Consider the following 287,183-nt stretch of genomic DNA (forward strand, 5'->3'; position numbering starts at 1 on the left):
GAGTGTGCACCAACTCACAGGCTGGTATCCTCTGACAGTGACCCACCCTCCGTGGGGCGGGGCAATACGCCTTCGGGAAGGAAAGAGAACTTCCCTGCCCCCGGCTGGGGCACAAAGCTTCCTTCCAAGGATGGAGGAAGGGAATGAGCGTGCGCGCGCGCACACACACACACACACATCAAGTTCAAGGGCATGGACCGAGCAGCAGGGAGGGGCCACTCTTGCCCCCGTGAGTATGTCCATGTCGAAGGGAGCGCTATATTAAATGAGAAATGTAAGCCACCAAGACAAGAAAAAGTTGTATATCTTTGTACCTTAGATGGACCATTTTGCTATGTTTTGAATAAAGGACGCTCTATTTTCATTTTGCACTGGGACCTGAAAAATCATGTAGTCAGTCCCGACCAAATTCCAAATACCTAGACCCAAACTGGGTCTCAGTCTGACTTAGTTCACTTAGCATAATGCCCTCAAGATCTGTTCGTGTTGTAAATGGCAACTTCTCTTTCTTTTTATGGCTGAATAATATTCGTGTGTGTGCATGTGTGTTGGGATATATATGATGTTAGATATAGATAGCTATATGGTCTATATATAGATATATCTCTCGATATGTATTTCACTTTTCTTTATCCATTCTTCATCGGTTGATGGATGTTGCAGCTGTTTCTGTATCTTGGCTATTGTAAATAATGTTGCAATGAACATGGAGATGTGTATGTATTGTTTAGAGTTAGTGTTTTCATTTTCTTCGGAGAAATAATCAGAAGTGGAATTGCTGGATCATACGATAATTCTATTTTCATTTGTTTGAGAAACTTCAATACTATTTTCCATAGTGGCTGCACCAACTGACATTCCACCAACAGTGCACAACAGATCCCTTTTCTCCACATTTTCACCGACACTTGTTTGTTGTCTTTTTTATCATATTCATACCAACAGGTGTGAAGTGGTGTCTCCCTGTGGATTTGATTTGCATCTCTCTGATGATGGCTTGGGATGTTGAGCATCTTTTCATGTACCTGTTGGGCATTTGTGTCATTGTCTTTGGAATAAGTGTCTATTCAGATCCTTTGTGCATTTTTAAATCTAATTGTTTGGCTTTTTGCTATCGAGTTGTATGAGTTCTTTATACATTTTGGATATTAACCTCTTATTAGATATATGACTTACAAATATTTTCTCCCATTCAGTGAGATGTCTTTTTATTGCTGGTGTTTTTTTCTGGCTATGCAGAAGCTTTCATGTTTGATGCAGCCCCACTTACTGATTTTTGCTTTTGTTTCTTTTGTTTTCAGTGTCAACCCTTGGAATTTATTTAAGAAACTAGGACATGTTTCTTTATATATCTTGTAAATTGGTACTTGCATCTAGAGGCGTGATCGGATTCAGGTTAGATTTTTATGGAAATAACACCACGTAGGTGCTGCTATGTTCTTCTATCAAGAAGCACCTGAGGTTGTTGTCTCTCTGTGATGATAGCAGGTGTTTATGCTCAATGTTTGGATCCGTTGTTTTCATTAGGGGTTAAAACATGGTGATATTCTAATGTTTCTTCTGCTTTTTTTTAAGCTGATCTAGTTCTGTTCACAGAAACTCCTCGATTATCCAGTAGTACAGTTTGTATAAAGCAGGCATGATAAAGGATGGATTATTTTCCCTTTATTTGTCAGATTTCAAAATAATGAGTTGGTTTATTAGCAACTTCCAACAGTGACTAAGTGTCTTCATTTTAAAAACATATTATGAACTCATGGACATAAACATATTTTATGTTACAATTCATTATTGAACTGTTCTGCAACAGGGGTTTGTTAAATAACTTATGGTATATCTGTACAACGGAGTAGTAGCATATAGTCACTGAAGATAAGGATATAAGTGTTATTCATGATATGTTATTTAAATAATTTTAATGTTAAATATATACTCATGGTACCAAAAGGAATATGGTGAAAAATTTCTCTTTCACCATGGTTCCCAAGCCACCCAGAGTTCCTCCTAAGAGCCCACTAAGTGTGTGTGTCCTTTACTGTCTTTCAGACGTGTTAGAGCTGATCATTCAGCGGCCGTGCATTGGCGTGGCTACAGCAGTTGTTAAAGTAATTAAATTCTTCTGTAAGTTTGTTCCATGGTCTCGTCCCTGACCCCGAGGACCCTCCTTCCGCTTCTGGGCACGCGAGCCCCGCCCCTGTCACCCCGGAGACGTTGCCCATCATCCATCAGCCGAGGACGAATGCCTGGCCTCTGAGGGAGCTAGAGCGTCCTGCTCAAACTGCCGTTTTCTTCCATTCTACTCGGTCCTGGCCTATTCTGTACAGTTGCAAATATTTTAAATGTTATCTCTGGAGATTTCTATAGGGCCAAATACATTCTATATATATTTAAGGAGAGATATCAGATTATAACACATAATAAATACATATGCGGTATATAGTACACTTAAGTAACTTTCTCTAGTGGCATGATTATGATAGACACTTTTCCTTTTCAAACTTAACTCTCTCCCCAGATTTGTCTACAATAAACACATTATTAACACATCAAAAAAAAAGAATATACCTAAGCTGGTTTTGTTTTAGTAAACTAAATATATATATATGTGTGTGTATATATATATATATACACACACACATATATATATATAAAATTAACATTTTTCAACAGCTCCACCTGCTGGCTGATGAAAAAAGTTTATTATCTAATATTACCCTATTCATTTTTACCATAACCAGAAGAAAATGAATTCCTGTGTTTAAACAAAAGATGCTTCTTATATTCTATGAAAAATAAGTATCAGGAGTCCAGTTAATTTATCTGGAATGAAAAATGGTACTAAAACAGGCTGTTGGCCTAGAACAGAAACATAACATTGAAAATTTGGTTTAGTGTTTTTGGCTTAGACTGATTTTGTTGATTGTGCAAAATCAAAACATCAACTAGTGATTGTGGATGTGTATGAAATATGTTTTAGAAATTCACGTGTCTTTACACAAATATTCAGAGCTGCAGTCTAAGCTCTCTTATGTCATTTTCATTATTTTTCCAATGAAATTGCTCTTGGTCTCATATCTCTTTATTATTTCCTGAAGTTGAATAAATAATAAATACTTTGCTAAACACAAACCCCTCTTTAGATGATAGTAAAAGGTATGATATTTTCTATAAATATCTCTCGTCCTCTAATTTTGGAACTCTCAAAAAAGATCTATCACTATGTTTTCACTACGTTGAGGTGAGACCTTGTAAGACAAACTTCAAAGAAGAAAGTCATTCAGAAGGAAGCTGCCTCGGCTGATGTTTTCCAGCTCTGGCACGAAACAGCGTTACAAAGCCGGCAAAGGTCCTGCCCCAACCCCTTCCCCTAACCTTCCCATCTTGCATCCTCCTCCTCCTCCTAGCTCTTTCCCCTGGCTGGAAATCCCTGCCCTTTCTCAGCTCTGCCTGCCTCTCTTATCTGTCTGTGTCTGTCTGTCTGCACAGAAAGAAAAACAAAAACCAAAACCACACAACACAAAACAACAAAACAAAGCAAAACCCCTCTTGCCAATGGAAAGCCGGAAGAGCAGCGTGGGCCAGCAGCCACGCGAGGTTGGCAGACTTGGGGATTCCTCCGCCCCACCCCAGCCTAGAGCCACACTGCCCCAGACTGCAGGTGAAGGCAGCCTTCTTCCAGAACTACCTGCGTTTTAAAGGGAGGCTCAGGACGGGCACAGGGCAGAATGCAGGGGACTGAGCACGGGAGGAGGAATTCTAGGCTCGGGGAGCTGAGTTAGGGATGCAGGCGGGGGAGCGCCCCGGTGCTTTCTCAGTGTTGGCAGCGCTATCAATAGCCTGTGACTTCAGGCGCTGGAGGAGGCTGCTCCAACCCTTCACCTGCGGTCCTAGTGCCTAACGTTTCACAAAGCTAATTTCTGCTCAGCTCCATCTCTGCTCATAAATGCTAAGGGGCTAATAATGGGTTATCTTTTTCAAGTAAGACAATCACATTTCAACACGTGTTCTTCAGATCCAACGCCTTAACCCGAAGACTTAGCCTAGTGGCAATCCCAGCACTGACTGCTGCTGGCTGGCAGCGGCGTAGGTTCAGCTCGACTGGGCTTCAAATTACACGGAATAAGTAACAGCCTGTATCTAGGTGGACTCAGTCTGCTCATTACTGACTGTCCAGCATGCTTTACTACGTATGATGAGTGTTGCGCTGCTCTTGAAAGTGAATGGTAATGTAAAAAAAGATGATATATTTGCTCTGATCAGACATGGTCTTTCACAAGTTCTCTTTCTGCTTTTTTTCCCCGTTTTCTTTTTCTACACGGATACATTTCTTACTGCCACTGCATTTTGAAAGTGATTCTGACTTGCAATATTTTTTCTATTGAGACATTTCAATAAATATAATCGCAAACACTAAGTACTATATTTCCAGACGAGCACATTCATGTAGCGTTCTGTTTGCTTCTTCACCTGCGCATTATTTTGTTTCAAATGGTAGAAATTCGAAAAGAGCAGAAAATGAATTCTGCCCCAGGCCCTGCGGGAGGGAACGCCATGCTCCAGCGTCTTGGTTTTAGCTCAGGAAACCCTACGCCAGCCCTCTGACCAACAGAACCCTAAGACGAATTTGTGTTGTTCGAAGCTACGGATGCTGCGATTATTTGTTAAAGTCGCAATAGAAAGCTATCATCAAAGATAATTCTCCTGACCAAGTCTATGAAATCAGCATTTGAAAACATCATTCCCATGCATTTTCTCTTTGCCGGGGTAGACAGTGTTCACAACTGACTTTTGAATGATTTATTTATTTTAACCGAATTATGCCACCTCTAATTATATTGCTCCTGTTGAATTTCAACTGGGTTACTCTTTGGTCTTTATTTTTATTAGATCGGTTTTAAGTTCACTGCAAAATCGAGAGGGAGGTACAGACATTTCCCATATGCACACTGGCCCCCCTCACTTAGATATTTCCAAAGCCCTAAACATAGTTCATTTTTTTTTTGTTTTAATATCAATCTCACATTCCAGTTTTCCGAAACAGCGTTGCTTTAAATGAAGGTTCTCATGACTAATTTTTGTAAATCCATTTGCTGCTGCATAAAACATACAAAAAGTTTTTTTTGGTAAGAACTACGTCTCATGGAGGCCTTCAAGCTTTTTTGTCTCGCTCTAGGAACCCACCCGCGACGTCCTTGTGGTCCTCGGACTGTGTCTCCTCCGGGAAGGGCCTTTGGGACCGCAAAACGAGTGAATGGAACGTTTTGTTGCAGGTCGCGTTGCTGTGCCCCGCCCCCCGCCTCCTGAACAGCCCTATAAAATGGGAGAGCTGTGGGATGGAGTAAAATCGTCACGCACACACAGTGTAGAAAGACTATTTTATGGCATTTTTGAGATTAGTTGGCGGCAGTTACTAAGGAGCAAAGTAAGTAGCAATTGTATTTTATTAGGACAACATCAGTACTCCATTTCAGTGTTTTTTTTTAATGCCCAACTTTCATCCAAAGAGTAAGAGATGGATGACAATTTATGTGGCTTACGGCAAAAGTCAGGAAAGCAGCAGAGGCGGGTAAAGCTTTTCCAGAGGCGGGTCTCTCGCCGACCCGGGCCACCGCAGCGGCGGCGGCGTGACCGTGTGGCTACGTGCGCGCGCGAAGGGGCGGAGCGGAGCGGGGTTGCGGGCACGCGCGCGCGCGCACGGGCGAGGCGGAGCGGAGCGCGGCGGGGCTGTCGGGTCGGCAGGGGGCGCTGCGCCCCCGCGCCGCGCTCTGCCTGCCCCCGGGTGCCGTCCGCGGCGGTTCGATTGGAGCAGCCGCCGAAGAGCGCTTGGCGCCATTTTGAAGCGGAGAGGAGGAGGAACGGCCGGGCTGGCTGCGGAAGGGGAGGGGGGGAGGAGGCGATTGGATGCGGCGGCGGCGGCGGATCCCGGAGAGCAGCGGAGTGAGAGGAGTAGCGAGTCGGGCCCCCGGAGGTAGGAAACAATTCAGTTAACGGAAAGGAAACGTCTCTCTTTTCTGGTCGCCGTGCTCCATTTTCCGGCGCCCGCCACCGCGGCTGTGTCTGGCGGAGCTCCGCGCCGCCCGTCTGCCAGTCGAGCCGAGCCTCCCGGCTTCGGAGACTGCAGCCACCGGCTGCCTGGCTGCGGCCCGGGCCGCGGGCGGCGGGGCGCGGGCCGGGGGCGTGGGCCGGGCTGCGCGGTGGGGGTGGGGAGGCCCCGCGGCCGGCGCGCGCCCTCCACGCCGCGGGCTCCGCTGCAGCCTCGGCAAATTAAACTTGCCGCCGTCGGCCCCGGCCGGGGCGCCCGCGGCGGCGAGGGCGGCGGGCGGTGACCTTGCGCGCGGGCGGGGGTCCGCGCCCGGCCGCGGGGCCGCCCCGCTGCCCCTCCCCCCGCGCCCGGGTCGGCGGCCGGCGGCTGTTTCCCCGGCGGCAGGCGGGCGGCGCGGCGCTCCTGTTGAATCCTCGCGCTGGCGGGTTTTCCCCCTTCCGGGCGAGGGGCGGGGAGCGCGGGACGCGGGGCCGGGCCGAGCCCAGCCCGGGCGGCGTGCGGGCCTCAGGCTGCCTCGCGCCCTACGCCGGGCCCCCGCGCGCCCCGCCAGCGCCGCCCAGCCTGGGCTCGGGGCGAAGAAAACGCGCCGTGCGGTGACATTTTCACGCGGCTCCTCGCCAGTGGGCGGATAAAGCGCGCTCACCGCGCCTCTTGGCGCCGGTGCTAGGGGAGCCTGAGGACCGAGTGGGGTCAAAGCCCCGCACTGGCGAGGTGTCCCGGGCGACGACGGGGTGCGCGCTCTCCTTTGGGAAGCCTTGGACTCGGAACGGCTGGGAGCACGGTGTGTGTGCTATTGTAATGAACGGTTTTGCACTCTTGGAGCGCCGTGACACTCGGAAAGTTTTTGATCGGGAGGAAAACGTTGTCGTTGTTGCGGCTGCTGCTGACTTTTGGCGCAAGAGCCGCGCTCGGGAGCGGGACAGTTACTCGGGGGCGTGAATCTGAGCCCCGAAGCGCAGCAGCTCGTCGGTGTCAGCGATGTGTGCGCCTGCGCCCCTCCGCGCCGAGCGGGCCTCCCCGCTCCCGGCCGCCCCGCGACGGTTTTAGCGTCACGACCACCTGGGAGCGGGACCCCTTTATTTTTCCTTGGAAGTACGTTCGCAGTACGTTCTTCTCACACTGTTGTTATCAAATGATGATTTGGTCACTGCCGTCCTGAACGACACTGCCCTGTTTGTTAAGTAGTTTTCGGAAACTTGGGACGTAGCCTCTAATTCCAGGCGAGGTCTGCTGTCTGGAGCGAGTTGGGAGCCTTCCGCCGCTGAAAAACCGCTACGGGGTCCACGGTGTTCATAAATGCGACGGACTGCAGAGGAATCGTGATTATTTAAAACTTGAAGGGCAACTTAATCCTTGTCCTCTATTCGTACGTGTTAAGTTCCAAGATAGAGCATTTTCTGTAGTAACTCGTGCAGTAGTCAAGTAAAATAATTAAAAATAGAAGAGTGGTATTAAGCAAAATAAGGGCCGAAAGGACGCTCCCTAGCTATGCAGTGCTTGTGTCAGGGATATGACTGTTTTTCGAGATAATAAAATGAGGGTGCCTGTGGGGTAAGCAGGTCGGGCTGTGGAGTTGTTAACCTTGTATCACTTGGTGATAGCGGAAAACTCGATTAAAATGTATGGTGTGAATAGGTAGGCGAAGGTTTCAACCAAGGGGACTTCTTGTGTTAAACGTAGATATATTCTCAAAAACAGGGTATCTTAGGTCAGAACGTTATTCCTTAAGAATAAAGGTGCAGCTTAGACTCTGCATATAGAAAAGGTGCACTTCAGATTTTCTTTGATCACTGAAGTAGCAGAGTTTTTGTTTTGTTTTGTTTTTTTGTCTTTTTTATGGTTTAATAATTGCCCTCTTCTTAGCTGGGTTTTCCTTGAAGGTATACTTTAAATGACAGCGTGGTGTTTGTGTTGGCCTTTTTTTTAAGCAGCACCTTTGTGCCCCCCTTTTTATTTTCTCCCGTTTTGTTGAGGCTGATTCTTTTTGTGTTACCTTTTTTTTTTTTTTTTAACAGCAGCTTTTGTTCATTTCAGTAGGCTTTATTTCTGTCTGGGTATGTCTGTCTTCTCCCTCCCTTTCTCCAAGAATTAGAGGAGATAATGGGACGATACTGATTCTCATCATGAAATGGATTGTACTAAGCTTATTTGATGACGTGTAGTTCTACTGAGTTGGCTGTTGGATAAAGTTATTTTAATTTTTAAATTTTATTTAAAATTGCTCTGTAGCATTAACAGTGACAAAGAGTAATATTTTGAGGGGCTAGGATTATCAATAATTTGTTAAGCCTAAAATAAAGTCATACCCGTATTAGACAGGAGGTGCCTGCTGGAGAGTGAAATGGCAGAAAGTACCCAGAGCTTTGTCAGGAGGGGAATATTTTAGGAGGTTGTGTTCTTTCTGTTGCTTTCAGAATTAGGATTGTCCTTGGCTTCCTTGGTTCTACTTTTTCTGATCTGAGTGTTCACTAGCTCACTGTGATTTGGCTTGGGTGACAAGTACTGTATTTAATTTACATTAGAAAAGAATGAATTTGTGTTTTCTTAGTGTTAGATAGCTACAAGGAAAATTAAACAAGATCTCCAATTCATTCATCATATGCATGAGAAATTAGGTTCAGTCTGTAATTTAATTGACTTACCCAGAGTCACAGTCAAATGCACGGGGTGGCGTGGGGCCTGCCCGTGGTCTGCATCGTTTTATCTGGGATTAAAGCAGCATTTCAAATTGCTGCCAAGTAGCTGCCGTTGTGCACCCCCCCCCCGCGTCCCCTCCCCCCGACTTGTTCAGCCAAGAAGTGAAGTTCTGAGGCTGCACGGGCCACCGTCTGTCCCAGGGCCTGGTTCTAATCATGTTTGTCCAGGATTCAGTCCACTAGGTTGTGTCAGAGATAATCTCTTGCATGTCTCTGTCTCCTGCAGCTGCATGCTCTTTCATTGTGTAACCTTACTTGACATGGCATTCATTTATTCTGTGTAAAATTTATAAACCAGAGTAATTTTGAAAAGGTAGTATTGGGTTTTACTTTGTTATAAGATGTATGTAGTGGTTTTTTTTTTTTTTAACTTTTAAACACAAGTTACTACACAACTCATTTGTCACTTCCAATTACAGTAGGTATTTGGTTTAAATGTCCCCATTGTAAAGATGAACCCAGTGATTTCTGTGAGACTGTTTAAGCCTGTTGAAGAAATGGCCAACGGTTTGCATTTTCTGACTCCTTGGATCTCAGCGGTCAGCTCTTCCCTCACACTGCGCTGTTATGGAGCCCCCGGTCATAACCATTTCCCCCCATGCGGGGAAAGGTTTCAAAACCCTTTCTCAATAATTAGTTCAAAATTAAGGGTAAGTTTGCTATTTTGAGACTGTAATTATTTTAATTGGCAGGGCTGATCATGTATGGTGAGAAAATCATGAAGGTTAAAACTCAGATGAGTAAAACTTAGTTGTTTAAAGTAAATCTTAAAGCCATTAATCGGAGATATTTAAAAATATCCATAGTAATTAACTGTGTTCTAATGATTAGACATTAATCGTTAGTAGTACTTAGACATACTTAATTCAGCCAAGGAGGGTGGAAGAAAGACCGAAGCAGGAAGATATTTTGAGGCATCTTTGGAAGGCCCGTGACCTAGAAGTACTCCACTAACCTCCCTCTGCTGCGGACAGGGAATGTTCTGGACAGAGTCGGTTGCAGTGAACACAGGTTAAGCTTCTGCACACGTCCAGTGCCTGGGTGAGACGCTGCCCTAGATAGGTTCTGAGTGGTGGGTGGCCACTGCCCCGGGGATGAGAGCGGAGAAAAGCCAGGGTAGGGTCCCTGCTGGTCACTGATCCAAAAAACGGGCTGCGCCGTTTTTATTTTTTGTTTTCAAATGTGGGAGAATGAGATTGACCACGGCTAGAAGTAAAACTGACGGGAGCCGGAGGAGATGGTGAAGCCACAGCCCCCTCCCTGGAGGGCGTGGTCGGCGCAGAAAGGACCCCGGTTGTAGCTCTCGGTGCAGAGACACGCCTTTTCTTTCCTGTTGGAGGGGGCTTTAGTGGCGTGGAGGGACCAGATGTATATTAAAAAATGTACCCCTGAAACTCTGTCAAGGCCTTGTAGTTAGCCTTCAGGCCCCGGGTGGGCTTGAGAGTTGGAGAACTGGGGTGAGGCTCCTCGTGAAGGTTCGCAGGAGAGTAGTTCAAGGGTTGTGTATTCCAAGTTATAGGTTGATAGGATGGTGAACTCTAATGATACAGAAAAGTAGAAATAAAAGCTATTTTTCTTCTTCCTTTAAAAGGTAACTCACTATTAACTGTTTCTGGAAAGTTTACTTTTTCAAAAAACTTTATATAAATTGTATCATATCATACTGTTTACTTTTTTTAACTGCAATTTACTATTTTTCCATAGTTAATGTCACAGCTCTTTTTATATTGGCATATATAGAGCAACATAATTTAAAAATGATTAGACTAATTTATCATATGGAAGCACTCTAATTTTTGTTCTGATTCCTCTTGAGTGATCTTTACGGTGTAACAATTTACACTAACCACCAGGATATAAGTAAGCTTCTTACATAGACACCGGATTTAACTTCATTAAACTTTATGTTCTTTGACAATTTGATATGTGAAATTTATATCTTGTTTTGGTTTTGCATTTCTTTGATTATGAGTGAGGTTGAACATTTTTAAAATATGCTTACTGGGCAGGGGAACCTTGCAGCACATACTGGGTTGGCCAAAAAGTTCGTTACGTTTTTTCTGTAAAATGAAACACGTTTTTCACTTTCGCCAAGAAGTATTGATTTGGCTATTTTGAATATGCTGGCCTTCTCCCACTTTTGGCTTCTGGTGGGTAGAGGCCAGGGGTGCTGCTAAACATCTTTCAACGCATATAGACAGCCCCACAGCAAAGAACTATTTGACCAAAGTGTCAATAGTACCAAGAAACTTCACAAACCACTTTTGATACATTTGATCAGGAACAGCATTTTCTCCATACAGTGCACAAATCCTTTTTTTGTGTTTCAGTTTTTATCTTTCACACAAAACAGTTTTGTGTTTCAGTTTTTATCTTTCTTGAAATAATAAACCATAATACACCAAAAATGCTGTGTATCTTTTTCCATCTTGAATATTAAAATAGCTGCACAAACGTTCATGAATTTTGATGTTTTTTTAAGTGCACACAGATATGACAGCTGTCATAATACAGGCTAACAGTTGTTTCAAATGAAGTTAAAGACAACTAAGCACTACTAGAGCCATCTTACGGAAAAAATGTAAGGGGACTTTTGTAAATGTAAAAAATGGGGTGGACTTTTTGCCCACCCCAATACTTCGGATGGAGTAGCTTAATTTCCTTGTGTCCCCCAAGGAGGTGGGACTCGTAGGAGGGAGCAAGAGCCTGGAGCGCACGGCGCCGGAGGGGAGCAGCGCGGTGAATGCGGAGGCTGCCGTGCTAGGCTTTGCACAACCAAGGGTCGGCGTGGGGTGTCGCAGGGCCTTACCCTGGTGTTCACAGAAGACGCGCGAAGACGGCGAGGCCGGAGAGTCCGCTGTCTCCTGCGCCATTGGGCCGGTCTCCCCGTTCCCCCTCCTGCCCTCAGCTGGCATTTCATTTTTCCAGGTACGGTCATTTGGTTTGTTCTTGCTGCCTGGCTGGGCGGCAGCCTTGGCCTTGGGATTTCGGCTCCTCTGGGGATGGGGGGCGCTTAGTCTCTCTCATCAGGGAGGCTTTTCTTCATGCCGATCCAAGGGAGTGACCCTTACTCCCAGCCGCTGGACGTCTGCCCGCTCTGAGCTTCGACTCCAGCGCTCTTCCCCAGGGGCAGAGGCCCTCGTACTGGGCGCGGCCCCTGCTTCTAGCCTCACTTAAAAAAAAAAAAAGTGAGTTTTTCTTACTAGTCTTGTGTAGTGATTGGTTTAAAGGGCTCTCTTCTGTCACTGCCCCTCCCCCCATGGTAACTCTAGGGATGCTGCTAATCAGCTTGATTGTGGCGATCTCACAATGCACGCACATATCAAAATATCAAGTTGTATACTTTAAATATACACAGTTTTTATATTTCAGAGATATGACAAAGGTGTTACAAGAGGTTCTTGCCTGCCCCCATTTGGCAGCGTCTGGAGGCACTCTGGTCGTTGGAGCGGAACCGGGGTGCGGGGCTTGGTGCCGCGGGCATCTCGTGGGCAGGAGCCAGGGATGCCGCTCAGCAGCCGGCAGCGTTTAGGAGAGGCCGCCACGGCGAGGAGGCGTCTGGCTGGGTGTCGGACATGCGCAAGCTGAGAAAGGCCCGCGGCGGCGCTGGGCTGGGAAGCCCGCCGCCAGCTGGGCGCCGCCCGCGCTGGGCCTGCGCGCTGGCCTGACGGTCGCGTTCCCACGCAACGCCCCCACGTGATCTCTTGCGCAGGACGGCGCGCTTCAAATTCCGCCCCGAGAGTTGCCTCTTCCTCTTCTGGCTCTTCGGCCGCGTCCTTCTCAGCCTCTGGCCCCTTCCCTGCGTCTGTGGCGTGGCGCAGCTAGGCCAGGGCCTCGGAGCTCGGCTCGGAGCTCGGCTCGGAGCTCAGGAGGGCACTAGCGTTTGAGGCGTGGACTGCAGAGGGAGCGTTGGAGTTGGCGGTGTGGCGCGGAGTGCCGGCCCGAGGAAGGCGGCATCGGGCGGCGGCGTGTGCTGGGTGAGCGGGGGCACCGCCCGCCTCGGCAGCGGCAGGTTCTCACCTGCCCCGCCGGGCGTCGGCCGTGACCCCCGGGCGCGCGGAGGACCCTGGCTGCCCAAGCCTCGGTGGCCTGATTTGTAAAGTGGGGGTGATAATAGATACCTGTTTGAAAGGCAGACTTATTGATATAATTCACGTACTATGATTTACTTGCTGAAAGAGTATAACCCATTGTTTTCTAGTACATTTCACAGGTTGATACAGCCATCACCACAAGCTGATAGAACAAGTTTGTCTTCCGTAAAGGAAACCCCGAACCCATTAAAATGTCTTTTCCCATCACCCCGTATTTCATTAGGTAAGCCAGGCCAAATACTGTGTGTACTTAATAAAAAAGGATTCTGACTTGGGGCAGGGAGGCTGTTGGTGGCCAAGCTCGCTCGCGTCGCCTTCGAGAAGGCAGAGGTGGTAACGGTGTGGCGCGTGGACGTCTGCCTGCTGTGCCGCGCGAGGCCTGGGGCTCCGCGTGGCGGAGACGGAGACGGAGGCCGGGCCTCCAGGAGGGGTGCGTGTCCAGGCAGGAGGGAGGCTCTGGCTTCAGAAGTGCCGGTTATAGGTCCAAACAGGGCCGGGAATAGTGCTTTCAGGGAACCGTAAACGTATTTGAAATTGAAAGTGTGACAAAGGGACATCGATCGCGTTAGGGCTGAGAGTGCGAGGACCAAGAAAAACTTCCCCCGAAGGAGGGACCGTTGCGGCCGCGCTTTCGAGGATGAAATAGGGGCACTGCGGCGTCTCTGAGCGGTGCTTTTCGAGGTAGTGGTGGTATAATCATCGGCGTCTCTCTGCTGCCTCTTGCTGCCGTCCGGCCGTGGCCCGGGTGTGGCTCATCCCCGCGCCCTTTTATAAAGTCTCTAATCTGTGGTGAACTTGGAAAGTTACCTGAGTGTATTAACTCGGCTCTTAGCGACAGCCTGATGTCTGCGAGCAAAGGGTGTGGATATGTGGCCTTATGCTGTCACTTTGAGTTGCCTTTTTAGTTTATTCTCTGGGTCAATTGGGTTTTTAGAATAAATTCTTAGATAAATTAGGCTCATCTAAACGTTTTCCTCCCCAGGGCCTCTACCGACGGCGTACGCCCCGCCTCTCCACACCGCCCCTCGTCTTTTTCTAGTGTAACGTTGGACATGGCGCCTCCGCTGCCCGTCCAGAAACTGGGCTGCCCCTCCCTGCCGTTGAGCTTTGGGCCGTGGTGAACAGCGCCCGCCCTTCTGAGTTGTAAGGGACCAGCAGATTTGTGGCCAACCAGAGCCCGGGGGCAGTCAGCTTGACCTTTCCTTCTTACATCACAGGAGCTACCACATTCTGTTGGGTAGTACAGTATTTTCAGTGTGGTTTTTTTTTTACGCTATATACACAATATTCCAAAGGTGAAAAAACAAAAAGAAGATGCAATGGAGATTCTCTCCATCTGCCTAGTTCTCAGATTCCTACAGTAGTTCACTAACATTGATTTCTTATCTGTTCTGGGATTTAAAAAACTACAACCATGTACAGCGCGTTTTATCTACCTTCTCCCTCCGCCCCCATTTTACGCTAATTCCAGAAACTGTTTGGCCCTTTTTTCACTTAACAGCATATCTTTGAGATTCTTTCCATGTCAGTACATGAAGTGCTAGTGTGCGCTCGCTCTCAACAGCTGCAGTGTGTGTTTGTCCTTACGCACGGTAGTTTAGCCCATCAATGGAAAGTTAGATTGTTTCTAGTTTTTACTTTTACAGAAATGCTGTATTAGCACCTTGCACATATGTCATTTTGTGCATATGCAGGCATGTCTGTAGGATAAATTCCTGGACATGGACTTGGTGGGTTGAAGAACTTAGCAGATATAATTTTGACACACATTCTTGAATTGTCCTTCATGGAGGTTGGAACAGTAATGTGTATATGACAATGTTTGTTTCCCTATAGCCTTGCCAGTACAGTGTATAATCATACTTTCTGGATTTTTGCCGACGTGATAGATAAAAAATGATATCACAGTGTAGTTTTAATTTGCATTTCTGTTATGAGTGAAACTGGGCATCTTTTCATATGTTTAAGAGCTATTTTTATTTATTTGTTTCTGTGAACTGCCTGATCTTAATCTTTACCCATTTTCCTGTCCATTTAGGGGACTCCTGAATTTCTGCTCCATTTGTGCCCGTGCATGGTTTGCTAAAAGTGAGCATGGCTTGCTTGTTTGGCGTCTGCCTCCTGTCAGGCGTCTGCTTCCAGTTGCGCTCTGTTAGGCTCGCACTCATACTGTTCAGACTGAGACTTCCAATCGCAAATTTTAATGTGTAATTTCCTGGCTTGCACAGCTGTGCAGTGATACTTCCCTGCCCTTAATCCAGATGGCAGTAGCGTGGTGCCTTCCAGCCTTCCTCCTCCTCCTCACGGGCTCTCTATACTCCAAACACCCTCACCTGCTCCCCGCTCCCTGCTGTGTGAGGCCCTTGTCTCTGAGTCTTTGCGTGTGTCATTTCTCTGCTTATGCTCGTCCCCATGTCCAGAGTCCTGCTTTCTACCCTGCGCCTAACGGAAAGGCTTTTCTGAAGCTGACCTCCGTCAGGCAATGTGTGGCGCCCCTTGTTCCCCACCAGACCTGCGCTGGTCCCTGGAGGGGAGACGCTGCCCTTGTGTGGTGGCCTTGGAGAGCGGGCCTCTTTTCGGCTTCCCAAGGGCACGGCCTTTCTGTTACTTTAGACCCCCAGCACAGCCCTGGGCACACCGCGGACGATATGTGTTTGCTGAGCACACGTATGCGCGCCGGTGCGCTCTGAGCGCGTGTGTCGCATGAGATGATTACCGCAGCGAGGTGCTTTGCGTGTTGGTCGCCTCCCGTAGTTAGTAGTACTTCGTGTTTGTGTGTGTGGCGAGGCCATTTAAGATTAATGCTCTCTTAGCAACTTTCAAATACGCAGTGCAGTGTTCTTACCCATGGCCACCATGCTGCACACCTGGTGCCCAGCATTTACTCACCTGACAGCTGAACGCTTGCCCTCTTTGACAGAGTCTCCCCATATCTCCCACCCCACACAGCCCTGGCAACTACTCACTTCCTCTGTGTTTGAGGTTGACTTTTTTAGATCCCACAGTGTGAGATCATACAGTGTGTGTTCTTCTCTAATTTTATTGCACTTGGCGTAAGGCCCTCAAGGTTCATTCATGTTGTCACAAACGGCTGGCTAGCATTTCACTGTAAGTGTGCATCACACATCTCCTCTCTCCATTCACCTGTTCATGGGCGGTTTGGGTATTTCCGGGTGTCGGCTCTCATGACTAATGAGGCAGTGAACATGGGGTGCAGATGTATCTAATCCCATTTTCAAATATTGGGCCCTTCAGTTCTAGTATTTTATTTGGTTCTTTTTTAAAAATCCATTTTTCTTTTTTCTTTTTTTTAAATCCTCATCCAAGGACATGCTTATATTGATTTTAGAGAGATGGGAAGGGAAGGAGAGAAACATCGATCTGTTAATTCCTATATGTGCCCTGACCGGGGATGGAACCCGCAACCTAGGCCTGTGCCCTGACCAGGAATAGAGCCCTCAACTTCCCAGTTTACGGGACAGTGCTCCAGCCAAGTGAGCCATACCAGCCGGGGCTTAAAAAACTAATTTCATTGATTTGTTGAGATTCTCCATTGTGACCATGTTTCCATTAAGTATGTGAACAGACTTATAGTATTTGCTTTAAAGTCCATGTTTGTTAATTTCTTCATCTGAATTACCTCATGGTCTTTTTCTGTCAACTGCTTTTTTTCACCCTTGACAGTAGGTCATTTTTCTGCTGCTTTTTATGTCTAGAAAGTGCTAATTGTAGAGTGTACATTATGGGTTATATATCACCTTTAAGTTTTCTTTATTTGTGGCTTATGAGTATAGTTAAATCACTGGCCAATCACCTTGAACTTGCCAAGGCTGGGTTTCAAACCCTAAGATGCATCTGCAGAATGCCCGGGTTGTTTTGGAAGAGCTTACAGCTTGGTCAGATTCAAACTCCAGGCTCATGGCTCCTTTGCATTGGGCAACAGCTGAAATTTCTGCCAAGTCACTTAAACTTCCCAGCCGCTTTCTGCTGGGCACCTTGGAGTTTTCCCTGAGCAAATGCAGCCCAGGGGCCAGTGAACAGCTTGCAGCAGTTTCCGGGCGTTTTGGAGCCCTCCGCCCTGGTGGCTCACTCGGTTGTTGAAGTTCTCCTCTGGCTGTCCAGCCCCTCCGTGGCCGTGAGCTTCAGGGAACCTGCAGCGCTCTGCCTGGGGTCCCCTCTGGGGCTCGGGAGGGCCCGTGCGGGCCAGGGGCGTCCTGGGGCGAGCTGTGCCATGGGGACCCTGCCGGCGCGCGCCTGCCTCCGCGCCGGCAGACCTCCAGCGTCTGCCTGCTCTTGCTTGCTTTTGCCTGCGGGTCATTTTTAAAAGCGGTTTCTCCAGAGTTTATCTCTGTCATTTGTGGGAGGTTACTTTAACGAGTTGACGTAAGCTACTCTACCATTATTAGAGCTCTTCTCAGAATCATTTTCATTCTTTCCAAGCGGGGCCATTAAGCACATTGCTGACTTACCACTCTGTTCTGGGGTCACATGCTTTTAGAATGAGATAGACATTCTCTGTGGCTTCAGAGCTTCAGTCACACACACCTGGTGTAAATAGGTGATTATTTAGTGAAAACCCAGGCGCCAAAGAAGGGCTACAAAGACTGGCGAAAGGGACGGTCACCTTTCGAATGCTGTTTCTTTTCCTCTTTGGGACTAGCGACCGCTAATAGACAGCAGTGGGACACCTGGTCCCAGATCATATTGGAAGATGGCTGTTTTCAACTGTCTTCGACCTTTACTTCTCTGTGGAAAAAGTACTAAAATGTGAATGTTTGTCTCAACTGCTTCTGTCTCAAAATTCAAGTTCATGATAGGGCTGTTGGACATTTATTTAACTTTAAGTGATAGCTGGACTAACTCAGGTCCAGAGGACCCTTTTCAAATTTTCTATAAAAATTAGAGTTTATGGCTCTGACTTTAGCTGAACCATTTTTTTTAAGTGTGTCCATGAGGAAACGGGGTGCGTTGATTGTAGAGATGGTGCGTACATCTTCAATTTATTGCTTGTAGTACAAGTCTAAGGTTAACAGTAAGGAAGTCTAAGCACATTTATTAAGGTGTGTTGATTTTTAATTTTTCCCTTGAAGTTGGGCAGTGCCTATTTTGTTGTAAGTAAAACTTTGTAGGGAGGTGGATTTTAACATTTGAACTCGCTGCTCAGGAAGCAGGAATGCTCTCAGAACTGAATGTCCCCCAGGTGAGCCCTGAGGCGTTTGCTGACGGAAGGGAGGTGAGGCACAGGGCGACCCTGGGAATGACATTTGACTTTCTTCTCTTTAGTTCAGAGACGGGTGCATACAGTCGCCTGTCTGCTCTCGTCTAACCCTCAATGACATTGCCATCTCTGCCAGCCAGGATTTGAAGACAAGTAAAGTTGTCGTGGTGATCGATTTTCATCCGTTGTGAGAGCTGGTTACACACTCTGGAGTCTGGTGCTGGGCTTGGAGTCCGCCAGCCGGCCGTCGGCAGGGAGGCCAGTTGGAGGCCTGTCTGACAGCGGGGAAGCGGGGGAGGGGTGGTTTACACTGGAGCCGGCAGAGATGGGAGCCCCAGGGTCAGCGGGGACCTGGTCACCCCCTCACTGCTTCCTAGCCTGCAGCTGGGACCGGCCAGCCACACAGACCCAGCCCCAGCTCTGTGCGGGAAACCCAGGCAGGAGGCGCGGCCACGCTGCTGCCCCTGCCCGGCCGAGCGGCCCGGGGTCTGCGGTGCCGCGGGCGCTGCGGCTCGCCCTGCCCCCTGCGGGCGCTGTGAGCGTCTCTGCTGCTTCGTTTCTGTCTTCTGACTCTTGTGGGAATTTCTTTCCAGGCCAGCCCTGACCCACAAGCATGCAGGGAATGGAATTTGGAGAAATGTAACTAACCTTGATGAGATGACAATAAAAGGCCATTACAGTTCATCCCTTGTCACCATGGAACCTGTAAAAACTTCTTTTAACCATAGTTATCTTATAAGTAAATAGGCAAAATTATACTTTTTTAAATAATCCTCATCTTTTAAAAAAATTTTATTTTTCATTTGAGAGACAGAAATAAAGAAACGTGGAGTTGTTGTTCCACTTATTTATACATTGACTGATTCATGTATGTGTCCTGACTGGGGATCGAACCCACAGCCTTGGTGTATCATGTGACGCTGTAACCAACTTAACTACTCGTCCAGGGCCACAAAATTACACTGTTTTTTAAAAACTGTCACTGGAAGATATGTTTATTGATTTTAGAGAGAAAAACATCGGTATTAGAGATACATCGATTGGTTGCCTCCCATATGTGCCCCGACTGGGGAACAAACTTGCCACCTAGGTGTGTACCTGCCCGGGGATTGAACCCACAGCCTTTTGGGGTACTGGGTGGCTCTCCAATCAGTGGGGCCACCGCCCAGGGCTCGAAGTTACACTTTTGATGAACAATAGCTGCAACTATCCTTTGTGTAAACATACAAACCTTCTTAACAGAGGATACAAAATTACTTTATCCATAGTTGGGTTCATTTTTCTTCTACTTAAGTCACATTTTTCTACTTAATGTTTTGTAACTTAAATACTTTGAGATTTAATATAAGATTAGCTACTATTAGACTGTAGAAATGGAGATAAAAATAAATTGGTTAATAATACATGCACAATTTTTATGTCAAAATAAGGAAGATGCACTCATTAGAATTGTCCTGTCTGCAGCTACCCGTGTGGTCGCAGCCGTCCCTGTAAGTGCCCTCTCCTGCCGTCGGTCCACACGCCCTCTGGTCCTGTCAGGCACCTCAGCCGGCTGCGCTGCCGGCCTCGCGGGTGGCCCCCACCTTCGTCCCTGAAGGGTCTGCATCGGTAGCGGCCCTGCCTGTACTGTTCGCACTGACGTGAGCCGCAGTCCCACCCAGGGAAGCCCGACGCGGCGCCCCCGTGGAACTCTGGCACGTTAGACGCGCCGCTCCTTAGCCTGGCCGGTGTAGCAGCTGCCTGGCCTCCCCTAGAGGGGGGCTCCCGGCCCTGGGTGGTTCTGGGACCCCTGCTGTGTAGAGTCCTCGCTGAGGTGGTGGGGGCGTCTCAGCCTCCAGTGTAGTGGAGCCAGCACTGCATCCGCTGGGGAAAACTCAGATTTCCCCCCAACAAACAGTGTGGGCACAGAGGCACCTGGGGCGGAGGGGGTCAGTGATGGGCAGGGCTGCGGGTCAGTGATCTGGGAAGCCAAGCACATCAGTGAGGAGAGAGGGTGAGTTAGTACAGAGGAACAGATATGTCCCACAGTGCTGGGGAGTTTAAATACTGGTGTACAGGGTATTTATTTACTTATCACCAGTATTTATTTACGTTGAAAGAATTGTAACTATATCCAGAGAAGTAAGTGCATGTAGTTTTTCTTTACTATATGATACTTAATAAGTTAATGGACCAATGGTTGTTAGTAATTGAGTTCCAGTTCTAGGTCTGCTATGTTTTTTAGATTTTTTTGTTTACTTAAAGAAGGAAACAGTTATATTTACTATTTTGAACTTTTTAATAAATTATTTTAAAGTAATATAAAACAGTATAAATGACTTCTTTCTTTTTAAGCAAAATACAGCAGTAGCATTGCACGGGATGTCCGCTCTGACGCTGGAAGTTACAGAGTGTGATTGGGGGGTGAGCTTGGACTCGGGCTGCCTGGCTCTAAGGCCCAGCTCTTCTGCCTTACCATGAATTTCATGTGGCTCTTGTTCTGTAACCCCCAACCCCAAGTCCGTGGCTTAAAACAGGTGTGTATTATTGCTCATTCATCTGTGCGTCACGTGGCTGTTTCGGGACTCCTGGGCTAGATTGGGCTCCTTTCTACTGAGGTGATTCCATCTGGGACCACTCCTGTAGGGAAGGTCATTCGGCAGCTAGGCTGGGGGCCGGCTGGTCTAGGGTGGCTTCTTAGTTCTGGCTGCTGGGTGTCTGCCTGCAGGATGGTGGAGGATGACAGAGGCACATGACTCTCCTCGTGCGTCAGGCGAGCCCGTACTTGTTCACACGGTGGTAGCAGTATTCTAAGAGAGGTAGCAGAAGCATGCAAGGTCTTTGGAGGTCTGTTTACACTTGGAACGGATACCGTGTCTCTTCTGCCGTGTTCTCCTGACCAAGGCAAGTCGGGAGGGCGGCAGGATCCGGGATGTGGGGACGTGAACTCTGCCTCTTGCTGGGAGTGAGCTTGCAGGAGTATGGGTACCAGAAGGGTGGGGAGTTGGGGTCGATTTATAATCATTCTTATCTTGCACAAGTCTCTTCATCTCCCTGAATGTGTTTCTTAACCTGTGAAAATGGTTAGGAGGGTAATGAGACAATTTTAAAGGTTAGGAAAAATAACCTATGTGAAGTGCTCAGGGTAGGTAGTGTCTTGATATATTCCAGGATGTGCTCAGTAAATGAGAACTGTTGTTATAATAATTACTCAGGTGTTTTATATTCATGACTAAATGTTCAATGGCCCGCAATACTGTCATTATTGCCTTCTGATGGCTGAGGAGACAGACTTAAGTTGCTTAAGTTACCAAGATGCCAAGGTTGGTGGTAGATCTAACATTTGAACCAAGGTTTTGTTTTTTGCTTTTTGCTTTTGAAAATCTAGTACTTACCTTTGAGAACAGTACATTGGCTAAACACATGGGCCCCGGGAACAGCTGGAGTCCCTGCTCGGCGCGCCCCCCCGCCGCCCCGCGAGCTGGTGGGCACACTGCTCAGCCTGTTCACGCAGACCCTCCAGGAAAGACCGCACTACCTGCAGGGTGGCTGGGGAGGGCTGAATGCACGAGCCCGGAGCTGCACAGGTGGTAGTTTGTTTCTCGTGTGTTTGGTGCTCCTTGGGTAGGACTCAGCTTTTGCTGTGCTTAATATATGGAAAATTTGGGGGCCTAAGTTGAGTTGTTTTTTTTTTTATTCCACAGAGGATTTGCTTTTGCATTCGCCAAGAATTGGATTTGTCGTATATTGGAGACTTTCTAGGGTCCTTGCTTAAAGGTGACTAAGGTCCAGCCTCCCTCATAGCGGGCACAGCGCTGATAGGGACGTCCGTGCTCCCGAGTTTCCCTGTGGGCACCGCTTGCTGCTCATGCCCCAGGCGGCCCTGCTCCTGTGGGAAGGGCCGGGGGTGGCGGGGGGGACCGCTCCTGTCTTGGCCGGAGCTCGGTGGTGTGATAGCCATTTTCTACAGGGTCTGTTGGGCCCTTGATGTGTCCTGTTGGAGGTGGATGTTCAGTTTTTTAAGCCGAGATTGAAAACCAGACAGTCTGACATTGCTCCTTCTGTTGCTATTTAGTTACCTCTCCCCACTGCCCTTCCTGTTTGTCATGCTTACAGGTCCCCCAAATTCTCTTGTGTTACTATTGCTACTTTTTGTATGGAAATCTCTCTATTTCATTGAGTTTACTAATTAAAATTAAATTCTTTTGTGTCTTTCTGTAGTAACATTGTATTTTAGTTGACCCCTTTGCTCTAATTCTCTGTTTGGACAACTCTTTTGGACTCTGATGTACTTGTTCATTTATCCTTAGGCAGTTATATTTATGAAGGGAATTCTAAATTAGCCATTTTTTGGTAGTGGGTGTGGGCTTCTTTAGCAGTTTATATCAATTAGTATTATTTTCTTTAGATGAATTCTCCTAAGAGAATGGGTAACTCTAGTCCTGTCTCTTGTGTGGGTTATCCCTGGTGTGGTAAATGAACTGACTGAGAGAAGCTTTTAAAAAAAGTCGGAATATTTTTAGGGTTCTGTGGGCCGGGAGCATGCTGCCAGCGCTCGTGTCTCCCATGAACAAGCCAGATGGCCGGGAGGACAGTTGGTCGCAAAGTCCCAACTTGATTTATCTTGTGGAGTCTATGCCAAGTCAAGAAAGCAGAACCTTTGCTCATCTTAGTTCTGTTTTGGTTTCTGGTGGACTTTGAGGGTCTTGTGTGCCCTGCTCTGCGCGGAGGTGACGAGCAGGGGCTGGGAGAGGAGCTGCCGCAGGGCCGGGGTGCGTCCCTGGGAGCCCGGCGCGCGGCGCGTGGAGGCCTGAGGTCCCGCGAGCCCCGGCACCGGCACCGGCACCGGCGTGGGCGTCGGAGCCCTGGCGGCCGCCTCCCAGGGAGCAGGCCCCCTGGGTCCTGCGCCTGCTTGTTTTGACTGTCAGGACTATAAGGGTCTTCCGATTTCTAACGCTGCGTTTGTTTTCCCCTAGTGTTAGAGTTCTTTGGCCATTTTAATGGGTTAGGTTGGGGGAAGAGAGAAAAATGTTATAATGCAGTTGCCCACCAGACAATCAGAAGTTCCTTGAAAAGGAGGTAAAGGTTTATCCTTGTTTTCAGGTCAAAAACATTTTCTTAACTGGAGATAAGATTTTGATGACTTTGTTGTTTACATTTAGTGCTAATTGATGCACACTCCTTTCCCCAACCCCCTTTTTACTGTTTTTGTTAGGTTTTTGGAACGCATGATGAAGTGGAAATCCTACGTTTTTGTTTGTATTTGTTTTTGCCTATCTCCTCCCTCCGCTCATTTTGATTTTTATTTTCTAGGTTGAGAAGTCATTGAGGTAATTTTCATGCCAGAGTTTTTTTGTTTTTTTTTTTTCAGGCCAGACTTTTGTAAACGGGGTTTCAATTAGAGTAGAAAAATCTCAGAATGAATTACACACAATAAGAATATTATGTAATCAGGGTTTTTTAAAAAAAGTATACTTACGTACTGTGTTGTATTGCAATTAAGGAAAAGTTGAAATCATCATCCTGGCTTCAGCCTGTGGCTTGTAACTGGTGCTTTTCAAGTAAGCCATTATTCACACAGACCTGTGAAGCTGAGCTGCTCTAATAGAAGGTTGGCTTCTTCCCTGCAGCGACCTTCCGCTCTCAGTTGGTTGAAGCCCAGAGCACCCAGCGAGCGAGCGCCCAGCGGCGTGGAGGAGGGAGGCCAGGCTGCCCCGGGGCTCTGCTCCACCGCAAGCAGAGGCCTCTGCTTTTTCATATTCTGCGACTCCGACTCCGAAGTCGGTGAGAGACTTCTCCTCAGAGCGGGGCTTGCTGCTGGGGTAGACGGGGCTTCCAGGCTGAAGCAGCCTTGTCTTCGAGCAAACCAGCCTAACGCCGGGCTGGGCAAAAACTCCGCTTAGTTTTTTCCGTAAAATAAGAGGCACATTTTTCATTTTCACCTATAACTTTATTGATTTGGATATTTTGAGTATGTTAGCTGTCTCCCGCGTGGTAGGACATTGTTCTCAATTAATGTCTCACCTTGACCACTACTAACTTAAAGGGGTCTCCCCAACTGTGGAGCATCATCCAGCAAGAAATCTCCAGCGTGAAACTTCGCAAAGTACTTTTGACATGTTCGATCAGTCACAGAACCTTCTCCACATACTGCACCAACCTTTTTTGTGTGTTTCAGTCACATTTTTCCTTCCTTGAAATAATAAAGCATAATATGCCAAAAATGTTGTTTATTTTTTCCATCTTCAGTATTAAAATGGCCACACAAAAATTCCCCAGCTTTTATAAGTTCTTTTTTAAAAATGCATGCTGATGTGACAGCTGTCACAGTAAAATCTAACAAAATTGTTTTGAATGAAGTTAAGACAACTAAGCGCAACTAGAGCATCTTATGGGGAAAGACTGAACGAACTTTTTGGCCACCTCACTACAAGCCACATTAGGGTATTTTTTCTTGTTTATTTTTGTATTCAACCTTTAGTTTTGTCCACTGCTTTTCTAGAATGAAATGTGATGAAGAGCAGTCTGTTGGCCTCATTTTTGCTGTTTTCTTTCAGTCGTCTTAGTTTTTAAAAATAAGTCCTTTGCCCTGCCACCAGCACACGCAGGGTGAACCTGTGCACTGAGGTGTGCGAGTCGCGTCGGGGAGAGCCCCGGTGAGCGTGCAGCACGAGGTGCCTCAAGTGTCGCAGTTCACAGCGCTCTTAGTGTTTCACCCTTTTTTTCCCAATAGAGCCAAGAAGTAATAACAGTTCTGTTGTAGTTAGGTGCAGAGGCAGCTTAGTGTTATGGTCTAAGAATTGCACATACATGGAAAGAAAAAAATAGTTCCTTTTTATCCTTACATAGCAGCAGTTACTTGCTGACGGGACGGGGTGTCTGCCTGTCAGGCATGTACAACATCTCAAGTCCCAGAGTCACATCAGAAACTGCCACCTCCCTTGCTGTTTCACACTGATTTTCATGCAGTGTTTTTTTTCTCATGAACTGCCCCAAACCCAGTTTCTCAAAGGTATGGTAGCTTTAGAAGGAACATAGAATGTTGGTACAGAAGTACCTTGAGCCAGTAGTTCGCCTGGTGTCGGACAGATCTTAGGACAGCTGTGTTTCTCCGCAATTAAAACTCCCACAGTGTCTGTGAGTTTGCCGTGGGATCTAGGGCACTCCGAGGTGTTGTGGCGTGCGCCATGCAACTGCAGGTGTAGTGCCTCGCAGTTCGTGCGGCAGTTAAGCAAATAGTTACTGTCTGTGTTTCATAGAACACAAAACCGAGCCATGCCTGTCAGATAAAGCTACCAGTGTTTGTACCAGCTGATCTGCTGAGCTATTTGCATCTCGGAAGACAGTCTGTATTTTAAAGTTTATTTCTGAGTGGAATTTTTGTAATGTAGTTCAAGATGAAAGGTAGCAAAACCATTTTTATATTGATGTTCTTTATGCTGCTAGTTTGTATTCCTGGGAAAATATAGACAAGAGGTCAAAATTAATTTTCAGTTGAGTAATTGAGTAATTGCATGTGTTCACGTGCATCGGTGGTTGAATGTTTAAAGGAGATGTGTGTGGTTTTCAGCCATAAAGAAAGATGGAAATCCGACTATTTGTGACAACATGGATGGATGTTGAGGGCATCATGCTAAGTGAAGTATGTCAGAGAAAGAATCTGAAACCAACCAACCAACCCACCCTGAGAGCCCTGACACGTACAGACAAGGAGCAGTGTGGTGGTTGCCAGAGTTGAAGGGATGGGTGAGAGATGTCAAAAGGCACAGACTTTCTGTTACAAAGTTAGTCCTGGGATGTAGTGTACAGCATGTGCACGGCAGTGTAGCTGTGGTTACTAATGCTGTATTGTTCACTTAAAAGTTGCTGAGAGAGTTGCTCTTAAAAGTTCTCTTCAGAAGAAAATTTATAACTGTGGTGTGGATGTTAACCCAGTATCTGCAGAAATTGAATCATTATATCATACACCTGAGACAAATATTCTATGTCAGTTATACCTCAGTAAAAATTAAAAAAAGAAATCTTAAAATGTGGGAGCATATGTTATATTTGAAGTTATTTTAGATCTAGATGTTTGACAAAAAATGTAGTAGTATTGTGCTATGAAGGAAAATATGTCCTGTAAGTGATCCATAGATGCAGTACAAAAAAAAACCACACTGAAAATCCCTGTGTGGAATTGCCTTTAATACAACAGAAGATTTAATAGTTTGGATGAATCTCTAATCCTTGTTTTTATTTTTTTAATTTTAATTTATTGATTTATTAGAAAGAGAGACAGACCTTGATTTGTTGTTCTGCTTATTGATGCATTCATTGATTGATTCTTGTATGTGCCTTCACTGAGGATCGAACCTGAAACCTTGGCTCCTCAGGACAACGCTGTAACCAGTGGAGCTGCCCAGCCAGGGAGGGTCCTGATGCTTCTATATGAAGCTGCCTGATGCAGTCAAAAGTACATGTGAAATATCCGCGAGGTTATTTTCCCCACATTTAACAACAATTTGAATGTTGTCACTGGATTAAATTTTTAATTTTGTGAAAATTTTTCCTATTAGAAATAAGTATCTTCAGGGACCTATCTTTAAGGAGGAAGCCTGACTTCAAGATTTAGGGCTGACAGATTTTATGGTGCTGGTAACAAGTGCCCGTGGAGCCTGGCTGTGCTGGTATTTTATTGGGACTGCTGTGTGGTGCTAACGTTCTGTCCATTATTTTGAAAGTGTGATTTTACAGAATGCGAGGTTTTTCTAGAAACACGTGCATTATAACAGATAGTTGTACTTTTTTCTTTCTTCATATCAAGCATATCTTTGTACTTTTGGTCGTTGCTCAGTGTCTCTGCCCAGAGTCCCTGCCTGGCCACCTTGCTGTGTTACTCAGCTTAGCTTACATTCCGGCTCCCTGTGACTTGCAGCTTAACACTTTCTGGTCGGTCTTCAACGGAGTAAGTTGTTCCTTCTTTTGTGTTTCCTTTAAAACACTCACTTTATGTGTACAAGTCAATGATTTTTAGTAAATTTAGTTTGCAGCCATTGTCCGCCAGCGGTCACTCTTATTTACAGTTGCTCTTTTCTCACGCCAGCCCCATGCGGTGACTAATCTACTTTCTGTTTCTATAGATTTGCCTTTTCTACATGTTTGATGTGAGTGTAATCATACAATATGTAGTTTTTTGTGTCTGGTTTCTTTTACGTGAATGTTTTTGAGGTTCCTCCATATCATTGTATCATTTATCAGTACTTTGTTCCTCTTATTTCTGAGTAATGTTTCGTCCTATGGATATGACAGATTCTGTTTATACATTCACAAGGTAATAGATATTTGGATTTTTTATACATTTGGGCTGTTAGGAGGTACTGTTAGTCACCTTTGCATATAAAAGTTCTCCTGGAAGTTTTTTCAAGTGCAGTTCTTTTGGCCTGAGTAATGGGGGATGCAGGTGTGCTCCACAGGCTGCGAACCGTCAAGTCCAGGGGGTGGGCCTTGGGAATCATATATGGATTAGTTCCAGTTTAGTTGCTGGTAACTTCAACATAATTAATCTCTCTAATCCTCAGTTTCCTCATTTATAAAATGGGCATAATTATATGACCCATCTCATTATGAAGGATATTGTCGAGCTCTTGCTTTTTGACCATCATTGTCTTAGGTATTAGGTGAACAAATTAGGGTTTTTGTTGTTACGCAGTTTACATTTAGTTTTGGAAGGGGAGCCAGACCAGACATCAGAGAATACGTATTTGCAGTTCCAGGTTTTTGGAGGAGAATGGCGGGGCACTGTGGGAGCCTGCGGCAGGGACTTAGTTGAGCTTGTCCCAGAGAAGCAGGCGTGGGAGTCTGGGAGAGCCCCCTCAGCCAGCAGGAGCGGTGGCAGGGAGGAGGAGTTTCAGAAGCGGACAGAGAGCGCACACTGGGACAGAAGGACCTTGGCTTGGTCCCTGGAAGGACTAGAGAGTGACTGGAGTCTCGTGAGAATGTGGCCGGAGGAGTGCGTTTCGAACTTCGGCTGAGGACAGTGGCACCTGTTTGAGGATTTCAGGGCAGGCCCTGCTCTGAAGAGATGAGCCCTTTGAGACTGACGCGGCCGCTGTGTGAAGAGTGAATTGGGGGTGGCTTAGGCTCGGTAGCGGTCAAGTGAGGACCCTGTGCGGGTGGACGTCCTTTACGTTTCCCAGTTAATGTTGACAGAGCTCTGTGATTGCTTTTAAATGCTGAAGAGAATTGTTAAGGGTCACTCCCAGTTTTCTGGGAGGAGCAAGTCAGGGTATACTAGGCACTATATACAGAGAAAAGCTTGAAAAAGGAGGTGTTTTTGTTTTCGTTCTTTTGTTTTTTTTAAAGAGGGAAGAAGGAGAAAGTGTGTTGCTTAGTTTTGGGTGTTTTATGTTCAAGACGCCTTTGGGAACAGCCTGGTGGAAGTGCTGCGTGGACGGCCGCAGGTCGCCCTGGAGGTAAAAAGAGAGCTGCTGGTGCCGTGAGTCTTTTGGGGCAGCTTTGAGAAAGCTTAGGGCCTTGTGGGGAAAGACGTATAGATTCAACAGCGAATGAAGGGTCCGGCACTGAATTCCTCAGGAGAGGGAGACAAAGGACTCAGGTGTGACCAGCAGGGAAGGAGAAAAATCAGGAGAAGGTGCAGCGTGGTAGAGAGAAGGAGTGGTTCAGGGAGGAGGCCGCAGCCAGCCGTGCCGTACTGCTGAGATCAATACAGTAAGGATTAGAAAAGTGTTTATTTGATTTGGCAACGTGCAAGTCACTGACTTTTAAAAGGTTGTCTATTCAGTATTTATTGCACAGGCCGCAAAATGTAATGGCTTGAAACAACCACCATTTGCGTAGCTCCCGACTCCGCTGGTTGGCAGTTTGTGTTTGGGCAGTTCTGCTGCCTTGGTCTCCGTAGCCTGCATGGCCCGGGCATCTCTAGGAAAACATCTGTGGTTGCCTGCTGGCTCGGCTGGGGCCGGGCCGGCCGTGACCCCACGGCGGGAGTCCTGGGGGCCGCGCTCCGCGCTGTCTCTCCTCGCGCAGTGGGGTAACTTCGGGGTTGTGCCCGGGTTAGGAGCAGAGTTCCAAGTCTCCAGTCAGTACACCTGAAGGCTCAGTGGTCCTTAGGTTTGCCAACGTCCCATTGGCTTAAGTAAGTTAAAAGAGCCGGTCACATTCGACTGCTGGGAAACACACTTTCTTTCCTCCCCCTGGCCCCGCCGTCGTTCACCGGTAATCTCTTTAACACTCTTTCTCCTTGATGGGAGGGGCAGCCGAGTTGCATTGCAAGGGTGTGGGCACAGGGGAGGGAAAATCTGTTGTCCTTTTGACGTCTGCCACAACGGCTATGGCAGAAGCTTTTCTGCTGGCGGTCGCGGAGGTGGGTGCTGGAAACAAGATGCGACTGGTATGGGAAGTGGGCGGGTGGGCCTGAAGACGTGAAGGGAGAACGTGTGGGTCGCGCATTGAAGAGCTTGGTTGGGGAGGGCGTTTGAGAGAGGAGACAGGAGCTGGCAGGGCATGTGGAGTCTAAGCAGCTGTGTTGTGTTTTCTTTCCCTCCTTCCCTTTCCCCTGCTCCAGAACGGAGTGCTCCTGCGCACTGATTGATCGGGGGCCTAGTAGCAATGGGGAGCACGGGAGAGAGCGGCTGGGGGGAGGACCCGTGCGCCTGGGAGGGCGTTAGGGTTTGATGTAGTGGTGGTGATGGGGGGTACCTGCTTTGTCTGGTAGCAGGAAGGAAGCAGGGAGTGGGTGCCAGCACAGCAGGTGAGCACGCAGACCTGGCGCGGGGGCCTTGGGCGTCTTCCCGGGGACAGCCGGGCTGGAGCAGGGAGGCGAGGCGGGTGGGGTGGGGGTGGGGCGGGGGTGGGGCGGGGCACTGTGCAAGAATGTGCCTGAGGTGTGAGGCCAGTAGTGCAGTGCGTCATTCTGCGGCCCCCACCCCCACCCCCCGCCCTGAACGGTGACCTGACTGCTTACCAGAGGAGCGCCGGTCATTCAGTAAATGACAGGTAGTATCATTATTAATATAAAAAGTATTGCTGTTAACGGGATTCAACAGGACACTTTCTGTGTTGCCAAGGTAGAAACTGGTGTTAGTTGAGTTGTTTCAGGGCCTGGGGGTCTGTCTGTCTGAACTGGTTACTTTAGTTCTACTCCCTTCTAGAACACTGATTACCTTAAGAAGAAGGTAGGTAAGAGAGTAAAACGGTGTTTACCCTTTTATAAGTAAACGTTAACAAAAATGGGAGCAGAATGGGCCAGCTTTCTAAAAGGACTTCCTTAAGCATTTAAAATCACTTTGTTTTTACCAGAGCGCATAGGAAAAATAGGGATAACTTAAATACAGTTAATTTGAGTGAATAAAGATTAATTCAAGTTGAATGGTGGGTTAGTGATGACATTGTATGTAGGGAAAAAAATCAGCTTTTTGTTTGAATAGTTGGAAAATATGTAAATGTGGCCTGAAGGTTTTATCCTTAGGGGAGAATAAGATAACTTATTTTGTCTTTTTACCTCTTAGAAAATACTCCCATTAACTTTTTAGCCCCCCCTGGCCAAGAACACCTACCTACTTCTGCACAGTAACTGTGCAGCGAGGGGCTGTCCTTATGGGGGGCGCCACCTGCTGGTCACAGGAGGCACCGGCGGTGGGAAAACCGCCTTTTGCAGTTAACCAGACTCTTCACAAAATCCCGTTTCCTTCTAATGAAATCTCTAACCTGTAGTCAGGTCCCAGGAGGGAAAGCAGCTTTTAATAAACATGGTCCGGTTGGGCTTTTAGTGGTGGTTAGGGTTTGATTTCTCTGACTCTGAACTTCTTGTCACATAATGGATTTTTAAGAAAAATCATGACAGATCGCCGACTTTATTTCTTCCCAGACCAATGAAAAAATGACTGTTGCTGCTGCTTGTGACCCAGTCAGCGCTTTGTTCTTTTCCGTTCATTGAAAGGGTCTTAAATCCTTTCGCCACTGTCTCTTGTTTAGTGTCTAATGCTGTCTTGGTTTTTCCCTACCTAGAGCTATTAGTGTGGTTTAAAAATAATCAGTGTTTTCTTTAATAACCATTTTATTTGAGCGTACTCAAAGGTTGTAGAAGTTGTTTAGTGTTAGAATGTTCGCTTGTGTTTTCCTTACTGTTCATATGGACATAAAAATGTAAGTGTGACTATGCCTATATTAATTTTTAAACTTAATGGCTTCCTAAAAGTGTTTTTATTTACCCTTTAAAAGCAGGGAAATTCTACATTATTATAGTTTCACTGTAAATTGGTGGTAAATTTAAAATGGAGAAAAATTGGCATGCTGTTCTGAAGTATATACAGTATATAAAATGAATTCTGACAGGTCAGTTTCATGTAGATTATTTCTTAAGTACAGTTTTTATTTTCCCTTCATTGTATCTGTTGTGCCTTCCATGTGAATATTGAAATTCCACAAAGATGAAAGGAATTCGGTTAGATAATTTCTGTGACACTTGTTTAAATTCAGAGGAGCAGGTATATATCAGGATCTTTTTTTCCCATTGATTTCCAGTAACAGTTGAAGATCCTTTCTTTTGTCTCCTCCTTCCTTTGCCTGCACGGCTTGCTTCTCCCCTCTCTCCTGTCCACCCTTGTTCTTTCACCTTGTAATTCTGCGTCCATTCTTTTTCTTTTCCAGACACTCTTAAAGATCATCTTACCAAGTTCAAGAGTATTTGCTGAGGTCTTTTTGTATGTTTTAGCACCGTGTACCACCTCTCCATCTTCAAACTTAAAACAAAACAAAACAACAAAACCCACCCCTTTATTCTTATTTTCTGCCTTCTTGACTCTCTGCTGCCTTCCTTTCAGATTTCCCCCACTGCCATAGCAGTATAGATGTTTCCTCAAGGTTTAGCCTCGGTGTCTCAGCTCACTGTACACATTTTCTTTATTGATCTTGTAAACCCACAAAGCATAAAGCTGAGATGGTCCTAAAATATTTCCTGGCCTTGAACTTTTCTTAGAACTTTACAGCTACATCTCCAGTTGCCTTTTTGACCAAACATAATTTTCCCTAAGCTTTGATCTCTCTTTGATTTTTCCCTATTTTTATTAGAATGAGGGCAGAGATTTTGCATTCCTGATGCCTAGCACAGTACGTTGCACCAAGTAAATTCTCAATAAATATTTTAATAATTGCCTTTCCAGGAACAAGAGCTTTGTCTCTTGTATAACCTTCTCCTTCTCTTACGCTCATTCCTAAGTGTGAACCACTTTCCTTGCGTCCTGGCCGTCGCTGGCCCTCACCACTCACCCTCCTTCCCGGGACTGAGGCGTTGGGTCCCTAGCCGGCTTTCCTGTACGGACTCCCCGTCTTGCCTGCACTGCCCGCTGTCTCAGCACAGCCCTAGCTGTCGGTCAGCGGGGGCTTCGAGCACCGGCTTTGTGCCGTGGTCTCTAACAGATGCAAATGTGAAATAATATACTGTTCCTGTCGTAAGGAGCAGACAAATAAAAAGTTCAGTAAGTATGACGTGATGAAGGCTAAGTGTGACGCATTCAGAATCCGCCACGCTGTGTGGGAAGGAGCGTGCCTCTGCCTGGAGAGCTCGGGAGAGTTCAGACACAGACTGGGGACTCTACGGCGCAAGGCACAACACGGGGAGCTGCTCACTGGACGAGGGCCCTGGCCCGTGCCAGCAGCGCGCCGCCTGGGGAGGGAGCAGAGCAGCCCGTGTATCTGCGGGGGCTTGTCAGGCCTCTGCGCCAGTGCCGCTGCGTTCAAAGCCGGAGCGCTGGCCCTGCGACCGACCGGCTCCTTGGTAGCTCTCAGCCTTTCCCCCTCCGCGCCTTTCACGTCCTTCCTCCGCGTCCTTCCGGCGGACTTCGGACCGGCAACACGGTGAACTTTCTTCCCCGAGAGGCACGCACATTGTTCCCTCTGTCCTCTTTACCCTTTCACCCCCACTGATTTGTCGAAGCAGGCGCTCTTTCAGTCGTCTTTTCCTAAGCTTGTTGGACATCTTAGAACTTGCTGTGATTTAATGATTCAGGGGGTGTCTGTTCCCTTTGGTAGATTGTGAGACCCATTTTACTCACTGCTGGAGAGTTCTGGAAGTACTAGACACTTGATAAATGTTGACTATGTGGGTGAATATATTCTACAAAGGCACACGGTCTGCATTATTTAATCTGCGCTCACAGTCGTGCCTCTATTGTTATGGGCGACGAGCAGCTTTTGCTTCTGTCGAGGCAAGGCACAGACAGCGCCTGCCTCTCCCGGTTCTGGGGAGAACGGGGGTCCTGTCCCGCTTGCTGACCTCGCCCTGGGAGGACTCGTCTAGGCTCTTGCTCAGCACCTCCGTCTTGGGTTGAGGGAACACAGCTGTGAGGTTGGTTATTGCTGGGCAGTTCACTCTTTTGCTAGCCCGAGGTCATGAACTCGTTCTCCTGTACCGCATTCTAAAAGTGTTTACATTTTGTTTCTATATTTAAGTCATTAATCTACCTGGAATTCATTTTGTGTATGACATGAGGTATGGCTACGGTGCCTCCCTGCACCCCCCATCCCCCGGCCCGTATAGATAGGAGGTGTCTCAGAATTTATAAGAGTTTTTTAAAATTTAAAAAACAATTTTAAGCAACTTTATTGAGGTATAACTTGTATACCATAAACTTGATAAAATTCACTCATTTCACATGTGCAATTCCGTGATTTTTAGTGAATTGACTGAAATGTGCAGCCATCATGCGGATTACAGCTAATCCTTAAATGGATACTTTTAGCTTTTCGTCTTGAGACCGCCGCCGCCCAGCGTGCCGGCCCCTCTCCGCCCTGACCCGTGCCGAGCCCCTTACTTTCTGACCCAGTGCCCTCCAGGGTGCTCGGCCTACCTCTTCAGTTACTCTCAGATTCCTTTCCAAGCTCTTCCGCCTCTGCCGTTTCCTACAGCCGGGCTTCCCCCCTCTCGCGCGTGGCCAGCCGCCCTCCTCACTTGACAGGCCCTCGGGACGCTTTCACCTGTCCCTGGTGTCACTGACAGGAAGGGCTCCTAAGCCCGCCTCCAGCCCAGACGTGGCTCTGCGGGTAGAACTGCCTGCCGGCCATTTCTCTCCCCATCCTCCTCCTTGTTTTCCCCAGCACATGGGGGGAAAACATTTATTTTCCAAAGGGTGCCTGAAAAATTTTATTTTTTTTACAGCTTTATTGAAGTATAACTGATATACCAAAGAAATGCACACATTTAATATCTGTAATTTGGTGAGTTGGGAAAGGGGGGCACACAAAGGGTAGCATCCACACAATCGAGGTGGTGGCCACAGCCTTTACTCCCAAGTTTCCTTGCAGCCTTTGCTTTTCCATTTTATAAGGACGCCTAACATGACATCTGCCCTCTAAACAGTGGCATTGTGCGGAGGCACTCTGAGGTAAAGCAGATCTTTAGAACGCCGTCATTTTGTGTGACTGTGATTTTATACAGTTGACTTCCTCCCCATTCGTTCCTTCTCCCATCCTTTGGCAGCTGCTGTTCTGTTTTCTGCCTCTATGAGTTTGACTGATTTATATACCTCATGTAAGTGGGGTCGTGCAATATTTGCGACTGATTGATTTCACTGAGCATAACGTCTCCCAGGTCCATCCATGTTACTGCAAATGGTAGGATTTTTTCCTTCCTTTTTTGTGAATGATGCTGCAATGAATCTGGGTGTGCAGATAACCTCTTCAGACCTTGCTTTCCATTCTTTTGGATAAAATAGCCAGGATTGGGATTGCTAGATCATATGGTAGATGTGTGTGTGTGTGTGTGTGTGTGTATTTTTTTTTTTTTAAGGAACCTTTACACTGTTTCCCTGGTGACTTCATTTTACATTCCTACCAACAGGGAACAAGGGTTCCAGTTTCTCCATATCCCCTGCAATACTTGAAAAAATTTCTTTTTGTAAGGACCATCCTAGCAGGTATGAAGTGATACCTCCTTGTGGTTTTGATTGCATTTCTCACTGGCGAAAAATGGAAAGCTTTTCCTCTAAGACCAGGATTCCCACTCCTGCCTTTTCCACTCAGCAGTCCTAGCCAGAGCAATTAGGCAAGAGAAATAAGTAAAAAACATTCAGATTGGAAAGGAAGAAGTAAAATTATCTGTTAGCAGGTGGCATGATGTTATATGTAGAAAGCCCTAAAAACCTGGGGGGGGAAAACCTCTTCCAACTAATAAACAAATTTAGTAAACTTCTGGAATGTAAAATCGACATGTAAAAATCAGTTATGTTTCTATATTCTAACAATGAACTGTCTGAAAAGGAAATTAACAAAACAGTACCTTCACAATAGCATCAAAAAGAAAAACATAACTTGGGAGTAAACTTTACCAAGGACGTTAAAGACTTGTAAACTGAACACTTAACAATACATTGATGAAAGAAATAAAAAAACACAGAAATAAAAGGAAAGACATCTAGAGTTCATGGATTGGAAGACTGATTCTTAAAATATTAAATGATAGTCACAACTTTTTATTTTGTTCTCCCCGCACTTTTCTTACTGATGTGCCCTGCTCCTCCTTTATTTGTATATAAAGTTTCATGTTGTATGGGTCTGTTTTTAGGATGTCTGATATTTCCCATTGAGTTGTCTTTTTTCCTGTACCAGTTCCACACCATCTAAATTTTTAACTTTAGCTTTGTAAAGGGTTTTAATATCTGGTAGAACCTTCTCGTTTATTGTGTTTTTCTTTCAGTATCTTGCTATTCTTGGCTTTGTGCATTTTACCTTTAATTTAAAAAAATGTAAACCTATCAGTAAAATTTGAACATCTCTTGTTAATTCCTAAGTAGTTTATGCTTTCCAGTGTAAACTATTTTTAAACTTTTGGTTGCTATTCCTATGACTATAATTGATTGTTTTGGTTTTTAAAATCCCCCTCCCTTTTTTTGTGTGAAATAATTATAGACATAGAGTTGCAAAAAAGAAAAAAAGTACATAGAGCCCTGTGAATCCTTCACCTGTGTTCTACCAATGGTGACATCTTATTATGTAAGTATAGTGCAGTATTAAATTCAGAAATTCACTTCAGTGTGATGTTGTTAGATTACAGACCTTAGTGTTTTCATTTTTGCGTGACATCTTCTGTGTGTGTGGTGGGCGAGTCCTGTGGGAGGTGGATCCCGGGGCGGGCTCAGGTCTGCACCGCAGCACGTCGGGACGCCGTGTGGTCAGGGGATTCCCTCACGCCGCCTCTCACGCCCCCACGTCCGCCGGCAGCCACTCGCCTGCTCTCCGGGTCTGCCGTGTGGTCACTTTGAGGATGCTTGAACAAATGGAGCCACACAGTGTGCGGCCTTTCGAGACTGGCGCTCTCAGGGTGCATGGTGACCGTAGGTTATGCTTCTCTCAGTGAATCAGCCACGGGTAAGGAGGGACTGTTGTATTTTTTTCTCATTTGTCTGGTGGAACTCACTAGTAAAGCTGTCTAGACTTGGATATTTTATTTTGTGGAAAGATTGATTATTTAGTTTCTTAATAGTATTTTTTTCCTCCTTGATTATTTTTGGTAAGGTGTAGATTTTCTCCATTTTATAAAATTTTTCAAATGTTATATCAAAAAGGTACAAGATCAGCCTGTGATTTTTGACTGTATTGATCCTGTGCTTGTTTAATTCATTTTTTGTTAGGAAGTACTTTAAATTTTTAAATGTTTGGAGAATTCCTTTTTTATTGTTGAAGTGTAACATAGTTCAGAAAAAAATGTTAAAATTATATGTGGCTATATCTTTACATGAAGTGAAGACAGTAGTGGAACCAGCATCCAGATAAAGAACAATACAACCTGTATCTAAGAAATCCTCTCTTATTTCTCTTTTAGTTACGTTTCCCACCAAAGGTTTTCGCTCCCGTGACTTTTAACATCATAGATTGTGTTTCCTTGATTTTGAACTCTTATAGAAGTGTTTATGTTGTATCGTGTTTTACGTCTGGCTTCTGATTTCACATAACTTTCTTCGGTGCTAATCCATATTGCGTGCAGCAGTTGTTTATTTACTCTGTAACTGTACTGTACTTCACTGTAATGAATGTACTACAGTTTACCTGTTACCCTGCTGTTGATAAGCATTTGTGTTTTTTGTTTTGACTAACATAAATGGTATTGCTATGAACATTTATACATCTCTTGTGGTAGACACATGCACATGGGTTTGTGTGTGTGTGAGAGAGAACTAGGATTACCTTTATTTCTTGTTTCCATTTTTGTTTTATAATTTTATTTTTCAATTGTAAGTGACATACATTATTATAAATTTCAGGTACACCCCCAACCCCAGCGATCAGACATGGTCTAACTTACGAAGTGTCGCCCTGATAAGTCTCGCAGCCACCTGACGGCGTGCATGGCTGCCAGAATGTCACTGACTGTGCTCCCTGTCCTGTGCTTCTCGTCCCCGTGACTGTGCTGTCACTACCAGTTTGCACTGGATCCCTTCCCCTTTTCTACCTGTGCTCCCAGCCTCCTCCTGTTCTGCCTGGTCAGTGTTTGGAGTCAGTGGTTGATAGACATGTGTTTATTGCCTTTTTGTTGTTCGTGTGTTTCATCTTTTTATTTTTTTCTTATTTTTAAAGAAGACCTTTTAACATTTCCTATAATGCTGGTTTGGCGGTGATGAACTCCTGTAGCTTTTTCTTGTCTGGGAAGCTCTTTATCTGTCCTTTGATTCTAAACAATAGCTTTGCTGGGTAGACTAATCTTGGTTATAGGTCCCTGCTTTTCATCACTTTGAGTATTTCTTGCCACCCCCTTCTGTCCTGAAAAGTTTCTGTCGAGAAATCAGCTGACCGTCTTATGGGAATTCCCGTGTAGGTAACTAACTACTTTCCTCTTGCAGCTTTGAAGAGTCTCTCTTTTTGTCTTTAACGTTTGGCATTTTAATTATGATGTGTCTTGGAGTGGGCCTCTCTGTGTTCATCTTGTTTGGGATTCTGTGCTTCCTGGACTTGTGTGTCTATTTCCTTCACCAAATGAGGGAAGCTTTTGGTCATTATTTTTCAAATAGGTTTTCACTGTCTTGCTCTCTCCTTCATCTGGAACCCCCATGGTGTGAAGGGAGGTATGCTTGAAGTTGTCCCAGAGGGTCCTTACTCTGTTCTCATATTTTGGATTGTTTTTTCTTTTTGCTGTTCTGATTGGGTGTTTTCTGCTTCCCTGTGTCCGCAGTCTCTGATTTGATCCTCTGCTTCATCTGTACCACTGTTGGTTCCCTGCAATGAATTCTTCATTTCAGTTAACGTATTCTTGATTTCTGACTAGTTCCTTTTATGTTTCCCGTATGTTTAAGTTCATCTTCTCTTCCCATAAGTTCATTGAGTATCCCTATAACCATTGTTCTGAACTCTGTGTCTAGTACAACCGATGGTTTATTATTTTTTTTTCTGAAGTTTTGTTCTGTTTTTTCGTTTGGGATACGTTTCTTTGTCTCCTCATTTTGGCAGCCTCCCTGGGTTTGTTTCTGTGTGTTAGGTAGAGCTGCTGTGTCTCCCTGGCTTGGTAGAGTGCCTTTATATACTAGGTGTTCTGCAGGGTCCAGTGGCACAGGCTCACTGATCGACCAGCCCTCTAGGGGGCCCCTTGTGTGGGCTGTGTACCTACTTCTGTTGTAGTTGAGCCTTGATTGTTGTTGGCACATCAGTGGGAAGGATTTCTCTCCCAGGCTGATGGGCTGTAAAGACTGGCTGCGACCACCACCCTGCGGCCACTGTGGAGAGTCAGCTGTGCAGGGCCCGCCCCCCAGAGCAGGGCTTACCTCAGCAGGGCTCTGGTGACCTCTGAGTCCGCTCCTTGATTGTTTTGCTTGCGGAGGTGGTTGGGTGGTGGTGCTTCCATGTGGTTTGAACCTCTAGGTGCACTGGCTTGGGGGCCTCCTGGGAGGTGCAGGCCAAGGTCAGCCACTGCCTCTGTTCTGTCCAGGGCCGCCCAGCATGAGGTACAAAGTGACCTGCAGGGGGCTGCTGCTTGTGCGGAGCTGGGAGGTGCCCAGGCGAGGCCAGGCTGCCAACCAAGGCTGCCTGCTGCCTGGGGCTGCTTAGCAAGTGCTGTGGGGCTCGCTGAGGCCAGATGCTGCTTGTTGAAGAAATTTTAGGAAAACCTGAAGCATGAACCAAGACAGGCCATTCATCAGGAAAAGCCACTGGAATCAGCTTGGGTGGGCCCGAAAGTTGGGTGGGCAGAGTCTCAGGGAATCAGCAGGGTGTAGCAGACACGGGGAGCCAGGTTGGTGGAGACTCAGCTGTGGCACTTGCCTGCTGGCTCTGTTGGGGGACGGCTCATCAGAGGAACAGTGGCCTCTGCCAGCAGTTCTGTCGGGGAGAAAGCCGCCCCCCCAGCCCTCGCCCTGATACCGGACCCGGACGGCTTTATGAGTCTCTGGTGGCTATAGGGCTGTCGCCCCAGCACCGAAGCTCATAGGGAGTGAGTCTGGGGACGTCCACGCCTGGGGCCTTGAGAGGAACGTCTTGGGCTCCAGAAACCCCAGTCTCACTCAGCCACAGTCCCCGCTGGTTGTCACAGCCAGAAGTTGTGGGCACTTCTCTTCCTGGCACTGGGACCTGGGATGGGGCCCGGGTTGGGGCTGGGACCCCTCGCTCCGCAGGGGGGACCTCCGCAGCCAAGACATCCCTCCTTGGTTTCATCCACCACACGTGGGTGCGGGGCGAGCGTGGCCTGTGTCCGTGCCCCTCCTGCCAGCCTCACTGCGGCCCCTTTAATTCCCCAGCGTCAGAACTTGCATTCAGCCAGATTTCAGGCAGTTCCCAGTGATGGCGGTTCTGAGGTTGCCATCTTCTTGCGGCGCGGGGAGAAGTGCAGTGCCGCGGTTGCCTACGCCGCCGTCCTGACCGGAAGCCCTGGGTGTTCTGGTTGCGTAAATGCCAAGGAGTGAGCCCAGTGGCCTGCTTTTTAATTTTTATTGTAAAATCTCTGTGTAGCTTAAGTGCTCTCTTTTGTATAGTTGTCGTATGGTGTATTTTTTCATCCTTTTAACATCTTGTACCTATACATTTTACTGTGTTTTGGTAAGCTTTCTGTATTGAAATTTTAAACCCTTGGTCTTTTAGACTGATTGCGTGTATCATTCTGTGTTAAGCAGTGTTTTATCTGGTATATATATGTGTATATAAATTTATTCTAGCTTTTAATTTTTGTTTGGCTAATTTGTCTTTATTTCGCTATATTCATTAAAATCACATACTCTAAATGTAAACTTAACCTCTGCAGTCATTCTCTTTACCTACATTGAGATGATGTTTCGTTGTCTTGGATTATATTGTTATTGTTGAAAAGTCACCTGTGAGTTTAACTTAAATACTCTTCCTGTCAAGGGGATGTGTCTATTTTAGGGTTTTGTTTTCTGGAATTATCATTAATAATATTTTGAATTTAATTGGCTGTCTGTTCAATTTGTGGATTGGTGTTCTCTGATCTTCTCAGACAGGGGCCTCTGCCTCGTTCCTTGTGCTTCCATGAATAAGTTCGGCCTTTCTGTCCTTCATTTTTCTGTTCATTCTATTTTTATGTTTCTTTTTTTCTGTATTTTGGGATAATATTCTCTGACCTCTCTTCCAGTTCACTAATTTTAATAGCTTTTTATAATCTGCTAATAAACCCATCTGTTGTTTCTGGTTTCAGTTATTTTTCAATTTTTAGAAGTTCTTTTTTTGTTCAAATTTTTATTTTTTTGTCATTTTTATTTCTGATATATATTTTAGAGTCGTCTTTTATGCCTTTGAAATTATAAGTATAGTAATTTTGTAATCCAATAATTATAGTATCTGAAGTCTCTGTAGTGGGTCTGGCATTTCTGCTGGTTCTTGCCCATAGTGCCTTATTTCCTCAGCCACTTGGTTATTTTTGACTTGGTAATGCCCCTGCCCTAGAAACAGCATAGTGGGGCTCCTTTGAGGCAGAGACTGAAACTGCTCTCTGGGCAGGACTGGGAGTTGCTGGTATTAGGTGCTTGGGGGTCCTCCCAGGCGGGGGTCGCTGAGTTCGAGTGTTGAGGTTCTCTGGCCGAGTTAGGGGATGTGAACCTTAGTAAATATGCAGGCCCCTGGCGACCACTGATGAGCTGTTGCCCCCTTGTATCAGTTACTGCTTTGCTTACTATCAAGGCAGCTTTCTCTGCTGTCCCCTGCGGGGGTGGCGGGGGCACGGGCACATTTTGACTCCTGGTTTACTCTCTCCTTTGCAGGTGCTTATCTTCTGGGGGTTGGGGTGCTGTTCACATGAATGTCAGGAGGGTCTGTTGCTTCACGTTCTGCCCTGACAGATTGAGATTTTCCTGCTCTCCTTGCCCCACAAGAACACCAGACCTGAACTCTGGAGTTTGCAGGGTGGGCAGGTGTCCACTGGGCACAAGCAGTTGTAGCGTAATACTCCAATGCGCCATTTCCTTCTGTGGCCGTCTCTGTTCTCTTGGATTTTTTTAAAAAAAGTCATTCATTTTTAGACAGGGGAAGGGAGGGAGAGAAACATCCATGTGTGGTTGCCTCTCTCACGCCCCCCTACTGGGGACCTGGGCCTGCAACCCAGGCACATACCCTGACTGGGAATCGAACTGGTGACCCTTTGGTTCACAGGCTGGTGCTCAGTGCACTGAGCTGCACCAGCCAGGGCACTCTCTTAGATTTTGATCCATGCAATTTGTGGTGCTTTAAGTATATGCTTATTGTGGACTTTTTTTTTCTCTTGTGTATAGTTTTTGTAGTTGGAGGGTTAGTGCAGATAAACTAGTTTACCACTAATGAAAATGAATAAGATTAAAATTAAAAATTTGGGAAATGTTCAGTAAAATGCTTTTCATTAATCAGGTAAGTGAATTGCTATAGAAGATAGTTACAAATTATTGGGCGGGCAGGTGACTTTTCATGTTTATTATGAATGTTGTTTATACTTATTTTTGGTTTGCACTCTGACACTTCCTTGTTTTAGGGGTGCACATATTTCCCTCATGGCTCACTCAAAGACGAGGACCAATGATGGAAAGATCACCTACCCTCCTGGAGTCAAGGAAATCTCAGATAAAATATCCAAAGAGGAGATGGTGAGACGGTTAAAGGTGAGTCAGGTTGGGTTATGGGTTTTGGACGTCCCTTTAGGTGTGGGGATCATGAAGTGCTGTGTCTCCTTGGGGCACCTTGAGAAAGCAAACCAAGGCAGAGAGTGGCAGAGGGGACCTGGGGTGGCAGCGAGGAGCTGCAGAGCTCCCTCCGCTGCCGCCGGTGGCAGAGAACAATGGGACGGCCAGGCGCAGGGCTCCATGGGCCTCCCGTGCTGGCATATAAAGAACAGATCCGCAACACTCATCGTCATTTTTGTATGTATAAAGTTGTCCTCTCCTCCTATCATTTATTTGATAAAAACAGCCATTTTAAAAGGATGTTTAAGTTTCTGTACTGAGCACTCAGGCTGTATTGTACTTTTTGTAAGTTATTTGAGAGTAAGTTAAAGAGCTTTAATGTTAGCTTTCTCTCCGGCTCCTGACATGTGACGATGGGTGAGGGTTGCGGGGGTTTCTGCGGGCGCGGAGGGCTGTTCGGCGCGCGCCGCTGCCTCCGTCACCGCTCCTTCACGGCATGGCGGTCTCCGTGCCGGCTGAAAGGCTGGGGGCCGAGTGGCCAAGGGGAGCCTTAGTCTGCTTTACCAGTCAGTTCAGGTGTGTTTATTTTTTGAGTATTTGTTTTTCCTTCCCAGGTTGGATCTACTTAGTCATTTATTTTGCTTGATACATTATTATATACATGTATTTCGAGACTGGAAAACTTGCCTTAGTTAATAGTGAAGGCCCAGGATCTTTAAAGCAAAGTTATTAAAAGCAACATTAAAAGTTATTTAAGCAACAGTTATTTTATAGCTGTAGCTGCATAGTTTATTTTCACCAGATGTAAAGAACCCTCATACTACTTAAATTTTATATAAAGTGTTACTACTTTTTTTTTTTTTAAAGATTTTATTTATTTATTTTTAGACAGAGGGGAAGGGAGGGAGAGAAACATCAGTGTGTGGTTGCCTCTCGTGTGTCCCTTACTGGGGACCTGACCTGCAGCCCAGGCCTGTGCCCTGACTGGGAATCGAACTGGTGTCCCTTTGGCTGCCAGGCTGGCGCTCAATCCACTGAGCCACACCAGCCAGGGTATAAAGTCTTAGTATTATATAGCTTTATGGATAAAGTATTAGGATGTCAAGTATCTGATGTTTATTATTCAAAGGAATAGATGTCTTTGAGCAGATTTAATTTATCAATGTATGGATATTTTATCTAGTTAGGAACTTCTATGTATTTTATTTAAAATAGTCAAGCTACAACACCTTTCTGTAGAAGACATTTCTCATTTTCTGTGTGTCTACTTTCTCTTGACTTGATAGAATTTTTAGGGAAACACATACATTCATTTCTTCAGATTTGTTTGTTTCAGCAGTGACAGGTAAACAACCGATTGTTCGCTAAGAAACTAATGGTGAAGACAGGGATGACACTTTTAAATTGATCGGCACTTAGCGACATTTAGAGATGCTATTTTCTCAGACATCTTTGTTCATTTAGGGGACCCATGTGAGGTACTGGTGAGTTTACAGCTCCCTTTCCGTTGTAGGCAGTAGTGAGGGAGTCCCGTTATGCAGCCCTGAGCGAGCCTGTCGGCATTAGGCCCGTCTGCACGGGGCTCACATCTAGTGTTTGTGGTGTGCTTTCATTATTTTGCGGATGCAGTAATTGGGTTCATACACTTTATCTCCTTTAATTTTTCTAATTTACACTTCCCACTCTTCTAGCAAGTTTCTTAGAGAAATGCAAACAGGAGTTAGTGTGGGATGATGATAATCTTTGACAGGTACAAGTCCAGCTGTAAGTTTTATAAATTATAACAGTTTTTTAACAAGTCAGGTGTCCTTGTTTATATAATTAATTTTGGAGTTTCCTATAACATTGTATTCAAAATATACTTAATCCCTTTTTTGTGGCCAGATTGTAGAGAAAGAGTTCTTTGCATGTAGGCTCCCCCCCACCCCCCGCCCTTGTCTCTTTTTATAGTACAGTAGGGCCCCGAAGCACACACCTTAACAGCAATAAAATTGGAAAGCTAGAACAGAGGCCCTGGGCGTGGTAGCCTGGAACTGACTGCCGTGCTGGACTGGAAGGCTGGTCGGCTGCCTGTCCTGGCACTGGACCCAGTGGAACCGAGAGTCTCCCCGGAAGGACGCGTCCCACGGCTGCTCTGAGACTTCACCGAGGCGGTGATGTGGGTCACTCTGAAGTCTGGCTGGACCGCAGAGTGGAAGTCCATGCAGCTTGTCTCCAGGACCAAGTCCTAGACATGGATACTTGGTGGCCAGCACTACTTGATGATTAGTATTTGCAGCGCCACCTAGTGGATGCTAGATGGTCGCTTTTCCTGCCCCTGCCAAGTGAGGCAGTTTTGTTGTCTTCTGTGAAGTGCGACTAGTACAGATTACGGTTCACTGTAACTGCTAATACTGAAATTAGAGAAAACACTTCAGAGAATTCACACTGTGCTGTTCTTCCCCAGTCTTGTTTTTGCCCCACTTCTATGTAAATGTTTTTGAAAAAGGGACCATTTCCTGCAGGTTCCTTCTGCTTGCTCTGTACGTGTCACTGATTCTGACTAATGAATTATCCATATCATAGTCTCTTACTGTGACAGAAGAAATATTTTGCTGGATACTATGGTAGTCTCTCATGGTAGCTTTTTATATTTAAGGATACATCCTTTGTTTATGAAGTATTTTTTAGCTGAATAATATCAATCCATGTATCTGGGGTGGTTTATGGCTCAAATGGAAAAAATAAATTGTCACCCTAGGTTTCTGTTTAAAGGTATACTTTTCCCCCCTAATAAAAGGATTAGATATATTATTCTAGAAGGATGCTGCTTTTAAGGGCACACTCCTTTTAGTTCAGTTGTAACAGTGAGACCAAAAAGCACTATGTAATGGTAGTTTTAAACTTTTGAAATCTGGTTAACAGGAATGATGGGTAACTTAAAACTATTTTCTTTATTCTTTTAAAGAAAGGTTATTTACCCAATAGCTTTAGAAAGACCTTGTTCTCTCATATACTGTCAGGAGGAAAATCAAAACATTAATTGGAGGCTTAACCGTTCCAATTAATGTGGCTTCTATTTCAAGTGCCTTTATTTTTACATGAAGGATTTCATTAATTGATTATTGTGTTTTTGTATAGATGGTTGTGAAAACATTCATGGATATGGATCAGGACTCGGAAGAAGAAAAGGAGCTTTATTTAAACCTGGCTTTACATCTTGCTTCAGACTTTTTCCTCAAGCACCCTGATAAAGACGTCCGCCTGCTGGTGGCCTGCTGCCTTGCTGACATCTTCAGGATCTATGCCCCTGAAGCTCCTTACACATCCCCGGATAAACTCAAGGCAAGGGCTGGTGTGAAGCGCTGCCGAGGCTGGCTGGTGCTTTCCCGTACCCTTCCGGCTGAAATGGGAGTTAAAGTATTCAGGCAGCTTCTCTGGATTCTTTGACATTAGCCGCAGCAATCTTTTGTTAAACTGCTCCTGTTTTCTTTAGAACTTACTCCTGCCACAGCCCCATTCCTAATGTAGTACTGGCTTTTATGAAACAATTTGTGATCTTTAGCCTCCTCTTAACTTTTAATGTCATCATTAACTCTTTTTCAGTATCACTTGAGGGGCACTTCCTTTTCCCTTTTGAGAATCTATATTAAAGACCATGTTTATTATTTAAAAGAAAGCATCTAATATAAACCTGAATTTATATGAATCCTAATTCATTTAATGGAAGGTGTGATGTGCATAGGGTTGAAGAAAATGAACAAAATTTTAATGAAAACGTAGAAAAGACATCTAGCATTTGGTTACAGTAGTTGTAAGTAAAGCCATATAAATGGACAGTCTTTAAAAGATGAAACAGGAAGTGGAATATTATGCTTTAATTTATCTGGTAGAAAGCATGCAGTAAGTATACTGAATAAGGTAGGTTAAGAAAATTAGAAAAACCAACGATAAAAGATAATTGTAGAAACTAAAGGTTAGAGAATGAATCCATAGGAAGATTATTAATACCTAATGTGAAAAAATGACAGCCAATTTAGGTTTATTTTATTTAACAAATATTGATGTTAATTATATGTCAGGAAGTGGGCTTACAGCGGTGAACAAAGACCCTCAGGCTGGAGGTGGTAGGGGCGGTGTTTGCCACGTCACAGCGGAATTGAGTGCGCCAGCCCCTGGTGCTCCCAGACTCAGGGTGGGCAGGCTGAGCGGGTCTGGGGGCTTGCGTGCCCAGGGTCTGTCCTGATCCTAAATGTGGCCGTCTCATTTCGGGGCACTGACTCGGTTTAGGGAGGGACTGTACTTGGGGGCTGGGCCGTGGCTTCTCCTCACCAGGCGCCTCCCCAGCTCTCCCGCGAAGAGGGAGTGGAGCTGGAAGAGCGCTGCTGCACGACTCCCCGCCTCTCGTGGGCTTCTCGGTTTGTGTGGCCAGTGCCCGGGGTGACTGGGCCGACGGGGCGTCCTCCCAGGAGAGCAGCTGCAGAGCCGTTCGGTTTATAACAGGACATGTTGTGAGGGGGCCGCCGGCGCGCTGAGATCGAATTAGAGCCTTTGGATTGTTTCATAGCTGAACAATTCAGAGTTACCGTATTTTTTCTGGTCAATTTTTGGGTCTTAGTTTAAATACCTTTTTCTTTTATTGGGGTAGTACCTATGAAGTATTCATTTTGAGGGAGTTTTCTAAGTATTTATGAAATAGTTTTAACTCTCTTTTTGTCGGAGTTGTAGTTTTCTTCGTCTACAGTAGCAATAAAAGTATAATACCTCAATTCTCACCGGTCCCCTGTCAGCCTATTGCTGTCGTCAGAAAGCCCTTCACACCTCATGTCATGCTTAGGTCTGTGATTGTTGGAGAGGCTATTAATCAGGGACGTGGCCTTCCGTCTTGAGGTGGAGTCAGCGTGACACTGAGTTTCCTCACTCACACCAGCCGGGCTCGTGTATGGAGGACATATTTTACACAATACTAGGAAGGTACCCATTCTTGAAGGATGAACGCTTGGTAGTATTGTTCTTGAAAATCTGTTCAGTCATCTTCTATTACATTTCTTTTAAAAATAGGCTGTTTATCATTTTACTTCTAAGGGAAACATTTTTTCTCTTTTTTATTCATTGATTAGCATGCTTCCTTTGCAGGATTAGCTTTTTCAGTCTCAACCTTTTTCAGACTTTTCCAGAACATTATCTCCATAAAAATTTGACCCAAAGTGACATTGAACCTATTTCTATCCAGATACAAAGGAGATTGTGTCAAAGAATCAAAAGCAAGAGATAGGGATAGATTGAAAAGTGGTGGGGAAAAACAATGATGATAATTAGGTAGGAAGCTTGACAGATTAAAGGTGTTTTTAAAATTTCTAAGGTTCTGCGATCTATTGTCTTTTTACTTGGTGATTTTATTTTGGAATTTTAAGGCTCCTAAACTGTGTTCTTGCTGTGTAATTAACCGTATTTAGTGCTGTTCCAGCAAAACTGACCAACTCACAGTCATTGCTACCTTTTTTATTCTGATAAAGTTAGCATAAATTTTAGTTTACTCAGTTTTTAGATCTATTTTTTTTTAAACTTGCTGAAAGATGAAGTTTTTCTCTACAGTAAGATCATGGTAAATGATTTACTGTTTTCCTATGAAGGGTAATAAAATAATTGGTGTTTTCATATAATGATATCCTTTTTAAAAAAAATTACAGCCAAATACAACTTTTTTATTGGTTCCTTACAATTTATCAGGATAGATACACGAGTGCCGAATTAGCTTTAGGATGTCACATTCATAATCTAATCCGTACTTTTTTTCTCTTAAAGGATATATTTATGTTTATAACAAGGCAGTTGAAGGGGTTAGAGGATACAAAGAGCCCACAATTCAATAGGTATTTTTATTTACTTGAGGTAAGTAACACACAAAATCTTGAGATGGCATTTTAAACTGTTCTATGCTTTTTGTGCTTGTATGCTTTTACTAATTAAAATGTATTTCTTTCATCTTTTTTACCTCTTATTTTTAGAACATTGCCTGGGTCAAGTCATATAACATATGCTTTGAGTTGGAAGATAGCAATGAAATTTTTACACAGTTATACAGAACATTATTTTCAGTTATAAAGTAAGTTTATTTTATTAGGAATATAACTTTTTATAAATATAAAGGATTTTTTACTTACAAGTTAATCTGGTTAACTGTGTTTGTTATGATGCTGATTGGAAGGCCAAGAGTTGTAATTTAAGAATTCGTCAACTTTTTTATAGATTTAAAAAAAAAAAGAATTTAATCAATTTTGTGGTATAAACAATAATACAAGAGTGGCATTAAGGCAATCTATTCAATACCCACTGTAAAAATAGTTTTTGGATTATATTTCAATCCTTTATTTAAATAACATATTGCCGACCCCTTAATTCATGTAAATATTTTAATTATTTGTGTTCTTTAAAATTACTTCAATAAAGCAATTTGATTTTCTGAATTTAAGATAAAAGTTACTTTTTGATTTAATTACTTTTGATTGTGAGACTGATTAAAATTAGGGAAAAGTAATACCAGAAATGTAGTATAAAGATTGATTTTGGATATTACTGTAAGATTTGGGAAAGAGAGAAGCTTTAAATGAGTATAAAGAATTTTATTTCATTAATATATTAGTACTGTTTTAAAATAAAGTGTAATTTTTGGTAGTATCATGTTATGATTAAACCGTGACTCTTTTAGTTACACCCTAAATGTCTGTTTTGAATTTCAGTAATGGCCACAATCAGAAAGTCCATATGCACATGGTGGACCTCATGAGTTCTATTATTTGTGAGGGTGATACAGTATCTCAGGAGCTTTTGGATACAGTTTTGGTAAATCTGGTACCTGCCCATAAGGTATGTAGCAGTTTATACTGAAATAATGTGTAAAGCCTGTTAATGTTAGGCTCTGGAATTTGTGCCCCTGTTCTAAATATAATTTATTCTTTAACCTTAGTTTTGGAGAATCTGTTTCCTTGATTAATATTAATAGATACTGTGTTTAGTATTTAATAGATATGTACTTATTAATCGCAAATGAAAAGTGATAAAATATCTGTAATGACTCAGTTTTTAATTATAAGATATGTTTCAAGAAGTGAGTTTAATAGCTGCTTACATGCTGTTATATAACGTTACGTGTTGGGAGATGCACAACCAGATAGGACCTGGCACAGATGAAGAGGAGGGTAAAATGAAAAGGGAAGCCTCTGCTAATGTGGAGACAGGGTAAGATGGCGACAGGGTTTCTTGCCTCAGTGGTGTTAATCAAGGGGGACGCGTGTGCGTGTGTGTGTTTCTGTATGTTCTTTGAAAATAAGAACACACACGAGTAACTTTCTAGTAAGCAGTTGGAAGCGCATAGCTCTATGATTCACAAGGGGTCAAGGTTAAAGAGAGGGGCACAGGAAATACCAGTATAAAGATCTGTGCAAACTTAAAACCTTGTTGGCAAGATATAATCTAAGTTTACAGGAACACAGCATTCGCACTAATGATGCTTCAATAAGAATGACCTCCTAATCCAGAATTTCCAAACATTTAAAATAATCTATCAGTGCTGAAACTCAGACACTGCAGATAGTAAGGTTAGATCTAAAAATTCAGAAAATATAATTATTAGGTAAAAATAATAAAGTATCCTTAAAAAGATTAAAGACGTAAAAATAAGAAATTAACAGAACGTGATAGATATATAAGAAAGGAGAAAGTTTAAAAAAGTAGAAATGAAAAAACGGTCTTTAAAATTTAAATCTTGATTGGATTATAAAAGATAGAGAAATGGGAGATAGGCCTGTGGAAATTATATATTGGGTAGCCCCAAGAGTTAGTTCGGTTTTTTCTGTACCATGGCTCTAGTAGTGCTTAGTTGTCTTTAACTTCATTTGAAACAGTTTGTTAGATTGTATGGTGACAACTGTCATATCAGTGTGCATTAATAAAAAAAATCATCAAAGTTGGTGAATTTTTTGTAGCCATTTTAACATATTGAAGACGGAAGAAGACACGCAACATTTTTAGCATATTATGCTTTATTTCAAAAAAGTTAAAAATGCAACAAATGCAAATAAAAGATTTGTACAGTGTGTGGAGAAGGTGCTGTGACTGATTGAACGTGTTGAAAGTGGTTTGTGAAGTTTCATGCTGGATATAACTTGCTGGACTATGCCCCGTGGTGGGCTAGAGCAGTTGAGGTTAATAGTCAAATTGAGATATGGAGAACAATCAGCTTTCTACCACGTTGGAGATATATCTCAAAATATCCAAATCAAGTGATGAAAATCATTTGCACCAGCTTGGTTAATTGCTTTGATGTTTGGGTTCTACATAGGTTAAGCCAAAAAAAAAAAAAAAAAAAAAAAGGCTTGACTATTTTTCTGCATGTGATTCTCTACTTAAATGTACCCAAAACTTTGTTTTTAAAACAAATTGTGATGGATGATGAAAAGTGGGTACTTTACAATAATGTTGAATGGAAAAGACCGTGGGGCAAGTGAAGTGAACCGCCACCAACCACGTCAAAGGCTGGTCTTTAGTCAAAGAGGGTGACGTTGTGTATGTGGTGGGATTGGAAGGGAGGCCTCTACTCTGAGCTCCTTCTGGAAAATCAAATGATTAATTCCAGCTGAAAGCAGCACTGAGAAAAAAGCTTCCAGAATTAGTCAACAGAAAATGCATGATTTTCCATAAAGATAACGCAAGACTACGTGTTTCTCTGATGACCAGGCAAAAACTGTCATGGCCTGGCTGGGAAGTTTTGATTCATCTGCTGTATTCACCCAGACACTGCACCTTCAGATTTCCATTTATTTTGGTCTTTACAAAATTCTGTTAATGGAAAAAAGTTCACTTCTCTGGAAGACTGCAAAAGACACCTGGAACAGTTCTTTGATCAAAAAGATAAAAAGTTTTGGGAAGATGGAATTACGAAGTTACCTGAAAGATAGCAGAAGGTGGTGGAACAAAATGGAGAATATGTTGTTGAATAAAGTTATTGGTGGAACATGAAAACCAAATGAACTTTTTGGCCAACCCAACAGACACAGTGAGATAAAGAAAACATAAAAGATGCTAAGACGTAAAAAATACATAGAAAGGTCCAACATGTTTAATGGTGATTTCCAAATACCCAGGAGAGTGGAGAAGAGATATTTAAATAGAAACATGCTTCATATGTTGCAAAATTGATGAAAATAATGAATTTACGGGTTAGGTAGCAAAAGTGTCATGAGCAGAATGAATAAAAAGCCCACCCCAGGGACGTCTCGGAGGTAGCGCAGAGGGCCGCAGGGAGGTGTGCGGCGCCTTCTGGGAAGAGGCACGCCCCTTAACCATGAGGTTAAGATCGGGCTGCCTGCTGGCTTTTGGTAACAAGGACAGATGCCAGGTCATAATGGAATTATATTTTCACCGTGATAAAATAAATTGTAGGCAGGTATGCATATCCAGTTTGAGTGAAATTGAGACATTAAATATTCATTTGTTAGTAGATCCTTCCTGAAAGAACTACTTTGTGAGTACTTGATAAGGATGGAAATTGAATTTAAAAGGAGTGAAGATCCAGGAAATAGTGGTGAACAAAGAAATCCTCTAAAGACAAGACAAAAATAGCAATAATGATTATAATGATTAATTGAAGGAGTATTAAGAAAGTGATTTTAAAATACTGGATACAGGTAACATAAAATTGAATGGAGTTAATGAGTGATATGATCCTTGTGATGATCAGGAGTGTAGATCCATTGACCAACTCTCAATTTAAAGAAGTATATAAGTTAAAAATTTAAGAATTGCAATAAATGTAAATGGCCCAAAATTTACAATTTAAGGCAGATGATCAGATTATATTGAAAATAACCTAGCTGGTCATTGTTAATTAGAGATCACAACAAAAAATACTCTCACAAAAATGTTGAAAATGATAGAAAAAAAAGACTGCCAGGCACATAGTAACTGAAAGGAAGATGAGGTAGCTTGTATTAATATTAGATGGCAGTAGTTTTTGCTGGGTGAGGAAGGGATTTATGCCATGGGTTGATTTGCAGGAAGACATCTAAATTTTTAGGTATATAGGCTCAAAATATATAAACCATAAGTTGAAAGGAGAATAAATAGGAAAAAACTCAGTTTGGTGGGTGATTTTAACATATTTCTTAGTGATTATAAATCAAGCTGACCAATAGTTGATAGGAATATTGAGGATGTGAAACATAAAAGTCTATAGCAATCATACTGATTCTATCAAAAGAATAAATCATAATGGCAATTATAGAATATTTGGAAATGGTTAAAGTGATACATATTAAAACTTGAAGTAACTTAAAATGTTTTTAATTTAATAGCTAAGTGTTCATTCAGGAAGTTAAAAAAAACACCAGAATATGCAAAGTATAAAAGGAAAAAAACAACGAAGAACACAAACCAGTAAACAGAAAACACTGACATGCCACGAAAACCAAAATGGGTAATTTGAAAAGTATTAAATAGGCAAACCCTTGACAAAGTGAATCAGAAAAGGGGAGATGGTAATAACACAGGGTGGGCAAAAGTGGGTTCACAGTTGTGAGTACATCAAACACCAAGTTTATTCTTGTGTTATTAGTTATTGTATTATTTTTCATACAGACAACTGTAAATCTACTTTTGCCCCACTCTGCACAATTTTAGAATGAAATGGGGAGCATCAGACAGTAACGAGATCAGAAGACAGTTTTATGAACAATATTTTATGCTAACGTATTTTGAATTAGACAGATTCCTAGGAAGTATAACTTTCCCAGTTTGTTTCAAGAGAGAAAATACTAACCTTTAACCAGTAAAAAATTTAATTTATTTTAAAAGCTATCCGTGAAAGAAAAAAACCTTCTTTCCTAACAACAGTAGCAATAACAGCATCAGCAGTAGTACTTAAGCTGACCACAGAGGCACTTAAACTCATCACCAGGAGACTTCTATTAATCACTTAAATGGCATACAATTCTATGTTCAGCAAACTTTTTCAGGTCATATAAAAGGAAGGAATGTTCCCCAACTCAGTTTGAGTTTATAATCTTCATAGGGAAACTAGACAAAACTACACAACAAAGGAGAATCATAAGATAATATTATTTAAAAATATGTAATATAAATTCAATATAAAATAATAGTAGTATCCAGAATAGTATAAAGTAATATTGATGATGAGCAAAATGGCTTTGTTTTAGGATTAAAAGATGGAGTAACATTAGAAAATGTTAGCAATAAGCTATTTGTGTAAATTAATAGATTAAAGAGAAAAAATATGAGTGGGTGTAGAGAAGAACATTTGATAAAATTCAGCGTAAAAATATATGAAAATTCTTAGCAGATTTGAAGTAGAAAGGACCTCCCTTAAACTGGTAAGGATATGTATGAATAATACCGTATTTAATGGTGAAATGCTGAAACATTCTTCTTGAAGTTAGGAACATTGTAAAAATGTTGCTTCCACTTAGAAAAAAGGCAAGAATGCTATTTCTAAGCACCATTAACTGGAGGTCTTAAGTGGAATAAGACACAAGAAACAAAAGATAAGAGGATTAGAAAGATGAAACAAAACTGAAATCATTTGCAGGTGATATGATGGCCTGTGCAGGAAGTAGTGTGCAGATAAAAGTTTTCAGTATAAGACGATTCTGCAAGGTCACGAGAGATAAAAACTTGTTAGTATCATTTCAAAAAATTTTCATTTGTTCCTTTAAATAAAGGCTGCACTGCTTAGAAATTTTACAAAAATTTGTATGACCTTTATGTTGAAAATCATTATCGTTAACGGGAAAGTACAAAAGACTTAAATATGTTGCATGATTTGTTACTGTTTATGGTTTGGGAAACTCAGCAGCATACTGATGCCAGCTCTTTGCATATGAATAGATAATCCAATCAGAATAGGATAGGAAAATGGCTGTGTGTGCACGTGTCTATAGTTTGACAAACTGAGTTAAAATTCACATTGAAGAGCAAATGGACAATAATGGCCAAGCAATTTGGGATAAGAGAAGAAAGGTGTTAAGACAGTGCTTCCTTGACTAACAGGCAGTAGCAGACCAGAGATGTGGGCAGCAGTGGTGAATCTACAGCCGGGGGCGTGGTTGTCTGGGAGCTTCCAGGCTTGGGTGGCATGTGCCATGGGAGGGAATAGGGGGTTACGCAATGCATGGTTTTAGGGTAATTGAATAGTCATATGGAAAATAATACTAGATTGTTATTTCACACCATGCCTAAAAATAAATTACAGGTAGAATAAAGATTTCTATCTGAAACAAAAAGCAAGTCTTTAAAATTTCATTTGAACTTGACTTGGGGTGGTGAACACAGTACAATCTACTGATGACCCATTATAGATCTGTACACCTGCAACCTATGGAATTTTATTAACCAGTTGCCATCCCATTAAATTCAATAAAAAATTTATTTGAAAACATAAAACATCTTAACCACAGTGTGGAAAAGAATTTCTTAGGAAGGACATAAAGCACAAGAAAAATAAGCAAAGATTGACACGTGTGATCACATTCAGTGGGGGAACTTCTGTGAGCTCCGCGGCGCCCTGACCTTCATTGAAAAGACAAATACAGACTAAGAAATGTGACGGACATAATTGGCCAAGGTTTGGTGTATAGAATTTATAGAGAAATTAAATAAGAACAAGGGAACAACCAGAAGATAGAATTTTGAAAAATAGCAAAGATAGAATTTATAGAAAATAGTTTCATATATGTACAAGGAGTCATGTATAAGACATGTAATTTCTTGTCTGAATAGGGGAATGAGTAAGCTGTAGCATAGTATGTAGTAAAATACTAAATACTCGTTAGAAATGAATGAAATAATATGAAACAAGCATCAATACAAATCTAAAAATATGCTGAATGTGAGTTTCACCTCATTCATTCATTCATTTCCTGGTCTCTGTCATATGTTTAAACTAGAATATATGCTGATTCCATTTTAGATCTTTGGTCTTGATTCCTTCTATCATTATCAAAATCTATTCAAAAGTACCTTTCCTTAATACACTTCTTCTTGCATCCTTTTTCTTGTCATATGTTGCTATGCGTGGTGTCGTATACTTGAACCTGGCTGTGCTCTGAGATGTGCTGGAGTGAACCTGCTTCCCACAGTGGTCCCAGACTCCCGTCTCCCCCCCTGTGGACACCCTGTGTAGCAGCCCTGCACCCCCCGTTCCTGCCCCCGCTAGGACCCAGTTCATCCTCTTAGGGGGCTTAGGTTCTTCGAGACCTGAAGTGAAGCAGCCTGTACTTACATGCAGCTGAGCTGATTTGACTTTGGGACTTGATTTAAAATGACTATCTCCTCTTGAATCTACTAAACATTTATTGAACTTTTTATCTGGTTTACAGTATGTTATGAACAAGATAAGAAAATATAATTACCCTTGCTTGGAAAGGGTATTAGGATTTAGGAGACCAGTTAGTCTTAAGAGAAGAAAAGTGGCTTTACTGTCCTTTTTTATTCTATATCTTAGTTTCTCATTCATTTACCTGAGTGGCTTTTTTTGTTTTTGTTTTTTCAGTGGCTTTTTGAATACAGGCAGAATTTTGTTTTTCCTGGAGAAATATAATACAGGTAATGTTTTTATTTTTCAGAACTTAAACAAGCAAGCATATGATTTGGCAAAGGCTTTACTGAAGAGGACAGCTCAAGCTATTGAACCGTACATTACCAACGTAAGTCTCGCCTGTTAAACTCGTTGTCTGAAGAGTTACCCACAACTTCAAAGACTGCTTGCTAGAAGCACATTTTGGCAAGTAGTATGTACTTTCAGTTTTGCGTTGTGTTTAATCATTAAGTAATGTATTTTCTTTCTCCTTATTTAAAATTTTTCTTGGTTAATACTTTCTAGAAGGCTAACTCTCATTTTCCTTAGTCATTCCTTTGCTGCCTTCAGAGTGCTTGGAACTAAAGCAGCCCTTATTTTGGTTAGCAAAGTACACTGTTTTCTACAGTTAGAAATGTACTTAGAGAAAACATGGGACTTTTTACTATTCAAAGAAATTGTTTACAGCTTTTCAGAGATTAAGTAGATTTGGACAAGGGGAAGATATGAAGACCTAAAAATGGAAGGCAAGAACAAATGGCATTGATTGGGCAAAAGTGGGCTATCTTGCTTTGCCTGGAGGTAGATCCATTTGAAGCTACCTTTTCTGAGAAAGGGGAAGAACTACAGCGAAACAAGCCCTTTCAAAATTGTGCCACATCTACTTACTTACAGTTGACAGTCTCGTATTTATTTTTAGAAGATGTGTATTTCAGCAGGTGAATTCAGTTAGAGAAGCTGATGGTGAGTTTTTCTTCGGTGCAGAGCTGTGAGCCGTGCGGCTCTCGATGGTACCACTCTCAGTGCCCCCCGCCCCCCGGGTCCCCGGAGCGAGTCAGGACTGCGGCAGCGTGAGCCTCTGCCAGTGTGTGGCGGCTCTGGCTCCTGCCTGCTCTCCTCTTCCACCCAAAAGTTCATTTGTTTTTTTCCGTACAGTGGCTCTAGTGGCGTTCAGTTGTCTTTAACCTCATTCAAAAAAATTTTGTTTGATTGTATTGTGACAGCTGTTGTATCAGTGTGCATTTAAAAAATGATCAGAACTGAAATTTTTTGTGTAGCCATTTTAATATTGAAGATGGAAGAAAATACCCAACATTTTTGGCATGTTATGCTTTATTATTTCAAGAAAGGTAAAAATGGAACTGAAACACACAAAAAAGAGTTGTTTAGTCAGTGTATGGAGAAGGTGCTGTGAGTGATTGAACATGTCAAAAGCGGTTTGCGAAATTTTGTGAGGGAGATTTCTCGCTGGACGATGCTCCACAGTCGGGTGTACCAGTTGGAGTTAATGGCGATCAGATTGAGACATTCTTCGAGAACAGTCATTATACCACATGAGAGGTAGCCAAAATACTCAGAATATCCAAATGAATAGTTATTGGTGAAAATGGAAAATGGGTGGTTTATGGAAAGAAACCGTACTGTTATGGCCATCAACACATCATTTACATTTGTCATCTTGAAAAAAGTGAGAAAGAACACTTTTTATAATTATGTATGTACTTAATTTTCCTGAAGTTTATTGAAGGAGATTTTTCTTATAATAAATACAAATTAATTCGGTGTATGAAGGACACTGTGGAAAGATGTGCTTTGAAAAGTAACATACTTTAGATGCAGTGCTTTGGTAAATCTCAATTTTTGTTTCTGGCTATGGCCTTAAGTGATTCTAAGCACATGATGATTTGGGAAAATATATTTGATTTATAAATTGTTTTGGAAGGTGAACTTTCAGAAGTCGGAGAATCAAATTATATAATCGACCTTAATAGCTCAGAGATTGGCAGGGAATCGTCAGTGTTGCTTTCTGTAAGTTTTATGAGTCTTGGATGTTGGATGGAGTAAAGTGGTTATATTGAATGGGTTGAGTTTTTTCCTTTATTGACTTAACGGCACTTGGAGACATGAAGTGACTTATGTCCTCTGTCTCCCCGGCCCATTAGATGCACTAGGTGAGCTCCTCCTGGTGGTTATTTATTCAAATTGATATTGCCAAGCCAGGTGCTCTTTAGAAGAGCACAACTTCCTTTGACGCCTTCTTCCAGCATAAAAATAATAGTGTACCATGCTAATATTTTTTCTAGGGTTGGGAAATGAAAGAAACATTCACCATAGTATGGGGGTATTTGTTGGAGCTAGGTTCTTTGTATTATTCTCACAGCATTTGTGCATGCTTGAAAATATGTATACTAAAAATTAAAAGAAAGGTAAAAAGACCAGGGTGGGACCTCAGCAATCCCAGATAAGTCAAGGTAAGAGCATTTGCGGGGAGCAGTTTCTTACCACTCAGGCCTGAGTCCCTGCCCCCACACCCACGCCCGCTTTTACACCTTCATCAGACACTGAGCATGGCGTGCAGGCCTAGCAGAACGGTCTAAGCGCACTTTCAGTTATGTGGTTAATCCCAGTACTTCCTTTATTTTCTCCTTTCTCCTATTTTCTTGTCCCTCACCTTACGTGAGGGTTAGCTAAGAATTTTGCTAAGAATTGCTGTTTTTTCCCCTCCTTTTTTCCTTTATAAGTCTTATTTTTGTGCCTCACCTGTACATGTAAAATTACTGTCTAATGAATATAAGTGTCTTACAGAATAAAATTAGTACTGTTAAAAATTATTCTCAGCCTTTTGAACTTGTGTATGTAATAGCCATTATTCATTTATCTTCCCAGTAGACAATTAGCAAAAACAGAGGCAGTATAGTGAGGTAACCTTTTATTCCTTTTTATTTATTTGTGTCTTTTTCATTCTTATGCATAGACATACTCAAGTTTGTTCTTTATAGTGATTAAGTCCCACATATATAAGATCTAAGAAATCACTGTGGTGTTTTAGATTATTTTTTTAAAATAGAATTTGTTGTAACCTGAAAACTCAGAGAACTAAAAAATATATTTTTTGAAAAGTTAAAACAGTATCAAAACAAAAGTTACATAGTAACAGTTCATAAAATTTCCTGCCTGGATCACTTCTTGGTAATACTATTTTGGAACAGATCATTTTAATGAGAAGTTTCAGAAAATAGCACAAAATTCTTTTGCTGTACTAGAAAAAATGTTTCAAGGTCATCTTGATATAGGTAAAATTCAGTTAAATTGCTTGATCTTCCTTAGCCTCAGTTTTTGCATCTGTAAATTGGGGTTAATAATGCTTGGGGTGATGGTAGAGAATGTTATTTAATGTGAAAACACTTTTGTAATTAAAATTGAATGCTAAGGTAGAATTTATTACTGACTTCTACCTTACTCCTTTCATTAGGAGGTAATTGTTATAATTTCTAGTGTGAGTATTAGTTACCCATTCGTAAATGAAAACCTAACTTTTTTTGGAAGGAAATACTTAATCAAATCTGTATTTGCTTTCTCCACTAAATTGTGAGCCCTCAGGTAGGTCTGGGTTGTTTATATTTGTGTCATAGCACCTGTTACGTATTATTTATTCATGTAGCAAAGATGTATCGGTTACAGACTTTCAGGCCCTGGGCTAGGCCCGTGTTATAGGGTGGAGGAGGCGGACTTGGTCCTTGCCTTTATGGAGGTTATATAAGTGTTAATGTTTTTGATGGCATTTGTAAGCGGTCATGCCTGGGAATGAGGTTGGTCCGCTGGTTGGTGTTTTGCAAGTGAGCTCCCCCAGACTGGCAGGGCGGCGTGGTCGCCAAGGGGCTGGGCCTGTGGGAAAGGCCGTTGTTTGTTGTTGAGGGAAAGCAGATTGACCATTTTTAAACAGGAGAAGAAAATGTGAATTTCAACAACAGAGCCACTTTATTTTTAACCTAAATGGGAGTTTAACGTTTGATGCTGTGAAATCCTTTTCACACGAAATTGATAAACAAGGGGGAAAAACAAATTATTTTTAAAACCCATAAGGAAAGATTAGTAAAACAGAATTTGAACAGCCCAAGAACTGAAAGGAAGCAGAAGAGCTTCCTTTGGCCTTGGCCTGCACTTTCCACACAGAAAACCTCGTTAAACAGTGGCGTGTGCGAGCCGTCCCTGCGGGGACGTGAGGGCCGTGGGTGTGGCGCAGAGTCCTCACGGCTCCTTCTTCAAGAAGAGGCGAAGAGGCGCTGCTGCCGAGAGGCCCCGGTGTCATTTCTCCATATTTGGAAGACTTTAAATACAAAGCAACTTGACCAGTAGGCCGTGTGTCTTTACCTAGTTCTGAGAGTATTGTGATCTGAGTGTGGGAATTAGAGGTGGCTGCTTACAGAAAGTAAATTGTTCAGATTTGAATTTTCTTTGTGTTTGTGTGTGCTTTTAATTGGATTTTAATTAGTGCTATAAACCTCGTATATTGTGTATTTCACTTTACTTATGAGAATATAAAAGAAGACAAAAAGCATTATAAAGAGGCTTTGCATTGTAAATATGAAATTACATATTTTAAAAATCGAATTGGCTCATACTGTAAAGGCTCTTTGTCTTCTTTACTGTTCTCTCATACATGATTAGGTGAACAAGGAGTGATCCCTTATCGTTAAGAAATTTATCTAGTAGAATAATTAAGACAGTACAGGATACAATATAGTAAGTATTGAAAGGAAGAATAAAGTGTGTTTGGTAGGAGGGTGTTTATTGATATGCTAATTGATGAATCAATATAAATTACTTATTTTTCATTGTGTACAAGGTAAATTCTATGCTTTATCTTTTCATATAGCCCATAGTGGTTTCCTGCCTCCTGTGAGAAAATATTTTGATATGCCTGGTTTGACTTTGTATAAAATAATAATGAATTTAAATGAATAATAATTAAGATTTTAGGAAATTTATTTTACCTATGATGTTTCTATTAACGGTACAATTTCTATTCTAAAAGTTTTTTAATCAGGTTCTGATGCTTGGGAAAACATCTATCAGCGATTTGTCAGAGCACGTCTTTGACTTGATTTTGGAGCTCTATAATATTGACAGTCATTTGCTGCTCTCAGTTTTACCCCAGCTTGAATTTAAACTGAAGGTAACTATTCTAAAAACGATACGCTTCTGTCTACTGAATTAGCAAAGAGCATTACTGGTGACTTTTTAGTCCCTGTCTTCGCTTCCTCTGAGTGTTACAGGTGCCGTGGTATACTGCCGTTGTTTATTCGCGTGTTTGTGCCTTGCCTAGTTGTGGATCTCCAGTGCCCGCCGTGGTTCCTGACACATAGCAGCTATTTAATTAATAATTTAGAAGGATGGTATTTTCCAAATAAATTCTCACTTTTGAGGTCATAGCTATACACGAAGCTTATGTTTTCAAGGCACAGTTTATAGTGGTTCCCAAGACCCCTTGCTGAGGCCATAAAAAGCAGCATAGGGCCTGTTCCCCACGGCATGGGCGGTGGCCCGCTCGTCCATCCCGACTTGCACTTGCCTGTGCTGAAGGCACCGCTGCTCTGCACCTCGTCCCCCGGAACCGTTTGGAAAGGTGGCCCCGCTGCCCTGGTGTTTGGTTACACTGTAACCTGTAGTTTCCCTTGCAGGTGTGGGGGAGATTCTTTTTTCTTTCAAATTATTATAGGAGATTAAATAAAGCTGTTTATAATTAATGATCTTTGATGAACCCCGGTATACAACCCAGAAAAGGTCTTAAATTATTTCTGTTATATGGGTTGCTTCTAAAATTTTTGATTTGTATTTTTCAAAATAGCCAACAGTCCATGTTGGTAGTGTAGTAGTTCTTGTGTTATTCTTAGGCATTTTTTGGATATGTTTCTTGGGTAAGCCATTTAATTCACCTGCCTCCCTGCCCCGCTTTTTTCATGTCTTTAGCAATTTTGATGCAGCAGTGTCAGGCATACCTTTAATTATTTGTCAGTTTGATTTTCTCTAATAAAAATATTGAATACTCTAAGAAATAAAAAAGGGATTGTCATCCCTGCTTCCAGCAAATGTAACATCTAGTATGAAAGGAAGAGGAAGAATAACCCAGATTTAATAAGAGGCCAGATACCATAAATGTCACAAAAGGCACAGAGAACATACAGTCTAAGCCAGTGCTTTGCAGTGTGCAGAAGCAGGTAGAGGTGGGAAGGGGTCGGGCGACTCGGTGGAACACAAGGGGTTGTAGCTGGGCGGTGGCGCGATGCCCAGTTAAAGCGCCCGGCTGCAGGTTGGAGCCCTCAGCTGCGGGGCCCTAGCAGACAAGGAAATGGCCGGCCGTTAGGCCCGACCGGTCAGTCAGAGGTTCGGGCCTAGCGTTCAGGCATCAGTTGCTTTTTTGTTTGTTTTGGGGTTTTGTGTGTGTGCACGCATTTTTTTTTTTTTTTTTTAATACAGCCTTAGAGGTCATTCTAACGGTTAGCCAGAGTTGACAAGTACTTCCATAGAAGGATCAGGAGAGAGGTAACAGAAATGAATTAGGTCATATTATGGGAGCTCTTAAGGCATGGCTGAAGCATTGGTTTTAACAGATTTTTAAAAAATTGTACACTGCTGTCCATCACACCTTGCATATCAGTGCTTTTTACTATTCCCAATTATCACATTTTATGTTCCGTTTTAGCGCTGTGCTGGTTGAGTCATTTAATCATTGTCATCTGTTGGAGGTACCAAAATCAATAGTGAAATGGAATTTGCACCCCCAGGGTGCCCACAATACAGTGTAGAAAGCAGGCATTTTAGTTTTTGCACGTGCAAGGCTTCACCAGAGCATCTGGCTCCCTCACGAACCGGGTGCACGAGCGTGGACGCCCTCCCCGGCTGGTGGACTGCGGCACAGACCTAGTTCTGCGAGCGGCGCAGCCGCCCGCCGCGTGGGGTCCCCTGTGTGCCGGGGCCTGGCCTCCCCCAGAGTCTGCTCTTGAAAAGCACAGCGCGCCGGGTGGGGGTCCTAAGCAGGGTCGAGGCAAGTTAGGTTTTGAATTTGACTCTGAATGAAAATAAGCCTCAGTTGTGCAGGGTGGGGGGCTTCTGACATTTACTCAAACTTTAGAATGTTATTTTCATGTAGGGAGCACTGCTTTCATGTAATTTGAGATGAGTAGAGCTTTGAAGATTTAATTTTATGTAAAGTCTATTGAGCATTTTTATGTATGATATTTTCATCTGGAGTTTATGAAAGGTTTTCTGTGCTATTGGAGGATATGGGAGCCATTAGAAAATCATTCCGGGTGTATCTGCCCCATGGTTTTAAGGCCGTGGTTGTCTTCTCTTTCAGAGCAACGATAATGAGGAACGGCTGCAAGTAGTTAAACTGCTGGCAAAAATGTTTGGGGCAAAGGATTCAGAATTGGCTTCTCAAAACAAACCTCTTTGGCAGTGTTACTTGGGCAGGTATATGATTTCGCTGTCTTGTTTAAAAGTAATGTATGTTTATATCTACTTAAGCTAATATATTTAAAACACCATCCACAGTCAGGATTGTTTTCTGAAATCATTAAAATGAAGATGTTTTGGAATTTTTGAATGCTGATAGTGATTGATCGTATTTATAATGTCCCTTTTTCTTTTCATCTTATTTTGTCCTCATTAATGTTTAGAACATGGTACATTTAAAAAGTTATCTCACCGAGTATTATACTCATGGAATTAAGGCATATTATTTCATAGCAGTGATTAACTTCAACTAAAATTTCATATTGTGAGGTGGCCCCTCCACAAAAAAATTGTGCTCACTGAGATTGTTTTGCGATACGCACTGTAAGGGCATTCACCGGATGATGGGTGAGTGGCTGTGTATGTTCCACCTCCCAGCCTCCTTCCTCCACTTCTCATTGAAAGAGATGGTACCCTGGGTCCCTTGTACATTTTCAGGAATCCGTGGACTTCCTGAAATTGGTTGCCGAATTTTGAGTGTGTTAATTTATTTCTCTTTTCTGTGAGAGGGATTCATTACTTCACGTTTTTCGAGGTATCCTTGACCTCGGATATTACCAAAATCACTTCACGTGCCCTGGCTGGAGCCTGCTTTGACTCTGGGGATAAAGGAGGGTTTTTCCCCCTCCTCAAGTTACCTTCATAACAGATAAAGCAATTATTTGTTTATTTGTTATAAATAAACAAATAAATAGGATTTAAAGACTCTGAAATCTGTTGTTTTTTCCTCCTGTACTAGAGTATTTCTATTTTAGTTACCACTTTTTTCCCCAATCTCAATTCCAGAACTGTCAGTGAATTATGCTAAATTTTAATCTTTTAGTTTTTTTCCCCTAATTTGTTAAATGATGAGTTAAGCCTTTATAAGTACTTATTAAGTGCTAACTTTTTAATTAGCTTTATCTCTTATATAGACCAATAGCATTTAACAGGTTGCATTAAACTAACAAATACTAGCCCATTGTCATTTTGAGTTTTATTTCTGGGTTTGTTTGTTTTTTTTAAAATACAGTGGAAAGTTCTTGTGTAGTAAAGCAAAAACATTTTGCAAGTGTAATTACATTATGACATTCAGTTTAAAATCTATTTTATATAATGTGTTGTAACAAAAACACAGTTTTTACACATAGACATTCAGTATATCTTCACATCAGGACTTGGATTACCTAACTTTATTTAACAGGTTTTTTGGAAGAAAAGGCGTAATTTAAATTTATGCCATCTTTCTATTACTTTGTAATTTCTTTCTTTTAATATTAATGACATAAAACCCCTACATTATTACCAATTTTAAGGAGCTAGAATATTTCTTAAAGAGGTGTTATTATATTTATTATGGTTATATGACACATTTTATTGAGAAATGGTAAAATATACCTGGATTCAAAACACTCAAGAAATTTTATATGAGACCATAGTCTAGATTTTGTAACTTTTTTTTTAGTGTGCTTTATAGAACAGCTTTTTTCCTAGTAATAAGCTGTTATGAGTAATTTATGATTTTGAAGGCTTTTGTTTTTCTCTTTTATAATGCTGAATTTTGTATGTTACAGTATTGGGCAACGGAAGACTTGGAAATCTTTGATTTTATACAGTTAAGCCATGAAGATAGCGAGTGAAAAATTCTTGCTTCATTTTAGTGCTTTTGTTGTTTCTTAAAAAGTTGTTGTTTTTGTTTTTTTTTAAAAGAAAAATCAGTTTTGCAGTTCCTCATGAACTAGCGAATGTGTATAGGCTTTGAACATAATGTATAGAGACAGGTAGGTATTAGGCGTTTCATGACGGAGGGACACAGTGCTGTGAACGGGCCAGTCTTCCTTACGAATGAACCGGAATGGGATCATTTTCATATGACCATAGTCACATGAACTTAGGCTTTAGGAGAGCGGGGAATCTGACCCGTTAATTGACATCAAAGTTACAAAAATTAAAATTATAATTGGGAAAACACAACACACAAACACAAAACAGTTCCTTCACCAAATAAATTATGAGAGAAAAAAGAAATGGAGGGAAAATATGAAATTAAAAAAGTACTTAGATGACATATCAACCAAAGAGTTATAATTTTTTAAAGGTACATACTATTTACATTTCCATGTAAAAATTGGCTTCCATATCATAATTGTGATGGTTAACTGGGCAGGGCTAAATTTGGGCATGGTTTTAGAGTCAACGTAAAATAATACTGGGTTTCGTACGAGGTCTGCTACACATTTGTGAATGCCCTGTATTTAAGGAGGAATACCGTGAGGGAAAGTTTTCTTTCAGACACAGTATGGCAACGCAGGTATGAACTATGTAGACACATTATACTTTCATTAAATATGTTTGAAAGTATAAACTTTTAGAAAAAATTTTGTCACTTAAATTCTTGTATTTATGCCAAATGTGTAATGTTCCTTAAAAGTACATAGTTCTCATGGAGATTGTCCTAGTTTGATAAGGAGCTTTCAAAGCATTTAGTACACATGTAGTTTATAAAAAACTTTGATAAATTGTCCGGCTCCACCTAGAATTACCTACATAGATTTTTCTTTTGAATAAAGGAATAGGTATAATTTGGTTGCAGATTAAACACATTTGTTTCTCTGGTTTTAAAGATCACTCTGCCTTTATATTTTATCAGGTTTAATGACATTCATGTACCAATACGCCTGGAGTGTGTGAAATTTGCCAGCCACTGTCTCATGAACCATCCTGATTTAGCAAAAGACTTAACAGGTACTGTGTGCTCATCACAGCGCATACTTCTGGATGCTCTTTGGTGAAAAAACTGGTTCTATATATTGGGGAGAAAAAAAACCACCTTTTTTTATTTGTTGTTGTTGTTATAGGTAAAGTCTTGTTTCAGTTCGTCATCATTAGAATTATTCTCTAAAGCTGGAATTTTTACCTCCTAGTGCTGACCGAGGCTACAAACACCTATAAAATGTTGATTATTTCAGAGATGAGATTTCAATTTGAACACATTTTAACTTTGAATAAATTCTAAGACTGACATTTTCCAATATTTTGAGAACTTAAGTGAAAGACATTAATCTGTAAATTAATTTAACCATCCTAAAATGAAAATAAGGTTTTTGAAATATGTATAAGGCAGTTCAGAACTTTGTATTTATGTAGCAATGAGAATGTCATTTATTTAACTATTTCTGTTAAATTTTTAAAAATTATGAATAGTTCAGAAAATACAGATGAATATAACAGGTACTGTGTATTTCTCAGAAATGTTAGTGTTTTCCTGTGTTGGCTTAAGATATTTGAAAAAGGAAAATAAATTTTAGATTTTGTTACAACGCCCCTCACAAAACATCCTTCTTCCTTCTTCTGCAGAGGGCAGCCGCTCTCTTCAGTTTGCTTTGCATCCAGTTCATGTTTTTCTATCTATGCTGCGTGTTTCTCTCTCCATAAATTATAAATAGTATTATGTGCTTTAAAAGTTTTGTTTAAATATCATTTGAATTTAATATAGTTGATCTTATTCCTAATATCTTATTTTTTGTTCTATTTTTCATGTTTTTTCTATTTTTCTCTCCTGCTTAATTAATTTTCTTTGTACTCATTTTTTTTCTGCATGCACTTGGAGGTTAACATTCTCTTTTGTGCTTTTAGTGCATAATAGGTTAATGAAGTCTATAGAGGTAAATAGAATTCTCCACCTTCTTTCTGATCAATCAAGAACCTGTGAAAGCTTTAATTCTAAATACTCTTCTCTTAATGTCACACTATTGCTTGTTATTTATTTCCTTTTTTTTAAACTTTACCAACTTGTGGTGCATTTGTAACTGCTTTTTTATGCAGTATTTGCTCACAGTTGCTTCTTAAATCTTCTGATAAAAATCAAAATGTAGCTTTTAGTAATATTTTTAACAACAGATTGTCATAGTAATGCTTTCAGGTTTTGTTGAAGTCCTATCAACTTTGAACAGGGGGCATTTATCAGCCTCGTCTGTGGGCGGGGATGGAGGTGATACCACGCTCGGAACTCCGTCCACCTGCTCACGGCTGAACGTGGACTGTGCGCTCTATGAGCTGCTTCGCAGCTCCGGGCACGAGACGCCTGCTCTTCCTCTCACCTGCCCCTCTCCCTCCTTCCTCTGCCGCCTCTCCCTGGGCCTGTGCGCCGGCCCTGCAGGCACCTCTGTGCGCTGCCTGTCTCCCTCCCTCTTCCTCCTCCTCGCCCCCCACTGGGGCGCCCCCCACTGGGGCCTCCTCCTCTCGTGCTAGTCATGCAGTTGTCTCTGAGGAAGTGCATGGCTGTGTTTTGAGGAAGCTTTCTTTTTCCTGCAAAATGTTTGTGTCCACTAACTTGCTTTTCCCACTTTGGGTTTGCTTTTCTGTTTCTCACATCAGAGGCTCTTCTGAAGTGCTTGACAGACTGTGGCTGTTTGCTCATAATGAGGACTCAGGGGCTAAAAAAAGGCTGATCCGAAGGCTCTGAGTGGACCGATGGGGTTGTTGACTCTGACCATGACTCTAGGATGATATGCGTGGATCGTTCTCAGGAAACCTTTAGAAATTTCCTCCTGAGCTACTCAGATTCCCAGAGAAGAGTATCCCATCAGGAGTTCAAAAGTCTAGTTGCTAGTGTTCCAGATTCTTATATTCTGAGTTGGTTTATTTTTTTTATTATTGGGTAGTATTCTATTGTTACAAATAAACCATACTTTGTTTATTCTTTTTTTTTCTTTCCATGAATGTCTGGGTTGTTTTGGTTTGGGTTATTGTGACTAAGATTACTGAGTATTCTTGTGGAAGTGTTTCCATAGATTATGTTTTTTTTCCTCTTTGGAACCACTTACGAGTGAAATTGCTGGTCATAGGGTAAATACATGTTTAACTTTATAAGAAATGACTAACTTTTCCATAATAATTATATTATTTTCCCCTTAACATCAGAAATGTTTGAGAGTTTCATTTGTAAAGTGTCTTTTACCAACATTTTGTGATGTCAGTCTTTTTGATTTTAGCCATTCTCATAGGTCTTGCTCTTTTCTGGTTTTAATTTGCCTTTTCCTACTGATTAATGAGATTGAGCATCATTATATGTACATATTGATAAATTTTTTTTATGAAGTGTCTTTGAATTTTGAACCCAACTTTTTGTTGTTTGTTCATTGTTTTTGTTGTTGATTTATAGTAGTTCTATATGTATTCTGGATTTCTTTTTAAAGTGTAAAAAATTTTAAGCATTTTTTCATGATCAGAACTTCAAAGCAGAGTTTTTATTGGCTAAGTAATAGGTGTTTTGATTTTTTTATAGCTATCTAAAAAATGCTTTAGATATGAGTTATTTCACCATTTATCTTCTTAGGTCTTACAATTATTTTGAATATTTTTGTTGATATAAGAAATATCTAAACCTGTAGTGAATTTTTATAAGCATTCATTTAAGCCAAACTGATAATGTAAATAGGGGGGCAGGATCTCAACTGTTCCTGAGAATAACAGTGTTGCAGTTTCTTTTATGCATTTGAAATTGAGGGAAAGTGAGGAAGATTACGAAGGTGTGAGGAAGCAATTTGGAAGTTGGATTACAGGATTGTTAAACAAGATGATGTGCTTTCTTGAGTGTTAATACCCCCTAATACCCCCTTCCAAGAGTATTTATTACTTTTTTAAAAATTTTTAAAAAATTTTATTTCTTATTTAACCTTTATTGTATTTTTTCAATTACCATTTAGCCCCCTTACACCCCCCTACCCCCAGCAGTCGCCACACTATTGTCCATGTCCGTGAGTCCTTTTTCCTTTTTGCTCAATCCCTCCGCCCCCTAACCTACCCTCACCTCAGCTCTCCTAATGCTCTCTCTGAATCTGTCCCCATTTTCCTCGTTAGTTCAGTTTGTTCATTAGATTCCACACGTGAGTGAGATCATATGGTATTTGTCTTCCTCTGACCGGTTTATTTCACTCAGCATAATGCTCTCCAGGTCCACCCATGCTGTTGCAAAGGGTAAAATTTTCTTTTTTACAACTGAGTAGTGTTCCATCGTGTAAATGTCCCATAGTAGTTTTACCCACTCACCTGCTGATGGACACTTGGGCAGCTTCCGTATCTTGGTTGTTGTATATAATGCTGTAACGAACATAGAGGTGCGCATGTTCTTTAGAATTTAGTGTTTTGGGTTCTTTTGGATGTATTCCCAGACGTGGGATAGTTGGGTGGAAAGGGTGTTAACTTCTGGTATTTCAAAGGTGTGTTGACCTAGATGCACAAGAACAATGGACAAGGCTGGTGTAAAACTTTTCCTTAAAGAAGCTACGGCGCCTCGGCCTGATTGCCTACTGTGACCTGCTTCTGAGTTATGGTCGGATCACCTTGTGGGCTACTGTTTATGGAACCCTGCTTGTTTGTCTACTTCTTGCTTTATCAAAAGACAGGACAGTTGTCCCTTGGTATCCGTAGGGCTTGGTCTCAGGACTCCCTCACCTCCCCCCCCCCCCCCCGTAGATACTAAAGCCCAAGCATGTTCACGCCCCTTATGTGAAATGGTCTAGTGTTAGCATATAATTATATATGAAAATATATACTGTACACAGCCTACCTGATAATTCTAACTCATCTCTAGATTATTTATATAATACCTAATACTATGTGAATTCTATGTAATTGTTAACTATACTGTTTAGAGAATAATGAGAAGAAAAAAACTACATGTTTGGTACAGACACCGTCATTGTAGACCTAACGACATAGTACACATCATCGACATAACTTTTAAAAAAAATTTATTGATTTTTAGCGAGAGAGAAACATCTGTTAAAAATATTGTTCCATTTACTTACGCATTCATTGGTTTGATTCTTCTTTGTGTCCTGACCAGGGTGTGAACCTGCAACCTTAGTGTATCTGGGCTAGGCTCTAACCAGCTGAGCTACCTGGCCAGGGCTGTAACAGGGTTTGTTTTTTTTTTTCCTCTCTCCTTCAGTTATTTTCTATTGGCGGTTTGTTGACCCCACAGATGCCAAACCAGTACATACGGAATACTAAAGATACAGGGTCTGGCACAAATAACGCCCCCCCTTTTTTTAAGTACAAAATCATAAGCACATCATTCTGTAACATAATATCACACTCAAGCCACCACATGACATTTTAGGTGAAATGTTCAAATTAACATTATAAATTATCACACCCATATTGCTCCCCTGCTAACCACACTTAAGCAGGCGGTACTTGTGCCGGATCCTGTATATAGTTTCATATTTTATGAAACATCTATGTTACATTGTATGATCTCCTAGTGTTGAGCCTCTGGGCACATAATAATTTTTGTAGTTGGCTGAAAGCTCTGAAAAATCTAGGGGCCTGCCTTTCTGCAAATTTTCAGCCGCTCCGGTGTTCAGCCGCAGTCTTTGTCCCCGCCTTGCTTGCAGCTGGTCGCTCTGTTCCCAAATGCTGCAGGGTTCTGCTACCCTGGGATTGAGCGTGTTTGTTTGTTTGTTTGTTTGTTTGTTTTCTTCCTCTTTCGGATTTTATCCTTTCCCTTTATCCTCTGGCATTTAACAGTCATCCATCTGCCACAGTTTTGTTGGAAATCTCTTTTGCTATGATCTCTTCTCTGGTAACTGGTTCCATTTAGAAGACATTGTCTTAGAGCTTAGGGAGTGAGCTAAGTGCTAAGCACACACACTTATTTATTTGCGGCATGTTTGTGAGAGTCATCCTTGTATCTTTTGCCAAATTTGAGGGACACAGCCATATTGTGAAGCATATTAGATGCTTTTTCATGCAGAGTAATTGTAGAGAATTTTTTTTCTCCTCTATTTTCTTTTTCTCTGCATAGTAAATACCTGTATGTTAGTAACTCTTGTGCATACTTCCTTTATGAATGATTGTTTTAAAGAAATAGGGACCCATTTTAAAATTCATGGTATGTTATTTTTTTTTCTTTTTTTAATGGAACCTAAAATAATATGTATTGCATTCAAAACAAGTACAATGAAAGGTAAAACTCCTATATTTATCTGGGTAGGGAAATGAACTTGAGAAATAATTAACATACTTCATTTGAAATCAGTACTAAAAATAACTTTCCTTACTGAGTTAGGTAAAATAACCTTTCCATTTTTAAAAAAGTTTTTTAGCAACATATGCAAAAATTTTGCATTTTTTGGAATAGTTCCTATTAGTAGAGAATGCTCAGGGCAGACAGCTTAAGACCTGAGCAGTTGTTTTATGGATGTTTATATTATAATTACTTGTTAAATTGTTATTTTACAGAGAAGTAAATTTACTCACAATCATAAGCAGTTTGTTGTGTATAGGCATGGATGGCTATATTTATTATTCCAAATCCAAGTGAAATTTTATCTTATTATTAAAAAGATGAATATTTTATTTAAAAAGATTTTTATTTATTGATTTTAGAGAGAATGAGGAGGTGCGGAGAGAGACAGTCACATCAGTTTGTTGTTCCGCTTAACTGATACACTCATTGGTTGATTCCTGTGTGTGCCCTGACTGGAGATCGAACCCACATCCTTGGCGTATCAGGATGATGCTCTAACCAACTGAGCTACCTGACCAGGGCTGAATATTCTATTTTTAAAATTTATATTCAGTTGTGTGACTTCTTTCTTAAACCTAATGCATGATTACTGAAGATTGTTAATTTTTATTTCACCGTTCCCAATGCCAGGTCTGAACTCCTCTACCTTAACTTTAAGACCCTCTTGAAGGCACTCATAACTTTTAAAGGTTTCATTTCCTCTATCTTCCCTTGGGCCTGTCTTAGTTCAGTTACATGGAATTGCCTGTGGTCTTTCCTGTGATCCTCTTGATGGCAAGTATTTCTTTTCTCTCATTAACCTCACTGAAGTTTTCCCTCATTAAGGAATAGAAACTTGAGTGCTCTGGCCTCTTCTAGTAGAACCACTTGTCTTGAGTATTTTAACATTTACACAAAAAACAAAGGTGAAATACTTAAAGTTGATACACTTCTTGGTTCATTTATAGGGTTTGTTTAATTAATAAGGTTAGAAACTCTTTTATCAACTGCCCTGCCCTGCAGATGGGGAGGGGATTTGCAACTCAGTTGCAGTGAACTGCTTAGGTTGTGGGGGAGGACTGACCTTCCTTTTTCCTTTTCTCCTTCTCCCTCCCCCCGCCCCCCAACTTAACTTGAAACATTGAACCATCTCCTCTGGTTTGTTTTTGTTATGTTTTACTTTCAAAAGTCTTAATGCAATTTTTAAAAACATTTTAATTTTTAAAGTTACATTTTAATCAAATAAAACTTTATCTTTCAGAGTATCTTAAAGTGAGATCACATGACCCTGAGGAAGCTATTAGACATGATGTTATTGTGTCTATAGTTACAGCTGCTAAAAAGGATATTCTTCTGGTCAATGACCACTTACTTAATTTTGTGAGAGAGAGAACTTTAGACAAACGGGTAAGTAGGAGTAGTAATTAATTGTTACAGGCTTTCGTTTTGAATATTTGAAGTTTAATAATATTTTCTTTGAAAATATTGAGATTTAAATGTAATTATCCCTTTTGGGGGATGATAGGCATTTTAATATGAAAAGGTTTTACTTTCTGTCATACTAAATTTTATTACTTTTTCTCATTATTTGGTCTCATCCTAAAACTAAGGCAGCTTCCCGTTGCAGTCAGGTGTTCGGCTCCTACGCGGCTTTACCGCCGACTTTCCGAAGGCCTTTGGCACGGCTTCTGTCGCGCTGCCAGCGCTCTCCTCTGTGTGCCTTTCACGTGGGTGGGTTTGGGGTCCTTTGCCTGGTTGTACTGTCATTTCCATGGAGTAGAAAAGGAAAAGATGTCTTCAGCTGGGCAGGGTGAAGCCAGGCGTGCTTCCAGCCCAGGTTCCGTGACCCCAGCCGGCCCCTCCTGAGGGAGCCCCCAAGCTCCGCTCCAGAGCCGGGTCTGGGGCCGCTGAGCCTGGGGTGACTGTGCTCCCCAGGGCCGGGCCGCGCTTGGGCTCCTCTTGGGGTGCTCAGCCCCCTCCTGCCCTCGCCTTCCTCCAAGGCATGAACCTGAGGGACTGATGCTTCAGGGTAATTTTGGTGAAGGGTAAAAAGAATCTGATGTTTTAGGGTCAATTAGCAAAGAAAGTAGGAGACCTGTCATAGCCGTGAATAGCTTTGACTAGGTAACCATAGCATTTTAATAGTTGCTTACAAGTCTTGACTGTGCTGTCTCCATAATTTGCTCCTCCTGATAATGCTGGGGGTGTGTGCAGAGCGGACGGGCAGGAAGCACGTGGTTTTCCCTCCGGAGCGGTGGGTACCAGAACAACTCATTTTAACTGATCAGTTTAGACTGGTCTTTACTGACTGTTTCTGTGGGGTGTTCAACAACGAAAAGGCCAAAGGGCATAGAGGAGGAAAAGGAGATTTGTATCACGGTAGGAAAACAGCCTGCAAAGTGACTTGTAATTTGAGATAAGTGTGTGTTGTTGGGGTCAGAACTCATGAATATTTTTTATGTTATATTCATTTTAGGGCTGCTTGGTTCATTCATATAATATTGAGTACAAAAAGTACCTATCTATGTTTTTGGTAGTATTAGAATATACTTTAATGTCTTCTAAAGACAGCAGTTTGGGGAATTAGAGTTAGAGATAAGACAGAGAATTAGAGATAAAATTTTTACAAACAAATTGAGTTTATTTTATGAGTAAATCTTCTGAAGTCTTTTATTTCAATATGTCTGTGGTAGCTGGATAAGGCTGTTTTTAATCTGCAATTGAAAGAAAACAAGGGAAAAATATTGCTATGATGTTCTGTTAAGGAAAAATGAATAATCTGTACAGATTCATGAAGTTCTCAGCATTACTGACATCCTACTGACTATAATGTTGTGTTTATGTAAAATGAAAGAATAAACTCATTCTGAAATAATTAAGCAGTTTTAAACATACTATAATATAGCCAATAAGTACTTATTTTATTTTTTTCAAGATTTTATTTATTTTTAGACAGAGGGGAAGGGAGGGAGAAAGGGAGAGAAACATCAATGTGTGGTTACCTCTTGCATGCCCCCTACTGGGGACCTGGCCCTCCACCCAGGCTTGTGTCCTGACTGGGATTCGAACCCAAGACTCTTTGGTTCGCAGTGGCGCTCAACCTAATGAGCTGCATCGGCCAGAGCCAATGTGTAGGTATTTTAAAAAGTAGATGAATACATTCCTCTTATACTTGAACTTGATTTCCAGATATATAAAGTGAACCACTCAAGTGTCTTTACAGTCAAGGTTTGATAAAGCCAATATAATGTATAGTTTAATGTGAGTATGCCCAGGATACACCATACATTGGAAAAAAATTATAAAGGATAAGTCACAGTTTATCCAATCACCTCTTTCTTTGCCTTTTAAAATTTGGCAGCATGTGTCCTTTTACCAGTTCTGAGTGACTTTATGTAGATTGTAATTGACTTGTTTTCAGGGTAGGTGATGGATTTAAGATATTAAAGCATTAAAATTCTGTATGCACATTGATATATTTGTACTTTACATAGTAGGTATATCAAAATGATAGTTGTGTTTTGTATCTTTTCATTGTGAATTGCTATCCAGTAACTTAGGTTTGATGAAAATAAATTGTGTAAAGTATATTAAAAACTAGAAACCTAGACTTTCCTGAATTAATATAATGGAAGCACTTTTCCATTATAAGTAAACTTCTATGTTCTTGTTCTAAGTGGAGAGTGCGCAAAGAAGCCATGATGGGACTTGCTCAGATTTATAAGAAATATGCTTTACAATCAGCAGCTGGAAAAGATGCTGCAAAACAGATTTCATGGATCAAAGACAAATTGCTACACATATATTATCAAAATAGTATTGATGATCGGTAAGTTAAGTGTACTATATAAAATTTCGGGTTAAACTTGTTGATCTGTTGTTTTAGGCAAACTATTTTCTTTATAATTTTAAACTCTTTCCTCAGTTTTAATGGCAAATTAAAGGTACAGAGTGACTATTTTTCTTCTCTTCAAAGCCATAAATGAAGCAGTAATGTGCATATAATTTTAGGGATGGATACACCTTTTATGTTCATTTTTATGTATTATTTTAGAGCAGAATAATACTTAAAAGTAGGAATGTATGTGATTATAATTTACAGTTTGTTTCATAGGTAATTGTATTACAAGGATCACAGTTATTTTTTCAAATAAGATTTAAATGAAAATAAACCCTTTGGATTATAGACATTTTAAATAAAAACAATTTCTACTCAGAGTTAAAAGCACAGTTTATAGGCTTGTATATATACAAATCTTGAATATACATTATTTTTCTGTTCCAGTGTAAGGTTACATCTTTTTGTATCCTAACCATTGAATAATTAGTAGACCTGTAAATCTAGAAACTGAGTGTCTTCGATTAACATTATCTAAGCAGTTTCATAGTTGTTATTTTATAAAATTGAAGTCTTTAGGCTTTTTGAGTGTGCAGCATCAATGCATGGAGATTTGCTTTATGATTTGATAGCACTTTTTTTTGTACTTTTAACACGGTATTTTTTTAATCATGGACACTGATATTTTGAAGTATCTTAAAACTTTCTTTGTATTTTTAACTTACAGATGTTTAGAATTTGTCACTTTGAAGGACCTGGTATAGTTTTTTCTAACAATTTATTTTTATATAAGAAAGTTGAGTTCTTGATACATAACTTGCCCAAGGTAATGCAAAAGTAGTTATCTTAGCTGGATATGGTCTTCTTTCCAGTACATCCAGCTAAATTCTTTTTGCCCCCTATTATGTTCCTTTTTTTTTTTTTCAAATTGCAGTGTGCATTCAGCATTGTTTTGTAATAGTTTCAGGTATTCAGCATAATGGTTAGACAGTCGTATACTTTTTGATTTTTCTGGTACCCGCCTGGTACCATACATAGTTATTACAATATTGTTGACTGGTCCCTATTTTCACAGAAAGAAATCTTTGATTTGTAACTCTCATCTCCACTTAGAAAGTAGAAATTTCTTCTATATGTTTTTCTTAAGTGTTTTGAAATTTTACATACAAATGTAATACATACTTTTAAAAAACCAAGACAGTCCTTCCCTGTGTTCTTTCGTAGATTGCTTGTTGAACGGATTTTTGCTCAGTACATGGTTCCCCATAATTTGGAAACTACAGAACGGATGAAGTGCTTATATTACTTGTACGCCACACTGGATTTAAATGCTGTGAAGTATGTTTCAAATGTCAAATTGTTCCTTCCATCTTTTGTAGTATACTGAGTTTTATGGGGGGAGGGAATAACTATATTTAAACATTAACAATTTATGTAACGTAAACATTGTTTAAATGGCCAGTCAGTAAAAACACAGCATGTTTTTTGTTTTGTTTATTTTCCCAGAAAGTGCTACTTTCAACATGAGATTAACATAGATTTTTGTAAGCAGTTAAAAAATGGTAATTACTTTTTAAGCTATAGTGATAATAGTTTATAATGAGATTTAGAATTGCATGAGATTTCATCTTTAAATCAGTAAGTAACTATAATAGGTAAAATAATTTATGCTTTAAGTGAAGGCCAGTTTCAGAATGCAGGTCTTTGAGGAGTTGTAGGTGATGATAAGGAGCGTAGGAGGAGGAAGAATCCACCGACTCTGGCGCTCAGAAGTATTTCCCAGGTGGCTGCTCGTTCCTTTGAAAATTAATATTGTAATTGCATAGCTCTTATTTAGCTGTTAGGTTTTTACAATTCTCTGGATATGGTCATATATCTTTTAAAGATTATATCCTTAAAGTGTGCCAATAAAATGTTCTGTGGAGCTTTAGTAACTTGAAAACAGTAAAAGCACAGCTATATTAAATTTAACTTTCAAGGTGAAAAATGCTCCAGCACCATTGCCTTGCCAGTGCCATTTTAAAGTCACTACCATAAAGGAACTTAAGTGCCCAAATTTAAACTGATTATCTTCTTTAAAAAAATACAAAGATATTTTTATAAATACGGTAAAGGAGGAGGATGAAAATATGAAGCTATTTATAATGCCTTATCTGTCAAAAGAGAAGAGGCGGTCTTACGTGCTCCTGTGCATGTTACCGACCGCTGGCAGCGCTCCGCGTGTCGGGGAGCGGGGGCCAGCACCAGGGTAGGCAGTGTTGAAAACAATACTGGGAAGTGCTCTTTGGCTTTTGGAAACCTTCCTTTTTAAATTTTAAAATATGTGTGGTTCTGATATTCCATAACCTAGTATTTCAGTAACATTAACAGTTTTCTGTGACTTAGATGTATTTCTTGAGCAATTGTATAATTTCTTTTAACTTTAAATTTTTGCTTGAGAATGATAAAAGTATTAAAAGGACATCAAAATTTTTACCATATTAAAAACATTCACTTATATGTAGGATTATTGAAATATATAATATGTAAGTATATAGCGTAACATATAAAATATTATATATGTATCTCATACAAACAGAAACATATCATATTTCTGTTTAAGGAAAAATACTCCCATTCTTGCAGGACTGACTCTTTTCTGTTTGTGTTTTAGATTCCTTTTTGTCCCTCCTGCTCTATAGGACTTTACTCCACCTCCGTCAAATTTTCCTTTATTTCTTAACTTTATAATCTCTACAGTTAGTTCTGCACCCTAACCTACAAACATATTTTAGTTAATGATTGATCTTCCCTATTTTAAAATCTTTTTTAATTTATTGGTTTTAGAGAGAGAGAAACATTGACTTGTTCCACTTACTATGCATTCGTTGGCTGATTCCTGTATGTGCCCAGACCAGGGATTGAACCCACAACCTTTATCTGTAGGGATGACATTCTAATCCACCAAGCTGCCCCTTCCAGGCCTAACCTGTCCCTATTTTTATACAAAAGGAAACACTGCCACCGCTAATCTGTGTCTGTTGATACAGCTGTCTTCTCAAATGTGAACTGTTGTATTTGATGCCTCTCTTTTCTTCATATATCATCACTGGCTTAATCCTATGACTTTTACCTCATCTCTGTCATCTCCTTTTATAATATGAACTTTTTTTTAAAAAGGTAATATAGTTAGAATATTCTGGAAGGGTTTTACCCTTTGTTATTTGAATTTAAATGTTTGTATTTTTCAGAGCATTGAATGAAATGTGGAAATGTCAAAATCTGCTCAGACATCAAGTAAAGGATTTGCTTGACTTAATTAAGCAACCCAAAGTAAGTTATATTTAACGAAAAGTTGTTCTTTGATGTCGTTTTGTCTTTCCCATTGCTGCTGTGTGTTAAGCAGCTGTTTCTGAGTGGGACAGTTTTTGACTCTAGAAGCTGTGATTTCTAACTTAGAAGACTGAAATGTTGAAGAAACTTATGGCGTGGAAAAACTGGAATTTATTTTATCTGCAAAAGGTGATACCTAACAGGAAAGAGAATGTGTTTCTGTGCGCTCAGAATTCAGGGTTTGGAGGGTGGTGGGGACAAGGGGAGGCGGTGAGGGTTGTAGCTTTAAATGAAAAAACAAAAGAGAAAACCCCCCCGAGCATTGGTATAGAGTGAAATTACACTTTGATCTTGCCACACTGAAATGCTCCCATTGTCCTTGTGTAGCCGTGGTAGTGTAGACAGTTTTAATATGTAGGGTTAGCTACCTTGATATTTTTACTCACAATTAATAGGGTAATTTTAATGTTCTCCTTGGTCTTCATAATTACAAGGGAATGGGGGTAGTCATCCAATTGACATACCATATTTTACTTTTTGGACAATTAGAATGATTTTGTGTTTTTTGTGTTTTTTTCCCCTAGAATGGTGTAAGTACATGGAAAGTATAATTCATTGGGAAAGCTGTGTGCCCGATCATTTTAAATTGCATCGAGGAAACACTATATGGTGTTATTTTTTCATTACTTTTTCAGTCTGTGGTTTAGAAAGTCCCTCCTGCCCCTTATAATGTACACCTCATGTTCATAGGACAGATGTCAGTAAAGTGGAGTTGTTTCATCTGAGGGGAGAAAATTTCCCATTCTCCCAGGTGTAAACTTGGCCATTTGCCATAAAAGTCATTGCGCTAATAATACTGGCTGTTCGAGTGATTCATAGTAACCTGCTCACTATACATGCAGGGATTACTCAATATGCACTTTATACCAAGAATTATAGTAGACATTATAGAGTTAGAAAAAATACAAAGCTGTGTTTAACTTTTGGGTGTTTATGTTTCTTCCTATTTTGCTGGGAAGACTCAACATACTTAATAATTAGTGTTTTTTTTCCCCCACTTTCTTCATTATTCAGTCTGATTAAGATTTTATTGTTACTTAACTCAGCGTTGCCCAGAGTGACTGTAATTTCCAGGATTGTACTTTTGTTGATGCCGTTTCTTTTTCATGTGGATCAACCTTTTTTTTTTTTTTTAAATTTTTATTGTTCAAATACATTTGTCTCCATTTACTCACCACCACTTTCCCCTGCCCCTCCCACCCCCACCCCGGCCTTAGATCAACTTCTTAAAAGCCCAGCACCATCTCTTTCCTCCCAAATTCAGCAGAAACCTCATTCAGACACTTTAAGATCCAGATATTTGGGAATTAACTCGTGTACTCTGTTACGCTTGGTATCTCACTTCCTCCTAGCCCTCTTAGGAAAATCGTACTTAATTTTCTCAACATTTTTTTTTTTTTTAAGACCTGAGTAAAAACGTGAAAACCAACCTTGCAGGTTATATTGTTCCTTTTCTAAACTTAGTTGCTCTGTATTTTTAGTAAAAAGGAAAAACAAGGCATCTTCCTGTCCCAAAGGTTGGTGCAGCAGCCTGTTCTTTCTTCTTTTGTCTTGGAGGCCACGCACACAGCGGGCCAGGGGAGAGGTGAGCGCCTGGAGCCTGCGCTCCGGCAGCCTCTCTCCTCTCTCGGAGCCTGGGAACCTGTCCGGAGACCCAAGGCCGGAGAAGGAGCCCTTGGGGGCGGCGGGGGTGGGGGTGGGGGGAGGACCGTGTGCGCAGGCTCTGCCTGGGGAGCTTTCTGAAGAGTATAACAACAGCTATTCCTAGTTTACTAATAATTTTCATTTTATACTTTTTTCTGTGCTTTTCAGACGGATGCCAGTGTCAAGGCCATCTTTTCAAAAGTGATGGTTATTACAAGTGAGTTACTTCAAATATTATATATAAAACTTAAGGTTTAGTTGAAACATCTCTGTCTGATACTTTAAAGTTTTTCATGGAGCCCTGTTTTAGGCTCTGATAATATAGGAACACCTAAAATGTTTTTGATTGACATTTTTGACGCTGAGTCTCAGTTTTCGCTTTTTCCTGATTTTTATTTACTTTGCGTACAACACAGAATTTTTATTTTTCTCATGTATGTTGATGTGAACAAGAGCTGGATAAAGGATTTACATAAATTTATTTTTGAAAGTTAATTTAATTTAGTACTTCCCTGACTGGTGTGGCTCAGTTAGTTGGGAGTTGTCTCGTTCCTGGTCAGGGCACACGCCTGGGTTGCAGGGTTGGTCCCTGGCCGGGGGCGTGTGCGAGAGGCAACAGATCGGTGCGTCTCTCACACCGATGTTTGTCTCTGTCTCTTTCTCCCTTCCTTCTCTCTCTCTAAAAGTAAATAAAATCTTTTTAAAAAAATATATTACATAAGCTGACTATTAAAAGTGAATCTGTGCTTTGGTGTTGCTTGCTGTAATGAAAATCTATCTGAAGCAAATTCTATTTTGAGCCAAAATTTAGAGTGAAGGATTTACCTAATAATTACAAAAGGGCCTCTTTGGGAAAAAAAGTTACTTTGCTTTTTTGCTTTCAGTGGTTTCAGATAAAATGTTAATCTCTTTGAACAGTAAAGACAAAAGGACTGGGTAGCACATCTCCTTTGTGCGGTGCAGGGACAGCGGGGTAGCTTTTCTGCGGGGCGTTTGCTTTTCTGCCTCCTCAGGGACCACTGCCACCCCGGCCCAGAGGGACGGGGCAGAGGAGCCCTGGGGGGACGCCCCGCTGGCCTCCGCTGGTGGTGACGAGGCGGGGTGGGCGGGCAGGCTTCTGAGAGGCTACCGGGTGTCCATGGCGCATGGGGGTAACGCCCAGGCACCGAAGGCCTTGGCTGCGGGGTTTCAGGCTGCGCGGCGAGCGTTTCAGCCTGAGCAGGGCTTCCAGCCCACGTACAGCTGAGCCCTGCGTGACTTACACAGAAACTGGCTGTCAGGCCCTTAGCGGGACTCCCGGCAGCGGGTGCTCGGTTCCTACTTGTGTGCACCTGTGTCCTCAGCAGGTGGGGTGGACACAGCCCTAAAGGACGGCGTCTCCGGTGTTGTCTCTGTGCTCTGCACGCCCCCCAGTGCATCTTCTTCAGCAGGGTCCGCGTTTCCCAGATTCTGCTCTGAGGAACGCTGGTGTCCTGCAGGAGTTAACTAGCCGCGTTAGAAGAGAGTGTTCCACCGTCAAGTACCCTGTGCAAGGCTGAATTAAGGGGGTTTTGTTGTTCTTGTTCCATGCCTCCCGCCCTCCCACCCTGTTGCCATTCCTCCTTTCCTCTCCCCCCACCACCCCCATCTCTCTCTCTGTTTCGTTTGTTACATGCTCGGCCTTACTGTAGCCTTGACTGCAGTGCCTGCCCTTTATGGAGGAGCTGTAAAGTGATGTTTTCCAAAATTACTCCGAAACAATACAGATATTTTCTATTATAGAACCACAAAAAGGTTATCAGTGAAGTACTTAGGGGGGGAATTTGTCCTTACTACGTTCAGTGATCTAGCCAAGAATTAAAAAGGAATTTCAGAGTTGTATATGAATTTGAAGAATACATTTACTATATTTATATTTTAAGGCTGATTTGAATTTTTACTACTTTCATGAAAGTCCATAGTTCTATATTATAATTTCTGTTAGAAGTATCTGTCTGGTTCTCTGTAACAGTGGTAAGTAGCCAGAAAAAAAAAAAAAGATTCTGGGATCGACATTTTATTAGCTATGATAAGTATTTTGGTTCATAGACATGTTAGGAGAGTAGTATAAAAAGTCTACAAGGAGTCATCCTTTCTCATGCAATAATGGCATATGTAGTAACACCTGGAACATACTGCTTAGCATGTTCCAGTACCAGGCAGCATGTGTGTGTATGTACATTATCTGGATGGTTTAGTAATAAACTACAGAGTACCAGAACTCGTTTCTTAAAGGTACCACTTCTTACTGTGAATTACAAGGGAACAGTGTATGCAGCCAGCCCGGGGGATAATGAAAGGGGCACCGCGCAGGTTGACATCGAGTGCCCTTAAGTGTTACAAGGAGCCGCTTAGAAGGAGCCAGGACAGCCTTCTCCCACATGGGGTTAAGTTAGGGTTATCCATTGGCAATAAAAATAATGAAAAACGTTAATCTTTTGTATGAGAAATTTCTGAAGTCTATTTTAATTGAATTTTATTTTAATTAAAGGAAATTTGCCAGATCCCGGTAAGGCTCAGGATTTCATGAAGAAATTCACACAAGTGTTGGAAGATGATGAGAAAATAAGGAAGCAGTTAGAGGCACTCGTTAGTCCAACGTGCTCCTGCAAGCAGGCGGAAGGCTGTGTGGTAAGGCCGCGCGCGACGGGAGCCCCGCACCTTCTGTCACCTCTCACGCAGCAGCTTGTCTCCTTGGTGTGAAATGCGGGGAAAGGCACCAGAGCAGCGATGCAGACGTGCTCTGACCCGCCTGCAGAGACAACTGCTGCTCTGGGCGCACCCGCGCGGGGCTCCGTGCGGTCCGCTCGCTTCCGTTAGCCTGTGGCAGTGCCTCGCCGACGACAGCAGCACAGCACGCCATCGCCCGCGTGAACTGTGCTCCAGTGTCTTCATGGTTAAATACGGCTTCACCCAGTCTGGCTTGTTTCTTTGGGACAAGTTTAGTATTAGCCACTTTCATTGTTGGAAACAAAACTCAAACAAAAAGTTATTTTTATAGGATTTGTTTGCATTGCTCTTCATCTGACTATTGTTTCTCCTGGGTGTATTAGCTATTCATATTTCTTTTGTGTGTACTTCTTTTCTGTTTTTAATCTTCGTGTGTGTGTCTGGGATATTTGTCTTACATCTCACTGATGTGTTAGTTTATCTTGGTAGTGTATGTTAGTTAAGCCACAAAGAATTTTCTGTCCATTGTAATTTGCCCTTTTATGATGTCCCTTACATACTATAGTTTTCTTTAAATTTTTTTTTCAGTACAGTTGCATTCAGTATTTATTTTGTATTAGTTTTAGGTGTATAGCATTGCCATGATTTGATTTTTTTTTTTTTATCTAGCTGAGTCTATCAGCAATCTCTTCCAGGACTTTGCCTTTGGTATCCTGCTTATGAAATTCCATTCTATTACAAGTCAGTGGAATGTCAATATTTATTATTTATTAGTGTCAGTTTGTATTATTTTCTTGTCCCCTGTATCTTCCACGGGGCTTAAAAAAAATTCTTGGCTCCATCTCAAATTGACAAAATGGGAATCTTCACAGTGAGGTTCACAAATCTGGAGCTCAGCAAGTTCCCATAATAGTTGTGTTTGCCAAAATTTGTATGTCCACTGACTCTCGGTTTTATTCTTCTCTATTTGTATTTATCCTTTTAGAATATTTTTGGTGTAAGGTTTTTATTCTCACTCTGGTTTTATTCTAAATATCTGTTCAGTTATTTCAGCATAATATACTGAATAATCTTACCTTTTTCTTACTTGAAATGTTACCTTTCTCATATGCTGAATTCTTAACCTAGTCTATTTTCTGGACTTACTCAATTTGTGTTGCTTCATTTATTCTAGTGCCAGCACTGCATGGTATTAATTAGGGTAGGTACTTACATTTTAATGTAATTATTTAAACATACCTTTGTAATATTGTTTAAAAATACTCATTACAGCGTGAAATAACTAAGAAGTTGGGCAACCCCAAACAGCCTACCAACCCTTTCCTGGAAATGATCAAATTTCTCTTGGAGAGGATCGCTCCCGTGCACATAGACACCGAGTCTATCAGGTATCCGCGTGTGAAACACTTCTGTGTCTGCACATCGTCCGCGCTGCAGTCAGCCAGTCGCTGCCCAGCGCCTCCGGTACCACAGCGCCCGCCTGTGTAGCTTGATGTGCGGGCCCAGTGGCTTCCCGTTCATCTGTATGTGTGTATCTGTTCGCGCGCGCGCGCGCGCGTGTGTGTGTGTGTGCACTCATGCGTATGTGTAGTTTTATTTTAATTTTAAATACTGCTTTAATTTGTGTGGGAAATTATCGATCCAGGCCTAGTTTTTGTCTCTTACCAGTATACCAGGAACCCCCGTTTAGTGTTAGCTGGCATATGTTAGGTAATACAAACAAGCTGTAGCACACGCTCAGGAAAAAGAAACTGGGTGAACATGTCATAGAGAAGCATCGTCAGGAGATGACAGCACAGCTCCGTGAAATTAGTGCAGGCAGCATCAGAGGGCTGAGCAGGCCCTCTGAGGGCCAGCACGGGCCCCGGGAGGGAGGCTGGGTGAGTTTGTTTCTGCGGAGGTGGGGTTTTCTGGGAATGGAGGGCGATACCCGGCCACGCTGCGGCTGGGCTGACAAGAACAAGGTTTAGACAGTGAGTGCTGTCTGTGTAAACTGCAGCTTAGAGAGTCATTACCGTGTCATGAGACGATCCTAAATGGACCTGGGCTCAGGCGGGGAAAGCATTCAGAGCCTGCCTTCAGAGCCTTGGCTTTATTCTTGGCCTGCAGAGAACCATGGTGGACGGTGGACGGAGGAGGGAAGGAGAGGAGGCGCCACCTTGCTGTGCCGGTCTGTGCACGAAGGCAATGGGCCGGGCGGGAAAGACCCTGTTTTTTCTTTTTTTTAAAAAAAGTATTAACAACCTAAAGAAATGGGTCCTCTTACTGAAAAGTGGGAATAAAGATAAGGAAGAGTCAGAGGTTTAAGAGTTCAGGTCCAGATGATGAAGAGAACAGTAAAACCTTGAACAAAGTGAAGGGAGCTGGTTTTCAAGGAGGTGAGAATGGCTCTGCTGCTTGGAGGTGGCACGTGGTGTCCGTACCCTCTCAGGGCGAGCGGAGCCTCATGTGACACTGACTGCGGATCGCTTCTCTGAGCCAGAGATGGCGTAGAAAGAGGTAGGAGGAGCCAAAGAGCTTGGACTGAACCTTGCATTAGGGACATGTAAGAAAACCAGGTTATTGCAGCCCTTTTTAACCTTTTTTTTTTTTTAATCTTGTGGCACACACAAACTAATTACAAAAGTTCTGCACACCAACAAAATACATTTTTTGCTAGTTTGATTTAAAAAAATACAGGTTTGATTCATTCACACTTGATGGCTATTGTTGTCGTGGCTGTTGTCCATTTTCTTACTTGCCAGTCTAAGGGAAAATGTTTTTAGAAGACAGTGTTCAAACGTATTTCCTTGTGATCGGTCCTGAGGTCCTAGCGAGGCTTTATTGCACGGCTGCTGCCTGGGTGTGTCTCCACCTCTCCGCAGCGGCGGGCCGGGCGCGGCTGTCTCACAGCTCGCCTGCCACATGGGCATGCTGAGTGGATGGTTTAAAAGTGCCTCACGTTGTCGTTTATCCTTTATTTCAGTACGCATTTTCTTTTTACTGGAGCAGTTGTGAATTTTAGGTAATTGGAAAACACCTGTGTTGCGCATAGGCCTTCTGTGGAAAACACAAGACTAAAAATACAGATAGTATTATTAAACAGCAAATGAAATAATATTTTGACCTCACTTGAATGGACAAAAGAAAATACTATTTTTTGAAAAGAAGCATCTCAAAATACAGTTTTTGTTTTTGTGAGAATGTTTGGGAAACCAAATTGGTATATAGTTTTGATGTGGGCTACATAGAAAATACTTAGGGTGGTTTTCTCTTAAGACATTGTTAATAAGTTACAGGTAAAAGTAACTTTTTTTTTTTTTTTTTGGTCACACTTCAGCGCGCTCATTAAGCAAGTGAACAAATCGATCGATGGCACAGCAGACGATGAAGATGAGGGTGTTCCAACTGACCAGGCCATCAGGGCAGGTCTCGAACTGCTGAAGGTAAATGTGCTCCTTCAGTTTATAGAACCTCCAGGAAAATTTTCTTTATCGTTCTAGGTGTTTGCTTGGCCAAAATACTTGTTTGTTTTTTTTTCCGTAAAATGGCTCTAGTAGCACTTCTTTGTCTTTAACTTCATTCGAAGCCATTTTGCTAGATTGTATTGAGACAGCTGCCATAACAGTATGAATTTTTTTAAAAAAACTTAAAAATTGAATTTTTGTGAATTTTTGGGTAGCCATTTAAAAATATTGAAGGTGGAAGAAAATACACATTTTTGGCATATTATGCTTTATTATTTCAAGAAAGGTAAAAACGCAGCTGAGACCCAAAAAAGGATTTGTGCGGTGAATGGAATGTGCGGTGCTATGACTGATCAAATGTGTCCACAGTGGTTTGGGAAGTTCCACGCTGGAAATTTCTCTCTGGACGATGCTCCACAGTTGGATAGACCAGTTGAAGTTGATAGCGTTCAAATCAAGACATTCATTGAGAACAGTCAGCATTCTGCCACACAGGAGATAACTGACATACTCAGAATATCCAAATCAGTAAAGTTACTGATGAACATGAAATAGTATCTTTTATTTTATGGAGAAAACCACATGGACTTTATGTCCAACCCAGTAATTTATCTGTAGGTTTTTGTTTTTTTCTTTAAATTTCTTGCCTGAGGATATGTTTATTGATTTGAGAGAGAGAGAAAAAAAATAACCTCAATAAGTTGCATCCCGTTTGTGCCCTGACCAGGGATTGAACTCACGACCTTTTTCGTGGACAGGATCAGCATTCCAGCTAACCTAGCCATCTAGCCAGGGCTAACTACGTTTAGTTTTAAATTGTATTATTATAGCCTAGTGTTAATTATATTAAAATGGTGGATTCTAATTTGAAGGGTTCATTAGTGAGCAGAGAAGGTACTAGGACTATCCCAGAAGGAAACAAATTCTTTCTAAAACTCCACTTTATCTTTTGTCAGCTAATGTGCACTGCCTTATACCAGTTACAGAATATTGGTTAATTGTTGACAACTTAGTAAATGTAAAATTAAAAAAAACATTCCTAAATCTGTCATACATAAACAGTTTATTTCTTTTAGTCTTTAATTTTTATAGAGTTGAGATCAGACTGAATGTATAATTTTATATCTTGACTTTTTTCTTATTAAAATATAAGCTTTTCTTTTAGGGTTTTTTAAGACTTTTCGAGAATGTCAAAAAACATGTGGTTTTTGGCTGTCATTTAGTAGATGTGTGCTTTGGGCAAGTGAATTTGCTTTTGTGCCCTAATCTGTAATGCATGGCAATGATAATAGTGCTTGCCTCACGGAGGACTGACTTAGATTATGGACGTGAATTTCTTAGTAGAGTGCCTGGCTCATAGTGAAAATAATAAACATTTTTTTTAAATAGTGATTGATTCATTTTTGGAGAGTCATAGTGCTTCCATCTATTTCTCTATTGCTGGATATTTACATATGTTAAATTTTATTCCTGTTATCACTACTCAGGTAAATCTACCTAACATCTCTTACTAAGGGTGTTGTTGCTGTTGTTGTTTTGTTTTGTTTTTGAATGCTAGAAAGGCATTACTGGATCAAAGAAAAGGACTGTTTTCAAAATTCATAGATTGATAGGTAGGTAGATAGTTAAATTTCTTTACAGAGAAATTGTACCCATATTTACCTCCATCAAGTATATGCAGGTGACAAGTCTTGTCTTTACAAACATGGACTATTATAAATTTTTAAGAAATTTTATAATATGATAAGCAAAAAAACCTTTTACTTTGCGTAATTATTATTAGCAGCAAGATACACCTTTCCTGTGTCAATCGTTAGTGTTTTCCCTATGGTGAATCCATTGTTTTTGTCCTCTGTTCATTTTCTGCTGACATCTCAATCTTTTGTTTGTTTTTCGCTGATTGAAGTGAGCTTATCTCCTTTGCTCTTTTATAGGACTTATTTGAGATGTATGAAATACATATATAAATGTATTTTATTTAAGCATAAGTTCTAAAGTGCATTAATAAAATGAACACCATGAGAAGGAAATAGAATGCTAATTCAGAGCAGCAACAGTCCTCCTGGAGGGAGTTCCTCGAGTGTCGTCTTTCTCCCACTCACACTCTCCAGGTGTAACTGGCCTGAATTGTGTGTTTCTTCTTCTTTTCTCTAGTTCTACCATCCCTGTCTACGTATATATCTCCAAATAACTCTGCTTATTTTGACCATTATGTATAATATATTTTTCTACTTCTTGCTTGTTTTTAAACTCCATATTTAAATCCAGTTAAACTTTTTTTAAAAATCCCATGATTTCCAGAGAGTTGTATTTGTTTTTGTTTTTAAAAATCTGAAACATAACCTATCTGAAGTTTATTTTGAAACTATGTTTTGGAGAATGGTCTAATTGGATTTTCTCCAAATAACTACCCCATTTTACCAAGAATTTTTTTAAAAAAATTTAATTGTTTTTAGAGAGAGGGGAAAGGAGAGAGAGAAACAGGGAGAGAAACATCAATGTGTGGTTGCCTCTCATGCACCCCCTACTGGGGACCTGGCCCACTATCCAGGCGTGTGCCCTGACTGGGGATTGAACTGGCAACCCCTTGGTTCGCAGGCCGGCGCTCAATCCACTGAGCCACACCAGCCAGGGCCCAAGACTGTTTATTAAAAATCCCATCTGTTCTCATTTATCTTCTGTTGTTTTCTCAATAATTTATTACATTCTTTATAACCTAAGTTCTATATATGCTAGGATCTATTTATTACTCTTTTTCTGTTTTTTGTTTCTTCTAATGTTAGTACCATGCTGACTTGATTACTGTAACTTTATAATATCTTTTACTATCTGGCATTTTATTTCCCTAGATTACTTTTTCCCCAAAATGTATTAGCTGGTTACTTCTAATGACCTTTATTTAGAGGAATAGAGATATTTTGTTAAATTCTTTTTTTGTTCTCTTCCACCATCATTTCCCTTAAAAAAATTAACTGAAATCCAAACTATTTTACGTAGAATTATGTTAACAGAATTTTATTTTGAAAAAAAAATGAGTTCTTTGGGCCATGCTCTTCTCACGCAAGAATGTTCCTCTCATATATTTGACACATTTTAAATTTTATAGTGCTCTCATTTACTTGTTAGAAGAATTGTTTTTGTACTTGATTTATATTTTTACTGGTAATAGTTTGGATTTATGTTGTAGAGATGAAAAGGGTTCACAGGTCATTTTCATGACTGATTTTTTAGGTCCTCTCATTTACACATCCCATCTCGTTTCATTCTGCTGAAACGTTTGAATCTCTCCTGGCTTGTCTGAAAATGGATGATGAGAAAGTAGCAGAAGCTGCGCTCCAGATTTTCAAAAACACAGGAAGCAAAATTGAGGAGGACTTCCCGCACATCAGATCGTGAGTCAAGTTTATTCTGATAACTATTCTGGAAAACAGAAAAATAGCTTCTGTTTCTTGAATTATGTAATGATTGGAATACTTTATACTTTGAGAAAATAATGTGTAGGTTATTTTAAGTCTATAATGTTTTCTTTAGATTCTCATTTTCTGGGGGAAAGCACTGATTGGTATTTGAGAAGATGCATGAAAATGCAGGGTGCACATGTCGTTTCTTTCCGAAGCATTCATTTTGCTTAAATATTTTAATGGAAACAGTTTGATAGTAAAATATAGCCCCTCGTTATACTGTGGCAGAGAGTAAATGTAGGGTGTGAATGTAAGGTCCAGTGGGAAACTGCAAAGGGACTTCAGAAGGACTTCCCAGGCACGCCCCTCCTGCCGTGCTGCCGAGGCCTGGGTCGTAGGGGTGCGGAAGCAGTGCTTACCTGATGCGGGGACCACGAGTAACCGTCCTCACGGCGGCGTGCCGTGCGTGCCTGTGTGCTGCGGTGCCTCTGAGAACTGGAGCCGGAGCCTGCCCTGTTGTTCTGGGGACTCCTGAGAGTGGCTGGTTATTGGTCAGGGCTCTCTAATAGCGCAGAAGGCTGAGTCTGCCTTCGTTAGGGGTCCCTGCTCACGGCTCTGGATGCACCTCTCCTCCCCGTTCCCGGGGAGCGCGCCACCCCTGGTGGCCAGTCCTGGTACCGTTGTCCCTCACTCACGGTTGCTTTGCCCCTGCCTCAGGACTTCTGGCTTAGCCACTGTCTGGCTCGTTGTGGTTAGCGTGCTTCCTCATGTGGGCGGTCTCTTAGTGGGCAGATACGTTTTTTATTTTTTGTTTCTGTTCATGGGAACTTAATTGTAGAAGCTCTTGGTAAATAGGACAAAGGCATTAATTAAATGGTAAGTGAAACATACCCTAATCTTGTGACAGTATTCTCTTTGGCAAGCATAAGCAACTTTACGGTTCAGGACTGACTGCCTCAATTTTAAGGGAGCGTGGAGCGTGAACTTGCCACTGGAGTGGTGCTGTCACTCTCCTGCGTAGGTCAGAGGTCAGAGTGTCCCCGCACACATGGTGCATGGAAGCCACGCGTAACTCTGCGCCACTCACGGAATGCCCGCTGACTACATGGCCTCGTTTAGGCCTTGTAACACTCGTGGAAGCGTAGGACTTCCTCAGCTTCTTTGCCTTCCCTGCCGAGGATCTGATGCTCACTGGAGGTGAATGTTCTAGGCCATTTAGTTAGCAAGTAGCAGAGTGAAGCCTGCACCGGGGCCTGTCTGTCCGCAATGCCTATGGCACCGTATGTCTTAGGGCACATTGGCTTTCTTAATTCAAGCTTTGAACAAATTTTAGTGTGATTTATTTACTGGAGATTTTTATTTTCATTCTAGACTGTCCTGGTACCTTCTATATTAAAAAATTATTTGATTTATCTATAGAACTGCAAGACAAAGGTGAAAAGGTGGGCATTTTAGAACATTCAAGGGTATTTTAAAATAGATGCTGCTTTCATTTGGAACTGAAATATTTAAAAGCAGTTTGTATGTATGTGGGGGATATTCCAGATGTCGGGCTTGAGGAGGGGTCCCTGATTCTGAATACCTGCTGTTGGTACACACTGTTCTCAGTGAAGTGACTCATGGTGTGTGTTTTCCAGGAGTTAAAATATGTATGCAAATTTTATGTGTTAAATTATTAAATTGGGTGAGTTGACTTTGGGGAAAAAATGAGGGTTAAGTAAATGTTTTAATAAATTATTTTCTCTTGAATTTACCAAAATAATTTACAAGAACCAACTGAAACATGTATCTAAGTACACGCTACAACAAAAACCTGTGGATGCTAGGTAAGCCTGGAGTGAGGCGTGTCCAGGAGCGTCTAGTGCATGTCCTGGCTTTTACTAATGTGGGGGGAGAAGGTTGAGGCACAGGCAGGTTGAAAGAAACCAGGAAAGCCTCGCTTCAGCTGCACTAGAGCTAGAGGAGAGCCTTTGTGGTCACCCTGGTTTTCTTGGGGCTGACCTGTGTTTTTGAAGGGAGAAGCAGATCTTCCAGTAGAATCATGAAGCAAGCGTATTACCAGCTTGCAGGCACAGAAGAAACTATGTGCTGGCCCAGTAAACACAAATGACGGTGAGTTTGGGTTTCCTTCTGACTCAGCTTGTCTTGAAGCCCGACCGACCCCAGAGCGGGCTTACGTGCCAGAGCAGAGTCCCCGGGCAGCATGGGACCACGCCGGCCCTGGAGCGGGGCTGGCTGGCGTCCGTAGGAGTCTCAGCGGTCCTCGGGGGAGCAGACACGGAGACGGGGGCTCAGGTCCGACAGGCCCTCCTCCGTGCGACTCGGCCTGCCGACAGAGCAAGTGCTGCCTGAGCCGGGGGCTTTTGAAGGGACTGGCCAGTGCTCAGTCATCCGGGAGACACTAGAAGCGGCAGGGCCAGAGAGAGTTTCTGTTATTCAAACAAGAATGAACTGAATACAAATGAACAAATGTGAAACTTATGGAAGTATCTTAGCATTAAAAGGAAGCTGCTAGGCACTATTTGGAAGAATTTTGTTTTTCTAGGAAAAAAAGAAAATATTAGACAGTTGTTCTAAACCTCCAAGAAAGTTAAACAGCAAGTGATGCCTGGAGGGGAAAAAAAGAACAAAAGAAAAGATAATATATTAAAAAGGGAGGTGGCAGAGCCAAGGGTAAAGACGACCAGAAACATTTGGCTTATAGAATATGATTTATTTCAAGCAGCAAGGAGTAAACAATATAAAAAATCTAACCAGGAAGCTGGAGATTGAGTGAGGAAATTGCATGGGATGTGGAGATAGCGGGCAAAGAATTAAAGACTCGCAAGGGAAGGGACAGCAGGTAGTGAAAAGCTGTAATTGGTGTCTGCATAAAGACAACAGAATAATGCAAAGTCCAAGCTATTTTTAAAAATAATAGTAACCTTGTTTAGAATGAATGAAAACATGAATCTGGAGATTTAAAAAAAAGCTCATGTTTAGGAAAATTTCCTGATAGAATTTACTAAATTTTTAGGGATTACAGAAGTGGTTTCACAAAAATCAAGGGAAGGAAAAAAAAAAAAAAGTAGGCCATGCGCAAGGGAAGAGTCAGGAGGCCGACGCGCTTGTCTTCGGCCTCAGGAGGGTTCCAGAGTTAACCATGCGGCGGCCCCGGGTTCTGGTGGACAAAAGAAATGTAGCTGGAGGGTTCCCTGACGAGCCAGGCTGGGTTTCAGAGCTGGGGAGGGATACCCTGTGTGGCGCCAGGGTTCAGGACGCGTGTGAGCCTTCCTCCGTGAGGCCGCTCTGTTCCCCCAGTTGTCGTCTTTGTCCCTTTGCAGTTCAGTTTTGCTGGTGCTGCCAAATCCAGCTTTTGTGTTCTTCTTGTTTCCATGGCTCTTCTCTATCTTTTCTCAATATTTTACTCTCAGTACTTAAGTCTTAAATGTGGCTGTATCTATGTTTTAGATATTTGGAAGCTTGGATTTTTTTTTTTTTTAAAGGATGATGTAAATTAAAATTGGCCTAAGAAGAGGGAAGACAGATATAATAGGCTATAATTATTTTTAAAAATTTAGGAAAATTACTGTCTAATAAAAGTGCCAAGAAAGTTGTGTGTTAAAGAGGTTTTCTACAGGCAACCAGGAAGCCTAATTCTCTTTCACTTACTCAGATTATAAGGGAGGGAAAAGCAAGCATTCAGATTGCTTCTAAAGCCAAGATCACTAGCAGGAATGCCAAATCTCCCTCAAAGAAAACTAAGACAAATCTTAGCAAGTATTGATGCCGAAATTATCAGTAAAGTACTAACAAAAAGAGAGTTTGCTATAGTAAAACAAAATATGAGGGGGGACCCAAAAACCTGAAACTTATTTCTAAAAAATTGTGTATTTTTTCTTACATGTTTAAGCTTCAGTCACCTTCAAAGTCCTCTCCATTGGATGCAGTGCACCTATTGAGACATTTTTTCCACTGCCCCAAACAGCTTTTGAACTCCTCTGTTTTGATGTCTATTCGTGCTTTTCCATTTTTTGGTTTGTTTCACCTCTTTAACATGAGCAAAATGTTTCCTTTGAGGACTCTTTAACCCCGGGAAACAGAAAAAAGTTGCTGGGGGTGAGATCTGGGGACCAGGGAGGGTAGGGCACAGGGGTCCTGCATGTTCTCCGTCAAAAACCGCTGACTGCCCGGGGCGGTGTGGGCAGGTGCGCGCCGGTGCGCTGGTAAGTGGGTTGCGCAGGCAGGATGCTGCTCTGTGCTCAGCCGCAGGCTTGGGACTCCCGCCCTGGGGGCTCAGAACCCCAGCTCTTTCTCCGTGTGGCCCCCGTCTGGTGCTCCGCCCCCTTGGCGGCTCCTGGCCCTGCTCCCTCACCTCCGGCAGCCACCAGCCACCAGGCTCCGGCCTGGACGCTGCCTCCCTGCAGTAGATGGGGGCCGACTGCGGCTCTTCCAGTGTCTGTATTTTAAGGATGATTGAGCTGTGCTGCCTGTTGCCCTGTGTCTGGAGCCCTTCACACATTGTACCTTGTTTTCTGGTTGTTTAAGGTAGGGGAGTAAATCTAGCCTCGGGTATCGGTCATAATCCGAAGGAGAAGCCCTCTCAGTGTACTTTGAATTTTTTTCTAAAAATAAGGGAAGGTGAAAATCTTTTCACACATTACACATTACAGGGTAATTTGTGTATCGTTCTTGAAGACCTTTCTATTCTTTATGCTCAACCCATTTTTCCATGATATTCTTGGTCTTTTCACTCTTTGTTTGCAGAAGGACTTTGAGGGATAGAGGGATATTAATCCTTTCTCTCTAATATGAGGTGTACAGTTTCCCATCAAGTGGTCATGTGTCTTTTTAACTTGTTCTTGATGTCTTCTGTGAGACTGTTATTACTGCGATGCATTGTTAATATATGAATTCTTAGTGCTGGAACGGTGGGTTGATATTAGGCAGGGAGGAGGATGCAGAAGTTGACTTCACTGTGATTATTTGGACAAAAGTTGAGCTAAGAGGTTCTGTTTTATTCACTGTTTATTTGAACAGTTTCTCTGTAGTGTGATGACGAGATTCATGAATGTTCTTCCAGGCAGCTGCGTGACTCACTCCCCATCTCCCTCAGAACTCTGCTCCTCCGTTAACTTGATCGAGGTCGTCTTGATGAACTGCCCTGTTGAAGCGTCTGATGCTCTTGCAGACCCTTCCCACTTCTATCCGTGCCCTCTCTTTCTTTATTTCCTCTATAGCCTTTAATCACAATTTGACATAACCCATATTTTGCTAATTTATGTAGTATCACTTGCCTTGCCCCTAATATGCTGGTAGCATGAAGGCGAGGAGTTGGGAACTTTTAATACTGTCTGGCACGTAGGAAGCACTCAGTTTGTGCTTGTTAAATAATCAGATTTCCCTTTATGTAGGTGGTTCTGGAACCAAGTGAAGGATGAATCGAAGAGGAAGAGAAACTTCAGAAGGAGGGCTCATTAGGGCCCTTTACGGTGGCCTTGCGGATAAGGCGGCAGGTTAGCTGGAGCGAGAGCCCCGCAAGGGAAAGCGAAAAGGCTGATGGCAGTTACGTTAGGGAGAGGGAATGGCTCATCATTCTTGTTCGTATTAATAATGGTTACATAAAAAGGAAAATACTCATTTGGATTATATTTTTAATATGGATATTTGTAAAGCAAAATTATATATGATTGAAAATTAGCCTGAGTAGATAATATAAGTAGCTAGTGAAAGTCACTTTGGTTTTTCTGATTTTTTGTTTCTCTCTCTCTTTTTTTTTTAGAGCTCTGCTTCCTGTTTTACATCACAAATCTAAAAAGGGACCCCCGCGTCAAGCCAAATATGCTATTCATTGTATCCATGCAATATTTTCTAGTAAAGAGACCCAGTTTGCACAGATATTTGAGGTAAAGAGAAAAAGATTTTTTGTTTCATGTATTATAGTTAGAAAAACAAATACTAATAATTTTACAGAATGTTCACATTTGGAGATACATCATTTTATAGTGTATAGTAAGTCCTCACCTAACTTCATTGTTAGGCTCTGAGTGTTTAGGTGAAATGACATATAACAAAAACAGTTTTACCATAAATAAGAGTTAAGTTCCTATCGCATCTCAACAAAATGACATTATTTGAGGGACCTACTATATTTTCAAAATTGAATCAGTATCACCAATATTGATGAATGGTTAAAATAGGGAAATATCTGATGATTCAGGTGTTCTTGCTAACTCAGATTTAGATAGCAAACAATTGTATGATTTTTTTATATTTATACTTATATATTTATGTTATACACTATTTACACTGATACATTTAGTATTAGGAAACTTTTATTAATAAGTAATTACATATAAGATTATATTTGTTGATAGTAGGTAATAGATTATTGTTTTGTCAGTTTACAGGTTTGAAAGTCAGATTTCTGTTTTAAGAGGTACTACTGAAATGTGGGGTTTTGTAAATCAATACTAATTGGTAATATAAAGTAAATAGGTTTATACTTTAATGACTGACCTAATTTTAGGTCATTAAAGTATATCTTTTCAATATATATTTAATGTTACTTATTTTAACTTACAATTTTAGTTCATGAGCCTTGAGTGAAGTCAAAACAATTTGGAAATACGTTGAAGCTATCTACATAAATACTTTGACTTGTGACCTTTGTCTTACAAACATTGACTCTTAATTTTGTCAAATTTTTATGTATCATGTTAAAGAACTGAAGGAGGAAAAGAGTTTTATTCTTTAACGTTATCTATAATAGGTTTTCGTATGTGAGAATGACTTCAATGAATTCATGTTGATTTATAGAAAGCTTTTCTTTTTAATGATGGGGAGGACAATGCTGCTGATAATAACTTGACTTTTTAGGGTACTTTTGTTGTCATTTTGGTAATATATATCATTTTATTTCATTTTTACAAGAACCTAATCTGTACTCCTCCTACTATCTAATACACGGTTGTCTGGCTTTCTGAGAAAAGGTTTCATAGAGACCTCTGACCTTCATGAGTTTGCTATTAATCCAGGCTCTGGCCATTACTTCTGCTTTTTCAAGAATGATTTTATTATTTTATTGGGAAAAATTGTTAAATTCATTATAATAAACTAATTGAAACTAACTTAGCACTATCAGGTTCTTGTTCATAATCTAAACAACAAGCTGGAACTTAAAGGTGCAATGGAAATATTGAGGGAAGTCAGCAAGAAGCTAGTTTGTTTCAATACACTTTTGATTAAGTGAAGTTTTCTATTGCCCTCATGTGTTGGGAAAGTACAGTTCTGTATTGCTTTTTCAAGCTTAGATTTCTTAGTGTTCAGTATGGGAGGACAGAACATCAATTCTTCATTAAAATCAGTCATTAAAATTTTTAGCAACTAATACATTCACTTGCTTCACAATCAAAAGATACAAAAACAAATGTCCAAATAGTAAAAGAATGAAAAGGTTTGTGCCCTTCCCGACATCTGCGTCCCCAGCTTCCCTGTTCCCTTTCTCGGAGGCAGGCAGTGTTGTCAGTTTGTGATGTACTTTTCTGGGGAGATTCTGTTCAAATACAAATACAGACACACACATCTTGTCCCCTCCCCCTTTGGTCAGTGATAGCGTACTGTAGTCTCTCTTTTGAATATTTGATTTTGAGAATTCAACAGCACATTGTAGATACCATTTTGTATGTGAATATGAGGAGCTCCAATCTTTTGTCTTGCCAAGTGAGTAGTATGGGTTGGGTTTCCTCTCAGAATCATAATATAGTTTTATTAGCTGTGGTACTCAATATGCGATGCTATAAAAACCCACAAGAAATGCATGTGACTGCATAATAAAAACTTATTTCTTGCTCCTGGAGAAAGTCCAGCAGGGTGTTCGGACTTCACTCCAGCCTTGGTGGCTTCGGCACATGCAGCCTTTCTGACTAGTGGCTTTCCGTAAAGGCCCCCGGACCCTTGGCCCTCCGCCTGCCAGCAAGGGCTGCGGGAGAATGTGCGGAGACCTGCGGGTCGCACACGCCTCCGTGCGGGCATGACCGGCCTCGCTTTCTCTCTCATCCTCCGCACCAGAGCCGACCCGCATGTCCTCCCGGGGCTGCAGAGGCGGCGGCACCTGCCGTCGCCTGTGCACGGGAAGCAGAGCAGAAGCTGGTGTTGGCGACCCCGGCAGCCCCCAGTGCGGCCCTCCGTGCGCACGGTTGCTTCCCTGCCCTCTCGGTGCGCCTGCAGCAGAACCAGGCGTGTTTCCGTGGGGTGCGCTCTAGACACAAAAACCGATGGGAACGGGAGTGGGAGCTTGCGCTGTTCATTATGCCATGCACGTATTGATACTTCTGTACTTTGCCTGATTTGAAAGTGAAACGTGTGAACAGTTTATTTGCATGTTTGTAGAGTCAGATATATTTTCCTTTCCTCATTTTCAGCCTCTGCATAAGAGCCTAGATCCAAGCAACCTGGAGCACCTCATCACCCCGCTGGTCACTATCGGCCACATCGCTCTCCTGGCGCCTGATCAGTTTGCTGCTCCTTTGAAGTCTTTGGTAGCTACTTTCATTGTGAAAGATCTTCTCATGAATGACCGGGTAATTTGTTTTTTTAGACTCATGTTCTTCACAATGTTATCTTCCAAAATTTTATACAATGGAGAAGTGAAATGACATAAATAACACTCTCATTTGGCTGCCTTATTTTGGACTTTCCTATCTTTTTAACAGGCTGTCTCTCCATTGTAAGTAAAAGAACGTTGACACATCCCTTTAGCACAGCCGGGGCATGAGAGCTGAAATGCCTTCCTTGATAAACACTAAGCACCGCCTGATTCTGTCTTTCTCAGCCTCACACGGGTTTGATTTTTGTGACGGCATCTCTTTTTTAAAGTGCGAAGCCTGACTAGCTCACAGCATGGCTGTCATGGGGGCGGCGGCTCCTTTTCCCGCACTCAGTAGGGAGCTACTTCAGAGAGGGGGGAGGCCTGGGGGAGGGCGAGGGACTCTCTCCGTCTGTGGTGCGCGAGCGCCGCAGTCCCCCTCGTCCACAGCTGCGCTTTCTGTGGTTCAGTTGCCCTCACTCAGTTGCATTCTGAAAACACTGAATGGAAAATTCCAGAAATAAACAATTCACCAGTTTCCAGTCACGTAGCATTCTGAGTAGAGGGAGGAGATACGGAGCTGTCCTTCCCTGTCCTGCCTGGGAGAGCGTCCTGGCTGTCCAGCACCCCCGTGCTGTGTTGGCAGCTCTGTGAGGTCTTCTGGGAGACTGAGAAAGTGACCATAGTCACATAACTTATTACCGTATATTATTATAATTGTCCTGTTTTCAGTAGTAACTGTTAACATCTTACAGTGGTATATGTTAAACTTTATCATAGGTACGTACCTACAGGGAAAAACAGCACGTACATGGTGGAACAAAAGGTTTGCGGTTGTGGTTACATGAAATGGAGTTTATTCTTACATTGTTATTTACTGTATTGTTTTCCTTATGAACAACTGTACTTTTGCCCCACCCTCTGTGTTAGCCACTAGACACATGCGGCTGTCTCAGTTTTAAGTTAAATGTAATTATAAGTCTGTTTACCCATGTCAAGGGCTCAGTAGCCGCTGTGACAAGTGCGGGGCCGCACAGGACGTTCCTGTCATCTCCGGGTTCCGTCGGGCAGTTTGCTCCAGAAGCCTCGTTGTTTTAATTTTCACATTTCACTTTATAGTTTACTTGGAATTGATTTTTGTGTATGTTATGGTATAGATGTCTAGGTTCATTTTTACTTCCTTCCATCTGACTCGGCACCACGTTTTGAAAAGACTTTCTTCCCTTTGTACTGCTTACAAAAAAAAAGATTCAAATACTAAAATAAAATGAACTACTGTAAAGCGTACAAGTCAAGTAGCATTTAATACGTTTACAGGGTTGTACAACCACCATCTGTACCTAGTCCCAGATCCTTTTCATTACATAGCCACTCCCCGCGTGTTTCCCCCGTCCCTGGCAACCCCCAGTCTGCTTTCTGCCTCGGTGGACTTAACCTGTTCTGGAATGTTTCCTATAAACAAAATCCTACAGTATGTGGCCTTTGGTGTCGAGTTTCCTTCACTTAGTGTCTTGTTTTTGAGGTTTGTCCTCCTTGTAGCATGTACCAGTACTTCATTTCGTTTTATGGCTGAGTAATATTTGTTTAATGTATTTACCACAATTTGTTTACACCTTCATTCATTGTTGGACACTTAGGTTGTTTCTACCTTTTGAATTCACAGTTCACTGTTATCAATAGTGCTGCTCTGAGTTGTGTATCTATTTGTTTGCCTGTCTATTTTTACTTCTTGGGGGTATAATATATGGTAATTGAACCTTCGAGGAACTGCTGAACTGTTTTTCCCAGTGGCTGCAACCATTTTCTCTTCCACCAGCAATGTATGAAATTTTCAATTTCCTTGCATCCTTCCCAGCTTGTTATTTTCTGTTAATTTGTAACCAACCATCGTTGTCAGTGGGAAGCAGTATCTCATTGTGGTTTTGATTTGCATTCTCTAATGAGTAATGAAGTTGGGCATATAATGTTCTTATTAGCTATTTCTGTATCTTTTTTGAAGCAATGACTGCTCAGGTACCTTTATTGTTTTGTCTGTCTTTTTCTTGAGTTGTAATAATTACTTCTATATTCTAGATACAAGTCTCTTACCAGATACATGATTTGCAAATATTTTCTCTCATTCTGTTATTTTTTCCCTTTTCTAAAGTTCTTTAATTTTTTTAATTGATATACTCGACACATATTATGTGTTAAGTGTGCAACAGAGTGATTCAGTATTTGTATATATTAGGTGATGAGCACACTATGTCTAGTTAATATCCATGACCACACTCAGTTACAAAGTTATTTTTCTATGCGGAGAACTTACGCTGTTAGAAGTTTTCAAATACACGATGCACTATGAATAGCTGTATTCACTGTGCTGCACATTCCATTTAATGACTTCGGCTGTGACCAGAGGTTGTGTCTTTGACCTTCACCCACACCTCACCTCCTCCTCTCGCAGCTGCTGGCCTCGTCTCTCTACCTGTGAGTCAGGTGGGGGGGGTGTCATTGTGTGGGTTTGGTTTTTGTTTCTGGTTTTTTAAGATTCCACACGTAAGAGAGATCACATGTTAAGATTGAAGAAAGGAAACACCTGCCAGAGAAGATTTCTTTGGTTTTTTTGTTTGTTTTATTTTGTTTTCCAGCACAATCACAAAATAATCCTGAAATGATAAACTGCAGCTACTGAGAGATGTGAATTTAAGTGGCAGCCAGGAAATTAAATGAAGGTGACAAAAAGGCTGGACCCAATCTTAAAAGCCTGGGCGCCCCATTTTCACCCACGGCTGATTAATTTGTGGTTTGCAGAGGCAGCTTAGGAAACAAAAATTAAATACCAGCTCAGGTAACCCTTTGGCAACAGGATGGGTATCTCTAAAATCCAGCAGGCAAACTTCCCAAACACACAGAGCTGAAAATGTAAATAGAGCTTGAGAAGCAGTTCTTCAGTGGAGAAGTGCCCTCAAGGACCAAGTAAGTGCCAATGATGAAAGTGGAGGCACGACAGAAACATTCTGCTAAAATTTCTGACCTAAGGCTGTCAGAAAGCTCCCAAAATCCTCCACGGGGCAACCTACCAAAAGAAGTGGGAATCAGATTAACTTCAGATTTCTCAGCTGCAAAGGCTAGATTCCAAAAAACAATGTTGTAATTTTCTGCCGCCAAACGACTTGAAACATAGGATTCTAGTAATTCAGGAATGAGGGGGAAATACTTTCAGAAATCCAAGTCCAAGTTTCCAAATTACAGGGCTATTTGAAAGAATTACTCGAAGATATATTCCACTAAAATACTTAATTTACAGAAAAAAATTCCATCTGTATGAAAAAATTATAGAAAATACATGTACAAACGTAAGGAATATATAGAGATAAAATACTAAAGGATTAGAAAATAAGGAAGACTGGCATGCTTCATGTATATGATTAAAAATAACGAGTTTAACAAGAAAGATGGATATAAGATCAAAATTACAAAATAGTTCCCCAGGTTAACCACAAACATAAAGCTGAATTTTAACAACAAAAGTACCTAACAAAGTTGTACAAGAGAAATTTTAAAATTTTCTTTACGGGGAGAATTATAAAACTTGAGCGAAGGACATCTTGCAGATAATCAAACAAAGGCGTGGAGAGGAAGAGAGGCCGGCCGTGCGGACGTGAACGCAGCCTCCCAGACAGCGGGAAGAGAGGCCGCTCCATAAATTCGCTGTCCTGCTCGGGGGCAGAGAGACTAGGACTCCTGAAGTGCCAGCAAAGAAAGCAAATCGTCCAGATGTATTGCATTTGTAACGTGTGAGAAAAACCTTAAAACTTTTAGAAGAACATATGGGAGACTATTTTTATGACATTAACATAGGAAAGGATTTTTTAAACAAGGCATAAAAACCATTAACTACAAAAGAATGATCAATTTAGCTACATTAAAATTAATAACTTTTGTTCAGAAGACACCATAAAAGGAGTGAGAGACACACCAGAAATTAGATTTTATGCATTTTATTAAGATATTAAAACATATACCTAAAAAAAGTACTGTGTATAAAGGTCACCTCTGAGAAAAAGACAACCCAGGGGAAAAAAAGGCAAAAGATGTTACAAGGAATTTTGGGAAGACGGCAGCATGAATGGTGGCTAGATATATAAACTTAATTAGTAACCAGGGAAATGCAGATTAAAACTAGAGACACTTTTATATTGATCAGATGGGAAAAATGAAGTCTAACAAGAATTGGTGTTATATGTTGCTGATAGGAAAATAAGTTTTAACAACCATTTTGAAAAATAATTTGACAATTAAAAAATGTTCACACTGTGAGCATCAGTTTCACTCATGAATATAACGTAGAGAAATTCTTGCTAATATGTATCAGGATGCCTCTGTAAGCAATTTATTGAGTTATTTTACACAGTGATATAATACAGAGTAGTAACTACAGTTAGATTTAATAACAAGGATTATTCTAAGAAACAAATGTGTAATGATAAAGAGCATCATCCAAGAATATATATGGTATAATATAACTTTTACAAATCTCAAGAACTAGCAATACTAGTTCTTTAGTAGGTCATTAAATGAAATGTGCTGTTTAGAGAGATATATATGGTAAAATAAAGTTTTGTTTTAGTTGGGGAAGGATAAACCCAAAGTTCAACACAGGTTACCTAAGGCAGGAAAGAGACAGGAAGAAAGTTTTGGCAAATAATGAAATGAGAAGCTAAAAAAATGATCCAAGTGTTATATACATATAGCAGTGGGCAAAAGTAGGTTCACAGTACATGTGTGAGTACAAGAAAGCTTACTGTATTATTTCTTTGTATTACAACTGTAAACCTACTTTTGCCCACCTCTGTATGTTCTTTTGTATGTATCAAATATAAAATAAGACAAATTAATGGATTAAAAGAGGTTTGTGACAAGAGCTGACTAGGTTGTCTTGAACCTGTATTCCTAATGAAACAAATAAAAAGACTGGACAAACTGTTTTTTAAAAGTCAGCGTGAAGGCACCCGAGGGCTGGCTGCCACACAGAGGGCAGCGGGAATGGGCTGGCGAAGTGGTGCCAGAGGCGGGAGGTGGGCGTCGCGTCCCGTGGTGGCCTCCCACAGAACCAGGGGAGCCGGCTCTGCACGCGGAGGAGGCCGAGAGGTGCAACGAGGCTCGTCGCCGAGGCAGAGCGGAAGGCGGAAGATGGGACTGGGCCCAGGGACGAGCAGGGCCCCGGTGGCCTGCGTGGTCTTGGGGGTGGGCGTGCCTTCTGGGTCTCGGGGCGCCTGTCCTGCTGCCAGGGGGTCACCGGAGGGCTGCTGGACTCCCGTTCTGCAGGCTGCCTGTGGAAACGGTGCCTGTGGGAGGGGAGAGGGTTGGAGCGGGTGAACATGGAGCCCCCCGCCTGCCAAGGCTGGGTTCAGCCTTTTTGTCACCTTCATTTAATTTCCGGGCTGCCTCTGTGAATTCCCATCTTTCATTAGCTGCAGTTTACCATGTCAGGGTTCTTCTGGGATTGTGCTGATAAAAAACACTTGTGGCGGGTGGGCTTCCTTTCTGCGCTCGTATGGAGACGTGAGCCTGCTGGCTGTTAGTTTTTTACTGTGTATTTTGTGTTTGTCAGGATTTCCCTCTGACTCTGGCAATCTATTGGGCCCCTTTCCCTTTCTAGCCCTGTAATTGGGGGTGGGGGGGTGGGGGAGGTTGCCATTTTGGTGGGATTTAGCTAGAAGCTGCTAATGTGTGTTTTCTGTTACTGACCCTCATCTGCAGACCTTTTACTTGCCCTGCGGAGGTTTGTGTGTGTACCTTTCCCTTTGTCGAGGGACTGTGCTTTTCGGCTCCCTTGACTTTGACCCTCGACCTTGCCTGCCACCTTAAGTGACGGCATCAGTCTCAAAAGTGGGTGTGTATGGGCGTGGACACAGGCGCTCAGGAGCCGCCCGCCTCCAGCCTGGGGAGACCGCTCGGTGGGGAGGCGTGCCCGTCGGACCCTCGAGAGACAGGGACTGAGGAGGGTTTTTCCTTGTTTGTAGGAACTGTCACTTCAGAAGATAAAGCTTTCATTCATTCACTGAAAATGAAACATGAGCATTTCTGTTCACATTCTGAAGGTCTTAATTTTTGTTTAGCTTCCAGGAAAGAAGACGACGAAGCTTTGGGTTCCAGATGAAGAAGTTTCTCCTGAGACAATGGTCAAAGTGAGTAATAGACATAGATTTATGGACTTCAGTATATTTAATGTATTCTTAAAATACGTGTTAAGTGTTGTATTCCGATTATAGAGACGGCTGTCAAGTCATTCCAGCATTTACATTTGTTCTGTGACACTGACCCCGGTGCCGCGACAGCGTCAGGCGGGAAGGAGAAACCGCAGGCCTCGGCGCAGCTGCACGCGCCCGGCCTGTGAGGCAGAGTCTGAGCACGGCCCGCTGCTCCCGCTCAGACAGCGGCCTTTGAGCGGCCGGAGGCCGCGCTGGCCTCCTGTGCGCTCTCCCGCTCCGTGACGGGGGTGTGCGGGCTCGAAGGCTGCTTCGCTTTCCCACCGGATCGGATAAAACTTACTGTTGCGATTTCCAGACGTCAGCCTGTGGTTCCTTGCCTGGGCGTAGAGAGGGCTGACTTCCTGAAACCATCGACAGTGTGTTGCTGTCGACGCCACCGCGGCCCACTGCCCAGGGTGCGCCGGCAAGGAACAGATCCACACTGTTGTTTTCGCGGTTGTGATTTTTTATAAATCGTTGGCGGGGGGGGGCGTGTATTTCATATCATTCACTACTTCATCGTGTTATTTTGGCTCTAGACCCTCGTGCGTGTTAGGTACTGTTTGTGTAAACCCGTGGAGCAGCCCTTCCTTGAACACTGCACGATGCTCAGCTTTCCAGTTCCACGCTGGCCCTGGTCCCTCGGCGTTGCTCTCAGGCAGCAGCGGTGTCTGGTTGAGGGGCGCTGGCTGGAAGGCAGGCCCCTGCACTTAAGCTGATTCTGACCCAGTGGCCCCAGAGAGGGATCCGCAGGGGGCCTGTGACGCAGAGCCATCAGGAGCTCAGATAGTGTGTGCAGAGGAGGTGACGGGCCCTGTCCGCCAAGGGTCACTGCGGACCTGCACGGTTCTAAAGCCCTCAGACTCCCCGTAGTTACGGGGTGCTGTACCAGCGGGGGGTGTGTCGCATCGCAGGCACAAAACATAGACTGTAACTTGTAGTTTGCAAGTTAACGTCTCTGCCTGGGGTAGTGAGCGTGGTTTCACTGTGGGTTCTGAAGGGTGGAAAGTATGTTGGGGGAAGTTTTTTAAAAGAATAAAAAAGAGCAGTCTTTTGTTAAATTATTCATTTGTCAGTTACCTGGGGGGTGAGGCATGTTTAATTTAAAACATTCAGTTATCTTTCTATATGCAGAAAATAATAATTTTTCCTTCTTTTTTAAAGGCATCCATTAAAAACATTTTTTCATATTTTTAAGCTTGATAGAGAATTTCTTTAAAAAGTAGCAGTGTTTTATTTGTCAATTTGTTGAATAGATTCAGGCTATTAAAATGATGGTTCGGTGGCTACTTGGAATGAAGAACAATCACAGTAAATCAGGAACCTCCACCTTACGGTTGCTGACGACAATCCTGCACAGCGACGGAGACCTGACGGAGCAGGGCAGGATCAGGTACGGTCGGGGGTGCGGCGGCCCCGGCCCCGGCCTCGCGCCTCTGCTGCAGGCGTTGGCGGACGCGGCTCCTTTTCCACCACTAACTGGTCTTGCTTTGTGGGCATGCTTGTGCTTCTCGTGAAGGGCTTCTGGCAGTCCCATGACTGCTGCACGTTGTGATTGTTTTACACAACACATGTTTGCTTTTTTGAGTAACCGATGTGAAGAAGTTAGTGTACAAATAAATAACTGGTTATTTTACATTCTTGTCAGTTGATGTCTACACGATAAAGAACAGACTGCATAATAGGTGACTTACTGAATCTGCTTCCAGAAGTATAAGTATAAATAAATTTTTAAAATGTACTTGATGTAAATCATTTAAAACACATACTTTTTGTTTGTATTTTGGTTTGTTTAAAAGACGTAGCACAGCATAGTGATTGGAAACAGACTCCGGTGCCGGGGTTCAAATCCCAGCACCATCCGTTACTGCACGAGGACCTCTACCCCGCGCCTGTCGCTGGCTCTGTCCCTCAGCGTCCTGTGGAGGACAGTCACAGTGAGATCATTCTGTGTGTCCGAGGTCTCCACAGCGCTGCCCAGCGCGTGGGAGGCCGAAGTGCCGACGGGGCGGCTCCGACCAAGGCGGGGCCTCCTGTGAGAGCACAGGCGTCGCTGATCGACTCCCTTCGGCAGTGAACATTGGGGAGTAACTCTTCCCCTCTTGCTGCGTCTGGCTTAGAGACTTCAGTGACCGCAGATGAGCGCGTGCCTGCCGGCCGCCGTCACACTCCGCCTCCGTTTTCAGGCGTCTTAGGTTTGCTCATGCTGCACTTTTTGCATAGATTATTTAAAGTAGCACATTTCTATCAAGCAAACCAGATAAAAATAAAACTTGGGGGTGCGTTTCACACATACAGCTCATTTATATACCTTCTTTCTGTCTAATTAATTGCCTTTATCTCTCTACTCTTACAGTTCATATATGCCAGTGTTCAGGATTTACATAATAACTGGAGAAGAAACTTTTCTTTCGTATTCATACATTTTTGTCTCTTAAGTTTTTAATTATATTATTCATGTGCATATTTGGACATATCTCACCTGCTTGTATTTATGGTATTCCTTAACAAAATCAAGCGTATACTCAATTCTGCAAATGTATGTGAGTTACCTTGGTTCTGTATTTTTAAATAAGGCTTTTAATAGAAACCCAGTCTTCAAAATCTTAGTTGTAAAGTATTTAATTATAGCTCTTTATTGCTTTCTATACTAAATAAAATCCAAAGGGAAAAAGAGTTCCCTCCAGCAGTGGCTGGGTGATTGGCCTCAGAAGAGCTCTGAGACTGTTGCTCTGGGCGAACTGAAGGGCACCCCTGGGACACGGAGCTTCAGAACCATACTTGTTTTAGAAGTTCCTCTTTTAAAAATAATTGTTTATTTTCTGGTTACGGTTGACATACAATATTACGTGAGTTTCGGGTGTACAGCCCGGTGATCAGACCTTTATATAACTTGTGAAGTTATGCTGCCTGGGAGGACTGGCTGCCACCCCCGACCACCATGGAAAGGCAGCTGTGTGGGGGCTGGCCCCACGGAGCAGGACGCGTTTCCGCGGGGCTACGGGCCCACGCAGTTGGCCCCCTGAGTGCGTTGCTCCTGTAGGCGGTGGGGTGGGCCTTTGGCTTGTTCTGAAGCTGTCCTCAGGGATTGCTGGCTCTGGGACTTGCCGGCCAAGGCCAGCCGCCGCCTGGGCTGCGCCTCCGGCCCGGAGCTGCAGAGCGACCTGCAGGTGGCTGCCCCTTGTGCTGGGTCTGCCGGCGCCCCGGAGAGGCCACGGTGCAAATCAGGACCAGCCGCCGATAGTGGCTGGCCTGGCGCCACTTCCCAAGGGCCCAGCAAGGCCAGATGCTGTTTGTTTGAGAGATTTCAGGAAAATGTGCAGCATGAGCTAAGACAGGCCGTTTGTGTGGAGAAGCCACTGGAGCTGGCCTGGATTGGCCTGCAGGTGGGGTGGGACAGAGTCTCAGGGAATTACTGAGGCAAGTGGCATGAGCCACGCTGACAGGGACTGAGACACGGCACTGCCTACAGGCTGCCAGCGCTGGGGGGCTCAGCAAGGGACAGAGACCCCTGCCAGCACGTGTGCCTGGGTGAAAGCTGTCGCTCTAGCCCTCGCCCTTATGCCAGATAGTTCAGTTGCTTTTTGTACGTCCCTGGCACCTTTCAAGCTGCTGCCCCAGGGCTGGAGCCCACAGTGAGTGAGTCCAAGTGAGTCTGTGCTTGGGTCCTTTAAGGGGAACATCTCAGACTCCAGAAGTCCTTTGTCTCATTCAGCCACCGTCCCCACTGGTTTTCACAGGCAGGCATTATGGGGACTTCTCTTCCCAGCACTGAAACCCTGAGCTGGGGAGCCTGGTGTGAGGCTGGGACCCTTGCTCCTCAGGGGGGACCTCTGCCGCCAGGCTTTCCCTCCTGACTTTAGCCCCACATGTGGGTGTGGGACCAGCCTGTTCCACATCTCCACCATTCCTGTCTGTCTCCTGTGGCTGGTAATTTATATCCTTAGTCAAAGGACGTCAGCTCAGCTGGACTTCAGGTGATTCTCAATGATGGTGGTTCTGTAGCTGAGATGTAATTTTGATGTGGTTGTGGGAAGAAACTAGTACCTCATCAACCTACCCCACTGTCTTTACTGGAAGCCTCAGAACCTTATTGACATTGCCTTGCGTTCAGCCAATATTTTTACATAATCTTAGAAAAATAAAAGAAAGGTCTTAAACCAACTAGGTCATTAGATCTTGGAGGACTAAGTTACAGCTTTCCCGTCTTACATTAGTCCAAGATCCCTATAATTCATCTAACATATCACCGTATTAGGAAGGGGGCTTTAGGTGTATTTACTAGTCAAGAATATACTACTCTTTGAAATGTCTCCCATTTAGCAGAAGTATTCTTTTCTTGAAAGGAGCCTCTTGGTAATACTTGAAAAGTTGGATTCTATCTAAAAGTAGTAATGTTTTATCCACTACCCTTGCTTTCATTCTACTTCTTTGTATTTAACACAGTAGTTGTCGTTGACTAATAAGCATGTGAAAGCATTTTTATGCCTAATGTATAAGTAAACACATATCCAAAAATAATCCAAAATGGGAGGCCTGAGACCTAACAACTAAACATACAAATGCATTTTTTTTCTAAGCTTGGCTACAAGCTCTTTTCTCAAGAATGAGAGAATTAAATGACTTTAGCATAGACCAGCAATTTTCAACCTTTTTCTTCTCATGACACACATAAACTAATTACTAAAATTCTGTGGCACACACAAAATATATATATCTTTATGCCAATGTGACAAAAAAAGTAGGTATAATTTTGATTCGTTCACATTGGACCGCTGTTGCTGTGCTGGCTGTTGTTGTTTTTTATTTGACAGTCTCAGGGGAAAGAGGGCCGTGCCCCTGGCTACACAGTCAGGTGTCGCCTGCTCGAAAGTTGCTAGCATAGACTTACGTTCAAGAGAAGTTTTGTAGTATTAGGTACCATCGCCCAAAGTTATGTAATACGGTGTTCAGTATCACCAAACTGTTCACTATCCTTTTTTTTTTTTTTTTTTGGCTAGAGGAATTTTTGTAGAATTAGCTATACCAAGCAGGAATGTTGTTGTGCATATAATTAGAAATCTAATTGCCATCCTTTCTTGCTTATTTTTCAGTAAACCAGATATGTCACGCCTGAGACTTGCTGCTGGAAGTGCCATTGTGAAGCTGGCCCAAGAACCCTGCTACCATGAGATCATCACATTAGAACAGTATCAGCTCTGCGCACTAGCTATCAACGTAAGGAAACTGGCTGTAGAGAACACAACTTCGGTGGCCTTTGACTTAAAGAGTCCACCGATTTACCCAGATAAAAGTCTTGAATGTTTATGTCTCCTTTTGGAAAATTTATGAGAACCATTCAGAGTTCTAAAACTCTCCTTTGAGTTTTGGGTTGCTAGCATAGTGCCGTTGACTCTTGTCATTTGTGGTACTTCCAGAGAGTCACTGTAAGCACGGAGCTAAGAAACAGTGAACCGCTGAGCACAGGGGAGCCCGGGCGGCTCCCGGAGTCTGCCGTCACGGCCTCGCCGTCAGTCAGGGCGTAACCTGGTTTGGCGTGTGTTTCTGTTGGAAGCTACCTTTCTGTCCAGTCGCCCCGTCACACGGGACTCCCGGCCGGCCGGCGGCGCTGTCACTCGTGCCTGAAGGAAGCACGTCTAGTACACCCGTTTCCCCGTGAGGCACAACCCAGCCTCTATGCCGTTAGGAAGAGTAAGCAGCATTTCAGGCCTGTGCTTGGAAGCTCATTTAAACAGCCAGGTCACCAACAAAAAGTACAAAAGTATGAAAATGCGTTGCTCAACAGACCACCAAGGGACCCTAGTTTATAACGTGAGAGCTGAAACAAGAAGGCGGAGCCTCGCCTTGTTCAGTTCCCCTTTCCTGGCGCTCAGCGCCTTCACTCGGGAGAGCATGGCAGTGTTGATTTGGGTTACAAACAGATTTTAGTGAGTAGGTGAATTCACACATGCAGAATGTGTGAATAAGGAGGCTTGACTGTATTTAGTTTTTAAAATGAAGGAAAAATAAATATATCGTTTTATAAGGACATGGTGTAGATTAATTTCAGGTCATAAGCATTCTCTATTAGTCAGTTAAAATTTCAAATTACTAAAAATGATAATAATGGATTTACAAGGGGGGACTCCAAAAAAAAAAAAAAAAAAAAAAAAGGAATGATCTTCTGGAGGGCAGGCCGCTTGTAGTCCAGGCTTCCCCCACTGGGCGAGTGTGCTAGGAGCCCCTCCGGATCCGTGCACCAGCTGGCGTTGTTGTGAGAGGCTGCGTCTGGCGTCGTGAAATTTTTGAAGACTCTTTCACTGCTTTTGTCCATTTCACGATGGGTGATGAACAGCGCACCTGCCCACAGGGCGCTGAGTGAAAATGGCCAGACCCCTGTGCCCTGCCCTCCCGAGTCACCTGATCTTGCCCCCAGCAGCTTTCTTTTTTGTTTCCCCAAATGAAAAAAGTTCTCAAAGGTGGAAACGTTTTTCCCATGTGGAAGAGGTGAAACAAAATGGCAAAAACACCTTTTGGCATCTAAATCAGCAGGTTCAGAACTGTTTTGAGCAGTGCGGATAGAGTCTTGATAGGTGTATTGCATCAAATGGAGAGGACTTTGAAGGTGACTGAAGTTTTCACGTGTAGGAATACACAATTTTTTATAAATCAATTCCAGAGTTTTTTTGGGTCCCCCCTCATATAGTCCAGTCTTATGGATTGCATATTATAGTAACATAATATTTGAACTATAATATACCACTTAAAAGTTTTTAGCATCATTTTGCCAGAGAAAATTAAGGAAAAGGACTTCCATAACAGTAATATTCCACTCTGAGTTTTTCATTCATAATTCGATTATGTACACTTAGTTTTTTCTCTTCCAAACAATCTTATCTATAAGAATTTGGCATTTACTTCAGGAACTATTGTAATTTTTTTTTCCACTTCCCCTTTTCCTACTGCCTGTTTTTACATTGCAGCTTATGCTTTTTAATTAAAATCATTTTGTCAGTCTCTGGTACTTCAGCCTTTAAAAGTTATTGCAGAGCTGTTATAATTTGTCTTAGCTTTGTTGTCATTATTCAGATATTAGACTAAACCAGAGAAATTTGAGAGAGCCCTTAATTTTCTGATTTAGTTTCCCCCATTTAATTTTGGAGATTATCTTGTTTTTCAAGAAAGTGAAAATTATTTTAAAAGTATGTATTAAGTTTCCTGGGAGAAAACAACCTACATAACTTTTTTTTTTAAATTGGCAGTACTTGCAGTCTGTTGATTGATCAGGTTCTTGGTCTAATATTTCAGTATTGAAGTAGAAAAAAATTTAAAAACCAAGAAATTATAGAATGTGTGAAAAGGACCGTACTGAGTATGTGCAAATCATGTTAAGTGTCCACTGTGTGTGAAAACCCTTCACGTTAACTTCCAGAGGCCTTCTTTTCTAGCAGTCTTTGTTACGCATCGCTACCTCCGTCACCAGATTCCAGAGGTGGACGTTCAGATAGCCCAAGTTATAAGTTTGCTTTGGAATTATATGTTGACTGTGGAACATGTGTTAATGGTTAAATTTAATTATTAGCATATTCTAACAATTTACGAACTTACGAGGTTATCTCATCTTCTTCTAAACCGAATTTTTTCCTAATCCTCTAAACCACATGCCTCTCTCCTTTTTTTAAACCTCCACATCTCAAAGAGAGAGGAATCTGTATCCTCGTCTCTTTCACCCCTTACACTCTTCGTTTGCCTTGACTGTTTTCCAGATGCTCTATTAAAGTCCCCAAATCCAGTGGCACAGTCTTCATTGTACCTGTCCTTCCTGCGTCATTTCACAGCTTACCGTCTTCATTCCTGAAGCTCTCTGTGGTGTCCGTCCCCTGGTTCTTGTTGAACTGGATTTCCCTGCGAACGGCTGTGAACCTCCTTTTGCCCCTCCCCCGGCCTCCCCCAGCCGCTTCTTGGGCCGTCTCATTTTCTAGGTCCGTGATTCCTGCACCACCACTTCCATTGCTAAACGGAATTTTCAAACGTCCGTGTCCTATGAGTATAAGACTGAATTCTTACTTTTCCCAAATCTAGTCTTTTCTGACGTTAGAGTCTCAGTAACCCTTAAATAAATCTGAATGGCTTTTCTTACATCCACAAGCATGGTTTGAATCTGAATGGCTTTTCTTAGACCTGCGAGCAAGGTTTGTCCTTGACTATTTGCTTGTCTTTGTATCTCACAGTGAAAGTACAGATAGTTCTGTCCTGGTATCGATTATGTCTTTTTTATTTGTATTTCTTAACCACTCTTGTTGCTGTAACCATCACTAACTCTCACCTAGATTATTGCGAGGCTCTGTTACTGGTTAAATTCCCTATCACGGTTTTGATCATGATATTCCCCATTCAGAAATATTTAGGGCCTTATACTCATAAAAAGGAGGATAAAGTGCACATATTTTACAAGCTGCCATTCAGGCTCTTCTCATGTTTGAACCCAAACACACATTTAAAACCTTGTTTAGCATACATCACCCTTTGCCTGCCCGCATTTCGGTGAAGTGGAACATTTCGTTTACTGTGCCTATAATCTGCCACCTCTGATTGCCTTTTTGCCTTTATTTCTGCACGTCCCCATCACCCCCGCCTGCACATCAGGAGTCAGACGGTCTCCACGAAGCCCGCCCTTCCGCTCCCGGCTGCGCTCCCGGGACTCCTGGGGGCCTGCCCGGCGGCCCTCGTCCCGCAGGCCCGCGGGCCGCCGCTCAGGCACCTGTGGGGTATTGCCCGAGCCCACCTCGAGCTCCTCCAAGGCGGTACTTTATCTCGGGGGCCCTTGATACGTATTTGAATTGAAAGTAAAACTGGAGGAGGAGAAAGTCAGTAATAAGAACCTTAATATGTTTAATAATTACTAAGCTATCTTTGAATTCAATGCTGTTTGTTTTGCAACAGGATTCCCAAACTGCCTTTGTCATTCATTTGTGTTGGGTTGTTGGATTCTCAATGATGAGTGAGAATGTGACAAGAATATGGCTTTGCTAGGAAATGCATCTAAGTAGGGGGAGGGATGTATGGAGATGAATTTTTTAATGAGTGGTCTGTTCATTTGTGAATGTATTTTGATATGTTGATTTACACACGGTGTAATTTGGCACTTTCGTTAACACGCAGTTGATGCTGAAGTGCCCTCTCGCCCACGGGAGCCGTACCGAGGAAGGTGCATTCACTCGAGCTGCTTGACTGAGTGTGAGGGTAGATAATGGGCAACATTCATGGGAAAGCTAGGCCACTTTTTTAAAGTAGGTATTTAGCATAAGAAGCTAGTTTAAATTAAGTGAAAGAGGATACACTCAATAAAGATTTAAAGATACAGGCAAGATGTTAGGGCCTGTGCTATGACAAAATGAACATTCTAAGATAGAAGAAATAGTACACATGAAGTTGCAAAAATCCGAAGCGCTCCACATGCTGTGTAACTTGGTAGAGAGTAAGTTAGGATTACGAAGGTCTCTGCAGGTCTCCCAGAGGGCTCAGAAGTCATGTCAAGCTGTTCGCTGTTGTAGAAAAAACTTGGATAATCTGAACGCAGGACACTGTGCGAGGGGTCTGCCAAGAGCGAGCTGCGGGAGGCACGGCCGGCATAGCACGGCCGATTGAGTGCCCCGTGCCAGCTGCCGGGCTGGAGGTGGGCAGGGCGCTGAGCGGGTGCGGTGGCGGGGGGTGGGGACGCATGGTGGCCACAGCCGGCGGAGGGGCTGTCCATGGAGTGCGGGGCGCCAGCCGGGGGAGTGGGGGGCCCAGGGCGGCAAGACAGGTGAGGGGAGCAACGTAGCGGTTCATTTACAGAACAAAACAATGAGTAGTTGTAGCTGAAACTGATTAGTAACTCCTGCCTTAAGAGTTGTGCACTTTAATTCAGAGTGTTTTGTAAATGTTAGAACTAAAATACATAAATTGGAGTTTTCTCAAGCTCAGTCAATGAGAAAGCTACCTATGAGAGAGCATTTAAACTCTATTTTTTTCTACCTTATTCACGTTGGGATATGTTGATATTCCTGAGCTTTATCCGTTTTCAAAGTGCACTCAGTGTTTTCTGACACCTGTGCCTGGTAGTTGTCGGCCACGCCACGGCAGCCCCGTGAGCTTGAGGCAGTGTCCCGTTGGGCCACCTGACACAGCCCGTCGTCCACCGGCGGCTGTCGCTCTTCACCGCCATGTGGATAACACGCAGAACCACTGTCTCCCCACAGGACGAGTGCTACCAAGTGAGACAAGTGTTTGCTCAGAAGCTGCACAAAGGCCTTTCCCGCCTGCGGCTCCCGCTGGAGTACATGGCCATCTGCGCGCTGTGCGCCAAGGACCCCGTGAAGGAGAGGCGCGCGCACGCCCGGCAGTGCCTGGTGAAGAACATCAACGTGCGCCGCGAGTACCTGAAGCAGCACGCCGCCGTCAGCGGTGAGCAGGGGCAGCGGCCTCGCCCGCCCGCCGGGCCCCCGGGGAGCGCGCCGTGCAGTGCTCTTGTGTGTGACAGTCTAGCGGGCACTCACGAAATACAGGTCACTGCTTCCCAGTAACAGCTTCGCCTCGCAACAGATCATTTTTAAAACAGGAATACACGGGTGCCTAAATGCCAGCCCAGGTCTCTGTATGTAGCTGACGAACGGTCAAGGGAAGAGGCGGTGAGAGGCAGCGCCTCTCCTGGGACAGGGAACCGGGTGCGTTCGTGTGGGTGCGCAGGTGCCCGTGTCAGCGGCAAGGGAGCCGGTCTGTGTGCCGTTCTCTGCAGCTGGAGCGCCGCGAGCTGTGTGTGGGCCGCTTCGTCTGCTAACCTGGCTCTGTTGATGGTGCTGCTTTTTGTGCCCCTCCAGCTTCTGATTTGTTAACAGTGTTAGCAGTGTTCAGTCTACCCAGTTATCCAAGTGAGAAACCAGAGCCTTTCTTCTCGCCCTCTGTCCCCTCTCATCAGAGGCCAGGTCCTCGAATGCCCCGCCCCCGCAGGCCGCACCGTGGTCTTGTGATGTCCCCTGCCCCTCGCCCACCCCTAGCGGCGCCACACCAGTGTAGAGTTATCTCTGTAAACCAGATTGGTTATACCGCGGCCCTGTTTGAAACCTGTGTTGGTTTTTCTGTCGCTCACAGTATCAAGCTGAAGCTTGTTAGCATGGCCCTGAAGAGTTGGCCCTCAGCTTGCATTTCAAGCTTCCTCTCCAGCCACTCTCTGCTGTCAGTTCTGCACTCGTTATACTCTAGATTGTTTGAAATGTGTACGGCCATCTTTTCTTTTTGTAGTCAGGGCTGTTCCAGGCAGGCAGATAAACCAAGGAGCGTGGTGGGCGCTTGTTGAACCCTTTAAACTCCGGATTTGGTGTCACACATCCCTGGGACCCCCCCGACCCCGTCCACCTTGGGAGAATGGGTGCTCTGGAGTCCGGCCCCACTCTAGGGCATGCGGGCCGTTACTTCAGCAACATGCGCCTTCGTTTCCTTACGTGTGGGATCGGTGTAATGACGCTCATTTCTTACGGTTGTTACGAGCATTAAGAAGTTACGTATATGACGCACCTGGCATAAGTTGCGGTCCAAGGAAGTAGTCAGTCGACATCAGCTGTTTTTGTCTTAGGGTACCTGCCACATGGAAGGATGACTTCTGTCTATGCTTTGGTAGGAGGGCTTTGTCTAGTCTTATTCATCTTTATATTTAAAATAGTAAGCCTGCAAAATTAGGCACTCGATAAATATTTGATAAGAGTTTAATTTGAATTTCACTGACTTTTGAACCTTGATACCTTTTTCTCCTCTACCGGCCTTCACATGAAGGATATTACACGCGAACTCTTCTCTGAATTCGGGAATAGAAATAGAACTCGGGGCCTTATTAGCACACATTATTGTCCCAGTTGAACATCGAATTTAAAGGAATTGTACAGAGTATGAATCCTGGTTTTTCTGAATAATCTTTATTAAACTAGGGTTACAGTTGTGATCTTTCATAGAATATGCTGATGTCATTTAAAACATAAAAATGTTTTAATTTAAAGAAAATGTTTCTTTGTTATTTAATGTCCTAAAAACACTTTAAAAAAAAATGTTCTTTTGTTATAGATACTACCAAATAGTCCTACTTTACCTTGATACTACATGTAGCGTCAAAAAGTTTATTTTCTACTTTCATGTCATACTGAAAAGATTCACCAGTTTTTAATGTTTCTCAGTAGCTCACAGGGGAGTGTCGAGCATAAGATTGCTTGTATCAACAAGAAAAAGAGATCCTGTGTTTCTCAGTCTCAGAGCTTGTTTGGGGTCACTTCTTTCCCTAAGATTTGAAAACTGAAATAATAGTCTTTGTATCACAGCACATGATGCATTTAATAGGCACCTCAAGGTTGGGTCTGATGGATGAACCAGTCAGCTGTTTAATTTATGATGTACCTTAGCACTGGGTATTTCAGTGTATTTTTCTTCTAGTCGTAATGTGGAACTGTTGGGATGTAGGAAATACGGAATCAGAGAGAAAGAAAAAGTAAAATTTGGTTTTCTAACCTGGATATTTTTGTTTTGTTCTTTTTTTTTTCCTTTTTCAGAAAAATTATTGTCTCTTCTACCAGAGTATGTTGTTCCATATACAATTCACCTTTTGGCGCATGACCCAGATTATGTCAAAGTGCAGGATATTGAACAACTTAAAGATGTTAAAGAGTAAGACTTTTTCCATCCCACTCTCATGTTTTCTGAAAGTTTCTTTCCTGCTGATCATGGAACCTCAATTATAATTAGTTTATTAGATTGATTTTATTTCTTAGGAATGTAAGGTTTTTTTCCTTTATTTGTTCTCTTATTTTTCTTCTTTCATACCATCTCTTCATATTTCATTTCTTACATAATTTTTCAAAACTTATCTCGTGTAACCACTGTGTACTGCTCTGTTTCTCTACCATTTCTTTTTTTTACTGAAGCAGTTTATTAGAAGTTTCCATTACGGTGCTTACCTTTTCCTTCTAAAACTCTGTAGGTTTTCATGTGGGGTGAAGCCATGCACTCCTTTGTCGCATGGGAAGCGCCTTTTTTTGCAGAAACTGCCCTCCCCTGGGAGGAAGGGAGGGCGGCCTGGTGAGCCCGCAGCCAGGTGACAGCCGGGACGCACGCCCTGCCCCAGGCCCGGGGGGGTCTGCGAAGTCGCCTCGCGGCTGTGGTTTGTCAGGGATCCCTGTTGCGGGCCCCAAGGCTGTGTGGGCGTGGGCGTCGGGTAGAGGGCTATGGCAGGGGGTAGATAAGCCTGCGTGAGGCCAGCAGGAAGTCCAGTGGCCCGTCCCTCAGCAAGAGAAAAGGCCCTTGCCCCCTTTTTGCCAGTTTGTATTTTTAAAAAATAAGTGATTAGTTCTCCCAAAATGAGTCCTATGTTAGAGTAATTATACTAATGAAAACTTCTAACAGTTCCTCTTAGAGAACATTGGTTTTTGAAATAGATAAAATAGCCTTTGGAATTTACTGTACATTTTTGGCTGTATCTCTAACTTGCCCCAGTCTATGAGAAAAACCATGCCAGAAGAATTTATTCAGTACTTCCGACCCTACAGGTTCTTTTTCCCCTTCTAGAATGATACCTTGCTTCATCTGTCTTGTTCTCCCATTACTTTTTTGTGCTGTAACTCTGTCCCCATCTCTCTGGATAATATAGAGACAAAGCACCTTTTTTTCTTAAAACAGAATTTTTTGTAATTTAAAATGGAGCTAACTTTGAAAACGAAGCTTTCTTTTAATTTTTTCCTCTTTAAGCAAAGATGGTATATGCACTTGTGAGCCATGGCTTTTTTTAACCTCTATTTACTGATGAAGCTTTTTAACCATCAAGTCAGGTAGTTGTATTTCCTTGAAGACTTCGGCCACGGCCAGTCTGGAGTGTTTGGGGCGTCCCCTCCGGGCCCGCTCTTCCCTTAGGTGGTCTTTCCTCCTCGTCATAGCCAACATCACTTCATTCGTCTCGCCCGTTACTCCTTCCTCACCTGCCTCCCTGGAAGAGCCAGTGGGCCTTTGAGAAGGTTCTCATGAATTCACACTTACTTTGCTGATAAAGTGTGATGTGGATATGTGGCATCTTTTTTCTCTCTTGATTGTAATGGTTTCTTTTTAATTTTTTCCACTCATGGTGTTCATTATATTTATATTTAGAATTATTATATTTGTATTTAACAACCAATTTTTCTTTTCTATTTCTCTTGTTTTTTTCAGATGTCTTTGGTTTGTTCTAGAAATATTAATGGCTAAAAATGAAAATAACAGTCATGCCTTTATCAGAAAGATGGTAGAAAATATTAAACAAACAAAAGATGCCCAAGGACCAGATGACGCAAAAATGAATGAAGTATGTAATTCTTTGTAAAGAGTTACGATTTCGTGTCTGCGTAAGCATCGGAGTGTAGGATATGGGACTTCCGTAGTATTTGTAGACAGTATCAATCTTTTCCATTAGTAGTAAATAATCAGTATCTTGATTAGTAGTAATTAGACTTATTTAATATCATTACTACTATAAAAATAGAAGTGATACTGTTTCTAGTAAACTAATGAAAACAAGCCTGTATTTTCAACTTGCACCATTGCCATTGTATTGGAAACTGCGTACTAAATAATGTGTTCTGGAGCTGCTTCCAGTTCAGGCTTTGGCATGCCAGCTCAGCACCCACTTTTTTCCTGCCGTGGCAGAAACTGTATACCGTGTGTGACGTCGCCATGAACATCATCATGTCCAAGAGCACCACATACAGCTTGGAGTCTCCCAAGGACCCTGTGCTGCCGGCCCGCTTTTTTACCCAGCCTGACAAGGTAGGTAGTTCAGAATCTGTTTGTGTAGGTGGAGGTAAAACGTCGTCTCCGCACTAGGTGGTAGGGCGACCCGGGAGGGTCAGTATCAAGAGCTGTTACAGTAGGGTCGCCGTGTGACTCTTCCTAAGGGGCTTCAAGAGCAGGATGCAGGGCCACAGCAGGGGGCACAGAGAAGGGCCAGAGATTCTCTAGAGTTTGTGTTCAGAGGTGTTGGCCATCTCGGGGCACAGGCAGAAAGGCCATGAAAGCTGCGGGTCTGTGGGGGTAACGGCCCCCAAAATGGGAAGGGGGCGGCGGGCGGAGGTCCAGTCTGAAGTTACGAGTCCTCTGTTGAGACCTGTCACCGGTGCGGGGGAGCAAGAGAGCAAACGCAGCCCGCCTGAGACCGCCTGAGACGGGAGCTGCTGCGTGCACCTGCGCACGGTTCTAAAACCCGAGGGCGGAGGGAGGGAGGGGGCGCTTAGGGGTAGCAGGGCACAGAAACCACCACTGCCTTCTCTTCTTTCCTAAGCAAAGTACCAGTGAAAGTCTGTAGGTGCGCCCCAGAGCTAGCAGCCAGCGAGCTAGAGCTCGCGAGCGGCTGCTCTCTAGCCCTCGGGGTGGGATCAGACGTCTGCGTGTCTCCGTCTGCGTGTCTCCGGCCTCTCTGGGGCCTGTTGCTGTTGGAGTCTGGGCAGGGTTAGTTCAAGCGCCGTTTTCCACATCGGTGACTGAGATTTTGTATTTCAACTGTTTATTTAGTTTTAATAAATACGGGTTTTTTTATGTGCTTTAAAACAAAAGCTGCTTTTTGGTTTGTTGGCTTTTGAACCTCACAGATAAAGTGTTTTCGATATTCACTGACTACATCTTTTTCCTTCCTTGTAGAACTTCAGTAACACCAAAAACTATCTGCCTCCAGAAATGAAATCGTTTTTTACTCCTGGAAAAGTACGTTTTGAGAATGGTTTTAATTCTTACGTGACAGTTTATTTTAGTGTGATGAGTGGCATAATTATGTTATTTTGTATTTATTTAAACGTGGGTGTATTTTAAGTTAGAAAATGTAATTATTAGGCATTTTCCATTTACTAAAAATAATTATATTTACTGCACAGATGCAAACTGAGATACATGAACTTATTTTGTAGCTTATAATAAAGCCCCTGGAGACTTTGAACTTAAATATCTATCCTGTAATATCAAGATAAAACTCTTAAAGTGAAAAGACATCTTATGTCCTTCCATAGCAAGAGTTTAATTACCGTTTTTCATTGTCGACTGTACATGCAATTTGTTCTCACTTCTCTGGAAGCCTCCACATAATTAAGAAACTTGACTGTTCTGCTGTCTCTGTAGTTTTTTATTCGTTCAAGTGATACTCAATTTATGTTCCTTATTTTGCTTAGGAATAGGCACATTTTTCATGATTTGTATGCAAATACTTTGACAGAGATGTTATATATGGTTCTTTAAATGTAAATTTCTTTTGGCTTTAATCACATAGAAAGAAATATGCATTTTTCATTCCAGCCTAAAACGACCAATGTCCTGGGAGCTGTTAACAAGCCGCTTTCCTCGGCAGGCAAACAGTCTCAGACAAAATCGTCACGCATGGAAACTGTCAGCAACGCCAGCAGCAGTTCAAACCCCAGCTCTCCGGGAAGAATAAAAGGGAGGTAAGCCCATGGGAAAGGAAGGATGGAAGGGTTCCAGCAAGGCTGCGGGGTCCGCAGCGACGTGAGGCACAGCGTGCACACCAGGGAGCAGGTGTCAGGGCGGGCCCTTGGGCATCGGTGGCCGTGCGGGTTCATGCGGCTTTGCTCGTTCCTTTGGACAGGTGCCCCACCTTAGGCTTTCTTGTTCTGGCCTTGGGCAGCCCAGTTGTCTAGCAGTCGTACATCCATGCAGTAGAATACGCAGTCATTAAAAATGATGAGGTAGGAGCTCATATGAAGAGTTTCCACAATGCATTATTGAGTGAGAAGGCAAAGAATAGAACGGTGTTACAGTATTTTGGAGTTTTTAAAAAGGAGTTGTATTTACATTTGCTTATATAGGTATAGAAAGATGCATCATTTCTCAGTAGTGTTTATGTAATCTAGTGTAGGAGGGAAGTCATTTTATATTTCTTGGTATGGTTTAAATTTTTTTTTTAGTGTGTACATATGTAAACTTTTTGTTTGAAGAAAGGAAAAAAGTGAAACATTTCACACTTCCTGATTTCATCATTTGTTAGCAGCAGAGCCTTGTGTGGGGCCAAACTGCCACTCTCTATTTTACCAAGTGAAAGTATGAAAGACTATGTGCCGTCTTTTGCATTGTGCATAGCCAATTAGTAAAGAAGGGAGGAGAGATATTGTAAAGTATGTTACCAGTTTCTTTACAATGAATGTTTAAATGATAAGTAGTACAGTAAAAATAAAACAGATTATATCTTTAGCTCTTATTTGTTCTAGATTCCTATATTAATGTATATTAGTTGTCTATACCTAAGTGATTGAAGAGCCATCCATATCATTTGGACATTTTCTAGTGAATATCCTCATATTTAAAATGACCAAAACAGTTCCAGCAACAGATTTCTAAATTACTGGGTTTTCTCCTTGAATTCCTGGTTATAATCAAAGATGATCTAATTCACCAAGTCATCCGGGCTAAAAGCCTCCAAGCTTTTCGTGCCTTTGCCTCTGCCCTGCCGAGTTTTGCCAGCCCTGTTGCCCCGCAGTGGCCTGTCCCCCTCCCCCTGCCGTCAGCCTTTCATTGTTCTCTCTAGTTACTGTGTGTGGCTCTTATCCTTCTTCCTCTTGCCGTGTAGGTCATATCGCTGCAGATATTCTGTCTTAAATGCTGCTGGTGTAAGGTTATTTCGTGGCTCGGAAATCTTAATGGGCTCCCCTTGTTTGCGTTCAAGATACTTAGTGTTTCACCCTGTCCTCATCGCCTGCTGTTACTCAGAACAAATGACTCCTAGTTTTCCTGCTAAACTTTTTCAGTATACTTTGGCAAACTTACTTTCACCCTTTGACTAATCTTATTTTGCCATTTTTTTCCATTTGAGACCCACCTACTTACCAGGACTCTTCCTAAGAGAAGGAGCTAGGAGTGTGTGTGGCGGGAGAGCCGCAGTGAGAGAACTAATGGGTAAGAGATGAAGCTGAGAGTAGCCAGAGGAGGTGTGAACTTTGGGAACTAAGTGCAGCTGGAAGAGACTGCTGCAGAGTCCAGTGATCTAATTTGTGCTTTTAAAAGATTGCCCTGATTATTTAGAGAATAGAGAAGCTAGAATGGAGGTAGGAAAACCAGTTAGGAGTCAGCCAATAGTATTCTAGGGAAGGGATAAAGAGAGAGGACAATAGTAAATAGTGAAATTTCGGATTTATTTTGATGGTAGATTAAAGTGGTCTTGCTGGTGGATTAGTTGTGGTAAGTTAGGGAAAAGGAGGATTTAAGGATGTACCTTGGCTTTTTGCTTGAATACCTGAATACCTGAGTAGATGATGGTGCCATTAACTGAGATACAGATCCGTGAGGAGGAATAGGCTGGTGTGTGTGCGTTGCACGTGTTTGGGGGAGGTGGGAGAAAGAGGTGTCCAAATAGTAGTTTTGGCTGTGGTGAGGGGGAGATGCCTTTCAGAAATTCAAGCGAGTGGGCAACTGGCCATGTGGGTCTATAACTTGGGCTGGCTTCTTAGCCTGAGATGGAAATTCAGGGTTCAATAATGTTTAAATGGGCTTTACCACTCAATAAGGATGAGGTCACCCAGGACAGAAGACGGAGCCTTTGTACCAGTGCGTGTAAGTATGCCCTGTTAATTCATGTAACAGGTACTCACTGGGCGCTTGCTCCGTGCCAGGTGCTGATCCCCATGCTTGAGGGCGCATGGGTAGGTAGCCTGGCAGAGCATCCCTGCGGACGCGCCAGCGAGAAGGCGGTAGATAACAGAGCCAGTGACTTCCGCTGTGTCAGAGGCTGTTACGTGTGAGAAGGAAAGTGTCCTCGGGGGCGAGGGACGCAGGGGACAGGGCAGATGGCGGTGGAGGCCAGTCCAATAGTTTCTACCAAGAGAAGTTTCAGCTTTGTGTTCCCACTGCAAGATAGAGTTTTGGTTTTAAAAGAATTAGGAAAAAAGTAAATCTGTGATTTTGGGCTTCCCTTTTTTGTTAAATGTGCTTATTTGCTTGTTGATTTAGTGCTACGTATGATAGAATGAAATCAATACTTTTTGAATGGAATGAACCTTTTTTTTTTTTTCCCATCAAAGCTATAAAGCTACATTAGGAAACAGAAAAAGCTTTTAAGGTTATTTGATTGTAATGACAATTATACATCTCTGTATTAAAAGGCTTGATAGCTCTGAAATGGATCACAGTGAGAATGAAGATTACACAATGTCTTCACCTTTGCCGGGGAAAAAAAGCGACAAGAGAGACGACAGTGACCTTGTAAGGGTGAGCTCTTCGGCTTGGTGTTGGCGTTGCTGTCGGTCCTGCTTTACTGTGAATGATGCTTTTTACACTGAAACTGGTTACCGTTCTTCTCAACTTTGACATGTAGTTTCCTTTTGTGATTATCCTCTACCATGTAATTTAAGCATATGGAATTGCTCGTATTTTTTGTCATTCTACTAAGTAATCTTTTTCTCTTGGTTTTTGGACTCTAACATTGCCAGTTCTATACTCAGGCTGCTTGATTTTTTTAAATTTTGTTTGCCTTTTTTAAAAAAACAAAACAAAACACAGTAAGTTTAGACTTTAAACCTTAGAGAAAGGAAACAGAAGGGGGGGTCCTTAAAGGCTCCTGCATTTTAGCGATTTCTTGAGCCTTTAACCACTAAATAAGCTTCCAGTCAAGGTAAGAAATGCTGCAGTTCTCATATAGTCCTTGTTTAGTTTTTGAATCTTACGAGCAGTGATACCTTGTATGATAGGTACAACTCGTAAATGTCATTTGAAGACAAATTTGGCAGCTCTGTGCGGGTGTAGAGTAGCTGTGGGTTCCCACCCAGCCTGGCGGCCTGAGCCCCTGGCCCTGCTTGGGCTTGCGGGCTTGCTCTGAACCCCTGTGGTGGCCGGCTAGGCTCTCTGAGTCAGCTTCTTTTTCTGTGAAATGTGGGTACTTAGCTGGTAGGATTTATCAGAAAAGATGAATTAGCCCAATTGAATTGTCATTATAAAGACTAATATTGTTGATTAATGATTACTATAAAATAAAGGGTAATGTGTTTGAATCTACTAAATTAATAGAGGTGGAAGGTTATTAATAAAATACTTTTGTTTTTTCTGAGATACATGGGGGGACAAAAGTAGGTTTACAGAAAAGACAGATAATACAATAGTTGGTAAATAAATAGTAATACAAGCATAAACCTTTGGGTACTCACAACTGTAAACCTGCTTTTGCCCATCCCCTGATTACTGCCCCTCCTGAGGGCGCATGGGTAGGTAGCCTGGCAGAGCATCCCTGCGGACGCGCTAGCGAGAAGGCGGTAGATGACAGAGCCAGTGACTTCCGCTGTGTCAGAGGCTGTTACGTGTGAGAAGGAAAGTGTCCTCGGGGGCGAGGGACGCAGGGGACAGGGCAGATGGCGGTGGAGGCCAGTCCAATAGTTTCTACCAAGAGAAGTTTCAGCTTTGTGTTCCCACTGCAAGATAGAGTGGCCCAACATTATGTAGCCACTAATGATCAGTTTTCCGAGTTTCTTCAGTAACTTATTTTGCCAGATTGTTTACCTTTCTGCTTAAAACATTATAGTTCTAAAATTCTTACTAAATCTTTACTATCTGTAAATTTTGAAATTTCTTGGCTGTTTAAAAATTTCACCCAAGCAGAATTAAAAATTGATCTCTTAGCCAGAAAGGAACGCTGCCATCTGGATTTGTAGGAAATGACCCTTGAATTGGAAAAGGTATTTATGTCTTCTCATCCTCACTCTCACCTCCTGGGACAGTTCTTTAGTTGACACTTAGAAGACAGTGCCACCCTGGGCTTGAAAGTGCCTTCAGTGCAGGGCCGTGTGCATTTCTCTCGTTCGCCGCTCGCTGGGAAAGTAAACCAGGCCGCCCAGCCCGCTGGCTGCCCCGCCCGGCTCCTCACATTTGGGAAGCATGGCTTTGATTCTTAATGTCTTGTTACTCTGTAAATTCCACATCTAGTTTTACCTTATGAAGCAATGCAAAACGCATTCTCTATTTTTCATAGAACAGTTTGAACTTCTGAGCTTTGGGGATTTATTTGTATATTTGTAATGAAGGCCTTTGGCTGTCCCTTAGGAAACATTGCATTCGTTTTCAAAAGTACTAGAACCTATTGATCTAATTTCAACTGAAAAACTCTCCAAGAGGTCAGAATTATGAGACCCATAAATTGTAGTGAAAGAGTACACCCTTTGCCTACGACTAGATTCACATTGACAGTTCACTGGAAGGGAATTCTCCATATACATTTATATTCAAACTGCAGTTTTATAAGTAACATATTTTCACCACTTTCTGCTCCTAACCTCAGCTTTATACTCCCTCTGCTCTTAAAACAATGCAGTGCAAAATGAAAAAGAAATTAGAGAATGTAGTGCCGAAGCAAACTATATGATTTTATGGTGTCCTCAAGAAAAGCAGGTTTCCTGTTTACCACTGGCCTTTTCCGGAGCATAAAGGAATTACACCATCCTTTTAGATCTTTGGATATCCAAATGAATTAGAGTATTTAAAATTGGAGGTGGCACTTTAAATTTAGTGTTAATTTGATACTTCATTTATCTTCACATCTCTGAGAACTAACAAATTAAAACCAATCATTTATACGTCTTTCTTTCCTGGAATGTGAGGATAATTTAATGCTAAAAAAAAAATCTCTTAGCTGAAAGGAATGGAAATTTCACTGTAAGTCACGCTGGAAAGAGGCCAGTCTTCGGACAATAAGTAAAGTGTGGGGAGGCCGCCTCCAACTGAAGGGGACGTGAAAGTCCCTTCCCCCTTCTCTCTCTCTCTCTCTCTCTCTCTCTCTCTCTCTCTCTCTGTCTCTGTGTCTCTGTCTCTGTGTCTCTGTCTCTCTGTCTCTCTCGGCCTCAGGTGCACTGAGCACAGATTCTGAACAGGCAATGGGATGGTTCCTTTGATGTGTCAGCTGGGCTGGGCTAAGGTGCTTAGTTTGGTCAAACACCAGTATCCTAGGTATTGCTGTGAAAGTAATACAGGGCACTAATATACAAAATAAAAATACTAGCAAGACTGTCTCAGATCCTGCCAAAGACACAAATTTTCAAATATTAATTCTTAATAAACTAATACCAAAAGAATAACATCCTTAACATGCTAAAAATTTTGTCTGTTTAAATTAGTAGTGAATGATTTAGTTAATTATTATTAAAGGCAAAATACTTGGAGCATTTTTAAAAAGAACTAGGAATAAAGCAAGCAACCTTTCAACACTAGTATTTAAAATTGTTCTAGAATGTTCAATCATTTCTAGAAAACATGAGATAGAAGTCAAAGGTACAACAGTGAATAAGAACAGAAATTCACTTTTAGTTTTGTACTCTTAAAAAAATGAGAGAAGTAATTGAAAAACTGAGTGTAGCCTGGCAGCCATGTGTATGCAACCAACCTGACTCTGTTAGGTCTGCACGTGGGAGAAGGGATTGACTTCTCCGCAACAACAAAATGGGACTGGCAGGCAGGTGGATCGCAATGTTAACTTCAAAAGGAGCAGTGAAAACCTGGGTGGCGAAAATGTCAAAATTGAAAAGCAGGCTTCAGCAGAGAGAAGACATGCTGTGTTCCTTCATGGGAAAGATGAATTTAAAAGAGAAAATTCCAGTAGGACTGAAGTCCATGTGGAGGAATAAATGGATCCAAAAAAAGAGGAGTAATAATGATAAGATCAGCTCAAAATATTGTGCTGCTGTTACAATAGCCCAAAAACATTTTCTAAAACACAATAAAGAATAAAGGAAACATTACAAATCAGTGATTTTGAAATAATTGTCTCTTTGGGGATGGGAGTAGGAAAAACAGTTTATTACCTCATCTCACATCCCATTTTAACAGACAAGATAAAGCGATGTCTTGCGTGCTCAGGCTGCCGTAACAGAACACCATAGACTGGGCAGCTTTAAAAACAGAAATTACGGCGCTCGTGGTTCTGGGGGCTGGGGGAGCTCCGAGCACGGTGCCAGCCGGTTCAGTCCTGGTGACAGCGTTCTTCCCGGTCACACAGGGCCCCTTCCTGCCGTGTCCTCACGCGGTGGGAGGAGAGGCAGAGAGCTCTTCGGCGTTTCTTCTGAGGGCACCAGACCCATTGCGAGGAGCCCGCCCTCGTGCCCCATCCCCGAACGCCATCCTGTTAGAGGCTGTGGTTGCAGCCAGCACGTCTGGTGGAGACACAGTTCAGTCCCAAAACAAATAGGAAATAAAATTTTAAAACATACAAAAGTGTGTACAAATATAGGTCAAAACACTGAGACTCCAGTAAACACATGGAGCGGGCGTTACCGATGCCATGCTGTAATTAGGCAGTTCACAGATAGGGAATGTGAATGACTGATTACATGTATTTAAAATTGCAGGTTGTCAGATCATTTTTGTTTTCACTTATTTTTAAGAATGTAAATTGCTACAAAGTTTTGGAAGTTACCACTACAAACATCTGTCTTTATGAATGTGTATTATGTATGTGTGTATATGGAGAATACTGTATACGTGTTCATACATACTATTCTTTGTTTCTTTGGAGAATTTTCTCAGTTTCCATGTACTGGTAAATGTATAAATTCTCTGAGTGTAGACTAGGATTTTATTTTAAATTTGAAAGTCACTAATTTTCAAGTTATTTTTGTTGTTAATTACTTACACCTTGGAAGAAGCAGTGTTTCAGATTCGGAAGTGTGTTTAAAACTTTTCATAAATGATAAGTTTTACTTTTGTATTTTGCAACTTTCATTTATAAAACAAAGAGTCATTTATGATGTGTAAAACATGATATATGATAGCTGATATGCCTTATTTTATCTTGCGTGGTAAAATTAGAATTATTCACATTGAGTGTCAACACAGAACCCTTATACTTTAATGTAGTAGTCCATTATTCAGGCATTGAATTTGGATTTTTTTTAATGAAATAGCTCTTCACTAAAATTTGTAATTTAATAAAAATACTGGTCTTGAGAGGTTTTCATTTGAGGTTCTTTAGCTTAAGTAAAAATAAATTACCTTGTTACACCAGGTAATTTTGTTTTTTAATTAAAAATTTCATAATAGCCCTGGCTGGTGTGGCTCAGTGGATTGAGTGCCGGCCTGTGAACCAAAGGTCGCTAGTTCAATTCCCAGTCAGGGCACCTGCCTGGGTTGTGAGCCAGGTCCCCAGCTGGGGGTATGTGGGAGGCAACCAATCGATGTCTCTCTCACACAATGATGTTTCTCTCCCTCTCTTTCCTTTCCCCTATTCTCTAAAGATGGCAAAATAAAATCTTTAAATGAAAAAAACAACTAATAACAAAAGCAAGTAAAGTTATGATTCTGTTGTATTTAAGAATTCTATACTTTATTAATTACATTTTATGACAAAAGTTGGTAACAGGTTTTTTTTGTTTCATTCTTCACAACATGCTTACTAATAATTTTATACTCAACATTATGATTTTTATTCCCAGTCTGAATTGGACAAGCCCAGAAGCCGGAAAAAGCCACCGACCACCGACTCAGAGGAGAAGCTAGGCCTGGATGAGCTGCCTAAGCCGGCGCAGGAGCCGAGGCCCAAAGGCGGCCCGCGTGGGCGGAAGCGGGGCCTCGTGGCCTGCGAAGCGGACGAGCCGCAGCGACCTGAGGAAAAGAGGCTCAAAGAAGGCCTGCTGGAGGACGAGGACGAGCAGAACAGCCCGCCAAAGAGAGGCAAGAGGGGCCGGCCGCCAAAGCCTCCGGGTGGGGCAGGCGCAGCAAAAGAAGAGCCGACCGTGAAAGCTTCCAAAAAGGGAAGCAAAAAAAAATCTGGACCTTCAGTCGCAGAAGAAGAGGAAGAAGAGGAAAGACACAGTGGAAACACAGAACCGAAGTCAAAAAGCAAACAGCACCGGCCATCCCGGAGAGCTCAGCAGAGGTAAGCCTGGCAGCGCTGCCGCGTGTGCTTAGCTCCCGGTTGGGAACCAGGGTTCGATGCGGTCTGCGTCTGGGTGGTCCCCAGAGCAGAGCAGGTCTCCTGAAGCTTGTGCTGCTGAATCCACACGGTCCACCCACAGAAAGGACGAGGGGGGCCATCAAAAACGCCAGCACCTTCACAGCCCCCTAAAAATGTGTAAGTCGTAAATAATGTTAAATTTCAAACCAACTGCAAAGTCCTTTGCAAGAGTCATAAATTTTTAAATATACATAGGGCTTCATTTAAATGCCATATATTTAACCCCAATATACTAGGTAAGATAAAATTTTTATAAGCTTACCTAGGTGATTGATACCACCATTAACTCTCTGGTAACTTTTATACATTTTTACAGGTTTTAAACAAATCTTTGCTTAATGAATACCAAACAGTTTATTATGCCCAGTACAAACTTTATGGTGCCTGAAGAGGTGATAAGGTATTTTTAAATAATCACAGCATATTGACCAGGTTGCCTTATCAGTCCATATTATAATTTTTCATGCCTTCAGCAACTTTTTAAAAAACAGCTTTTACACTTTTTGCTTTTATTCTTTTAACCATGTAGGAGAGTAACAAGCATCATTTTTCTTACATTACATCCATAGAAATAATCACATGCTGCTGATTCAGTTTTTGATGTTTTGATTTTTTTGTTTTCTAATCAGATGAACACATCTATATCCACATACAGATAGTTTTGGATGGTCACACAATCATGTGTTTATATGAGAGTTGTAATAACAGATCTGTATCTAAAATTTTGAAGTGACAAACATTTATGCTGTAATTTATAAATTTTTCACTCTTCTCACTTAACTGGAAATAGGATGGCGTGTATTCGATTTGTCAGAAAAACGCCAGTTTTTCTCAGCATAATCCCATCACATAACTACATACTGGCTTGATTTTTCAGAGTTATCAGTGCACTTTGGTTAGACAGTTATCTCAAAAGTTTTTCCTATGCCTGTGTATTCCACAATAAATGGAAAAGTTGCCTGAGTGTCTAGCTAGAAGTTCATGTTTTTCTCCATTTACTTTTTCCATCAGGTAACAAGTAAAGGTAAGTACATTTTCTTGGCAACATCACTGTATTTGGATTCAACCATGGAAAAGTGCTTGTTTTAAATAAATAATTCTTAATGAATGTTAAATGCCCATGATTAACTTTATAACAAGGACATAACAGAGGTAAATATCTTTCAGGCTTATAACTTTAATTTGTTTATATTTGAGCGTCATAAAATTAAGGGCTTAAATTATTATCATGTTCTCTTCTAAAATTACACAAGTTCTCACTTTAATATTCTAAAACAAACAAGTATTTCTTTTAAAAAAGCAACACAGAGATTCTGTATTTTATCTTAGCAGCCTATGGTCCCTTCATTATGAAGCTTTTTCTTAGAGCTAATAAAATAATATGTTACATTTGCCTGATTTTCTTCTGTCTTCGGTGGATTTAAGAACCATTGTAGTATTTTCTGTGTAATTCCTGTATTTTCTTTCGTTAATTGGGGGCGGGGGGCAGTCAAGTTATAAAAAAGGCTTGGGGAGGGCCAAGACGGCAGCCAAGCAGGAGGAAGGTACACTCACCTCCTCCCAGGACCAGACTGGAACCACAGCTGAAGTATAGAACCATCAGCCTGAATAACCGGCTGAGACCAGCCCAGGAGGAACCTTCCAACCGAGGACTCACAGAAGAGGACTCACAGAAGAGGCCACGTTGAGGCTGGTGGTAGGAAGGGCAGAGCAGCAGAAAGGGTTGGCCCTGCACCACCGTGTGGCGGCCGAGACTCTAGGGGCCACTGCAGCCGCAAAAGTCACCTCCTGATGAGACCCCACCCGGCGCCCCGGCTCCAAGCTCCAGAGCCAGGAGAAGGAGCCCACCCGGGATCTGGCTGCGAAAATCCACGGAGGTTGTGTCTGCGGCAGGGAGACTGGATTCTGCTCGGAACCCTGGCTCCCTCTTACAGGGCCAGCTGGCTAGCCACCCATGGCCCCGGCAGAGGGGTGGCTCAGGTCCGGCCTGAGCTGTGTGAGGAAGGCTGGGCTGTGCGGCCAGGGGAGAGCCCCAGGACCAGCTGCCAGAGCCCTGAGCAAGTCTCCTACCATGCCACCCACAGACACCATCTTTCTAGGGTCTCGCAAACCCTTCCCTGTGTCATCAGCCTTGGGGGGTACACCAGCCTACCCTGCTGTCACCCTCCAGAGGGGCCGAGGCCCCGGGGACAGAGGCTGAGCTCTGCGGCCCTGGGAAGGGGCAGTCCCCACCCTGTACCTCCATCCTAGGGCGCCGAGCCACCCTTGTGACTGCAGTGGCGCCCCCCCCCCGCCTTGCCAAGGGCAGGCTGTCCCGAGGCTGGGGAAAACTTGGGACTGACTGAGACAGATGTAGGCCCTAACACAGGGGACACTTTTTCCTCACACACCCAGCCGGTGCAGAGCCTGCTCTTCACAAGGCCAAGAGCTAGTAAGCGTGAAAATGGACATAGAAATAATGAAAGAACCCATCAGGAAGGAAGGATACAGTGTCTGAAATGAAGAATGCACTAGAAGGAATAAATAGTAGGTTGGATGCAGCAGAGGATTGAATCAGTGATTTTTAAGACAATGTAGCAGGAAACACCCAATCAGAGCAGCAAAAAGAAACAGAATTTTAAGAAATAAGCATAGTAAAGGTCCTTTGGGACAACATGAAGTGTAAAACATCTACGTCATAGGGTTACCAGAAGGAGGAGAGAGCGAGCAAGGGATCAAGAACCTAGCTGAGGAAACAATGATTGAAAACTTCCCTAACCTGGTGGGGAAAAAAGTCACAAGTCTAGGGAGCACAGAGGGCCCCACATGAGATGAACCCGAAGAGGCTCACACCAGACACATCATTAAAAACCCAAAGGGTACAGACAAAAAGGTGGAGGTAGAAGATGGAATGTGGGCATAAATGATAATGGAAATAACACAATTAAAAACAAAAAACAAAAAGGAATCTTAAATGCAATAAGAGAAAGACAGTTACCTACAAGGGAGCTCCCATAAGATTGTGAACTGATTTCTCAACAGAAACATTACAGGCCAGAAGGGATTGTCAGGAAATATTCAAAGTGATGAAAAGCAAGGACCTATATCCAAGACTACTTTATGCGGCAAGGCTGTTATTTAAAATTGAAGGAAAAATAGTGAACTTCCCAGACAAGGAAAAGATGAAGGAGTTCATTACCACCAAACCATTATTACAAGAAATGTTAAAGCATCTCCTTGAAGGAGGAGGAGGAGGAGAAGAAGATGAAGGGGGGGGGGTGGGGAATGGAGGGAGAAAGAGGAAGAAGCAGAAGAACATGATTATAAATAAGTAGCAATAAATTTGTACCTATCAGTTATCACTTTAAATGTAAAGGACTCAAATGCTTCAACCAAAAGACCTAGAGGAGTTGATTGGATTAGAAAACAGGACTCACCTGGTGTCTACAAGAGACCCACTTCAGAATGAAAGATAGGCGCAGACTAAATAAGAGGATCGAAAAAGATATTTTATGGAAATGGAAATTTTAAAAAATTACTATAAAAGAAAGGCTGTAATAAGATGCAGAAGAGGACACTACATAATGATAAAGAGAGTAGTCCAACATGGGAGCACCTGAACATGTAAAACATCTTAAGGGTCATAAAGGGAGAGAGCCACAGCAATGTAGTCAAGTAGGGGACTGAACACCCTGCTGACATGAATTGGTAGGTCTTCCAGACAGAAAGTCAACAAGGAGACAGTGGCCTTAAAGGACACACTAGACCAAGAGGATTTAATTGATAGTTTTAGAGCATTTCACCACAAAGCAGTAGAATATACATTCCTTTCAAGGGCACATGAAACATTTTCTAGGTTAGGCCACAAGACAAGTCTCAGTGAATTTAAGAGGAATACCATATCAAGCATCTTCTCTGAGTAAATGGAATGAAACTATAAATTAATTAAAAGAAAAAAACGGAAAAAACACAACACAGAGGCCAAAAAACAAGTTAGTAGACAATGAATGGCTTAACAGTGAGATCAAGGAAGAAATCAAAAGATGCCTGAGACAACTGAAAACCAAAACACAACAACCCAAAATCTACGAGACACAGCAAAAGCATTCCTAAGAGGGAAACTCATAGCTTTATAGGCCTACCTCAAGAATCAAGAAAAATCTCAAACCTTTTCCTTTAAGGAACTAGGAAGAAAACAATAGACAATGCCCAGAGTGAGTAGAAGGAAGAAAGTAATGAAGATCACAGTGGAAATAAATGAAAAAAAATTAAAAAACGATATAAAAGATCACCTGCCTGGCTTGGCTTGATTGGAGTGTTGTCCTGTGGATTGAAAGGTCGCAGGTTCAGTTCCCAGTCAGGGCACATGCCTGGGTTGCAGGTTCATTCCCCTGTCAGGAAAAATGTAATCTCCTCTGAGGATGTAATGGGAGAGCTGGGAAGTTAGGGAAGTGTTCTCTTCAGAAAGTGATGCTTTGATTCCTTAAGAATAGGAATTAGACCCATGAGAGTGCAGGGAGAGGAGCATTGCAGGTGGAGGGGTCCCTGTATTTGAAGCTCACGAACTAGGAACAGCCTTCGCAGACCCCAGGAGCTGAAGGAGGGCAAGGCTGCTGGACTGCAGCTGTGAGGAACTGGGGCATGGAAAGGGGTCTGGATGGAGAGGCACGTGAGGCCTGAGTGCAGGGCCTCGGGGCCGCAAGAAGGGTCACGCAGAACTGCTCCCTCTGCTCTGATCTGCCCAGGAGAGGCTAGCGCCTTTTACTCGCTGGGGCAGGTAGAAGAGCAGAGTTGGACGTTTTTAACTCTGTGTGGTGCTGGCCTCAGCCACACTTGTTTTTGTTATTTGGTAGATCTTTGTATGTAAGGTTCTAGGATTCAATACTGGTTTCGGGTGCAGAATGTAAGAAGAATATTTGTTTTACAAGGTAATTAAGGATTAAAATGATAATCTGAGAATGCATGAAATAAATTATTCCCTCGAACGAGGTGTAAATCTACTTAAAAGATCAGTGTTCATTGTACACTACGTGTATTTCATTCTAGCCGTGTAGGACGCTCCAAACAAGCAGCTACTAAAGAGAACGACTCGAGTGAAGAAGTGGATGTGTTTCAGGGTGGCTCTCCTGTCAACGAGGATATTCCACCGGAAGAAACAGAAGAAGAGGAAGTTTCTACCGTGAATGTATGTGCTTACTGTAGTGCCATGTGGGTTAGGATGGAATGTGGAAATCGGGTTGTGAATATTGGCTCTCATCTATTTAGCACCCGCTGTTACTTAAAAGTCTAAGCATTTATAGATTTTTCGGCATTAGTTTGTAGCGTTGTTTCCTCTACCAGCTTGTAAACGGGGAAAACATCTTTTATGGAAACCTGACACTGAATGAGAATGGATGTGGCCTAGTGAAGGTGTAAACGTCGAGTCTAAACTAAACGTAGAGAAGAACGAGAACCAGTGTGATACTGGCACATCAGGCATTTTTGTACCTTGAGTTTAGAGCGCTGGTATCTGTGAAATACACTGCTGCTTATGTTTTGTTACATTTTGAGTTTCACAGTGGAAACTAGGAAGTAGTCAGTCTCATAGAATATCCTTAAAATCAGCCTTTGGAGTTATAAAATTGGTAATAGACACTTCTTCTACAAAGGTAGGAATGTGGTGTTTCCCGATACACTTTTTTTTTTTTTTTTAAGTAATGAATGGTTTTGCCCGTTACCACATCTCAGATATTTCTCTTTGAAAGAGCAAAAATTAAACATTTAAAATGTAAGAGCTGTTCTCTTGACAGTACTGATGCTGAGTGTTTAGATCTGCTCAGCCAGCCGTCTTATTTGAGAAGCGGGTGCTCGATGGCCCCCACTCCTTTGCCGTCCGCACCAGGATTCATTTATGTGAATGGGCTCAGGCCACAGGGAGAGAAAAGTGCGCTGCATGGTGGTCTCACACTGGCAGCGCTTGTTTCTTGCAGAGTGTGTTGAGGTGTAAAAATAGGTGGAATAGTCTCCAATATCATCATCAAAGGAAAACCATACCATAAATTAATTAAATTGAAATCCTGTTCTGTTTGTATTCCTATTGTTAATACTGATCTTTTTGAACTTCAGTTTTTTGCTTTAGTTAGCTATTGCCAGTTAATGGTAATATGTCTGAATTTCAGCTCACTTACATTTATTTGATAGTTGTTAGAATCTAAACTCAACAACTATTTTCCCAGAAAGATGGCTATAAGCCTAAGTTCGTAAGTATCAAATGTTATCCTTTACCACAGAAATATAAATACAATGATGATATTTGCAGTTGTTTCACGTGTTGTCAACATCTTGTTCGTTTCTTTTTCAAATTATTAAATAGAAAAGTAATTTTCTCCTGCTCTTCTGGGAAGAGCTGTTTGTGAACACTCAGATGCCACATGCAGGTCTGAGTAAGCGGCGCCCAGGCAGCCCGCTGACGCAGGAGGCGGGGCCCCGGGAGAGGGGGGCAGAGAAATCGGGAACCGGCACCGGTGACGGCGGGTTCCAAAATGGCGGTTGTCACTGCGGTGTCTTATAAATGTGGGCCCGTTTTAACTAAGCCTGTGGTTTTTCTTTTAAGGTACGGCGGCGAAGTTCTAAAAGAGAAAGGCGATGAACAAATGTAATTAATGATTTCCATGTGAACGCTTTAAAAAATCAATTTTTGTCAAGCTTGAGGCTGACTAAATTGCACCGGAAGATGGGACTGCTGAAGAGTGGACAGTTGGACCTTAGTTTGATGGCCTCGTACATTTGGGTCACACACTTTAGCCATACGCATGGTGATAGCATTGACTATGAAGTGTCGTGAAAGTGTAATTTGCGATGGCTGTGTAGAAATAAACTAAAGAAGAAACTTGTAAATATATTTTTCTTTTTCTTTTTTTAATGTTTCTGATTTCTAAAGTGCTTGTATAGCTTTTATCTGTGGCTTTAAACTGACAGTACCCAGCTGTTTATTGGATCTATTGATTTGAAAAGAGTTGGTTAGAATAGATCTTAAGCAGTCATCTGTCAGTGTTTGTATTTGTATACTCTGCAGTTTTACTGTGAAGAATTTTTTTTTCAACAAACGGTGCCATTTTCTTGATGTCACTATTTGTTGGAGAGTTCAACGGTCTCCGTCCCTTGTGTGTCTCACCCAGTGCTGACTCCTGGGCAGCCCCAGCCTGCAGAGGTGCTAAGCCGCCTGCACCGCCCCCGCCCGCCTGCGACGGGAGGGCCCGCGTGAGCTGCCCTGCGCTGCCTGCGCGGCGGGGTGGCTGACACCTCGGCGTCGGTGCCGGAGTCTCCTGCCTCGCGTGGCGGTGAAAATTTTAAGAGAGAGATTTAAAATATTTTAATTTTAAAGAATGTGTTATAAAATAATGTACTGAATTCCTTACTCCATTTTATCATCCCTTTTCAGTTCTTATTAATCTACTGTATCAATAAAATTCTGTAATTTGAATTAGTTTTTAATAGTCTAGAATGTTATTGTGTATAGATACTTCCTCTTGAACATGATGTTCAGAAGATACAAATTATTACACTATAATGTAAAATCTGATATGTACACATTAGAAAAATTCCAGTTCTTCATAAAAATGTAAAGGTAATCAGAAAGAAAAAAAATTTTATTGATGCAGTGTGTCTTTATAAAGCTGTTCTTGAAAGCAAGTGTTTGTATTTTATAGTGAGCTGCATGTTTTATGAAAAATGCTAAAAATGGGATGTGCTCTTTCTGTAAATTCATATTTAGTCATAGTATATGATAGATTGCCCCATAACATAGTTTTTCATCAAGAGTTTATTATTGTACTTTATTTTGGAGCCAAAAAAATTGTTTGGGGCCGGGGGGTTGGGTGAGGGGAGGGTGGTATATCCAACTACACGAGCTCCTCTCAGTATCGCAGGTTTGCAAACTTTACGTGAAATTCCACTTTGTCCTGACTGGAGGAAGTGGAGATTTACTTGGATTTAGAGAAGATCCTTTTTTTTCCCCCCCTTCATTGTAATCTGTAAAACCATTGAAACAAATTACTTAAGGCAGTATCATTTTACAGTTTTATAAACTGTTATTTTAAACCAAAACTTACAGATTACTAAATGCCTGGCTAAATTCATTTTCGTACTTCAGGCGCTGTTCTCTTTTCATGGTTGACATCAGAAAAGAAAATCATATTTGAAATTATTAAATTTATCACATTGAATAATGGAACATTTTCACGTAATACACCGTTATGTTTAAGGTATAATTCCAAGATTGATTATAATAGATGAGGGATATAATAAAGAAACTATTTTGGAAAATGACATTTTACTATTTTCCAATGTATATCACAACTGATATGATTTTTTTTAAAGAGATTTCTTCATGTTTATGAAACTGCCTTTTATTTTTGAAACACGTTTTGACTTGTGTCTTAATCTCTCAACATTTGACGCTTCTCCCTTTGCAACAGCGCTGACCTCCGGGGTTCCGGAAGGCCGCTGTGTAGCAGGGCAGCTGCCGTAGGACCCAGGCACTTTGGGTTTTAAACATTTCACTAGCTCAGTTCTCCCAAACGTGCTGTTTCTATTTCAGCAGTACAAAGGCATGTTTCTAAATCTATAAAATAAATAATAAAGGATAGCTTTGTATTTTTGTTGTTGACTAAATTGCACCGGAAATGTTTATGAAAGTATATCTTTAAGACCCTTTTATAAAACAACAAAAAAATGATTGTGGAGGATTTTTATTTGCATGATCATAGTGAAGCAAATTTTATTGTACATTAATCCTGTACATCGGTTCACAAAAATGTTCATTGTAAATTTTGTTCAATGCCAATGAGTCTGTGATTTCCTAATGTGTCTGTTCCCTTTTTGGGGAGGGTTATGATGTAAATTTTCCATTTTTCTGTAGAAAAATAGGTGCAATAACGATCAAAGTTTTGATGTCCTGAGTCTTCATCTTGGGGGATTATATTATTATTATGTTGAAACTTAACATTTCATGTACAGACATGTGGAGAGCCACATACTATAACTAAAGTAAAATTAGTATATATAAAACATTAATTGCTAACAGTGGTTAGCAAGCTCTTCAATGATAGTGTTCATTCTGAAAACGTGTGTTGTATAAAACTAAGGAAACACTTCGCTCACTGTACCAAGTTCCGTTACGAAAACGGCATGACCCTTCAGCGAGGCGGCCTCGCCGCGCCCGGTGGCAGACCCGCATCCTCGATGCTGTCATCAGCTCCTTGCTGCCGCGCGACGAGACGCTTGCTCAGTGATCTCCACTGTCTGTGAATTACAAGTGGGTGTGAAACCTGTTCCATGTGTTAGAGGTTAAGTTACACTCTGTATCTTCCTACTCCCACTTGTAAGTATGATTTCTAAAAGATTCCCTTTTTGCCCACTTGAAAAGTGTCAGGAATTGAAGAATTTGTTTAACTTAGGCATATATCCCTTACCATATAGTATTATATCACCATAATGAACCATTGGTATTTAGATAAATAACTTTCAGACACATTTTTGGATTTTCTCTGAAGTTGAATAAACATGAAAGATACTATATAATTGTATTATTTTATTTATGTGAATCTGTATATATGTAAATATGCTTAAAGGAGAAAGGCAAATTTTGATGCTTAATTTCATGAAGAGAACATAGTATTTCCCGGTAACATTTTTTTCAAACTTTTTATTTAAACTTCTCATGCAAAATCTTGGCTGACAGAGATTTACTAAGTACTGTTTAAGCTAAAGGGTGGCATAACTGAAGATAATAAACATATAATACAGACTTCTAAAGTAACCACTAAGGAAATAACTTGATAGTGGCAGTTTTATTAATTCAGCAAATTCCGAGTGCCTACTATGTGCTGGGCTAGTAAAGGAGGGTAAAGTGTGTGATCAGGACAGTATAAGCCCCCGCCCTCGGGGAGCTTACATTCTCCACGGGGGTTGGCGGCAGCGGTAAGGAAACAATAACCAAATACATAGTGTCCAATTGTGAAAAGTGGTAGAGGTGTAAAAATGATTGGAGAAGCTGTTTTACATACTTGGAAGCTATATTATTTGGTACATACAATCTAAGGTGGTATCTTTTTGATGAAGTAATGCTTTTAAAATGTCACTTGGGGTCTGTATGTCATGCCTACTTCGATGATAATGTAGGTACCAGGTTTGTTTTAGCTATTGTTTGCATGGCAAAACTTTTTCTGTCCTATTTTCAACAGATGTTTAATCTTATGTTTAAAGCGTGTGTTGTGTAGACATTTTATGCTTTGATCTTGTTCTTTTATCCAATCTTAGAATCTTTGTTCTTTAATTAGATTGTTTGAACTATTTTTTGGTGTAGTTACTGATATTGTAGGTTTTAAGTCTACCTACTATCTTGCTATTTTCTTTTTGCCAATATTTTCTTTATTCGTATGTTTCTCTCCCTTTTCTACTTTCCTTTGGCCCATTGAAGTGCGTCTTACTGCTCTGTCTCTTCCGTTAGTTTTTTATTTATGCCTGATTGTATTGTGTTTAGCGGTTAGTCTGCTGATTGATATGTTCGGCTTATGAAAGCCTATTATATTAATGCTTTTACCACGTCCTGAGCAATGCAAGAATCTTAAAACAGTTTAACTTCATTTGCCACCTCTGCAGCCTTTGTGCTGTAATCATATAATTTGTGGTTAAAGATGCCATTGTTGCTTTAAATAGTGTTCTTCGTGCTTTTTTTAAATACAGTTTTGTGCTTCCATCTTAGTTTATTTTTTCCAGCGTAAAGACCTACCTGCTTTCAGTCCTAGGCACAGTGCAGGCCTGGCGGCTTTTCACTTGGCCCGATAGCGTTCAGAAGGTCTCTGTCACACCTTCAGTTTTGAAGGGTATTTTCATTGGCTGCAAAATTCTAGATTGACAATTTTAGTTGGCGATTTAAAAGTTAGTGTTCCATTTTTCTTCCAGTTCTCATATGTTCTGTTGTGAAGTGAGCCAAAAACTTTTTGCTATTTGTAGATAATGTGACTCTCTCTCTTGCTGCTTTTAGGATTTTCTCCATCTTTTTTTCCAGTAGTTCGACCATGATGAACCTACTTATTGCTCATATCATTTTACTTATCTTGTTTGGGGTTTACTGTGTTCTTGAATCTGTGGGTTGATGTATGCCATCCGTTTTGAAAAATTCTTAGGCTAGAGTGTTGTCCTGATATGACAAGGCTGTGGGTTCAATTCCCAGTCAGGGCACATACAAGAATCAGCCAATGAATGCATAAAGAAGTGGAATGACAAATTCGATGTTTCTCCCTCTTCCCCTCTCCCTCCCCTTCTAAAATCAAAAAAGAAAAAGGAAAAAAAAAAGTAAGCCCTGGCTGGTGTCGCTTGGTTGGTTGGTTGGTTGGAACTTCACATAAAAATTGTGGGAGAGGGGAAATACTGCTAGCACTTCGGAGATGTTACGTGAATGTTTGGGGGTTGGGGCATACCAGACAGGTTCCTTTGGTAACTGAGCTTGGCTGAAGGGGAGAACTTTCTGGGTTGTGGTAAAGTTGCGGGGAGATTTCCTTGCAAAAGTAGTTCAGGAGAACATTGTGTAGGGCTTTGGGTTCCAAAGCCAGCTCAGGGCGCTGCTGCCGAGATAATGAAACTTAAAATTTTTAACACAACGGGTTTTAAAGAATAAATTAAAAAGAAAGGAGCTAGACACAACACAGACTTCAGAGCAAGATATGAAAATAACCTGTGAGTTCACTAGGTCAGGATTTTAGTCTGGGTCACTTTCTCACTTATATATACCTACGTATCTTTTATTTTCACGTAAGTAGCACCCTACTGTACCTTCGTGCACTTTTTTCTCTAAACGGTCCCACACAGCTCTCAGCACGTGTGCGTTTGTCTCGCCCTTGAACAGCTGCATAGTGCGTGCCGCACAGGCACGCCCTGGTTTGATGACCGCTGTGCTGGGGGTGGCCGTTAGGGTCATTTCTGTTGTTCCCTTTCACAGACAGTGCAGGAAGTGACCGTCACTGCCTATATCTGGGCTGAAGTGCCTGGTGGGAAACAGACTGCTAGGCAGAGAACTGTGGCATTTGTTTAAGTTATAAACTCTGCCCAACTGCTTTCCCAGAAGCCCACCTGTTAATACTGTTCTTGATTTTTGTCAATTCAGTAGACAGTAAATTACTTTGTTTTCATTTGCATTTCAGTTACAAATGAAACAGCATTGTCACGTTTCCATTTTGATTGGCTCTCTTTAGTCTGATTGTTCGTATTCTTTGTCCGTTTTTCTCTTTAGTATTTTATCTTTTTATTGTTGTTTTTGTCTCTGGGATAAAAGGCATGGGTTATGGGCTTTAGCCACACTGCTACTTTTTTTTGTTTGTTTTATTATGGAACTGCTTTTAGTGTAGATAGGCTCATACAAGAATTATTTACACAACCTGCTTGAGTCTGTCCAGAATATATGACTCTTTCACAGTATTTTCCAATGCTGGTCTTTGGGAATTCTGCATGGTGTTTTAGGTTGGTTGGTTTGTTTTTTGTATTCAGTGATACTTGCTTTAAACCATGTTCAGGAAGAGACCTGCCACTGAGGAGAGTGACTTGGAATAAAGAATGAAGTGCGTATACAGATGAACATTGTGGCCAGAGAACCTTATCAGATAGAAACAGAATTTTTTTAAAAAATTAATTTACACACTGCTACTTTTCTCACAGAAAGGAATTGCAGTTTTGAGTGGCATATATGCTAAAAGGAGATTTACCATCTTTCTACAAGCTCTTTACATATTCTCATTGTTTTGTTTTTTAAATCTATTGACGTTTAGAAGGGGAGGGAGAAACCGAGAGAGAAACATTGATTTGTTGTTTGGCTTATTTGTGCAGTCCTTGGTTGATTCTTATCTGTGCCTGATGGGCGGGGGGCGGGGTTGAACCCACAACCTGGTTTATCATTGGCTGGCCCTCTGACCAGCAGTGCTACCCAGCCAGGGCTTCATGTTACCGTCGTAGTGAATTTGTGGAAGATACCTTCTGGCGACTTGTTAAAGTGGTATCGTCTGTCATTCAGAAGGTTTCCCTCCTTGTGAGCTCAGCGCTATCAGTGTTTTTCCTTAAACTTCTGGGTTTTGTGCTTGCTGACAAGATTTTGAGAGCATTGTCCTGTTTCTTCTCATACTTTTCCATTAACTTCCTCAGCTGGGTCTGATTTGGGGTTCATATTTCATTGATCTCTTTGTCTATGCCTGTACCAACATCTAATGTAACTATTATTATACTCATGTTTTTATATTTGGTCTGAAAATTTTCCCTAAGGTTTAATTTTAACGTCTTGTTGTTCTCGACTGTTCTTGTTATTTTCTCTCATTCAGTATGTCAGCATCTTTACCATGTGGAGTCGGCCCGCTGAGACAGATCTTTTCAGCGGCCTTCCCTTCAGTAGTTTTATTATTTTCTTCATAATAGGCTTTGCATCTTTAAAAAAATATTTATGGATTTGTTATAGCCAACCTTTTTTATCATTATCATTCCATTATTTTCTAATTAGTCATACCTGCTGTGGTATGTTTTCAGCCACTTCCCTGCGCTTTCATTAGTTGTAACAGTTTTTCAGTTAGTCACCTTGGTTAGCTGGGTAACGCTCTGCAAATACTTTTCATCAGTATTATTTCCAACTGTTTTGATACTTACATATCTTGCTTTTCTGGTCTAATTGCATTAGTTGACCCTACCAGAGATTGTTAAATAGAAAGCATCCTTTTCCCAGTTTTAAGAAAATTTTTAATTTCTGTCTAATCAGGGTATTAAAAAATAAAGTCTGAAATCTGTTTTGAGTTTCATGTTTGCATGGCAGTTAATGCTTTTTTAAAAATATTAATGTGAGTTACAGTAAGATTTCATACATAGGATGAATCACCCTCGCTTGGCTAGGACTGCCGCGGCTCGCCACGCCGCCAGCCTGCACGCGCGTTCTCCCGCACGTGCTTCTGTTCCTGCTGGGCAGCGAGAGTGGCGTGTGATTCTGTCTTGTGTCGTCCTTATTTTAGCATTGGTGTAAGGGATTTTGCCAGCCTTCCAGAATGAGTTGGAGAGCTATTTATATTTTTCTGTGAGAACAGTTTATATAATGTAAGCGTTGTTTACTTCCTGAAACCTTGACAGAGGTCACATTTTAAGTTGTACATGGTGCCCTTATAAATTTTTTTTTAAATGTTCGAGTGAAAATAGTTGAGACACCTAGACATGCTAGAGCAGAGCACCATGATTTCTCTCCAGTTCAGAAAGAAGCTCCCATATGCGCTTTGGGCGTTGGTTCCCGCACCCAGCCCTCCCCGCACGCCTGAGCCCGCCCCAAGGGTGAGCAGGACCGTCTCAGGCCTGTGGAGCAAGCGGTGTTTCTGCATGTGTTTCAGGAATCAACATTCCATAACTGTGTCGCAGATGCTGCGCTGCGGTAGAAGTTGCATCTGTCCCTTCCCGTGGGGGAGAAGCTCACTCTCAGTGTATGTGCTGCGCAAAAGTGGCCCCCTCTTTTCTGCTTGCTCTTTTTAATAAGAAACACGGTGTCGAAGAGGCGAGGTGAAAGGTTAACCCCCTTCTGCCCCCCTTGCACACCTGATACTGAGGCGCATTGTTCCCATGCGTGTTTTAATCTTCCTTTACAGAGATGGATTCTAAAAAACACGTAAGACTACCTTATGTTTCTAAGTTCTATGGAAAAAACCCATACATTTTAGTATTTTGAAACCTGTTTTTCACTCAGTGCTGTGTCTGAGATAGTCTTGCTCGTACATGTAGACATACTCATTTTCTCACATAAAACATCTCTGAAATCAGTGCTACTTAAGTCAGTGATGTGTTAAAATTGGCAGCATTTTCTTTCCTAATGACAAAATAATGGCACACTTTGTCACTGACACTGTCTTAGGTTTTATCAAATCCTGCAGTTAATTCCCCTTAATTGATTTTATAAAGCATTCTGCTCTTTGAATATGCCAGAGGTAACCGTTTTTCTCCCTGATAGAAAGTCAGGCACCTGCTCCGCGACAGGCCGAGCAGGGCCCCCAGGAGCGTCTCAGCAGCGTGTCCTGAACAGAGGTGTGGGACTTCATGAAGATGGGTGCTTGCCTTTCTGGGTAGTGTCGCCCACGTGCGTTCCCAAGTAATGGTACTACCTCGTGCTCCCAGCAGCAACACAGAAGAGCGTTGGTTTGCTTTTTGTCCTCAGGCTTTGCATCCTTCTGAAATGAACTGTGTGCGCAGTGGGTTAGAGGCCTGATTTTATCTTCTTCAAATGTGTGGCCGTTCACCTCAGCGCTGTTGCTTGTTAAATACTCTTCCCGCTTTGATTTCAATGTATCATATACTGAGCGCTTGCATACGTTGAGAACATTTTAAGAATAATATGCTTATTTTCATATTTTATAAGGTTTTTTATGTTTCGAGACTCTCCTAAGTTCCATTAGTTTATGACATGCTCTTGCCACCAGTGGATTTTCATTACTATAGATTTATTCATACTCTTCAAAATTGTCTTGGCTATTCTCGTCTTTTCACAAACGTCCACATGAATCTTAAAATCAGGTTGCCAAATTCTGGGAAAAGTCCAGGCTCTCTACGGCAATTTCATTGAACTTAAACGTTTTTTTGAGAGAGAGTGATGATCTTTATGAAATTGAATCTTCCCATACATGTCTTTTACATTCAGTAAAGTTTTACAGTTTTCTTCATAACATTCTTGCAAATCCATATCTTTCTTTAAAAATTACTTTTTTTAATGGTCACTGACAGGAACACTAACTGTCTCCTTTGGAGTCTAAAAGCTTTTTAGGAACTGAAGCTTTTATTGGGTTAGCCAAAAAGTTCATTTGTTTTTTTCCGTAAGATGGCTCTAGTAGTGGTGAGTTGCCTTTAACTTGGTATGGAAAGTTTTGTTTGACTGTATTGTGACCACTATTCATATCAGCGTGCATTAAAAAACTTAACCAAAAATGACTAGGTTTTGTGTAGCCATTTTAATATTGAAGAACATTTTTGGCATATTATGCTTTCCTATTTCAAGAAAGGTAGAAATGCAACTGAAATGCAAAAAAAAAAAAAGTGCAGTGTGTCGAGAAGGTCACTGATCAAACGGGTCAAAAGTGGTTTGCGAAGCTTCTTGCTGGATTTCTCGCTGGATGATGCTCCACAGTCTGGTAGACCAGTAGGAGTTGATAGCAATCAAATCGAGACCTTAATTGAGAACAGTCAATGTTCTACCACATGGGAGACAGCTGACATACTCAAAATATCCAAGTTACTGGTGAAAATGAAAAATGTGCCTTATTTTATGGAAAAAAACATACGGACTTTCTGGTTAACCCAATATTCTTTTTAGCTTTTTTTATGGTTAGTAAATCCAAGTTTTTCATTTCTTCCTAAATGAAATTTCAGTTAGTGTTTTCCTTAGAAATCATGCATGTCTAGATTTTACAACTTGTTGGTTAAAGCTTTGCATAGGCTATGTTATTTGATAAATCTCTGCAGCATCTCTAAATAATTTTTCTTGATTCAGATATCTTTTTGTTACCTTCTTTTCCTCTATCACTGAATTTCATGGGAATTTTCTAAGAAACAGCTTTTGGCATACTGAGCATTTTTATTGTTGCTTTTTATTAATTCAGCAATAATCTTCATCCCTTCTTTCAAATTTATTCTTTAGTCTCATGTTGTATACTTAAACCATTTACCTTTAGTTTTGGTCTCTAACATGCATTTCTCTTCTGAGTACTGGTTGATTACATTTCAGGGTTTAGCTTTGTAGTGGTCACCTTATTGCTAAATAGCTTGTAATTCCATTTTTGATCTTTAAACTTAGTGGTTTTCCTTTTCCCAGAGGACTTTTAAAAACTCATAAAAGGCAGAAGAGGGTGTTCATTTTTTTATCTTTCTGTGATTAATTTCTAATTTAAATACGGGCCAAGAACGTCACTTGTATAATATTGCTTCTTGATCTGTATTGAGGCGGCGGAGGGTCGGGGGAGGTTTGGTGTGTGTTTCCATATGTGTCTGAAAAGATTTATTCGTAGTGTTTGGCGTACCAGTGTGCGCGTGCGTATATGTTTTTGTTTGGGAGAAGAAAGTTTTATGATGTACTTAATCCATCATCCTTGAGCCTTCCTGAGCTGCCTAGAAAACACACCTAATCATCTTTAGCTTGTCTAGTTACTCAGCTACTGCTTTTCTATAGGAGTGGGGGCCACTTGGGTTGCCCAGCCTCCGCCATCCAGCCCGATTCAGAGCAGCTCATTTTACAGAACTGTTGCGGGAGGTCACCAGGGATGAACTCCAGCCCTCACTTTTCAGACCTGTCTCCGTGCCTTCTCTGTTCCACTTGCTTTTTGACTGGCCCTTACGACACTGTTAGAATAGGGTTTTCTTTCTACCTTACTGGGGGGGTTTTTCCACTCATGGTTTGTCTCCTTCACCCCCTCCTTAATTGGCTGTAATTTAATCTAAGAGTTTGTTTTTGTCCTCTTTCTAAAGGCCAAAAAACAAAAAAACAAAAAAACAAAAAACAAAACCCTGCACAAGGGAAGTTGTACTCTTAGTATCCACTGATTGAAAAAATCTACATCTATACCTATAGCTCTGGTCCTAATACTTAGGTAGAGCCATGTCGTAAATATATTTAGCGTATACACTGGTTGTAGGTATTCTTCTAACATCCACCTTTGGTGGATTCTCAAGTCCCTAACTTCTGCATCGCCCAAATTATAGCTCAGCTAGCCTGCTGATCAAGCAGAAGTCCCCCCCGCCACTTTTATTGTGGTAAAATACACAATGTAAAATGGACCAGGCCAACCATTATTTAAGAGCGCAGGACAGTCCGGTAGTGGGAAGTACATCCATACCGTGCGACCGTCACCAGCATCCACGCCCAGAACCCCACTCTTCTACAAAACGGAAACCCTGCCAATGAATCAGCGGCTCCCCGGTCCCCGCTCCTCCCAGCCCAGGCGGCCACTGTCCTGTGTTGCCTCTTGCATTCGACAAGAGTGCCTCACAGCAGTGGAACCGCTCAGTGTTTATCTTTTTGTGACCAGCTTGTCCTACCTCACATAGCGTCCTCAGTGCCTATCTGTGTCGGAGCATACGTTCCTTCCTCAAGACAATTCTATTCCATTGTGTGCGGGTGCCGCGTCTTGCTTATCCATCGACCATCCGTGGCCCACGGGCACCTGCTGCCCTCACGTGTTGGCTCCGGTGCCAAACGCTGCCGCGAGCATGGGGGCTGCAGGCCTCCCCGCAGGCCCGTTTTCCGTCGTTTGGAGTGTTTACCTGGAAGTGGGATTGCTTGACCGGGCCGTTGTCCTGCGTTTCCCACAGTGGCTGGGTCGCTTCTCATTCCCACTGGCTGTTCCCGAGGGCTTGGTCTCCCCACATCGCGGATCCCGTGGCGATTCCTTTTCTTGTGTCCTTGTCTGTCCTAACCAAACCTGAGTCCAAGACGAAGCCCATTGCCTTCTTACCGTCTGCTTACCACCTGTTGAGCTTCAGCCTCTCCTGTTAAACGGCCCGACTTGATCACACAGTAGAAACTGCACTGCCTTTCTCAACACCTAGACTATAGGCCTTTACGGGGCCTTATTTATCCCGCGCTTTAAGCCAGAAGACTTCTTTCCGTACCACCACACCCATTGAAAACAGAAGGACTGAAGTAAGTGGTTAATAGAAAGCCGTATTCGCATAAGCAAAGCAGCAGCCATACGTCTGTGCCACAAACCGTGAAGAGTGTGCCACGTACGCCTGGAGTGGCCAAGAGCTGCATGGAAGCCGCCTCAGGAAAGAACCGTCTAAAGACAGCGGCAGCTCCCGGGGTCCGCCTGCCGCCCCTCTGGCTGGAACGGGGGACGGGCAGGGCTCGGGTCACGTGCCGGGGAACAAGGCAACGATGGGGGATGCCGTGGAATCCCTGTGGTGTCCGCAGTCCGGCCCGCAGGCGGGGACTCGGGCTCGACGTGAGGAAGGGCCGAGAGAAGCAGCCGCGTGGCTGCCTTGCAGCTGGTGGCCGAGTTCAGCGGAGGGACGCCCGGCGGCTGCGCAGAGGCTGACGAGGCCTCACGGTGAGCCGCCCTGGCCTCGCGCGCTGCAGGAGGGCCTGCCTCCTCCCCACCCGTGGGTCGGAGCATGTGCTGAAGCCCAAAGGGGAGCTGCTTCCGACGGCCCTTCCCCGGCAGCGTCCTGGGTGTCATGAGCAGAGGGCCTGGACAGAGTCGCCGCCAGTGGAAGGTGAGAGCTGGACAGAGAGGAGCCGCACCGTCACCACAGCGCATCTGTGCCCTTTCCATCCAGGGAACAGAGTACGTGAAGGATGGTGAAGCACGTGCATCAATAGGATGACCCAGGAAAAGACATGCCAAACATCTTCCATACTTCCAAAGAAATGAGAGCTTGGACCCAGAGAAAGACCTCAAGGACCTGACGCAGCTGAAGAGATAAGCGCCTCGGAGGGATCCGGGTGAGGGCAGCCTGCCGGACGCGGGCGGCCTCCCGTGCCCTCGGGAAACGGTAGACCTTTGCAAGCTGTCCTGGGTCACTCGCAGAAACCGCCTAACGTGCCACAAAGAATTACAAAATTAAAACTGAGAACCAAAGACATGTTTACCTGGTGTGTTTAATAATACTTTGGGGGCGGGGAATGGAGACGAATATCCAGGAGACACCATGAAAACACCTTGTAGAAAAAGCAATACAGAGTGGGGTAAAAGCAGGCTTAGTTGTTTGTATGGAAAATAATAAAATGATACACGAATAAGCAGTGTCACGCGCGCTCACGACTGTGAACCCACTCTTGCCCCACCCTGGGTCCCCGAGCCCCAGGGCTGAGGGCGGGCTCCGCAGCCGACCCTGACTGTCGTCCTGTTCCGCCGCTTACTGAGGGTGTCACCTTGAGCAAGCCGCACAACCTGTCGCAGCCTGCGTCGCGTTTAATGAATGTAGAGAAGTACCTGGTTAAGTGCTCAAAAAAACATCAGCGCTGGCTACCGCTTTCTGGGGTGACGGATGTGGGCAGAGCGGAGGCCAGGAGGCCGGGCCGGGCACCGAGTGAATCCGGACGTAGCGACTGCGCAGGCAGGGGCCCTGCAGGCTCCTGTCAGGACCAGGCCTTTCGATCGTCGGGTGGCTGAGAGGCCATCGGAGGTTTTGAACGGCCGAGTCCTGTACTCTTGACTCCCAAGACGAAGACTCTGCTCGTAGAACAAAGGCAGGGAGGGGTGTTGAGGCAGGAGGGCTGGCCAGGGAGGTGGCTGCTTCCATCCGGGCGCCATGTGGCCAGAGCGGCCGCCTGAGACCGGCTGGCTATGCCGGGCGCAGTGAGGGGCGGTCTGTGGATGACACCGAGGTGGGGCCAATGCACCGTAAATGAACCCGACCCCAGCCCTGGGGTGGGGGGCTGCCGTTAACTGAGGCATGGGTGTTATTACCGAAGACCAGAGCCCAGCAGGCCTACGGGAATCGGCGGCCTTCTGTCAAGTAGGGGATTGGACACAGAATTCCCCGAGGGGGTCTGAGCGGAGCCGCAGGGAGAGGGGACCTTTGTAGGAATGAGCCTGCTCCTGGGGCGGGGGTGGGGGGTGTGCATCTGACCCCGGGGGCCTTGTGTTACCCGGTTCGTGGATTTACAAGACCCTGCGGGTTGGGCAGGGGACAGGGACAAACACCTGGCAGAAGGAGCTGGAAGAAGCCACGGTATGGCACTTAGTCCCCTAGTGAGGGTGTGGGCTGAGAGGTTCCTCTTGTGAGGACACTGAGCGCCCTAGGCCCTGGGAGTCCATTGGCCCCCGTCTTTAAAGGGAGGGGCAGGAGCCACCCCTGGTGCGAGGGGAGAGGAACAGAATGAGGATCGGGAAATGGGCCAGGGAGAAATCAGACGCAACCCTGTTGACAGTGTCCTGTCATCTTCTTGCTGCTTCGGGGACCTTCACAATCCACTGGGGGGACTGGATCTGTCCAGCAGCCTGGCGAAGGCACAGGGACCCCTGTAGCCACCAACCCGAGGCAGCGTGAGAGCCACAGAGGCCCTGGCATCTCTGGTTGGGGACCTGGTAGCCTGGGCCATCCCGGGGCCTAATTACAGAGCAGTGGGGGCCCCGCTGGGGTGGAGGTGGGGGGCGGGGAGCACATGGGAAGCTGGGAAATGGTGACGGGAGTGATTCGAAGTTTGGATGAGCAGGAAGGAGGAGAGAACTTCTTTTTTAGGGATAAATTAAACTTGAACATTTTTCTCCATGACGCATTTGGGGTCCCGCCCACGGCCTGCGATGGGACTCTGCTGTGGCCCTCGGCCCTGCGTCTCCCTCTGTCTCCACCCCACTGGGGAGGGGCCGCCTGTCCTCTGGTGGTGACCCAGGCACTGTGTGACCTGTCGCAGGCCAACCACACCCCTTTGGATTTTCCCCTGGGAACGTGGACTCCTGTACACAGCAGTCCCCAGGGAGTCGTGAACGGCAAAGACAGTCCACGGGCTCCCCTGGGCCGCAGGCTGGCGGAAGGGAAGCCCTGGGAGAGAGACCGGGGAGAGGCTGGGCCCGGGACCTGGGTCCAGTCCCACCCTTTCTGAGCCCTGCGGCCTTACGGTGACGCGTCTCCCGTGCCCGCCTCCCAGGTTCCTCCCAGATGACAGGGCCCCACCTGGAGCCCTCTTCCCGGGTCCCCTCCTGTTCCCTGGGAGGGCCGTGCAGGCACGCAGCAGAGTGTCTGAAAACGCCGTCTTCACCTTGTCACCAACTGTGTGTCCTGCACAGCTGAGCATCCTCAAGGAGCCCTGCCCAGCCAGCCAGCACAGGACCTGGCCCTGCCTCCCCGAACGTGGCCCGCTGTTTCCTAAGGTTGACCTGAGTCATACCTCTCCCCTCTGTACCCTGCACCCCGACACTCACCCCCGCCACTTGCCCTTCTAGCCACAGTCTGGCCTTCCCGCAGCGTGGGCAGCCGCCAGGAGCTCGCGAGAAGGGCAGACCGGCCCTCAGCCCCTGCCCAGGCCCCACGCTCAGCCCGCATTTCACAGGCCTGCATGTGTCGCCCCCTCCTGCCCCGGGCTCCAGCCAAGGGCTGCGTGTCCCATGGGATCTTTGCTGACCCACTGTAACAACCCACCGCGGCCTGGGCTCTGGCGGCACCGGCACACACCAGTGACAGCTTGATTGAGTACTTCCTGGGAGCTGATCAATAGCGTGAACGCACTGTGCGAGCCACCCACGTTATACAACAGCTCGACGAGGTGTTGTTACCATCTTACAGGTAGAGGAATCAAGACTCAGCAACCGGCCCCATTCAAGCAGCGTCAGAGACAGAATTTGAATTTAGATCTTTCGGGTTCTCGAGCCCATGAAACATATGTCTTTTATGGCAGCAATTGCCCATGGATCCAAAGAGTATTACTCTGATGGCTTGCCATTATCACCTTGCAAGTTACAACTAGGAAATTTTCTAGGCAGGAAATGAGCAATCCAGTAAGGAAATGCTAACGACTTTACAGACAAGCGGTGCGCAGTCTGTACCACTTCTGACACTTGATGTTTTCCACTTGTTAAGATTGAACATCTTATCTGTGTAATTTGTAGCATACTCTTCTATGATACAGAGACTTTTTAAATTTAAAATACGCGCTACTTAAAAACGCCCCAGTGTTTTGCACAGCGTAAACACACAATAAACATGTACCGAGTTCCCTTGATCCTCACAGTAACTGTGTCCTCGTCATCCCGACCAGGTCTCTATTTCCGTGTCCCAGCTGGCTCCCCACTGGCGCCCACCGCCGCGGGAAGCTGCGGGAGCCCCAGAGGCCCCACCGCGGCCTGGGGCAGGTCCTCCCCGCAGCTCTTCAGGCCCGAGCCCGCAGCCAGTCTGACTCCCGGATTCCCCTCTCGCACTCGCCGGGCAGGAAACCCCGTTGACCTGCGTATGGGCCGAGTCCAACCAACCACTTCCTCTGCTACTTCTGCGGCCCCGCTCGCTGTTGGATCTCGCCGTGTGCATTCGTCCGCTAGGGCGGCCGCACCTGAGCGCCGCGGACCGGGGGCCTGAACACAGAGATGCGTTGTCTCGCCGTTCTGGAGGCCGGAGGCTGGGATCTGGGTGTCGGCAGGGTGGGCGGGTCCCCTCGGGGCGCTGGGAGGGGCCGCTGTGCCAGGCCTCCTCCCTGTGCCTTTCCTCTGCGTGTGTCTCTCTCCAAATCTCCCCTTTTTATTAAGACACCAGTTATCCTGGATCAGGGCCCACCCTAAGGACCTCGCCCACACTTAGTTACGGCCGGAAAGACCGTAGCTCAAAGTCACCTTCTGCGCCACAGTAGAACTTCGACAGATGAATTCGAACGGGGCCACAGTTCAGCCCGGAACACCTGGATCCCCGCGAACTTTCTTACCTGGCCGCTCAGCTTCTGTCGTCTGCAGCTCACCTTCCACACGCGAACCGAACTTTTCTCTTGCAAAATCCTGTCTTTCTTCTGCTTAACAGGGACGCATGAGTGGAGGGAGGGCCCGCATTCTCACGGCGGCCGGCGGACGCGGCTCGGTGACCTGCCGCCATCGCACCGCTGCCGCGGTCTCCCTGGTCCTCACGCGCTCTGCGTCAGTCCCAGCTCCTCGCCGGCCTCCAGACGGCCCAGCCAGGCGCCACGCCATCCCTCGGATGCACAGCACTCCCCCTGCCCCGAATATTCTTCTTCCAGACACGAACACGACTTGTCCCCCCCTGCTTCCAGCCTGTTGGCATGTCTGGCTCCGGCGGCCTTCCCCTGCTCCCGCGCGCAAGATGGCACCGCTCACCCCAGCGCGCGCCCCTGCCCTTTGGCGACGCTCTGTGTTTCGCCACATCGTCGCCCCCTCGGGTGATCCGTGCAATGTGCACTGCACTCTAATGTATGCCTTGCTGTCTGTCCCTCTCCCTTAGGAGGTGGCTTGGTGGGGCTTGCGCTCTGTTACCTCCCCAGGGTCTGGGACAGCGTCTGCGGGTGCGCGCTTGGCGCACGTTGGGCCTAAAGAGCAGAGAAGCCGCCGCCTTCCGGGCCGCAGGGCGAGGGGGCAGAGCCTGGGTCTGAGGCGCGAAGGCTGAGGGTCCGAAGCTTTCCGCACTGGCTGTAAGTATTTTCTTTCTTATGAAGACATCGCTGCCTATGCTAATGAAAGCTTGAAATGCAGATTTAATTTCCAGTTTAAAGCCTGTCTTCTGCTCGGTAAGGTAGTTTCTGTCCTAACAGCCAGTGCAGAGCGTTGCATTGTTACCTCGTTCAACGACGCAGCACCCGCCGCAGGCCGGCCCGGCACCTGTCGTGTCTCCGCCCACGCGGCGCTGCGTCGGGACCCGGAGTGTCAGCGGAAGGAACGGCCCAACCTGTAAGGATCTGTCTGAGTTCATTCGAGCCACACCGATGACAGCCGCCAGGAGGCAGAACCCCGCGGACTGAGGAAGCCCCCTGAGAAGTGCGGGTTTGCGCCTCACGTTCCACCCCGCGCTCCATCCGGGGAGGGGACAGCAGGGTTCCGGGAGGTCCCCGGGTGGCAGCTCGGGAGGCGGGGAGAGCAAAGCGGGGAGCCTCTGGGGCTGGATAAAAATATAAAACGAGAGGCGCATTTCCCTTTTGCACAGGCGGGTACAGGGGAGCGAACAGTCCCCGGTGAACACGGCGACAAGGACAACGAGGGGACTTGAGCCCTCCCACCCCCGCCCGTGTGGCATCTGGGCTTTGAGGGTCTGGGGAAAGGAAGTCTGATGTCCCAAAGCCGTGTTATCCTCGACGCAAGAAGACGACAGACAGGCTAGTTCAGGTCAAGACTGGCCTTTGCCGGGGAAGATTCCAGCCCAGGCCGCGAGGGCCCGGTGACCCCGCTCTTAGTTAGAAAGTTCTAACCCCAGACCCTCGGCTGTGGCCGCTTTCCGCGCCCGGGTCCGCGGGGCCGCCGCTCGGGCCTCCCTGGGGCTGGTCGGGCTTGGCCTGCGGCCCCTTTTCATCTACATAAGTAAGTGATAATATTAATTATTACCCCTACCATTAATAATACTAATAACCAATGTTTTATATGAAGATAATTATATAAAGTAATACATTGACATGGTTGAAAAACCAAGCATCATGGAAAAGCCTGCGATACCATGTCCCCAACTCGTGGGCTGTGTCTCAAAGCCCCCGCCGCGCTGTCCCCAAGCACCGGCTCGTGCGTGCGCGCGCTCTCTCTCTGTCGCATTCCGTCTTTCTGTGCAGGGCTCCTCCCTGACTTTGCTTCTCTTGGCAGGAATCTGTCCCCTAGACCTCAGGCCTTCTCCTCAGGCGACGTCCTTGTTTCGCTGGAACCTGTAAGTGAATCCTTACTTTCGGGAAGTGCCCTGTGAGTGCTTCTGCGTCCTGGTCACTGGACGGGGAGAAGAGAGGCTGGGAGTGGGGGACGTGGGCTCCTCCTTCCTTGGGTGGCCCCCGGCTCCTAATTCCATTTTCTCCTGGGCTCCTCGGTAGCCTTTGGAGACACTGAACTTTGCGACGCGGGACTCCAGGCTCCCGTCCCGTCCGGAGTCAGCCTTCTTCCCTGCGGCTTTCTTTTCTGCCCTTCCTGCGACCCTCGGTCCCCTGCGGGTGTCCCAGGCAGTTGAGTGGCAGGCCCGCCGATCCTGGGAGGGAGAAGCAGTGCTTGCAACGCCAGCGGTCTAATCGGAAAGACAAGCACAGCCGAAGTAACGCGTCCCTCTGCACTCGACCCCTCCTGTGTCCTCCTTCCCTGCTCCAGTCCACAGGCTTCCCTGCTTCAAAAGAAAAAACTCCGAAAAACCAAAAACAAAAACAACAAACCTCCCCCAAAAAACCCCTAAAGCTTAAACGCAGAGAGCAACTCGTTTAAAATAAAATGGTTTGCACTGGAAGAGGTTTCTTTCCTTGGCAGAAGGACACTCTGGAGCGCCCGTGAGGGCTGCGTGTGTTCTGAGGTCCCCAACTGAGTCAGCGGCAGAGCTGCTGGGAGCTCATGGATGTGGAGTCACGACCAGCAGGACACAAAGTGCAATAACCGCCCCCCGCCCGCCCGCCCCACCCCATCCCACCCGTGCGGTTTCTCTGTGAATGGGTGAGGGCCTGGGGAACGGCTCAGAAAGGACAGAGGGGGAGATAGGAAACAGCTGACCGTGCGCACAGGGCCCGTCCCCCTCCCTGAACTCACCCTGTGCAGGTGGGGCTGGCCGGTCTGGCAGGTGCCCCGCCCGGGCCGGAGAGAGCGGCGGGGGCCTGAGGCAGCGCCCAGAAGCGACACCCTATCCTCGGCTGGCCTGGTGGTGCACGGCACAGGGGCACGGTCACCGACGTCGAGCCAGGGTAAGGAAAGCACAGTGTCATCTAGAAGAGTTTTGTCCTCCAAGAAAGGCCTGCCTGAGACCTGTGGGGGTTTGCAGGGTGGCGCTGAGCAGCGGCATCCAGCTGGCGGAAAGGCGCCCTGAAGAGGGAGGGGCCCACGAGTAAAAGACTCTGCTGGAGGCATCTGCCGAGCCTGGAGGGTCGCCTGCCGCTCTGTCACAGGGAAGAGCATTCTCTCTCCCATCTCTCCCCACTACCCCCCAGGAGGCACCTCGGAGCCATCAGAAACGGTCACGTGTGGGGAAGAAACAGAGCATCACCTCCCCAAAGCTGGGGACACCCGGTGCCCAGCCTCAGCAGAGCTCCGAGCGCACCATGAGGTCCTGGGAGGCGGCCCCCGTGGCCTTTCCACGTGAACGTGCCCCTTAGACACTTCAAGGGGTGGAGGCGTAGTACCCACTCAACGCGACAGGGGAGCAGCCCTGTGAGTCCCCAGGAGCCCCAGGGAGCGCCTTGTGGCCCTCAGTCGCGGTTACTGCTCTGACCTCATTTGCAGGCCCAGCCGTGGCGAGGCGGCGTTTCTATTGCAGAGAAGGGGATCTATGAGATGCTGAGCCGTTGTCTGTCAGAACACAGCATCCACATCCGTCATCTCTCTCTGTCTCTCCCTGCGTCTCTCTCTCTGCTTCCCTCCCTTCGTGACCCCTCCATCCTTCCGACAGGAATCTTGTGCACCTCCGAACACAAGGCGCTAGTTCATGCTCTTTGCTCTTGTAGGGGTCCCGAAATATTTCTCCAGGAAGAAAGGGTAAAGGTCCCCAGGGGATGCGCCCGCGGGACCTGTGGCGGGTGGCTGCGCCCTCGCTGCCCTCGACGGGCCTGGTGCGGCCCGCTCCTGCGGGGCCCGCTCCGCCGCGGCTCTCGCCTGTGCGCGTGCGTGTTCTCGCTGCCCTTTCTGCCGCATTGTGCTCTTGACTCGAAGCATTCTAGACAAATCTCTTAAGAAGCTTTGCATAAGTATCCATGTGTTACGTGTAAATGCCAAGGTTGACAAACTGCTCTGAGAAATTTAATTAAACACTGAGGAAGCTTATGTGGATATTGAGAAGGGGTGCTTTGTTTGCTCCTAGAGATATTTGCCCAAAAAGAGAATGTGATAGGACGCTGGCACCCAAGAGACACGGAGCGCGTATTAATTGATTCTTAGGGCAAGAGTTTAAGCGCATCGTTCCTTTCAGACAGTGCCAACCCAGTTGAATTTAACAGCGCGACTCCCTGCGACGCTCGCAGCCATCACGCCTAACAATAGTCGTCTATGTCAAACAATAGTCAAAATCCGGAGCTTTCAAAATATTTCTGAGATCAGCTTGGAATGAGATGGCCAGATCCAAATATTGAAACACTGAAACAGCAGCCTTGCCATTCAGACGGCAGCGGGGTGTATAAAACTTGCATTTAAAAAAAAAATTTAGTCCTCACCCAAGGACATTTTTTCATTGTTTTCTTAGAGAGAAAGGGAGAGAGAGACGTGGCAGAGAAGCATGGATGGGCTGCCTCCCGTATGCGCCCCAAGCAGATGGACCCTGCAACCTAGGCCTCTGCCTGACCAGGGATCGAACCAGCAGCCCTTCAGTTTATGGGATGATGCTCCAAACAACGAGCCACATCGGCCAGGGCTAAATCTTGCATTTTTTTAAGGTCAGGTTTTTGTGTGTGTGTTTGTGGTCTTTTTTTGTTTGTTTGTTTCCTTTCTTTAACCGTGGGAAGAAAGTCTGTAAGTATCCTTAGATTGTTAGAGAGCAACAGCTTTAAATACAGGAGCTCTGCTGAGCTGCTTATCAGAACGCAGTCAGGTGTGCACCAACAGCATGTACGCACTGATGGCGGTCGCACTGCTGCGCATCTAGAGTGTTCACGCTCCGATCATAAATGACGCGTGGGTGGTGGGAGCGACTTGGGGGTTAAGAAGGAGAACGGCTGTGAATACAAGGCCTGTCCAGAAAGTACCCAGCCACACACTATGAAAAATAGGGACACTTATTGAAAAAGATACAAGATACAAGGAACATTATACACAGGACAAGGACGCCTCAGTCCCCTTCAAAGCGGGCACCCTGGGACCTCACACCGCTCTCCCAGTCGCCATCAGCTGCCCCGTCGTATTTTCCTGAATCTCATCGATGGCCTAAAATCTCTCCCTTTTCAAAGGTGATTTTAGTTTTCGGAAAAGCCGGAAGTCACAGGGGGCCAAACCTGGGCTGTAGGCGGGGCTGAGTCACCTGGGTGATGTGATGTTTCTAAAAACTCTGCAGCAGATGTGATGCATGAGTGGGCGGGTGGTGAAGCTGCCAATCACCAGCTGCCCACAGCTGCAGCTTCTGAGTCATCTGAGTAGTTTCCACGGAGGAATGTTCAAGCTTAATGCGAAATTGGATGCTGGTTCCGTTGCTCTACTTACTTGGACTCAGTTTGAATGCGACAGCCACGCAGTGCACATGCTCACTGAATGCGTCTACCGCCCCCACTGACTAGTACAGTGAAATTGCCATTGTTGGCACATGGGCATTCCAGTCCCCTCTGCTGGGCTGCCAGGTCACACTCATGTCGCACAAACCATGCTCGTCACATTAACAATGGCTGGACTGCTTCTGGACCGACCACGTGTTTCTAGTATTAAGACTTCTTGGACCTTCCATGATCTGTCTTGGAGACCATGGCATTACGAGACGATAGCACAAAGAATACAGGTCTCGTGGCAGTAATGCGTTTTGTTAAATTTAGCATCTTTGGGGTTATCTGTCAGGGTTTTTAGTCTTGGCTCCATCGCTGAGCCACAACCAACAGATTCTGGAAACCCGGTCAGTCCCCACAGGGCTGGAAGCAGAGTCGTTAGCATCTTAGAATATAACATTTTAATTCAAAATACCATGGAAGAGACGAACGGTTGGCCGAATCAGTGACCTTATGTTGTTGGGAACGAGTATGTTTTGGGTGAGTAAAAAGATCCAGGCTCAAGTGCTGCCCTGAGATCCTGAAAAAGTCACAGGTCCTCTGGAACCTTAAGTCTCCCGGGTGGGAAACGCGGGAAGAGACGGAAAATCCTCGATACCTCAACGTGTCTCTCCAGTAGGAAGTATGACTTCTCGGGAACAAAAGCGGGACAGGATTCCTTGGGTACCGAGGCAGACTCGCTGGGGTCCCTGACGGTGCGTGAAGCGATGGCGTCGTGCAAAGCCGGACGGCCGTGTGCTGAGACGCGAGCCCCCGCGTGGCAGTGGGCGAGGCGCCCGCTCTTGGCCCTCTGCCGCATGCACCGCTCCCCCACGCCGTGGACGAAGCGCCGTATGTGCCGCATCTTCCAGCACTGGCTACGCCTCTGGAGACCGCGTTCTTGCCCTGGGGCACCCCTCGAGAAGGGGACACCTGTTTTCATACCAGGCGGGAACCTCACCGAACCATGCGGGCTTCCAGAGGTCCCATGTCGCCGATGACCACGGCACATGTTTCTGAAGATGCTTCTCTGCATCGTGACTTCTCTCGTTAGAAGTCTTCCTCTAACCATCCCCCTTGGGATCATGGGTTAGTTTACTTCGTCCTCCTGCTTCTCGGGGACGGTGGGACCTTTTCCATCTGGACCCTGCGCCTTGCTTTGGTCCCCCCACTCCTGCCCTATTTTAATGCCATGTATGTGCCCTGCAACACCCTCTCCCATTTCTGCACCCAGCTCCTATTGGAGGATCTCCAAGAGCAGGTATTGTAGGGGTTGTTTATGTGGTTTGATTACTAGAAGCACCAGAATTGATGCTAACGAGAGAATTGACTGGGGTCTTTAAAAGTGAGCCTGGCTTGGGCTGCAAGAAAAGGAAAATCCTCAATTTGATCAGCCTAAACAAAGGAAGACAATGCATCACATATAACAAGGAGCCTGGATCAAGATCCCAAGTGAGGGTATGGTAAGGACCCAGATGCCTGCTGATCAGCATCCTGGCTTGTTCCCATAGTTACAGAAGGGCTGCTGCAGCCCCAGCCATCAACTAGCTGGGAGGATGTCCCCAGAAGGGGGATCGCCTGCGCGCCTCTTTGCTACCAAACACATCTTTTCCATACTGCCCTGCCCGCCACCTGCCAGATTTTGCTACTATATCATTGACCAGAATGTATCAATGCCCGTGCCTTTGCCAATTACTTGGTAAAAGAAATAAAACTATCATGACTTTTATTTAATTGATATCTTGTTTTATTTGGCCAGTTTATTTATATGGGCAAAACAAGAGGGGTTAAATCACACATAAGAAACACCTTCTTTTTATTTGCAACAAAGCTAGCATGATATTAAAGCTTTAGAATTAACTTCTGTTTGGAGGCTTTGTACAAATGACTCTTGTGAATGAGAGGATTTTCACCACTGTACTCAGTATTTCTCTAAAGTTCCCATATCTGTTCACATTCCCGGCCTGCCAGGAAATAAAACTCTTTACCGTCTGTGAGGGTGTGGTTTCCTGAGGCACAGAGAAGAGGGGTTTTCCTCGGAAGACTTCGTAGATGTAACTCCCACGTGGAAAATGTAGTCTCCGTGCCTTTGTAGAGGGCTACAACTGGTTAAATGGAATTGTGGGCAAAGGCAATATTCGGGCATCCCGGTAAGGAAAGAGCAAGGCCGTAATTGGTGATTCCTTCCAGAGGCGGATAGGCTGTATTAATTTGTTTGGTAAATTTTTTTTTTAATTATAAAGTATAAAATGTGGTCACACAAAAAATAAGAAACTTAGTATAGGTACTTTCCATATTACTTAATCCTTGTTATCATAGTTTTCTAGATAAGGCCAGTCAATACATGGCACTATAATATAAAATAATTATATTTTAATATAATAAAAAATTATAATATAATATAAAAAGTTGTTATTTTAAAATTGTCTTGATGATATATTAGCTTATAATTTATATCTTACAGGACAAGATCTACTCTTTCCTATTTTTCTTTTTAATTTTGAAAGTTCATTTCATGGACAAAAAGGCATGTCAAGAGTGCTTTGTTCCAGTGTATGAGTAGGTATAAGCCATTAAAACGAGGGTGAGAGATAGATTAAACATTTTTTCTAATGTAGATTTAAATAAAACATGAATCATAATGAAATCAGTGCTCACACACCTTTGGGAATACATATCCACCTTCATTATACCTCCTCTTCAATTATTGAAAATGTTGAGTTCATTACTCAATTTACTTCCTAAAGAAAAGCCCAGGTTCTTGGCAGCGTGTGCAGGGATGGCGCTGTCAGCGTCCGGGGACAGCTTCTGCTGCGACTGGTCTTGGTTTTCTCTTTTACCTCCAGACCCATTACCAGCAGGATCTTAATGTTGTTAAATTAGCTAATAACAGTGAAAGGGAGAAAAATGGCCGCCCAGATAGCACCTTATAATGTCCCTTCTGAGAAAAGCATTACAGCAAAGTAGTACTTACTTGTAAAACCATTAAACTTATGAAGGCATAAAATCGTATCTTTGGTTGTGCATGAATTAATGTCTTCTGTGCATGGCGGCTTTCCCATATGTATCGTCGGGCTTGGCCACACACCGCGAGGGTTGCCTTGCCAACCTGCATCTTCTCCTGGAAGACAACGCGAGGGAAGGAAAGAAAGGGAAGGCACACCCAAGACCGTCTGGGCTGGCCCAGAGGGGAAGGGTACCTTGAAGATGCCTTTCTTCTGGGTTCCCACCCCTGTGCTCTGCCCCCAGTGGGGGCCCAGCCACTTCCTGTGGACGGACAACGTCCACTGATCTGTAGGTCTTGTGTGTCTTGGTCTCCTGTTCGCAGGGAAGCACAGTCTTACAGTCAGGGGCTCACGGCCAGACCAGACGCCCAGCTCCCACTGACAACCGTGTTTCTGCCACTTAAACCCAACCGCTAAGTTGGATTATTTGCCAAGGACTGTCCAGCGCTGCAAGTGCCAGGCAACATCTTTAAATAGACACCTTACTGTCCATTTAAACATAAGCTGGGTAGCAAGGCTCTGGAATCAGAAAGGGCAGGTGTCGAACCTCAGCTCTGTGATCTCGAGCAAATTCCAGTTGGTTTGTGTTTTGTATGGTAGTTATGTTCTAGGAAGTGGCCGTGACCACTGACTTAGCAAACACTGAACCATCGCGATGAGAGGGAATGAATCAGGGAAGATTCCCACAAGCCTCTTTGCACAGCGTTCCGGCGACGAACTCGTCGACATGTCCTCTTGTCTCATGTGTGTTTCTGTTTCAAGATATCTTAATAGGTATTGTTGAGTCATTAAAAAGGAACTTACAACCAAGAGACTGTAGCTTACAGCTCCTGAACAAGGTGTAGTGAACACACGCATTTTCTCTGTGATGCACACTCCCAGCTTCTTGCTCTTGGGAACGCTCAGCAGCAGCCTCAGCACCGCACGGGCCATTTCGCACAGTGAGCTCACCGGCAAAAAGCACAAAAGTGCTAAAACCTGGTGCTGACAGAGCAGGAGAGGACACTTTGTGAGGAAATGTGTCAGGTGACTCAAATTTTGTGCTGCTCTGCACATGTCCCCAAATGACCACACACGCGCTGCAGGTTTGGCTTTTGGGACACAAATAACATTGAGGGAGCCGGTGAATTCCTGGACAGAAGCCATCGTGACCAAGGATGGGCTGGACTTAACCCCACGCCCTTTTGTTTTCTCATCCGTGAATTAGAGATTTTACGACCCAGCCCAGAAGGTTGCTGGGAAAGATGAGGTGAGGTTTTCATGGCGTCTGGCTCCTGTTCAGGACTTACTGTGCATTGATTTCTTCCCTTGTCCCCTCCCCTTTGTCCTCTGCAGCCTTGTCTTAGGGCCATTCTGCTCCCAGTTGCCTTGGTCCTTCCCAGCGTGTACCCCTCCAGCCTCCAGGGGTCTCCCACCGCATCCTGCCAACCCCCATCCCCCTCTTCCTTTGAGACCGGGTGAGACTCCACTTTGCCAAGAACATTTCCGGATAATCTTACCCCGACACAGTTGGCGCCTCATCCTTTGAAACGGTAGCTCTTTGTTTGAATCTGCCTTGACAGAGGCTTGTCCGCTTATGCCTTGTGAACTTCTGCGGCCAGGGGCCATGCCTTCGGGCTTTGCTGTTCCTCACAGCATAGACCTCACCGCTGCGGGCTTTGCGGGCACTCCGTAACTAATGTTTAAAGAAATGAGTGAATGCACGGAAGGGAAAAAGATATACCCAAACCAGCCAACCTGGGCTTCCCATGTAGCGTGCTCTGGCCCTTCTGCTGGCTCTTCACGACTCAGTGCAGCCTCAGTGAGAGGGCCCTGTGGCTGCCTGGTGCTTCATGTGCAGCTGTGCACTGGGTTTGAGGGCCACATAGTGTAGCTCTTCCCTGGCCGACTTGTCAGAGCCAGGATGCGTCTCCACAGGGAGACTGGCAAGGACAGACGCAGCTACGCAGATGACTCAATGCTCACCCCCAACAAATGCATGACTCAAGGTAATTTGGATTGAATCTTACAAATATTGTACTCTGACCTGATTCTCCAACGGCCTGACTTCCGTTCTCTCTCCTTCATGCACTGTTTGATGTACTCCCAGGAGTCACTGACAGCTTTTTGGCTGCTGGACCTGGGAGTGGCCATTTCCTCAAGAAGTCCTCATGTCTTTCAGAGAGAAAGGGGCATTTGGGGACCACATTAAAGATGGCCGTTTTGTTTCTAGTCCTTTTAACAGGGCTAAAGAAAAAAGGAGTACATATATGATAAAATACCTTGTGATTTTATAGTGATAATTCCAATTAAATATAAAACTGGGAAGCTTTTACTTACCTTATTCTCTATTATGTCACCATCTCCTTTCTTTGTTACCGAGAAGGCTGGTTCCCAAGGACACAAGGAAGGATAGACTTAGAATAAACTATAACTACTTATTTTTAACTCCCAAAATCACACAGCATAGTCTCAGAATAACAATACTATAAGACCGACATGGCCACTGAAAACAAAACAAACAAAATTTGCACATGTTTCCTCTACATGTTATTTAACCTCCATGTCTTGGCATATTTTTAAATTTTCTTCTTTCGATTGACTTCTAGTTTCATACCATTATGGTCAGAGAAGATGCTTGATGTGATTTCAATCTTCTTAAACTTACCGAGACTTGTATGTGTCATAATATGTGGTCTGTCCTGAAAAATGTTCTATGTGCACTTGAAGAAAATGTATATTCTGCTGCTCTGGGCTGAAGTGCTCTGAAGGGACCAATTAATCCATTTGATCTGGTGTGTCAGTTAAGGCTGCCCTCCCCTTGTTGATTTTCTTTCTGGAAGATGTATCCATTGCAGCCAATGAGGTGTTAAATAACATGTTATTAAACGATGAATGGGCCAACAATGAGGTCAAGGAAGAAATCAAAAAATACCTTGAAACAAATGAAAATGAGAACTCAACAACCCCAAATCTGTGGGACACTGGGTAAGCAGTCCTAAGAGGGAAATTCATAGCATCGCAGGCCTACAGTAAGAAACAAGAAAAAGCTCAATTATACAATCTAACTTTACACTTAAAGGAGCTTGAAAAAGAACAACAAACAAAGCCCAAAATGAGTAGAAGGAAGGAAATAATAAAGATCAGAGCAGAAATAAAAGAAATAGAGTCCAAAAAAAAATACAAAAGATCAACGAATCCAAGAGCTGGTTCTTTGAAAAGATAAAGAAGATCAACGAACCTTTAACCAGGTTCATCAAAAAAGAGAGAGACAGAGGATTCAAATAAATGAAATCAGAAATGAAAGAAGAAAAATAACAATTGACACTAAAGAAACACAAAGGATTGTAAGAAAATATGATCAACTCTATACCACTAAATTGGGCAACCTGGGCGAAGTGGATAGATTCTTAGAAACATACAGTCATCTAAAACTTAGAGAATCTGAATAGACAAATTACACCTAGTGAAATTGAAGCAGTAGTCAAAAAACTCCCAACCAAGAAAAGGCGTGGACTAGATGTCTTCGCAAGCGAATTTTACCAAACATTCTGAGAACTAACACCTCTCCTTTTCAAATTATGCCAAAAAACTCAAGAAGAGGGAAGACTCCCAAGCTCAGTATCCTAATTCAAAACCAGATAAAGACACTACAAAAAAAAATTTATAGGCCAATATCCCTGATGAACATAGATGCTGAAGTCCTCAACAAAATATTAGCACACCAAATACAACAATGTATCAAAAAGATCGTACACCATAATCAAGTGGGAATTTTTCCGGGGCTGCAAAAGCTTGGTACAACATTTGCAAATTAATAAATGTTATACACCACATAAACAAAATGAAGATTAATAACCACATGATCATATCAATAGATGCAGAAAAAGATTTGATAAAATCCAGCACGCATTTATGAAAACTATCAGCAAAATGGAAGTAGAGGGAACATGCCTAAACATAAGAAAAGCCATGTATGACAAACCAACTGCCAGCATCATACTCAACAGGCAAAAACAAATGTTCCTCTTAAGATCAGGAACAAGGTGGGAATGTCTGCTTTCACCTCCTTTATTCAAGATAGCACTGGAAGTTCTAGCAACAGCAATCAGATGAGAAGAAGAAATAAAAGGCATCCGAATGGAAAGGAAGAGGTAAAACTGTCTTTATTTGCAGAGGACATGGTACTGTACATAGAGAACCCTAAAGAGTCCATCAAGAAGCTACTAGAACTTATCAATGAATTCAGTAAAGTAGCAGGATAAAAAATTAATGTGCAGAAATTGGTTGCATTTTATATGCCAATAATGAACTATGAGAAAGGGAAATTAAGAAAATAATCCCATTCACAATTGTTTCAAAAAGAATAAAATACCTAGGAATAAAGTTAACGAAGGATGTAAAATACCTGTACTTGGAAAACTATAAGACACCAAAGAAAGAAAATGAAGATACAAGTAAGTAGAAGCACGTACCATTTTCATGAACATCATTAAAACGTCCACACTCCCCAAAGCAATCTATAGAATCAGTGCAATTCCTATCAAGAAACCAATGACATATTTCACAAAACTAGAACAAGTATTTCAAAAATCTATATAGAACCACAAAGACCCCAAACAGCAACAGCAATCCTGAGAAAGAAGAACAAAGATGGAGAAATCATGCTACCTAATATGAAACTATACTACAAGGCCATAGTAATCAAAACAGCATGTTACTGGCATAAAGAGACATATAAATCAATGGAACAGAATAGAGAGCCCAGAAATAAACCTATGACTTTATAGTCAATTAATATTTGACAGAGGAAGCAAAAGCATACCATGGGGTAAAAAAAGTCTTTTCAATAAGTGGTGTTGGGAAAATTGGACAGATACATGCAGAAAAGTGAAATTAGACCACCTTTTTATGCCACACACAAGAATAAATTCAAAATAGATTAAAGACTTAAATGTTACTTGAAACCATAAAAATCCTAGAAGAAAACATAGGCAGTAAAATCTTGGACATTATTCATAGCAGTATTTTTTCTGATATATCTCCTCAGGCAAGAAAAAAAAGAAAAAAATGGGAATACATCAAACTAAAAAGTTTTTGTACAGCAAAGAAAGCCATCAACAAAATAAAGAGACAACCCACTGAATGGGAGGACATATTCGCCAATGGTACACCTGATAAGGGGTTAATATACAAAATTTATAAAGAACTTATAAAACTCAACATCAAAAATAAACAGTCCAATTAAAAGATGGGCAAAGGACCTGAATAGGTACTTCTCCAAAGAGGACATATAGATGGCCAGAAGACATGTGAAAAGATAATCAATGTCACTAATCATCAGAGAGATACAAATTAAAACCACAGGAGATACCACCTCACACCTGTCAGAATGGCTGTCATCAATAAATGAACAAAAGTGTTGGTGAAGATGTGGAGAAAGCGAACACTTTTGCACTGTTGGTGGGAATACAGACTGGTGCAGACTGTGGAAAGCAGTGTGGAGATACTTCAAAAAATTAAAAATGTAACTGCCTTATGACCCAGCAATTCCATTTCTGGAAATATATCCGAAGAAACCTGAAACATTCCTTTGAAAAAATATAAGCATCCCTATGTTCATTGCAGCATTATTTATAGTAGCCAAGATTTGGAAGCAGGCCAAGCGCCCATCAGTAGGTGGGTGGAGGAGACAGTGTGGTACATTTACCCAATGGAACACTACTCAGCTGTAAAAAAGAAAATTTTACCCTTTGCAACAGCACGAATGGACTTGGAGAACATTATGCTCAGTGAAATGAGCCGGTCAGAGAACGACAAGTACCATATGACTTCACTTATGTGTGGAATTGAATGAACAAACTGAACTAACAAGCGCAATAGAGACAGACTCACAGCTGGAGAGCAGGCTGACATCTTTGGGGGGCGGGGGGCGTTTGGGGGTGGCAGGATCGAGCAAAAAAGAAAAAGACTCATGGCCACGGACAATAGTGTGGTGATTGCGCGGGGCCGGGGAGGGAGGTGAAAGAGGGTATGCGGGAGGTACATGGTGATGGAAAAAGTACAATAAAAAGTAAACTATGAACACCAATGAAAAACACTCTATCCATGAACACAATGCCCCTCCTCCAAAGGAAGAGCGGGGGTTGGGCAGCAGTGACAGCGGCCCCCGGCCCGCTGCTGGGGGGAGGGGCGTGCGGGGCGGCGGGTGGGGATGCGGGGAGCGGCCGGGCGGCCGATAACACGCGCGGGGCGCCCGCTGCGGCTCAGAGCTGGGGCTGCGCGGTGACCTCCTGGTGTCCTCGTAGCGGGGCCCAGGGCGCTGGAGAGAGTCTTTTAGGAATGGCGAAGGGGCTCCTAGGAAGCCGCATGGCAGCGGTTTTACCCTGGAGGGAAAGTGTAAAGAGGAAGGAAGGGAACTAACAGGCAACCCTTATAATTATGCCTACGCTACACTCAGCTCTGGTTTTTAAACCGCTTTATTGAAATATGATTGGCATACAAACAGGTGCACGTAATTGATGTATACACTTGATGAGTCTGGAGAGAAGAGGCGCCCGTGGAACCGCCACTGCACCCCATGCCAGCAGCGTGCCCTCCTGCCCTGTGTATCCATCCACCTGCCCCCGATCGCCTAGCTGTGTGTCCCAGCACCGTTACAAGAGCTTTCCATATGTTAACCTATGGAATCCCTACAACGTCCTTATGAGGTATGTCCTCCTACGGCTGTTGGCGCCGGTTCAACGCCAACAGGAGTCCCCAGTGTGGGGAGCGGCAAAGAAGGAAATGATGCAGGGCAGACGGCGAGTTGTGATGGAGCGCAGCTGTGAAAACACGCAACTGCACCCGCCGCGGGGCCGGGCCCTCTCCCGCCAGCCAGCTGTGCTCGCGCCTCCCTGCGCGGCTCGGCCCGCTCCGTGCGGGGAACGGAGCCTTCAGTCCCAGCTGGAAAGGGACAGCGTGCTCTCAGAGCACAGAAGTCCCTGCTCCTGGTCCCTGGTTGCTCCTGGTCGCATGAGGTCGGTCCCTCATGCAAATGAGGACTCCTAATCGTCGAAGTTGGATTGGTCCAAAATGCCCTTCCCTGATTGCTCAGAACGGAGCTGCTCTGGTTGGTTGGTGAAGATGTTGATGGATAGCGGCGCAGCTGCGATTGGATGGGGAGGGCCGCAGTCCTCGTGGCGGAGGAGGACTCCGGGAACCGCTCTACAAGGACTGGCTCAGAGGGCGGAACCACGGGGAGGGCGGGTGGGGGGGCGGGAGGGGCAGCTTCCCCTGGAGGGCAGTTTACGGGAGAGGCCCCCGTGCAGAAAGAGTCGGTGAAGCTCTTGGCCGCAGGTAGGTGGCTGGTAATGCCTCCATTTTACAGATGGGAACAGTGAGGCACAGGGAGGCGGTGACCACAGGAGGGAGCGGAGGTGGGGTTAGCGGACTCTGTACCTTGAACTGCTGCCGTGCACAGTCTTGCTGAGGAAGGGCCAGGCAGCACCCGTTCCCTGCCCCTCACCCCGGGGTTTGCCTCACTAAGTCGCGCTGTGTGTGTGTGTGTGTGTGTGTGTGTGTGTGTGTGTGTGTGTCACGCGTGCACACGTATGCCCAGGGCTCATTGCTGAGCTCCGGGGGCGCTGAGACCTTTGCTCGTTCGCGCGTCTCCAGCACCCAGCACCGTGCTCGGGAAAAGTCTGCTGACTCGATGAAGAAACAGATTTCGTTTTTTCTGAGTACAGGGCTCACAAAGCTCCTTTGTTGGAAGTGATTTTTTGACCTTCATTAGAATCCAATTTTCTTTTTTCATTTGGGTGAAAAATGGTTTTGGCATTCAAACAGCGTTACTTCATTATCGATATTTTAAAATCTCCCACCGTCTGATTTCCCTTTGGGTATTTTGTTACTCCTGTTATATTTAGATACGTCTGTCTTTGTAGCCTTTTCCTTCCTAGTTTTGAATCAATAATGCATTTTAACAAGGAGTATTCCATGTATGCGAAATAGCTGTATTTTTATTTCAATTTGTCTCCTCTGCTCCATAATAGAAGTTAAGAATATACCCTTTTTGATAACAAAGAACTGGCTTACTATCTCTTTGATTGACTAGGCAGTGAAAACACCGTAATTGTGTGAAATGGTCTGAATTAGAAACTAATTATAAGGAACATAATTACTGATGAAATATGCATGGAAGTCCTTGGTTTGCTGCCTCTAATATCGCTGTGGACAAATGCGTAGCCAGCAGTAACTGGCATAGAGTCGATGGAAAGCCGACCATTTCTAAATTCTGTCTGAAAAATTCCATGACAACCAGCGTCTCTTCCTTCCCCCAAATCTGTTCAGGGATCCCTTCCTGGTTCCCAGGGCACGCAGAGAACTTTTAAAAACTGATAAGCAAGTTGCTTCTCCTTAATAAAGTTGTATTTTCCTTGGTATTTGTAAGCAGAGATGCATTGAAATCCTCAGACATTTGCTTTTTCAATTTGGTGAGGAACATTTGGTAAAACTCTGCTCTCTAATTCAGAGGCAATAGCTGCTATCGGTTTTATGTGAAAACTTTCTATTTAAGGATCAGTCAGAGAATATGAAAAGATGAGCAATGAGGACGACTCTAAACCTTTTATTATTCTAAAAATTTCATACCTTTTTTTCAAATGAAAAATAATTCCAGGCAAGTGAAAAATAGGAATGTTTTAAAGTTTTGTTCTTCTTAACATTCACCCTCCTCTCCCCTCCCTCGTGTTGAAGGGAAAGGGGAGCGTGAGTGATGAGCCTGTCGTTGGGAGGTTTGTCTTAAAGGCCAGGCTGAAAATAGGAATTTAGCGCCCCTTTGCCCAGAGAAGCTCTTTCAGAAAGGCCCGCAATGAGGGAAGGGGTGCAGCACTTCCTGCCCCGACGCTGGTCCCTCATGGCGGGAAGAGGGGCACGGGCCGCGGCACCGGCTGCCAGCTCCAGGGCCCCCGTGCCCGCCCCGTGCCCAGGACGACAGCTCCAGGCCGAGGGCACCGCGTGGCCGGGCGGACGTAGGGATGAGCACAGGGCAGACCCCCAATAAAAGACAAACGAGGTGGAGCGAGGATGCTGAGAGGGAGCGCTGTGCTCGCTCGGCCAGGTGCCCCAGGACGTCTGCCAGGCCGCGCCGGGGTTGAAGGAGCCCTGTCAGCTATGGCCGGCGCGCACTGCCTTAGCGTTGCCACTGTTGCAGCTGGCCTTCTCCCGTCCCGCAGCCTGCACCCGCCCAGGGATGCCGTGCCCCGGGGACAGGCAGGCGCGACCCTGGAGAGTGGCCGGGGGAGCTGGCTCTTCTCCCATTTCTCCTGCAGGCTTGGAGAGCCGGATTGTCCCCGCGGCGGGGAGCCTTTGTTATCTGGCTAACAGGCGATCCGGGGCCTTCTCACACCCGGTCACTCAAGGTGCATCTCTGCGGGAAACTTTCAACTGAACCAAAAATGGTTTCCTTACCCCCTTAGCTTTCAGCAACAGTGAATTGTTGCATTGACCTGTCTTCTTACAGTTGCTTTTGTGTTTTTGCAGCAAGAACAGGATGTATGGCTTAATCACAAGCCTTAGAGCCTCGCCTGGCCTTTCAGGGCGCAGCAGGCAACGGTCACTGCACGTCCTGTTCACGGAGGCCCCGCGGCGTCCCACGGGGAGGCTTGCTGGCCATACAGTTCCTTTAGGCAACTCCGAAGCGGGAAACGTGTGTGAACACCTGGTTGGGGCCGAGCTGTGAGCAAGGCAGGGGGGCGTGAAGGTGAGCGAGGGCCCCTCCTCTCCTGTAAGCCTGAGTCACCTGTTTATTCACAATCCTTGCTCTGGGCCTTGGGGATACCACAGTGAATGGAGTTCGTATGACGGCGGGCATAGAAAACAAATCATGTAAAATAGTCGTATAATATAACATAAAAGAAGTAACAAGATAAATGAGAACATAGTGGGAGGGCTGGGGAAGAAGGACGAAGCAGGGGCCGCGGCGTCTAGCGCGCTGTTCTCGGGGAGTGATCGGGAGGGCCTCTCGGGAGAGGTGGCGTTTGGGGGCAGTTCTGAATAACTCGGGGAGTGAGCTTGTGGTCACCACCTGCGCGAGGGCCGAGGGTGCCAGAGGAGTGTGTGCAAAGGCCCCGGGGCGCGAGCTTGTCTGGTATCCGAGCAGCACCAGGAAGGCGGGCCGGCCTCAGGGAGCCTTGGGGCAACGGCAGGAGGCGAAGGCCCCACCCCCAAGGCTTGAGGCCCCCCCTGCGCTCGGCTGGTTTCCAGCGTGTCCGTAGGAGCTGTGCCGCGGGTGTCTCATGGCCTCTGGGGATGAATTCTAGGGATGGAGTTACGGGTTTATGGCGCATTTGTCTTGAGCGCCCTGCTGAGACGGCGGTCCTGGGGCGGCACCTCCGGGCTCGCGCCGAGAGGGGCAGGCAGCCCGCCCGAGCAGCAGCTCGCCTGCGAGAGGCCGGCGAGAGGGCCAGGCCCCGTGCACGCGGAGAAAGGCCGAGCTCAGGCCCCGTCCCTACACCTTCCGGGGGCGAATTTCTGCCCCCGCCTCAGGAGGTGTCAGGAAGGGCCCAGAAACCTCCGTGGTGACTTTTGTATGCACTTGGAGTCGAATAGGCGGCCTGGGAGCGCAGAGAAGTGATCGGTGAGCTGGCAGATGGGCACGGGCATCTGGCTGATTCTCATTAGCATTCTCCCAGGCCTCGCGCGGGAGGCAGATCCTTCAAGTGCAGCTCCCAGTCTGCCTTCCGGGGACAGTCACGCTCAGTCTACCGCCATCGCCCGCCGGGCCCTGCTGGGGCTGAGAGCAAATGGCTCCCTCCCTCCCGCCTGCCCCCCCACCGCCCCCCCGGGATGTGGAAGGTTGTTTGCCCGGACTCAGCCCTGGGTCAGCAAAGAACCTTTCTCTCTGAAGAAATGTGACCCTTAATGGCCCTTGTCCTTTTTCTCGAAGTTCACTCCTTCTTCTGTTTCGTTCTAGAACTGCTGTCTTCACAGCAACACCTGGGGGGCCCGGCAGGGAGAGGGCAGGTGGGCAGCGTGTGCCCCCAAGAAGCGGGCCAGCGTGGGGCTTGGGAGGGGTCGCCCTGCAGCCGGGGGACAGGCTGCTGCACCTGCTCTGGCCTCATTACCGGCCTCCTTCCGCGGGACTGGCCCCGGAGGTGATGTTGTGAACTGCAGTCTAAACGCTGCGTAAGGACAAGACTCACCAGAAGCAGCGCGGGGCCAGCTGGGCGAGCGACGTCATTCCCTCCGCGAAGGCCTTTGTCTGCTAAGAACTGAGTGGCATGGAAACACTGAAAGCGCATTTCAGGGCCTGCAGCTGCTCCCGTCCTGCGCTTCTGCGACGGCGACCCCGGGAGAGGAGGTCTGGCCTTCGGCAGGCAGGACACCATCGTGCCCCCCGGGGCGCACGCAAGAAGGGTCTGGACAGCACCGGCCCTGCCTTCTCTCAGCTGCGTGGCCCAGCTGGGGACACCAACTGCAGGCTCGCAAAACGTCCTGGGAGCGAAGGGGACATGGTGACAGCCCAGCCTGGGGCGCACTGAAGTCTGACTTCCCCAGGGGAGCACCTCTCCCGCAAGGCGGTCCTGTGGCTGCGTCTTATGTGCTGCTCTCATGGCACCCCGGGTGTGTTCATCTCTTACCAAAGTGATCTATGAACTTGTCTGAACCCCGTGACTCGTAAGCTCCTTGGAGACTCCATGAGAGCTCTTTCAGCTTGTAGCCTTTACCCATCATAGACTCTGGTCTTTTAGGAGTGATGCTCCTGAAGGATTGGGTAGAGCCACATCAGTCTAGGAGGGCTTCCTGGAGGAGGTGACGTTCTTCCTAGGTTTTGAAGAAAGTGGGGATCTTAGTTTTAGTGAAATTATTCTCTCAGTTTTCCTTTTCTCCATTTTGTAGGTTTGTCTGCCTCCCTGTTCTTAAGTTTGAATGTGTCTGATCCTCCAGATATATAAAAATGCACATCCCTTTGATAATTTTAACTCCTGTCTTGCTCCCAAACTTCAGTCCCACATTTGCAAATACCCTGGGACAGGCAGCCTCTAAGACACACCCCGTGATCCCCGCCTCCGGGGGACGTCACCACCCTTTTGAGGTCTCACTCGCCCTTTGAGTGCCTCGCTCGGACAAATGCCACGTGGCAGTGTTGCAGGACAGCCTGTCTGTGATCAGGTTAGAAAAGAGGGCTCCCCTCACCGGCAGGTGCTCCGGCCTTCCTGGCTCACGTGCTTTGACAATGACGCCCTCTTGGGGCAGCCCCCGTGGCAAGGGACGGGGAGTGGCCCCTGGCCGACGGCCAGCAAGGAGCTGGGGCCCGCAGCTCAACAGCCCATGAGGAACTGAGCCCTCACCCCACCCCCGGGTGAGGCCTCAGGTGGACACCGGCGTCAGCTGACACCTGGACCCCAGCTCTATGGCAGGCGCGGACAGAAGGACTCAGCTGCGCTGTGCTGATTCCTGACCCACATAAATTGTGCCGTAATACATGCATGCCGTTTAAGCCACTCGGTTTTGGGGTAATTTGTTACATCGAGACAGACGAATGGATGCCCGGTGACTCTCGTCACTGGAACATCAAGACTGAACTCGTCACGCTCTCTCCCCCTGGTTGCAGCAGCCCAGCCCCTCCTGCGCTCCGGTCCTCGCGGTGCCTCCAGACGTGGGCCTGCCTCATCTTCCCGCCCTGCTCTGCTGTCTCTCAGCCTCCAGGTCTGTTCCTTCCCTGTTTCCTGCCCGAGCCGCGTGCGTGGCCTGGCCGTCTGCGGGGAGCCAGGCCTCCGCTTGCCTCCGTGCGGCTCCTCCTCCTCCGCGCCGCCGGCCACCCTGCCTGCTGGACTGTGCTTGTTGGCCATCACGCCTGCTGACCCCTCCGTTCTCCTTTGTCACCTTGAATCGCAAGACAGGATTTGACTGACGGCTGCCTCCTGTAAAATTCCTTCCTTGAACTCTTGATTCACAGGTTCCTGGCAGCGTTTTGCTGAGCGTAACTCAAATCATCTGTGACTCTGATTCGATGATTTGATTCCCAGCCCTGGGGACTATGTGCTGTGGCATCAGAGGCGGCAGAAAACGTCTCACTCTTCTCTGTTTGTCAAAACATTTCAAATCCAAATTCACCTTTGCCTGAGTCTGCCTCGTGGACAAATTCATCGCATTCGTTGCTCCTCAAGGCAGACCCATAGGAACAACCTGATTCTTTCAAGACTCTTGGGTGGAGCGCAGGTCACGAGTGGATTAGCAGCTTGAGTGCGGTGGTCACTGAGCGCACAACCACAGACCCAGGGCTGCGAGAGCCAAGAAGGGCCGTGAAGGGGCGGGGGCAAGGCTGAGGCTCCTCCTGCCTTAAATGGACTTTCTGGGCCTGGCCGGCAGGTCTCTGGGGAGCAGGAGACAGCAATTAACTTTGGATCCCAGGGCGGGGGGGCCTGCTCAGCGCTGCCCACAGGTAGACTAGAGCCCAAAGCAGCTCTCCAGGGCAGCAGCAGCCTTCTAGAAAGTCCCAGCCTGAAGGGACTGGCACTCCAGGGAGAGTGAGGAGACCAGTATATGGTTGTCCCTATCATGCCAAGAAGAGTGCCGCCATCGTGGAAAGAAGCCCAGGGCTTGGTGCCGCCCAGGGTCACTCAGGGAGAAACCATGGGTCCCGGGTCCCCACTCATGGGCTGGATGGGGCTTCGTGAGAAGCTGTCCTCCCAGAAAGGGTACAACTATCTCCCTTCCTTCCCTCCACCTCTTCTCTTCAGCACCGAGCCTTTCTCAGCGGCAGGCAGCAGCGCGGGGTGTGTCCTTGTTGTGTAACGTGCAATTGTTGCCGAATTCAAAGGGCTCACCTCCACCGACTTGCTTCTCCATAGTGCCCCTTACCTAGGGTGCTACTGGTGGTGGTTTTCTGCGTTTCTGGAATAAGAACGGAAACCTTTTGGAAAGTCTCTTGCAACTAGCGTTAAGAGCCTGGTTGTGCACATGGCGGGGGGTGCTGAGCTGGTCGCATTCACTGTCCCTTGATTATCGCCAGAACTAAAGGTCCCGTTGAGCATCACAGAAGTGGCCTCTTTCTTTGCAAACCAAAACGACAGCCAGGGTCTGTCATGTTTCTCTCTCTCGCAGTTTCAGATAACGATGGAGGCGACCCTGGCAGGCTCTGAACCCCCGGGGCCCGGGGCCGAGATAATGTGCTGATAGGGAGCGAGGAGGCCCCGCGAAAATGGCGCCGGCCTCTCTTTCCATCTTTCAGTAGCTCTTCTAACAGCCGGTTTCCCCTTCATCCTGCTTTTTAAAACGGCAGGCTTTCTCTTTGAGCGCTTTCTGGCGTCTCCACCTCCTCGGACCTAAAGAGCAGGCCGCAGCCGGAATGCAGGGCGCGGGGGAGGCCAGCTGCAGGCGCAGAGGGCGGGGCACCGTCTCTGCAGCCCGGCTCCGCAGCACGAAGCCCGGGCCGCGCGCGCCTCTCCCCTCGCATTCGGGGTGGGGGGGAACAACAGGAGAGGCCGGAGGCAAAGGCGATGGCGTCCTTTCACAGGTCAGCCCAGGTATTAATGTGCGTAGGTGGCTGTGGCCGAAAACAGTGATAGTTCCTGGGTCCCCTTCGAGTCAGTAAAGCAGATAAATCTAAGGGGCACGAATACAGGGGAGGCAAACGTAGGTCCACAGTTGGGGGTACACGAAACAGACTTTATTTGTGTGGTGTTCACGAGTGACTCTGTTTTTCCACACCAGCGGTGGCGAGCCCCACCCTGTGTGCTCTTCTTACCAGTGGGGGAAACTGCAGCCCTTCAATACGTTCATTTTCCCCGAACTGGCCCTCACGCAAAACCGTCGCTCCCCTCCGCTCCGGGAGTCGGCCCCTCCAGAGCTGGCTTCCTGAGAACTTTCCAGAGGCCCTGGATTTGCATTTCAAAGAGCTTCTGGAAAGGCCAGAACTGTGTCTGTATCCCTAGGAGCAGCCAGAACAGAAGAGAGGCTGTGGGGATCATTCTTTACAATCTCCCTTTGCTTCGGCTTGACTGAGGACTAGCTGACAAGTAAATACCCTGTCTCCTTAAGGCGTATGATGCGACTTGATCTTTTGTCACATGTTTACCACCACCCACCTGATGACACATCCGTCACCCACACCTGGTCCCCTTTTGTTACTTTGTATTTATTTATTATGGGGGGGGGTGAGAATAATTAAGATCTGCTCTCCTAGCAGATTCAGCCGTACAGCGCAGTATTGCGAGCTCTCTGCGCAAACACTTCCCCACCTCCCCGGCGGCTCGGAGTCACTGTGGAGTTTGCAAAGGGAAGGAGTCCCTGAAAGGCAGGCTCAGGTCACCCCGTGGGAGGCCTGTGTCCCTGCAGCTTCCAGAGCCTCGGGAGAAAGGTGTGGGGGTGGGAGGCAGCCTGAGCCGCGGGGGAGTAGTGACTCAGGCCTTCCCGGCGCCTCTGTCCTCAGAGCTTTGGTTATTGGGTCCCTTGAGCACCCCGGTGACGCGCCGGGCACCTCGGTGGGCGCAGTGACTCAGCTCTTCCTTCTGGACCCCTGGGTCTGGCTGGGCCGGGGGAGGACACCCCGCAGAGGGAGGAGGGGTCAGGGTGTGGGGCCGAGGGAGGGCTGCGTGGAGGAGCCGCCGCCGCAGGTCGGGGAGCCAGAGGACGCGGAAGGGCCGCTGCCCGAGCCTCCCCTGGTCCCCGAGGGCAAAGCCGGGGAGAAGGAGAGGACCAGACTCTCAGGACCAGAAACAGATTCAGGATATGTTGGCTCTCAGAAGCTGCCGTGGAGTGCGAGTAAGGAAGGAGTGGGAAAGGTGCGGAGGCTGTTTCCTGAATGGACAGGGCAGCCATAAACTCGCCCTGCGTGGAGACCCGTTCTGTGGGCCCTGGGGCGGCGGCCGGACCCCCGCGGAGGAGGTCACTTGCCTTTCCCAGAGGCTGGCGAGCTCCGGGCCCAGGCGCGCCGGCTCGCTGCTCCGGGCTCCGTGCTGGGGTCGGGGTTCCGCGCTCAGGGCCAGCTTCCCGCCGCGGCGCGGCTCTGCGCGACCGCCCTGAGGACGGCGGACCCCTTGGCATGTCGGTCACTCCGTGGAGTTCCCAGGCTCCTCAATAGACAAAAGTCATTTGAAAATGCCTCATTACAATGTACGCACTTTGCATGGGGAAATCCAAAGAACACCGTTCTTTGGGCTAGCTGTGCTGTCTGCATTTTTTCCAGAAAAAGAAATCCTAGAATGACAGAAGCAGCGAAGGTTGCAGACCCTGCTTCCCCGCTGGCCTCAGTTTCCCCATCTGTCGTCGGAGGGGCCGCAGAACAGAGCTCGGAAGGCCTCTGCTGCTGGGGCAGTTCCTGCCCGAGCGCTGTGCAGACCGGAAGCTGTTTGAAATCGCTTGGCCGGGCCTCCCGAGCAGCCGCGCTGCCGGCCGCGCTTCTGCGCCTGCCCAGCTGAATTCTCCTGGGGGGCCACATAGGCTCTTTTTTCCCATGTGACACTGTTTCAGGTGGCCCCCCGAAATAATTTCATATGCATTCTGAAGGAATCGGTTCACCTAAATCCTTTTCGACAGGACAGCGGATTTCACGGGAGAAAGTGACATCTTACAAAGAGAGTTCCACCAGCTGGAGCTCCTCAGTGCCCTTATCTTTAGGGGCAGTGGGGACAGGCAGAGAGGACCCTGCCGCCCGAGCCACGCTAGGCTTGAAATGCGGGCCTCCTTCCTGCCCCGCTCGTCTGTCCTCGGAGCTGAGCCGTGGGCCTGGCCGCGGGAGGTCTGCTCACGGACCGCGGGCCCGCTCTGACAAAAGGCTTCCGGGACGAAGGCAAAAGGAGCAGGAAAAAAAATATATTCTGTTTTCTTCGATACATCTCTACACATCATAAAGTAAATCAGTCGTACAAATAAAAATGATCGGTGTGCTTGCAACAACCGCGTCTCTGGTTGAACCCTTGTACCCGGCGTGACCAGGGATTGGGCCCAAGGGTGTTACTGTGTGACATGGGCAATCATTTTGGGGAAAGAGGGATGGTCTGCGGAACAGGAAGTAATCCTGGAAGGGCAGACTAGGTGTTGGGTACTGGGTGGCCTTGAGCGACGGGCTGAAGCTTTGCGCTGCATTTTGTGACAAGTCATTGGGGCAGACTCGAACGTGCCGTTTAATTGGACGTCGCGTGTTTTTTACTTCAGGCTGCCCCCTCTGAGCGGAGGGTGCACCGTCTGTCCCGGGACACGGTGTTCTGAGTTCTACTTCCTTCCTGCCTTAAATGGTGGCTTGCGCAAAGGTTCTCCAGGAAGCGGGAAGTTTCCCAGGGCCCCGGGGGACCCCTAAACCTAGTCAAGGCAGCAGTTACGTGTTCGTTGATGCAGTTTCCTAACGCGCTACACACCTTCTGCGTGCAGGGCACTACACGAGGCTCCGGGACGGCGAGGCGTAAATCCTGGTCCCAGATGCTGTGAGGGTCTCGCCACGAGGAGGGAGGCGCTGAGAGATACATTTGCTCTCATGGAGCAAGTGACACACGTCTGTGGGCTTCCGGGAAGGCTTCTGGGGGAAGATGAGCTATTCTCCGTGGGCTAATTAATAGCCGAGAGTTTCGTAAGCCCGTCCGGCAGGGCGTCTCCTGACAGCTGTCAGCTTGTTCCCCGCATCCAGGCCTCTGTTTCCGTGTTGGTCCTCGTTTTGTTTTGTTCATTAGAGCCCACATACGAGTGCGATCGTACAGCGTCTGTGTTTCCTCCCTGGTGTACTTCCCCGGGCATCGTAATCTCTGGTCCGTCCGTGCCGGGGAAGGAGGGACGGTTTCCTCCCTTTCTGCAGATGTGCAAGGTTCCGCTGTGTAAATGCTCCGCTGCTTGCTGTCCACTCGCCTTCTGACGGGCTCTCCCCCGCCCCTTGTCACTTTGGTACACGATTTGTTGCCCCTGACGCAATCAATACTCCTGTAGGAGCAGCAGCAAGGAACGGTGTCCCGCGTTCATTTACATAAACGAACTGTTCTTCCACTGGCTCTTTTTCCAAAGCTCCAGGAAGATGATGTGTGATGGGAGTTAGATAAGAGCCATTGCTGAGAATTTTGGCGTCTACGTTCATCAGGGGTATTGGTCTTTGACGTCTTTTCTTCTAGTGTCCTTCTGTAGCATTAGTATCGGGGTAACACTGGCCTCTTAAAATGAGTCTGGGAGTTTCCCTCCGCTCAGATTTTGAAATAGCTGGAGAAGGATCCGCAGGCTCCTTAGTGGCAGCGTTCGCCAGGGAAGCCTTCCGGGCCGGGCTCCCCTCTGTTGGGGGTTTTCCGTGGCTGAGTCAGTGTCCCTCAGCGCTGGTCTGTTCCGATTCCCTGTTTCTTCATGGCTCAATCTTCGGAGGCTGTGTGTTGCTAGAAGTGTGCTCATTTTTTTAGGTTACCCACTTTGCTGGCATAGAATTGTGTAGTGCCCTTTCATAATGCTCTGTGATATTAATTGTAATATTTCTTCTTCCATTTCTGACTACATTTGGTCCTCTCTCTCTCTCCTTTTTCTGAGTTAGCGCAGCGAAAGCTTGGCCTATTTTGCTTATCTTAAAAACAAAACGAAACAAAACCAACCCGGCCCTCAGTTCCATCCATGTTTTCTATTGTGCTTCTGGACTCTATGTCATCCTTTTTGCTCGGATTTCTGTTATCTCTGTCAGCATTTGCCGAGTGCGCTCCGGCGCTCTGAGTTGGGCGCATACAGACATACGATGATCACGTCACCTTGCTAAACGGACCCCCCCTTATCGCTGTGTAATGACCACCACTGTCCCTCGTTACTATTTCTGGATTCACGTTTATTTTGTCCGAGGTAATCCCAGCTCCCTTCTCACATGACTCCTGGTGACCCGCTTGGCGTTGGTGCTTCCAGGCTCTGGAACTGCGGGTCCCCGGGGGGGCGGGGGGATGTGACAAGGGTTCCACCAGATCCACAGTTAGGGCTGCGACCTGGCGTGTCGGGTTTTCTCCTGGAAGTTGACCAGCAGGCAAGGAAAAATGTGGTGTAGTGACAGGGATAGCTGCCCCTGGTCATCCCGAGGAGACCAGGTCGCTGCTTCATGGGACAGGGAAGATAGATCTGAAATCCGTCGGGTGTTTCTGGGTGCTTCTATGACCAGGAACAACTGTAAATGGGCAAAGAAAGCAGCTACAGCCTCAAGGGTGTGATGAGCAGGGACTTGGGAACACTAGAGACGAAAGTCTGCGTGTACGACGTTATTAGGCGAGCAGCCCAGCTACGCAAGCGGGTTGGCAGCCTAGACCAGCAGAGGTGTCTGGCGGTGAGGAGAGTCCGCAATAGATTCTAGGTGTGGAGGGAATGAATATCAGTTGCATTTTGGGGTGAAGGCTTCCTGGTGAAAGCCTTTTCTTTAAGAAGCTATGACCAGCCCTGGCTGGTGTGGCTCAGTGCATTGAGCGCCGGCCTGCGAACCAAAGGGTCGCCGGTTCGATTCCCAGTCAGGGCACATGCCTGGGTTGTGGGCCAGGTCCCCAGTAGGGGGAGCTTGAGAGGCAACCACACATCGATGTTACTCTTCCTTCCTTCTCCCTCCCTTCCCCTCTCTCTAAAAATAAATAGTCTTTTTTTTTTTTTTAAAAAAGGAAGTTATGACCAGCCACCCCCTTGGAGGAACACGGACCAGACAGAGTGAACAGAATTCGACAGCGTGAACTGAAAGGGTTGTTCACGTGGAGTTGGGCGGTGAAGGGCAGCGCCCTGCTCTCTCACCTGCCCGAGACCGTGCTGCTTCAGTGTGTCATCTATGATGCAACTGCCAGTATCCCCTCAGCACTGGAGAACAACTTTGGTTTGTGGGTGTTTTGTTTTGTTTTCTGGGTTTTTTTGCACATGCAGAAGGCCGCCTGCTTGCCCAGCCCCGGAAAATCAGCAGCCCCCGGGGAGACGCCCTCAGCCCACGGCAGACAGAACTCGGGGCCCCAGTACCCCGCTCGCCCTTCCGGTGGGCAGGGTCGCTTTGATGTTTGTGTTCCACAGAGTTTTGGTTTCCCTTTGGGACTGAGCTCTAGCCCCGTGGCTTCGGGTGGTCTGATGTGCCTACTTTACTCGACTTTCTTTATATCGCCTTCCTGTTTCTCTGCAGTCGTGGCTTGTGACATCCAAGCACCTGCACACAGGTCCTTGCCTTGGCACCTGGCTCTGGGAGGAGCCGGGCTGAGACACTTTCCCATAGCGTTTTACCTTCTCCTGGGCGGACATCTCAGCTCCGCCTCTCATTTAGGCTCACGTGTCTCAGTCTAGACTGTGTTTCCAGGGGCAACAGACGCCTGCTGCTCCTCCTCCATCAAAGCCGATCTAGTCCCTGTCACCTTCAGGGCAAGTGGGCAGACATCCTCTGGGAACAACCGAAGAAACAGACCCTGAGTGACTAGGGCAGCTGAGGCAGAGCCATGTGGCGTCAGCAGGAGAACCGGAAACGGGCGTTTTCTCAGGAGGGTGCATCTGCGTAAAGCCCAGGAGGCTGGGGCTGCTCTTGCCTGCCTGGGACTCAGCACCGCTTAGTGAAGGTGCTGGCGGTTCCAAGTGACTTCCAGGCAGCACCCCAGAATGTGCTCAGAAGCCACCTTGCAGGCTCCTTCCCGCCCTCTCTGGCTTCTCCGGTCGCTCCTGCAGCCCCGGAACTGGCCGAGGTGCTCCTGACAGGCGCGCCCGCGTCCGCCACGGGGACCGTCTCCTGCCGGCCTGGCCGCCCTGGTCAGCCACGCAGCCTGGGGATCTTACATGGCTCTCAGCTGGCCATCGCGATGCGGCCGCTGGTGGGGGCGTCCAGGTCCCCAGCAAGGGGCTGTCCAGGCTGCCCGGCTGCCCCCCCGGGGCCGTGGGAACAGCCCCACACGAGCACAGAGCCCAGGTACCTGGAGCTGCGGCACCGGGGCTCCGTTTCCGTTCTGCTCCTCTCGGGAGCCTCTGCTCGGCCTCTGGCCCTCGGGCCCGATTCTCCGACAGCCCTGATCACAGGGAACACGCACGTCCTCCCGGGAGCGGACAAAGATGTCTCGCACAGCTTTTAAAACATCACGTGACAGCAAGTCTCCCGAAAGGCAAGTGAATGTGTAGCCTGGAACGTGCCCTGACTTGGAGACACTGTCTTTCATGATCACACAGAGCATTTCAGTCCCAAGAACCACAGAGAACCGTGTTTCCAGAGCCTCTTTCTGCAGGTGGGGCCTGAGCTTTGCGTTGACACGCGTGCAGTGCCCCGTTGAGTGGTTTTCCTGGAGTGAGGGGTCTTCTGGGGGTGCATCCCAGGTCTCCTCTTGCTGCCTGAGCCACTGTGAGGTGACCTCCCACTGGCCTCCGCCCTTCCTGCCACGTGGTCCAGGGCCGCGAGCAAGGCGCTCAGGCGGGTGTCCATCGTGACGGAAGTGGCGAGTCCTGCTGCTGCCCAGAACGCCCGCACACACACTGACCCCCCAGAGCCCCGGCGCCGGGCCCGTCCTCACGCCCTCTACGCCGCCTCGTGGTCCGCGTCCCGCTCAGTCTCGTGTGGGCCTCCGGGCTCCCGCCCCCTGGCTACACATACGTGCATGGCTGTCCCCGGCCCCCCTCGGAAGGCTGGTCGGGGCTCTGAGAATGCAGGGCCGCGTCCGTGGGGGGCTGCGGGGAGCCAGCTCTGGGCCCCTCTTATCAGGCACCCCGAGAGGGAAGCGGTCGCCACACCGCTTTTGGACAGACCTGGTGATCTAGGACGTGGCCAGACCACCTGAGGATGGATTAGTCAATTTCTCATCTTGAGTGTAAGTTTGGAAGCCGCCTCGGAGACCTCTCCTGCCCCAGCTCGGCGGATGGGAGGGTGTCGGGGACGCTGGCTTGTCCTGCTTAGTGCGACGAGGCTCCTCCTCCCGCGGCGTCACCTGCAGCACGGCCAGTGCCGGGGGAATCTGTGTGAGGAGTTATTAAAGCAGCACGTCGTCAGCAGCTGAGGGCACGCGGCCCACGTGGCAGGCACCGGCTGTCCCCTGGAGGAGGGGGGGGGGCGCGGAGTGGGGCGGTGAGTCACCAAACGCTGGCCTAGAGTGTCCCCTTAAAGAGACGGCCACAAAGGAGCCCTGTGGTCAGCCAGTGCAGCCTTGTCTGTGAAATCGGGTTCTGTGACCTGGGGTTGGGGGTTGGGGGTTATGTAATAATGTGGGTTTTACATAGAGATTTGTGTATTTACGTCTTCATTTAAAAATCGTTGTTATATGTGACTGTTCCTGGTATTGATTGCATAGGTTAGCTGTACAGCGTGACTGTAGGCAGTCACACGCCACAAAACATATGGTTCCTGCTGACAGGGTCTGTATAGTTATCAGATTTCCTGTGCGATGGCTCCGTACATGTTAAAAAACATTGTTTTTATTTTTGGCAGCATAGTGGTAGCTAATCCTGGTGGGCTGTGGGGTCCCCCTGTCTGTGTGGGGGCAGCTCTGGCTTTCTGTTTGCAGTGGCCCCCAGAGCCCCCTCCCCCCACTCACCCCCAGAAGGCGCACTTGCTCCTCTCTGTCCCCCAGTTAAGTCAGATCACACCCGGCCTTGCTTCTCTTGCCTCTGCTTCTTCAACTCTTGTCACCTAGTGTCTGTGTGTGTGGCTTGTGTTCTTCCCCAGACTGTGGGCTCTGGGTATAGGTCACACTGGGCCTGCCCTCCTGTGCTGGGAGACAAGGGGTGCCCCACAGGAATTGTTTGCACAGGTGGTCTTGGAGCTGCTTCGGGGGCTGGCAGCTGGCAGAAGGCGTCTCCCTGAGGCATGTAACTTGATGGACAGGGCAGGGCAGATGGGCTGGTTAGAATTTCGTGTAGATCGGCTGACATGTGTCCGCAACCTAAGTGGCTACACTCTCGTGTCCAGGTTGTGTAAACGGCCTCCTTGGGCATTTTTCCAGACAACTGCGGTAGCCGGAGGCGCGACCTCCTGGTAGAGTTAACGTTGAATCGCGTGTTTGCTGTGTGCCTGAGAAGTTTCTGTGTGCTGTATGGCCACGTGCTCGGGTGGCCTGCTTCGCAGAGGAGGGCAGGCGGCCTCGGGGCCTTGCCCAGGTCACACAGCCGGCAGCCTTGGGGCTGGCATCGAAACTCAGGCGCGCTCGCTCCAGAGACGGCGCCCCGGACGGGACCTCATGCTGCTTCTCAGGAGACCACGAACACTCCGCTGCCCACCCGCCTACCCACTCCGGCCTCATCGAAAATGTAAGTGCCTTGTGAAAGCAACAGCTTATGTGTTGTAATGACTGTGTCTTTAAAATTTCTCTTAACTCTACCAGTCTCCTCTTCCCCAGCCCCTTCTTGGCCGTCAGACTTGGTAGAGCGTGCGTCTACTGTGAATGAAAGCTCTGTCTAGGATTTCGAAAAGCAATAACAAACACTGGAAATTTTGACAGAATTTTGGAGTCCACTGAGTTTTTCCTGGAGAAATCAAGATAGAAACTGGCTGGAAATTGTATGATGTGTGAGTTCTATGAAAAGCTCTAGGAGCGATTCTGTGTTGTGGTGTCCGTGTTGAATGCCGTTCAAGGTGTGCCTTCCCATGTTTTCTTCATTAGGTTCTGAATGTTGATTCATGCATTTATATTCTGTTCCCCAAAAGCTCTGAAGGGGTTTTCCACCCGTCAGAGTTTACCAGGGCACTTGCCTGTCCTGTGGGGCTGCCCTGCAATGTGACTATGTACCTTTGGTCTAACTGTCCCATTGAAGGGGTGCCTGGGTCTAGATTTCATGACACTGGACAACTCCTAACCTCTTCAGGGCTCAACTCCCTCATCCGTAAAGTGGGCGGAAGGAACGAGATGACCTCCAAGGCCTACCCATGCTTCCGAGGACTTTCAGCCGCATTTCTGGAAGACTGACCTTTCTGCACGCACTGCTTCCACATGCACCAAAACCCTTCCTCCTGGGCGCTTGATTTTTGGCATGAAAGTGCCTTCCAGCAAAACTACCTGTCTTAGAAAATAACATTCAGGAAAAGTGATGATTTAATTTTTCACATGAGACAAGTCAAAAGATGCTTTCTTCCGGGCTCACTGGTCATCTTCTCTTTGTTCCTGTTCCCGTCTGGTGAGTGGGAACACGCCAAGCAGCCTTTAATGTCGAGGACCGACCTGCAGCTGCTCGAGAGGCTGCTCCCGGGGCTCAGTCTGCAGGTGAGCAGGTCTTTTAATGGGATGAGGTGCTGGCACTGCTTGCCGGTCTGTTGGCACCTGTCCTGGAATCCGCTAAGGTGGCATTCGCATTCTGGATTAAGTCTTTTGTCCCTCATCACCTCAACACCTCTTTGCTATTAAAAAAAAAAAAAAGTCGGTGAAAGACAAAAACAACTAGCTGTCAAAACAGGAGCAACCCAGTGACTTGAATAGTAATCACATGTGCTAATGTCTGTTGAAGACTTAGCGTTTGTCAGGCACTGTTCCAAGTGCTTTATACATGCGCTTTCCTCCGAAGGAGACATTCTCATTTTCTAGTCCCTTGGCAGACGTGCAGAGAAGTTGCGCACCTTGACCCAGATCGCACAGCCAGCAGCAGTTTTCTGAGCTTGGGCTTTCAGTGGTGGGTATGGGATGGCGGGGCCCAGCGGAAGGATAAAGCGCATCTCAGCAGACTGGGAAGACTGACTGCATGTGGAGGGGGAATTTGCCAACTGGATTCTAACAGCTTCCAAACAATTTTTTAAAAAAATTCTTACCCCTGGCCATATTTATTGATTCTAGGGAGGAAAGGAGAGGGAGAGAAACACGGAGGTGAGAGAAGCACTGGCCCCTGGCCAGCCCCGCCCCACGTGTCCTCCCGTGCCTGTGCCCTGACTGGGAGTCAGACTCGTGACTCCTCGGCGCAGGGGACAGCGCCCCAGCCCCCGGGACCCACTGGCCAGGGTGATTCCGACAGCTGTCAATGAACATTTCGTGGGGAGAAGTGTATGGAAAATACTTCCAATCCTGGGTGCTTCAGAATAAAAGACATATATGATACTTTCGTTCATTTATCTGTGATAAAAATACTCTCTCACTATTAGGATGTACTGGATGCTTCAGAAGACAGAAGCCAGGAGTCAGTGGCGAGGCTTGTGCTCCCAGCCACAAAACATAAGAGCCAAGTGATTAGAAAACAACATTTTTGGCCTCAAATGACTCTCTATACATGCACAGGGCATGAAAAACAATAAAAGCTTGCATATTTGGAAACGAGGCGAGTATTACTTCATCTCTGTGGCCAAGATGGGGCAGGCTAGCACGGACAAGGAGCACGATGGATTGCAAAGAGACATCGGAGGAAGGAACAAAACCCATCTGCCAGGACGTGCCAGGGCGTCAGGCGGCTGGGATGGTGGCCCTGCGTTGGCGAGGCTCGCCTTCTGCTGGATGGAAACAGACGAACGGCAATAGGCCCAAAGGGCCTTTTCGTGGACTTAGAAGAGGAGAATTCTTCTCTATAAACTCCTTGAACGGTTCGAGTTCACTGCCAGCCCCTCATGGTAATAGAGCGCAGGCTGCTGTGTCCGTACATAGTTTTCCCTCTGCAGAGATGAAGCTTCGCTGGGACTGCGGTTCTGCTTCTGCGGTCCTCCCGCCCTCCACCTGGAGACCACAGGCTTCGTGACACACGCAGTTCGGTGAGGCCAGAGTTCGTCTGCCGACCGTCGTCTTGCAGTGCCAGGCCCCTGCGCGGCGTGATGCGAGCAGCAGGGAAGACGAGAGGGTGAGCGGGTGGACGGCCCCTCTTGTGAGCCGGTCGTGTCCTGTGTTACTCAGGAGTGTCATCCGCGTCCGTCGGCTCCGGGGTCCCCTGGCCCGGGCGGGCATCTATCTCATTGACTATCTACTGTTCTCCTTCCTCTGCTGCTCTTCTCAGCGTGTGGCTCCTGCCAAAGGCAGCACGGTGGCCCTCGTCGCTGCAGCCTTTGCCTGTGCTCCAGGGTTCCGCGGACTCTCCGGCTGTCCTGCCGCCGCGTGGCGGGGGCTGGGCTCACACTGCGGCGTCTGTTCTAAGGCGTTTGTTCTGCGGCCGCTGGAGGTCTATCAGCTCTTGTGCGGGGGGTTTGATGAGTGTTGCCCCCCGCCCCAAAAAGAATTTCTGTCTACCCAAAACCTCACAATGTGACCTTCTTTGGATACAGAGGCTCGGAAGACATAATGAGTTCAACTGAGATGAGGTCATATAGGGGGATGAGTGTGGGCCCTAACCCAAGGCCTGGTGCCCTGATAGGAAGAGAAAACAGGCAGAGAGACACACACGGGAGAACGCCATGCGGTGACACAATGACCCTATGGCACGGCGCCACAGGCCGCCTTGAAGCAGCGAGGAAGGACCCTCCCCTAGAGCTGTCAGGGAGGCGGGGCCTCCGACACCCCGACTATGGACTGCTGCCTTCTAGAACGGCCAGGCAACATGTTCCTGTGGAACGTGACTGACCAGCTGAAACGCGCATCTGTTTCTTTTCTGTTCATGGTGCGCATCTCGCCTCATGAACAGAAAGCTCCCCGGGGGGTGCCTTGTCTGTCAGTCTTTCTCAGCGCCCCCCTGCCTTGGGCCCCCCTGAGACATTCCCAGATTAAGGATGGGGTTTACTGACGTAGTTGCCCAAACACGACTTCGGAATCTCTTGACGACCGGTAGACTTTGTCACGCTTTCCCCACCAAGGAACGGGGAGCGACAACAGGCAAAGGCAGACGCTGGGGCCCGGCTGCCGGAAGCGCTCGGGGCCAGCCGCGCCCCGCGAGCTGCGGGGCTCAGCCTCCCAACGTGGCTGTGTCTACCTGCCCCCGCGACGGCACCCCTGGTCCGCCCCGAGAGGATGGGCGGGGAGGCTTCTTCCTTGGCATCAAGTCTGCATAGACAGGACAAGGGACGCTCCTGGGGTCTCCCAGCAGGACACCCGTGTAGCTGAACCCCTGGCCACCCGCCAGCCTCCACGGAGATGGCGTCCCAGGCAGCGGGTGTCCACGCCACCTCTGCCACCAGAGGAGATGGACCAGAAGAGGTTCCAGATGAGTCCCCAGAGTACGCACAGGGTCCCGGCCGAGTTGTTGGGCGGAGGCCAGCCTGGGTTCGGGCCTCTGCTGTCACTTCTGAACGCCCCACTGCGTGCTGACTGTGCCCCACCAGCGGTTTCCGTGGTTGCCCCGCTGTGAACACAGGCAGAAGGAAAAATGGCAGAAGAGGCGGTGGGAGAGCATGTTAGTCTGTGCGGACGGCTCCGGCAGAACGCCAGAGTCCGGGCGCTTAGTCAACACCACGCATTCGTTTCTCCCGGCTCTGCTGGCCGGGAAGTCCAAGGCCAAGGTGCTGGCCGGGCTGGGGCCTGGCTCGGCGCTTCCCGGTCCATCGGCGGCCGCCTTCTGCGGAAGAGGCGAGAGAGCTGTCCAGGTCTCTTTCGTGAGGGCCTCGTCCTGTCCACGAAGGCTCTACCCTCCTGGTTGAATTACCTCTCAGGGTTCCTGCCTCCAAATCCCATGGCCTTGGGGCCAGGTTTCAGCATGTGCATTTGGGGGGGGCAGTGGGAACAGACATTCGGCCCACGGCAGAGGGGAGAAACGTCAGGGAAGCACGGTGGGTGCGCGCTGGGGACACGGGCTTGGGAGTGAAAGGAAGGGCGTGTCCCACGGTGGAGCCTGTGGATGAAGCCGGTTGCACGTCGCCGCCTGTCTGCTTGTGCCTCAGCCCTGGCCGCGAGGAGAACACGTCAGTGACCTGCTGGTCCCTCCCAGGAGGAGGAGAGACACGAGTGGCAGGTCCTCGGCCGGTCCAGACGTCCCGGTGATCTAGTCACTTGAACAAGTTCTGCTGAGATCGTTGGAACCACTCCAGTGAGACCCACTGGGTCAGGGACCTCCAGATACATGGGTCCTGATTTTGTTCATAATGCCAGTGCCCCAGCATTGGATCCAGCCAGCCTTGTCACTTCTGCCACCATTTGCTGGATGCTTTGTGTCCCAGACTTCTTAGTTGCTGGTGGTGACCCTGTGACCTAGTTCCGGCCAGAGTGTCCCCATTTCTGAGAAGGATTTTCCTCCATGATGAAAACAAAGCCCTTTCCTGCCCACCGCTTGCCTTGCTGTTATGTCTCTGTGATGCCTGGAACCGTGGAAGCCTTCTTGTCACCACGAGGTCACAAGTCCAAGGACAAGAGGGCCGCCTCCTAGGGGTGGTCGGACGGAAGGGTGAGGAAAGCCTGAATTCTTTACTGCATCTTTGAACCTCAGAACAAACTCTGGGACCTCCCACCTCCAGCCTTTAACCAAGTAAACATTGATTGTCTTCCTGTTTTTCTGTCAGTCAGACTGCCTGTTACGGCCCCCAAAGCAGGCTTGGCTTGGGTGGGACGCCGCGAAGGTGGGGGAGGGGTGTGGATGACAAATGGAAGGTGTCAGGAACTGGAGACCTTTCCCTGATGAGCTGTGTAACCTTGAGTAACTCACTCGCCTCTCGGGCTGCGATTTCCTGTCCTGAGAGGACGGGCATTTAACTAGATGATCTCTAGCACTTTTGCAGGTTGGACATCGACTCAGCGCGCCATCACGCCTCTGGGAGCCGGAGCTGGGCGAGCGTTCACAGAGGATTTAGGAGAACTATTAATCATGCCCAAGGAAAATATTGAGAATAGTGGCTCTACAGCAAATTTTCTTTTTCATTCCTGAGTTTGTGTCTAATATGTGTCTGACCTGCTCTAGGGAACTTTCATCAAATGCTCGTTAGATGCCTTATTTATAAAAAGCGATTTGCATGCACGGAGCGAAGGCTGCTTCCTCAGGAGCAGGTGTCCTGGGGTGGGGAGAGGCGGCGGCGGACGCCTTGTTCTCCACATCCACAGGAATTTCTGGTATCCCGGGCAGGCTCCACAGCAGCCTGTGGAGAGAGCTAAGGGGACACAGCTTCAGAATAAATGAGTCTATTTATCCAGTCTCTGGCTCTGCAGAGCCGAGCTTTGGCAGGATCCCAGGGAGGCATCAGTGGGGAAAGTCGCCTTGTTTTCTGCTTTAGCCAACAGCGGGTTCCAGCCCAGACTTTGCAGAACAGACTCGCTTCGTTCGCAGGCTCCTCCCGTGGCCCCGGCGCCCCTGGGCCTGCTGGCCGCACATGTCCTGCCCCAGTCGGATCCCTTCGGTGTTAGTATCCCTCCCCACCAAAACCATTTTTCTTTAATTTCTCGTTGCTCTTTCCCCACAGTGATACCCAATCACCTTTTCCCTTTTCTTCCAATTCCTCCCACCTTCTATTATTTCTGTACATCACCCTCTCCTCTTTTGTCCATCCGCTGCTATGTAATAAAGAGCTTCCTTAACTTTTGAGTAGTGATGTTCTTAAAAATCTAATGAGGCCCTCCGTTGATTAGAGCATCGTCCCCATATGCCAAGATGCATCCCCGGTTGGGGCACATAAAAGAACCAACCAATGAATGCATCAGTGAGTGAAATGACACATTGATGTCTCTCTCTCATTCTTTCTCTCTCTCTCTCTCTCTCTTTCACAAATCAATTTAAAAAATCCAATGAGAACTCGGGGCTCACCGCTGTCTGACGTAATCACACAGAAGAGTTTCAGTAGCTGGCATTTGCCGTTCAAGGAGAATCTCACAGGCGTGGTCCTGCCCTGTTCCTTAGAGCTTTCAGCAGCATAATTTTTAGCATGACAAGCGTGTTGGGTGAAGGTGGAAGATGGGAAGAAGGGCAAAGGCTAGGGCCTCCTGGGCAGAGAGACGAAGGCCCCCTGAGACCGTGATGGTCGTTGGTTTACGCACGCCGGTCACAAACCTTTATCCAAGACGACTGAAGTGTCCAAGTGCCGAGCTAGGGGCTGCAGGGAAGACACATCCCCTTAAAGGTGCATGTGTGTTGCGTGCGGAGCTTCTGTAGATGAGGAGCAGGTGGGAATCATGGAGAAATGCCCACGTAGAGCAACACATGCCCTGGGACATGTCACGATTAGAGGCTGTGCTGTATCGTAACTGATACTAACCAGCTGCCGTGGACCCAGCGCCAGACCCCTGCTGGACCCACCAAAAGACTTCCCTGACCGTGGGTGAGTGGATTTGTTTGAACCCTGGATCAACCTCTGGGGCACTCGTGGTCAAGCCTTAGTCACCATGAGCCCTTTTCCTGATTCAACACCCCACCTTCCCCCTCTGCTCGCCATTCAGAGAAGTTTTCAACTTGCATGTGTTTCCTTGCCTGGCAATCAACCGGCTTTGTGGATTTTACGTATTTTATATCTCTAATAGTCTCTGCCTTATTATTTTTCAGAACATAGGCTGTAGGAGAGACCATGAATGTTTAACATCTGGCAGCAGCACATCGAAACATCTAGACATTAAGAACAACTAAAAGAAAAACAACCAAACCCAAACCAACCCAGGCTAACCCAACCACGCCAATCGACAAACCAATCAATGAGCCAGTAACTGCGGCAGGAACACAACACAGCACTTCTCCCCCAGAGACCAGGTCTGGCCGGGAAACGAGACCCTCGGCGACCTGTTTCTCACCGAGAGCTGGTTTCAACTGGACTTCGCCAGGTTCCATGGTCCTCTAGCCCAGATCTGAACGTTGCCTCTAGGTGTCTGTGAGGCCTCTTTGTTTACATTAACATTCCAAGTTTAGCAGACTGATAAGGAACAAAAGCCACAATTTTAACAAAAATACCTTGCCTGTTGCTTTGTTATTATTCACCAGGTGCCACTGCCAAATTTGGTTAGTTTGGGTTAGATGATGCCTCTTTCTCTCTTGGACTGACGGGCGGGGGTGGGGGGGTGGGGGGGATTTTCTCAGAAGGATTCCCCCAGGGCTGGAGTTCATTTTGTTCTGTGGTCTAATTAAAGATGCTCGGGGACTTTCAGTCCGCAGCAGTGTTTCTGCGACACAACTTTCAAGCTCCGGGCGTGACCGAGTCCTAGACCTCGTTCCCCACGGGGAGCAACACCCGGCACTTTCCCCACAGGTGTGCTTTGCGCCCGCACCGAGATGCTCTTATGGTTTGTTTCCCGTTATTGGCGATCCCTAATGTCCTGCATCTATGTGAGAGGGACTTACCGAAAAGGCAGCAGAATTTATTTTATCTCTCCTGCTTCCCCCTCTCCTCCCCCTCCTCCTCCTCCTACTTCTTCCTCTTCTCCTCCTTTTTCTTCTCCTCCTCTCTCTCCCCTGCCCCTCCTCCTCCTTCTACTTCTCCCTCCCCCCTTCTCATCTGCTGCTTCTCCTTCCTTCTCCTCCTGTTGTTGTTGATGTTCTTGTCCTCCTCCTCGTTAAAGAAAGCCCCTTATCATTTGTTGTAATACTGGTTCCGTGGTAACAAACCCCTTTAGCGTATTTTTGTCTGGCCAGCTCTTTATTTCTCCTTCAATTTTGAATAATAGCCATGCTGGGGAAAGTCGTCTCGGTGGTAGGTCCTTGCTTTTCGTCACTTGGGACATTTCATGCCCGTCCTTTCTCGCCTGTAATGTTTCTGTTGAGAAACCAGCTGACAGTCTTGTAGGGCTGCTTTTGTCGGCAACTGTCTTTCTCTTGTTGCTTTTAAGATGTCCTCTCTGTCTTTGACCTTTGCCATTTTATTTGTGATGTTTTTGGTGTGGGCCTTTTTGCCTCCTTGTTTGAAACTCTCTGTGCTTCTTGGACTTGTGTGTCTTTTTTCTTTACTAGGTTAAGGAAGTTTTCAGTCATTATTTCTCCAAATGTATTCTTGATCCCTCATTTTCTCTCTTCTCCTTCTGGTGCCCGTTGATGCCAACGTTGTTGATACCTCATGTTGTTCCAAAGGTCTGTGCAACTGTCTTCATTTTTTAAAAAATTCTTTTTTCTTTTTGCTCCTCTGGTTGGGTATTTCCTGCTACTTTGTCTTTCAAATCACTGACTTGATCATCTGCTTCATCAAACTTACTCTTTTTTCTTTCTAGTGCATTCTTCATTTCTGATATTGTAGTCTTCCTTTCTGACTGGTTCTTCTTTACGGTTTCCATGTCCCTGTTCATGCTGTTGTAGCTTCACTGAATTCCTCGAGCATCCTTATAACCATTGTTTTGAACTCTGTATCCGGTAGGTTCCTTGCCTCCATTTCATTTGTTTCTTTTTCTGGAGGTTTCTTTTGTTTTCACTTGGGACATTTTCTTTGTCTCCTCATATTGGTTGCTTCTTTGTGTTAATTTCTCCGTGTTGGGTAGAGTTGCTATGATTCCCAGTCTCGGAAGGGCGTGCATAGGTAGTGGGTGTCCTGCAAGACCCCGTGGCGCAGTCTCCTTGATCACTTGAGCTGGGTGTGCTAGGAACGTCCCCTGTGGGTCCTCCTGTTGTCGCTGAGTCTTGACTGCTGTAGGCCCGTTCACACCTGAGGGCCGACCCCGACTGCAGCGCACCTGCTGCTGTGCGGTGCTGCGCACACCAAGCGGCCGTCGCCTCAGCCAGGGCTGGTGCCGGCCGAGGCCTCCCTTTGGGGACGCCGCTGGTGACGCTCACTGCATCCTGCTTTCATGCTGCGTGAAGCTGGCCGCTGGGCTGCTGGTTCTGGGGCCTCTTGGGAGGGACTCTGGTGCAGGTCAGTACCAGGCGCTTCTTGTGACTGGCCCCGAGCCCTGAACTTCACACCAACTTCCACAGTCTGTGGCCGAGGGTCCGCAGTGGGGCCTGGGGGTGGGAAACAGCTGGCCTCTTACCTGGCCGTGGCGCTCTCTGAGGCCAGGAGCCCAGGAGAGCTGCTTGGCCTGTCCTGTCAGGAGCACCCAGCCCCTTCCAGGGAACGCCGCCCTGCCCGGGTCTGCACAGGGAAAGCTACAGAGGGCCCCCCACTTTTCAGAGGAACTGGAGAGTCTCCCTGGGCCCTGGCCCTCAGCAATTTCTAGAAAACACGGGAGTTCAGTGTTTTTTCAGTTCTGATTTTTATCTCAGTCCTTAAAAACCAGGCTTTAGAAATCAGACCCTACCCATTATGTCAGTCTTATTATTATGTAAGGATCGTCAGGGGACATTAAGTGATGAATAAGGGAAGGGTTTTGCTAACTCTTACACTTTAATGGCTACGTTTTGCTCTTGGGAGCCGGGGTGGTCGGGGAAGTGGACTCTCCGCATGCTCTGCCCTGGGCTCTGGGCGATTGTCAGGGTGGCCCCTGAGAGGCGGCCCTGCCGACGGAGGACACTGCCGCCCGCCCGCGGCCCCGAGCTGCGCCCCGGCCGGGCTGCGTGGCCCGCACAGCAGCCTCCCGCACGTCTGCTTCCCCGATGGAGAGGAATTTACCGTCGGTCGCTTCTTCCCTTCCTTGGATGCCGTGGCTGCTCCGAGGCTCCGGAGGCCGAAGCCCTCGCATCGGTAGTGGGCTGGGGCACTCAGCTGCCGCTTTATGTGCCTCATTCCAGTTCAACTCGTGAGTGCCCTGGGGGACGCGCGTATTATTACTAATATAAATGTGAGGGTATCGAGGCTTAGACAGGGGGAGTCACTTTCCATTTCTGGAGGTACGTGTGCTCACCTTGTGAGTGAGGGAAGCGAGGCTTGGGATTAATTCATATCAGGTTCCAAAGAACATGCTCTTGGCGTCATCCTGCCTCACATACTTGAAGAACCTGGGCCCTGTGCCGGGGACAGGGCCACTTCCCGGCCCCGGCTCTCCTCTCAGTGGTGTGCCGGGGTGACGTTGGCGCGTGAGCCACCAGGCACAAACACCACGGAAGGTGCTCCTGCGGGGCCTGCCCTGCGTCAGACGCCGCTCTGGTTGGCGTTCAGCCCTCCCCCCTGCCCATCCTCTCAGCAGCCCCACCGTGTGGGCGACCACCGTCCCTCCGTTGTGCCTTTAAGTCACTGAGATGTTAAGTAACTTGTGTGACGTCACATAACCAGCAGGTGGCTGAGCGGGGACCCGGGCGGGCTGGCCGCAGAGTCCCGTGCTCGTAGCCTTGCCTACAGGGTCTCTCTCGCTGTGATGGGCGAGGCGGGGGCAGAGCTTCTGGGGCGGGGGTCGTTTTACCAGCTGTTGTACCTGAGCGTCTTCTGTCTGAGGTAGACGCCAGGTACCCCTGAGTAGCTACCGAGAGGGCATTTCGATACCCAGTCGGCATCGTTGACAGACGGGTGTATTGGGTGATGCCAGGGCTAAGACAAAGCGCCTTCTAGAAAACGGGTAGGTGACAGGGACAGAAGCCCATGGCCTTGGCTACGTCCTGGGGGCAGAGGCGGGCGGCTGGCACAGGGCCCAGGAGGCCACCCTGCCCTCCCCGACACATTCCACACCCCCACCTTTGGTGGGGTGTCCACCTTCCCCCTTTTCTACTGCCCTAGCTGGCCACTCCTAAAACCCCAAGTCCCCTCCAGCAGACAGGCAGGCAGACAGGCAGGCAGACGCCTGGGCGCCCCACGCCCCTCGCTGCGCTGCTGCCGCACGGCCCTGGCGCCGGCCCGGGCAGGCCGCTGCCCCGGGGCCCGGTGCGCACCCTCTCCCTGCCCCGAGCGCCCCTCAGACAGCCCCAGGGCTCCGCGCCCCCCCGCCGTGCTGGCCCCCCCCCAGGGGCCTGTCCCACCTGCTCTGCCCAAAGGCACACCTCCCCCTGCTCTCGGTCCCCCAACCTGCCTCAGTTTCCCTCACAGCCCGGAGCGCCGGGCAACAAGCACTCGGGGCTGCGACGCCGAAGCCGTTGCCGCCGGGTTAGGAAGGGCTGTGCTTGTTGAATTACAACGTGCGAACGCCGCCCCAGGGAGCGTGCCCAGAGTCGTTCTTCCTCCTGAGCAGCTTCTCAAGGAGAATAACAAATAAGCAAAGCAGCCAGAATTCCGGAGGAGAGGGCGGGGGTGGGGGGCTGTCTCTCCTGCTCCAGTCCCCACTTTGGGTGTAGTTAAGTGTCCGCAACGCGAAGCGGCATAAATGATTAGCACCCAAAGGCAGTTCCTGCGAAGGGAGGAAAATTTATTCATGCGCAGCTGCAGTGCCTTCCAGGTACAGGGGCGCTGAGCCGGTTCAAGGTCTTTGTGATCTTGACGCTGAGCTGCTGCTGCTGCTGCTGGGAGAAGTGTCAACCTCGGTCCCACTTCTCAGCGCTGGCGCGATCCCCGGAGGGCGCAGGACCCTTCCCTTGGTCCTCCGGCCAAGCCAGCAGGCGCTGTGGGGCCCCTGGCCTCCCCCGAGCAGGCACCTCACAGTCACAAACAGCTGGCTCGTCCCATGGCCAGAGGAGCGAGGCAGTGCCAAATGCCAGTCCGCTTGGCATGGAAACACGTGGCTCCCCAGCCGTCAGGCCCGCTGTTAACACAGGGACGGACAGGTGACAAGCGGGCTGGGGAGGAAGCGTCCTTTTTAAGAACAGGATTGGTTTCAGGCCTGAAAGAGAGGAAGTCGATGCGGTGGCTGGTCTGCTGTGCCTTCCTAGTCACGCGCTACGTGCTACCTGATGCTGTGGGTTTCGGTTAAGCCTTTTATTTTTCCATTTGGGGTGCGGGACACTCTTGTCCCTGTCAACCTTAAGGACTCGGATGGTGGACTCCCCCCCATCTCCCTGCCAGGGATTCAGAGGTCCCCTTTGCCCTGGATGGCTCGCCCTGCCGTTGAGAGTCCCCTCTGAGAGACAGAGGCTATAAACAAGGGAAAAACAGAGAGAGACGGAGCAATGCTCGGGCTGAAAGCCACCACCTCACGAACCCAGAAAGCTCCAACAAACCTGAGGCCTGCCGAAACCAGGGCGAGTAGATCCGTTTAATATTGCTTGATCAACCACGTGAGCTGGAATATGCTAATATCTCGTATTATCAGAAGTTACTGGAGAGCAGGAACTAGTCTGGAGCCCAGGTGAATAGGCCACCTCTTTGGTGTTCTGAACAGAAGAGAAAGGAGGACGGGCAAAAATGTACTTTCTCTACCTCTTTCCTGAAACTCTACCTTGCATACCAGGTTTGAACACCCGCCCCGGGAAGAGGAGGCTCGGGCAAGCACAAGCTGGCCTCGACCACCGATACTTGCCCTTGGTCCTGCTGTAAGACCTGAAATTTGTCAGGACGCCTACGGTAAAGGAAGCACTCCTTCTTTCCCCAAGTAATTGGGGGTGATGAGAACACACTTGGGCCACCTTGCAGTCAGGCTTGGGGCCATGCCAGCCCGCACTCGACCAGCGAGCCTCTGGTGCCCACGGCGAGGCAGTCTTTTCTACGAGCAATGGTCCACCTTCTGTCCCTGGGCGCCGGAACCCCGGCTCCCTCTGCGCACAGCTGCATTTCCTGAGGGTCTGCTGTGTTTCGCTGGGGGGCGTTCTTCAGGTTGCCTGCCAGGCTCCCTGGAGCACGGGCAGAGCTGCACGTCGCAGCGGCTGTTCCAATGGAAAAAGCCCAGAGGAAACATTAATCAGGTGCAAGTCTCAGGGAGGAGGACACAGTGGGGGAGCAGGGAGCCGCGTCTGTCTGGTGTTGGCCAGATCCGAGCCCAGGAGGACGGTTGCTTAGCAGCTGCTGTCACTTCAGCTTGTGCTAGGCAACAAGATGCAATTTGTCAGCCACGGCCCGGCTGCGTTTTCTCCTGGTTTTTCGAAGACATGCAGGTATTTTAGGAGCAGCTAATTGGCTTCCACCTCATTTACTTCGCCATCTGCATCAGGGGTTCTAGCTCAGTCTCCCCTGCCCCCTTCGCTCGGACACTCGAATGCTCTTCTCGCATAGGAGGGGACCGCACCATGGCAAATTTTGTGCATTTTAGAGGACAGGAAAATGAGAATGTGTCCCTTTGGGGACATGAGGCATTTCCCACTTTCCATTAAGCCGGCTCTTGGCGGTCATTTTTAAGGCGCCTGGCTGACATACACATTGTTAGACGGGCAAAGCGCAGTCCACTGGCGGATGCTCTGAGGAACCCAGGCCCCGGGTGCACGGCTGCCATCGGCTCCCCCACCGAGAGGGAGAGAACAGGGCGGGAGGTCCCATGGCCGAGCAACCCACGGCCTTTCGTGTGCACTTGCTATGTGTTCATCTTCCTCTGCCTTTTGATTTTCGCGAGAGCCCTGCTGTTTCTGCTGCACCGTTGGGAAGCAGAGGCACCCAAGTCTGAGTCCCCCAAACCCCGGGTCCTCCCGTGGCTCTGGGAGGCACCTGCTGCCTCCCTGAAGGCCCTGGGCTCCTTGCAGGCCTAGCAAAGAAACCTTTGCTGATTCTGAACAAAGAGTGTGGTTGCTCTAAAATCCATGCAACCTGCAATGTAGAGGGATTCAGAGAAAGGGAGTCTGTGGCTGGGCATCTTGCAGGGGGGAGCCCGGGAAAGGGCCGGGAGGCTTGGGGAGGGGTCGCGTGCTCACCAAGCCTCTTTCCAGGGAAACCCCGACAAGCAGGGGCCAGCCTTCAGTTTTCAGGTGGCAGCGAAGGTGAACCGGGATTGTACTCTGCCCACTGGCTTGGGTTGAACTCCAGAAGTCACAGTTCACGAGCCCGGGTGTGCCTGTGTCCCCACCCACACCCACCTCTGCCTGCAGGTCCCCGCGGCTGAGCAAACACCCCACCGACCTGAAACTGGACCGAAACGAGATAAATATTAATCCTTCCCAGCCTTGCGGTGCCCCGTTCCCCAACTGGGGACTGGAAAACAAATAGGGCAAAGCAAGTGACCCAGAGAACAGGAAGGGGTGGGGGGAGACTCAGGAGGCTCCGTTCAAGGTCAGAGTGAGTCAGGCGAGAACTTAGAAGTGTGCACCCTCTCTCTCCATTTTCGGAACAGCCCCCTTAAATGTCCGTTGCTCTTGGAAAGGAGTTTTGTGACCGTTCAGTGTCCTGACACCTGGGAACCCCCTGTGCTCACACACATGCTCACATTCACACGCTCACACACATGCTCAGGCTTTGGTGAGCTCTGGATTCTCAGACAGCTGGTGAAGGGTGTTCCGCAGGGCAATAATCCTTACCCTTTAATGTGCATCGAAGTCATCTTGTTCAGATGCAGACTCTGGGGTGGGGAGGGTCGCTTGAGGGGGAGGCCCACGCTGCTGCATGTCCAGCAAGTTCCCGGGCGCGCCTGATGCTGCTAGTTCCGGAACCTTCCATACTTTGAGTGGCAAGGCTGTCCGGGCTTCCTGAGGGGGATCGGAAACGGGGCCAGAGGCCCCCGCGGGGCTCCCCTCGCTTTAAGATGTTATTTGGGATCAGAGTGTGGTTTAAACTCAAACCATCAAAGGTACAAAAATGGTTGGCTTCACTCAATTTTACTTTCTTTATTCTCTGGAAAACCTCCTATCAACGGAACCTACTTTCCCCCAGCAGCAGGAAGGTTAGAAGAGACACGTGGCCCCTCGTGTGAAAGCTCTGGGATCGCCGCCACTCTTTGAAGGAGCTGTCATTTTTCCCATTTCAAGGTGAAGGAACCGATGGTAAGCGCGAGCATCAGGGCTGGAACCCGCATCTCGCCTTCAAGTCCTCGGTGGGACACTAACCGCGCAGAAACGCCGCCCCGCCCCCCCCACCCCCCACCCCCCGGCCCTACAGGAAGTCGGGGGCAGCAGGTGCGAGTGAATTCAGGGCTGATCACCCGGAGGGCCTGTCACAGACTCTCGCAGGCCGGACGGCGGTTGTATGGAGAAGCAGCATTAGATCCGCCAGCGCTGGGGGAACAGGAAGGAGTTGAGACTGTTGAGTGTGACCATGCCCACCCACCTGTGTCCCCCGCACCCCCTGTTTTCTGGCCCCCCTTGCCTCCCACTCCTTACATTGCTGCACACACGCGTGCGGTTCTCGGCCTCACCCGGGTGGCCTGGCCCGGCCTGGCTGGCCCCGAGGAGTTGGGCTGGAATTCCTCAAAAATGGGATACATTTTATTAGTAGCTTCCTTGTTCCAGAAGTGGTTTAGAGACATGACTAGCCATATGCACTTATTGCCTTGTCCTTCCCTGGGTAGCGGGGACGATATTTGACAAGATACTGTTTAACAGCGAGGACTGAATTTCCAATGTGGAATCTGAGCGACCTTCTCCCGTGCACGTGGAGGGGAGCCGTGGCCGCAGGGAGTGTGGCGGAGGGACACTCGCCGCCCTCGGGGTTCAGCCGCCTCCCCGGCAGTGCCAGCCCGGGCGGAGGGCGGGGGCCAAGGCCCCGCTCAGCACCGCCAGGTACCACAGCTTTGAAAAGGAGCTGGACCCCATTGAAAAATAGAGTCATGGTTGATCCACCCATTTACTGATGGGCAGTTAGGCTGTTTCCAGCACTTGGCTACTGTAAATAACGCTGCTATGAACTTGGGGGCTGCCTCCCCGAAGGCCCCGGGCTCCTTGAATTGGTGTTTCAGGATTCTTAGGGTACAGTCCCAGCAGTGGAATTGCCAGGTCAAAAGGCAGCTCCATTTTTAGTTTTTTGAGGAAAGTCCATGCTGTTTCCCAAAGACGACAGGTGGGGGGAGGATTGAATGTGGCAGGGGGGGGGAGGTGGGTAGGACAGGGGAGAGAAATGGGGGAAAAGGGGGGCAGCTATAATTGGACAACAGCAAAAAAAACACCCCGAAACAAAAAAGAGACAGTCCTATTAGGTGAGCTTATTCTAAAGGGCTCGGAAACGGCCGAGAAGTAGGAACAGAGGCACTGGAGAAGTGAGCAGTGATTACGAGCAACGTCTGCTGGGCTGGGATCTTTATTACATTTTATCTAACAGCCTCATTAATGGTCTGGGAGAGGTAGATGCTAACCGAGCTTTAATTAAATTCATGGCGGATATTAAATTGCCAGCGATTGTGACCCTCAGGGGGGATGAAAGGTGACCAAGGAGGAGGTGAGAACTAGAAGATAAAATAAAATTCAGCTTTAACAGGTGAAGAGAAATGCCTTCGAAACGACGCGCGTGGAAATGGTAAGGGTTTCAGACGCGGTTTTACCGCGCTAGCCCCTTGGTTCCTCCCCGCAACACAATGGTGCAGGCTCTGTTGTGATGCTCATTTTGCAGGGAAGAAAGTAAGGCAGGAGGAGGCGAAGTGACCTGCGCGAGACATGCGGGTGACACGAGGTCTCGAAACCCCTCGAGTCTTTCTGTCTTGTACTTTTCCTAAGCCGACAAGGCAGTAGGAAATCCATGCTTTTAAAAAGTTCTGGTTATTGGGTTTGAGTGGAAATGCATATTTTGTGCATTAGCCTGAGGATAACCTAGTTAAAGGAATGTTAAAAAAAAAAAAAAGAGAAAGATGTTCCTAGTACCCATTTCATTAGTGCCTGATTGGGCGCCGGGTCAGCCTGGTCTGCGCGGAGCCACCGCCCACGCTCCGGGGGTCAGAAAGCACAGTGTGTGAGCGGGCGGGCCCTCTGCTTTGTTCGTTCGCGGTTGCCTCTCCCAGCTTCCGGAACAGCATCCAGAACAGAGGGTACAGTCAACAAGTAATTATTAAATGCGCTTCTACGAAGCCATGTTGATTGCACATCAACTTCAATTTGACATTCAGAAAGCGTTAGACGGATGTGGGATGGCAGAGAAGAGGGCAGCGCCCTGCTTCTGCTCGGTGCGGTCAGAGGTCTGAGCCAGGGCACGACTGTCGTTGCTGGTGTGTCACTGGGCCAAGGAGCTCATCGTGGTCCCCCGGCCCATGAAAAGGTGCCACGGCGGTGCCCTCCCTCCTGCCTTCGCGGGGTTGGAAGATCGGATGCGAAGAGGGCTGAGGAGGCCCCGGCCAACAAACGTTAGTTATCACACAGTTCGAACCTTATCTGGGGTCACCGAATTGGATACCATCCCCAGGCCTCCGTCAGGAAGACAGTTACGCTAGTTTACCCACCGAGTGCATTCACTATGACACGAAGACAGTCCCAGATAGTGTGGCTCTTCACTGAAGGACAGAGGGCAGCAGGCTATGCTTTCTTTCCTGGCGAACTTCAGAATCTCTGCAGCCTTCAGGAAGGTGGTTGTTGAAATGATTCCGTGTGACTGCGGTGTTCCGGCAGGCCTACGAAGAAGGACACGTACAAGAGAAAAGCAGCTTCGTGAGGAAGGAGCAAGGCTGGGACGCCCAATGGTCAGGAGGCAAGGACGGGGCCAACGGTCGGGGAATTCTGGGGAACCTTGACTTTGAGTGGGGAAGAGGTCATAGGAAACGGTGTCAAAGCCAAGGTTGGTGACTGCAGGGCCTCCCATTACCCAGCCGAGTACTGGCCTCGGTGTTTGGTGTGTGGACCGGGAGAGAGGGCAGATGAGCAGCTACTAGTTCTGGTCATTGAAGGTCAGCCCTGCGAATGGAGCCGGTTGTTTCTACAGTCGGCGTGCATGCCCTTGACTAGCTCCCCCGATGTCTAGAGTTGCTCATCCATCTGACCCATCCATCCCCCGCCGACCAGCAGGGGATGAGCTGTGGTCATTCTTGGACTCAGCAGTTGCTGGTTGAGTGCCCGCAACGTGCCAGGCCGTCTGTGAGGATCTGGAAACACAACAGGGCAAACAGACGCGGTCCCCCCGCTCTTGGAGCTCACGATGGAGCAGGGGACATCAGTGAAATAACCCAAACGTGCAGGTCCAGTGTGAAAAGCCGTGTAGGCCGCACAGAGCGTGCCGGCACGCCTGGGCCACGGACTTCACAGCAGGGCCCCCCCACCGGCCGGGGGCGGCAGCCCAAAAGCGCTGATGTCGGAACTGGCATGGAAGGGCTGCCGGAGGCTCATTAGGTGAGGAGAGTGGGGCAAAGGGGGTTCTGGACGGAAAAGAACCTGTTCAGAAGTGCCCGGGAGTCAGGGACACGAGGCGGGGACACCGGTGTGGCTGCTGAACAGAGAGACGGAGGGTGGGCGGGGCCCCGGGTGCAGGGCCTCACAGGCTGTGTTCAGGGCTTGGGCCTCCGTCTGAGGGAGGTGGGGCACCTTGGAGGCTTGTAAGGAAGGGTGACAGAGTGTGTGTGTGTGTGTGTGTGTGTGTGTGTGTGTGTGTGTGTTGGGTGGGGAGAGAGGCTGTATGTCAACTGGGACGGCCACAGCAGAACCCCCTGGGCCTTGTGGTTTACAGGACAGGAATTTATTTTCTCACAGTTCTGGGGGCTACAAGCTGCAAGTCGGAGATCAAGGCGTCTGGAGAAAGGGTGCGTGTCCTCGCAGGCTTGCCCCCTTGGCTTGTGGGGGGGTTGTCTTTTCCCTGCGTCCTCACATAGTTCATCCTCTGTGTGTGTCTGCGTCCAAAAGGACCCCAGCCCGCTCGGGTGGGGGCCCACCCTAACGACCTCATTTTAAGTTCATCTCCTCTCTGAAGACCTCATCCCTTAATACCGCCCCATTCTGAGGTCCTGCGGATTGGAGCTTCAGCACGGCCGTCTGGGATGGGGGCGCCCCCTTCAGCAGACGGGGCAGCAGATTTTCACTTCAGAAGGCTTCCCTGGCTGCGGGGTCCCGCCACACACGGCGGCTCCGGTCGCCTGTCCCAGGCCCGGTCGCAGGCCTCTCCCGTCCCCTGTTAGGCGTTTGCTGCATTTTCACTCGGGACGTTCTCATGCTATGAAAAGTACGTGACTGCTTTATAAACAGGAGCAAAGTGCTTGGTTTTTTAAATAGTCAAACGAGATACTGCAAAATTTTACACAGGAGTCGCACATCCAAGTTTGAGCTTAAAACAAGCAAGCAAGCAAACAAACAAAACTCCCCAGTCATCTAGTGGAAAATGAGAATAATTTTTTTTTTTTTGGTAACTGAATTATGGACACACAAGATAAATAACAATTTTATAGCACTACATTTTTTTTCCTCATAAACTGTCGCTTGAAATAAACATAAATGAACAGATACGAGCTGTCTTTTACAACAGGCTTCTCCGACTGGTCCGGGTTTTAGAGAATGAAGAATGTTTAAAAGGATACTATTTAGCTATTGAAATTCTATTTTATTTTTCTAGCGTGTGCTAGTATATGACAAGCAGAACAGATTCACAGGGCCGGAATCATCCGCACCTCTTCATCGCGAGGAAGTGCTCTCTGAAGTTTTCAGACGCGGTGGTATCCAGGAAGCACATCTGGGAACTGAGCCCGGGGCAGAGGAAATGACAGCGGTTGCAGCCATTCGTCACTGGTCCGTGCGCCCTTCTCCCCGCTGCCACCACAGCTGTGGTCCCTGGGAATCACCTGGGAACCTTGATCATAAGGGCACAGCGGGGGTCTAGTCATCCCGGACCAAATGTAAACACGTGCACAGAAGGAATCAACAACTCCGAGCCACCTGGAGTCCCCGGCGGAGGGCCCTGTGCCAGCCACGTTCGGGGGCTGCTGTCACAGGGAACTGTGTGCTGGGCTGCGTGCAGAGGGAAGGGAAGTCAAGTTCACGCGCCCGCCCTGAGGGTTTATTACTGGGTGGGGACGCGTGCACGGGACTGTGCAATCGCGAGGAAACAGCTTGGCACACACCTGCCCTGCTTCCCGAGAGGGGCCGCTGCTGCCATGCGGTCTAACCCGTCCGCTCTGCAACGAGCAGCTAACACGGAGCGGGCGGCGAGCCCAGGTCACGGGCTGGGGCAGGGGGCTGCCGGGATTTGAATCCAGGCCCCGGGTCCAGCATCTGGTCCCCTCCGCATGACACGTTGGCGGCTCCCCTCACGTTGCCTCAAATGCCTTCCGATGGATACACAGCACCTGGGCCTTGCAAAGAGGGGCGGCTAGTTTTCTACTTAAGATCCTGGGCTTTGCTTTTTAAGGGGACCCATAATCCTTGCCCTTGTCCAAGTTGGAAACCATAAGACCCCGCCCGCGTCCTGCAAAGCATGGCCACAGGACCATCTCCCCGCCTGTGCTGGCCGTTGACTAGAACATCGACTGGAAAAAACATAAGGTCACCCAGGCCGTGCGCGTGGCCTGTTGAGCTTCGCTGGTTCCTGGAATTCTGAAGTAGTCTCCTGCAATTAATTTTTAACTTCTCTAGGTATGTTTCTTGAAATAAAAGTTGGATCTTGCTGAAGGAAACAAAACAAAGGCCTTGGAGGTGATTTTGTCCTCAAGGAGGGCGGGGTGATTAAAATCGTCGAGAATGCAAGTGTTTCTTGTAAATTAGAACAAGGGAGAGTTTAGTTACTCCGCAGAGTGAAGGATGTAGGCTCCAAAGGAGGGGTCGCTGCCAGGAGCAAAGTGCCACCATCAGCTTGCCCGCTGGCCTTTGGGAACAAAGGGACGGCCACCTCTCCCCAAGTTTCCCGGGCTACTCGTCCAGGCCATTGCCTCAGGCACGCTTTACCTTCTGAGTCCGCCCAGGTCTAACCTCAGCCCCCACTGCGCTGAAGCCGCAGCAGAGACCCTCCTCTTGCCACTGGGTCCTTGGTCAAGGCATCCAGCGTGCTCTGGTGGCAGACAAAGCTGAATGTTCAAGGGGATGCTTCCTGTGTCCCCCGGTAGGGACAGCCCCAACGTGAGACCCAGGACTGATTAACCGACAGAGCCCGGAGAGGCGGGGTGAGATCAAGGCTTCCCCACGCAGCCGTCAGTGGGGCTGATCCCACTCCCGGCCCTGGGGGGCCCAGATGTGGGTGTGTGTCCTGCTGTGGTCAAGGCACTGGGCCCGGTCCCTGGTTCCCGATGTGGACTGTCCTGCAGGACGCTCCCTACGCCTCAGGGTGTTCCAGCACAGGGACCCCTGGCAGCAGGCATTTCACCAGGAGCTTTGGAAGCCTGACTACCTGCCCTTCCTGATGCATGAATGTAACATTAGAAGATTAACAGGGTATGACGACCTCAGAGGACATGTGGGGAGAAGGCCAGGTCCACGCAGAACTGAGTCAGCTGCAAAGGAGAGGAAAGCTGGGTTTGCATCAGGAGCACTGGAGCGTTGGAAGCCTCTGCCCGGCCTGGGCGGACGGCCGTGCCCGCCGTCCTTGCAGGACAGGGACGTGGAAGCTCTGCGGCCTCTGACACGCTGCATGAGCTCGCTGGTTCATGCCTTTCCTTCCTGTGACACTTCCAGGATGTGAGGCTGCTATTTCGCTCTGATTTGTGATAATCGGTGCCACTGTATAACAGTATAATTGCTCTGCTGTGTGATTGCTAAAGAGCTTGGGGATGCTGTTGATTGGAGGAGGCTAAAAACTGTGCGGAAACATAAGGCTGTGTTCACATGAATGCAAAGCACCCCAAAATAACAACAAAAAATGCAAATCCCCAAAAGACCAATAAACCAAACTATTCCATCAGCTCTACGAAAAACAAATGGGCAAAAAACATAGAGTACTTATTTTTCCTTTCATGCAAAAAATATAATTTAAACTGATGTGTCCCCCTTTTCATCTGCTGCTTGTGGACACAGGATACCGAGCAGCAGAGAGGAGATGCGAAAAATCTGCTGAAAGCTCATTCTATTTAACAGATTAAATTCAAATTTGTTTTTAAAAAGAAGGAGGTGTAATGTTTTATTCCGGTTCAGCGATGGCAACTTCGTCCGAGTGAAAGCCTACTAAGGACAGAATGTCATGATTATAAACTCCTACACAGAGCCTGGAAGCAGAATCGAATTTGTCTATGGGGAGCTGCTTTTTTTTAAAAAAAATTTATTCATACATTTGTTCACTTATCCCCCAAACCCCGGTGGCTGCCATCGCTGTTAGCTGGTGAGAGCCGGGAGGGGACGGCCCGGCGGGAGCCCCCAGCTCTCGGCCCGCGTCCGCCTCCAAGGAGCCCGCTCGTGCCCCAGGGCCTGCCAAGGCTCCCTCCGCGGGGGCGCAGCGCCCTGTGACCCCTGCCCGACCCCGGGGCTGCTTGCAGGCTGAGTGGGCTCATGCAGATGTTTCCTAGATGTCTGAGGAAGGACTGACTTCGTGTGGGAGGGGAACTGTTGCTGGGACAGGCTGGCAGGGACCTTGGGCCGTGGCCTTCGCTGGGTGGGGTGAGCTGTGAGCCGCGGTCTCCCGCAGTCGCACGTCCTGACGTCCTGACGTCCTGGTCTACTTACTTTTGCTTAACGTTTCTCTCTTCGGCTCCAGCTACTTTGTGACTGTCCTTCCTCCCTCCCTCCCTCCCTCCGTCCTTCACTCCCGACCGCCTTCTGTCCAGGTTTCTCCCGTATCCATTCCATACCTACGGCTGCCATAAAATCCCAGCAATACTTTACTCTGTCAAATTCACCCGGAACGACGTAAGAGGGGCCCGCAGGAGACGAGGCTGCCCAGGAGGACCCTAGTGGCCTTGAGCGACTGGCCGTGTGAGTGAGGGCAAGGGGCAGCCTTGGCCCCCACAGGTCGGGCTAACCTGAGGCTGGGGGTGTGGCATTTCTATGACAGCTCCGAGGATTCAGAGGCGCACACGCGTACTGCCGCATGCGCCTGCGTGCGGGTCATCATCTCTGATGTGCTGGATCACGAGACAGAAGAGCTGAGCCCTCAGTGACAAACACGGAGCCCGGCCCGGCTGGCTGGGGCAGCTGAAGTCTGGGCGCCGAAGGGTTATTGTTTCCAGGGGGCGGGGCTGCAATGCTGAGCATCCATTTCCTCCACCTCATTTAGATATTTTAGTCACACAGGGTCACAGAGCAAAGAAATTACATATCTTAAACTTTTTAATAAAAACTTAAAGAGGAGACCTTGTTTGTTGTTTCTCAAAGAGTCAACCCCTAGACACAAGGGCAGGGCATCAATTCCCCAAGGGCAGGACCGCTTCTGCTTTGGCTCCTTGCAGGTCCCCAGAGCCTGGCGTGGTGACCGGTGCCCCACAGGGCTTGGTACACACCGACCGATGTAAAATAACCAGGGGTTGAAGTCATTTTATAGCCCAAATATTCTAAACAGGATTCTTGACCAAGCGACAGACAAAAAAGCCTAAGTCCTAAGAGATCATAGCAAAGCAGAACACGGTGTTTAAAGACAGTCCCCCTCACGGGATCTTAAGTCATGGATACGAGTGCCCAGAACATACTCGGTTTGTAGGTAAAGGCAGCCTGGGGAGCGGAGAGCGGAGAGCGACAAGCTGACGCCCACACCTTCAACGGGAAGTGCCCGGTGGGGCGCAAGGCTGGCTGGCTCCGTGACGGCCCCGATGTTCATCGGGTAAGTGGGTTCCGTCTTCAGACGCGGGGAGGAAGAATATATAAGGGAAGCATGAGAAAAGAAAGCAAGCAAAGTCTGGCTGCAGCTCACTGAGAACAACTTTCCAGTTTTAACATCATGGCCATGGCCAAGCTGTTCAACCGAGTGCTGGCACATGGAGCCCAAACGAGCGGACGGTGCAAGGCTGGTTTGCTGGCTGCCCTGAGTCCCCTAGTCCGTGGGAGTGGGTGGCTCATGCTTCTAAATCAGCTCAAAATCTGCATGAAGGATGGAGAAGCTGATTCGGTCGCTCAGCTAAGATACAGTTATATAGTAGGGATGAGAAAGAAATTTTATTAAGCCTAAGAGACACCAGGATATGAAAAAGGAAAAAAAAAAAGGATACCAGAATCGTATCTGTCAATGAATTATATGACCTACATAAACTTGATAAGAGCTGACAAGCGTTTTGTTCTGTTTGATGAATTTTCTTCCCCACCTACTCGAAAGTATTTTTCATGCTACTCGTTACTAAGAGAGGGTTCCAAACGGTAACTAATCAACAGCTACTTCCTGTGTGGAGGATAATGCTTTCATCTAGCAAGAAAGTTTGTTTTAGAGAGCGACAGAGCGTGTCTGTCTGCAAACAGCGGCTGAGTTAGACATGACGGGAAGATCTGGTTCTCAGATTTGTCGTGGCTCATTAGGGCAGCACTGGGAGCGGAGAGACAGTTACTTCTTGGATCCTGACGCTTGCGCAGTCCACAGAGAAATGGAGCAACCATGTTCTTCCTCGCATCTATTTAACCTACGCCTGCACGCGTAGGGATGGCTACTGTCTTTGGTGAACCCAACACAGAATATTCTTTCTAGTGCAGGAATCTGTTGAACGATTTCATTCAGCACTTTTACCAACGTCCTTCTGAACACGCGTGGGTGCCCGTCCTTGCTGCACCCAGGCCTGATTCTTGTCGCAGGGATGCTGGCAAGACGTTTGTGACAGTGATGGGTACCGCCGCGCTGTCCTGCAGAGAGAACGTCATTTTGTTTTCCCACCCGGACTGGAAACACCTGTTCTTCTGTAGTGAAGCCAATACTATTGGTTATCAAAAGCTTTGACCTTGTCAATCATATTCCTGGATATGGTATCTCACCATGGTTCTATTTCATAACTCTGTAATTATGATCCCGCTTGGAAGTCTTTTGTAAAAACATATTTATTTGAGAGAGGGAAAGGCAAGGAGAACGACAAGGAGAGAAGCATCGATGTGGCAGAGAAACTCTGATAGGGCACCTTTTGCACACGCCCCAGCTGGGGACCAGACCCGCAACCCAGGCACTTGCCCGAGTTTCGGCCAGGTCCCTAGTTGCTGCCTGTGTGGGAGGAAACAGACTGATGTGTCTGTCACACATCAAAGTTTCTCTCCCTCTCTTTCTCCTTGCCTTCCCCTCTCTCTAAAAGTAAATAAATAAAATCTTTGAAAAAGCAATGCTCCCAGGTTCTTTGTCCAAATGGAACAGAGACGCTGTGAAAATCAGCGTTTGCGAAGAAATTTCTATGCATGCATAGGTCCTTCTTTTGAAATTGAACTGTTTTATCTCGTTCAAATGAAGGCTCTGGCCCCCCTCCCCAAGCACACAGACCCCAGAGTCTCATAAAAGAGAGTTTCTACAGGAGTGATTAGTTTCTTTATCTGTTCTTTATGGGGATTGTCATTTTTTTTGGCCTATGAATCAAAAGGAAATTTAATTCAGGAGATTAAAGCCACATTTTTGCCCACTCTAAATATAAAGATTAAAAACATTGGACCTCATGCCAACAAGGAACTTAGAGAAGCAAATACAGGTTTGCCGAGGTGTTTAGCAAACGTGAGAGAGCGTACGGCACACGCCCTGGGCCTCACGGCTGGAGCCTCCCAGTGCTGGGTGTGGGGGCCGCCTGCCACGCACACGGGCCGCCCAGGGTGTGCAGAAGGCCAGAGAAACTTGCCTGCAGAACCAGGGCCTTGTGGATGTCGAGAAGCACTGGACTTGATGTATTTGAGAGGCACAAACAATCAGCATTAAATAGTTGGGGGTGTGTGTGTGTGTGTGTGTGCGCGTGTTTACATTTGCATTTCATTGCACTGCAAAGAATAAGAACACACTTCTTTTTCTGTGAGTAAATGAAATGGCCAAGAAAAATATGTCCCACATGTGTTCAAAGGCAAAGGAAATTGTGGGCTGAATTTAAGCCGCCACACATAGTAATAGCACTAAAAATAGTTTTTCACTGGTCCAATTATGTTCTGGTCATTGAGGATCCCTTTATAGTTTTTCAATTATCTAGGCTCCTGGGACAGTTAATTTTAGGTGCCTTACTTGGAGGGTGTTTTTGGGTGAGATTAACATTGCAATCAATGAAATCTGGCTACAGCAGATTCTTGTCCCTGCTGTGGGTGGGCCTCGTCTGATCAGTTGAAGGCCTGCGTAGCACAAATTATCCCCGAGCAGGAGGGGTGCTCCCACAGGCTGCCTTTGGATTTCGTTCGCACCCTCAGCTTTCTCGGGTCTCTTGTCGGCCGGCCCTCACTGCAGGTTTTGGACTTCCTCAGCCTCTGTCATCGGAGGAGCAGATTCTCTCTCTTTCCCTCCCCCCCCCCCCATTGGTTCTGTTTCTGTAGAGAACGCAGATACAATTCCTTCCTTATATTTACATTTCCTCCTTATCCCTGAATTTCTGCATTTTGGAAGGTGAACAGAGATCCTTGTTTCATACTTTTCCTCCTTTTAATGGGCAATTAAGATAATTTAGTCTCTGTAACGATGAAAACTGGATGTAGGAATAAATAGGTAGAAGTATATCAGCCAGAATTCTAGCAAAAATACAATTCCACTCAAAAGAACTTAATGCAAAAGTGACCGTTTACGGAAGCGCAGGCAGCGCTGAGGGAACAAGCTGGACACAGTGAGGCCCTCAAAACGCTACGTTGGGGGGAAGTGGTTGCCACCCAGCAGCCTCAGGGACAAAGAGAAGAACCCATGTGTCCAGAGCCCATGGTGGCTGGCGTTCTGGTGGGGGCTGTCATGACAAAGCACAGAGCCACAGCCAGACCACGACGCTGCAAGCCCCGGGCGGGCGCCGCGCAAGGGCGCCTCCACGCTTTGCACACGGGGGCCTCCGGGGCCTCACCCCACCTGGAGGAACTCCCGGCCACCCATCAGCGTGCACTCGCTTATTCTTTCTAGAAATCACCCGTTTAGAGAGGCTTCAATTCGATTGCACTCGCCCACGGGAGAGGGAGGTTTATAAACCATGGCGAGAACTTTCTGGAACAGCTATGGGGGATAGGGCTGGACTGCAGAGGCCCAGGGTCTGTGGGCAGAGCGGGGGAGAGGAGCTAGAATCGTTCCAAAGCCGAGATGGATCCGGAGGCTCCAGGCTTTTTACTGCAAACAAAGCAAGCAGCCAGCGTGAGGAAATACTGATTGTTTACCAAGATGCTTCAGCATCCAAAGTCTATCCTTCATCCGTTCCGTTGGGAAAAAGCCTCTTGCTTTAACAGGCAGGCACTGCTTCTTAAGTTGTAGGAGGGTGGGTGGTATAGTCAGGGTGTCAGCTCCGTCTTGTGAATTCATTGTTGAGATCATTTCCCATAACGGGGGAGGTTGGAAATTCTTCCTAATATTTTTTTTCCCCTAAGATTAGCTCAAGATTCCAGAGGCTCCGGTCATCCAAAGAGAATATTTTGATCTTCTTTGCTTCTCAGTGTAGGGCTCCATGTGCAAAGCAAAAAGAAACTACCCAAAGGAAACTTGGACAATAATTTATGTTAAATGCTGTATGTACCGGTCAGTCCCCATGGTTACTACCAGTCACGTGTGTCTTAGCTTGAGCTGCTATAACAAAATATCATAGATTAGGCACCTAGAAAGAACAGGCATTTATTTCTCATAATTCTGGAGGCTGGATAGTCCAAGGTCAACATGCCTGCAAATTTGGTTCCAGGTGAGGGCCCGCTTCCTGGCTTGCAGTTGGCAGCGTCCTTGGTGGAGAGAAAGAGAGCTCTGGTCTGTTTGTTCCTAGAAGGACACTTACCCATCACGGAAGCCCCACCCTCACGGACTCATCTAACCCGAGTTACCTCCCAAGGGTCTTACCTCCAGATATCATCATGCTTGGGGCTCGGGCTCCAACATACGTGGGGGGGCGCAGGGCACAAGAATTCAGCCCATAATAACATGGTGCAAATAACATACCACGAAGGCGTTTGGGAAAACACTGCCAGGCGTGTTGCTAAAATGTTAGTTTTTTAATCCTCACCCGAGGACATTTTTTCATGGCTTTTAGCAAGAGAGGAAGGGAGAGAGAGAAGCCCTGATGTGAGAGAGAAACACTGATCAGTTGTTTCTCAGACACACCTGGTCCAGGGATTGATCCACAACCTTCCAGTTACAGGACAACACTCCAACCAAGAGAGCCGCACGAGGCAGGGCTGAAGTATGAGCTTTTTAACTTCAGTTTGACTTTGGCCCATTCCGCTAGTTTGGTGGCTAGCTGGTCTTTTGCTTGCTGTGTTTAAATGTATGGCATCTCACTTCACTTGCAGAGAAAATGTGCGGTCCTCACGGCTCAGCGACAGATGGCCAAAGTTTACAAACCGCTGAGAAAACACACTCAGTGGATGACAACAAACTTCACTGCTAATGTTCAACCATTTCTTCCATCTTATTTTGATTCATAAGGTAACAGTACTCTAATCTGGAAAAAGAAAACACTAAACATCATTTAAAAAGCACAAACACCCTATTTAGCTGTTCAGAGCAGGGTTTTTGTTTTTTGGTTTTTTTTTTTAATGGCCTTGATGAAAGAGACACAGAGAATGGCTCCATACAGCAATCTCGCGAAGCAGTCACTGGTGTGTGTAGCCTCACACTGCTTCCACTGTGACGAAAATAGAATTATCCTTCTCATGATAGTCTGTGGAGAAAAATTTGCTAGGCAACATGGTATTAATGAGAAATCTGGAAGAGAATTAAAAAATAATTATTGTTTACACGAAAGCTATTCAGCTACTCATGCAAGAAAATCTCTCAACTTCAACATAGCCTCCTTCTCCAAATGCAAAGGGAAGGTTTACACTTTCGTGTCTACTGAATATGTATATCCCACAGAGATTACTCATGGTTAATCAGAATATCTCACGAATTACAGAAATAGGAAATCTAGGTAGAAAATAAGGGCCTGGCACACAATCAATCAATCTACTTATTTATGCTGGTGTGGCTCACTGGATTGAGCTCCTGCCTGCGAACCAAAAGGTCGTTGGTTCGATTCCCAGTCAGGGCACACGCTGAGTTGTGGGCCGGACCCCCAGTTGAGGGCATGCGAGAGTCAACCAAGCATTGATGTTTCTCTCCCTCTCTTTCCCTTCTAAATAAGTAAGTAAAATCTTAAAAAAAAAAAAATGTGTTTTTAATATTTGATTAATTTGTCAGTTTTTGCCAAAAATATTTTTAAAAAATTTTTCTTTTTTCTTTTAGTTCTTCAAATACATTGTCTCCATGTTCCCCCAGCAAAAAGGAATATTTTTGAACCCCGCCCCCCCATGATGCTGCGCTTAAACCCATCGGAACCGGCAACGGGAGGCTGGGAGCTCTGGCTGAGGCCCCCGCCGTGTTGTGCAGGAGCTGCGTGCCCGGCGGCGCCCGTGACTGTCTGCACGCCATCGGGGCCCCGCGGGGCTGCCGGCCACGCCACTGTGAGGGGGCGGGGGGAGAGCGAGGGCTCTGGGTGACGCCTGCCTGCAGTCGCCACTCGAGGAAGGCGCGCGGCTCCGCAGAGGGGCCTGAAGGTCTCTGTGAAGGAGAGGAGAGTGGCAGCCTTTCTTGTCGCCACTGCAGCCTCTCGAGAGAGCCTGCGCTTCTAGGAATTAAATGCTGGCACGATTTACCTGGGGGCTGAACGGGAGAAAAGAATCACACCGCCTGTGAGCTTTTTTAAACGCGAAAGGCCCTCTCGAGATCTAGAATAAAAAAATAAGGAGTCACCCTAAGGTGGCAGATGAGTGGAGAATCAGGCAGAGAAAAACAGTGGGGCACATAGACTGAACTTGTACCACAGGGCAGGCGATCCTTCTCGAAAGTCTAAAGATGCCGTCATTTCTGTGGCGTATACAGCCCTCCGAGCCCAAGGGACCATACGTGAGTTAGAATAGTGGACTGTGTTCCTCTTAGTTTTTCTTGTCTTCTAATAAACATCCCTACACAAGTGACTCATCTCTGCTGACAAAGAAATCCCAGTGACTTCCATGTCCGATTATTTCAGTGCATCCCAAGACGATTATGCTAGTTAAGTCATACGACACGATTTAATCCTGGAAACATGTATGTGAACTAAAGGCCGCCATGGTACCAGTGACATGCGATGAGTGTTAGCATGCTGCGGACCGTTCCAAGTGCGTCACTGCGTTAGCTCGTTTAACGAAAGGGAGGGAACAGCATCGCAAAAGACATCATTAGCATTGTTTGCAAAGTGATTCATTTTCAACATTTGGAGTTCTTAAGCAGAATAAGGCAAACATAAAACGTTTGTGGTCCAACGCATCACAAAGTGATGAGAGGTCTGTAATATCCAAATCTGAGGATTAATATCCATATTTTACAAAGAAATTCAGCACGTCAACAGCAAAACTCTCCTGTAGAAAAATAGGCAAAATATGGAGAAAACAACTGATGGAAGAAGAAACTCTTTAAGCGAATAAACATGGAGGGGTGCTCAGACGTTAATAATAAAAGGGATGCAAATGAAATAATGAAATACCATTTGTGCCCATTAACTAGGAACTAACTGGCGGGCTGAACGGTGCCCACTGTTGGCCAGAGAGTAGACTGAGGCAGCCGTTGGGGAGGCAGACATGCTACTGGTCTGGCTAAGGGGGCCGCCAAGGGTGTGGACGGCAGGTTGCCGGGTGGCAGGTCTCGGGGGCAATGTGAGGCCCCGCATCGGGCGTGGGCGGGTAGAAGGCGAAGGTGAGTGCCCACCCAGGGCTGTGCCGAAGCTAGAAGCAGAAGGTTCAGTTTCGCGGAGGAGTATGAATAAATCTTAAAACTAGTGCACTGAGTGAAAAAAGTGAGAAGCAGAATGAGCTCTATAACGTACTTCTATTTGTGTAAATTAAAGACACAGCCTATAACTCTAATACATTCTTTAAAAGAAAACATAAGAGAAAGCATCGTGATTTGGATTTGGCAATAATTTCTTGGATACGACAGCAAAACACAGTCGGTGAAAGAAAAAAGTAGATAACTTGGACCTCATCGAAAGGGAAAACTTGTGTGTATCAAAGGACACTGTCAAGGGCATGAGAAGGCAACTTATGGAATGGGAGGAATTTGGAAAACACCCTGCGAGAGCTCAGTGCCCAGGATATACGAAGAACTGCCACATCTCAACAAGGACGGCAACAATAACAACAACAACAACAACAACAGCAACAACAACACAAACTCAAGTAAAAAGGGGCCAAGGACTTGGATGGACATTTTCTGAAGAAGATACACAATTGACAAATTAGCACACAAAAAACACTTAATGTCACTAATCACTGGGGAAATGCACATGCAAGTCACAGCAAGATACCACTTCATACCCATTAGGATGGTTGTTACTAAAAGAAACACAAAAACAAAATCCAGAAAGCAGCAAGCACTGGCATGGAGCAGGGGCATCCTGTGCCTCGCTGGGGAGGGGGTGGGGGTGTAAAACCGTGGGAAACGGTTCTGGGCCCTCAGAAACTGAAACAGGACTTCCCCGTGGCCCAGCAATCCCACGTCCAGTATTTCAGCCCAAAGAAGCGAAAGCAGGACCCTCGTCCGTAACAGCGATATTCATAGTAGCCCAACAGTGGGAAGCTCCTGAGCCTTGTTGTTGAGGTCAACAGGGGAGCGGCGAGCAGAAGGTGGTCTCTGCATACGACGGGCTATTATTCAACCTTAAAAAAGAAGGAAACCTTGACCCCGGCTACAGTGTGGATGAACGTCAGAGGCATCGGAAGTGACAGAAGCCGATCACAAAGTACCAAATACTGTATGATTCGACTTAGAACGAGGTGCCTCGAGGAGTCAGATTTATAAAGGCAGGAGGGGGGATGGCAGGGTCCGTGGCGTGGGTTCGGGGCAGCCGGGCGTTACTGTTGAGCGGGCACGTGGCTTCCGTCGTGGACGGTGGAACAGCGCCGGGGACGGGTGGCGCTAGCTGCGCGACGATGCGGAGGCACCGGCTGCAGCGGAGGTGAACCCCCCAGAGCGGCTAACGCACTGAATTTTATATGCGTATTTTCCACAATTAAAAAAAAACAAATTTAAACACACACACACACACACACACACACACACACACACACACACACACACAGAAAAAGTATGTGGTTCTAACAGTTTTAGAGTGGTTTAATACTGAACTGTTTAAAAGGAGAAGGGATATTGCGTCTTGTATGAAACAATCAAAACAATGTGTAGTAATTAAGTGGTCCTAGTATGCAACACTTTCAATTCAAAAACACTTTTGAGAGAAAACACATTTCTACGCAAAATAATAAATAGACATCTCAAGGTATTTGCGAGCCACGCGAGCCTGTGGATGGGCCGGGTCGGATATGAGTCAGTGACAAGGGTGACAGGGACCCAACAAGCCAGGGGGACAGGGTGGGGGAAGCGCTGGCGATCTCTCAGCTCAATGCAGCTTAACACAAATTTATTAAGGCTCTACTTCTTCCAGACACTTTATTTGTATTTGCTCCTTCTGATGGTATCTGAGCCTAAAAATGATTTATGAACATGAGATAATGAGACGGTTTATTAATTTTAGAGAATTGCATATGCCAGAAGAACAGAGAGAAGAATAAAAGTTCGTTGCTGGAAAAAGTATCTTTAAAGATGCTTTATCTTGCTTATATGGCAAGATAAGCTGACACATAAGAAATGAGATTCTATCTTCAATACTTCTTTTATCTCAAGCGTGGCTGTTAAACCCTTAGACGCCAAGAAATATAATTAAAAATAAGCGATGACATAAAATAACATGATAGGTTTGGAGAAGACGAGATGTTATTTAAGTTATTTGTATGTTAGTCTTTTACAAAAAATAAAACCTCAGAGGTATGTTTAGATATTTCTAAGCCCCAAGTGACTACAAACTCAACATGTTTTGATAAAAACTAATCCCTAACAATGCCCACTAAGTCATTAATTCAACAAGTATTGATTAAACTCTTACTGTGTGCCCCATCCTGGCGCTCAGTTCTCATCTCACCCATAACTTTTTTTTTTTAAAGATTTAATTTATTTATTTTTTTGGACAGAGGGGAAGGGAGGGAGCAAGAGAGGGAGAGAAACATCAACGTGAGGAACGTTGATCAGTTATGTGGATGAAGCCCGCATCCCAGGCATGTGCCCTGACCAGGGATCGAACCTGCCACCTTTTGGTTTATAGGACGACGCGCCAACCGGCTGAGCCGCACCAGCCAGGACCGCTTTGCCTCACTTTGGCACAGATCACCCATTCACGCACAAAGGTTTATGGAGGACGTGCTACCTGCCACGCCCTGAGTTAGATGCTGGAGGTTCGTACCGAAGCCAACTGCCTGCCCTCTGGGAGCTTTCACGTTGGTGAGCTGAGCTCAGACTCTGGTGGGTCAACACTGACTGAGTTCAACATTCCTTCTTCAGAGAAGCCTGACCACCCCACGTCAACCGGGTCTGCGTGCCACATGTCCTTCCCCGCACTCACTGCAGCTGGTGCCCACGCACTTATTTGTAGGTGTTTTCCGAATGCTGCCCACCTCGTCTGCCAGTCTGCAAGGCTTCCTTAGGGCGAAGACATGCCAGTGTTCACTCATCACAGTACCCTCGGGCCCTAGCCCGGTGCCGGGTGCATAAACAACGCTTACTCTAGGAAATACGTATCGATTGAATAAAACGCGACCAGAAAACGGTCACTGTGCCAAGGCTAATCGTGCGCAGAAGACAAATGACTCACCACGGAAAGGATGCTCACTCCGAAGCAGGCACAGAAGTTCAGGGGGCACACAAGGCCCCTCATTTTATTATTATTTTCTTAATGGGAAGACACACATTTATATGTGAAAGTTAATGGCCAGAAGGCAGAGAAAAACGGCTGCAGGAGGGGAGGGCACAGGGCAGGAGGGGTGGGTGCGTGCGAGCGGCGCTCTGTGCGGGGCAGGCCTTGGGGGGGGCGGGGCGGGGGCGGGGGACCGTACGCTTTGCGGGAGGGTTTTCACGTCTCTGGGGAGTCGCAGGCTAGATCCGCTCTGTCCAGCACAGTGGTCGCCTGCCCCGTGTGACCACTGAGCCCTTGATACATGGCCAGTCTAAAGAATGTACACTCTAAGTGCAAAGTACACATTGAATTTTGAAGACGTAGCACAACAAAGTAGTCGTGTTTATGTTACTTATTTTTATATGCGTTACCTGCTGAGAGGATAATACAGCCAACACCCAGTGTCTGTGGTACGTCTGCGGTGGGAAGTTGCTCTACTGGGGGTCCAGCCTTGTGGCATCTCTGGGCCACCCTGGAAGAAGAATTGTTGTCCTGGGCCGCACATTAAATACACAAACACTAACAAAAACTGATGAGTAAAAGAAAGGTTTTCAGTAAACGTACGATCTTGTGTTGGGTCGCATTCACGGCCACCCTGGGCCGCAAGTGGCCTGCGGGTTGGACTCCCTGCCGCTCTGAACAAGTGAATACGGAGCCGTTGCGCCCAGAGGAAACTCAGGGCTGGGTTCCTGGACGAGGCACCGGTTCGCATTTTTACCAGCCGATCTATACGTCACCTTGTCTTGCGTGTGTTTGTTAAGGACGCTTTATTTCACATACGCCACCCCGGCGACACCGGACTCGCGGCCGCCAGCACTGTCGCGCCGGCCGGGTGAGCCCGGCGGTGGCCTCCATCCTCTCCCCAAGGCACGGCCCGCCCCTCCTGCCGCGAGGGAGAGCAAACAGCAAGTCAGCACCGTGCTGCTCGGGGGCCGTTGACAACAGCTAAGCTGCCAACAAAAAGCACAAAAGTGCCAAAAAATTGGCACTAAGTAGACCCCCCAAAGAGCACTTGCTGGTCTACGTATGAGATAAAACAGTGAGGCGGAGCGGGGCTTTGTGGGACCTCAGCCAGCACGTGGGTCCAGGGGCTCGAACTTTCCGCTCCTCTGCTCGCACCCCCCTGGGACCACGAAAGTGCTCTGGTATTGAGCCTGGGATTACAAATAAATGCCAGTGAGGAGGCGAGTTTGCAGAGGCAGGGTCAGGAGATAATGATCGTCCGTTCACTTTGGATGTAGGCGGTTAAATGAAAGGGATTCTTAAAATGCACTTCACCTGTCTCTCCCGACTTTTTCAGCCCGACTGCGAGGAGGCCCGATGTCGCCCACGTGGCTCACGGTACCTTCTGCCGGGCAGCGCGGGGCTCCGTGGCACCAGGGCTGGGCCGCTAGCACGGGGCCGACACACGCCTGGGCGGTGGCACGCGCTCAGGTCCGACCCGGGACCAGGAACGGCCACCGGCCCCGGCCGGACAGTAAAACAGCGCAATACGGACGTGCCTCTTTCTCTGCTCGCTGTTCTCAGCCTTCATCTGTGAACCGCGGCGCCTCATGTGAGCTTGTGAGTTTGATAGTTGTGCATTTAAAAACCATCTTATTTTAATAGAGAAAATTCCTGAAAAAAAGCAGTTGCCCGTTAGGACAGCCGTGGGTGAGGGTGCAGAACGGCCAGGCGCGCGCAAAAGGCTGCAGGGAGGTGAAGTGCGGGGACCCGAAGCTGAGGGATCCGGAGGAGTTTGCGGGGCTCGAGGACGAAGTGAGAGAAGAAAGTCGGAGAAGTATTTTTCTTATCCTACAGACTTGACGCGTTTAGCAGAGTCAAGTCTGTAGGATAAGGGAGACACAAAATTCTCTGCTAAACGCGTCAAGTCTGTCAGGAACGATCAATAGCGGAGACCGAGTCCGAGGGCTCACGCCGGCCCCCACGCCCTCCAGGCACATCTGGCTGTGGGTGGGGGGGGGTCGAGGCGGGTGGGGAGCGGGCGGCAGCGCCGGGTGGCTCGCCCGCCTCTCAGGTGTGTTCCTGGTGGCTCAGGACTCATTGGACACCTAAGGCTCCTTTTATGAAAAGGGGTTCCGCGGCTGGAATGAGGCTTCCAGGCCGTCGGCCGAAGCCCTGTAAACAAAAGCTGAGGCCGGACAAGGGCGCGGCGCGGACTGTCAGGGCCGGAGCAGCTCCCAGGAGCGCGGGCCGGAGCGGCTGGCAGAGGCGAGCTGAGGGCGGCAGCGCGCCCCTTCTCCCCGCGGCAAGGGGACCTTGGTATGAAAGGAACTTTGCAGCAGGTGACTAATCCCTTCCTGCGTAGGCAGGTGAGATCTCACGCGTTCCTGAAAACGTTCTCGGGGCCAGCCAGGGGATACGCTGGAACAGAGTTCCACACCAGATGCTCACGGACGTTTAATCCTCGACCCCTCTCAGTGTTGCCATCGACACGCGCGACAGCCACGAGCCGTCCTGCAGGGGAGATGCTGTGTTTCTGGGGTTTGCTGCGCAGGAAACAGCGAAAGGACGAGATGGCCCGTTTTCTTGCTCGGCTGCGTGAGAATGCAGGTCAATGCCCTCCTCCCGGCTCCCCAAGCCGCTCCCTTCTTTCGGAAGTTTCCTGGGCTCTTAAGTTTCCGAAAATTTGGGGTTTACAGAATGGTCATCCTGAGTTTTAGCCTTCCTTGTGGCTCTACAGAAAACGACTCTTACTAAAATGAGTTTGCAATTTCTTTTCGTTTTTATTTCTGTAAGTGGCTTTTCATAGCAATAGCCCCAATAGTGAATTAACAAGCGGTAGACTTTAAAAAAAAATAATTCTTTTCTCATGAGATTTAAAGAAATGTCTTTATTGTCTCATTAGATGCTGTTGTGTTCTCTTTTGTAGTACGGGAAAATTCTTTCTCTGCAGCGCATGCTTTTATATACATGCATCTTTACAAACTGTCGTTCTATCCTTTTTAAAGCAAATGTACCACACTCTTGCTGAATTACTGTTTAATATATACATCGCAATCTTGATTTCCGGGAGCTTATTTTCCAGGGAGACACAAAACAACCCTGACCCACACTCTCCTTATGTGAATGCAGGTGGATCATCTCTAATTTCCAAGTAGCTTTCAAGTCGGTCTTGCCATTGTCTTTCATGGACTCTGTTATTACTTTGAAAACCAATTTACCTCCTCAGGCCTTTGCTGCTTCCTTCCGTCCCTGCTCATTGAGGCCCACGACACCGCTCATTTTTCCGGAGCAATTCTCTATTTCTCTCTGCAGCCCGGCCTGCTGCCTTACCGAGCTTTTGGCCGGCTTCCTCTGCTTGGCAGCTGCCTTCACCAGGCGGCTGATGCTCCGGCAGCTGCCCCGGCAGGTTTCCGTTTGCCGCCCCCCCCCCGCGCCCCCCCCGCCCCCGCTACTGGTCCACAGGGAGGCCTTGCCATTTCTTTCTTCCTGAAATCAACTTTCTTGCCTTTGTGAATCTTGAGTCGCTCCAAGCAACGTGCTGAGCAGGGGTCGCTTTTGCTGTGGGCTCCTCGCGCGGGATGGAGGGCGCCCACGGGGGAGAGCCAGCCCCGCTGTCCTGACAGCACCCCCAACCCCCCGCCCCCCACCGCTCCCTCACTCTGCTCGGGCTGCTGCTGCGCTGCCCACGGGAGCCGCTCCCTGGCCGGCTTGCAAACTCGATGCAGATGTTCTTCATCAACATTTTTTTCTGATTATAAAACTAATAATCTTGAAATGTTGGAAAATATTAAAACACAGGGAAATTAAAATTACTTGCAATCTCACCACACAGAGGGAACCAGCGTTCATGGGTTGGTGCGTTTCTCGCCAGTCTTTTGTTGGAACGCACACACATAGGAACACGCCGGTTGATGTAACAGGGTGTCCTAGGGGAGCCCAAGTGGGGTCCTTCGGGGACGCCCAGGGGCCTGACAGTGGGTCCGCCAGGCCCTGCCCCGCCACGAGCGTCCAGAAGGAAAGGCCAGTTCACGCTGCTGCGCTTTGAGCGCATGACGGGCTAACCTCTTCCTTCCACGAGGACTTTCTCTCACTTAATGATTCCATATGACTCTGGGACAATGATCTTCATGTTGTATGTATTTCCTTAAAAAGTGGCATCGCCCGCGTAGTGACTGTGTACTTGCAGAGACAGGGTGAGACCTACAGTGATGTGCACCAGTGACCTATGATTTTGTGGGCGCAGAGATGCTGTTCTGTTTCCCGCACCATCGCTCCACAAATGGCAAGGCGCCTCCCACGGGCCCGGCATCAGCGAGGGCTGGGACATCCGCACGGAGCTGTTCAAAGTCCCTGCTCTCATGGAAACTAGAGTCTAGGAAGATGAGACGACCAACACACAGACAATACATAAAGTGTTGCCAGGTACACGTGTCATAAAGGGAACCAGGGGACAGATGCGAGGAGGAGAGCTATTTGAGATTGTGCGGCCAGGGAAGAACTTTCTTTCGGTGATGATGTAATTGTAGTGTGCAAGACAATCCACCTGCACAGATAGGTACAGATGAACATTCTGGGCAGAGGGATCGGCAAATGCCAGCGACCCGTCAGGGGCATGCCTGATGGTGCAGAGGGAGTTGGGAGGCGCTTAGGGCACGAGGGGCGGGCAGCCAGGGTTCAAGTCCGACACCGCCGGGGCCTAGGTCCTCCGGGGCCTCGTAAGTCACGCCAAGGAGTCACGATTCTTCCGAGCAGGATGAGAAGCCGCTGGGCAGTACCAAATGGGAAAACAATAAACTTGACTTTTGCAAAAGGTCGCCCTGTCTACCGCGTGAGGAATCTGGGAGCAAGAATGGACATGACAAGGAGGCAGCTGTGGGGGTCCAGGACATGGGTGAGATGAGGGTGACAGGAACAGGGTGACCGCCAGTCAGATTCGGCATAATTTGTGGAAGTGGAGTCAGCGGAGACTGCTCACGGATTGGGTCAGGGTTACGAGAGAGGAAAGCAAGGCTTTCGGTTTCAATGTTTTTTTCCTTTTTTCAAATAGGAGAGAGTGGTCAGCCAAGCTCAATGGTGCTAAAGATTCAGTAAATTGGGTGCTGAGGGTTAAGCACGGGATTGAGCAGCACAGAGGTGATCTGCGGTCCCCGCAGCAGGGACTTCAGGGGGCGAGGGCCGGCGCGGCTGCGCTGGCTGCGGGGAGGAGCCCCTTCGGAAGACGGGCCCCGCGGACAGAGGAGGGGCTCGCGCCGCACACCGAGGCCGTTGGCGACCTCCCCGTTCTCCGGTCAGAGACAGGCTTGTGCGTTCGTTCGATTACAGGTGTTACGCTTTGCCTCTGTAATTCATATGTTCTTTTCTATGGTTCCCATATTACATTTTAAAACACGTTACGTTAAACAGAGAAGGTTACCATATAAGCTGATAACAGCTCCCATTTCATTCTTTAGTTCTGCTTCTCAGGCCTTTCCACCCTCTGAGACCTCATGGCCTGGCCCCAATACTGCCCTCCCTGCCTTCACCGAGAACGTCCTCCAATACCGCGTGGCGTGGGACGGCGGGCCTCTCCCTTCCTCCTGTGGGGGGAGCAGGCTGCGTGTGGGGGTTGGGGGGTTGGAGGAAGGGGTTTTAGAGGAAGGACTGACCACAGGCTTGGTCGTATTGCCGTCATCACGGCACCTCAGTGCAGACGTAAACCGCGGTTCGTTTGTTTATTCCGTCCACCAATGTTTATCACGCCCTTGACAAGGCCTGGGGCACCGACTCTGCCCTTGGGGAGGTCACCAGGGATAACACGTGACAGGAACACTGATCAGCGTGGTTGACATGGGCTTCCTCAGACCTCAAGGACCACTTCTGGGAGCCCAGGCTCTGTGCGTGCCCTGGAGACGGAACTAAGACCCTCTGGTTGAAGGTACAACGTGGCAGATCCCGTGAGAGGAGCAGTGATTGGTTTGTTATAAGTGTCCAGCAGTGGCGCAGACTCTGGCCCGGGTAGTGATGTCCCCGTCGCAGGAAAGGTTTGGGCAGGAGACAGGAAGGGATTCAGAAGACCCTGCAAGGGTGGGAGTTTAGATCGTAGGACTATTACGCTTCCTTCCAAGTTCACGATTCTGGGTTCGAGTCGGTTGGCCACGAGGCTGATGAAGCCATTGCATTAGCAGAAGATCGGTCCCTGTCAGCGTCACACAGCAGAGCCCACTCTGGCTGGTTTCAGCAGAAAAGGGGTTTGTTTGTTAAAAGATATTAGATCACTCACACCAGGGGATGCTTTCCAAAACACGAGGGAGGCCGAGCTTCCAGGAACAGGACACCACTCCCACGCCCGTGGCCGCCAAGTGCTGGCCGCCGGCCTCGCCAAGAGGGGCTCGGGCCTCCTGGACGTGGTTCCCGGGACCTGGCTCGTCTCTCCTCCTTCTTTCCTTGCCCTCTTTGCGGCTCCTGCTCCGTGACCTGCATCCACTGCTCGACCCTCTGCTCTTCTCTATGGACGTTGCCTTCCTACAAATATGGGTTCCTTGTTCGGAAATCTGCTTTGTATTACACCCTATCTTCTCGGTGGGAGATAAAGGGAATTGGGAGGAGTGGAGTTGGGGAGACCGTGACCGTTTCCATTCCTTCGGCACCAGTCTCTGTTGGCTGCTGCACCTGCTGGCCCTGCAAAACTGAGCGAGTCCTAATGGGATTATGTAACCCACGATTTCCCTTTTCTCCCCCTCTTTTCTTTTTTCCCTCAGAGGTAAGAGATGGAGAGAAAGTGTTCATAAAGTAAAAATAAATGGGGAAAAAAATCCCTCCTCCAACTCCATGTCGTAGGTTTGTTTTAAAATCTAAACTTGTGCCACAATTTGCAGAACTTTCCTCTACGCACGGGCATGGGGGGGGTCTCCCTGCTGCCCCCACTACGCACAGCACTGCTCTGAGCACCTGTGCACATGTATCTTCATGCATCGGTTGCTGTTGCTGTAGGATCGAGGCCTTTAAGTGGAATTTCTGGATCATCAGGTGTGGGCATATCTGTTTTGCACAGATACTGACAAATTACCCTCCGCCAAAGTTGTAAGATTTACATTTTCATCAGTAGTATATAAACGCACATTTTCCTTATTTTAACGCAAAACGTTAATTTTTTCCCATTTTTAGATGAAAAATTGTGTCTGTCTCTTAAAAGATTATTGTTGCTCTCTGTCTGGTAGCTCCTGTTTGCCTATTTGCTGGGCATCTTTTCTCCTTTGTGACTCCTCTTTTCATACCCGTGGATGATTTTTGCGCTGAGTGGGTTGTCTATCCCTTTGTGGTTGGAAAGGCTTCCTTCACAAGTTTACAAAAATATTCTCCTGCAGTTTTTTTTCTAGTATTTTTATTAATTTTTTTGGCTTGTTATTTAGTCCATTAGGATTAGTTTGTTAGTAGAGTGTGCATTTTTAATCTAACAATGTTTTCCAAATGAATGGCCATTTTCCCAATCTTAAAAAAGTACTTTCCCCACATTTTAGCTTCTGTTAAATCTATCAATCATCTATTTATCTATTATCTATCCAGAGCTGTCTCTCAATCCCTCACATCCATACAGAGCTGTTTTGTACATTCTAGTAGTCTACTGAGACTTCATTATTTCTATCCCTGTAATATATTGCTTTGATTATATTAATGGAAGTTCTCCCCTATTCTTCCTTTCACAATTTTCTTAACTTACTTTTGCACAATTTACATGTCTTCTGCAGCAAATGATGTTGAATATTTTCCATGTTTATACCATATCTGATTGGTTCTCGTGTTACCGTTTTGTGTGTCTGACCACGGTGAGCACGGTAACGTTGGGACTGGCGCTCGAGATCCCCAGGGGAAGTGCTGGCAGGCTCGGAAGGGGTGACGAGAGTGGGCGGGGAGGCGTCAGGACGAAGAGTCACAGTTAGAAGTCACTGAACCAGTTGACAAGGGGGGGAAGCATGTTCTCCGAAGAAGGGCGCTGAGAGAGAGAGAGAGAGAGAGAGAGGAGCAAGTCCTGCAAGAGGGGGCTGGTAAGCAAGAGGGGGAGGGCCAAGCCAGAGTCACAGGAGTCACCGAGGAGAGCAAGCTCCACAAATCCAAGCGTCACACAGCCCGACTAATTAATTCACTGTCCGCTTCAGGCAATGCCCCTGATGACTCAGAAGACCAATTTAAACTTGCGGCCCAGAGCCGGGTGGTGATGCGCGAGGTTGGGCCAGATGCAGGCTAATTGGACCGCCCAGGCTCTGAACTGTTGACCTTGATTCTAATCATCAAAAGAGATGGACCGTAGGCAAAGAAACAGCCAGCTTGGTTTTGTAGTACATGGACGTATAACTGTTTCCTTATCTCAGTGAGAAATAGGTCTTGAAATTGTGTATTTTAAACACAGGCACATAGGCAGCCAGGAACACGGCATCAAATATTTGAGAGAGGAATGGGGTTTGTATTGATGGGCACTTTAAAAATTCACGCCGTGTGGCTTTGCTCCCGCCGTTGGCGACAGTTCCATCATCCTTTGTTGACTCTTCAGGAAATTCGCTCTCAAGGCTCCTTTCACTTTTTACACACTCTCAACAGCTGGGATGGCTTGACCTCCCATTCTACCGGAAGATATAAGCCATCAGTTTTCGGTTGCACATCCTTCCCTCGGCCCCTCTCAGGGTCTCACCTCAAATCTTAGGCGTCTTCCCCTCCGTCTTTGCCTCCCGACCCGTCTGGCACGCCACCCCCTCTTGTTCCCCACTCAAGAGGACACAACCCTTTCTCCCTTTGGACTGAACTTCATTGACATGTACTCACGCCCTTTAATTGCACACAAGTTTAAAAGCCGAACATTGTTGAATGGTTTTATTGAAAAATGATGACTCTCATGATTTTATCCCTTTTAACCGGTTTAACTATTTTTGCTTGGTATTTCACCTCAACATTTTAAAATAATATGTATTCTACTTTTTTCTCTGAATCATTTACATAATTGCCCAATACTGTTATAATCATAACTCTCTCACATGCATATTAAGTATAAATATGCAAAGTTCATTCACCAATGAGCCAAGTAGTGTACCATGAGAACATTTCTTGAACCATGCAATGTTCCCCCCCTGGAGAAGTGATTACCGTATTTTGCTGTGTACAATGTGCACTTTTTTGCCCAAATTCTTGAGGGAAAAATAAGGATGCTCATTATACATGTGGGTGTCATGATTACATGCCATGGATATAATAATCCCATGTATAATGTGTGCAAAACCGTGGGTGTGCAATATACACAACAAATTCGGTACCTCATTTTTTCCTTTCTTCCTGGTTCTGATGTTGGATTTACCTCTCCAGACTGTGTTTTTGTGTTTTCCTTTCAGCATGCTTTGCCATTTTGTTGAAAGCTGGACGTGACGTGTCCAGTCAAAGGAACGGAGGTCAAAGGCCTTCACTGTGTGACTCTATGTTGATCTGGCTAGGGGTTGGGCTGGGTTTACTCTTGGTTGTATCTGTGCTATTGGAGTCTAACATTTTCTCTAATGTGCTTGGTTTTCTTCCATCCTGTTGTGGCTGGGTTTCCCTAGAGGTCTCTTCTTAACCAGGGTGTGAGGCTGGCAGTTCCTTGAGCTGCACTCCGCTGTTACCACACAGGGGCCCCGGCAATGTGGCAGGGGGGGGGGGAGGGGAAGTGTTCCCTGGGCCTGTGGTTGAGTCTATTACCGAGGCTGCGCGGGGTAGTTCTCTTCCTCCGTGGCAAAGGCGGAGGGAGCCAGAGCGGGCGCTTTCTGTCCTGCACCATTGTTACCCTTGGTAATGCCCCGTTATCCGGGCCCTGGTACAACGGTGCCCCTTGAGGGAACAGAGCGTGTTAAAGAGAACCAGGAACTGCAGGTGGATTTCGAGACGCGTCCTTCTTCTCCCCGACCAGGAGCACAAGGGGGTTTTGGTTCCCTCTCTGCAGTTAGAAGCTGGTAGGGCCCATGGAGGTAAAAGTCACAAATGTGTGGGGGTCCCCCTCAGCTGGGCCTCCCCAGAGTTTCTAAGCTCGTCCGCACCGAATCTGCCAATCACAGTTGCGGTTACTCTGCTGGGGTTGCCTCCGGCGGTGGCCTTTGCAGCCGGTGATCTTTGAGTCTGCGCGTTGCCCTGTCTCTCCAGTTTGGGGGTGGGGGTTGGGGCAGCAGTTTACCCTGCAACCTCACTCCTCTGATGCATCTACGCTGGTTTTCCATTTGTTCAATTTTTTTCCTTGGGAGAATGAAGGCGATGACTTCCTAGCTTTCAGCATGTTGGACCAGAAACCTGCAATCCTTTGCTTCGAATCTCTCGCTGCGTTTTCTTCTTCACGCCTGAAGTCCTACAAAACCTCTCTCAGCCAAGTCAGTCAGATACCGACCTGCTCCTCGGCGTGAGCGTTGGATTGTTTACCAGAGCCGTGCCTCCCTGCACCGAGCCCCCACCCCGCCCCAAGGCCCTGCTCTGGGTGGGCTGCAGGCGGAGCTTCCCGGTGCCTCAGTCCCTGCACGTCCCTCTCCGCTGACATTTCTCCCGCCTTCTAGTCTCCGCCTCCGGCAATCCGTGTTTCCTCTTTCTGTCTGTCTGTTTGTTTACTCTCTCATTTTAGTGGAGCACATATTTTTACAGCTTCACAAAAAGAGGGGCATGCAAGGCACCTTTTAAAACATCTTTAATGTGGGAAATTGTCTAGATTACTATTACATTTAATTATTAGTTTGGCGAGTACAAGGTTCTAGGTTGGAAATGGTTTTCCCTCAGAATACTAAGGGCAGGGTTTCACTGGTCTTTAATTTTCATTGTCATTGTTGAGAAGCCCAGCGCTACTTTGGTTTGTTTTGTACTTTTTTCCTTCTGGAAGCTTTAGGATTTATCTGTATCTCTGGGATTCTGAAACTCCACAATGATGCACCTCACTTTGGGTCTTTTTTCATAATTGTGCTTTGTAGACCCATTTAACTGGAAACTCATGTCCTTCAATTGGGAATTTTCTGATTTTCTTCTCTCTCTCTCTCTCAAACTCCTATTAGTTGGATGTTTCACCTCCTTAGTTTTCCTTAACCTTCCTCTCTTACTTTCTAATGGGTTACTTTTTGTACCAGTTTCTAGCAGATTTTTTTTGTTTTCCAACACTTTTACCCATTTTTACAGTTTTATTTTGTTATCATATTCTTAATTTCCAAGAGTTTTGTTTGCCTATCGTTCCTGTTCTCATTCTCGTCCTGTTCTTGCATCATAGCTGCAACACGCTCTCTCCCTTGAAAACTTGGGTGACAGTCTTCAGCGTCTTGCGTGAGGAGGTTCCCTTCATGTAGCAGGTCCTCCTTGGCCGTTCCTTGCTGGTTAGAACAAATCACTACGCAGCCGCCTGGAAGGTGTAGGGCTGGGCGGGGCTGCGGCCGAGGGGCGTTCCAGCCGCAAGCTCTGATGGCTCCCGGAGCTGGCCCGGGGAGAGCGGGGCCCACGGCTGGCTTTGCAGAAGGTGACTCACTCTCCTCTTTGTAGCCCTGTGCCTCGCCTGTCCTGTTCCCCACGTACACGGTCCCCACAGCGGTCGCCTCTTTGGGTCCATCTCTTCAGAGACACAATGGCCCTGGGAGCCAGGGGGAAGGCAGTCCCACACTCCACGAAGGGCGGGAGGTCGGGGTTTGGTGGCTGCCCCTCTTCTGTCAGGGGACCTCAGATCGCGAGCCTTTCTGGAGCGAAGCCAGGCAAGGCGCCCTGTCTCTCTCGCGCCTGTCCCTCAGCTCACTCACGGACCAGAGCTTCCTCCCCTTCACTCCCTCTGCAGATGCTAACCTCTCTCCATTTTATTGAAAACGGATAAGGCTCTTATTCTCCTTGTTGAATGGGGGACAGTTCTGAAAGAAAAGGGAGTAGAGACATCTTGACCCCAGCAACTCAGTGCCCTGAGTGCTTGACGACACGCTCCCCGCCTCTGTACGGGAGTCCGGGGAGGGCCCGTTCGGGCGGCGCGTGCAAAGCGGGCCCAGGCGGTGAGGCCACACGGCTCCGCAGGGCGCGGTGGGGGAGGTAGGGCAGGCCCTGGTCCCCGGGCTCCCTGCTCTCCTTCCTCTTCGCCTGTCCACGCCCCCAGTGCACGGATTCATGCAGAGTTCCTCATCTTGAAACGTTTTCTCTGAGCTGTGCCAGACCCTCGGGTACCATCCTTTCTCACCCCTTCTGCGGGCCAGCTCCTCAGAAGGACACGTCAGGGGCCCGTGTTTTCTCGCCTGGCACAGGTTCCCACCAATGCCTGACGCTGCAATCTGCTTAGGCCCCCATTACAATTCCAAAAATCTGTCTCCACCATCACCCAATGACCTAATTTCTAAGCTGCTTATCTTTTCTCATCCCGGGTGATCATCCCTCCTTTTCAAAACGCTCATCTCCTTAGCGGGAGAAGCACGCTATCCTGGGACTACCGGCGCTCTCCTTGGGTTCTTTTGTTTGGTGGTTTTTTTGTCTCCTTCCACCCGGCTTACCCCCATACATGGCGACACAGGTCAAAATCCAGCCCTTGGCCTTAGCTGTTTCTTTTTGAGTACCCTCGTCTGTTTCATTGTCCCGGTGTCAAAATTTCTTGTCCAAACCTCCAGTCTGCTTTCTGAGCTTCAGAGATGTATCTCCAACTATTTGCGTAATATTCTTACTTGTAGCTCTAACGGACACTTCAAGTTCAACATGGTGAGCACGGAATTCCTCTTTCATCCGAAATTAACTCCAGCGCTTACACGGAGGTGTACCCGTGTGGCTACTCTTCATGTTTTTAACTAAAGCTCAGAACATTCAAGTCATCGCCGAGTTCGCCTCCCTCTTGCGTGCCACGTTTCGCCGGCTGCTTTTTGTTTCGCTTCACGCTTCGCCCTCCTTTCTTCGCATTCTTCACCACGCCAGGCACAAGCCTTCTTGAACTCATTCCCCAGGTGACTGTAGTTGCTCTCAAAGTGACCTTCTGGGGGGCAGTCTCTCCCCCACCACCGGCGTTGCTGCCAGATCCGTGGGCTGGTTAATACGTCCCTTCCTTAAAATACAAGGTGAGGCCTTGTGCTCTTGGCCCCGTAACCCCACTGCTCAAAGGCTTTCTGGGCCCCCTGAGGGGGGCGGCGAGGCCACCCAGGCCCTGACAGATTTGATGCTCGGCTCCTGGACTGTAAATCACTTTCTTTTTCTGCTTTGCTGGCAAATTAGCAGAATGCGCACACCCCCCGAGGCGGGGACGCATCCCTGTTGCCCTCTCAGCTCTTCGTGAAGGGGCTGACGCTGGGGGCTCTGAAAACTCCTGTGGGACGCGGGGTTTGCTAGGGCGGAGCAGCTCGACTCCCTAATGCCACAGCCTTGTCGATCTTCTGGGGCTTGTCAGAGGGGCGCTGGGTGTGCGGGCGGAGGAGGGTAATAGCAGAGTGGGCTCGGGACACGGCCCAACGCGGGACCTGTGCGGGGTGTCCAACGTGGCATCGGTATGACCGCTGCTGCGTCCTGTGCTCAGGGCAGGGGTGTTACTAATCAATCACAGCCTCCTTCAGAAGCCAGGACACGACTTCGCCGTTCTCAGCAATGTGCATGGGCCGTTTCTTACCAATTCACTCGTTCGTTCCTCCATCCATTCATTCTTTCCTGCAATGTGCACGCCCTACTCTAGGGGTTGGAGGTGCTGCAAAGAAAAAGCCAGAGGCCTCCTCTCGTGGAGCTCTTATTTTTAGGTGGGATAAAGAAAGTACACAAACAAACAAATGAAGCCATCTGAGGTGCTCATAAACTCGGCCGGAAGGATAGCACAGGGCTCTGGGATGGAGAGGGCCGGGGCAGCCTGCTTCCCGCAGAGAGGCCGGGGAGCGCTGCGCTCGGACGCGGCTTTTGCTCTAAGGCCTGACCGAGGAGACGCAGGCTGTGCCGTGAGGAACATTCCAGAGAGAGCTGGGCGCCAGTCCAAGGCCCGGAGGCTGGGAGCCAGTGTGGCTTGTTCCCAGGATGACCGGGAGGCCAGTGTGGCTAGAGGAGAGCAAGGGGCGGGGGGGAGGGACGGGGGGTGAGGGCAGGCGGGGCTCCTGGCCTGTGCCGGTGGCTGCTGCCCGCCCAGTGCCGAGGCTCGTGCTGGGCACCACACAAGCGTGCGGCTAAGGGGTCAATGCAGGGAGCGGCTCGGATGTGAGGCAGTGGAAAACCCCAGCATTAAAGACTCCGTGTGGGCTGGCTCCTCCCTACCTTCTCAGTCCGCCTTTCCCTTGCACGAGTAGATTTTTATTTTATTTTATTCTATCCTATTCTACTTATTTTACCACGCATGGGCTGCAAACACCCTTTCCTCTGTGTTTGGCCTCCCTCTTCTCTTTGCTTTCGGCCTCCTCGCACATGTCTCTCACCCGCAGCTGCAATGTCCGCCTGTGAGACCTTTCCAGGCTGCTGGCAAGGACATAGCCTCTCCTTCCCCTGAATTCCCCTCGCGGCTCTCATGTGTGTCATTTGTTTGTGCTGAACATCATAAACTAAAGAACTTACTTCCCGTCCCTGCCTCTGTCCCAGCTCTCTAATCCGGGGCCATCTTTGAGGCCCGCGGTTATCAGTTATCGTCTGTGTTTTGAAGTCTGAGGCTTCTCCGGGTGGCGTTGCGCGTGGTGTCGCTGTGTCGGGGACCACACTGGGAACCCCCCGGCGAGGAGGCTGCGTGTCCGTGGCTGGTGAGCCGAGATCTCGTGAGGCTGGTGCTGTGATCGGGCCCTCGTGGGCCCGCGAGCTGCCTTCTGTGACCGTGGCCAGGAAGGGCTCCGGGGTCCCAGGGACACACAGGGAAAGAGCTGGGCCGAAGGGACTGATGAAGGGAAGTGTCAGCTTGGTGGCCACGTTTAGGTTGTTGAAAATCATCACCGTGGCAAGAGCCAGGAGGTGAATTTAAAACTTTTCTTTTCTCCAAGGCACCACTAGTTTCATCTTTATATTCAAAACACAATGAGAAACAAAACTCCTACTCGTGGGAGAACAGAGCAGAAACGGAAGCCGTATTTCAGGTGTTCAAAGGTGGCACTCATGGTAAGAACCCAAATAAAGCAGAACAAATGAGGCGCAATGGCGCAGCTAGTCCCCGATCAGGAACCCAGAACCTGGATAAACACCGCGTTCTGGAGAGAACGTTTACCCATCATGTCATCTTTATCATTGGGTTAAATTACCTATCACCCGGGAGCATTTCTGCAAACGCTAAGGTGACTGATGTTCTAACTTAGGGGCGATTTGGGCTTTACACCCCCCCTCCACCAGAGAGACATGAACTTTCAATGTGAAACATTTAGTCCACTTCTTCGTAATCACTGTTCTAAAAAACCTTTTTTTTTTTTTTTTTTTTTTTTACTGTTGGTTAAATAAAAGCAGCAATAGATACAGTCTGCCCGGAGCAAACAGGCCCCCTGACGACAAGCAGTGGTCACGTAGCCTTGGCTATGGGGTTTTCCAGGGGACCCATGAAGCATTTCTAACAGAAGCTTAAGCTGCAGCCCAGCAAACGCTCCGCTCTCCAGCTCCCAGAAGGAAATAGGGTCCCGTGTGCAGACCCGGGAGCTTTTTAATTCAGCTGCAGGACTGTGCACCTGGGTGGTGTAATTCTTTTCATCGCTGACGTGTCATTGCTCTTTTTTAATATTCCCTGAAACACATAAATGCCACATGTAACAATAGCAGTAAGTCTTGTTCCGGTCCGCTGGCTTGACATTACTAATTAAGACAACACATGCTAGCTGCCGTTGGGAATATTTAATAAAATCCCGGGATGAATTTCTGGTGCTTGTATTTTAAGGGAATTAAAAGAAGGACCTTCATCGGTAACATTTAAAACTTGGCTGATTTTAAGTTTGTAGGAAACAGCCCAGAGGTGGTCGCTAGACGAGAACAGGTGTACCTCTGTGGGGCTCCTGGTCACTGGACGCAGGTACAGGCGCCTGGGGTCCTGGAACCCGAGGTGAGGGTATTGCCAGCAAGATCTTGAGTTTGGGCTCCCCACCTCCGAGTCACCTGGGCGCCCACTGCTTCATTGCAGCTTCTCAAGCCTCTGAGGTGGGGGGCTGACTCAGCCACCTCCGAGGGACCCATGAGGACCCCGAGGCTGGGACCGGCCCAGGCCACAAAGGGGGATTCCAGGCTTCAGACACACACACGGACATTGTGCCTCCACAACTCCTGCCCCTGGACGACTGGAAACACGTCCCTATTTTGTTGCAGAGGGAGCAGAGACTTGGGCTAAGGCCAGAAACACGGGTGTTTCGTGTTTTCTCTCCTTTATTTTTTTTTCTTTTTTTTTTTTAAGAAGAATAATCAACAACTGTTATTCGAAACTCGCCAAGTAATCCTGCAAGATCTAATGAAAGAAAACAGTACTGGTTTGAAATGGGCAAACGCCATGAGTAAGAGGGAGTGTCCCAAGACAAGATGCGACGCCCGTGTCCCCCTCCCAGGACCCCAGGACTGGGGCCCGGAGGGCCGCCGTCCAGCCCCGCGCCAGAGGATGGCCGTCACATCCATTCCCTCTCCGGCAGCGCCCGGCGCGCCCACCTGCCTCCCCGCCTGGCCACCCCACTAGGACTCCAGCCCATTCCTCATCGGCTCGAGTCACGTCAATCTACAGCTTCCCTTGGCCTCCCAGGGGTAGAAAAGAGCGAGCAGGTGTCTCCGGGCCAGCGGACCCGCGGGGCTGCCAGAGACCCCGCGCCGGACTCGGGGAAAGTTGCGCGGCCTCCTGCCCTCCCGGGCCAACGCCGGCTCCGCGGCGTCTCCCCGGAGCGCGCACGGACGGGGAAGGGAAGGCGGCGCGCGGAGAACTTGCGTCGCGCGAACATCCTCCGCGGCTCCTGGGCGCAGCGAGGAACAGGTGCCTTTTCTCCGACGTCCGGGAGCGGCGCTTGCTACCCCGCCCCGGCTGTCGCGCCCCCTTCCCTGGCATCCGCTCGCCGTTTGCGCCCTCGTCCCCCGATCGCAGGGCGGGGCAGGCGCCAGCTCGCAGGTAATTATTGCCAGCCGGGCCCGCGGGGGAAAGCGGGGGTGGGTGCGCCGGCGGGGGGCGGGCGGTGCGGCGGGGCGCGGGCATAAAGGGGCGGCGCGGGGCCCCGGCGCCCCGATCCGCGCAGCATGCCGGCCTGCGCCCCGCCGCGCCGCCTGCGGTCGCGGCTTCTGCCGCCGCTGCTGCTCCTGTGGGCCCTGGGCGGCCGCCGCCTGCGCGCGGAGCCTGGGGACGGCGCGCAGGTCTGGAACCGCTTCGCGCGCCCTCCGGCCCCCGAGGCCGCGGGCCTCCTCCACGACACCTTCCCCGACGGCTTCTTCTGGGGCGTGGGCACCGCCGCCTACCAGACGGAGGGCGGCTGGCGGCAGCACGGCAAGGGCGCGTCCATCTGGGACACGTTCACCCACCGTCCCCCGGCGCGCCCGGGCGACCCCCAGGGAGCCGGCCTGCCGACGGGCGCCCTGTCGCCGTCCCCGCCTGCCGACACCGGGGACGTGGCCAGTGACAGCTACAACAACGTCTTCCGAGACACGGAGGGGCTGCGTGAGCTCGGGGTCACCCACTACCGCTTCTCCATCTCGTGGGCGCGGGTGCTCCCCAATGGCAGCGCAGGCGCCCCCAACCGCGAGGGGCTGCGCTACTACCGACGCCTGCTGGAGCGGCTGCGGGAGCTGGGCGTGCAGCCTGTGGTCACCCTGTATCACTGGGACCTGCCCCAGCGCCTGCAGGACGCCTACGGAGGCTGGGCCGACCGCGCGGTGGCCGACCACTTCAGGGATTACGCCGAGCTCTGCTTCCGCCACTTCGGCGGCCAGGTCAAGTACTGGATCACCATCGACAACCCCTACGTGGTGGCCTGGCACGGCTACGCCACCGGGCGCCTGGCCCCCGGCGTCCGCGGCGGCGCGCGGCTCGGGTACCTGGTGGCGCACAACCTCCTCTTGGTGAGTTCGAGGGGCCGGCCAGGCGGAAGGCCGCTCCGGGGCCAGGGCCTCGGAGACGCCGGGGGCAAGAGGGGTGCTTGAGCCTCCAGCCCAGACGAGGCTCCATCGGAGCGCGTTTCTGAGGTCCCTTAGGAGTCATGCGGGGTGGGGGGTGGGAGAGCGGGGACTGAGCGTTCTAGGCGTTTTCCTTAGGGGGCGTGGAACTGGGAATGGGAGGGAAACCCGGCCGCGGACGCGCGAGCGAGTGCTCTGCGCGAGTGCTCTTTGCGGCCGCTGGTGAGAAAGAAATTGGAATCAGTTTCCCTGAGAGAAAAGGGGGCTTTTCTCTGGGTGTAAAGGAATCCCGAGAGGTGAGGGGGGAGGATTTCCCAGGGGTCGCTGTGGGCAGGGTGAGGCGGTGGATGACAGACGCAGGTGAGTCGGACGCCGCGCAGGCAGCGCTGCGCTCTGCTCGCGCTCGTGGGGCTGGCGTGAGCTCAGCGTGAATCCAATGAGATCTGTGTTGCTTGCGGCTCGATTCGCACCGCAGGGAACGCGAAGGTGTCCACGTCGCACCTCCTGGAGAGCTGGGGTTAAGGGTCTTTGGGCGCTCTTTCCGTCTATCCTTACTTAACAGCAAGGGGTGCGAGGACCCCTACAACTATCTGAAAGAAAGCTGGCCATAAAAATGCATAACCACGGGGTGATACAGGTTGCGCCCTCCCACCACGCGCATCTCGCGCGCTCCCCCTCCAAGTGGAAGCATTCCTGGGGGGGGGGGGTTCTTACCCTACCGAGTGGACTTTAACACCCTCTGCAAACAGCCTAATACCACCTGACAGCAGGAACTGCTGCTGCGCCATGAGGGGTCTCTCTCCCAAGTGGTCCTTCCTCCTTTTTCTCCTCTACTTAGTGTTTCAGGCAAGGCCCCAGTGACCTGAGGGGTCATTTGTAATGATGTCAGCTGTGGGTGTGCTTTGTCCAGTTCCGGACGGCCAGAGACTATTTTGTGTGTTCCATACAAACATTTCAATAAAAGCGTTGAAACGTCTGTACCTTTTGGTCCTGTACTTTGGTGACATGCAGGCCTCCTGGAAGACCCATTTTTCAAATTTAGAGTTAAGCCATGTATTTTGAACACATTCAAGACAGATAATGTGCGTTTTCTGCCCGGCCATCCTTTTAAGGGATCAAAACACCCTGGCACCACCTGTTACGGTTGGTGGCAGAAAACCCCTCGGGGAAGAACTAGCCTCTCTCTGGAGGAAGAGAAAGCACATTTTAGTCCATATCAGAAAAAAAAAGTGAGGGATTCGTCGACTGGCTGGAGGACCAAGTAGGCTGCTTCTGCAAAATCCCGACTTCAGATTTAAATCATACGAGCTATGTTTTTAGCGTGTATGTAATAAACTGTATGTTTACAAGGCATCAGTTGCTATTTTAGCCACGTACACGATTATTTAATTTATAAACTAAGGAAGCGGGGCAGCAGGAGCTTTCTGGGACTCTGGAGTTTTACATAGTCGGCACGCTTTGGATTCCTGTGCTCACTCTCGGCGCTTTAGTTAACTTTTCAGCTATGTTTTTGGGTCCTTAGACGCACACACACCCCCCTGCCCAACACCAACCATCCGTCCCAGAAATGCAGTGGACTTTGAATGCCTAAGAAATTAGTGGCAGGTGGGTACTTGGTTTTGCTAATGCCGCAAACAAAATGCTAGAGGCTGTAAAACATTAATCTTGCTCTCACATGTCTTTGGCTTGGAATTGAGTCACTTTTGTATCTTATAAAGTGAGTTGTCAGTATCAGCGAATATCTTAGATTCATTTTCTTTTTCCTGAGATACTTTTATTCTGTTTTTAATGCGCTTTCTTGGTGCCGTGTTGGGGGGCAGGGGGTAGGGAAGCCCCGGCCTTACTGGAAGGGGGTAAGACATGCTCCGCAGGTGTTGTGCATAGGCCATTCCGGCCGGGGCTTCGGGATGCGGTTCGGGGCTGCTGAGCGCCTCACGCAGTCACGTGCGTTCGAGGACCTGACGCTAGAAAGGGACAAACATGGCCAGCACCTCTCCCCTGTGGTTCTGTCCTGTGCTTCCTCTCTTCAAAAGCAGGCTGAGGAGACCCCCTGGGGACACTGGAAACTTGACACCTCCCCTGTCCCCCAGAGATTTAAGCACCAGAGCAGGAGTCAGGCCAAGGGAACTCCAGGGTGAGCGATGGGGGCTCTGCTCAGAGTGGAGGTCTCCATGCTCTTACGCGGGTTCCTGGTACTGGGGGAAATCCTTGACAAAGGGGGAAGGAGTGAGGGAGGGGGAGAGAGAGAGAGGGAGAGAGAGAGGGAGGGAGAGAGGGAGGGAGGGAGAAGCGTAGAGCTTAGAACGGAAGGAATCCCCGTGGAGCTCCGAGCGCCAGGCTGCTTTGCCCCTCTGAGTCTCTGAGCGCATCCCAGAGAGAGGACGCGCCTTCTCTCTGTGACTTGAAGAGGCACGTGGGCCTCCACAGCTCTTGAAGGGTGGTTCCTGAGGTCCCCGGAAAAGCCAGCGTGGAGGCCTGTCTCTGGGAGCTCAGCCCCACGGGCGCCTGGGTGCCCCTTCTGCCCCTGGGTCTCTGAGGGAGCCCGGGCGGAGTCGAAGACAACTCCGGTCCCCGGCGGAGGTGGGGCCAGCAGATGTGCAGGGCACGTGAACACCCGTGCCCGGCCCAGCGGGCCTGTGGGCGGCGGCGGCCGGCGGCCAGGCTCTCCCCGCTTCCTTGGCGCGCCTTCTCTCTCTCACTCCCCCTCTCAGCTCCGCGCTCCTTCCCCGTCCCCTCGGCCTAGGCCTCCTCACCGGGCCCTCAGTATCGTGTGCCTGGCCATCTTGCCGTGGCCTCTTCTCTGGTTTCACTGCGGCCGGCCTCTCCGAGTCCTCTCTACTGTCCGACGGCGGCCGTGCGCTCCGGGCGCGGACAGGCAGCTGCCCGCCCCGCTCAGATGTCCCCTCTGCACGTCCCGCTGAACACAGCCAAGCGCAGGCCCTGCTTCCCCGTCTGCTATGCCGCCTCTGCGCTCCCCGCTCGCTGGTGGAGCCCCAAGTCTTACCTCCTTCCTTTCTCTCACATCTTATTTTTCGATCCATCAACAAGACCCGACAGCTCCAACTACCTCACAGATGCATCCAGAATCCCACCCCTCCTGTCCCCACCTGAGGCTGCAGTCCGAGCAGCGCCCTTCAGACTCCACCTGGGTCATCGGAGAAGCTTCCCGGCCAATGTCCTTGCTTCTGCCTCCCCCCTCCCCCCAGGGCACCATGACAGAGTCTCCAGGACGTTGTTGTAAGTGAACAAGATAAAGCCCCTTGTTTATGAAAACCCCACCTTTTCTTCAAGAAGCAGCTACTTTGCTCCCTTTCGCCACCCCTGCGCTAGTTCTTCCTTCTGCGGACTCCTACCGCACCTCCTTCTGGTCCCCTGTGCCACAGTGCTCCCTTTATTGAACCGTTTGCCTGCCTACGCCACCGCACTTGCCGGGCAGTTCCTTAGGTGAGCAGACTGTGTTCTCGCGCTCTGCCTTCAAACGCCATCTTGCCCTTGGTAGGCGCGCGTAACTTCTTGCTATTCAGTAGCCTGGCTCTGCCTTTCTAAACGATGCTTCTAGGATTTACTCTCTTTGTCAGTCTTTCTAGCTGCCTTCCAGTGGGAAGAACCAAGTCCTAACCAGATAGGAAGATCAGTAAACATAATGGGGGAGAATTTGACATGTTTAGTAAAAATTTAAGGTTCATCACCAAATTTATGATTCCATTGCAAAGATTTTCAAACAATTGAAAACCATCTATAATTGCCACGGAACACTGTAGAGAAGTTTTCAGAATGGGAGGCAGGGGAAGTGCCCTGGTGGCTTTGGGAGCGTGTATTAGAAGCTGCTTTGCTGTCTGGTTGAATTTTCATTCCCTAAGTAATAGGAGAGGCAGTTTATCTACGAGGTACACGCTCAAAGTATATATGCTATGTCCTTTTGGGGAGCACTGTACCCATTTTCCTCTCTTTAGAACGTACTCAGTACATGGATGGAATTCTCAACTGGGTTGAAACAATGTACTTTTTAGAATAGTTCTAAATTCAATCGTGCATTTAATCAGAAACAGTTAAAATATCTCCCAAAGTACTTGACTCACTCCTCTTTGAGTATCTGATTGAAAGTAGTGTTTGTTGAAGGTCACAGTCAAGTTCAAGAGAAAAAAAATGAATAGGAAAAGAACTAATAAAACTATTTCAAATTCGTAGCGATGTTTAACAATGCCAATTATTTTGCGTTGAAGAGGGAGAATAAAGAGTACTAAGATTTCAAATGTCAGGGTGCACTCCTTAAGTACAAAATGAACGAACGCACGGCCGTGTTACCTGGGTATGTAGTTAGTCATGGTTGGCACATAGACGTCTTCTCAGCGCACTTCATTTTTCAAACAATATGATTGCTCTAAGCCAGAACTGTATTATAAATACCGCGCACAAAAGGTGCTTCTTTTCAATGAATTCTTATTTTTAAGGCATAAAGGAAATTTTTGCTGTAGGAGGAGAATAGAATACATATCTATTTGGGAGACAAGAAATAAAGAGTGAATAAAAATGCGTACTGTTCTAAATCTTCCAGGATCACATCTTCCCGGGAAACTTCAAAGTTATATTCGCAATGCCTACTTAAGCAGATAAGCGTAATCTGCCTTTTATATACTCTATCTTGATATGTTCTGGATGCAAAGTTAATGTGAAGGAACTCTATACCTCTTCTCCCCGCTTTTACAGAACGACTCTTACTTATCTTCCAAAAAGTTGACACAAATACCCCCATTGTGTGACAGAAACAGGCAGGATGGATGATGTGCTCACATGTGACTCCCTGTGATCAGAGACTCTAGGTCATGTGTATTTGTCAATTTTTCGTGCTTACCTCAGCCCTTGGAACAGAAGAAATATTTCATACAATTTTTAACGAACGAATAAATATACATGTCAAATAATTTCCCCTGGTTTCGGTACGCCCCTTTTCTTTCTAGTGAATTGGATAGTTACAATCCGCGTTCTCACGCAGCATCTGGGGCAGGGGCGGAGGGGGGACGTTCTAGAGCGAGGGAGGAAACAGAGTCCAAAACGTTGGTGACAGTCGTTAAGATGGTACCTCGAGATAGACAGGAGCAGGGACAGGATTCCTGCCCAGGTAGCTGTCTGACCTTCCTCATTTGCAGGGCAAAGAGCATCCTGATTTCCTGCAGGACACAAGGAAATGGGGGGGGGCGGGGGGGAGAGACTGCGGCTGACGTGGAAGCCCGACTGCCTCCTGCATTTAAACTGAATTTAGAAACGTATCTCTTCTGTATTAGGACGTTCAATCACTCAAATATTATTGATTGCCTCTATTATACTAACATACAGGGTCTAGCACAAATAACATCCCTTTTTTATGACAAAATCTTTTATTACAAAACCACAAGCCTGTCATTCTGTAGCATAACAATATCACACGCAAGCACACCATAGGACATTTTAGGGGTCATGTTGAAATTAAACCTATAAATTATCACACCCATATTATTACCCTACCAACCACACTCAAGCAGGCCTTACTTCTGCCAGATCCTGTATGATACTGAGTTTGTAACCCTGGACTTTATTTTGTGTAGACACAATTGTACCGATGCTGCTCAGAGCAGCACGCGGGTTGGCAAGTTGCTAGAAGTCACGCCCGGCGGGGTGACCTGCGCTAAGGTGTAATGCCTTACGAGGCAGACAGGTTGTCTGAACTGAGTGGAGTGGGCCGGGTGAGGACAGCGCATGGCCTTTGATGAGCATTTGCCTCAACTAACGCTGGGTCAGGGAGGCCGAGGTGCGCCTCTCTGATTCCCAAAGTAGCGAGACATTCAGGATTCTGTGGGACGCTTTCTGATAGTTAAAGATTACATCAAAAGCATTTTAAGCATGACAAAGGCCAAACGAAGCCCAGCGGATGGTGAGGTTATGATCCCTGATCTACAGCTTGGAGCTCCTGGCACAGGAGCGTGAACCCAAGCGCTGCAGGGGGCCTGGGCCGCCACTGCGTGCCTGGGGCAGGACACCCAGCGTGTGAGCCCCTCCGGGCAGGCGTCACCTCCCAGAGGGGTGGGGCTCCCTGACTGCGGACCTTCCCCAAAGCAAACGGCAGAGCTGGCAGGAGAAGGTGGATTTTGGGGCATACAACTCCTTAACGTATGGATCCTGCAGTATTAAATATATCGTGATCTTTATTTAAACTTGTTTTATTTGGGTGAGGCAACTAGGTCTTCGTCAGATCAGTAGAAGTCTACGTTATCCCTGGGAACGCCCACACCTTGACCCACCCCCAGGCCCGGGACCAGAGGCCTGCTGTCAGGAGGAACTGGAAGACAGGGACGGGGACCTTCGGGGCGCCGTGCAGAACAGGGGCTGGGGATGAACCCTGGGGGCCCGGCTGGAGTGACACCCACCTCATTCTCGTCACCTCCCCACAGCCTCATCCCTCCGCGAGCAGATGGTGTCTGTCTCCTTGGTAGGAAAAGGGGAAATTGTTTCTCTCCGAAGACCCTGGATGGCTCTGAAGGGAGAGGCTCCGAGGCGTTTGGAGATGGGTTTCCTAATGAAATGACCGGCGTCCTGGCTGACCAGCGCAGAGCAGCTTGCTGTCTCTGCGGTGTCTCCGTGACTACGATTTTTGATACGTTTAAGGACGAGTGGCTAGCCAACTTCGAAAGAGCTCTGAGGAAAGTGCTCAATATGAGACAGAGAAAATCAAATAAACCAACAGAAAAGCAAACCAGGGAAAACAGATCATGGAAGATATTAACTACATACAAACTGACTTGGGAGCAAAAGGAGAATATTGAAAAATTCTTGAACGTCAACAATATGCCTGTTGAAATGTTTAGGAAAAAGATGAAAAAGTAAAAGAAACACCTCCAACGTAGTACAAAATGACAAAGGAATGAAAATGTTAAAGAAAGGGGAAAAGATTCAAAAGACCAAGCACAAAAGTCCAGCATCAGACTAACAGGAATTCTAGAAAGAGAATAAGGAATGGAGGGCAGACAACTCTTAAAGGAATAACATAAGAACATGAGGAACCCCGGCCTTCAGCTGTAAAGAGCCTCCTGCGCTCCAGGCATAGCGCGTGCAGGGATTTAGAAAACTTCACTTCAACGCCATCTTTTCCCAGAAGCGAGTGGGAAGGGAAGTCCCGGCCACAGGACAAGAGTGAATAAGTAGGAAGATGTGGGGTCTAGTGAAGTGCGGCTCCCGCCCATCGGAATGAAGCAGAACCCCAGGACGAGAGCAGCTCTCGCTGGCATCTAGTCCAGCTAGAACCGGGGGTGGGAGGTTCTCGCAGAGAAGGGGGAAAGGAGACGGAGTAGATTAGATGGGGCGGGAGTGGATAGGACGGAGAATTGCAAAAGCATTTAAACACACGGTGCAAGGTTAATAACTTATTTATTCAAGAGAAAATAAACCGCTGTCCAAAAAACGGGGGTGGGGGTGGGAAATATTCCTTGGCTCTGTAACGAACAAGATTTACAGAAGAAACTTGATGGAAAGACTGGTTAATGATTTAAGTAAGAATAGACATTTGGGAGAGCAAGCGAAGAAAACTGGGAGGCTGGGAAACAGGTAACTCTTCACTGTCATGATGAATTATTCAATTTTGGAATAAAGATATTATTTGGGAATATGATGGAAATTACTGGAAGAAACAGCGAAAGCTCGGAGCAGCTGTCTTCCTTCTGGGGCGCCCAGCCCGCGTGATTGGCAGGTGGCGCTGGCTGCGGGGCAGGCCGTCGACCGCCCAGGGGCGCAGGCTGGTCAGGCTTCCCGTGCGGCAGCGCCGCCCGCGCTCCAGCAGGCTTCCCGGGAGCCGCGGGAAAGAGGGGTGCAGGCTGCTGACTTGGCCTCCTGGCCATGCGGTTGCACTTCCGCTGGAGCAGCCGCGGCCGCTGACTCTCCCGGGGCGCAGGGCCGGGTCGCGCTGCGGGGACCATCGGAGCGGGGCGCTGTCTTTGGAAAAAACGTCTCAGCCCTGCAGCTCCCGGGGCTGCCCGGAGCCGTCCCCCGCCTCCCCGGGGGCCTCGCCGTCCCCCACTGCAGGGTTTAGAGACTCCTTCCTGCAAGGTTTCCCTATAGGAAGGAGCCTTTCTTTGCTCTCTGAGTCCGCAAGGTAGCGTATTTTTAAAGGTTCTCTGTGTGGCACTTCCCTTTCGGCTTCGGGTCACCAGGAGCTGCGTGGGGGCCCGCTGTGCCCTGCATCCGACTTCACCCATTGAGTAAATGGTTGCGGAGTGAGGCCATTACACACGCGGTAACCCGGATAATGGCCATGAAAACGTGCGTTTCCGTGCAGACCTTTCATTTTCGTGTTCCCTCTCCATGTTCGCTTCTGAAAAACGGCAGACATGAAACCCGGCCTTAGGAGGATGTGGTGGGCGGCGGGTCCCTCGCCCGGATTGTGACTTCGTGAGAAATCAGGGAGATGGGGAGCGGGGTGAAAAACCAGGCTGTTGACAATTTGATGGAAAGGCTTTCTTTTTCCTTTTGCTCTCACGTTGAAGCCCGACAGATTTCCACGTGCCCTTTCATCACCCGGGAGGACAGGTCAGGCAGCGATGGCTCCTGAGTCCGCCGGGCGGGTTTTTAACACGTGGCCTCCATTCGGACCCTGCCCCTCACTCACGGCCTTGCGGCCAAGGGCAGGTCTTGTTCTTGGCCCTGGAGGCCTTTTTCTCTGACTCTCTTCTCAGCCCGCCTTGCTGTCCCCCACCGACCTTGTCCCCAGACCCATGGAAGCTGCTCGCCACCTGCTTGAAGCCTGCGCCTTTTCATGGGAGGCACACCCCCAACCCTTTTCTCGCTGCTTCTCCCAGCGAGCGGGCCTTGGGGCGGGGGGCAGAGAGGAGCTCCCTGCTCAAGGGGTACTTCCTGGGGGCCTGGACAACAGAGGGGTCCCCCTGATGGATGGGTGCTGCAGATGAAATGTGAAGATGAATTTCTTGGCTTTGGTTTTTAGCTTCTGAGCTTGATGGGCAATCAAAAAACAAAAATAATACCAACCAACCAAAAGCCCTCTGGCATAACGCTGGCTATTGAAAGCTGCCTTCGATTCCTTATGTGATGATAGGAAGCCAAGCCTTTGGATTTAGTAGTTGCCCAACACTGTAGGTCCAAGAGGCTTATATGAGTTAATTAACCGCCTTGGATGAACATTTGTAAATGAATCCAACCTAATCTTTGGACATTATTTATGATCACAAAGGGAGGCTGTTAGGAAAAACTTTCCTAGACTTGGCAACGGAGCAGAAGGATTACTGCAGTTGGTGTTTAGTAAATACTTGTGGAATGAAAATCTCCCTCACATCAGTGATTTCAAACTTTTTGACTTGGACCCGTTGTAAGAATGGCAGTTTACACATTGACACATAGGCAACTGAAACCCAAGTTTCATGAAGCAATGCTGGCCTTTCTACATATGATACATGCTGGTATTTGCTAAATAGTTCTGTTTGATCGCAGTTTTCAGAATGTCTGTGGCCATGTGTCACCTGATTTCACAATTGGGACCTCACACGGGAAAAACTGATTTAAGGCCACGTAGAAGCTCTTGCCACGAAAAGGCCAATGGGAAAGAGGGGGCAGGAAGGCCAGCAGGTTACTTCCTGCTCGCAGCTGCTCCCAAACACCTGTTTCCTGTTTCTGTAATCTTATCATCCCCGTTTCTTTGGGTGCGAAGTGTTTTCTTCTGCTTGGGGAACTGAGTTAGTTCAAAACAATGAGCGCCAAGCGTGCTTGAGAACTGATTGCTGGCCCTCCAGTCTCAGAGCCGGTAGCCTGGCCTCTGCGGGTGATGACTGAAAGCGGGGGACCCAGGTGAGCAGGCGGAGGGACGCCATGGGGAAAGGGGAGGGGCGAATGCGGGAGACAAACACTTTTCTCAGTGTTGCGGAAATCGGGAAGTGGCTGCTCCGTGCGTGCGCTAGGAATCACTTTGGTGGTGGCCGTGTGCTGAGGAGGCCCCAGCTGACAGGTGAACCGCCGGGGCCTCTGTCCGCCTTGGGGGCATGTGCCAGGGCCTCAGTCCTTCACCTTCTTGTCTCTGTTTCTCTTCTGCCCGACGTCTCCCCACCTGTCCCTTCGTGCAGCACCTTGTGTTGTTATCAGCAAAGCAGATATGAGAACCAGGAATTGAAACGCCTCTGTGTCTCCGATAACGTTATGATTAATGGGCTAGACAGATTCTGGTTACAGGCCAGGCAGTTTGTTAACAACTTAGCATCAATAATTTGGAAAGATTTTCATAGCAACGTGATTTAATATTAAACAGAATGATTTAACTGATGGTGGTTAGTTCTGTACCGATAAATTAACGAGTCAAGAAACTTAATCTCTGATTTATTGATGTATTTACTCAAAGTGAGTTATAAAATCATTTTTACTTCTTTGGAGAAAGTTTTTCTTTAAAAACAAACAAATAAGGGCTCTGGACAGGTAGCTCAGTTGGTTAGAGTGGTGTCCTGATGCACCAAGGTTGCAGGTTCGATCCCTGGTCAGGGCACGTACAAGAAGCAACCAGTGAGTGCATAAGTAAGTGGAACAGTGAATCACCCTCTCTCTTCCTCTCTCTCTCTCAGATCAATAAATTTTTAAAAAAGTGAATAAGGCCTTTTATGTAACCTAGTTTTAAAAAAGTCCAGATCAAACGATCATGAAGTAACAAATCTCCAAAACTACTCCATAATTTGAAAAATCTACCCTGGCCTTTACTTTGCCTAGTTATTGAAATCATGCCTTGAACTGAGTGTGCTCTTCTAGAATCTCAAATGTGGTTATTATAGGCATGCCAAGGCCTTCTATACGTGCAAATGACCAAGTCTAGTTAAACCTAGGTCAAGGGAGAGAAGGGACTCAATTAGAAGGACCGGGGGTGACTCACAGAATGGGGGAAGAGCGCTGGGGACTTTAGGAATGGAGGTTGCAAACCCTCCTTGCTGTCGAGGGGGGCAGCCTCTCTCCCTCCTCACACAAATGGGCGCACTTGGGCAAGCCCGGGTCAGCGTGGCTCCTCCCCGCCCACTGCAGACGGGCTCCTCCCACGTCAGCACCTCCAGGTGCGCTTCTCCCCCCAACCCCCCCAGGCTTAGGGGAGGCCGCTGCCTCCTCGCCCGCAGGACAGCCTCAGAGAAGATGCCTGCTGGCCGACTCGGGACGTTCAACTAAACTAGGAGAAGAGAAACCAGCGTCGTCTTAGTTTTGCCGCTTTCCTGCCGGACAGATGAACAACATTAAACGTGCGCTGAGAGCAGGTGCTGCGTCTTGTCCACGCCGTGTTTCCAGAGCCTAGTCTGCTTGCGTGCAGTGGACGTTGGACGCACGTTATCAAATTGCACACTTAGAAATGAGTGGAGTGTAAATTTTATGTTGTGTATATTTACCACAGTAAGAAAGTAAAATAAATCTATTATCTAATGTTCTGTCCATTCCTTAAAACTAGCGTCTGCATGGTTTCTTGTGATTTCTAGAGGCGGTCTCATCTCCAGTTTGGTTCTGTAGAATGGAAGAAGAGACAGTTTGCGCAATCCTACCCAGCGACCGCTTTCACGTTGAAGATCTTAATAAAGGTTTAAAATCAAAATTGTATGACAGGGAACATACCAATATATTGTGGCTGCATGGGACGCTCCTAACATCAGGACCCCCATGTCCCCCTTGGTGAACGTGGGGGATCAGTGTTCCTACCCGTGTTAGGCGTGCGGTTGTAACGGCCTGTGCCGAAGCCGGGGACTTTGTTCATTTCTGTATTCCCAGTGCTTATGTATCTATCGCAGAGTAGGTGTTCGGTGATTAGGTTGTTCCCACCAATCTAGAACTATGACTGACACACGCTAGCTCCTTAAACAACATCAGCCTGAAAGAATCAATAAGTGAATGAGCTGTGTTGTTGAACGTTCAGGCCGCTCCCATTCAGCTCCGTGGTCGATGCAGAGTGGAGGGTCTTGGTGAAGAGCCCCCCACTTAGGAAGAACTAAGAAGAGGCCCGATACCCTCCCCGACTTCCTGTGTGCGAAGGGCAGCGGGGGAGGGGTGACTGGGTGTCCCCGGAGATGAGCGCTGAGCTCAGGGCGGAAGGAGTGAGCGTTTCTCTCTGACTCACTGAGGAAAGTGGCACTTGCGTGTGTGGGGGGTTAATGAGGGGCTGCTCCTTGGGACAGGCCGTCCTACACAGAAGGCAGAGGGGCATTTAGGTCCCAGGGGAGGACTGGGATGTTCCTTCCACTTCGAAGGGCCCGGTCCTGGCTGCCAGGCAGTGAGAATGGACCAGCCCTGACAGAGGGCGGGGTGGGGAGGTAAGAGACTCCCCGTGATGTGAAAACAGCGCTGATCCTCCTGTGAATTTGTAGGGGGCCGTGTGGCTAAAAAAAACTCTGCTTCTGTAATTTGCTAAGGAGACCCAAGTGAAGGCAAGCAGGCCCAGCTGCTGCCTATTCCCATATGTTGGAGCCGGTGCCGGGAAGGCCGACGTGGGGTCCTGGCACAGGTGAGCGCGAGAGGCGGCTCCCGGTCAAGGCTTCGGGAGCTGCACACAGAGAACACGGGTTATTTTCACGGATCTGAGTAAAGATGGCTCTCTTGGGAACCTACCTAGGAGCTCTTTAGACAGTTATTTTGTGGGAGGTTGCTTGAAATTCTCTCTGACGGCACGAAGCTGTGCTGATAGAAGAGGAATGATTTGGTATTAAACGCGAACATTAGGCCCGTGGAAGTACTGGGGTACCAGCACAGGGTAGCTGTAACTTTTAAAAGTCCTTAGATGCGCAATCATGATACTGTTCTTTAACTTACAAGAGGATACCAAAGAGAAAAAAAAACAACCCTCCAGTGCTCTCCAAAATGTGTCCAGTCCTGTGACCTTTCTCTAAATAGCACACCCTTCATTTAGAACTAAAACAATGTCTTGGGGGCCCTCCTTGGGTAAGGAGTAGACACAATGAGCTTTTTGAATTGTTGGTCTCAGCCAATTTAGTTAAGATTATTTGCAGGATTAAACTAATACTTTAAGAATTATTCCATTTCAATTTTTTAAAAAAAATCTGTGGAATGATAGCAAAAAGCGGCCCAGGTGGTATTACCGCTGAGATTTATTTCAGGCATAAACACCACCCTCGTCCTGGCCGGCTCCGGAGCCCTCCGCGCAGCCGCCCGCCGGCCTCCTCACTGCGGCTTCCTGCCCGGGACCCCCGTGGAAGGGGGTGTCTTCCTTTGTGCTTTCCCTGTTGTCCTTGAACCTCTCCCCCTTTTACATGTCTATCACCAGGCAGTAATCCTTCTCACTTTATGTAAATGCAACCATGCCACCGTGTGATGACCTTGTTGTGTCTTGGTTCTTTCGCTCCGCACACTCTTTTAGAGGTTAATCCCCTCTGCGATGTGAAACACCAGCTTATTCCTCTCATCGCTGAGTAGCGCTGCACTATGTCCACAGACCGCAGTGTTCATGCATAACTGCTGTTGGTGGGCATTGGTGTTGTCTTCAGTTTGTTACTGTTGAGAATAAAGCTGCTATAGGCATCAGTGAACAAGTCATTTTTGTAAGTTTTTATTTTTAATCCTTGCCCAAGAGAGAGGGAGGGTGGGAGAGAGGGAGAGAGAGGAACATCCATGTGAGAGAGAAACATCAATTGGTTGCTTCCTGTATGTGCCTCAAATGTGGATGGAACCCACAACCTAGAAATGTGCCCTGACCAGGGATTGAACCCGCGACCTTTTGGTGTATGGATGATACTCTCCAGCCAAGTGAGCCACCCCGCCAGGGCCATTTTTGTAAGTTTTTATCTTGATATTGTACAAGTCTTTTTGTGGACTTTGTCATTGCCCTTGTGTGTGGAATGGCTGAATCGTAAAGTTTTAATTTTTAAGATACTGACAGATAGTTTTCCGAAGTGGTGGTACTATTTATATTCCCACCAGCAACTCATGAAGTTCCCGTTGCTTTCCAGCCAGGTCACACTCTGACATCGGTCTGTCACTGTGGGCATTCCAAGTGGGTGTGATTGCTCACCGTGCCTCGGTTTTCATTCCCCTGATGAGGTTGACGTTGAGCGTTGGTGCAGATGTTTTCGTGAAATGTCTCTTCAAAGCTTTTGTTCATGGTGGGAGGTGTTGCTTCTCTTTTGCTATTGATCGTTAGGATTGTTGTACTTATTTTGAAGAGAACTTTTTGTCAGATATATTTTTAGTATTTCCCTTCAGTGGTTTATCTTTTCACATTGTAAACTTTTAAAGAGCAGATTTTAATTTTGATGAAGTCTGGTGTATTATTTTTTTCTTTCGTGATTTGTACTTTCTGTGTCCTGAGAAGTCTTTTCCTATCCCATGATCAAAAGGCCATGTTTTGATCTACAAACTTAATAGTTTTAGCATTTACATTTGGATCTCTGACATGTCTTCACTGAATTTTTATACAAGGTGTAAGATTGGGTTTGTTTTTTTCCTGAACATTTTCTGAATGCAAGATCATTTGTTGAAAAGGCTCTCTTTTTGCCATGTAAGTCTTTTGGTGCATTGGTAAAAAATCACTTGGCTGTGGGTTTAGTTTTGAACTCTCTATTCTTTTCTTTGAATCTCTTTGTCTGTCTTTATGCTGGTATCACAATTTGTTGATCATTAGAGCTTTATAGTAAGTCTTGAAATCGGGTAGTATGAATGCTTCAACTTTGTTCCTCCTTTTGAAATTTATCTTAACTCTTCTATGTCCTTTGAATTATCATAATTATTTTAGGATCAACTTGCCAATTTCTACTAAAAATTTGTTGAGATATTGAATGGGATGCAATTGAATCTATAGATCAGTATGGGGAGAATGGACACTATTGAGACTTCCCATCCATAAAAAAGTGGCATCTCTCTCCCTTTATTTAGATCTTAGGAATATTTTGTAGATGTCACAGTAACAGTCTTGCACATCTTTTGTGATTTTTGTTAAATTGTTCCTAGGTATTTTATGGTTTTAGTGTTATTTTAAGTTAAAATTCCCAAATGTTTTTTGTGCATATATACAAATACAAATGATTTTTTGCATATTAATGTATTCTATTAACTTGCGAAACTTATTTATTAGTTCTAATAGTTTATTTTTAGATCCCTTAGGATTTCTATATAGATAGTCATGTTTTCTATGAATAATAGAGTTATTTTCCTTTCCAATCAACATGCCTTTTATTTTTTTTGATTTGTCTCACCTCTCTGGCTAGGACCTCAGTACAATAATGTAAATAAAAGTTGTGAGAGTGATTAAATTTATTCTTTAGTATTTTATTCTTTTTGAATCTACTATAAATTGAAGAAATTTCAGGGGGAAGTCATATGCAGTAGAGGCCTGTGTTTGTCTTTATACGATAGGAACCCCCCCCCCCCCAGAAGTTTTCCTTTTACAGTGATATATTACATTGATTGATTTTCATGTGTTGAACTATTCTTGCATTCCTGGGATAAATCCTACTTGATTAATATGTATAATCCTTTTAAAATGCTGCTGAAATACTTTTGCTAGTATTTTTGGAGGATTTTTGTCTCTATTTAATAAGGGATATTGGTCTGTAGCTTTGTGTGAGAAGGATTGGTGTTAATTCTTCTTTAAATGTTTGGTATCATTTACCATTAAGGCCACTCACCTTCAATTTTTCTTTGTTGAAAGGGTTTTTTAAAAAAAGTTATTGATTGATTTTTAGAGGGAGAGAGGAAGAGAGAGAGGCAGAGAGAGAAACATTGATTTATTGTTCTGCTTATTTATACATTCATTGGTTGGTTCTTGCGTGTGCCCTGACCGGGGACTGAACCCCCAGCTCTCACAGGTTGGGATGATGCTCTGACCAGCTAAGCCACTAGGAGGTTTTGATTACTGATTCAATCTGTTGAAATTTATTTTATGTTCTAGGATGTGGTTTATATTTATAAACATTTCATCTACAACTTGAAAGAATTGTTTAGGGTAGTGTTGGCCTAAATCCTAAATGTCAATTAGCTCAATTTGGTTTATGACATTGTTTAGACAGTTTATATACTTACTGATTTTTTGCTCTTTCTTCACTTACTGAGAGGGGAGTTAAAATCTTCAACCCGCTGTCTGGTTGTCTACTTCTTAAAAAAAATTCTATGAATTTTTGCTTTATGTATTTGAAAGCTGTTATTATTACATTTAGAATTATATCTTCTCAATGAAATGACCCTCTTATCATTAAGAAATATCCATCTTTACCTCTGGTAACACTTCTTGTCTTGAAGTCTATTTTGTTATTAATATACCTGTGCCAGATTTTTTATGCTTACTACATGTTGATACATCTCTGTCCATCTTTTTTCTTCCAATTTAGCTGACACTTTAAAGTGTATTTCTTGAACACAGAATGTAGCTGGAACTTACTGTTTCAAAATCTAGTTTGATAACATCTGTCTTTTACTTGGAGCATTTAGTACATTTTTTAACATAATTATTGATATGATTGGGTTTATGTTTACCATCTTATTTGATTTCTGTTTGTCCTATCAGTTTTTGTTTCTTTCTTCATCCATACTGCTCAGTGAATCAAACATTTCTTAGTATTTTATTTTTATTATTTTGCTGGCTTTTTAGATATAGCTTTTAATATATTTTTATTTCATTATTCATCTTTATTACATAGTCTATATAGAATTTATATTGTTAAATTCATTCAATAAAATTTTTATTTTATATATTTTACTTTTTGGTTCTATAATTTCCCCCCTTTCCCCATTTCTCGTGTTTTTTCCCCCATCTCTCTGTTTTTATACCCCATTTGTTCACTTTTGGTTTTTATCTTTTCCTTGCAATCCTTGGACATATTTCTAAAAGCTACGTTAAAAGCCTTCTAGGTCTTTTTGGCTTCGGTTTCTATTTCTTTTGAAAGCTTTTTTTTTTTTTAATTAAGGTTTTAATTTTCCTTCTTTTTCAATGTCTAGTAATTTTTTATTATACTCTGGACAATATAAATGATAATGAGAACGAGTCTGGTTAATATTGTATTCCTTTAAAGGGATGGTATTTTGTTCTCCAGACAATTACCAGAGGATTATTTTTTTAAACATGCCACACTCGGAGTCAGTCTTTGCTAGAGCCGGTCTATCAGCCTCGGCCTGAGCCCGCAGGTCCGACCTTTCTGGATTCCAACCGCACAGCGGCGCGGCCGGCCCTGCTTCTCTCCCACGGCTTCCAGAGCCGCACCGTCCCCGCGGCCTGCCCGACCTGCGACATTCAGCTCGCGGGCCCGGGGCAGCTGCTCTTGGTTCAGCCCCACGCAGTCTCAGCTCGTGTGCCCCCGGCCAAGGACCCGGGGAAGCCCCGTGCAGAGCTCTCCCCTGTGCACTGCGGGCCCGGCTCCTGCCCTCTGGGCTCCGCCCGCCGGCCGTGAGTTGCCTGCGCGGCCCTCCCCACGCGGGCCCGAGCTGGGCGGGGGCTGGGGCCCGCGTGGAGCTGCCCCCGAGGTGACCCTTCACTGCCTATTTTTAAATGCCTTATTTGGGGGGAAGTGCCTGTTGGCCTCTAGGAAGGATACAAATAGATAAATGACAAGGTGCTTACAGCTTAGCAAGAAAATGTGCTATGAAATTCAGAGTATTTTATTCGACTTCTGAGATTTGGTGACACTAGCTGATTGGTAAAGAAATACGAGATCTATTTATTCGAGGTTTTTCGTACTCTGCATTTCAAAAACCTGCATCGAGGCCGAGTGAGGGGGGCTGGGTGGAGGGGGCTGAGGGGGAAGAACTGGGACACCTGTAATAGCATAATCACTAAAATACAATAAAAAAAGAGAAAGTGAGGAGGCTATCATGCACTGGAGGGTCTGTTCCACCGCAATGTACTCTTAGTGCATTTTGAGGCAACGCGGCATTGGTTTTAGCATGCCAGGTCCCTCATAATTTACTTTTTAATGAAGTCTGCCTGAGGGTTCTCTCTCTCAAGGTCTCAGAAATAACACACAACCAGGATATCTTATGAGAGAGTTGAGCTGCTCTGGCTCAGAAAATTGTTTGCTGTTGTCTCAGACTTTTTGATCTGGTTCTGTCAGCCAGCTTACATTCTTCCACGTCTGTTTACTGAATACTTACTCTGCCCAGACACTTCGCTGGAATCTGAGACTAGAGAGAGAGAAGCCCTAGTCGATGCCTTTGAAACACCTATGACCTAGGCAGTTAAATAAATGCAGCATCATGTGGTTAAGGTTTCTGATAGAGGCCAGGTGTGGAGACACATGGAATAGACATTTAAGGGCAGGGAGAGGGAAGAGGTCAGGGAAGACTTCCTGGGGGCGGTGATGTCTGAGCTGCTTTATGAGGAGGGTGAGGCTGGAGGGTCTGGGAGAGGGTGCAACATGTGAGAGCTGAGCCTGTAGACACGTGGAAGCCTGGGGAGTCTCAGGGCTCCACATGGGCTTGGTGTGCCCCGGAGGGGGGCTTGAGGCAGAGACTTGGGGGGGGGGAGTTGGTTAGAGGACAGTCAGGAGGACTTTCATGACATCACGGCCTTCAAATAACCATCACAGGGGTCCAGCAGGGCCCGCCCTGCAGCTCCCATGGGCTACTTTCCTGCTCTGAACTCGAAGTTTTTGTCTTGCTTCTAAAGCAATGCATGTGGGCAGTAAGAAATAAAAGACATGGAGATACGCAAAATGAAGCCAATTATACCTCCCACAGTCCTGTTACAAAACCTTTTCTTTAACAAGTTATAAATATCCTTCTAGATCTTTACATACGTATTTTTCTTCAGTATTTTAAATATTTTCTTTAAAATGCAATTAAAACCTACATATTGCTTTGTAACCTGCTTTTTGTTCCGTTAGTATTTTATGACCATATTTTACATGAATAGACATTTTTCTGTATTATTTGTAACATCTGAATAGTAGTATTTCTTTAGTTATACCACCGTGTATTAAAACGTGCCTATCGTGGTGTAAAGGTATTTGAATGTTGGACATTTCAATTGGTGTCAGTATTTTGCCATTAGGAATAGTATTTAGATAAACATTCTGGCTCCTACCGTTAATCATTTCCCTGAGTCCTTGTCAATAGCTTTATTCAATTTTAATCTTAAAAGAACAAGGTTGTAGGATGACCATACCCCGAATAACCAGAAAGCAGTGCAAAACCATGCATAACCGTCCTCGGCCCATCATCCTTCTTGTTACAATGGGGCAAACAGGGACCCGGCTCCCCTCGCCTCATTGTCTCTGGTGACTCCAGCCTGCCACCCCGAAGGGACATGAGCTCATGAGGAGGTGATGTGGAGTTTACTTAAGCGGGACAGACACGGGGCCTCCGTGTGACGAGGAGGGAGCCAGGGGACGCCTTTGGGGGCTCAGCTCAGGCTGGGAGGCAGGCAAGTGACGTAAGAAAAGAGGGGTGTCCAGGCAGCTCAGCAAGGCAGGTCGGGATAGGAGAGGAGGTGGGAGACTTCTGGGAGAAGGTGCCACGCGTGGAATGGCCTCCCGTTGGGGCTGCCGCTGGGAGCAGTCAACTATCAGATCCAGCCGGGGGTATGGAAGGGGGTGAGGGGTTAGCTAAGTGACTCCTGAGATGCTTTCTGTATTAGTTGGGGCTCCCCAGGGACCCAGACCTGCAGAACTAACACAGACAGAGGTGTATGAGAGGGATCGGCCCACGTGTACGCAGCTGGAGAAGCCTCCCAATCAGGAAAGCAGGTGGCGGCCGGAGAGGAAGGAGCCAGGGGCCGCCGCGGCAGCAGGTGGTTCGGCAAGCGCGCAGGCTCATTCTTCCTGTGCTTTCCGTCCTGTTTGGACCTCGGCGGAACCATGCCCGCCCTCTTGGGTGCAGGCAACCGTCTTCACTTAGCCCATCAGCAAAGCCAACCTCGTCCAGAAGGGCTCTCCCAGGCAGACCCAGGAAGGATGTCTCCATGGTTTCGTTGAGCTCATGTGTGCTCCGTGGAGCACGGCATGCTGCGTGGGGGCCTGTTTAACCACAGGACACAGGAGCCACGGAATCGAGGTCCTGGAGGATGTGCTTGGCAGGCCTGGAGGGGCGCCTGGGGGCGTCAGGGCAGAGGGCAGAAGCAGCAGACAGACAGGGACATGTGCCTTTATTCGGGCCTGTGGGTGGGGTGCTTTGGAGTTCCCAGGCAAGCGCCAAATTGGTCGGTTCAACCCAAAAGATGGGTTTGGGTAAGCCCCACAAGGCTCTCATCCAAAAGACGCGGAAGGCGTGCGGGCCGTGGGAGGCAGGGAAGACAGCGGATCCCAAGGGCTCCTGTTGGGAAGGCCTATCAGGAACTCGCGGTGGCTTTTGGCCCTGGCGGCAGGGTCCCTGCAGGGTGCTTGGTTAAACAGAGGGCGGCGGAGGCCGCACTCCCACGGAGCAGCTTGGCTGGGCGCTCACCCAGGGCCCACCAGCTGGCTGGGGCTCCCTTAGCCCAGCCAGCCTGATGCATAAAATTAACCGCCCTGCCTTCCAGTGTTGCGAATTTATGCTTCTCTAAACGATACACAGCTCGGTGGAGCCTTTCACTTGCATCACAGCCTTTAATCCTCACGCGGTCCCTAAGGAGGGCCGATGCCGTTCCCACCTGTACAGAGGAACAGCTAAGGCTGGTAATGGAGAGAGGGCCGGCTGGGGCCCAAACCCACCTCTTCTCACCCACACCCCAGGTGGATCTCATGTCCCGTCGTCACTATGGGCTGCTTTCTGTCCTCCGCAGGGGTGTCTCCTTAGCGGCACCGTCTTCCTTTTCCGTCTGCTCGTCCCTTGGGGACAGAAGTTGGGGACAGAAGGAATAAACATTCACGGAGACCCTCCCGTATGCAAACTTCGTGTTGGGTGCTGTACCCAAAGCCTCTCATTTCACCCTCTGAACGGCCACTGAGGGACACAGGGAAGCCAGTCTTCCCTGCGCGGGCATGTGGTGAAAGGCGCACAATTAAAAACGACAGAGCAGGAATTTTATCTGACATCCAATAAAACGTGTGCACTTTGCACGGCCTGGGTCCTCTGTTTCCTTGCCCAGCCGCCTCTGAGCCGCGTGAAAGTCCTTCCGGTGAGACTTTCCGCACCGTAGGACCCTGACTCCAGCTAGGACGCCCTCGGGCCGCTGTCCTGCCCCGCGGCCTGGCCCCGCCCACCGCGTGCTCCTTTTGCAGAGCGACTGCAGGAGAGGACCGGCCTGCCGGGTAGGCCTCCCGCGGGCTCCCATTGGTCAAGTGCCCTGGCCCCGTGTCCTGAGGACCAGCGTGGAGGGGTCCCTTTCTTTTCTGGTTCATTGTTAAATGTCAGGCTGAGGTTTCTGGTCCATTGGAAAAGGAGGGACGGGATGTCACAGGGGAGGAGGACAGAGAAAGATGGAAATGCCACAAAGCCAGCAGTTTTTCAGTCAGGTGGGCAAATGTCGCTATTCTTCGGATCAGCATTTGATTCGGCCTTTCCTTCTTGGCGAACAGATAGCTGCTTCGGGTCATGAAAAAAAAATACGCTCAGTGCAATGAAACAGATATTGAGTAAGAGGCTAAAAATGAAAGTTCAACATAAACTCTTGCATTCCACCGAAATGTTTGGCTGAACTCCTAAGGAGAGCGGTGAGGCCTTTCCCGGACGCGTGCACTCAGACGATCCACGGGAAGAACGTTTAGGGAAGAGCGAAGGGGGTCTGAGGCGGACGAGCGAAGGGGCTCCTTTCGGCCCAGGGAGCGGGTGAGCATTGGCAGGGCCACGTCGGAGACTAAGAACCCGGCAGGGTTGAAAGAGCCGTTAGGATACGTTAGGGGAGTAACAGGCTGATGAACAGCGCGTGTACTGGTAGCAAAACAGAGTCACCTGAGGAATTGAAAAGTAAGGGAAACATAATTCCAATAAGGTGGGAAGACTCCTCTCATCCTCCCTATTCTTTATCAATAAGAAGGGAGCACATGACAATAAAAGAGCAGAAGTCAGGGGGGTTTGTGGGCGTGTGACCTCGGTGTTAGGGGAGCCAAGCCCATGTCATGGCCGTAGGAGACTCCGGGCAGGGCACTGACCCACGACAGGCATCAGGTCCCTCAGAACTGTGCACAGGTGGTTTTCTGCTCTTTGCCCATCCCTCGATGGCCAGGCCCCCCGGGAAGTCGGCACGGTCCCCGAGTTCTGGAGGGTGGCCTCAGGTTACATGTTGGAGCTGGTCCCTCAATTTACAGCACTGATTCTTCTTAGGGAAGAATAGAGATGGTGAGAACATGTGTTAGAATTTTATCTCTGAGAGATGACTACAAAATACTAAATTGGCTCCAACAGTTTGAGCCAAACTTGAAAACTCCCAGTCTCTTAGGATTAAAAAAAAAAAAAAAAAGTATAATCCTATTTAGAAATTCCTGGTGTGATCGCAGATTGGGGTTTGGTTCTTTTCAAGAAGCCTATTAATTAAAAAGTACATAATGCAAAGTCAATTAAGCAGTAAGATATTATAACAGATTCTTATTTCATTAATTTTTCCAAGCATGAAAAATAAGTACACATTCGACACCAAAAATTCACATTTTCCACTGGCGACTGAAGACAGTGGCCATCATTTCAGTTCGCTGTGGGCTGACCGACCTCTGAAATGATTTATTGATGCCAGGCGACGTTCCCCTCGTGGGGTTAGTCATTAGGTTAGGCTTGATGAGAAACATACGGGTAGGGCTGGGGATTCAAATATGGATTATACTTCTCCTCCGAATCAGAAATAAATTTACCATGGGCTTTTTTCTTCTTCTTTCTGTTTTGTTTTTTCAGGCTCATGCCAAAATCTGGCACCTCTACAACACGTCTTTCCGTCCGACTCAGGGGGGGCAGGTGTCCATTGCCCTAGGTTCTCACTGGATCAGCCCTCGAAGAATGACAGATCACAGCATCCAAGAATGCCAGAAATCTCTTGACTTTGTTCTTGGCTGGTTTGCCAAGCCCATATTTATTGATGGTGACTATCCCGAGAGCATGAAGAACAACCTTTCATCTCTCCTGCCTGTTTTCACGGAGCCTGAGAAAAAGTTCATCAAAGGAACAGCTGACTTCTTTGCTCTTTCCTTTGGACCGACCTTGAGCTTTCAGCTCCTGGACCCTCCCATGAAGTTCCGCCAAGTGGAATCGCCCAGCCTGAGGCAGCTGCTCTCCTGGGTCGACCTCGAATACAACCACCCTCAGATATTTATCGTGGAAAACGGCTGGTTTGTCTCAGGGACCACCAAGCAAGATGATGCCAAATATATGTATTACCTCAAAAAATTTATAATGGAAACTTTAAAAGGTAGGATGGGGGATAAATTTCTAATTTCCTGCCCAAATCCACCATTAAAAATAATCTCTAGGGTGATCTGTAATAAACTATGTGGATTTATAGTTTTTGATCATAAGGCAGAAATTGATTTTGGCCATAATAGGAATGAATTCATGGTGTACCTTTCTCATTCGGGGACTTAAATTAATTTAATTTAATTAATTTAAAAATTAAATTAATTTTTAAACCCATTTTGTAAATTGGAGGAATTGGATTGTAATGTGTGAAATTACTTGACTTTCAGAAGGCCTACTCCAGATTTTTAGATTACAGTAAGGATTAAGTAAATCCCAGGGTATCTAGCTCTCCTTTGTATTTTTGGGTTCTTATACTTTGTACTGAATGAAGCAATTAAAAAGAAAAAGAATATCAACATCTTCTGGAGAAGTCAGTAGTTCATACTTTCAAAGACTTTCTTCATTTATTACATCAGGCACAGTGTTAGGTGCCCAGGACAGAAAGGGGAACATCTGCCCAGGCCGGAAGAACACCCGCTGGAAATGAGGGAAATGCAAATAAAAACATACTGGAGATGAGCCTATTTGTGAAGAGTTTATTTATAGAGTTATCCAGGCTGGAGGAGAGCCTTTTGCAGGTCGTTTTACCAAACAGTAAACACACTGCATGATTTATTTCCTTGCATAGGAAAACCCTCCAATGCGCTTCCATCACAGGCGAGTGTCCCGTGAAGGGCCACTTGCTCCTGTCCTCTCTTCCCTTTGCAGCCGTCAGGCTGGATGGGGTGGACGTCATCGGGTACACAGCGTGGACCCTCCTGGACGCCTTCGAGTGGCACCGAGGCTACAGCATCCGGCGCGGACTCTTCTACGTCGACTTTCTGAGCCCGGATAAGAAGTTGCTGCCAAAGTCTTCGGCCCTGTTCTACCAACAGCTGATCGAGAAAAACGGCTTCCCTCCTTCACCTGAAAATCAACCCCTCAAAGGGACATTTCCCTGTGACTTTGCTTGGGGGATTGCTGACAACTACATTCAAGTAAGTCAGCTGACAAACCAATCAGCAGCCTCACCAGGCCCTCTCGCTCGTAAGTAGAGCTTCCTTCGGAGGTTGTCATGCCCCTGGTCCGTCCTCCCTGGCCGCACGCGGTTCCCGAGGGGCGTCGTTTGGAGCGCTGCGTCCTCCTCTCCAGCGTCTCTTCTCTTCCTAGCTTCTTCACCTTGCAAATCACAGGGGAACAAAAGTATATGAGTAGCTAAGATCTGATAAGATCCACTCTTTTTAACACCGTGGTTTTCAAAACTTTCAGAGCAGTTGAGTCGATCCGTAAATGAGACACAGCTCCACGTTGCCTGAGGTCGGAGCAGGGCTGCTGAGTGCGGGGCAGGCACACGGAGCAGAGCCCTCCTGAGACGTCGCTGAGGGCCCTCAGTCTCGCCGAAGGATGTAGAGAAGGAAAACCATTGCTCAAACTCACCTCAGGCAACAGTTGTTGAGATTGCGGGGGGGGGGGGGGGGCTTCGAAAAGGTCAGCCAATACCCGTCAAGCACCTGCTCTGCAGCTCGTTCTCGGTGTTATTTTTAGTTTAATGATTTCGCTTCAAAACTTTAAACTTTAATTGAATTTTCTTTCCTTGTAAGGGAATTTGTTCTCTAGAGTTGGAGCGAGCAGTGAGCACTCGCTGGGCGCTGAGCACGCCCGCAGGCCTGTGCTGGTTGCCTGGGGTGTGCGGGCGGCGGGGGCGGGGGGGGGCGGTGTGCAAGGCGAGGAGGGAGGCGCGCCCCCCCTTGCGAGGAGCCTGCAGAGAAAGCAACGGCCACGCAAACAGGAGAACAGCGTGGGCCGAGCGCGTGGTAAGTGAGCAGGACCGTGGCAGGGCCGCCATCGCTGGGCAGAGTGTGGAAAGAGACCAAGTTGAGTATCAGGGGCCTGGCCTGCTGGGGCTTCTGGCCAGTTCCCTGCCTCTGTAGGGAGGAGGGACAACGCCCCCTCCACCCTTCTGAGTTCTTGGTTGAGACCCCTGTAATAAAGGACAGATGATCAAGGTAAGAACACACCGAAGCTTAGTAGCACGTTTACCGCCTGAACACGTGGGAGACACTCGGAGAGAAACAAGTCACCCCCGCGGTGGCTTAGCATCCGGGCTTCCACGCCTCTGCGTTAGAGGGAAAGCGGAGAGGGGGCCAGGCCTCCTACGGCAGTGGGAGAGTAAATGCCTTTCAGGAAACATAAATGGGCCCTTGCAAGAATGGGTGGAGCTACGGCAGTTTGGGACCAAGTTCGCCCGCCTGTAGAGCAGACTCCTAGTCTCTTCTGTGGCAAGAGCTGACTCCCCTGCCGCTCAAACTCGGGAGGGGGCATCTTCAGGCCGCTAAGGAGGGTGCAGGGAAAGCAAACCGCCCCCTGCCCCCGCCTCTGCCGTGAGTGTCGGCAGCTCCCCACAGCCAACGCGCCAGGGGGGCCTGTCCTGGGGGGCTGTCCCGTTACCTTTCAGTCCAAAAGTATTTGGAACCATGTTGGAATCTGAGGAAAGGCCTCCTAGTTGAAACCGGTTGCTTTTTTCTTGTAAATATCAAATTGCCATCTTTTAGTGCAGGAAGAGAGATCAGCACTAGACTTCACCTGGGCTTTGCGGGGTTGTGTTACCCTAGAGTCTTTTGTTAGACCCCCAGTTAGTCGCAGGGGTGGTCTCGGAAGTGAAGTCCTTCCTTGCACAGGAGCAAGGACCCCTGAGGCCACAGCTGCTCTGCCCACTCGGCGGGGGTTTCCGGCCCCTCCCTCGCCCCTCCCCCAGCCCACGCTCTCTGCCACCTCCCTGTCGGAACTGCTCTCTTGAGGGGGCGACGCACAGTGGGACGAGAAGGGGCAGGAGAGGTGCAGGTGAGGGAGAAGGAGAAAAGCGGGGCTGGACTCCATAGTCGCTCCCTCTTCCTCCCCGTTGCGGCGGCCGGGGTGGGGTGGCCCCTGATCCTTTTTCGTCCTCTTGACCCCCTGCCATGCCACGCTCCCTGCTAGGCCCTGCGCCCCTTGTCATCGAGGGCTGAGGCTCCTCCCGAGCTCCGTGGCGGCCTGAGCCTGGCCACCCCAGTTCAGTCCTTTGTGAAGAGCTGTTTCCCAGGGCATCTCTGTGCAGAGGGCATGACCTCAGGGAGGTTGGAGGGCTCCCCCTTATCTCTGCTCCGTACCCGCCCAAGGGTTGTGTTTGCCTTGCGGACAGGTAAGGACTGAGAAAGTCTTAAGAATGTGTCCTATTTCCTCGGAAGAGGAGAGGCACTGGTCGGATGCAGCAGCCGGGCGGCGAGGCAGGAGGCGATGGGGCGAGAGCCCCCTTTCCTACCCCTCAGAAGCGCTTGTTATGTCAGGCTGCACCCGCATTTACATCATGAGCTCGGGGGACGGGGCGGTTCCTGTGCCGCCACCCAGCGGAGCCCCAGGGTGCTCCGGTGAGAACCAGCCAAACGCAGGGCTAGGCAGGCCTCGCTCCGGCCCGCGGGGACGGGGACTTCTCCGGGAGCCCATTGCTGGGAGAAGGCTGCAACTGCTCTTGTATTCTTTCTGCTTCTCACCGTGAGCTCTGGATTACTCTGGAGGTGACAACAGGTTTTTTTTGGGGGGGGGAGGGGCAGTTTTGAGGAATGTGGGCAAATGTTTTAATTTACAAGAGGCACTCCATACTCTCAATACGTTCAAGTCCTGAGAAGTGACTTTTGAACCATTGAAATGTGCCTTTTTCCTCCCGCCTAGCATTCCAAAATCCTGATATTACTGAGGCCTGCATTGCACTTGAAAAACTTTAAAAATCATGTCCCATGAGGCACACAGCCTGTCTGACGTCTGACCTCGGGCGCATTCGCACGGGGTGTCGCTGTGTTCGGACCCATTTTCCGGCTCGCAGCGTCTGTCCGCAGGCGCTGACCCTCACGGGGAGTTCACGCGGAGTTCACTGTGTCCAGGGTGCATGGTTTCTCTAACACCGGCCCTGCTAGGAGCCGGTTTCTTCCATAACATGCTAAATACATACTTCATACCCATTCCTTCTGACAGGTTCAGCTTTATTAGCTCACATTTTTAAATTAATAAGTCAACTAACTCATGGCGGTTGGATAGAATTTTGCCTAAATTCTGTCATTTCTAAATATCCTGTATTTTTAAGAAATCTATCCCCCTACTTATATTTTAGTCTCTCATATTTGTTTTCAAATGGACTGAATAAAAGCTGGTGTTTTGGAACAATTATGGTAGAAAAGCTATGGATTTAGTGAACTCAGTTCTATAAAAATAATCCCCCAATTCCTTCAAGCTCTGGACACTTTCACGTCACACGAGCATGCCAGCCTTTGCTGCTGCAAAGAGGAGGAGACGTGATTTGTGGGTGGGTCGCAGTGGAAAAACGGTTCTGTCGGCAGCCCCACAGCTCTGGGGAAGTGCACGCGTGGGTGAGCGGCAAGGGCCCATCCTCCAGAAAAGGCAATTTCCCTCTGACATGCTGTGTTTTATTAGTACTTTCCTTTATGAACACAGCACCGACCCCTACAGAGAGACAGACAACAGCTCGTTTGCCACAGGCCCCGGGAAACTGCCAGGAAACCTGTCCTAGAGATTCCGAACGGCGGTTCGTCTGACCCGGCTTTTTCACGAGGGTCGTGCCCGGTGACCTCCCCTAAGGAGATTCTGCCCAGACCCCGGGCGGGGGCAGTGGCTGGGGGGCGCTCTCCGTCTGCGTCCCCTCCCTGCTGGGCCCGGGGAGGGAGCCTTTTGTCCTTCTGAGTTTACAATTTGTCCACTTTCCCGAATGCCTGTTTTCATGGTGGAGGCTTCGAGCTCAGATGTTGATCGTCACAGAAAAACAATTAGGAAAAAAATTTTAACCCTGGCGGGTGCGGCTCAGTAAACTGAGCACCAGCCTGCGGGCCAAGGGTCACGGATTCGATTCCCAATCAGAGCACCTGCCTGGGTTGGAGGCCAGGTCCCCAGTAGGGGGCGCTGGAGAGGCAACCACACGTGGATGCTTCTCTCCCTCTCTTTCTCCTTCCCTCCCCCCTCTCTAAAAATAAACACAATCCTAAATTTTTTTTAAAAATTACATTTAAAAATCCCATTATGGGTGGATGGCAATATTGCTCCTCATGTCCACATCCCTCGTTACTTCCTTCCGTCAGTCGGATGGAATTTGTTCAATTCTGTCAACCGCCGCGAAGTGAACAGGAGGCTACAGGTCGGCTTACTGAGGGCCGCCTCCTCCGAGGGCAGCTCTCAGAGTAGAACGTGATTTTTAAGAAGCACAATTTAATGTCAAATGCCATTTCATTTTTTGACTCTAACTCAGGTGTTAACCTTTCTCTTGGCCGTTTAAAAACAATTTCAGTCTCATTACTGATTTCTTGTATTAAAAGAAAAATGCCTCCAAATACTCTGCTTGCTTAACACAGACCAGAGATGGGTGAGAATCACCGTTAATGTTTGTCATCTGAATGAGGGAACAATTCAGATTTTTAAAACGATGTGAGAGTCACAAAGAGAACTATGCATAAGACAAATGTGCGTTAAAAGAAAATGGGCTGTTTCCTCGTTCAGGAGCTTGTTATTCATGGAAAATTGTTTCCGTGTTAGCTAGGGAGGGTCCTGTTTGCGTTCATGCTGCTCGCTGGTTTCGGTGGAAGACTTGCATTGAGATCCTCTTCCGAGCCTGTCCAGGTGAGTCACAGATTTACGCTCCTCTGTCCCCCCAGGTGGACACCACGCTGTCCCAGTTCACCGACCCGCACGTCTACCTGTGGGACGTGCACCGCAGCAAGGGGCTCCTGAAGGTGGACGGCCTTGTGGCCAGGAAGCGGCCGCCCTCCTGCGCGGACTTCGCGGCCATCCGCGCCCAGGTGGCCCTCCTGCAGGACACGCACGCCACGCACTTCCAATTCTCGCTGGACTGGGCCCTGGTCCTGCCACGGGGCGACCGGTCCCAGGTGAACCACACAGCTCTGCACTTCTACCGCTGCGTGGCCAGCGAGCTGGTGCGCGCCAACATCACGCCCGTGGTGGCGCTGTGGCGACCCGCTGCCCCACGCCAAGGCCTGCCCGAGCCCCTGGCCCGGCAGGGCGCCTGGGAGAACCCCCGCACCGCGCTGGCCTTCGCCGAGTACGCCCGGCTGTGCTTCCAGGAGCTCGGCCCCCACGTCAAGTTCTGGATCACGATGCACGAGCCGCACACGCGGAACATGACGTACAGTGCCGGGCACAACCTGCTGAAGGCCCACGCGCTGGCCTGGCGCGCCTACGATGGGCAGTTCCGGCGCTCCCAGAACGGGAAGGTGTCCCTGGCCCTGCAGGCCGACTGGATCGAGCCGGCCTGCCCTTCCTCCCCAAAGGACAAGGAAGGGGCGGAGCGGGTGCTGGAGTTTGACGTGGGCTGGCTGGCTGAGCCCGTGTTCGGCTCCGGGGATTACCCACGGGTGATGAGGGACTGGCTGAACCAAAGAAACAATTTCCTTCTGCCCTATTTCACCGAAGACGAAAAGAGGCTCATCCAGGGCTCCTTCGACTTTCTGGCGTTGAGCCACTACACCACCATCCTTGTGGACTGGGAGAAAGAAGACCCAAGCAAGTACAACGACTACCTGGAGGTGCAAGAGATGACGGACATCACGTGGCTCAACTCGCCCAGCCAGGTGGCGGTGGTGCCCTGGGGCTTGCGCAAGGTCCTGGGCTGGCTGAAGTCCAAGTACGGGGACCTCCCCACCTACATCATCTCCAACGGCATCGATGACGACCCGCAAGCCGGCCAAGACAGGCTGCGGGTGTATTACACGCAGAATTACGTGAACGAAGCTCTGAAAGGTACGGCCCCCTGTAAACTCTCTTGAAGGCTATGTTTCCCGAGGGCATGATGCCTGTTAGAAACTCTCACACAGACACGCACAGGTGCCTTCAGAGGGAGGTGCTGTCGTGTCTTGCCACACTGCAAAAGCCCTACTGAGAGTTAGTACGTTCCCCAGAGGTAAATTGCTGTAGCTACGAGCAGCAGACCGAAAATCGTGACCACCTGCTCCGGGCCGTGCGGGCACGGATGATCCTGCCCTCCTCCGTCCCACGGACCACGGCAGCCTGACCTGCTTCTCGGGCACCGAGGTCAACCCAAGCACCTCGTGGTAGGCGTCGCTGTGTAAAACCTACAGGTAAATGTAGCTCGATGTTTGTCTTCCCAGAAAGGGAGCCTTTTCTGATGAAATCCAGTTGAACCTGAAGTTTTCGTAGGTGGCATGGACACTTCCCCGATGTGCTAAGGCCGTGTAAAAGCGTTGTGTGCACAGTCTTTCATTAACTGTTCTCCTTCCTTTTGTTTTCCAGCCTACATATTGGACGGGGTCAACCTCTGTGGCTACTTCGCGTATTCGTTTAACGACCGCACGGCGCCCACGTTTGGCCTCTATCGGTACGCCGCCCATCAGTGTGAGCCCAAACCGTCCATGAAACATTACAGGAAAATCATCGACAACAACGGCTTCCCGGGCCCTGAAACGCTGGGGCGCCTTTGTCCGGCAGAGTTCGCCCTGTGCACCGAGTGCGGCTTTTTTCACACCCGAAAGAGTTTACTCGCCTTTATAGCTTTTCTACTCCTTGCTTTCATTATTTCGCTTTCTCTTATTTTTTACTACTCCAAGAAAGGCAGGAGAGGTTACAAATAGTCCTGAACATGTTCCTACTTATTTATTTTGAAAGAATTATGCATACACATTAGCTGTGAACCATTTGCACTTGTGACACTGTAGATTTCATGTCTAATTTCTACAAAACCTTTCTGTAACATGTGACAGAGGTTTTGAAATAAGCACAGGTGATTGTAAAACCTTGAATACTGTGACTAGTGCCTGGGGGTTTTTGGGGGGGGGTTACAGAGTGATCGAGAAACAGACGAGGGCCATCATTTCTACAACATACTCTGTAGCAAAAGCATGAGAAATACGAACCATTCTGTCACATTTTTACAGAAATGTAACGACAAGATTAGGATATTTTATCTGTGCCCCTCCCTAAATAATGTATTTACTTAAAGTAATATTTGCACGTGTTGGAAATCAAAGTCAAGTCCCAAGCAACCACCTCCCAGCCGCCATGACAGCCCGCTGGTGTCTGTCGCGCCGTTTCCGTAGAAAGAGGAGAGGGCAGGATACAGGAGGGGTGACAGAGGACCCTAGGCTGGGACGGCCCTTTCAAGAGCAGCGTTTCTGCCCAGCGCTGCTGACATGCACGGACGTTTCTGGTTAATGATCTGCTTGGCAGAGCAGGTTACAGAACTGGACCCTTTTACGGGACTTTCGAGGCCCTCTCTGAGCCCTGGCCCTTGCAGGCTCTGCGTCCTGGGCCACGGGGAGGGCCGGCCTGCTCATCGGGGACTTGCCGCGACTGTGTGAAAACTAAACACGGCCCAGGAGTCGCCGGGCTCCTCGGGAAGCACATATCGACGGAGAACCGCGTTGTGCTGCCGGGGCTCTGGGAGGCGGGAAGGAGAGAAAGGTGTGCATTATGAGCAACACGATGATTAATTTGATTCTAAACCCTTTCATTTTAGAAGAGACCTTGGGATGAATGAGGTGACCTTTCTTGAGAGTCAGAACAAAATAATAACTCATCCTCTGAAGAATGACGTCACTTTCTGCTCTTTAGACTGTGCCATCATCCCTCTGAGTGGAGCTTTAAAAATGCTTCCGAGGTTCCAAGGCACGTGGTCTGGTAACACTGGAAAATTTGCGTTCGCGAATGCTGAGGCCCAGTTTCCATTTTTGCTGCTACTACGGTGGAACCAGCTTCGAACTAGTTTTGCTTTGAATTTTTACCCTGAAACAGGCTACGGATGCCCAGAAAGGGTGACGTCTTGCCCTCCGATGCCCCTGAAGTAAGTCTTGCTGCTCATCAGGCAGGGAAACCCATGGCACTGGTGTGGGGGAGGATCTTAATGTTTGTTTTACAGACAAGCCAGCGTCGTACCAGGCATAACTAATCTTGCTGGCACAGTGTTACATGGGTAAGAAATACTGTACCGTATGATGCATCATCTTTAGAGGTGGTATGATTTTTTTTCCATGAAAGATACGCTTTTGGTGGTACTCTTTTAAAAATTGAACTTATTAAAATGGGAAACTAGAGAATCATAGTTTATTTTATGTATATATTTTTCTGATTATGAGAGTAATATATATTCATTGTAAAAAGTTTTAAAACACAGAAACTATATGTAAAAAAAAAAAAATTACCTGCAATTTCGCTACCCTGAGGTAGTCACTGTTTCCATAGGCTGTGTATTTTACTTTACATAATTGGAGTCAGATCATACTGCAAATTGTTATATATCTTTATTAATTTTGATTGTGTGCATTTCCTTTGTCATTTATCTTCAAAAGCATTCTATTTTTAATAGTCAGAGAGTAATTCCACTATGTGAATTTATCACAACTTATTTAATCTCAACCATTCCTATTTGTTGGACTAATTTCTTATTGTTAATTACTGTGAAATGAATGTCATTTTAAAATGACTTTCTCGCTACAATAATTTCTTTGAGTGTAGAGAAGCAATTCTGTCCCTTGATAAAGAATTACAATAAATCTGCCTACAACTTTGCCTTTTTTCATAATTATATGACGTGTGACCCAATAAATTTATTAAAAAAAATTTTTTTTGAGTTCTCTAAACCACAGATTACAGTTGGAGCAGCGAAGAAATAGGCCTGGCAGCAAGAGGGAGCAAAGGCCGGGCTGGTCCGGCCAGCTCTGCGGTTGGGCTGGAGGTCATTTCGGACACTGAGAAAGCAAAACAAGGCAGGAGCCGAAGGGACGAAGCAGGCGCCAAAGTACAAAGGAGAGACGGCACTTCAGAGTCGTTTCCCTGAGTTGCAAGGACAGCAGCGTGCTAACTCTGAGTCCCCATAGGCCCCGGGGGAGGTCGGCGGCCCGCGGGCCTGACGGAGACAGGGCCTCTGGGATCAGTTCCCCCCGCACGGCCAGCTCCTCTGTGGGCGGCTTCTCAGAGCACAGCCTCCTCCCACGGCGCTCTGCCCTCGGGGGGCTGAGGGCAGGGCCCACGGCATAGGCGGGGGTGGGCAGAGGGCGGTTTGCTGTTGTGAGTGACCTTCTTCCGAGTCAGCAAAGCCATTGCAATCACCAGCACCTGCGTGTGTCTCTCTATACAAACAACTGTAAACCTGCCTTTGTCCACCCCATACATGGATATACATGTATATTTGTAAATATATGTATGTAAAGAGAGAGACCAGCCCCCTGGAACTCTCACATCTCTTCGTAGTTGGGGGGTCATCTCTCAGGGCCACTGAGCAGCGAGCGGTGGGTCACTTTGCCCTGGTTTCAAAGGCCTGGCATTCAGATTCATTAAGGACATCTTTCATTCCATTTTTGTTGTCTTCCACAGACAATATTGGAATCTTCTAATGCCTTAGAAGCTTTCCTTTATATAATTTATAACATCCCTCTCCAACAAAGATATAATGCAAGCCACCTATCTTAAAGTTTCTAGTAGTCACATTAAAGAAATAAAAAAATCACAGAAGAAATAAAGATCAGACTATATTCTATGTTTCCTCCAGAGCCAAAATATTATCATTTCAATAGACAATCAATATACAAATGATTAGCGTTTTTACATCCTTTTCTGTGGCACTAAAGTCTTAGAAATCTGGGGCGTGCTTGGCAAGCACAGGCCACCCGGAGCTCCGTGGGGCTGAGCTACACCGTGAGCGCCTGCTGGCGACCCTGTTGCACAGTGCGGGCTGGTAAGGCGAGCCTTGCTCTGCCCGGTCAGTAGCAGAATCAAAGGATCCAACACACTTAACAACTTAAAAGACTCAACTTTTCTCAAGCATCCGCGAAGTTCCCAGGCTGATGTGGCTCATCGATTGAGCGCTGGCCTGTGAACGGAAAGGTCGCTGGTTCGAATCCCCATCAGTGCACATGCCTGGGTTGTGGGCCAGGTCCCCAGTAGGGGGTGCACAAGAGGCCACCACGCATGGATGTTTCTGTCCCTCTCTTTCTCCCTTTCCCCTTCTCTATAAATAAAATCTTTAAAAGTAAAAGAATCTTCTAAACTAATCCATAGAAACAATCAGCATGTAAGTTCACAACTAAGCTTCACTGTTGATTAAAACAAATATTTCAAAGACATCTATGTGGACAGGCGCATTTTGCAATCCTGAATGTCAGTCAATTCAGGATTAAACTGCTTTTCTTTTTACATAGTCTGTAATTCAGTCTTTTTTTTCTAATTCAAATTGCCCCTTTCCAAATTAATAGAGCAATTGTATTGTTCATGAGCATCTTGAGTCAATGTTTAACAGGAAAAGTGCTGCTCAAAATATCTGCTTTGGATGAAAACCATTAATTCTGATGCTATGGACCGGCCTCGAGAGGAGGGCCTGGGGTCCAGAGGGCAAAGCGGAGGCCCTGTCCTCGCTGTTTTGTTTGTTTCTCTAATTATCCCAGAGTAACGTCATTAGCTGGACAAATGTAGGAATGAGTGAAGGAGCAAAGTAATGAGCAGAACTAGCTCACCGAGGTCACCTATGTCCAGAGATGGGTTTAACGGGGACCAACGGTCAGACGTCAGCAACTGCTTGGGGAAAGGCACCAGCACCTCAGGTCCCTGGATCTGGAGGAAGGGCTGGCACCCTTGTGGCGATAACCTTTCACAACCTGTCGTCACCTCTAGTCTGGTCACTGTGACAATTGTAATTTCCTTCCCCATTGTTGACGCTGTCCCTCCGCTAGTCAGACCTTTAGTTTGCAAGACTTATCAGGTTCCGTCCTTTCCCCGCAACTATAAACAGGAACCTCACTGTCTAGCAGGGCTAGAAGGCGCCCCTTTACAGCATCTCTAGATGCTTATAATTTCCTAGAACATGTAGTTTTTTGCTCAGACCCATTACGGTTTCCCATTTCTTTTTTTAAATCCTCATCTGAGGATGTCTATTTATTGATTTTAGAGAGAAAGTGAGGGAGAGAGAGAAGGACATTGATGTGAGGGAGAAACATCAGCCCATCGCTTCCAGTGGGTACCTGGGATCGAACCCGCAACCTTTTGGGTACAGGATGACACGCCAATGAACTGAGCCACCTGCCAGGGCTTTTTTTTTTTTTTTAATAACCATTAAATATTGTTGGAGTTTTGTTTGTTGCCGTGCATTTTCTGGGACATTTTTGTTTCTTCCATTTGTGGTAAATACCCATGGTTTGAAATCCAGCCAAAAAAGGTCAAGAAAAACCACCAGGAACCTTAAAAAAGGAGTGGAAACGCCGCTAACAGCTCTGATAGGACGCCTCAAATACAGCGAATTCACACCAGAAAAGATGTGGCAACTGATAGGCCAGCTTCCTTTTCTGACCCAGGAGGTTAGAGAAGAAAAAATTTCAACCTACATGCAAATCGCGTCAGAAAAGCACAAGGGAAGAGCCAGCAAGACCTATATTCAAAAGGTCACTGGGTCTCAGTTTCCTCACCTTTGAAACAGGACGAATGTCTCTCACAGCGCTGAACACAGTAAGTAGTCAGTAAATTAAACACCTACCCTAGACATTGTTTTCCTAGACGAATTCCAGTTATTCTTAACAGGCATGTGATTTTTTTTTGTTAACCAAATCTTTAGAGATCAGTAACGATAAAACCAAGGACTATTACAGGCAGTATGAGTCACCCGGAGCCCTTCTCTTATTTTATCTGTGACTTTAAATGTACATCTTCATAGAATGCCCTTGATAAAGCTAAACTAAAAAGAAAAAAGAAAAAAAAGAAAAAAATCAATCCCCGCAGTCACTTAATGATACTGGATGGTTTTCTTGGATCCGAATTTTACAAATGTTGGATCGATTGAATCCTGAAGTTAATTTGGCAGAAGATGTCCCTATATCAGCCTGCTGGATCATCTGCTCTTTTGAAAAAAATCTATTGACACAAACGGAACACAAATTTGTGTATTTGTTCTTCGTTGGTAAATATTTGAAGGCCCATGAGCTCAATTTTCCTGTGATTCAAAATCTGTGGTAGAGTTTCGGATTTGGGTGATAATCTTTCAATATGCTCATTTTATGGTACAGCTAATCAGTTTTAAACGGCCTTATTTATTTTACATACACTACTTGCAGCCAAAACATCGCCCCTTTCGTAAAGTACTGGAACAGACGCACGATCCTTCCCTTGGGGATCGCAGTCGGCCGGCGTGTAGAATTCACTTTGCTCCCCCGACGGCGGCGGTCGTCGTCTAACCGTGGCTTTTAGGCCCAGCAGGCATTTCAGCCCGTGCTGCTCTCCAGCGGCAGGGGAACCGAGGCGCTGGCTACTGTGGCCCGTCGAGGCACGGTCAACGCGCCTCTCGGCGGCGCTGTCCCGCGGGAGCCCTGAGGTTGCACAGCTCTGCGTTTCCGCTTCTCACAGCGGGGACCGCCAGGCTCTGGTGGGGAGCCCCGCGGCCTCACACCGTGCCATTGCCGGCAACAGGGGCCGCAGGGGAAGCCACAGGAACCAGGGGTGAGGGGAGCAAGACCGACAGGTCCCGGGAAAATACTCCGTGAGTGAAAGGCTAAGCTGAGAAATGAGCAAGACTGTACCCCAAACCGGTGCCATTCTGAAACGTCCTTGTTTTGCCTGCGCCTGTCGTGGCCCTAACGGCCGACCAACGCAAACCTGGTGCCCTTTCGGTCCCTCAGACTGGCCACACTGGAGCCAAGGGAGTCTACCTTGCTGGGGACAGGGCCACCAGGGCTCCCCGGCAGGGGCAAGCCCGGGAGGTGGGCAGGGCTTGCAGAGCCGCGGAGCGGGGCCCCTGGATCGGGGGGCCCGGGGGCACACCTGGCAGACGCCAAGGGCCAGGCCTCCCCTCGCAGCACCCCCGCCCGAGGTGCCCTTCAGGAGGTGGCTGCTGCCCGCGGGGTGGCCGCAGGTTCTCCCGGGGGACACCCACCGACCGCTCCCTGGGAGATGGGCGGTGCCGTGGAAGAGGAGAGCCGAGCGCCGGGTCGGGGGCGCAGGACGGTGTCAGAGGGGCCTGCGCTGGAACCCAGAGCGGCAGGACGCGAGGACGCGCCGAGGAAGGGCCTTCGGTTCCTCCAGGACGGCTGCGCTGGGGGCGCAGCGGCGCGGCCCGGGGAGACGGCGCTAACAGGGCGCCAGGCCAGGGCGCAGGAGCCTAGCCTGCGGGGAGCGGCGCTCACCGAGGGGCCGGAAGGGCTGGCGATGGCCCCGCGGAGGGGGCGGGGAGCCAAGCGCTGCGGGTGCACGCGGGGAGAGGGCCGTCGGAGGGGGTTCAGAGAGGGACGCCCTTCCCGAGATGAGGGACGAGAGCAGGTGTGCGGAAGGGCCCGGGGCGCCGGGCTGAGTGTCGGAAGGAGCCCCAAACCAGCCCGGGGCTCCTCATGCCGAGGGCTCTCCAATTTACTTCATACCCTGAAGCGAAACCCATGGAGCCTTAGTGTTCTTGTCTGTCAAGAGAGGGAGTTCGTCAAGCCCACTGGGTTTCAACCTTGGTGTCGCATTAGAATCACGTGGGCGCTTTTAACACTTTTTAGCCCTGTTAAGTCAGATTCTCCGGGGGTGGCTTCCAGGTGGTCACAACAAGAGGCCCAAGCTGAGGCCCCGGGATCGAAATGGGGGCCTCTCCAACTTCCCTCTGCCCAGGGATCAGCTGCAGCAGATCTTGGTGAAAGGCCAGCTCCGGGTCCGCAGGTCCTGGCTGGGCCTGACCGCTTGCCTTTCTAACTGCCCCGGGGTCCGCGGATGCTGCCGGTCGGCGGACCACACTCTGTGCAGCAAGGGGCTAAGAACCCGTCCCTCTGCCTTTGCTGGGAGGATGGATAGAGTTTGCACTGAAAGGGATACCAAGAGGTAGAAAAGAAGGACTAGTCATTTCTACTGGATGGTACCCAAAACCAGAACAAAAGAGAGGGGCGTCGTGGGTGGTACACAGGTGCCAGCTTCCGGTTGTCCTAATCGGAACTTGGAGACACGATTTCTAATAATGGGGCCTCACCTTCAGTGCATAATCACTTCTTGAAACCGAACTTCTAGACCTAAGAAACTATAGTTTTTAAAGTAAAAAATAATTTAATATGAAAGTTATGAGAGCCCTGGCCAGTGTGCTCAGTTGGTAGGAGCATCACCCTGCAGACCAAAAGGTCACGGGTTCGGTTCTGACCAGAACCTGGGTTGCAGTTCGGTCCCCAGTTGGGGTGAGTATGGGAGGCAACTGATTGATGTTTCTCTCTCTCTCTCTTTCTCTCTCCCTTCCTTCCCCTCTCTCTAAAATCAATGAGCAGCTCCTCGGATGAGGGTTAAAACAAAGTTATGACAAAAACAGAACAAATTTTCTCCACTATCTTCTTAACATTTTGGAAGCGTTAAGGCTGAATCCAGAGCCTCAGGATACAAACATCCTATAAGCTCCCATGTTTTGTAGTGATATTTGTCCAACACAAAATGTTAAGAACAGTTTCACACGAGTTATAACTACATAAAATTGCGTATATAGCCACTGATGATACAGAGATCCATTGGGAGCTATCCAAGTTTATTGGAACTTTTTCTATCATTACGAATGTATCTAAGAATGTGCATTGAATGTAGGGTGAACGACTTCAGTTGGGAAGGGGGATGACTGGGTTGGGTAGCTGGAAATCTGAAAAAATAGCGTAGTTCTGGAAAGGCCTTCTCAGGGCCTGTCATACACCAGCTCCTCTCCCTCCAGCCCTGGAGGGGTCCTGAGGCCTGGGTTTCATCGTCTGCCACTTCTTGTCAGTGCCGGGTGCGTTCATCTGCAACGTGATGGATGACATCACTTCCCGGGGGTATGATTTCGTTTACCTGCGTTCATGTCATATGGGAAAGCACTTACGTCAAAGCACGTCCCAGATTCAGTTCTTCTTATCTGGCTCTCTCTCACAATGAACTCGTTCCTATCACCTTTAGAGAAGCGGTATAGTTCCTTCCTTAAATGGTTGGTCAAAGTCACCAGTAAACCCATGTAGGCCTGGTGCTTTCTGATTCCGAAGGTAATTGATTATTGATCCAGTTTCTTGAGTAGATACAGACCTATTTAGATGGTCTTATTACTTCTTGTAGGCGTTTTGGCCAATTGTGTCTTTCAAGAAATCGGCCAATTTTATCTCAATTGTCAAATTTATGAGCGTAGAGTTCATAATATCCATTATTATTCTTTTAAGGTCTTTGAAATAATGTTGTGATGCCCCTCAAATGCCACTTGGATTCAGTTCCCTTTTCTCTTCAGGTGCTTTTCAGGGTGTCCTTGCTTCCCCGACCGGCCGGCGTTTGCTCTCACATCCCGCCGCCCGGGCCCTCGGACCAGGCCGTCCGAGCCCGCTCAGTGTTGGCCTCGCGCCTGCGGCCACCCCCTCGCAGCTCACGTCGTTGTCCCACCTCGTCCATTAGACCATAAAGTGCTCTGAGGGGCCACATTTGTCTTGTGACTCCCCGCGATGTCTGTTAACTGCTCAACAAACATTTCCTATATGAATAACAGCTTCATGAAAAGGGGGAGGAGCCATTACAGGTGGTTCTTTAGACAGAATTCATGGTTTTTCCAATGATGGAGGCTCAGGTGAACCCTGTTACCTGGAATTTTGCCAGCCAGAATTCTGTGTAATAATATTTATGATGATAATTAGTATTTATAGTGATTACCCCAGGGCTGTACAAAATCTTGAACTGCGTTCTTAGGCATTTAAAAGAGGATCATATTAAGATGTTTGTTTCTGGTTAACGGGTTCATTATATGTATCCTCATGGATTATTCACTTTAAAAGAATTGAATTACACCAAAATCATCCGATGATTGGTTCACTCAACAAATAATTAGCACACACTTAATATGTGCAAGTGAATAGAGTTATTATGTGGGACATTCTACTCCAGGCAATTGATATGTATTTGAAATGCCTTGTGCATCCATTGTGCTAGAAAATGGTTTGCTATAACTGACATACTGGGACCTTTAATCAATTTTTTCAATAAACTAAGAGCATAATGTGGCTCTTGAAAACGGCATATTTTATAGAGCAATTACTAAAACGTTACCTATGAAACAAAGTTCTGTAAGTCAAATCCAGCTCTTGAAGAGTCGGGGAAGGTATCACGGAGCCGGCGGGCTGCCTGGCGTCCCGGGGTCCGCGGCTGTGCTTCTGGACGGCCCGCAGTCCCGGGCGGTCCTCAGCCCGTTCCCCACGGCTGCTCGGTCCGGGGCGATGCCACCCTAGAAACGCCAATTCCGACCGGATGCTTTAGCTCGCGGCTCTCCAGCCTGTTTGCACACTGGAATCCGCTGGGGAGCTTCCCAAACCGCGGAGGCCGGTCCCGTTGGCTGAGATTCTGGCTCAGGCTGGTCTGGGGTGCTGCCTGCGTCCCCGTCGTTGCGCCAGCGCCCCCTGGAGGGCCCGCCAGCCCCTCCCCGGTGGCCCCTGGGTGCGGCCCGCGTCCTGCCTTGGGCCGCAGCCCAGAGGATGCCTGGTTCTCCGGGCGACTGTTTCTCCGCCCCGTGCGTGCGCTGCTGGGTTCCCAGCTCCGCCCTCGCCCCTGTGCGCACCTCGCTGTGCGACATTCCCTCTGCTGAACAGTCCCCGAGTTCCGGTTCCCTCCTCGGGTTCTCATGGGACCGTGACTTGGACACCTGGCTGTGACCTCAGCCAGATGCGAGCTCAGCGCAGTGTGGGGGGGTCCTTGGGCCGCTGCCCCACGTCCCGGCGGGGGTGGGGGAGGGCAGCCGCCCTTGGGCAAGGGGAGACTGGGTGGGGGAGGGAGGCGGGTGACCGTTTCTAAGGACCACTCCCTGGCAGCAGGGACGCCTACATGTACTCTTCAACACACATCTCCTGGGAGAATTTAGTAAAATGTTCTAACGTTATCATGTTTTTGGATGATTTAACTTCCTTGTAATAGGTCACACATTTTATAATGTCCGCCAGAGATCAATTTTTTGTTTACATGACTTCTATCTGCTGGCTGGGGTGTCCTACCTTTGGGCGTCTCTGGGCCACACTGGAAGGAGAAGAGTTGTCTTGGGCCACACGTTAAATACACTGTGACACGTAATCACAAACAAATGTCATCATGTTTTAGTACATGTACAATTTTGTGTTGGGCCGCATTCGCAGCCGTCCTGGGCGGCAGGTGGGGCACCCTGGACAGGTCTGATGAATTACCCCTGATTCACCTTTGAGTCCATGTTAGTACAGCTGAAGAAAGCTAAAGGCCAATTTATGTTTAAATTTGGAATTCTCTTTGCTGAACTGGCTGTTGACTTAGGCTTCAAATTCATGACCAGACTGAAGGTAGGTTTCAAAGCCTCATCCCAGTTAAAAAAAGAAATCGACTTCAAAGACGCCTGTTCTTTGTCTTGAGCATGTGAGAGGAGGTGCCCTGTTCTCTGTCACCTACCGGCATTGCCCCCATGGCGCTCCGCTGACAGCGGTCATGTAAACAAGAGGAAGCAACCCCGGAATCCAGCGGAAGCCACGTGTGCTTGCTGGCTGTACACACAGACGCTCAGGCCTGCTTCGAGGACGGACCAGGCTGGCCGCCTGCACACTCAGAGCCTTCCCTTTGTGCTCCCACACACTGACGCACACGCTCACGCACACACGCACATGTGCCGCACCCTCTGCGGACCCTGCAGCAACCTTCGCCCGAGAGGGCTTTCTGAACCGGGCTCTGCTTCTGCTCCTTTACAGACGCCTTCAGAAAGCGCTAGTGAGCACCCTCCACATTGTACCCACAAAAAGCTATGAGTGGCAGCCGGTGTCTCTGTCTCAGGAACATCGCAGCTGTGAGCTAAGAGAGTGAGCCCCGTTAGGTGGACTTGCATAATACTGGTAAACATTCGTCAAGCTCTGCCTTTAGCATGTGCTACTATCTCCATTTTACAGATGAGAAAACCAAGGCCTACAGAGACTCACAGCGGGAAAGTGGAGGTAGAGGCGGGACTTGAAGAGGCAGGATCGCTCCGGACGTGCTGGGTGATGCTACAGATGGCACGCGTGTCTGTCGTGGGTTCAGTGGCTGGGTGAATCCAGCGCTTCCCTGTGCCTGAGCTACTCAGTCCTGGGGAAATTAGGGCCCCCGAAAACCCAGCCACTAATTTAAATCATTAGTGACTGTTTAGAGTTTGGTCCACATCAGCTTCCTAGGAAGGTAGCCAACTGATTTACAAGAATAGAGACAGTTGCTGGCTGAACGTGCTGCATGAAGCCTCTAGAAGGAGGGATGGTGAAAGACAGACTTATAAGGCAAATTACTTACTAGACTGGCAATAAAAAGTGCATTAAACACTCCAATCCACGCCACTCTTGGGTGGAAAACCTGAAGTTATCATTGCTCTCAATGCACCTGGCCGCCCAGGCAGGGCCGGCGGCCGCCCAGGGCCCGGGTTGGGAAGGGCCGTGGGTTGGCTTCACGTTCTCCCGTGGCCATCTTGAAATTCTTCACATGACTTATTTCTGACACTGCGGGTCGGCTGAGGTACGCCAGGCGGCAGCGGCCCACGGTGGGGGCGGCCCGGCGGCGCGCTGTGCTCTGCCCGGCCGGCACGGGCAGCCACAGGCCCGCTCGGGGGCCCGGGGTGGGAGGCCGGGAGGATTCTGGGTCTAGGTGGTGGCAAATAACACTTTATAAATTTACCCCTCAAGTTAATGTCAGGCTTACATGACACCCATTTGTACAGAGAGCGACAGCCTTCAGAAAAACTATTTAGTGACAATCATGAGTTTTAGGTGTAACAAAATATATATTTTGATTTACTTTATCAGAAACTTATCCCAATATAATATTGCCGCAAAACCCCAACAATATTGTCACAGCCTATAAAATACTCAATAGCTCCAATCACAGTTGTATAGACAGAAAAACCTTTCTCAAAATTAAAATTTTTTTGTAATCTTGCACATGTTAGAGTGACCACTATCACTTTAAATTATTCAAACTAAAGTTGCTGAAAGTACAGGTTTTAATGATTTCATAAAATTTCAGGAAAGCAAGCCAGAAACATCACATGCCCAATCAAGAGAGCATATTTAATAAAGTACTATCATTTATCACATTATACAAAGCTATGACACTGAAATATTAGCTTGCAAAGTCTTGTACTTTAGTGCCTTTCACAGCACTTTTCCTTGCCCCTGAAAGGAGGGGCTTTTATTGGCATTTTGCACCGCCTCCTCCACGTGAGGTGCCCCTCCTGCTCCCAGAAGAAGGAAACATCAGGAAGAAACAAGGAGGTTGAGCTTCTGTTCAAAGAGGCCGAGTTTTCTCTTCATCCTGATTAGAAAATCCCTCCTCGAGGCAGAAGAAGGGACCGGCTCGGGGACGGGGCTACAGCGAGTGGTGACTCAGGGGCGCGGGGCTGCCTCGGTCCCCTGGCCGGGGCAAGCCCGGGGCTGGGCGCGGTCGGCTTTCTCCTCGTCGCCAGGCAGCGCAGAAGGTGTCGGAAGACGTTGGAGATGGAGAAACCGAAGGAGAACACGCTGGTTTTTGCTCCTTAGTCACTCCTCTTGTAAAAAGCGCTGCACTGTCGCCTGTTTTAATTTCCGTCCTCTCTTACTCTTCTCCAGAATTGGGGCTGGATATTAGCCACGGGCGATTGCAGAGCAGCCCGTGTCTGTCCCGCGGGGCTGGAGGCAGGTCGGGCGGCGGCCCAGCGCCCCTTCTGGCACGGACGCCCGCGCGGAGCGCGCACGCCTTTCCCTCTTCCCTCTCCCGTGCGCGGCGGGGAAGGGCGCGAGGACAGCGTTGCATTCTGGTGACAGGGCTCCGATTAGCGCTAAGGAAATACTCGTTTCACCTGCCATTACTCCTGCGTCACGAGCGCAAATGTCCATGCAGGGAAAACGCGAACGGGATGCGGGGACCATTTTGAAGGCGTTTGGCATTGCGGACCTCCCACGGGAGTCTGGGGACCCCGGGGCTCTGCCGGCTGCGCCGGGCGCCGCTGCTTCCGAGGAACTTCGACGTCTAGACCTACGCCCCAGTGTCCAGAGGGGCCCCCGGACTCACATGGGACAAGTTCTTAAAGGAAAGGGTTAAAACGTGACCAAAATATAGAAACAGGTAGGAGCAGTCAGTTATTTTAGAAAGGCTTCCTGCATGAATTTGGAACTAAAAACGCCAATGAACTACTCGAAGGAACACCGGGGTCCCAGGTGAGGCTCGCGTGGGTAGCCGGGAAGTTGAAGTGGAAGTAATGTCTTCATATACAGAGCAAAGTCGCGAGGAGGGGGATGGGCAGGAGAGAAGGAGGACGTTTAAAGGAAGCATCTGGAAGAACTCCGCTGTGAATGGAAGCCCCAGAGACGGGAAGAGGAACAGATGGAGGAGAGGCGATGGTGCACTAATGAAAGAGGGAACTGTCCCTGAGCTTCAGGCGGACCTGGTGCGCAAATCGGGACGTTCACCAAGGTCCAAGCAGAGGGGTGAGAAAGTGAAAGGTCACCGACGCTAGTCTGGAAAATTCGGAAACGGCAAGAGCAGGGAGACGCCATTACAAGCATCCAGACAGAAATGACTGGAAGAACCGTTCCACGTTCCACATGCAGCACCCGAAACACCCGGGTGGCAGCTGCCCGCAGAGAGGAAAGGACGGCTCCTCGGGGTCCTCGCCCGCTGCCAGGGGCCGGCCCCTGCTCGGGGTGGAGGAGGGGAGGAGGCGCGGAGACCCAGGGCGTGGGGCGCGCCCGCGCGGGGGCCCCGGAGGAAGCTGCTGGAGGGAGGACCACAGAACGGAACGGCGCGCCGAAACCGGCGCCCCTGCACCACCGCCAGCACCGCCACCGGCGAGAGGAGCCTGGGACGAGCGACGGAGGCCGCGGCCAGCGATGCGGATGCGGGGCCGGGCAGGCGGACAACAGGGGCCAGGAGGGCACGCTAGCGACCCCACGGAACAGCCCTTAGAGGGGAGAGGGCGGAGGGAAGGGCGGAGGGAAGGGCAGGCCCCGCAGGCGTCTGGGATGAAACGGACCGAACTGCCCGCGCGCAGCGTGGAGGTCAGGGGTGAGGGAGGAGGGGAGGAAGGGGCCGCGCGATCCAGGGATTTGGTCTCGGTCTGGGTAAGGGCAGGGGCTTGAGGGGGATGGGGGTGGGGGTGCTGGCCGAGACCGGCCTTGTGAGTGGAGGGCGTCTCGGTGAAGGACATAAATGATGTCTTCTAAGAAATATTACTGACATGATGTGGGTTCCTTAGAGAGGGAAGGCAAACGTGTGTGGAACAGGAAATTACAGAGCGGCCGTGTTAACAAAAGCAGAGAGATAATGGAAAGAAACTTCGGGAGCTATTACAGAAAACTGAGATACATAATGTCACTTCACAAGAATATGGAGGCACGCACGCCATGACGCTTATTACGGCTTATGTATGCAGTGAAAATTCCAGAACAAGGCGGATCCCCATACCGAGAGGGACGGATCCGTCAGTCTTCGAAATAAAACCTAAACAACTTTATAAAATACTATGCGTCATTAAAAAGGAGGAATTCTAGGAAAACCAGCTGGGTTGGTGAGGATGTCTATGAAGTCGCGCTGAGTGAGAACACGCAGCCGCAGGCAGGCGCAGCGGTGCATTCCTGCCAACAGCTCTCATCAGCAATGGCAGCGGCGGGTCGTCGGCACGCAGCGTGGGTCTGCGAGCACGTGCCTTTGTCTACAGCCCTGGGGTGCTCACACAGGCTGCGGTTCAGGGAGGACGGGAGGATGGGAGGGGGGTGGGCGAGTAAACGTGGGAAGGAGGGAGAGCTGGGTGCGAACTGGTTAGAAAGCCAGCAGGACCCCATCAATGTTCTTTGTGGAACCATGGAAAAATAGAAGAACGCTGGGCTCCCAGGAGACAGGCTTTCTCTCACTTTTACCCAAGACCTGGCTTTTTCTGTCATCGCTCCTCCGGCCGCTGTGCCATCGGCAATTGCATTGCCCTCGGCGCCCTGGGCAGAGTTCTTGTTTGTCCTTGCGGCGTATTAAACGGCCAGGAGCTCCACGTTCGGTTACCGCTCCGTTTGTCGGGCTGTGTTCACGCCTCAAAGGGAATGTGGCAGAGCCATTTGGCTGCGCTTGACAGTTTGATGTAGCTGCTAATCGTTGTACCCGATCTCTATTTTAAGTACTTTAATTAAACACAGACCTGTGTAGAAGGGAACGTCAGAACCGCTGCGTTTCTCTGGATTCCCGGTCACAGCCCCTGAGGAAGAGGAGCAGGAAACACCCGTTCCGGCCACAGGCTTCGCATGGTGGCCGTCAGCACGGAGGCGCCAACCAAGGCCGGGGCCAGATCCTCATCAACGGAGGCGCGGCCGCGGGGTGTTCCTGACTCCCCCTACTTCTCAGATGCAGTCCTGTGGGAGGGCCCCCTCTTCCCCCGACTGTCTCCTTCCTTCTGGGCTGTTCCCGCCTCTCCAGGGCTGCCACCTGCCTGGTTTGCCCTCTGAGCTCTTGGAAGACTTAACATCTCTTCGTTGTTGCAGTAACTAACCTTTAAAGCAAATGTATCTTGTCGTGACCCTTGATACAGAGCTTTGCGGGGAAATGCAACCCTCTCAAAGCTAAATGGGCGATGGGACAGAGGGGGCCCATGGTGACTCGGTTCCCCACAGTTCACTCCTTCCTCTTCATAGGGAGTGAACCCCGACGCTCACATCTCAAACGTGTATCGCACTGTCTCCTACCTGTCCAGTAGGGAAGTCGGACCCTTCTGAGCTGATTTTTTTTTTTTTTTTTTTTTTGGTATTAGAAACAAGAAGAATTCATTGGATTACTTTGGTACTCACACTAATGTGAAAGGAGGAGGTTCAAGATGGAATGCATAAGAACAAATATTTCTCACTTATCCTAAAAAGTACCCCCAAAAGCCAGCCTTTGGGGAGTTTCAGATTTCTCGGGAGCTACGCTTGACACGCCCTCAGAACTGTTCCGTTCCTGTGGAGATGGGCAACCCTGGGAAAGAAGTTTCTGGGAGAATGGCCACATCAAACCGTGACCAAAGGCTTCCTGGTGAATTTTGCCACGTCGCAAGACACCCTCCTTGATCTAAATTTCAGAGATGTTATACCAACAAAAAGAATGGCAAACACGATTTTAATTCGCGTAAGTTTGCTCAGCGCTTCGGTTTCGGTTCTTTGGAAACAGCTGGGTGTGATCTCCAGGCTGCGGTTACGAAGTGTGTAGTCCCTCGTAGCTCTCAGGCATCCACTCTTGGGGACTGTGGCTAACTTTGTGAGCTCTTGTTTTTAAGAGAGTCCAATGTGGCTGGAAGGAGTCATTCTTTAAAACTATTGGTGACCTCCGGCGGCCCCGTCTGATGATTCACAGAACATTTGCTCAGGTGGCCAGGCATGGGGGCCGGCGGGTGCTCTCGCAACCTAGCAGCCCCACCCGAGGCTTTGTTGACTCCTCCTTCCCCCCTGCCCCTCCTCCCTCCTCCTACATCTACTGCTCTGCTCTGAGGACGGCACCAGCCTTCCACCCTGCGGACGCATTACCGCCCTTGCAGCCTCCCTGTTTGGGGGTGAAATCATACTCAGAAGGTTGCTCAGCACTGGCCAGTGTGTGCAGCTGGAAAAGATGGCATCGGACTTCCTGTCCCCTCCTGTCCCCCAGGGATTAGGAGGTCCCATCGAAGCGACGGTCAGCCAGCACACGTCTCTTACTCCTAGGGTGGGAGGGAGGCGGGCAGGAGAGGGCAGCAGCGAGGCCAGGAGTGGCCCCAGGGACTCCCGACGGGCCTCGGGGGCTTGGGGCGCGCGCAGGAAGGTGCTCTCCGCGCCGCCGCTTCACGAGCAGAGCAAGCCAGGCTTTGGAAGGGTTCTGCCTTGTTTGGGGCATAATTCCGGTCCTGTTTCCAGTCCTGTGATTGTTCAAATTGCAGGTCTGGAATAATGACAGGAGAGTGAGCAAAGAGGACGATCCAGAGCTTGAGTTAACGGAATTATATCACCTCACGTGCTCACTCGCCGCTTCTATTTTCGTTTGAAGGTTGAAACAGGGAACAACATTAAAACTGTGACGACTCCACCCCCAAGAAGGTGGCTACAATCCAAAAGGTGGACCATGCTGAGTGCTGAGGAGGATGTGCAGAAACTAGAATCCTCAGGCGTTGCTGCTGGGAGAGTAAAATGGTGCAGTCCCTCTGGAAGTTAGTTTGGCAGTTCCTTCAGAAGCTAAAACACATATATACCGCATGGCCCAGCCGTCCCACTTCTAGGCGGTTACGCAAGAGAAAGGAAGACCTCCCCTCAGACTCACTCTGTCCTTTCTGTCACTGGGAAGAGAGATAGGGGGCCTCGGGGACAGGTTCAGGGGTCAGCCTGGGACAAGCGGCCGCTGCCCATTGCTCCCTGGTAGCAAGTCTCGGGGTCCCTTGGAGTTTAGGACATGCGTGCCTGTGGGGGGGGGGGGACGTGGAGGAAGAAGAGGGGGAAGGGAAGGTGAGGGTTGCTCCCCAGAGGCAGCGCCCTACGGGGTCCTCAGTCTTGGGGCTTTCATCCTGCAGGCGGGAACCGTAGGGGAGGCCCCAGGGCAGGGCTACAGCAGAGCGTTCCTCAGTTTCCCGGGGGTGTCCTCTCAGGGTCCTGGTCTGCGCTGACCGGTCAGCGCCAGGGCAGGGGGCCCTTAGCCGCTGGCCCTGGCGCGGCCCACCTGGCTCTGCTGCTTTTCCGGGCCTGGAGCTGAAACCCAACGGAGGCCTCGATGTCCTCTCTGGGGAGGTGACCTTCGGTATCTGGCTGTAAATTGCTGGGCCATTGTGTTCAGTCGTTGGTCTCAGTTCCCCTATTCCACTTGCCAGGGAATTGTCCTAGCTTCTTCCTTTCCTGCCTCATAGCTACATAAATGTGCATGCTATAGAGTGTATGAAAACTCCGTGTTGCACAAGAACTAGGTGCCTTTTCACTTTTTTTTTTAATCAAGGAGTTTATTACATGAATGGTCAGGGATGATCTGACACAGGAAGGTCAAGAGCCCACAGCACACGGGGCCCCGGAAACTTCCCCCGGCATTTACATTTCTAGGTCGGAAGTTCGGCTTCACTGTGGTTCTTCCTCATGAGGCTTCAGTATTCCACTTGGAGGACGTTCCGGCAAATGGTTTTGCCTGCTTGCTTCTTGGTGGTTTCCTTTTTGTCCAGCAGGATGCTTCAGCCCTGGTCCCCCTTTCTGGCCTCGACGGTTCAGTGGGCGTCCCACGTCCTGCGGAATGGCAGCCACCGAGAGAGTCTCTTTCTGGTCTGCGCGGCTCAGCGTCACGGGGAGCAATCTGACCTCCAGCCTCTCATCTTGATGCTGGAACGTGAGGACATGAGGGGCTGTTGGTTTTACGCTCCCACATCCTTGGACAGCAATGACAAAGAGTCCTTCTGTCTTCCTAGACAAAGACGGTCCCCCTCTCTTCCTTATTCAGGCCCGTTAAGCGACATGGGACTGTCGCTGTGCGTACAATTGTTTACAGTCCCTTCAGTTCACGTCCAAGGCTCCTGCCTGGCATCACTCCGAGCCCTGGCCCGTCATGCGGGGAGTGGGGCTCTGTTAGACATGAACTCTGAGATGTGCAGCGGGGGGAGTGGGGAGGGCAGCCCCCCAGCCTCCTGCAAAATCAGCTGCGCAGCCAAAGAACGTGCACCCTGCTGCAAACACTGCCTCGCGCGCTTCTCATTTCCGCGGAGGCCGCCGATGGTCCCCGCGCTCTGTGCACACGCCACAGGGTGTGTTGGAACCACTGCAAACGGACAGAAAACGAGGAATGTGTTTGCTCTCCTTTGCCACGTCCGAGTTTCTTCTGGGTTGACCACTGTGTTCCGTGAGGTTCTAGAAGACAAACAGGCCTGGGGCCCATGTTCTTTCTGCACAGCCCTCGAGGGCGACAGACCCCGGGGACAGATGGCGTAGCCTCCCCACCCCTGCCCCCGCTCCTTACAGAATGTGTTTAACTTTAGAAGACCGGGCAGTTTATTGCTCCAAAATATTTGAGCTGTCCGTCCTTGTGGAAGGCCGCACACGTTATCTGTGGCTCAAATAGGGTTGACAGTTACGCAATTTTAAAAATATTTTCCACTGTAGATGCAGGGGCGACAGACCGGGAAGGACCAGGAGGAATCCCAGTCAATGCCCCCAGGTCCTGCCATCTGATATTTTCCAGGTGCTCCTGGCGCGCAGCCTCTCACCGGCCGTCTTAGGCTCTTGTCCACGTGGGGTGCACAGGGACCCGGCCTCCTGCTCTCCCTCCGGCACCAGAAGGGCAGGATCCCCCCGTATCCCTGTCTCCTTGGCTATCACTTCTGCGCGGGGACGGTCCCTTGTGTCTTGCTCAGGCAAAAGTTCCCAGCAGAACCATCCCGAGGAGTTCTCAGAAGATGCTTGGTGGGCTTGGAGACCAAACACACGGGAGACCCTCGGAGAGACAGGGCGAGGCTTAGGCCGCTGCGAAGCAGTGGGAAGGGAGAGGGACAAGGTGACCAGAGGGTCAGGTGGGCGGAGGCTGCCAAGAAGAGCCCGTTCTCGGACCGGCCAGGAGAGGCGCTGTCCGGGAGGCGGGGCCGGGCAGAGCCGCAGCCCCGCCCCCGGTCATCCCTGCTCGAGGTCCGGCCGGCATTCCTTCAGGGTCAGGCTTCGCTGGGTGGCCGTGTCACTCAGGCTCCTCCTCAGCCCAAAAATTGCTCCCAGGACCTGCTGAAGCCTGAAATCCTTCTCACCTGGGACCAGCCTGATTCCCTGTATAGAGATAAAAGGCTCACGTATGCAACTCTGTAGTGCAGTAGCTCTGTCTGAAGCTCATTAAACTTATTAAAATATAAGCAATCGGCCTTCCCGCAGGTGGGAAGGCTGATCTCCATGGAGACGGGAAGCCGGTTTACAGCAGGGTGGAACCAGCTGGAGACTCGCCGGACCGGGAGGCCAGGACAGCCAGGCAGAGGCCTGGCGACGAAGCCCCTCACAGGGCTGGCCGCTAGCTGGCTTTTCAGCGACACTCAGAGGAAACCCGGTGGGCGGGGGGGACCAGATTTAGGGGAGGAATCAACGCATGTCCTTTGTATGGTCATCTCTTGGGTCAGTGGGCCGAGCCACACCCTCCGGGTGTAGATGAAGGTGGATCTCCCGCCGAGGCGAATTCCTCTCCCCCCGCGAGCCGGCGTCGGCCACGGCATGAAGGCTGGGGACTGGGCTGCGAGTGAGGTGGGCTTGGAGGCGGCAGGCGCTTTGGTTGCAGACAGAGACGGGGCGCAGGCTCTCGCGCAGGCAAAGGTCAGCCAAGCTGGG

General features: G+C 47.3%; 2 protein-coding genes and 1 non-coding gene across 4 annotated transcripts; all 3 read left to right on the plus strand.

Moving 5' to 3' along the window:
- Positions 1 to 5,876: 5,876 nt before the first annotated feature.
- PDS5B (PDS5 cohesin associated factor B) lies at positions 5,877 to 136,447 on the plus strand. 2 transcript variants are annotated; one of them, XM_054586541.1, is made up of 34 exons: positions 5,877 to 5,968; positions 41,960 to 42,086; positions 45,228 to 45,431; positions 47,892 to 47,978; positions 48,095 to 48,192; positions 48,827 to 48,953; positions 55,724 to 55,804; positions 60,491 to 60,631; positions 62,813 to 62,928; positions 65,600 to 65,694; positions 72,228 to 72,373; positions 74,644 to 74,795; positions 76,029 to 76,142; positions 78,035 to 78,116; positions 79,989 to 80,037; positions 82,330 to 82,469; positions 83,781 to 83,896; positions 85,828 to 85,933; positions 89,186 to 89,346; positions 95,117 to 95,240; positions 97,758 to 97,916; positions 104,026 to 104,094; positions 105,414 to 105,550; positions 109,251 to 109,374; positions 114,378 to 114,582; positions 116,709 to 116,823; positions 118,354 to 118,486; positions 118,828 to 118,947; positions 119,815 to 119,877; positions 120,460 to 120,605; positions 123,273 to 123,378; positions 128,577 to 129,019; positions 134,123 to 134,261; positions 135,669 to 136,447. In XM_054586541.1, exons 2-34 carry the CDS (start codon positions 41,979 to 41,981, stop codon positions 135,702 to 135,704), a joined length of 4,242 nt encoding a protein of 1,413 aa, XP_054442516.1. In that variant the 5' UTR covers positions 5,877 to 5,968; positions 41,960 to 41,978; the 3' UTR covers positions 135,705 to 136,447. The 2 variants fall into 2 exon arrangements, with proteins under 2 accessions (XP_054442516.1, XP_054442515.1); XM_054586540.1 differs by having other exon boundaries at positions 5,890 to 5,968; positions 123,273 to 123,372.
- Positions 136,448 to 183,014: 46,567 nt separating this feature from the next.
- LOC129081192 (small Cajal body-specific RNA 14) lies at positions 183,015 to 183,150 on the plus strand. The gene has a single exon (XR_008530264.1). It is a non-coding gene; the product is annotated as a small Cajal body-specific RNA 14 (non-coding RNA).
- A 51,663-nt stretch (positions 183,151 to 234,813) lies between these two features.
- Positions 234,814 to 266,582, plus strand: KL (klotho). The gene is made up of 5 exons (XM_054586664.1): positions 234,814 to 235,629; positions 258,406 to 258,916; positions 259,672 to 259,940; positions 264,633 to 265,734; positions 266,245 to 266,582. Exons 1-5 carry the CDS (start codon positions 234,814 to 234,816, stop codon positions 266,580 to 266,582), a joined length of 3,036 nt encoding a protein of 1,011 aa, XP_054442639.1.
- The last annotated feature ends 20,601 nt before the right edge of the window (positions 266,583 to 287,183 follow it).

Source organism: Pteronotus mesoamericanus, unplaced genomic scaffold (genome assembly GCF_021234165.1).
Source record: "Pteronotus mesoamericanus isolate MK-2021 breed Mesoamerican mustached bat unplaced genomic scaffold, CSHL_Meso_final contig_94, whole genome shotgun sequence".
In the NCBI taxonomy this organism is placed as follows: domain Eukaryota; kingdom Metazoa; phylum Chordata; class Mammalia; order Chiroptera; family Mormoopidae; genus Pteronotus; species Pteronotus mesoamericanus.

Excerpts from the sequence above, each read along its gene's own strand:
- PDS5B (XM_054586541.1), top strand. The coding sequence starts at position 41,979 with ATGGCTCACTCAAAGACGAGGACCAATGATGGAAAGATCACCTACCCT. Across the intron at positions 78,117-79,988 it reads ACTTAATTAAGCAACCCAAA|ACGGATGCCAGTGTCAAGGC; the intron begins GTAAGTTATATT and ends TGTGCTTTTCAG. Across the intron at positions 95,241-97,757 it reads AGTTTGCACAGATATTTGAG|CCTCTGCATAAGAGCCTAGA; the intron begins GTAAAGAGAAAA and ends CCTCATTTTCAG.
- KL (XM_054586664.1), top strand. The coding sequence starts at position 234,814 with ATGCCGGCCTGCGCCCCGCCGCGCCGCCTGCGGTCGCGGCTTCTGCCG. Across the intron at positions 235,630-258,405 it reads TGGCGCACAACCTCCTCTTG|GCTCATGCCAAAATCTGGCA; the intron begins GTGAGTTCGAGG and ends TTGTTTTTTCAG. Across the intron at positions 258,917-259,671 it reads TATAATGGAAACTTTAAAAG|CCGTCAGGCTGGATGGGGTG; the intron begins GTAGGATGGGGG and ends TTCCCTTTGCAG.